Below are 288,358 nucleotides of genomic sequence, written 5' to 3'. Positions count from 1 at the left end.
AAAATGGCTTATGATGGGTCAGCCTATGCACCCATCGAGTCCTGTACTCTTGCCTACAACCAGGGGCTGCCTGGTCCATTTCCCCACCCCCACCAAAGACCCACTTACTAGGGTCCAACAATATCCGATGGGCCACAGGTTCCCCATCTCTGACGTAGGATGTGTAATCAAAACCATGATTCTAGAGTTTGGCACATGATGTCAGTTTTCCATCGCAGGATTCTTCCATCTTTGTAGTCTAATTCCAGTTAATGATAGTAGCAGTAATAAGAATATATCCTGGAATTTCCTATAGCATTATTATTTTACTGTGTGTGAAACTAGTTTGCCCTTCCATTGCCTAAGAGAAGGGGAGCTAACTTAGCGAGCAGATTATATATATATACATATATATATATATATATATGTAAAGGTAAAGGGACCCCTGACCATTAGATCCAGTCGTGACCGACTCTGGGGTTGTGCGCTCATCTTGCATTATTGGCCGAGGGAGCCGGCGTATAGCTTCCAGGTCATGTGGCCAGCATGACAAAGCTGCTTCTGGCAAACCAGAGCAGCACATGGAAACGCTGTTTACCTTCCCGCTGTAGCGGTTCCTATTTATCTACTTGCATTTTTGACGTGCTTTCGAACTGCTAGGTTGGCAGGAGCTGGGACCAAGCAACGGGAGCTCACCCCGTCACAGGGATTCGAACCGCCGACCTTCTGATCAGCAAGTCCTAGGCTCAGTGGTTTAACCACAGCGCCACCTGGGTCCCACATATATATATAATTCCTGGGTGGCAAGGAAGCTTGCCTGGGAAGCTTGTCTCGGCCCACTCCCTGGTGTCCTTGCCACAGTAGCTTTGCCAGAGATAGGACTAGAACATGCTGTACTTCTGTAGTTCTGGACTGGCAAGCTGTAGTTCAGGGCAAGGATTTAGGCAGCACATTTTGCTTAGAGTAGTTCTGATACTGCTCTATGTTGCCTCAAGCTGCTTGTAGACTGGGCGGGGGAACAGATGGCTTCAATCCATCTTTTGACTTCGCACCATTTATCACAGGCAGAACCACAGCCCATCTGACTATGTACTTCGCAATCTGCGATGGGTAGGCAATGGTTGACGCTTGGCCTTATCCTTAAGCAAAGTTGATTCTGAGACACCTTTCCCTTATCGAGCATCCTATGTGAGAACGGGGTGGGCTGGCAATGTCAACAGGCCTTTCTAAACCCCCACACAGAAAGCTTTAAGATGGAGGAAGCATCTGCTGAAATCTAACCCAACTGCTCATTGATCACATGCTGAAAATATAAATTGCATGCGCTACCAGCATAGAAAGCCCACCAGAACCACCATTTTGCAGTTCTCACCCTGAGAAAGGCCAATCCAAAAATGCACAAGAAAATCAAGCAACACTTGGGGTGTGCTTTGTCAGACAGAAACCCATGTCAATCGCCCAACCCCCTGCAGATCAAAATCATGCAAAATCATGCAAAAATCAAGCCTAAAGGAGGATTTCCTATGGTGCTTGGCTAGTGGAGCATTAAAACCTAAGCCCCTCAGATAAATTTGCCAACTTTTAAAGGATTGGGATATATGCTTAATTCTATTTGTATATTATGGAGGTATTTAATGGAAGGTTGCGGGGGGGGGACACCTAAATGCTTAATATTTTAAAAGTATGATGGCCACCTTTAAAAAGAAAGTGGTGCAATAATACAAAATTGTGTTAAGATGAGGCAAAGCAAGCAATAGGCAGCTCTATAGCATTCCTGGGATCAGTCCCTCTGTAGCTCTTGCATGCAGAAAAGTTCCACCTTTAACGCAGCAACATCATCGCTTGATCTCATTTCTGAGAAGGAAGCTGTCATGTCTAACTACTTCAGAATGTTAATTCTCCGAACCGTGGGGGCTTCCGTGAGTCCGGCTACAACAATGGCCGGCTTATTCTGGGGTGGTTTTGGAATTGCTTCTGACTCCTGCTCATTTCCCAATAATTACTGATAATTGCTCCACTCAAAACAAAATGAGGCACAACAGACTCTTTCAAATGCCATTGGAAATCAACTTTGTCCAGCAGCAGACCTTTCCCTCTGGAGGTGAGGGGAAGTGCATGTAGAATTATGGTGGTCTCATGAGTTGCTCTGAAACTGGTTTTGATAGAAATAAATAAATGGGGAGGGAGAGAACCAAGGCCATGTTCTTAGGCACTCCTAGGCTGTGCTGAAGACTATGGTACATTTCAGCAGCTTTCATGGTGGCAAAGCTCCTCTTATCTGAACAACAGCCCTGACTACACACCAGTGAATATCCTGGTCAAATCTAGTCGTTCTACACAGACCCTAAGATCAATGAGTAAAGCTCAGTGGAAGGAAAGTTTCCCACCTCTTTGCCCCAACTATTCAGCCCCCTGAGGAGTCATGGGACCCTCCTTCATAATGTGGGATGGGGCATGGGGACCTTCTGGGGGGCGGGAATTGCAAAAGCCAAATATGCTTCCAAGTACACGAGGAAACCCCTTTAAAATCTCATTGGAATCAGAGAGAGTTTCTTCCCACAGTGGAATCCTTAACTCAGGCCAGTCCATCTCAAAATGGATGCCACGAGAGAATCACTAGCGTGCTGCAGGAAACCCTTAGAAGCTCCTGCGGCTACATAGGAACTGCACGTTATGCCTTCTCCGGACTTGACTTCATCCATTTGGGAGGCAGGAGTCTTCACTGAAGCTAAGCAGGGTTAGGGATGGTCACTGTCTGGAGGAGAGACCACTTTGGAACCCCACCACAAGGGAGGATATAAATGCAATTCACAAAGAAAGCTTGGGGTCAATTCTGACCTGCAATGCAATGGCTAAATGGCATCTTGGGCAACATGCCTCTCAAGATCTGTAGTCTGAGGGTAGGGAAGAGTGGGGAAGAGCTAACACCATTATGCCCTACTTTTGCACTTCCTGAAACGCATCTGGCTCAACATTGTAGGAAACAGGACTAGATGGTCAGATCTAGTAGGACTCTTCTCCTGTTTGTTTGATGAATGGAAATGTCACATTCAATGGCAGTTTGCCTTTCAATTCCAACTTAAGGAGGCAACATGCACCCCCTTATCACCTTCAACCCTTGCTTGTGGACTTCCTGGAGCTACCTGACTGGTCACTCTGGGAAACACAATGTTGGGTTAGTCTGACCACCTCCTGGGCTGATCCATCTGGACTCTTATGTTTCAACATTTGCATCTAGCCTCAGATGGGTTTTCATAACCTTGCTTCTTCTTTGGTACTGAAATATATGCGGTCTCAGTTGACGAGGAGCAAAGTTCTATTTTGGATTAACAGCCAAGACATTCAAGTTGACGATGAGCAAAGTTCTACTTTGGATTAACAGCCAAGAGGAAATCTGCCTGCATGAAGTGATATGCTAATGGAATGAACTGATTGGGATCATGGAAACTCAGGTTCAATAATCCTCCATGAAGCTCACTGGGGGAATTTGGGTCTCTCAAACTAACCTACCTCACAAAAAAATAAGAAAAAAATTCCTTCCAGTAGCACCTTAGAGACCAACTAAGTTTGCCATAGGTATGAGCTTTTGTGTGCATGCACACTTCTTCAGATACACTGAAACAGAAGTTACCAGACCCTCATGTATAGTCAGAGGTGGGGAGGGGTATTACTCAGAAGGGTGGTGGGAATGGGTGATTGGCTGAAAGGAGTGGCAAACCTGTTGATGACTGTTGATGACTGTTAACGACTGCAATTGGTCTTGCAGACCAGAGCAAGGGGTGAGATGGCTAAAGAAAGCTTTATTATGTATAATGAGATAAGAATCCAATGTCCTTATTCAGACCAGGCCTCTCCATGGTTTTAAGCTTGGTAATGAGTTGCAATTCAGCAACTTCTCTTTCCAGTCTGTTTCTGAATTTTTTCTGTAATAAAACAGCTACTTTGAGAGCTTGTATAGAATGTCCTGGGAGATTGAAGTGTTCTCCTACTGGTTTTTCTGTCTTGTGATTCCTGATGTCAGCTTTATGTCCATTTATCCTTTGGCGTAGGGTTTGGCCTGTTTGTCCAATATAGGGAGCTGAAGGGCACTGTTGGCATTTGATGGCATACACAATGTTAGAAGATGAGCAATTAAATAGTCCTGAGATGGTATGTTTGATGTGGTTGGGGGCCAGTAATGGTGTTGTCCGGGTGTATGTGGCAGCAAAGTTGGCATCTGGGTTTGTTGTGTGGATAAAATGTGGAGGAAACTATGCATGAAGCCTAGAGCTTCATAGAAGAAAGGCCAAACATAAATGTAGGAAATATATTCTATAACAATATGATATAGTGGTTCCTTAGGACTTTCTCATGCCATGCTTCCACAACATACAGGGAAGGCCTTGAACCCAGAGCTCTGCTCTGCAGCTGACGCTCAAGAGAGGCCTCGTTATTCTTAAGCTGTATGTACACGAGATGTAAAGGACCTTGGAACTATGATGACGCCTTTGTTTCAAGGGAAACACAGAAGGGCTTGGGATTTATGATACCAGGACATAGAGTTTTGATATTCTGATTGCATCAGCAAAAGAGCAAAGTCGCCAAGGGACCTTGAGACTAAAATTATGCTATTCTATTAGAACAGGAAGGAAGACTTGTTCCAAATTAGTGAGCGTATCATACGTAGTGCTTTGGTTCCGTATAGTTCAAGATTGCTGCCACTCTCTGATGAGAGAGGAAAGTGATTACTCTGCCTCTGGGTCCGAGCCCCCACCCCCCAGAAAAGGGTGCCTTGCTGGCTGGCTGCGGAGGGCAGAGCTGAACTGCTTCTTTCTTGGAGGCAGCACCTCAGAAGCCGACCTTTCTCTCGGAGGTGAGGTAAAGGTGAAGGACCCCTGGATGATTAAGTCCAGTCAAAGGTGACTATGGGGTTGTGGCGCTCATCTTGCTTTCAGGCTGATGCAGCTTTCTGCATCATGTGGCCAGCATGACTAAACCACTTCTGGCACAACGGAGCACCGTGATGGAAGCCAGAGAGCATGGAAACGCCGTTTGCGTTCCCCCCACAGTGGTACCTATTTATCTACTTGCACTGGCGTGCTTTCGAACTGCTAGGTTGGCAGAAGCTGGGACAGAGCAACGGGAGCTCACTCTGTCGCGGGGATTCGAACTGCCGACCTTCCGATCGGCAAGCCCAAGAAGCTCAGGGGTTTAGACCACAGCGCCACCCACATCCCTGCCATCTCTGAGGTAGCACTGCTGCCACTTGGTGGCTTTGCTCATTCACTTTGTGGGTGCCTGGCCACCACAATTATATTATTGTGGGTGCCCAAGCACCCACAGTCCCCTGGAGTTGGCTCCTCTGCCACTACTAAAGAAAAGGAGTGATTCAGATGAGTCAGTGTCATTCAAAATAGGCTATATGTACAGTTCATTCCTTTCCCCCCCAGAATGCAATGCTTTTAAAGCTCTTCTGTTTAAATTTAGCGGAATATTGTTTTCAATTTTTAAAACATGTTTCCATGGGAACAGCAATAAAAATAAATCCTGCATTTGCCATTTGTTAAAAAAAGGGTGGGGTTCCCACAGCTGGGTGGGTTCATTTCATTTCACCTAGGCTAAATACAATCAGCTGCTGCAGCCTGGAAGCCCCCAAAACTGTTCATTTATTGTTATTATTTATCATTTGCTAAGCACTGGTGATGGGATCTTTCTTAGCTTGTCATGCAGAGAACAGATGGTTTTTCTCAGAATTGAGATTCTGGGATTTCAAAGGCTACATTTCCTCCCCACACTGCTCTGGTGAATCATAGCCAAGAAGGGGCCAGTGTGGTTCTGTTGCCTTATTCGAATTAGGTGCTCAAGAAAGAGCCTTAGCCCCATCCTAAAATACTTAGGCTGTAAAAATATTCATCTTATTTGGATGGGCCACAGAGTTCTCCCCTACTGGCTACTTCTTCCTCTTGGGATTAGCCACCTGGCAGGCATGTACCTTTCAGGGATCATGTAGTGAACAGGACGGCTTTTTGACATGCTACACAGCCAGCCAGACTTTCCTGTGTGATGATGTCACTGATGGTAAGAGTGATGGCAGCTGATGGTAACAAGCAGAGTATTCCTACAGGGGTAGGGGAGGAAGGAACTGAAGCGAAGGAGCCACCAGATCCAAAACCCTGCCAGATCTAACTTCCCTAAGTGGTGAGGCGTTCCCGCGGTACAGAACTTCCTAGTGGCATGTGGTCAGTGGACATGGGGGACTAGGCTAGTCCCCTAAACATTCCCATGGCGCCTCCTTCCCAAATCCTGTGAGGCTTCTGCCCAGCTTAGGGAGGGAAGAGGCGTGATGCTCATGTGCAGATCAACGCCCCCTCCCATCGCCCTTGCGAGCTGGTGCCTCTGGCCCTAACGGTTCCCCATGGGAAAATTTCACCACACGCCGCTAGAACTTCCCCATATTTGATTAAGTAAACAGAACTTAAGTCATAGGGCACACAAGGTGACTGGCGGGATTTTGTAATATTTGAGCATGTTTGCAAATCTACAGAATGGACACAGGTGGACCGTATTTACACCAAGAACTCTGGCCAGAAATGTTAGGAATAAATCCTACTCGCGAGTTACAGTCAAATAAGGTACGTATTCTGGTAAGACTAACAGTCTTGAACAGAACAAATGAATACAAACAAGAAATGAGCTTCAGGTTCACTAGAGTATATGTAGTTTGAAATAAATGTTACAACTTGGAAAATAATAGTACATTACAGTGTAAAGACACAAAAGCTATCAACTAAGAATATCCGTAAATATCAGTCCGATTCCAAAAGTGTTCAAAAGGGTCGTTTTATATAGAGCCGGAATGCCGAGTCGATTCAGTAAAAGAACCCAGGATAGGGCCCTGTTTCGATGTGGACGTCTTCGCCAGCTAATTTATGGGGTCGTGTTGACTTGTGAAATATTGTGTCTGAGTTTGTGGAGATCAGCATGTATCTAAATATTTCTATGCGTTTTCTGATGAAAATAGGGACATCCTATTAAATGATGATGATGATGATTTTATCCCACCCACCTGGCTGGTTGCCCCAGCCACTCAGGGCGGTTTCTATATATAGAGCATAATAAAACATTAAACATTAAAGAACTTCCCTCTACAGGGCTGCCTTCAGATGTCTTTGAAAGGTTGTCAAGTTACTTATCTCCTTGGCTCAGCGGGTTGCATAACTCCATACCCTCCAATGTTAATAGGGATGTCCTAAGGAAAAGCGGGACCTTTGAGGATCAAATCAGAAATCTGGACAGTGTCTGTAATTCCGGGACTGTCCCTGGAAAATATGGGCACTTGGGGGGGGGATCTGTGAAAGGAGCAACACGGCCATCTGAATATTCTGTAGCAAAAATGGGCAGAGGCCATTTTTCAGCCCCCTCTCCCTGCCAAGGGAGCCTCAAGCAATACTGTGTGCCTTTTACTCGGTACAATAGCTCACAGACTGCACATACTTCACAGTTCTTCCTCCTCCCCGGCCTGCGCACTCATGCCTGCGTCGCAGAGAGCAGCCCCCGGGATAGAAATGCCAAAAGATCATATTGAATCACTGCTGCTCTTTTCTCACACAGCTCAACCTTGTGGGGTCTGACATGTTGTAAACTCCACTGAACAAGTGCCAAACCACAAAAATCTGCTCCTGCTGGAGTGGTGACATTTTGCTGTGAACTCTGTAACCATCCAGAGCTCATGACTGGGAAAAGTGGTTGCAGAGGCTGCTTCCTGACTTGGCATTTTCTTTGTGTTTTCCTGAACTGCATGGAAGGCTACGAGGAAGGGTGGGGAAAGGGTTCACCTGGCACAGCGAATGCGCAGGTGATGGTAAGGTGGCACCTTTAGGTGCCAATCGTATCTCTCTAGCACAAAAGGAACAGGTGGCAATGGAAAGAGAAAGCTCCCTTCATTTTCTTCCCTGCACTGCTTTCTTCACAAGACCATTTCCTGACTCTTCCTACAACTTTCCTGCAATATTAAACTCCTCATCACTTATGTGTCAATCTATCGCCCACTCAGGCCTCATCCACATGCAATACACTGAAGCACAAATATGCCACTTGAAACAGGCGCCGCTTCCTCCTGAAGAATCCTGGGAACAATAGTTTGTTAAGGATGCTGAGAATTGTTAGGAGACCTCTCTCAGAGAGACAACTTGAAGAGTCCCCTGCAAAGAGGGATTGATTGTGAAACTACTCTGGGAATTGCAGCTCTGTGTGAGGAACAAGCTACAGTTCCCAGGATGCCATGACTGTAAAAGTGGCTTTAAATGTACGGTCCAGGGGTGGCCTTTGTTAGCAACTGCGCTACACATCTATGTTCCCTTGACATACACAGTTGACAATTAGGCTGCAGCTAGCTTGACAACTGCCCAGAAAAGATGACCAGTTATGCCACTGTGAAAGGCAGCTTGGAAATAAACATTATTACCTGGTGCCATGGAAGTAAACAATATCAAGGTGCTGCAAAAGCTACATGAGAGAAGCTGGCGAAGTTCCAAATGCTGTCAATCCTAGTTTGGGATGGTGGTACCGCATCTTTTGCGATGAGCGATCTTTGCATGTCCTATAATATTTTAGAAGCCTGGATCACAAATACTATAATTCACTGGAGGGGTATTTTCAGAATTGATCACTGCTGAGGCTACTGGCCTTGCTCTGCCTGTTGCACATTATGGGCTGAAACAAATGTTACATTCAAGAACACATCTGAAAGCAGGAGCAACCACTGCAGCTGCTTTTACAGGATGTTCGGAATAAATGCAAAGAACCCTATTCAAATGACAAGCTCAAGTAAAAGCAGACTCTGATGGTCGCTGATATTTATTTCTTCTTTTTATTAGGGATTTGTATTAGCTTTAGAAACACTGGGCTCAGAACCAATGCAGGATCTCTCTGAAGCACCCAGAACTGTAGCTGGGCTTTTACTGTGTCTTACTGTGTTGAATAGGGACGCGGGTGGCACTGTGGGTTAACACAGAGCCTAGGGCTTGCCGATCAGAAGGTTGGCGGTTCAAATCCCCGTGATGGGGTGGGCTCCCGTTGCTCGGTCCCAGCTCCTGCCAACCTAGCAGTTTGAAAGCACCTCAAAACGCAAGTAGGTACCGCTCCGGCGGGAAGGTAAACGGCGTTTCCATGCACTGCTCTGGTTTGCCAGAAGTGGCTTTGTCATGCTGGCCACATGACCCGGAAGCTGTACGCTGGCTCCCTCGGCCAATAATGTGAGATGAGCGCCGCAACCCCAGAGTCAGTCACAACTGGACTTAATGGTCAGGGGTCCCTTTACCTTTACCTTTTACTGTGTCGAATACCAAAGGATGCCAGGGGTACAAGCGTTGGTATGGGGTATTGTGGATTGGAAAAGGCAGCTGCCAAAACAAAAATGGTGGTCCTTACTGGAAGGAAGAACTCGACTGCACACTTGTGCATGCTAATAGTACTTTTAAAGGCCTTTTCAATGTACCATCTTCCCCTAGAAAGCAAAACAGAGGCAGTTTACCAGGAGCTGTCCACACAGGGATAACCAGAGTAAATGTAGATAGAAATACGTGTACAGAGAAATAATGTCTTCACTTGTATTGGTGTCACTCCTGGCAGCTGATGGGGGTCATAAAATTAGACGTAAAAATAATATATATATATATAAAATCCAAAATAAAAATCCAAGCTCACTACTAGATGATTTGAACCATTTTTGAACAATGCCACGCTCATTTGAAAGATCAGAGGTATCATTGTGGAGCAAGTTCCTTCCACGCATTTGTCATAAAAGTTACGACTGAGAACTCAGCTTTCCTGGTTTTACATTTACCGTAATTTTACTTCAAGGATGGATTTCGCAACAGCTGAAAGTAGCTACATGCATAACGCTTTATGTCCCAATTAGTTACGCGTGAACCTCAAAACAGGTTTGGGTTTAACCTTGCACTGTTTCTTTTCAGAATTTTTTTTGCCCAGATGCTGGTCTGAAGGTTCCTGAGGTAGTTTCAGATCTGGGTGGGAGACAGCCTGGAAACTCTGTGGATGCTATGCTGAGCTCCTTGGGAAGAGTGTAAAGCAGAACATTTAACAAACAGGTCATTTCACAGCCTTTCTAGAATCAAGCGTTTGAAGGGACCTGCTAGAAAACAATGCACACCGAGTTTTGTCCATGCCAGTACCTTTTCCTCAAATACTTCCAGGTTGTGATGGTTCACTATCAGCATAAGCAATGGCTATCATCACTGCACAGAGCGGTCAGGGGGGAATTGTAGACAGTGCCCACATCTATTGCCAAATCATGCTGTCTCTTCTCACTTCTCTCTCCTTCCCTTCATGCAGCCAAGAGGAGGACTTCTTCAAGCCTCAGACATCTTAGAGTGTGGTCCTGCTTCTCAGAACAGACATAAAAGGATAAATACCTTAGAGGCATCTAGCTGGCCATTGCTGGGTACAGCATGTTAACTTTCATAATGATTGTTAGATCTTAGTTTGATCCGACAAGATACATTCAGCCCAGACACTGAGATCCAGCACCAAGAGCCTTCTGGTTATTTTATGTGTTCAACTCAATGATATACCTGCTATTGTGAAGATGTCAAAAATTCATTTGTAACTCAACTTCTGCCTGATAAGCAAGAATGAATTATTTCGTTCCTGTGTATATAAAGATATAGGTAGAGTTTAGTTTCACTTTTATGGAATCCTAGCTAAGTGCTATGGTTGAACCAGATTTTATTCATTGAGTTCATTGGGGTTAAAAAACCCATGTCCTATGAGTTCTTGACCAGACGACTAAGTTCAATTGTATCTAGGATTATGTTCAACTCACAAAATTTTCTTCACTCTTAATCTCTCTGGCTTGTTCCGTGTTAGTGATATATAATGGACTTCCAGGATGCTCCAAAAATATACAGAATAATAAGCTTTTACATTGCTGTACACAAAAAAGAAAAACCAGCTCTTCACACCCACTGTAAAAACTTCCATAGTCATAACAATAATCCTGATTAATTCTTTTGCCCTGAATTCAGTTATTAGGCACTCAGAAATAAGTTAGTCATTACTGATATAAATGCATACTATCACAAATCCCATATGTTTGATGGGATGAATACAGGCTTTCTGGCTTATTTTCAGCCTAATTGTTTGTGACTGAATGGTGGTGACAGAAATGTTTATGACTAATTATGGCAACTGTGTTTATGAAGCCAATTACAGTCCTCAGGTCTCCCCAACGCTTCTAGCTTCGCGGAAATGCCAGGAAATCTATCTTTTAAAAAGTGATTGCATCTTCTGGTGCTTCAAGAAGGAAACAAGCTGATTTGATCAAAGGAGGTTGCCATGTTGTTGATGGTGATCATCATAACAACTCTATGATTCAGTAATGCCGCACTAAAAAACTAGCAACATGCTTGAACACAGGGACATTTACACAAATAATTTTAATAGCTTTTCATTCCGAAGTCCATCCCAAGCGTATTTCTTTTAATCAGTAACCATCTTCTCTACAAGATTCTCACCTGTTTTACTGCTCCAAAAGTTAAAAAAAATGCAGGCCTTTTTAAGGAGGAGGTCAAACAATACAGATATGAGTCACTGTTTAAAAAATTGCCATTATTGTCCTACCCAGGCAGGTGATTTCTGGCATTTGGTAATGTGAATGTGTGATTTTATCATGCATAGCTGTTTTAAAAATGGCTGGATATATGTAGATTTTGATAAACTGTAGGCCAGTTTGTTTTATAATATTTAATTTTATCAGTATCTTTAATGATTCTTTCATGTAAAGAGCTTTACGAATTAAGTGGCATATAAATCTTGTCCGGTAAATAAAATAAAACCAATGCCTTTTACACATACATGCAGAGTAATCATCCAAAACCATTGGCAGAATTGCAGGAATAAAAATGAGGCATGAATCTGTCAAAGAAGAAAACCCTAAACCCTGTAATCATAAAAGCGAAGCAATGTCCGATCCTTGCTATGATTATATTGTATCCCTTCCCTAGGCTTTCAAGGGCCTCATAATTGTATCAAGGGTCAACAGGCTAGAAAAGGAACAATAATGATCGAGAAAGAAAGAAACCCTACAGGAGATGAATCAAAGTTGCACATGTTCATAAAGAAACACTTGTATGACAGCTCAAAGGGGAACTTTTCCCATAACCTATGCTTGGGGTGCCTATCCTTTTTTGTTCAGGATCACCAGAAACGTATGTCACTCGAGTGACTTAGTCAATCAGTGTCTGTTGATGACAAGAATAGTGTGTTATTGTGAAGTGTTTTCAAACAGACCTTTTGTTCATGGCTGTGCCTCTCTCAACTTTGAAACATTTTTCGTTCTGTTTCTCGGTTCATTTTCTCCCTATTGGTTCCAGTCCCTCTGTGCCCCAAGCCTTCATCTGATATTTTCTAATTGTTAGGCAAGGTGGTGCCCCACAGGGAACAGATGGCATTCTGGAAGAGTCACTCCCGAAATAGATTTTTACCTTCAGGCTCCACATAGTAGTAATAAATGCTTTCTTTTTATATAATGTTTTAATTATTTTTTCATGATTTTTCTGCAATTTTAAATAAACCTTTAACAAACTTATTGATATCCAGTGACTTCCCCTCTTCTCTTTCCATGGTTCATTTTACATATCTTCCATTACTGAATATTTTACTGTAACCATTCAAGTCAGTTTTCCATTTTTATGCCAAGTAATAAATCAATAATAAATGCTTTTTACCCACCAAGAGCAATTCTAAAGGTGGGCTAAGACAATTCACAGCTTTTTTTGGAATGCTAATCAGACAAGCAAAATGGCAATATAGTGTTGTTTTGTTGTTGTTGTTGTTGTTGAAAAAAGATACACAATGAGAATTAACACCCGGAAACTGATACTTACTGGTATTTATAACAATATAAGATCTGGCCTGTAAAACACACACGCACGCACGCACGCGCGCACACACACACACTGATTTGGGAGGTGCACACATTTTTTTCAAACTCCCCACCTTCACAAACTTGAGTATCCTTGCTAAGCTGCAACACTTTCAGCATCTTCCTGGAAATGATTTGATTTCAATTATTTAATTTCTATACCACTTAATATATTAAAAATATCTCAAAGCGGTATATAAAAAAAGAAGCAACAACAGACAACTTAAAATATTACAAAACATGCAGTCCCATATAAAAAAGTTACATTAATACAAAGTTCCTAATATATTCACACATCAATATCAATTCATTTTCCTTCTGACACATCCTGGGTTTTTCAGGCAACCTTGTTCTCTGTACTTAAAGAACACGCCAGTAGGAGCAGGAATAAGAAAGCATGCGTTTCTTTCTTTCTTTCTTTCTTTCTTTCTTTCTTTCTTTCTTTCTTTCTTTCTTTCTTTCGTTGAAGATTTTCTCGTGTTACGAAATAAACAAACAAGCAAGGAATAGTACATATAGTGTCTCCATTTTCAATTCACAGTCTTTTTCACAGTCCGTTTATGTTTGGTATAAGACGTCTTACGGTCCATGTCATGGACGTCTTATGGTTGGGAGGGAAGAAAGGGGAAAGAAGGAGGGGGAGAGATGGGGGTATTCTCTCGTTCTGTTGCATAGTGTTCGTGTGGGGATTTGTGCTAGCATCACGTGGGTAGGTCCTATATTTATATATTTATTTATCTTTATAGGCAGAAGTGTTCAGAAAGTACTGTGACCCTCTAACCCAGGCATCCCCAAACTTCGGCCCTCCAGATGTTTTAGACTACAATTCCCATCATCCCTGACCATTGGTCCTGTTAGCTAGGGATCATGTCAGTTGTAGTCTCAAAACATCTGGAGGGCCCAGTTTGAGGAAGCCTGCTCTAACCCCTCACAGTACTTTCTTTCTGAACGCTTCTGCCCTTCTGCTATAAGCCTCTCTCCTAGAGATGCCAACTCTTCTTAAGTTCATATGCTCTAGAGCTGATGGGAAAATAAAGCATTGTCAGGCACCAGAGGATCCAACCCCCCACAGTAGGTTGCCAGAAATGGATAAGACAAGGAAAGTTCTTACCAATGCTATTTATTCAATATTCACAGAGAGAGACTTAGAAATGCAGCTTCTTGGAGTAATGGTGTTGCTCCGAGTGAGTCTCCACTTCATGCGTCATCACTACAGGTGCTGAAATGTGCCTTCTGCCTCTGAGCTCTCTGCTCTCCTACTTTCAATGCCCACCGGGTGGTGGGAGAGAGAGGGTCTGGAATGCTTTCTAAAGACACTGTGTCCGTCATCTGTCCCCCCTCTGGTGCTTCTTCTTCATCCTCTCCCATTATTTCCCAGCTTTCCCCCTCATCTGCCTCTGAGCTGTGATCTCCCTCAAACCCCTGTTGTAATTCTGAACTGTCTTCTTCTCCTCTGGAAGGGTCAGGCTGGGGAGACGGTCTCCACCATTCCTCCTCTGCCCAGTCCCTGACAAGCATGCTATTTGCTCATTTGGATCCTCCAGAGGGACAGTACCAGACTAATGCGGCTGACCCAGATTATTAAAATGTGCAGAGCCTTAGGTTTTAAGAAAAAATGCCTATACCAACCAGTGAAGTGTCAAAGGTGAATGCACCAACCTTCTGTTTGGGGGTGCAAGTGCTGGTTCCACCACACTTGATGAACACATTGTTTTGTCCTACACTCGTCATGCTTTTATGCCTTCGAACACGATCCACCCACAAGTTCCTGTTGTTAAATCAGACTCATGTATATGTGCGTACTTACTAGGGAATAAGTGCCATTGAGACTCACCTCTGAGAAAACACGCATAGCATTGCAGTATGAATCATGCAATGCAGAATGGTTGGCGAGCCATTCAGATTCTGCCTGCAGACTGACTGCAAGAGGTTAATGGACGAGGGAAGCGAAAAGAGAAAAGGAACAATACTTAAGGACCTGCTGTTTCTAGACTTCCTGAAACAAAATGACTCTGGGAACCTACGAAACCATTCATGGTTATTGCAAAGGATAATTGAAATTGGTGCACAGTCCGTGGCTCAAATATGATACCCGCATAATTCTCTGCCTCAATCCGGCATGAAATGTTTACTTAGTATATGTATACAATGCAAGAGATGGTGGGATTCTTTCTTTCTGATGTCATCTATGATACCTGCTTTGCTTTTGGCTTGGCTTGGTGTGATAAAGTTGTTTAATCTTACTGTTTTAAAAATAAATCCATTTCTGTATAGGGGAATGTTGAAAGGCTCTGTCAAATCATATAATTATTATTTTTTTAAAATTGTCCAGTAGCACCTTAGAGACCAACTAAGTTTGTTCTTGGTATAAGCTTGGTATCTGAAGAAGTGTGCATGCACACGAAAGCTTATACCAAGAACAAACATAGTTGGTTTCTAAGGTGCTACTGGACAATTTTTTAATTTTTGTATATATTTCGACTGCATCAGACCAATACGGCTACCTGTCAAATCATAGTTCACTAGAAAATAGAGAAAGCTATAACAGCGGTGTTGAATAGTCACATATAACGGTTGCATATGAAGACTAGGGAAGAAGAGCAAGTATTATACAAGATAGTATTATTTAGTAGATTTTGTGATACAGCATCAGTACCCAATAGTATACACAAAAATACACATTTTGTTGTGAAAATGCATATAAAATGCACACTTGGAGGGGGGGACTGCATATTTTAGTTTCCCCCTGAAGGAAGGGTGAGTACCAAAAGCATACAGTTTACATGCAGACTTTTCGTGCAGTTTTATGGAAAGCCCACAAAAAAAAAAAAGAGACAGAACAGACCTATGATTGGACAATTGTGTCTCAGAGAGCATCCTATTCACCTTATAGCCACAACAATGATAACAAATGGAGTGGGATAAACACATACTTAACAGCCGACATCTATAGGATTTAAAGTTGCCAAACCTTGCCTGGATGGCAGGCAGTTGAAAATATCCTCAAAGCAGAAGAAAGGAAATGGGTGGAATGAAGTCCATAGCCAGCACTAGGTTAAAATGCATGACATAACTTGTATGTCAACAGACAGATTCTGTTGTGGCTGATAAAAGGACATATAATGTAGTGTTAGGCTGTGAATGTAAATGAAGTGTGAAGTGACGAATTACGCCATTCTGATTTATACATCAAAAATAACATCCTTTATCTGGCTTGCTAATGCCAAGAATATGGCTTGTGCAACAGGAAGGGACGGAGGGGGAAAGAGGAAATACAGTAGAGGTACAATATAATTAAAATCCATGTGCAACATGGTCCATGTATACAACAGCATACATTGTGTTGTAGAAAGGATTTGTCAAAGGCTGATAAGAAATCTTATGAAACCACCGTTGACAAGAGCCGTATATTCAAAATGCTTCTTTTATTATTTTTATTCAAAAACAAAAACAAAAAAACTGCATTCTCCTTTGAATCTTTGGTTTCCTTTTCCTTTGCAACAGCTGGAAGGAGAAGAGAACGAATATCAGTCCCAGAACATGCAGACTTAATAGGCTTATAGCCCCGTCCACAACATTTCTGCGCTTGCCAATGTGATGAGTTGTAATGACGGCTGTTGTGAAATTACAGCTCCACTTCTACCGCGCTCCGAAAATCAAGCACAGGCGCTGTGGGCTGTCCGTGATGCTGCGTGGGGCTTTTGCTTCGGAAGAAAATTTGCAACAGCTGCTGCGTTGTGCAAACAATCCAGTGGCTCTTGAAGCGCAGATGCCAATGGGATCTGAGTGTGCAGTTTTTTACAAAGTTTATAGCATATGTCTGCTAATTTCTCCAGCTCCCCCTTGGCTTCAGTGAGATTGCTCAGAGTAAGCCGTTTGAGCGCGGTACCTCTAAGGTGCTTTCTGTGCTTCAGTGTTTAAAAGAAAGCTGCAAATCAAATTGCAAAAATTAAATACCTACAGTATCTCTGCTACTGGTTATTGGTTTAGCATTAACACTCTCTACCCAGCAACCTCAGGAACTTCAGTTCTGTGATCACAAGAGACTAATAGTGATGGAGATATCCACCTTCACCAAACTATTCAGGATTCTTTGGCTCCCAGTACGTTTCCAAGCACAATTCAAAGTGTTGGTGCAGAACTTTAAAGCCCTAAACGGCCTCGGCCCAGTAGACCTGAAGGAGCGTCTCCATCCCCATCGTTCAGCCCAGACACTGAGATCCAGCTCTGAGGGCCTTCTGGCGGTTCTCTCACTGCAAGAAGTGAAGTTACAGGGAACCAGACAGAGGGCCTTCTTGGCAATGGCACCTGCCCTGTGGAACGCCCTCCCACCAGATGTCAAGGAAATAAAGGACTATCTGACTTTTAGAAGACATTTGAAGGCAGCCCTGCCTAGGGAAACAAAATTTAAAAATTCCTTCCAGTAGCACCTTAGAGACCAACTAGTAAGTTTGTCATTGGTATGAGCTTTTGTGTGCATGCACACTTCTTCAGATACCGGTTGATGGACTTTCATTTCATGCGGCTCAGTGTGGTGCCTTCCATAGTTCTAGTTACAGGTAGATAGCCGTGTTTGTCTGGCGTAGTCGAAGCAAAATAAAAAAATTCCTTCCAGTAGCACCGCTTTTCCTTAGGACATCCCTATTGACATCGGAGGGTATGGAGTTATGCAACCCCCCCAAGCCAAGGAGATAAATAACTATACAACCTTTAGAAGACATATGAAAGCAGCCCTGTAGAGGGAACTTTTTAAATGTTTAATCTTTTATTATGTTTATTATGTGGAAGCCGCTCAGAGTGGCTGGGGCAACCCAGTCAGATGGGCGAAGTATTTTTGTTGTTGTTGAATGGGACATCACTATTTTCCTTAGTGAAATGTTGGAGGGTATGTTATACCACTTTAAAAAGCCATGGATTCCCACCAAAGAACGGTGGAAACTGCAGTTTGTTCTTGTTGTTGTTTAGTCATTTAGTCGTGCCCGACTCTTCGTGACCCCATGGACCAGAGCATGCCAGCCCCTCCTGTCTTCCACTGCCTCCCGCAGTTTGGTCAGACTCATGTTCGTAGCTTCAAGAACACTATCCAACCATCTCGTCCTCTGTCATCCCCTTCTCCTTGTGCCCTCAATCTTTTCCAGCATCAGGGTCTTTCCCAGGGAGTCTTCTCTTCTCACGAGGTGGCCAAAGTATTGGAGCCTCAGCTTCAGGATCTGTCCTTCCAGTGAACACTCAGGGTTGATTTCCTTCAGAATGGATAGCTTTGATCTTCTTGCAGTCCATGAGAGTTGTTAGCAGATCCCTCTTCATCTCACAGAGCTACAATTCTCAGAGTGGTGTAACAGTCAACCCCTCTCCCCAGGGAGCTCTGAATTTTAGAGCTCTGTGAGGAAAATAGAGGTCTTGTAACAATTCTCAGCAGCCTTAACAAACTACAGTTCCCAGGATTATTGGGGGCAACCATGATTGTTTAAAGTGATGTGATACAGCTTTAAATGCACAGGGGCACATGGAGCCTATGAGTCAGTGGTTCTTGTCTGTATAATAAATTGATCTACCAGGAAGTAGTTTATTCTCCAACGGCTTGGCTTGTATTGCTGCTGTACCAGCTTCCGTTTCCCTCTTGAAAATTAAGACAGTAATTGCCAAATTTCCTTGCACGGTGTAAAGAAGAAGTAGAAAAAAACAAGCAACAAATGTGCAATGCACATAGATTATTTCCAATACTTAGCACATAAGGAAATCCTTTAACAATAGAACAAAGTCCAAACTAAACAGACAAGAATTGTTTTTGAAGGATGGGTCATTTCCTACTGCTGCCTTTTGGCTGTTGATTATTTAAGCACTCATTTCACTTTATAAATGGAAACTGAATCATGGTTTGCCAGGATGGAAAGTTATTGAAAATCAGGGTCCATCCGAGTTACTGACAGGGCCATTTCCTCCCTGGACAGGAAGCGTACACTCAAATGGTTCTTTCGGGAGCTCAGAGTGATAAAAAGCCTGTTTCACTCCCCCACTGGAAAAGTATCCGCATGATGTTTTCAAATTTCACTTGGGGGAAAAAAAAACAGGTCTCAGGATGTCCCTTTTTCAAACATGGGTATTAAGGCAGGAAAAAGGAAAGGTGTAGATACATTTTTTGCTTGTCTAGACATCATGAAGCTTGCTTTAAACACTAGCACAATCTGGATCCTGCAGATTCATTGAGAGTTGTATATTTTACACAACCAGCCACCATGGCTACAATTTTATTTGCATTTGTTTATTTTCATTGAACAAACACAAAGGAGGCAAGATAAGGAGGAATCTCCTGCCCAGACACTCCAGGCACACACGCCAATATTTCAAAAAGTGATTATTCTGCAAGTGTACTAGGAATCCCTACAATTCACCTAATTTTCCTGATGAACAACTGCCAGATAAAAACAAACAGTGGGGTAAGGGGGGGGGAATCCTCAGTTGCCCTCCCAACCTTTGACTTTTTGAGCCCTCTTCAAATGTCAGAGGAATTGAGCTCAGCTTTGAAATATGCCTTAAAAGCAAATAGATGCTATCAAATCCAAGGTGATAGTGATAGAATTGTAGAGCTATTTCTCTCTCTCTCCTTGCACCCTTGCAGGAACTATATGAAGTATCTAGCTGCCACTAATGACTGAAGACAATCATATGCAACAAGCTATATACTTAGAATATGATTGGCAGCGGGCTGAAGACTCTTCCTATGCAAACACAGCATCTACTGGGGGCTTTTCAGCTGTTGGGGAAAATGTTATGGCTGACAATTCAGTCAGCGTTGAAATGCTACATTAGATAGTCAAGGGTGGCTCAGTTGAGAAGTTTACATAGGCTAAAGATCGTCATCCTATGGCAGACAATTGGGTGCAACAACAGCCTGCCAGCAACATGTTCATCATCATTCATCATTTGACACCTGAATTCCATATGGCTATATATTAGATTCTTCCCAAAGGAAAGGAGAAGCCTGTGCTATGTTGTCTTCTGCAAACACCTGTAAGGAGCAATCATGTTATGCCTTGTTCCATTATGAAGCTGCTTGCTCCTCCAGTGTACCATGTTCTTGACCTGGATAAACACCCAAATTTAGACTATTACATGATGCAAAAAGAGTATGCATACGTTGCCTAATTTGGCTGACAAAATTCTAGTTTCCAATTATTTTATTTTATTCTATTACTATTATCAGGGCCATCTTTAGCATATGCGCCGCCGGAGTGCAAAGACCTGCCCAGCGCCCCCAAATTTAGTTAGGCACCCCCAAATTAACTTTTATTGAACTTATTTTGGGAGGGGGAAGCCAAAGTTGCTGACCTTTTTGGGGGGGGGTTGAACTCAAAGATGTAGCTCACCTATAACAACAATGCAGCGGAAAAACTGCTTTTGTTTCCTGACTTGTCAGGAATATTTGATGCTATGGAGCAGGCATCCCCAAACTTCGGCCCTCCAGATGTTTTGGACTACAATTCCCATCATCCCTGACCACTGGTCCTGTTAGCTAGGGATCATGGGAGTTGTAGGCCAAAACATCTGGAGGGCCGCAGTTTGGGGATGCCTTTTATGGAGTAACAGAGCGACGGAGGAGGGGGGTGGGGACTTATGTTCCATTGCTTTTCACTGCTGCCAATCGAGCAGTGCCAATCGAGTATACAGTAGGTATACATTTGGCGCCCCCTGGAATTTGGTGCCCCGGTGCCCCATACTCCTAGCACCCCCGGGTAAAGATGGCCCTGACTATTATAAGTAGTATTTCAGTGACAAGGGGTAAAGCTTGTTCACACATTACATTGAACACAAGTTCAAGCTATCATCATCATCATCACTACTACCACTAATTGAATGTACTGTATATTCCTGAGTATAAGACTACTTTTTAACCCAGGAAAATCTTCTCAAAAGTCTTATACGCCGGGTCGTATTTCTTATACGGCAAGTATATCCCAAACTCTATATTTTAACTGGAAAAGTTGGGGATTGCTTTATACGCCAGTCGTCTTATACGCCGGAATATACGGTATATACCGCCCTAAACCCGCAGGTCTCAGAGCGGTTCACAGAATAAAATCAGAATATAAAACCACAAAGTACATAATAAAATAAAAACAACGACCCAATAACACCACCCAACACATTCTAAAAGGGCATAGGATATCAATCAAATCAACCCAAGGCCTGGTGAAAAAGGAATGTTTTTGCCTGGTGCCTAAAGGTGTTTAATGAAGGATGTATACCACTACTGCCACCGTTTGGGACAAGTGCCAGCTCATCCTCCTCCCCGAGCTCGGCACTGGTGGCACCGGCAGGAGAAATAGGGGCATTCCAGGATCAAATCAGAAGCTGGGGTGGCTTTCATAATTCTGGGGCTGTCCCTGGAAAATCGGGACACCTGGAGGGTATGGGATCCCTGCCAGAGGGGCAGCCCAAGTCTGAATACCACCTTAATCTGCCTGGTGTTCTCTCACGGTGATGGAAAACCTATGGCCTTCCGGATACTTTTTGGGTGATGACTACCACCATTCCTGGACACTAGCTTGTTTCCTTAGTGATGACGGGCAAGTTTTCATTGGTACATAAAAAGTTTGGGAACCCCTGAATCAAAGAGTCCTGTAAGATGTAACCTTACATCCTTGCATAAAAACCTTGTTCTGAGAGGAAGTAGGCCAGGTTTGATTGCTAGGATTGCTCATACGCCGCAGTTCCGAACCTTTGTTGCACAGGCTCAGGGTGACACCTGATACTTGCTAGAACATGTGCAGAAGTACTTTTATCTCCCCTGTTTTAGAAGTTTGTTGTCAAGTAGAGTAGGGATTAGTTTCACATATCAAAAACAGATGTTGGGCTAAGAGCAAAGTTTGGGGTTTGAATTCTTTCTCTTCCTCCCCCCACCCTTTTCTCCACTGTAAAAGCCTATTCCCCACCACCACCTTTTCTTTGGATAAAAGAAACATGATGAAGCATTTCCAGCAATATACATTTTGCATTTTGCCATTGAAGATTCCAGTCTCCGGCTCTGCAGACCGCTAAATAGAACATCAGTGATCAATTCCACCACCACCGCCACCCCAACCGCTGGCTAAAAACTTTGCTAAAGCGTATGTACGGGGGCTTGGGGTGGGGGAAGCAGTAGAATGGAGAACTATAATGCTCTGCTTTCAGTGGGAAAGGCAACTCTAAAACGTTTCCTGCAGCCAGTGTGTTTGCAAGCACCAGCTGATCCTTTACTATTTTCTGCTCGACACAAGCTACTCTCTTCTTCCACCTATGGTATTAATTGCCATGGCCTTGCTTGAGGCTCCCTCAGTTTAGTCTTAAAGCAGAGGTGGAGGACAAGGAAAACTATTGAGATTCTCAGCTGTACTTTATAAACTCTTCCCGCCCCCTTCAATCATATAGCATTCCCTCTCTTTTTTCCAACCCCCCCCCCCCAGCTTTCTTAATTGGCCAGCCCTCATTTCCTCAAGCATCATTTCAGTCTTCTTGTCATCAGATCCGAAATCAAAGACGGTTTGTGCTGACAGTGGGGGTAGGGCGATATCCTATCACTGCCTGTCACTCAGGCCGGCAGCCAGCTCTTCCCTCAGCTGATGCCTAAAACGATAATATTACAGTTGAACCGAGCTTTGTCACCCATTAGCAGCCATTCTTTGAGGTGGGAAAGATTACGCAGAAGAGTCAGCAGGCCCTCCTCAGCTCATACAATGATTGCTGTATTATTACTATTATTTTAAAGGGAAAGTGGGAAATAATAAGCATTGGTGTCTGTTTTGCTCTGCAGTGCCTGACCACCGCTGGCATTATCCTGCCACAACGCTGACAGAATTTTAGGGGCTGCAAGATTCCCCCATGGCATATGATCTCTCTTTCACCACCCTCCCTCTAAGATTCCCCCGTGGGAATTTGCATGACAGGAGGTGTGATGTAATGAAGCAGAAAAAACAGAGATTTGATGACTCTGTGCCTTTGGAAATCCTGCGCTTTTGAAGTTTGCTTTCCATCTCAGAAACTCTCCACATGTTATTTCTTTCTTTATGTTAAGGCTGCTATGATTTAACAAATATAAAGCATGAATGTGACCAAGAGGTGTTTAAAAATACACGTGTATTAATTATACTGGCAAACTGATCAGCAACCTAGGATTAGCTGTGACTCCATATGCTCCAACATTTCTCTGATGAAAATAGGGGTGTCCTATTCAATTATTATTATTATTATTATTATTCTATTTATACCCCACCCATCTGACTGGGTTGCCCTAGCTACTCTGGGCAGCTTCCAACATATATAGAAACATAATGAAACATTAAACATTTTAAACAATCTTCCCTTTACAGGGCTGCCTTCAAATGGCTCAGGGAAGGGCTAGATTTAGATGAAGAGAGGCCCTAGGCTACTCCACTTGGGAGGCCCCTCCCCACCCCCCATCCTCATGACTAGAAGAAAATAGAAGAGTGTTATAAACAAAATTGAGTGAAGCCAAGGATGATGACGGGCATTTAAAATTCTGCAATTCACAATTTCTCCTCTAAAGGACATAAGATGTTATTGTTAAATACCATGGTGGTTTTAAAAAATGCATACAATTAACACTGAAAAACTTTTGCAATAGCTGAACAGTGTTAAAATTTTGTGGAATAAGCATTATTTCTTAGGAAAATGAAGTTGTAATGTTATTCTTAAAATAAGGGCTGGGCAGGCCGGGTCTTCCTGTTATAATTGACAAGGCATCTGACCCTCACCTGAATCTCATAGCTCTGCTGACAGGTGATTTGGTCTGCAGCCACAGTGCGGAAATAAAGGAGGAGATTGCTCACCAGGCACTCTACTATTCAAATTAGGCCCCAGTGTTTCTTACAATCCTCTTCTCAATGAATTGATCAATTTTAATCTAGCATGTAAATTCTCAAAACTTTCTTATTTGCTAATTCGAGCAGCTACTGCTCTCACTTCATTGCAAACAGTATTTCTACCTGCAACACACTCTTCCTTTCACAGATATTTTGTTTCCATTTGCAACTGTAGCTGCTTCTGATGAGTTATTTTTAACTCTTGGGGGGGGGGGAATTAGCATCACACGTCATGTGCATGGAAGTTGCCTTATCAATTAACCAACTAGAAGGATTACCGTTAATAGAACCAGTTTTCCTATAACTTGATATTGCTGGATAGTTTTGATGAACTGCAAAAGCATTTTTAGTTTGCTTTCTGTTGCCACCATGGAACTTTTCTTTATTAGTCCCACTTTGTTTTGCACGATTCCTTGCAAATGAAGGAAAACAACTTTTCTGCTTGTATATGTTGATAATATAATTTTGGTTACTTAGAACAAACAAGATTGTACAAAAACAAGATTGGGTGTGAGCCTAGTCAAGACATAGGCGTCCTGTGACAAAGGTGACCTGTGTGCTCGGTTGATTAACAGCTGTTGGGAACTTCAAGGTCCCTGCTCTCCCTTCTTATGGTCTTTATATTGGACCTGGAGACTCCAATAGAGAGCATTCCATGTCAAGAAGGAGGGCAAATGGGCACCCTATCAAATGACAGGGCAGGAGCTACACAGAGCAGGGCCTTTTCACTGGTGGTGCTCATTGTATGCCTCACTCTTTCCAGACCTGCTATCTTTTGGCCTGTATTTTGGAGCTTTATAATTTAGGAAGACTTTGGAAGAACTGGTTGACAACTCTTATCAGTCGCTGACATATGAGCGGATTTTATTTGCTGCTATTCTGGGCTCATAAGGGATACAACTTATGAGCTTTCTCCATTAGCTGCACAGCAGGGGTGTTCAGTCAACAGTGCAAAGGCTGAGCTGAAGTGTTCCCTGCTGGTTACCTGCTTTCAGCAATAGGGGTCGCTGTTTGGTAGTACCCAATTGGTTAGCTGTCAGATTCTAAAGCAGGCATCCCCAAACTGCGGCCCTCCAGATGTTTTGGCCTACAACTCCCATGATCCCTAGCTAACAGGACCAGTGGCCAGGGATGATGGGAATTGTAGTCCAAAACATCTGGAGGGCCGAAGTCTGGGGATGCCTGTTCTAGAGCTCCCTATTGGTGGCTCTTAGGTAATTCCCAAAATACAGAGTCCATTCATAAAACACAATGTTCATTCATAAAGCAGTAACATAAATCTCCATTGCTACATATTGGGTGTATATTTCAGCAGTTGAACATACAGGTTTATGGCCATGCTGTAGTGCAGTGCTTAAAATGTGACTGGGCTCATCATCCCGGGGTTTGGTGTGGGGAGAGGTGACAAAACTGATTTCCAATAAGTGCCCCCCTTTATTTCCACAACAAGTCCTTGAGTCTGTACTCTGAATGGTGACACCAGGGACCTAGAAGGTGCAGGGCTTGTCAGTCCAACCCCTGCACAGTCTCATCAGGGCTGAACTTAAGGCAATTGGAGCAATTTGGCCAAATGGGCCCCACAGGCTGCTCCTAAGCGGGGCCCCGCACCAGGGCAATCTAGATGGATTTTATAAATCTATAAGATTTTGCAGACTTTCGCTGTGAACTGGGGCCCTACAGAAAATAACAACCTAAAGTTGGTCCCCACTTCTTCAAATTGGGCCCCACTGGCTAGCCCTAAGTTTCATAGTTGCTGGGCCTGAGTTGCCCTGCCCTTGCATGTAGTCTTGGGTTTGCAATTTTGGGAGAGGGGAGACTGCGGCACTGGGGAACAGGCAGGCTGGTGAGGCCCCCTAGATTTAGAGGCCCAAGCTGTCCTGCCCTCTCATGAAATCTTGAGTTTGCAATTTTGGGAGAGGGGAGGTTGCCTGCTGGGGAGCGGGCAGGCTGGCGAGGCCCCCTAAATTTAGAGGCCCTAGGCTTTAGCCTACTTAGCCTATACATAAATCCGGCACTGACTCAGGGGTGGCATAACATCCATACCCTCCAGCATTTCTCTGTTGAAAACAGGGACGTCCTAAGGAAAAGCAGGACATTCTGGGATCAAATCAGAAACTGGGAGAGCATTCCTGCAGATGTTCAGTTCCTGCTTGTTCTTTAAGGGTATTCTCCTCAGCATTGCTGTGACTGCACATCTCATGAAACTAGGCAACAAGGTGGGCACTTACAAATAATCCTGGGAGATATCATTTGTTAAGGCTTTTTAGAAATGTAGCTCTGGGTTGGGTAAACTAGGGTTCCCTGGATTCTTTGGAGGGGAGCGAACTTTAAATGTATGGTGTGTGAACAACCTTAAAAAGTTACCTCGCAACACGTACATTTATTGTTTGATTGGTTCAATTTTTTTTGCCTTATTAATAAAAAAACAGATTGTGTGTATTTACCAGTATATGGATTTTTGAGGTTATAGCTGTAAAACGTCAATAAGATATACAAATCAATCAAAAGGTTTTTTAAAAGCAAAAAACCCTGTAACCATAAATGAGTGAAGTACAAAATATGCAGTGATGGGTCAGAAGGTGCATAATTTCTCTGTGTGTAGCTTCTTTGTCACTTCACAGGCACCGGCCAATTAGTGCTGTCAACAGCCAGCCTTTGAGGCAAATGTGCAGAACTGTATTTCTCTGCTCCTCACTCCCCCACCCCACCCCCAACCCTCTGTCCTGGGGCCCAAATATTCATCCTTTGAAAAAATTTATTCAGGCTGTTGCTTCCCAAACACCTCTGTTGCTCTAAAACATCATCTCTCTTCACCTTTAGCTTAACAAATAGCTCTGTCATCCCTTTTGGCCTAAGAAGCAGTTCTGCTGCCCCTTACAGGATATAAAAGTGAGCTAAGTTGTCATGAATAGAGGCAGGAACTGAATTGGAGCCATTTCTGGACCGGAGGAGAAAGACCCCTTTCTTGGGAGTGAAGCTGTCCCTCCACCAATGGGAGAGCAAGGTCCTGATGTACAATGAAGCTTAGAGAGTCGGAGTGGCGATTGAGGAAGGCTTCGTTTGTGCCATGGCCAAAACGGCACACGCAAACTTTTCAGGGCAGCAGCTGAGAAGCTGTGTGGTTTTGTTCCACGAGCAGCCGGAACACATGCTGCAGCTACTGAGAAGCTGTTTTTCTATTTCTTTTCTTTTCCAAATGAATCTCTGGTATCTTTCCAGTGCTGTTTTTCAACACCTTTTGTGTTGGGGGACTCAATTAAACAAAGAATGAATGAACAAGATTGGGTCAGGGCTGTTGTTTGTCTTCTCCCCCCTGCGCAAGAATAAATTCTAACCTTCCCCTATTATAGGGATCCCACTAAGGTTTTCTGATAATAGGGCAGGACTCCAAGCTCCCAGTTCTTGTATTTTCCCGCTCCTATGCTTTCAAAATATGCAGATTGTACTTTTGTTTACCTTCTTTGTCCTTGATCTCTCTCTCTCCCCCCCCCCTCCTTGTTTTCCCTTTAAAATCATGCCTTTGTGACTTATCTTTGGATTTCTTACATAAGGGATGACAACCAAGTGAAAATATGTAAAGTGTAAATTTCAGATGGAAGTTGGGCTTCGTGCAGCATTGTAGCAATCTAATTGTTTTCATAGCGATATACAATAGCTTTCCCCTGGCTCATTCAATTTGAGCTTAAACGAGGTCTTCCTGAAAGTTCACAGGGTGTCGGCCTCTGAAAAGACAAGGCTGCTGTTATATTCACAAGGTGGTGTCTTCACTGTAAATGTTAACTGCTCTTGCCTAAACATAGTCTTGTTTTAAACAAATAAAAATAAATAAATGTTAATCATAAGACATAATCTTATAGCACCTTAGAAATAGGTAAGGTATTTATCACAACATAAGGTTTTGCGGACTAGATTCCATTGTATCAGTTGTTGTGGACTTGAGCTCACAAAAGCTTTGGCACTCGTGATATTATAGAATCATAAAATCATAGAATCATAGAGTTGGAAGAGACCACAAGGGCCATCCAGTCCAACCCCCTGACAAGCAGAAAACACAATCAAAGCATTCCTGACAGATGGCTGTCAAGCCTCTGCTTAAAGACCTCCAAAGAAGGAGACTCCACCACACTCCTTGGCAGCAAATTCCACTGCCGAACAGCTTTTACTGTCAGAAAGTTCTTCCTAATGTTTAGGTGGAATCTTCTTTCTTGTAGTTTGAATCCATTGCTCTGTGTCCGCTTCTCTGGAGCAGCAGAAAACAATCTTTCTCCCTCCTCTATATGGCATCCCTTAATATATTTGAACATGGCTATCATATCACCCCTTAACCTTCTCTTCTCCAGGCTAAACATACCCAGCTCCCTAAGCCGTTCCTCATAAGGCATCGTTTCCAGGCCTTTGACCATTTTGGTTGCCCTCTTCTGGACACGTTCCAGTTTGTCAGTATCCTTTTTGAACTGTGGTGCCCAGAACTGGACACAGTACTCCAGGTGAGGTCTGGCCAGAGCAGAATACAGTGGTACTATCACTTCCCTTGATCTAGATGCTATACTCCTATTGATAAACTCCTAGTTTATTGCTAAACTACAACTTCCCATCAGCCCTAACAAACATGGCCAAAGGCCAGGGAGGACAGGAGTTGTAGTTCAGCAACATCTGGAAGGCCTGAGGTTCCCCACACCTGCTGCAAATTGGACTAGCACAACTACTCCTCTGGAAATAGAAGTTGCCAATTTCTGGTACACATGACCAGGCTTAGTATACTGCAGGTCAGGGGCAGACTTTGGTCTTTCAGATTTCAGTAGTACCCTGTGCAAAGCCAAAATTCAGCATGCGCCCGCCTCTTGCTTTCTGTTCTGCTCAATTCAATATATCATACTTGTGGCGACCTGCAGTACCCCTAGGCTCAGCACCGAGTATGGCGGAATTGGTCGCGCTGCCTTAAATCCACCTCTGTTGCAGTAAGATCAGTGTGGTGGCCCTGTAGTCAGAGTGTGGCCAATGGGTGCCCTGCCCCTCACCCTGAACTTTGCTTTGCTTCTGCCCCCAGGGATATTTTTTTTTCAGGGACGGTTTTATCTCATTTATTTGTGACATGACGGTCAGTGACAGTCTCTATAAAGCATGACAGCTTGTTTGAAGAGCAGAAGCGTTTTAAGAGTAGGACCCTCTGAAAAAATTCAATGGAAAAAAGCAGAGTGAGTGCACACCAAAAACATCATCTGGAACGGCCTCCAAAAATCTGCTCACTTAAGACTTTCCCTGGTTGAGGGTGGATTTTTCATGATCACAATCACCCTATAATTAAGTGACCTTGTGTTTTTATATATGCTATAAGCCACCCAGAGTGGCTGGGGAAACCCAGCCAAGATGGGTGGAGCATAAATAATAAAATTATTATTATAATTATTAACATGAACTTGAAGAGTTAAATATTAGAACGTTGTGTCATGGGATTGAGTTAGACTGCATTCTTTGGACTTTCCTTTGTTCTGCTATTCCGTTTCTGTTTCATTTGTGTTCTCTATCCAGCCCACAACAAAGAAGCATGTTTAAATGCCTAAGCAAGTACAGTGGTACCTCGACTTACGAAGACGATCCATTCCGCGGCCATCTTCATAAGTTGAGGTCTTCGGTTGCCGAGGCGCCGCTTCTGCGCATGCGCGACCGCGCGCGATCCTTTGCACAGGCGCAGGGCGCACACGTCGAAAAGACTTCCGGGGTTGTCGACTTCAGAAGTCGAAACCTTTGGAAGTTGAATCGTTCGGTTGTCGAGGTACCACTGTAAAGGTCTTTTAACCTGGTGCTGAAACAATGGTAACTTTGGCATCAGTCATACCCCTACAGGGAGGGGCATTCCACAGAGAGGGTGCCACCACAGAAAAGGCTTTATCACTTGTCACATAACAAACTTCACCTGACAATGGGATAGTAGTAGAATCTCCTCTGAAGATCTTAATATAGAATTGGGGTGTGTGTGTGATACTATGGAGGAGATAGTATGTGGAGAATTAAAACAACAACAGTTCCACATACATGGGGAGCTCAGCAGCAAAGTCATTATGGTATCTGTTTCAGCAGAAGAGACGGGGGTGGGCATAAGAGATCAAACTTTTACGATCCTACAAACTGATTTCCTCACACTGTGATTTGATCCGGCGGTTGTCAGGCTTTAAAAATACAACAGTGCCTTTGTCCACCAGACCATTAGAGAAAAATAATATGTTTACATATTGAACGGGGTGGGGGACGTTCTCAGTTTTCATTTTTCTTTCCTTTACTCCCTTTCGTTTAAACTCGGGAGATCAGCCAAACCTACATGGATCCTTCCTTCCAGAATCAGCTGAGTGACCACATTCTAAACATAACGTAGCACACCATAAACTGTTTGACTTAATCGCCTTAGAAAAACTGTCACACCCGCAATCCCCACCTTAACGTACACACAGAACCTCACATAGGGAAGCTCGCATTTGGAAGTATCAGTTAGCACCACAAGACCAGCTCAGTGACAGGTCGCTTTGTTGTTAATGAAAAATGGTTACTATTGGGTTCGGAGAACCATCAATGTGCAGCTCGCCTGTCCTCTTGCAGACAAACATCTGGCCTGTGTTAGACACTAACACTTGGACTCCTATTTATACAGATACGGCAAGTACTGGCAACTTACCAATATTACTCAAGCGATCTGCGGTGCTTTATTAAGAAAAAAAAAGCATCAGTGTTGAGTTTACATGTTTAATAACATCTGCATGAACAATAAGAGCATGCATAATTAATTCCTAGCGCCATATGCAAGGTTCGATGCTAATGAATACATAAGTTTACTTTGGAAAGTGTTTAAGACAATGTCCCTACTGCTGAATTTCAAAATTAGTTAAGCAAACCTTCCCCCCTGGATACGAATATGAAGAAGCCATATGCAAGGGTGTTGAGGAGTAGCAAGTACTTCACCACAAAAGAAGTATTTACCTTAAGCCAGTTATCTCTTTGACTTTTCTGGAAGCTTTGTGTGAGCTGCCTGAAGATGCCCTGTGTCATTATTTAGCCTAACTTATTCTGCATACCTGCCAAATCCTGGACCGCAAAATCTGGGATCGGCAGCTGCGTGACACCGGAAGTTGCGTAGACGCAACTTCCGGTGTCGCTTTGCCAATCTATGGGCACCAAAAATGGCCAGTGCCAGCAACGGAAGTCACATCTACGCATGTCCGTGTGTAGACGCATCTTCCGGTGTCGCTTTGCCCATCTATGGGTACCGAAAATCGCCGGCGCCAGCGCCGGAAGTCGCATCTACGCGAAACAGAAAAAACAGGCTGCTGGCAGGAGCGGAATAAGGGAGAATAATGGGAGAGGAACCGATACGGGGGATCTCCGGGAAACGGTATGAAAAAACAGGGGTTTCCCAGGGGAAACAGGGTACTTGGCAGCTATGTTATTCTGTCCACTGTTCAACATCTCTTGAAAGCAGAGCAAGGCAGTACAGTTACAATACAACCATAAATTAATAGACACCAAGGGGACCTGATGTTTCCCAAACTTGAGTCTCCAGTTGTTTTTGGACTACAATTCCCATCATCCTGTAGACCCAAAGCAGCTGGAGATTCAAGTTTGTGAAACACGGCACTAGAGCAACGATAGCTTGCTTAAAATCATATTCCGCTTAAAAACGGAAACAACCGGAGAAAGCATTGATGAATGTACACTACAGCTTTAATCATTTTTACTGAACCATGGCAATTGTTTAAACATTCATTACTTCAAAAGAATCCTTTTTGTTTCATATTTTAAAAATACATGATTTTTCTCATATGTGTGTGTGTGTGTGTGTGTGCGCGCGCGCGCGTGCATATATATGTGAAAAATCATATTATATATACACATATATTTCTGAGGGCTGTTCTTTTTTCCATTTCCAATAAAATGGTTATGGGAGAGTGTGAAAGCTGAAATATTATTCTAATAAATAGATATGTATGTGACAAAATATTATTCACTGGGAACTCTTAATATGTGTTGAGTGACATTTTATTTTGCCTACCCATCTTACTCTTTTTTTAAAAAAAAAACCAGAAATGTTATATATTGCACTTAAAGATCTGCAGCCTAAATTTAATATTATATACATTCATTTCTGTTTAATTTATCTAAATTGTCTGGGATGAATATTGGAGGTCTCTGTAGATAGCTATGTTTCTTGTATCCTTTGCATTTGACAAGGGAAGAACACGGTTCATATATCTGAGGAGCAGATGAACATGCAGACTAACCTGATATTATAGGGAAAGCCAATATTGTGCTCTTCAAGCATTGTAGGACTACAAGTCCCATCAGCCGTTGCCAGCATGGTGAATGATGGGAGTTGGAGACCAGCAACACATGGAACTGTTATAATTTTGACCAGAATATTGCTAACATATTTTGAAAAGAGAATGTTCTAAGTTGTCATGCCAAACAGGCAAGTATATGCAAAGTGATCTGAATACTTCATGCAGGCGTAGAGTTGGAAGTGATCCAAAAGGTCACCTGCTCCAACCTCTGTCAATGCAAGATATCCCCCCCCCATTACAGCACCCCTGATAGATGCCCACTCCAGCCAAATAAATGAATGGGATGTGCAGCACTATTTTTCTAGAACCAGAATTTGCCATGAACACCTCCCTCATCTCTTAGATTGGCAATGGCGCCCACCTGAGAGGTATAGCTGCCAAGTTCTCCCTTTTTTTTAAGGGAAATTCCCTTATGCTGAATAGGCTTCCTCGCGAGAAAAGGGAAAAGTTGGCAGCTATGCTGAGAGGTGCCAGAACTGAGTTCCTGTGAGTTTCCCCTGGAAAAAAGCCCAGGAGATGTGTATATGCACACACACACACACACACACACACACACACACACACACACAAACACTGAGCTCACCTAGTTCCAGTGAGAACACATTCGTTGCATTCAGTTCAACTCTCATAGCTGCCAAGTTTTCCCTTTTCTCGCGAGGAAGCCTATTCAGCATAATTGAAAATCCCTTTTAAAAAGGGATAACTTGGCAGCTATGAACTCTGCGCATGCACTCTACTGAACTGAGTGGAGAACCTCTTACAACCAAACTGAATGACAACAATTGTTGTGCCCCATACCTGGTACCCACATCATTTACCTGTAGCAAAAATCACTATCATAACACCGGAAACAGCTGGATGCTCTGAAGATTGCAATATCTACCAGCTTAGCTGATTCTGAGGCAGTGATGTACAACAGTGAGATTGAAGGGACTATGAGGCGGACGCACTTTCCGTACTTAGGCTTTGAGCCATAACAAAATGCTCCAGATTAGACTTTCATTGGACCGAGCCACTCTGTGCATCTCCCCACTGTATTGTGAATGCCTTACAAGAAAAGCCAATTAAGTCATTTGTCTTTGGGCTTCATTTTAGGCTGGGTCTGCATACAGTGGAACCTCAGTTTATGAACACCTCGGTTTATGAATTTTCGGTTTATGAACACCGCGGACCCATCTGGAACGGATTAATTCACTTTCCATTACTTTTAATGGGAAAGTTCGCTTCAGTTTATGAACGCTTCAGTTTATGAACAGACTTCCGGAACCAATTACACCCATATTTCAGTTTATGAACGCTTCAGTTTAAGTACTCTGCGGACCCGCCTGGAACGGATTAATCCACTTTCCATTACTTTCAATGGGAAAGTTCGCTTCAGTTTATGAACGGTTACTCCGTGGACCGTCTGGAACGGATTAATCCACTTTCCATTACTTTCAATGGGAAAGTTCGCTTCAGTTTATGAACGCTTCAGTTTATGAACAGACTTCCGGAACCAATTGTGTTCATAAACCGAGGTACCACTGTATTCATCTGGGAACCTTAGCAGCAGCCCCCCCCCCAAAAAAATAAAAAAATATGTGGGTAAAAACACACAGTGTACAGAAACTTAAGCATTCTTAATGGTAACAGCTGTGTTTCGAGGACAGGTTTGAGGGTTTTTTTTAGCTTAGAAAAAAAAGACAGCTAAGGAGGGGGATGACATGGTGGAGGTTTATAAAATCATTCATGGTGTGGGAAAAGTGGATAGAGAGATTCCTCCTCTCTCTCATAATATGAGAGCACAAGTTCCAATAATATTAGAACTCAATTACACTCATCCAGTGACACAGATTAGCAGTAGATTTAGGGTGGAACAAAAAAAGTACAGCAATTACTTTATAGTATTTGTTGGCATAGGATATGGTGATGATGATGATGATGATGATGCTTAATACCCCGCCCATCTGGCTGGGTTTCCCCAGCCACTCTGGGCGGCTTACAGCACATAAAAAATTGTAAAACATTAGACATTAAAAATTTCCCAATACAGGATTGCCATCAGATGTCTTCTAAAAGTCAGATAGTTGTTTATTTCTTTGATGTCTTATGGGAGGGCATTCTACAGGGTGGGTGCCACTACTGAGAAGGCCCCTCTGCCTGGTTCCCTGTAACCTCACTTCTCACAGTGAGGGAACAGCCAGAAGGCCCTCAGAGGTGGACCACAAATTCATTGCAGAAGGTAGGCCTATCTGTGGCTATTAACCATTTCTACATATTAGACAAGAGCCATCACCTTGAGTGTTTCACTGAAAGGTTGCATATAAATATATTAATGATTTTTTTAAAAATACCATGGCAAAATGAACCCTCTAGAACAGTGGTCCTCAACCCCCGGGCCACGGACCGGTACTGGTCCGTGGATCAATTGGTACCGGGCCGCCCAAGGAACATTTAAATACAATTAAATTAAAATTATTAAATCAAAACAATCTAAATAAAATATAAACAATCAACGTCCCCTCCTCAGCGGGCCGCGGTAAAATTATCAAACGTTGACTGGTCCGCGGCGATAAAAAAGTTGGGGAACACAGCTCTAGAAGAACAGTGATGGGGAATCCACGGTCCTCCAGATTACAATTGCGATCATCCCTGACCTTTGTTCATGTTTATAGGAGTCCAACATCTTCTGGAAGGTACCCCATTACTACCCCCAGAATCAGAGGCAGCAGCCTCCAAATACAAGATGGGGAAAGGTGATGTGTTGGTGGTAAAAAAAATAAAAAATGGCACCACCACACCAGGTAGGCTTGAGAGAAAAATGTCAATTGAAATCCTGAGAGCCATTATTGGTAGGCAATATTGAGCTAGACAGACCCATGGTCTGACATGGTAAAAGGCAGCTTCCTGTGTTCTTACAAGATACTGGGTAGCAAGAGAGGGCTGTTGGCTTCATGCTTCGTCCATGGTCTTCCAAGAGGTCCTATGCTTGACTGCTGTGATAAATAACATCCTTATGCAATTTTGCCCCATAAAGTCCTGTTTTCCAAAGCCAATTTCCCTGAATGCAATGTTGTATGTTATTTTCACTAATATATTTACTTTTACACACACTTTACCCTAGTATATGATTTGGCTGGAGAAATGCACTACAAAATTGCTGAAGCTTACAAATTTCAAAGGCCGTGTTTCAGTTTGGGTGTCGTTTTGGAAAGTCCAAACTAGCTAGGTATGTTATTACATTTGATTTCTCCTCCATCCCTAGGTACAGCTAAAGGTTAGCATGTTTTCAGATATTTATTGTGGGATTTTTACCATCATGGCCAACAAGATATCTCAGGCCACGTCTGGCCACTAAGAACCGTTGCTTGGGCCATAGCCCAATGTGACTGTTGGCCCTCCCATGGCAAATCACCATGTTAATCTGAAGTATGCATTGCAAAGCGGTGCCCACGATGTGTGTTTGTGTAGCAAGATGTATTCCTCTTCCTGCGACCTGTGTAATAGGTGGTCTAAGAGCTGGAATGCAGATGTGAATAGCAGATGTGAAGATTGTACCTGAACAAGGCTGAATGTGTGACAGCGGGGGCCTGGGAAAGAAGCCGTGTAATGACTGTGTTAAGATGTTTTAATGAAGAAGTTACCTATTGTAAATAAATCCATATGTCTTATAATCCGTAGCTCCGCTCCTTCTTAGGCATCTGGCAGCGTGAGGGATTTGGAAGTCCAAGCATTAATGCTATAGGCTTATTAGGTTTAAAGAGAAAGTGGGATGGAAATTAATGACTCCTTTTAAATTAAAGTCCCGAGGAAGGACTGTAGGTTCCTCTATTAAAGGCAAAAAGGCATTTCTTCTCAAGGAAGCTGAACTCCCCGACAAGAAGGTAATTAACAGGAAGCCAGCTTCCATATGCACATGCAAATAATTCTCCTTGGTAGAGAGGTATAAAATAGATTGTTCTGCTCAGAAAAGAGCTCAAGGACTGGCTTCCATTGGACATGGTCACAAACACATTTTATCTTCGCAACAACTCTGTACACACCGTCCATTTAAAACACCTCCCCAAAGAATCCTGGGAACTCTACTTTAACTCTACACAGAGCTATCATTCCCAGCATTTTTAATAAACTACAGTTCCCTTTTTTATTTTTCATTTAGGAAATGTGCTTTAAATTTATGGCGTGTGCACAGCCTAACTCTCAAGTAATAGAGAGTGTAATTTAGTGGCTGAGACTGAGCAGTGAGCCAGGAACTCATTGGTTCAAATCTCATCTTTTTCCCCCCTTTTCTTTTTTAATAAACTGTCTTGGTGGCCTTAGGAAGCAACAGCCCTCTCAATCTCAGCTCCCTGATTTGCAATATATGCTTTCAGATTTCCTATAGAAATGCCATTTTGATTATGATGATGGTTTTGGTATTATATCCATGGACCCATCGTTCATCACCCCTCATCACTCCATCTGAAACGAGGGTTTTGTATGTATTTTTTTCAACCCACAGTGGTATTGTCTTAAATCAAGTCAAGATGTAGAGACGCTGAAAGGTTGAACTTAAACTAGATTTTGTCTGAATATGCTCAGAGATTTTTTTGGCATATCTCTAGCAAAGATCTTCAAAATGCTGCAAGGTGGTTTTTTTGTGTGTGTTTTTTTTAAATGTTGCTGTTGAAAGCCCTGTGCTGAAAATGATCACAGATTTTCCAATTTGTAAAGTCAGTGATTTACTGCCATGACAACATTTCTACTGTGAGAAATGTTTCAAAGTGTTTATTCCATCCGTACAGCAGCACTTGTTACTCTATTTGGGGCAATGAAGCCAATGTAAGGTGAGGCTATTCCATAGATACAAGTCCCCCTGCCCTGATACCTTGGTTCTCGAACAGCTTAGTTGTTGAACAAATTGGCTCCCGAACGCGAAAAACCCAGAAGTATGTGTTCCAGTTTGCGAACGTTTTTCAGAAGCCGAACGTCCGCTGTGGCTTCTGCTTGAGTGCAGGAAGCTCCTGCAGCCAATCGGAAGCAGTGCCTTGGTTTGGGGAGTCGAACGGACTTCCGGAACGGATTAAGTTCAAGAACCAAGGTAGCACTGTACTGTTTTATTTTATTTATTGAATTTATATACTGCCCTATACCCACAGGTCCCAGGGTGGGTACGTAATCAAAACAACAACAACAACAACAACAACAACAACAACAACAACAACAACAACAACCCAATAACCCCCCTCCAAAAAAACCCAACACATTTTGAAAGGGCATAGGATGTCAATCAAATCAACCAAAGGCCTGGTTAAAAAGGAACATTTTTGCCTGGTGCCTAAAGGTGTTTAATGAAGGCGCCAGGCGAACTTCCCTGGGGAGAGCTTTCCACAAATGGGGAGCCACTGCAGAAAAGGCCCATTCTTGTGTTGCCACCCTCCGGACCTCTTGAAGAGGAGGCACTCGGGAAGCTCTAAGAATGACCTTCCTTTATTCTTTTCTTAAATACTTCATTAGTTAGTGCAACAGACGCTTCTGAAGTTTCAGTTTAATATCCCTAATTGTGTACTCCTATACACGTCTACTCAGAAGTAAGCCCTACTGGGTTCAATGGGACTTTCTCCCAGGTATGTCTGTATCAGATTGCAGCCTAGATGGCTCTTACAGGAGTGGAGTTGCATACATAATAAATTCATCAGTATTGCAAGGTACTAGATAAAAAAAAGACCATTATTGCATTAGACAGTCACGTTTCTTTGGTACAAATTAGATTTCAATAAGATTTACTAGGGAACAGGCATAGAATCTCCAGGTTGCAAGCACTAGTCTTAAAAACTGAAGCAATGAACATCTTGCATTTCAGCCTTGTTTTATCTTCACCAAACAGCTAGTGATGATACTGTTATCTAATTTTCAACAGATGCTTCACTTAAAATTTCAACAGAACTCTTTCCCACTACAGCTATGAAGCCAGATTTTGTGCAGCCTACATTCTTCATTGTAGCCATATGCAGAAAGAGAACATGACAGTTCCAGACAGCAAAAGCAAACATTATTTAAAAAAGAGAAAAGAAAAGGACAATTACTATTTAACCCCCTCCCCACAACAAAAGTTCTTGATCAGTACTTCACAGACTGTAGTACTTACAGCCCTTTAACACAGGATTTCTGGCACCTAATTCTGAAAGTGCATATAACTGCAAGAAGTTTGCCTTCAAAAAGAGATATTTTTGTTTAAAAAAATCCTTGAATGGTTTGCTGGTGAATACACTTCAAAAGTTCATGGGCTGAGTGAATATTCAGCAAATATTATCCAACCAGCATTTGACAGTATCTGACAACTAGTATGCACTGCCAGTCAGTGTTTGACAGTATCTCACATCTAGCAACACTGATAATTGGCATGCAACAGCACATAGTATTTGGCAGTGTGTGACACATAGCAGCCATCATTTTGCAGTTCCTAAAACAAAGTTGACATTCAGCAGCGGTGAGCAATTGATATTGCCCAACACGTAGCAGTCAATATTTGCACTCTATCTGTGGTGAATATTTGATGTGAGTTAACAACCAGAATGTTGCAATAGTGGACATTTGACAGTACAGTATATGAAAAGGAAACAGCAGTATTTGACAGCTATTAGACATTCAATAGCATTAGAAACTCAGTAACCAAAATCTGACAATATGTAACAAAGAACACATAATGGCAATTGGTTTCCTACAGCTGGCTTGTCAGAATCCTCTGTGCTACTATTTCACACCGTAAAAACACAACAATATGTAACATAGTAACAAACAAAAACAAGAGACGCCCCCCTTTTAAAAAGGCCATAGGTTGTTTAATTCAGTGTTTCTCAACCTTTTTTGGGCCACGGCACACTTGTTCCATGAAAAAAATCACGAGGCACACCAACTCTGTGCCGCCCTCCCCTTTTCGGGGAGAAAACTGGGCCTGGGGTTCAATAGTAGTGTAATCAATAATGATTGTGGTGGTGGCGATGCAATCGGATCGTCCCTGTGACGGGTAGGGGGCTGAAGGCTCTTACGCCCCCCCTCCTTTTGAAGCGAATAATATTGGGGAGGGGGTCAACACCCCCAGCACCTCACACCGCCTGCCCCCCCTCGTCGATTACTATTATTCCTATTACCATGAATTTATTCGTCACCCGCCCCTCACCCTAAGGACCCAGGGCAGGGGTGGGAGGGGGCACTTACCGCCCGCAGGAGGAGGCGGTTGAGGAGGAGGAGGCCTGCCGGGCCCCTCCGGTGGTCTCGAATAGAAGCGCGCCGCCGTCGCTGCACCTCACAGGCGCTCCCCCCGCGGCGGCGGCGGGCCTCGCCGCTTGCTGCTGCTGCTGCCGCCTCCCCTTCCTCCTCAGAGGGGGCTTCTCAGCCAGAGGGCCGCTCTCCATGCCGGGCGAGACCAGACTCGCCTCCGCTTAAGCCCGGGACGAGAATGGTTAATGGCGGCGGCTGAGGGAGGAGGGCCGGCCGGCCGCCTCGGCAAAAAAAAAAAGCCGTTTGAAAATGGCGGCGGGAGCCGCGCCGGCCAATCAGCGCCGACGACGACCGGTTGCTAGGAGACGGCGCGGGGTGCGAGTGGGGAAGAGGCCTAGCTGCCAGGCCTGAGGTCTTCTTCGCTTTGGGGATTGCCCTTCTCCCCAAATCGCCCTTCTCGTCGCCGCACTCGCGGCACACCAGCCAGCGATTGAGAAACAGCGGTTGAGAAATGCTGGTTTAATTAGCCAAAGGCCTGGGAGAGGGATGGTTCTGCCTGACACCTAAAGATATGTGATAAAGGTGCCCAATGAGCCTCTCTGGATTGGTCCCAGAAGGTGAAGCTGGAAGACTGCTGTCTGACTCCTTGGCTTATGGAGCTCTGAAGGGTCACACTATGCCCCCATGTTTCTCAGCATCTACATGAAACCATTGGATGAGGTCGTACAAAACTTTTGGGTGACACACACTCTCCTTCTCCTTCTCCTTTGGGAGGCCATGTAAACCTTGAAGTTCTGCCTGTCGGTGGAGAGGATGAACAAATTTCAAAACTGAATCCAGCCAGTGAAATGTCTCCGTGATTACTCAGTCACGTGCCTAGATCTGTTTGAACTAGAATGGGTGCCAATTGTTTCTGCAAAATTGCAAAGATTTCTGCTATAGATCTCTATAACATGCATGAAGATTTGGTGTCGGTGCCAACAGCTCACTTGTTAGTACCGAGCAAGAATCACAGATATCACAGAAACACAGAGTTGGAAACCTCCTCATGGGGTGGGTTCCTTGGCCCCATTCAAAACTAACTTTGTAAAAGGCAAAGCTCATAGCTGCCAAGATATCCCTTTTTTTAAAGGGAAATTCCATTATGCTGAATAGGCTTCCTCGTGAGAAAAGGGAAAACTTGGCAGCTATGAAAGCTTCATTTTCTGGACAATCTTAAATATACACCTGGAAGGGACTTCAAAAGTAACTAATCTCACCTGTCCATTTGTACTTATACCTGTATCCTATAGTTTTAGCAGGCATTAACATCTCCTCATAAGTATCCCGTTGATCCTTTGTTAAGACCATTAATTCTTTTTCAAAGTGGAGAAAACAGCACACAAAAAGGACACCAATAATCTGTAGCACCTTGTAATTTAAAGTAAATTTGTTTCCCTTTTATATGTCTCTATTTGCATATCTTTTCACAGTTCCTTTTTTTAATAATGGGAAACATAGGATAGCATTTTCGTTGCCCAACAGCAGAAATAATTCTCTCTCTCTCTCTCTCTCTCCATTTAATTTTCACCTCACTTTTAATTTGTATACCACCTTTCAACATTACTAGGCACAAGGTGGTTTCCAGCAACAAAATATACAATAAAGAACACTTTATGATAATCTGATTCAATACAAAAAGTCATAATAAAACATAACTTTAAAACAGAACGACTTGTATCAAATTCAGTAATCTATTGGAATGTTACAGTATACAACAGAATGAACTTTCAAAACATTAACATATAATAATTAAACAGAAATTCATTCTTAACAATTACAATAAACTATTACTAAACTGTGATCAATAAAAAAATAACTGCAAGTCACGATGCATGAACTACCACAATACTGTACGTACAAAACCATGTAAAAAGATCAGATTGCGAAACAAAGACACACAATTTATAAAACTTTTTTTAAAAAACCCTTCTCTCTGTGTGTGTGGGGGGGGGGCTTGTATGAACACTAATGGAATGAAAGAACCTATTACTGTCGCTATCCATCACATTCAACCAGGCAACCCAGGCAACTGGAAGGTGTGTAGCATAAATACTATGGTGTGATAAGGAATCTATTTTGCTAGTAGCTGTTATGAAAACCTCTGTCTGAAGCTCTGATGAAGCCCCTTGGCCAACGGGGTTGGAAACAAGTGATTTCATGAAATATTGACAGATATGCCATCTGCCGAGCGATGTTGTCACTGTTTGAACATTTATGGAATCCCAGCTTTGTGACTTGAGGGAGAAAAACCAAACCTCACATAGGATGTGAGACATAGGAAGTGTGTTGTGGGCAAGCTGGGAGACTGAAGACAGGAATGCCGGTGGAAGGAGGTCATTGGGAGAGATGCTTGGGTTAAAGAACTCCACAGGTAGGATAGCTGAAAGGCACAAGAAGTTAGGAGGCAGGCAGGTGGGCGCTGGCTGAGGGTAGACTGATCTTTGTGAGGCAGTGACCCACTTCCCCAAGTGGACCACAGCCTCCACTGATTGTATGAAAGTGTCATTAGTCTACTCATTGGATAACACAAGTTGTCTGTTCAGCTCCATCTTTTCTTTTTCTGTGTGTACAATTGGCCTGCAATCATCTATGCACTCTGTTTTTTTAGCGTTTTTCATAGGTACCATGGTGGGAGGTCCTTGATAGGATGCAGAGGTGACATCTGGGTGGCTGTGGGGCATGGTGGTCCCCAAAATTTTCCAGGGCAGGGCCAGGGCCCCTCAAAATTCCTCGGCAACCATGCATGTGCCATGATCAGATCCTAGCCTCACAAAGCACCACAGGGCTGACTCAGGGAGAGTGGTGTTAGCAGCATTCCCACCCCCAAAAAATGTGCCCTGGGGGTCTCGTTCCAGCAGCACACCCACCCTAAGGACCGCCTTTCCCCACATGAACTCATCTGGATCCTGCAATAATCATCAAAGGCCTTTATTCATGCGCCCCTTCCACAGGAGGTTCGGAGGGTGGCAACACAAGAACGAGACTTTTCATTGGTGTGAAATGCCCACTTGTGTGAAATGCTCTCCCTAGGGAGGCATGCCTGGTGCCATCATTACCTATTTTAGGTGTGAAGCAAAGACTTTCTCTTTCCTCAGGCTTTTGGCCCTTAATTTGAAGGGTGGGCATTATGGCCTCTCTTAGTGGGGCGAGCTCCGTAAGTCCTGCCTTTTCTCTGTATCGCTGTGCTTTCTAGGTCTTTCCTTGGTTGCTCTCAATGTAAGTTGCTCTGGGGCTCTCTGTGAGAAAAGCAACAAACAAAAACAATGTGCCACTTATAGATGAAATATTCCTTTACAGAGGAACCTGCCTTGTACCAAACCTGTGGTTGGTCTCAGCTCAGTATTGTCTACAGTGACTGGCGGTGACTCTCCAGTGTTTTTGACCAAGTCCTTCCTATCATTGTCTGGAGAGGCTGGAGGCTGAACCTAAGGCCTTCTGCCTTCGAAGCATAGGCTCTGTCACTGATCTACATTTGGGCATGGTTTCATGTGACAGTGGCTCCATGCAGTGGCCGTAATATGGAAGAGCTACCCACCCACATGGATCACAGATTGAGCACTTGGGTGGAAACTTTCCATGCACTCAGGACTGTCTGTAGGGCAAGCAACTATTGTATCTTATAGCAGCTGTCTGGAGCTGCCATCACAAATGAGAATTTGCAGAGAAGCTTCTGCATCGTGATGATGATGATGTCAGGATCCTCCCAGTTAAGTTGCAGTCTCTACTTGTCACAAACAACGTTTGGACAAGCTTGGAAAGGAGTAAAACGGAGAAGGCGTGTAAAAATTCATTTTTTAAAAATTTGGTTCATGCATTTTCCAGCCTGTCATTTATATGCATTTATCATTTTATCATATTCCTATACAGACATCCCAACCTACCCTTCACCAACATCCTAGTTTATACTTTTTAATTCGCTTCATCTCCATTGTTTTCTTCAACCTCTTTCATTCCTTCTGTTTGCTTATTTTGTCTACTGCTGATCACAGATTCATTCTCGCTTGCAGGTTAAACTTAATACCACCACACACACCCCTTAAATATTCTCCAAAGCAATCCCGTGCACTTCTTTTCTTCTTTTCATCCCAGTTTCTTATTTTGGCCGTCATACTCGCTAATTCCATAAAACATACACTCCAATTCTGTTTAAAAGTGTGCAAATTCAAACTCTAAGACGGAAAACAAAACAAAGAAAGAGCAGAAACCAAGCTACTTCTTAGGCAGAATTTGTTAACTGATCCTATCATTACTAGGTTTTTAAAAAAATATTATTACTATTACTATTATTATTTAAATCATTGTTGTCCCAGTTCCCTTTCTATAACCTCAGCGTGATGAAATTCAGTGAGTATCAACTAACAAAGGAAGAAATGGTGGTATTAATTATTCACTCCTCTCCCAGGCCTCCAGGCACTCAACACTTGCACCCGTCTTGTGTACATTATTTAACACTTCATAGTTCAACACAGATACAATTTGACTGAGCAACACACAGTTCAGTGAGCAGCTGAGAGGATGGCTGTAAAGCATGTCGTGAGTGCTTTTTGATATCAATAGGAGAGGCACACGTAACTAAGGTTTTAAGGTTTCACATTCCAGCTGTTGTTATGAGTAAGGGTAGATGGATGGAAAGCTAACACAGAAAAAGAGCAACTGCAATTTTGAACCCCTTGTTTCAGCAAGACGTGTGTGGAGAAAGTCTATGTGCAGGATTCCAGCCAATATACAATATAAGGAGTCCTATAAATTAAAGTGTTTTGGAGCTGCAGATCTGTGGAAATTATGGATATCCTTCTTCTCAACATTATTTCTTTGCTTTGGGAATCTCACACCTTACACTTGCCTTGCCAGGTCTTTTATTTTTTAGGTATGACATACACAGGGGTCCAAATTAAAATTCTAGACTGTGGGAGTGTAGTAACAACACAGGAAGCTTGCCTTATAGCAGGTTTGACTATACTTCTCTACATAGCTGCCAAGTACCCCGTTTTCCCCGGGAAACCCCCCGTATTTTCTTACCGTTTCCCACAGGTGTCCTGAATGGCAAAATACCCCGTATTCCCCCCCGGATTATGGAGCTCCTGTCGGCGGCCACGTTCTTCTGGTGCCACGCCGGCACTGGAAGTCGCTTCTACGCACTTCTGGACATGCGCAGAAGCGATTTCCAATGTTGCTGTGCCCATTTCCAAAATGTCCGCAGCACCAGAAGTCGCTTCCGGACATGCGTAGAAGCGACTTTCGGCGCCGCAGACATTTTGGAAATGGGCACAGCGGTGCCAGAAGTCGCTTCTATACACTTCTGGACATGTGTAGAAGCAACTTCCGATGCCGCTGTGCCCGTTTCCAAAATGTCTGCGGTGGCCAGAAGTCGCTTCTACGCATGTCCGGAAGTGCGTAGAAACGACTTCTGGTGCTGCAGACATTTTGGAAATGGGCACAGCAGCACCGGAAGTCGCTTCTACGCATGTCTGGAAGTGCGTAGAAGCGAGTTCCGGTGCCACGGCGCTGCTGATCCCGGATCAGAATAACAATTACCAGACCTTTAGAAGGCATCTCAAGGCAGCCCTGTTTAGGGAAGCTTTTAATGCTTGATGGATTTCTGTGTTTTAATATTTTGTTGGAAGCCGCCCAGAGTGGCCAGATGGGCGGGGTATAAATAATAATTTATTATTATTATTATTATTATTATTATTATTATTATTATTATTATAATATTTCAATCTGGAACTTGGCACCTATGCTTCTCTATCCAGCCCAGTATTGTCTGCGATGACTGGTGATGGCTCTCCAGCGTCTTAGGGAGAAAGAGGGTCTGAACTTGCACCAGGGAATTGCTGCATTTGTTTTGCATGTAGGAAGTCAGCAACCCTGAAAGCATCAGACTAACACTGTAGGAAAATAAGTAGTTAAGCACATGGACGGTTTAGGAAGTTTGGAGGTTCCTCTCTATCTACCCTTTCCATGCAAATATATCAGCCTACAGTGCAAGCCAAGTTGCATCCCAGCACCTCCAGCAGTTCAATCCCTAAGCATTTCCAGGTCGGGCTGAGCAAGGCCCCTACCTGAAACCCCGGAAAGCCACCCCTAGAGGGACCAATACTGAGCCAGCTGGACCAACAGTCTAACTTGGCATAAGGCAGTATCCTATGCTCCTACATTCTCATCACCTGTTATCTATCTTCTAAAATTAGAAGTATTGAACCGGGGATCTTCTACACCCATAGCATATGCTGCCCCAGTGATGATGGTAGCATGATATTCCCTCTCCAAAGGTATCAATACTCCCAAGTGCATTGCTATTTATTTAAGATTTGTGATTTAGCCATTACTGTACATGGAATTATCTATTTTCCTTCCTTCCTTCCTTCCTTCCTTCCTTCCTTCCTTCCTTCCTTCCTTCCTTCCTTCCTTCCTTCCTTCCTTCCTTGTCCTACTTAATGGTGACAATCCAAAGAGGTACAGTGGTACCTTGGTTCTCAAACTTAATCCGTTCCGGAAGTCCGTTCCAAAACCAAAGCGTTCCAAAACCAAGGTGTGCTTCCCCATAGAAAGCAATGCAAAATGGATTAATCCATTCCAGACTTTTAAAAACAACCCCTCAAACAGCAATTGAACATGAATTTTACTATCTAACGAGACCATTGAGCCATAAAATGAAAGCAATCAAGAATGTATTGCAGTCACACAATCAATCAATCAGTAGCTGAACTGGATTCCACACAGTCACAAAAACAAAAAAGAGAGAGCCACAAAAACGCAAAATAAATAGCAAAAACAGACAGACCTCAGCGTAACACTCAAAAAGGTAGAGTGGCACTCAAATCGGAAGCGTAACACTCAAAACGGAGCCCGTTTGGCTTCCACAAAAAGTTTGCAAACCGGAACTCTTACTTCTGGGTTTGCAGTGTTTGGGTTCCAAGTTGTTTGAGTACCAAGGCGTTTGAGAACCAAAGTACCACTGTATATGCATGCAATATTGCCTCCTCCTTCCTCACCCCCCAACAATTTCCCTTCTAGCAGAGTGATGGAATGCTGCTCTGGAAGGTTCACAGCTCTTCAAGGGGTGGCTTTTCACGGAGTAGGGGAAGCCTGCTGGCGGAAGCTGAGCTTAAATGAACCCGTATGTGTGCCGTAGATGCTGCACAGACCCTTGGATCGTGGCCAACTGCTGGTAGCATATCTAAATAAGTGCAATAATTATGAAGGGAAAGGGGGTGTGTGGTATTTTCTAGTCTAGACAAGTAGTCTAGACGTCTTCCATTATGTGGAAACCACAATGTGCGTGTCTTTCTCTGATAGAAGACCCATGCTCATTGGAGCCATTACTGTCGTCTTTCCATTCAACAGCCACCATTCCAAGAGAAATGCACTTATTTACTTCTTACATTGACAGATACCTTCAGACAAAGGTGTAAACTTGTTGAGGGTGCACTATGTTTCCCTTCCTTTGAAAGCAATGTGAGGAAATGATCCTAATTGTAGCGCAAAGCATGCTCTTAAGAGAGCATGTACAACTCTCTTCCCATTAGAGCTGCCACCGTATTATTAGGGACTGGCAAACCCACCCATTTCTGGCTCATCTCAATTTTTCGGTGTTCGCCCATAAGTCTGTTCCATCCCTTTTACCTACACAAACATTTGAATTTCTGTACATATTTAAATTCATCATTTTTAAGCATATGCGCTCTCAAGATACGTATTTCTGGGTGTATATTCTCTAAGCACAAGTTCTCTAAAAACAATTCCCTCTAAATATATTTTCCTTGAAAGGTATTTTGATATGTGTGAGCCAAGAACTGCATTGGAACATTTAGGAGGAGCATTGAGTGGCACTGACTCGCCAGGGTTCCTGGTCTCATCCGGCATTAAATTTAGCACCTTCTGTATGGAAATGTGTGCTCTGCCCCTAAATCACAGCCCCTCCCACAGCGTCCACCCAAGCCATTGGCTCAATGAGGTTGTGTTGAGACTGTCCATCATGCAGCCCATGTGGAAGCGGGGCAGCGTGAAAAGGGGAAAGTATGAGTAATGTAGCCCTTATTAAGAACAGATGATATGGCTTCTTGTCCCTATGGAAGGCACTTGATTCAATTAATTAACATTAAAATATCAATCTCACACATATTTTCAAAGCATGCTCACGAAATTAGCTTCCCCCCCGCTACTATCAAAGTATATCCTTTACACATTCCTGGCACTACATCAAGGTTAAGTTAAAAGCAGCACTTGAAGGCAGTTGCATGTGGTAATAGGGCGCACAACAAGGCTCATTAGCCCATGGTGAGTCTTATGAGAAGGCCTTTAATGTGGTACAATGGCATTTCTTCCCCAGTCTTCTATTAAAAGGGGGAGGGGAGTTAATAATGTGGAAGTTTTATTACTTTTTCTTCTTTTAAATAAGTCAATTTTATTTTGGTGGTGGAATAGTGCAGCTAGTTAGTGGAGAGAGAGAGAGAGAGAGAGAGAGAGAGAGAGAGAGAGAGAGAGAGAGAGAGAGAGAGAGAGAGAGAGAGAGAGAACCCAGGGATTTCCTTCACTCTTGGGGACACTGTAATTGTACACAGGGACAGGACCACAGCAGTAAACTGGCCATGCATCAAGGTCTTAACCTCTGAGGCAGGAGGTGTTAGGCATCTTATCCAAGTCCTTTAAAAGCATAAACATGTGGTGAATCCATTACCTAAACTACAAAGAATGGGAGCTCCCCAATAAACCTAGTTACTAGGTTAAGTAAATACTGAAAGTGTTTCTTTCTCTCTCTCTTTTTAAGGTTAGTGGTGTGACTCTTAAAAAAAACAAAACCCGCAAACATTTTTCACTTGTCAGTATTGAACATTTGGAATCTATGAAACTGGATGGCTCTTCAAACAAACACTTTTGCTCGGCCCTTTCTCGGCACATTAAAAAAAAGGCTTCCATATGTTATGTGACTTGTTTAAGACTGCCCTTCCCTTGGTATATATTTGCTGGTGGCTCCAGCAGTGGGAGATATATCAGAATGCTTTCATATACACAGCCAAGCTGATGTATTGGAGCAGCTGGGATTGCAGAACCAGTTTTCCACAGATAAAATCGGAGCTGTTTCCCCACCCCCGCGGCTGCTTCTTATTACCGGCCCATTAGAAACTGCTACATCTAAAATGGGAGCAGAAGTAGTGTGTGTTTGGGGAAGGAATATATTTGAGGGAACTAGGAATATCCAGGAAGTACTGGGGATTGGATTGGCAGTGAGTTGCCATGGAAACAGAGCAACAGGAAGTAAGATGGGGAATGGGACATGGGGCGGACTTCACAACTGGTGGAGCTGGAATCAGTGCCTGGAGGCAGGGATGCAAGAAGGAGACAAAGTGTGGGTGTCATAGTAGAGTTTCCATATTTCAAAAAGGAAAAAAACAGGGCACCCCTGAGCTTTCTTTAGGAAGACCCTAAAGACGGACGCAGGTGGTGCTGTGGTCTAAACCACTGAGCCTAGGGCTTGCCGATCGGAAGCTTGGCTGTTCGAATTGCCACAACGGGGTGAGCTCCCGTTGCTCGGTCCCTGCATCCTGCCAACCTAGCAGTTTGAAAGCACATCAATGTGCAAGTAGATAAATAGGTACCGCTCCGGCGGGAAGGTAAACGGCGTTTCCATGCGCTGCTCTGATTCACCAGAAGCGGCTTAGTCATGCTGGCCACATGGCCTGGAAGCTGTACACCAGCTCCCTTGGCCAATAAAGCGAGATGAGCACCGCAACCCCAGAGTCGTCCGTGACTGGACCTAACAGCCAGGGGTCCCTTTACCTTTACCTAAGGCTGTTGAGCTCCCCCCCCCACAAAAACGCCAAAAAATCCCCACAGTTTTTATTTGCTGAAGATCATGTTACTTGCCGGACAACACTCTAGCCTTTGAAATCCCAGTAATGCCTGGAAAAATCCAGACATATGGAAGCCCTACATAAAGAAAATACATTTTAGTAAACCCAAGAATTGGAAGGCAGAAGGGGGAAAACCCTTTATGGAAATAAAACAGGAGCTGCAGTAAGTTCACAGTACAATTTCCCCATGAAGGGATATGGAATAAAACACTGAACTGTGCTTTTTTAAAGGTAATACTTGACAGAAATGGCTTCGCCTATCACCTGTTAATGTCAATGGTATTAGTTGCATCACTTACTTGAGCAAAAGGAGTGGAATAACAGATAAATGGCCCAAACAATTGTTATTGCATTGTCTGATCCTTTTCGGAGTATAGGCTTCCCTGATCTGATTGAAATCAGTGGGCTTAAATATGTCTAAGTCTGAATAGGTTCAGATATCCAGCAATGATCTACGTTGTAAGAATTCTGACCCAACTACAAGCAGTACCTAGATCCAAATGGTTAGACAAAGAAAAGGCAGTAATATATGCTGCTGGCCACTCCTCCGACCTGTGTGCCATGGACCATAAAAACTGTGCTTAATAACAGCCTGAAGACCCACAGATCATTAACCATAGCCCATTAATCATGGGCCATAAGAACTGCCCTTATGTACACTAGCTCAATGAACTGGAAGCTTGAGGTATATTTTTCACTTCTTAAAAAACATCTATTTTATACCAGATGGTCTTTGAAGAAAACTCTCGTTGCTGCCTCAGTCTTGGATTGAGTCACCTAAACTTTGAAGGACAACCCCAGAACGTTTGTAAAGTCTAGCAACCCTTTTTGTTTTTTTGTTTTTACAAGTGTGCAAACCAGTCTCTGCATGACACGGCGTCTTGCAATCTGTTGTGGAAAACAGAAGACTACAGGAAGCATTTAGCTAAGAGAAAATAAAACAACCTTTTGTTGTTACAGTGGTCGGTTGCGGTAGTTGGTCGGACCATAGACTCTCATATTGATATTTCATTGTGGTGGTTTCTGAGTGGATCCCTGCAGCGCCCCTGTGGGAGATCCACATTTGTGGAAGGTGGGAATGTGAGTCTGCAAAAGGGGTGAGGAGAAGAGAAAGTAGAAGCCACATTGCACAAGGAGAAGCCCATACATGCAACATTGGATGTCACCATCTGCTTCATTCTAGCGAATCTCTCACAAAATATATTATTGTGGGGATATGTTGACTTGACTAGAGTCACAGTTCCAAAATAGAATTAGGGAATAGCCAGGGGTCTTTAATGGACGTTCAGGATTATTTGGGCTCTTAACACAAAATGTGTGTCATATGCATTCCCTTTCAAGATGATTTGTGACCTCAGAACTTTTGAGGTGGTCACCTGGCATCATTAGTAATCTGTGCATAAGAAGCTGCAACTTCCTGCTGAAACCCCATAACTTTTAATGGTACAACGATTCTGGTTTTCTTTTTTGCGCTATAATACTAGGATGCCCTGACCGTATGCCAAATGAATCACAGAAGCACATGATTTGTAGAGCTGGAAGGTATCACGACCCCTCTGCAATGCAGGAATCTGAATCTGCATAAAAACCTCCAATGATTCCACTACCTCCAGGGGGAGACTGTTCGCACTGTTGAACAGCTCTTACTGTCATAAAGTTTTCCCTGATGTTTAGTCGGAACCTCCTTTCTTGTAACTTGAAGGCATTGGTTCAAGTTCTACCCTCCAAATCAGGAGAAAATAAGCACGCCCCATCTTCCATTCAGCAGCCCTTGAAGCCGGCTATCATATCTCTGCTCAGTCTCCACTTTTCCAGGCTAAACACACCCATGATGATTTTGATGATTATGATGATGAATAATGATTTCAATTTCTTATCTGAACTTCACCATTGGTTCGTGTCCTACCTTCCAGAGCAGGAATGATGCAGACACTCCCACACATACTTCCTGTTAATGATGACACAAACATTCCTGTGGGTGGTTTCATGGAAACAAGGGAAAATTTAGTGCTGCATTCACAGTACAAACATTAAAACTGCACAAGTGTCATGGCACAAGTACTTTTAAAAAGAGGGAGGGGGAAGCTTGCACTTGCCTCAATCAATGGCAGAATGTGTAGTGTAAGAGAGAGAAGAGATAGCTCTTGCTGGTTGACCAATCTGTGGAGTGAGGAAGGGTTAGAACCTTTTCCCATAATGCTTAAATATCCCAAAATAAAAGCAGTGGGTTTTTAAAAGAAGTGCTTAGCCTGTTCTAGATTGTTATCAATGCCCTCTCTTCCAGTCCGATTAATACTGGTCTGAAGTCTACAGCCTCAATTTTACAAATTCAGACATCGGACTGACATGTTGACAATGCCTATGTCAGCCAGCAATATCTAGCCCGAAGTTGCTTTCCTTGGGGTGAGGGTGCAAGCTATAGAAATAATTTCTGGAACGAGCTAAGCAGCACCAGAATGCTTTTGTTATTCTACAGAAAGTAATTGTACATTCCTCTTCTATAAACAGAAAATATAGGTTATCGAATATCAGTGAGATTATCCACAGATGCACACAGGTCACTCCTGAAGTAGAATTCTTTCCTCGATTTGAATAGAAGCAAGAAAACTATAAAGTGATGAAATTATATGTGAGTTTTTGTTCCACCTGGCTTTCCATTAAGCACTAGGGTAGGACAACAATACTGTGACATTCGAGGCAATAATACTATAGGTCTAACCTCATGAAGCAGCTAAACACAGGCTACAAATACTTTATTACAGCAAGAAACATACAGAGATACTTAAAACACAAAACAACAGCCTCCCTCTCCAGATTATGGTTGCAATTTATGAATTCTGACATTATCAACCATCCATATTCCGGGATGAGTGAATCTGAATCTGCCATTATTGATTTCTCTCCATTTTTCATTGTTCCAATCTTAACTTCAGATTTCCACATTTCCACACATTTGCAATTCAAAACTTAAAAAAGGTCACGTGAAAATTCATTTGCATTTTTGACAAATTTCTCCTCATGTGCACATTTTTGTATGCAGTTTCCCCAAATGTACACATTTGGGCAGTCAGTTTCCCCGACGCAAAGTCTTTTTGTTTGTTATTTTCACTAATATTTTTACTTTTATGCAGACTTTATTCTAACACACATTTTTTGCACTTATCACTTTGCTGGACAACTGCATTGTGAAATTTGAAACAGTGTGAATTTCACAGGATTTCAATTTATTTAGACAGCCCTCCATGTCCGCACTGAATTCAACAGGGTTTACTCCCAGGTAAGTGAGGTTTGGGTTGCAGCCCAGTATGTTGAGGAGAGAAATGCCATTTCGCCACAGCTTTCCCGATGAAAGCATCAGGAAGCCTACCTTACCGTCTTGGCTACTGGATAACCAGTACCTACTTGGCAAATCCCCCCTTCTTTGGCTGGCCCCAGGAGAGCTTCCATTTGTCTGTCTCAAACAATCTGTTTTAACCACTGGCTTCAGCAACTGCATTTAATGAGCTGAAGACTTATGGGAATTAGGATGTTTCAACTTTATGATGCAGAACATTACTTCAAATGTCATTTCCACAGGGACATGGAATGTGATACTATGAGAGCACACTGCCTCTTTGTGCAAACTAGTTATCTACGTGTGTTGCTGATACATTGCCAGTGGTTAAAAACAAAGCAGTCATATAGGAGTGCTAGCTGTTATGCTCGTATCTAGCAAAATGAATTGAATTCCTAGGCAAATGAAATCTAACAAATCTTTTAAGTATGATATCCTGGCCCTTATCTTTGAGTTATAGTTGCTTTCTTGGCACGACATGAAACATTTAATGGGCTCTGTGCACAAGAATCAAAAGAATGGACCGATGGAGGTAATTTGTGCTGCAACGATGAAGAATTCGGCTTCCCAACCCGTTTGGCACCTTTAGTATAATTATTAATTGAGCTAATGTGTAGATTTTGTGTGGGAAATGTATAGGCCTACCAAAAATACCGTATATTCCGGCTTATAAGACGACTGGGCGTATAAGACGACCCCCAACTTTTCCAGTTAAAATATAGAGTTTGGGATATACTCACCGTATAAGAAATACGACCCGACATATAAGACGACCCCCAACTTTTGAGAAGATTTTCCTGGGTTAAAAAGTAGTCTTATACGCAGGAATATACAGTATCTGTGATGAGCAGCAGTACCTAATCAATAGAAGGTGCCCTCTCTCGATCTTACAGTTAGTAATGCTAGGCTTGCCGTATTTCTAAAAGTGAAAATCCAGCCAAAATCTCCAAAGCATTTGAGCAATTTTAAAGGAAATTCACCCTCCAAAAATCAACACTTCCAACATGGGTTGCCATACGCCCGGGTTTCCCCAGACATTTTAGCTGATTTCCAGAAATTCCACCTGGACGCCATAGCTGCCAAGTTCTCCCTTTTTTAAAGGGAAATTCCCTCATGCGGAATAGGCTTCCTCGTGAGAAAAGGGAAAACTTGGCAGCTATGCTGGACGCTATTTCCGAAGGACGAATCCCAGATATATCCAGGGAATCCCAGACATCTGGCTGCCTTAAGTAATGCTAATGGACAGTATCACATAGGGCAGGCATGTCCAACAGGTAGATCGTGATCTACCAGTAGATCACTGGACATCTGTGGTAGATTGCTGGTAGATCATTGGCTCCCCTCAAAGAAGCTGAACAACTGTGGCTCCCCTAAAAAAGCTCAACATTTTACCTCCTCCCTGAAAAAACCTCAACAACATTGACCTGAAACCCCCCCAAATGGACCTTCCTCCTTCCTAAAAAAAGCTAAACAACTTTGACCTGAACCCAAAAAAAGGGGGTAGATCACTGCCAGTTTTTAACTCTGTGAGTAGATCACAGTCTCTTGGGAGTTGGCCACCCCTGACATAGGGTGTTCAAGGGTATCAAATAATATAAAGTCCTGCTTAAAGTGCCAGGGTGCCAAGAAAAGAACTTCGCATTCATAGGAAGTTGGATTTCCAACCCCATTGGGGTAGGGGGCTGCAGAGGGGAAATGAGGAGCAGCAAAGGGTGTGTAAACCTTCCTGCATGCAATGATGTGCCTCTTCATGTCATACCCTCACATCTTTCCCCATAGCCACAAGTTTAGAATCATGTTTGTTGGGGAAAAGGTAGGAAGGCACAGCCAGGGAAGGGTTGCAGAGGAAACGTCGGCTCCCCCTTGCCAGTTCTACTGCTCTACGCCTCAGTACTTTGCGCGGTCAGGCGCATAGCTGCCAAGTCTCCCGTTTTCCCCGGGAAAACCCCTTTTTTACTTACCTGTTCCCGGTGGTCCCCCGTATCACTTCGTCTCCCGTTTTTCTCCATTATTTTCTCCTGCCGGCGGCCATTTTTTTCTTTCCTATTTGCCCTTCTATGGGCACCAAAAATGGCCGCCGCCAGCTTCAAAAGTCGCATCTATGCATGTCCGGAAGTGCATAGACGTAACTTCCGGTATTGGCGGCGGCCATTTTGGTGCCCATAGATGGGCGAAGCGACACCGGAAGTTGCGTCGGCACACTTCTTGACATGCATACAAGCGACTTTTGAAGCCGGCGGCGGCCATTTTGGGTGCCCATAGATGGGCAAAGCAACACCGGAAGTTACATCGGCGCAACTTCCGGTGTAAAATGGCTGCCGGTCCCGGATTCTGCAGTCCGGAACTTGGAAGGTAAGGTCAGGCGGAGACCCCCAAAACCCCAGTCAGCCCCCGAGCGGAATAATGACACCAGACAACGTTCTATGGGATTAAAATTGGCCACAACTTTGTTAAAATTCAGATGTAGGGAGACCTTGGCACAGGCATTGGGCGTTTATCCTTCCAGCCCCCCAGCCGGGGGTCTGGGTAATTTCCAGGTTATCCAGCATATATGGGGGTTGGGCTAGCTCTGGAGAACATATGTTCAAGCAGATAGCCCGCCCCCCTTTTCGTCGCCGCTGAAGGGGGAGGGCAATGACGGCCCCTGGGCAAATGGTCAATGCCTCCCCCCTAGACCCCTTTAACGGGAATCCTGGTATCGCTGCCGCAATGGGGGCGGGGGTCCCCTCCCCCACGCCCCCCCCATTTTGGTAAATATCTAAAGGATTCCGCCCAAGGCCTGCAACCACCAAAGTTGTGACAAATTGCTACGGGAAAGGCGAAACCTGCCAATGCAGGGAAATTCCTTTCCGGCCCTTCAACAGAGGCCTTGTTGTAGCAGCGCCTGCATGTGTGTTCGCCTGCGGAAGAAAAGAAGTTAACCTGCAATGTTAGCATTAATTTTGGGGAGTGGAGGGTGGGAAAGCTCTGGAGCCGTCGGCTGCTTCCCAGGTATGTCTCGCCTTCTGCTGTGGGCACTGGATGGTTACCTCCTCCTACCTGGCCAATCCCATCCTGGTAACACCTCCCCCGGCCGGATTGGACGGCTGGTTGTGTGGGCGGAGACTACAGGTATCCAGCCTGGGAAGGTGGTGCCAGCCTCCGAACTGCTGGGGGCTGCCTGAGGCTCCCAGGGTGCTACGCGCGACCGCGCAAAATGTGCACCCCTTTTATATGGGGAACGGTCATTGTATGTTGAGGGTGAGCACAGTGTTGTGAATCCCATACTTGCCACCGAAAGGGCAGTTGTGCCCTGAGTTACATGAGAAATGGGCATGTCCACTGGCAAATCAGTGGATCTAGGGGGTAATTCAACATTGTGCTAAGTTAATAGAAATATATTATTTATCCCAGAACGTTGTTGTTGTTGTTGTTGTTGTTAATTGGCTACATTTATTTCCAGGCAAAAAGGCCAAGAATGAAATATCCATAGGTTATATTTTAGGGTAGCTATGAAAAAGATTTAAATAGTCACCAGTTTCAACATTTAAAAAAAAAATGAAAAAAAAATCCATACAACCTAGTTCTAATTGCATTTATTAATGTTTTGATAGCCACTACTGCGAATGGAATGTTTAACTGGTTTTTTAATTACAGAGCCTGAATTCACGAATACTTGTATGCGCTATTAATTTATGTGCTGTGAAATCTGTTAGATCATTTGCTAGTCAGTAGGTTGTCTAGAATAAAGGCACTTCTACAAAAGGATTTCGGGGTGAGGGTCACTCATATAATCAGAAACATACCCAGCTGGCCTCCAGCTAAACATTACATTGCTTCTAAATGTATTTCTGGTTTTGCAATGGTAGCCTTTCGAGGGAATAGCTATTTCAACAAAACACGATTGTGCATGCGCATGCTTGTGCGCTCTCTCTCTCACACACATTTATGCAATTATTTAGCACAATTGTTATATTCCCCCCCCCCTTAAAAATCTAGAATCCCCCAATTGATCAAGTGTGAGAAATATGTAGCACTCTGGATTGACTTGTCTGAACCTCTGGAACGAAATCTTCAAAGCTGCAGCAACTGTTGGCATTAATGCTAAGTAAGAAAGGCTAGGGCAGGAGTCTGATTAAAGATTTTGGACTTACCCACACAATGAACTGAGCCAAATCACTGCTTGTCTGGAGCACAAAGGCGCTCTTATGTTCTCTGCAGTTTAGGGAAGGAAATGACATGGCTTGGACCTTGAATAGCAATTTAGTGTGTACATCCACACTGAAGCGTACCGTTTATTGGAACAGCCTTTGCTAATGCTGCTGCAAGGAGGAATCTGTCAGCATTTCCATTATAGGTTGTGTGTGCGGTGATTGGGGGAGATGCAGCTGTTCCAAATGGAATATGGGTGGCAAGGAACGGAGCTCATGTTGGGCTTGCTAGCTTGGACGTGCTTCTTGTAGAACAAAAACCTAACTGTGGTTTGAGTATTTTCAGAGATGTATGTTACTTAAAATTAAGAAAAGCAGCAGTAGAGTGGGAGGCAGCCGAAGGAAATATGGGAAGTGCTCACAAGAGCTTGAGCCGATGAGCATCTTATCCAGGGAAAGATTGTGGTGTTAGCATGGGGAAGTGACAATAGGAAAGGCTTACGTCCGTGCGATTTTTCTTTTAATAGGTAAAGTAATAACAGCTGTCTCATATTTCATGACCTACAAAAATGCAAACGGAACATGCTGGCTAATAACTGTGCATGAATATATAATCGGTTATGATGTCATTCAAAATATACGAATAAGCCACTTCAAAACGGTGTATATACCAACACATCTTACAAAATATACAAGCAACTACAAGTTGTTATATGTATCAGAGTCAAACAAATCAATGAATGGCGAGGAATGCCAAGCCGTCTCTCAAAGGAAGACGTCTCACAAAAGTCTCAAAGGAAGACGTCTCTCCGAAGTCTCAAAAGGACAGTATATCCAGAATAGTTCAACTGTTTCAGAATAAAGTCTTCATCAGCTGGAAATGGAATATAAGGCATAGCTGTCAACCCTCCCCTTTTTTTTGCGGGAAACTCCCTTATTCCAAGCCACAGCTGTCAGCTTTTCCTTTTTTTGCTGGAAATTCCCTTATTCCAGTGCCGTTTCCTGCTGCTATCCTGGATTGTTAGATATACCGTAGACTGTCCCCGGGACAGGTGAGGCTGCTGATCCCTTATTTTCAAATCCGAAAGTTGACAGCTATGATATAAGGCATTGCAAGCAATGAATGACAACAAAACTGAGCAACCTGCATGCAAGTTATAAAGCAGAAGAAAATATATAAAGAGGTACATACCAAATAATTATCAATGAAATATGCATACTAGTGGGGATAATGCTAGTGGATCAGTGCTCACTGGGTGGTGTAGCTGCTGATGCTTGCAACACAAATGCATAGGACATATAAAGTTGACCACAGGTGTATTTGTCCAGTCCATAAAGCCCCACTCCCCCTTTTAGCAAACACTTAAAGAGCCAAAAAAGAGAGAAGTGGTTTGGGCTCCTCACCTGATCTCGAAGGTCCCCACACATTATATGTGCTGCAACTGAAGGATGCTCTGGTGACATCTACATCGCAGCAGTAATGTAGGCTTTTAGGCTCAACAAAAATAGATCCCTCCTCCCTTTCCTCTCTAGGCAAAAGAAAATATCTTTTATTCCTCCCTCAAGAGTTAACACCCGGCGCCTGCAAAGGTACACACCACCAGTGTTATTTATTGGGTATGCCACTGTAGAGAACCCTGCGTGAAAAGTTTCTAGATGGGAGGTGGTAGCAATGGAGAGGCCGTGTTTTGTTACAAGGGAGATGGAACAGAACCTGGACAGTTGGGGGAGAGGGGATGGGGAGAAGTCGTAATGGGATTAAGAAACTATAGTGCACTTATTTTCTCATCAGAAATAGGGATGGAATGACCTTCTGATTTCAGTTCTCTTGGTTTCTCATTCTTCCAACCTTAAATTCAGTTCTCCAAAATTCTGTGGAAATTTCCAGGTTTTCTTTTTTAAAATCCTTGTGAGCTTTCTTTGGCATTTTTGTGCAAATTTCTCCTCATAAACACATGTTTGCCAGCAATTTCTCCTAATGAAATGTGTTTTTGTCTGATATGCGTCTATTCCTTTTTATGCATGCTCTCCCTTAACGCATACAGTTTTGCATGGTAAATTTTGGACCAGTGTGAATTTCAGAGGATGATTTTCATATTGTTTGGAAATGTACAAATGTGATAAATTCAACCTTAAATGAGAACTGAATTGAATCTCTCCTCCACCCGTAGTTAGAATCCCAATTGGTAGGTTGAACACCCTTGCCCTGAGAAAATGCTTATCTTTTGTGCGCATAGACTGAGCCTTAGTCACAGTTGTTTGGAATGAAGCTATGGAGAATGTTTGATTTATTTTGCTTAGTTGTTTCCTTTTTAGCTTCTTGTTCCCCATTTTACTAACACATTGCCTGTCCCCCCCACCCCCAGCAGTTCTCAGACCTCAATCTACCATTCTCATTGGGGACCCTTTGGGGGATGTGGTGTTGTATATCTGTGAGAACCTTTGCACTTGGTTGCCAATGAGTGAATTGGAACAATTTCTCTTTGAGGAAGTGATTTATGTACGCACATCCATCAAGTGTAACCTGCTCTGCTCTGTCAACTTCCTGTTTGATCTCTTGAGGGTTGAGTACATTAGGGAGGGTCTTCACAGCCTCTCAAGTTAACCTGTCTTGACTCCTGTTTGGGGATGTCTAATGGGTGTGCTTCAAAAGTGAGGAGAGGGGGGAAAGATGTTAACAAGTGTCACGGTTTTCTACTTGAGGCAAAACACACCAGCAATACCCAAAGGGAAACCCTGTTGTTGACTCAAATTTGTTGGGTATAACTTGGAAGCAAGAGCACGTTCCCTCCCAGTGCTTGTAAATATGGCACCCAAACCTGTTTTAAACGCTCTAATTTCAACCATAGCGGCCACGTAGGGTCCGGCAGACCAACTCTGCAGCAGCTAAGCATCTCCTGGCGTCTTGCACTGCTGTGGCTGGTAGAACACATTTTATTGTGATGGGGAATGTAGACCAGCTGGATGCTGAGGTTATCACTACACTTTTAAAATACTGCCAGAGAATGAATGAATGAATGGATCTCTGTTTAACATCTGCTCAACAGGAGATTACCACAATGAGGACAGCACACTGCCCTGGCTCTATGCTGCTTTTGACTTGTATGAGAAATCTGTGTCTGACCATGACCCTTGAACCCAAAGCTTTTGGTAGAGGAGCAGGAGTGCTTGAAGGAAAAATACCAACTGAGGTAGGAGAGCTATATAACTTTTCAAGACTTCCACTGGCTGCTTCCACATTTCATGGCTGGCTATCTACAATATGCATTGCACCAACCTGGATCATATCCCTTTTCTATTTCAGGCAATTAACAACTTGCCTCATATCATCCACACTGCCTGCTTTCAGGCAGCTGGAATACCCAGGGTCACAAAAGGGAGTCGGATGCCAAGAGAGTACCTGCATTTATTTGCTGATGTAGCCAGTTAGAATACATCAAAAAGGACACAACCAAATTGAACACATTCACACATAAACCATAAGATCTAAAATAAAAATATAAAAAATTAACAGCAACAACAGCAACAAACCTCCCCCCCCCCAACAACAACAACCCCCCAAGGAATACTCCAGCCCAAGAATCTCTCGGGGTTTTTTGTAGCTGGAGTCAGTCAGGGCCCAACCCTCCCAGACTAGGTTGGAAAACGCGCCTGCAAGCAAACCCTCCAATTATCCTTATTTTCCAGGGACAGCCCTGGATTTAAAGAAGCTGTCCCGGTTTCTGATTTGATCCTGGAATGTTTTGCTTTTCCTTAGGATGTCCCTATTTTTATCAGAAAAATGTTGGAGGGTATGGAGTTACGCAACCCCCGAGCCAAGGAGATACATAACTATACAAGCTTTGGAAGACACATGAAGGCATCCCTGTATAGGGAAGTTCTTTAATGTTATATTATGGGTTTTTTTATACGCAGGAAGGTGCCCAGGGTGGCTGGGGCAACCAAGTCTGATGGGCAAAGTCTCTCTCTTTGGCGATCACTCGTAACCGAGTAAGATTATCCCACGGTTTTAACAATGGGTCCGTAAGTGACTGTGGAGGCCAATTCTGGATCTACACGTCCTTAAGGCCACAGTGGGGACATTGGTTACCAGGCGGGAGTTGATCACGGTGTGGATTTGCCAAGCGTGCCTTACTCTCAGTACGTTTCTCCCTTGTGTCCTGAGATCGCGTTTCTTCAAAGCCCATGACACCTTTGGTAAAGGCTGTTCTCCAACTGGAGCGCTCGCAGGCCAGGGTTTCCCAGTTGTCCGTTTTATACGCTGGAAGGTGCCCAGGGTGGCTGGGGCAACCAAGTCTGATGGGCAGAGTAATACTACTACTACTAGAATGGGACGTCTCTATTTTCATCAGAGAAATGTTGGAGGGTATGCTGCAATGTAGGGAGCAGATCATCTAGGATTCACAGCCTAGATGGTCCTTACTTTATGCTCTTAAAAACACACACACACAAAAAAAAATCTTTGCTGTATCTGTCTAACATATATTATGACTATTACTGTGGAACTCCCCACCTGTAGTGCTATGGGAGAAACCACCCTACCTTATTTCAGATGTCATACAGATGTTATACAGACCTTGACATTACAATTATTTCTTTAAGCCAACCAGTATCTACTGATGTTTTTGGCCACATTTTATAGATATATGTTGTTTGGTTTTATTGTTTTCCATACACTGTAAGATGCCTTGTTATGTTTTACAGAAGAGCAGATTATCAGTTTTCAAATAAATAAATGCATTTTCCGTTGCTTTTAGGAGTTCAAATTCATAATTAGGAATGCAGTGAAGGAGAAGCGACAGAAGACTAAGAAAAACAAGTGAAGCCCAAGGTGGCTTATCTTCATATATGAAAAGACTCTTGTGCCTCAGCGGCTCACTTGCTCTTGTATCGAAATCGTTACACAACATATACGAAGCCAACATGTATTCAGGATGTTTCAAATGCTAGAAAAGTATGAAAATCGGGCTTGGGGTTTCTGTGTGTGGTGCTTGGCTTGACCAGTTGCACAATAACAATTATTGCAGAAGCAGATACATGTTGTAAACTCCAGCTGTGGTTTTACAGCCACAATTTTCCTCAAAATGTATTCAAATTAAGTCATTTGCATGCAACTAGATCTGCGAGTTTGCTGACTCCCTCCTTCTAATGATATGCATCTTACTGTTGAACTGGATTATGTCCAGCACTGGGAACATAATCTAAAATACACCCTGAGAAGTCATATTAACATTAGAAAATGACAAGGTAATATTCACTTGGCTGTATTAGGAAGTTGATGAAGCAGTGTTTTTGTCTGCTGCAATGATTATCTTATGTTGACTTCCATGGTGGACAGTCTTTTTATTTCATCCATATGTTGCCGTTTGTCTTCTGCATGTTTGTTTCCAGGTTTTTTCAAGGCACAGAGTATGTCTTGTTTAGGGTTGCCACAAGTCCTCTTTTTCCAGGACACGTCCTCTGTTACAGGGGTAAAATTTCTGTCCATGTGGATTTTTAAAATTTGCCAAAATGTCTCTGGCTATACTTTCTGGATGTGACATAGACATAAATTGGTGGTTGAAGACTTGCTTTCCTCTTCTATTCTCCTGCCCCCCCTCCAACAATATATCACAGCTTCATAGCCTACATATAGTAGAGGTATTTAAAACGAGAGTCGTCATAGTGTCCTTTTTTGCACTTAAAAATGTGGCAACCCTAAATGCAAACCATTATGTTATTTTTTTTTAATAAAACTAATAAATTTCAAAACATCCTTCAAGTACTTGAATGTCTATTAAGCCATTGGATTTCAGATTATTCTAGTCAACAGGTTAACTTAAAAGTATTGAGCACTGTTGTTGTTTAGTCGTTTAGTCGTGTCCGACTCTTCGTGACCCCATGGACCATAGCACGCCAGGCACTCCTGTCTTGCACTGCCTCCCGCAGTTTGGTCAAACTCATGTTCGTAGCTTCGAGAACACTGTCCAACCATCTTGTCCTCTGTCATCCCCTTCTCCTAGTGCCCTCAATCTTTCCCAACATCAGGGTCTTTTCCAAGGATTCTTCTCTTCTCATGAGGTGGCCAAAGTATTGGAGCCTCAGCTTCACGATCTTTCCCCTTCATGGATCAATGCCTTGTCGTGGCGAAGGGGCTTGAATAACTCGGAGAAGCTATGAGCTATGCCATGCAGGGCCACCCAAGATGGACAGGTCATAGTGGAGAGTTTTGACTAAACGTGATCCACCTGGAGAAGGAACTGGCAAGCCACTCCAGTATCCCTGCCAAGAAAACTCCATGGACAAAGACAACAGGCATATAAAAGATATGACGCTGGAAGATGAGCCCCTCGGGTCGGAAGGCGTCCAACATGCTACTGAGGAAGAGCGGAGGACAAGTACAAGTAGATTCAGAGCTGATGAAGCGGCTGGGCCAAAGCCGAAAGGACGCTCAGTTGCGGATATGCCTGGAAGCGAAAGGAAAGTCCAATGCTGTAAAGAAAAATATTGCATAGGAACCTGGAATGTAAGAACCATGGATGGAGGTAAGCTGGATGTGGTCAAAAATTGAGCACTACTCAGAAGCTATTATCCTATAACAGCTGTCCAGGGGTGGCTAATATTTTGCCCTCCAAATGTTGCTGGACTACAACTTCCATCATCCTCACCCGTCAGGCAACATCTAGGTCAACAACCCCTGTTCTAAATAAACCAGTTGCTCTGTGATGTAACAGTTAAAAAGGAGGGTACCCAAAGGGCCTCAGTCCCTGTCCAGTTTGACCAGTACTTCTGGGTTCCATTTGAATGTGCTGTTTGAGTAGTGACCAATGCCAGGAAAGTAATCCCCCCCTTTAGAGTCAGAATGTGTTGCTATATTGCCACATGTTCACCACGATTCAAATGACAACTTTGAGCTGAGAACAAGAAGGGAGGTTGGTGTGTTATTCTAGTCTCCCCCCCCTCCTTCTTCCTTGTCGTCGTCATCATCATCATCATCATACAACATCACACACTAAAAACTTCCCTGAACAGGGCTCCCTCCTTTCAGATGTCTTTTAAAAACCCCATGGCTGTTTATCTCTTTGACCTCTGCTGGGAGAGCACTGTCAGGGCTTCAGGGAATCTGATCCTTCCCCTGGTGACAGTCAAAAAGCAGATAACCAAAAAGAGTTCCTACCACGTAATTAATTCAGTATTCACAGAGAGAGAGAGAAAGGAATGCAGTCTCTATTAAATAATGGTGTTGCTCAACCCCCTCCGTCTCCATCATCCCTGCGCCAGCTGATCTGAGCTTTCTGCCTCTGAATTTTCTGTTCTGTTCTACCACTCTCAATGCCCACCTAGTTCTGGGAGAGGGGGGTTCAGGAATGCTCTCCAAAGGCACTGAATCTGTCAGCTGACTCTCCCCCGGTGCTTCTTCTTCCTGCTGTTCCTCTTCCAATATGTCCCAGCTTTTCCCCTCTGAACTATGTCCTTCTGCAAACTACTGTTCTAAATCTATATTGTCCTCCTGTTCTTGGGAAGGTCCAGGAGAAGGGTGGGCGGCCCCCACCATTCCTCCTCAGTCCAGTCACTGACAGGCATTCTATATCCCATGAGTATAATGCTAGAATTTGCTAACAAGGTAGTTTGTGTGTGTGTTTGCTTATGCATTTAAGTCAGGGCATTAACTTTACTCAAACACAGTTGCGATGGCAGCTATAATAATATCTCAGCATTAAATATACACAGAACCATTATCTAATAATAAGAGGAAAATGAAAGGCGTATGAAAGTAATAGCCCGCTAGGCATACAAGGAGATTAATATTTATGAATTGGAAGGTCTTGAGTGCTCTGGGGTGCATACATTTTGCATGGGGTGGTGGGGAAGAGAAATCCACTAGATTTATAGGGAGGGAAAATACTTCAACCATTATCAACAACCCAGGAGCCTGATAAGTAAACAAGAGGTCTGTGTGGTCCTTGAGCCACCTCTTGCTGTTAAAGGTTGAGAGGAAGATCATCAAAGGGTGATTCATTCAGCAGCTAAAGACCTGTGCACTTTGCACGATTTAAATCAAGGAGCTTGTTTTAAATGTCATTTCGGGAAGTTATGTTTCATGTTGTTCTAAAGCTGAATTAATATGGGTAGGCTTAACTGGGAAAAGCAACCATCTTTAATTTGGACTTGGACCTTTTTGGGCTCTCCTTTAATGTTATTGCCATCTATACGGCTCTTTCTGTGCATGATCTTCATAACTCTCACAACAAATGCTCTATAAGGTTAAGTGATTGTTTTATCCCCATATTTCAGATGGGTAGCTCAGACTGAAAGATACAGTCTTATCCGAGATATTGTGGGAGCTCATGGCCAGAAGCAAAATTCGGATCAGGAACTTTCTCGTTCACAACTCAAGACAGTGGCTGAGGACCAGCCTCGGCAGATGATTGTAACAGACACTTTAAATGTAAAAAGGGCCACAAGATTAGGAGTGGGGATATTTGGGGGTGGGAGGGAGGTGAGGGCATTTAAGCCCTTCACCCTGGCTGCCATTTCCTTGCACCAAATTGCACATATGCCTCAAGCAGTTTTCAACCCAAGCTAGGCTGTACATGCTTATTTCTGGCATTTAAAACCCAGTAAATGTAAAGGTAAAGGTACCCCTGACTGTTAGGTCCAGTCACAGATGACTCTGGGGTTGCAGCGCTCATCTCGCTCTATAGGCCAAGAGAGCTGGTGTTTGTCTGCAGACAGCTTCCGGGTCATGTGGCCAGCATGACTAAGCCACTTCTGGCGAACCAGAGCAGTGCACGGAAATGCCATTTACCTCCCCGCTGGAGCGGTACCTATTTATCTACTTGCACTTTGACGTGCTTTCAAACTGCTAGGTTGGCAGGAGCTGGGACTGAACAACAGGAGCTCACCCCATTGCGGGGATTCGAACTGCCGGCCTTCCGATCAGCAAGCCCTAGGCTCTGTGGTTTACACCACAGCGCCACCCGCGTCCCTCTTAAAACCCAGTAGTATATATATATATAAAGATGTTGTGGAGTGGGAAAACAGCAGACAAGGAATGACTTTTCCCTATCCAAAGCATCTGCTGAGTTGCTGTTGACACTGACTTGCAAGTAGCATGTAATTTGGGACCTAGTCAAAAATGCTAAAATAGCTTATGGAACCTTAAACCAGACCCTGTAAGTGACCCCATTTACCAGGGGCAATTCCTAAGTTACAGAAGCAGTCCCTGTTTCTGATTTGATCCCGGAATGCCCTGCTTTTCCTTAGGATGTCCCTATTTTAATCGGAGAAATGTTGGAGGTTATGGAGTTATGCAACCCCTGAGCCAAGGAGATAAGTAACTAGACAACCCTTAGAAGACTTTCAAAGGCAGCCCTGTATAGGGAAGTTGTTTGTTTTTTTATAAAAAAAAAAGTTTAATGTTTTATTATGTTTTTATATATGTTGGAAGCCACCCAGAGTGGCTGGGGAAACAACAGCAGCAGCAGCAGCAGCAGCAGCAACAACAACAACAACGATGGAATAGGATGTCTCTATTTTCATTGGAGACATGTTGGATGGTATGTACCGGTAGTGGAATGCCTAGTGCTCCCCTTTCCTCTTTCTTCTGATGATCTGAGCTATGAAGAATGAAGCCTTCTGGATATTCCCACCCTGGGTTCCTGATCACGCTGAAATGTGGCAGGTCCGAGATAGGTGAACGCACCCCACATTTTCTCTTTATTAGTAAGTTTGGAGCAGCTTGGTTGCAGCTGATCAGATCCATATCCTCTTGACATTGCCTAAATGCCAGGGCTGGGGAGACCGGGTCCATCTAAGCATTGCTGGACTCCAACTCCCATCAGCCCCTGCCAACATGCACAGTGGTCAGGAATGATGGGAGTTGGAGTCCATCAACATCTGGAGGGCCACGGGTTGCCCACTTCCTGTCTACTGATCCTGTATATCAATGTGATATGCATTCTTAATCATGCCTGTCAACTGCCCGTCCATCATAAATATTGGATTGCCACAGTGATGCTGCTAAAATGCTATTTATTTATCACTAGTTACAGGTAGGTAGCCGTGTTGGTCTGACGTAGTCCAAAAAAAAAAAAAATCCTTCCAGTAGCACCTTAGAGACCAATGAAGTTTGTCATAGGTGTGAGCTTTCGTGTGCATGCACACTTCTTCAGATATCAGTTAGGAAATGTATTGACTTTATTTCAACACTCATGGATTATTATTATTATTATTATTATTATTATTATTATTATTATTATTATTTTGATGCATGTAAGAAAAATGGCTTTTCTTTGTATTTAATGTTCATTTTGCAACCCATGCTGCCTCTGACCACGCCTCTTTGTATAATGATCTCCCCAGACAATGTTATTTAGAACAAATTGTTGTTCTGTTTCTCAGGCCCAGCTTGGCTAGGCTGTAATGTCACCCTCAGCTGAGCATCTGGTAACAGTCAACACCATAATCTACCTGAGGGCCTGGGTGGCCGTACAAACAGACACCTCCCACCCCCATGCCCTTTAAGGACATATCAGTATGCATTTGAGTTAATGAAGATCAACATTCTTTCAATTTCACCCCTTATAAAACGTCTGGGAGGTTTTGATTCGGCGTGAAGCGTGACCCTAGCACAGCCCAATGGGGACCGTTCTTCTTGCACCTCATCCATAAAACAAAAAACCCCTCGGTGCATTCCACCCTCAGCTGTTTGCTTTGAGCTCAGGACCAACACGGAGTGTGAAAAGAAAAGAAGAAAACCAGCAGCCAGTAAGTGGCAGGGATAGGTAATGCTCTCAAGAACAAAATTCAGACTGATCGGGTTACTTTCCTCTGGATTGGAGCACAGTTGCTCATGACCTTGTTCTTTTGAGCTGTTAATAGGTTTTAGGAGCTGGGCTAATATTCTGTGACTGGCGCAAAAGTGCATTTTATAGCGCATTGTTTCCAGTGTTGGGAATTCGTCTGGCTAAAAGCAGCCACTCTTAACCCTATAGACTCAATGTGGGCAACTTTTCTCTCTGTCTCTCTCGCTCTCTCACATGCACAGCCCAAAAGGATGGATCTTTGTCACCAGGAAACAAATGGAGAACAACCACAGAGAAATGGAAGACTTAATTGCGAGGATAGAGGGGATAGCTCAGTTGGTTAGAGTGTGATGCTTATAACGCCAAGGTTGCAGGTTCAGTCCCCATATGGGACAGCTGTGATTAGAAGGTCGGTGGTTTGAATCCCCACAATGGGGTGAGCTCCCCTTGCTGTGTCCCAGTTCCTGCCAACCCAGCAGTTTGAAAGCACACCAGTGCAAGTGAGGGAAGGTAAACGGCGTTTCCGTGTGCTCTGGCTTCTGTCACGGTGTTCTGTTGCACCAGAAGCAGTTTAGTCATGCTGCCCACAACCTGGAAAGCTGTCTGTGGACAAACGCCAGCTCCCTTGGCCTGAAAGCAGAGATGAGCACCACACCCCATAATTGCCTTTGACTGGACTTAACCATCCAGGGGTCCTTTACCTTTACCTTTTTTTATTCCTGCATTGCAAGGGGTTGGGCTAGTTGATCCACAGGGTCCCTTCCAACTCTACAATTCTATGAATCTGTGAAATGCTGCAGTTATTTGAGACAGGTTTTTTTGGGGGGGGGGGTATAAAGAAAGCATGAATTGTCTCATAGGTCAGTTTTATCTGTGGGAATGATAGGCAAATACACCTTGGTGAGAGTGGAGTAAAAAGGATCGACTGAGTTGTAGGAGATTCTCTTCCTAGGCACACAGTTTATAACGCTTTGCATATAGGTGGGGATGGATCATGTAAGAAGTGGTGCATTGTGCAGAATCCAGGGATATTGAGTGCAGAATCCTACAGTGTTACTATCAATGATTCCTTTCAAACTGTAAATCCACAGGCCAAAGGTTTTGAGGCCTCTTCAGAGAAGTGCCGACACCCGAGATATATCTGATAGGACTAGTCCTATTCCTCTGATTGTAAAATAAAAAAATTCCTTCAGTAGCACCTTAAAGACCAACTAAGTTTTTATTTTTTTATGGTCTTTAAGGTGCTACTGAAGGAATTTTTTTATTTTACTTCGATCCAGACCAACACGGCTACCTACCTGTAACCAGTCCTCTGACTGTAAATTGCTTTAACAGATTTTAATAATGCATTGTTGTAACCCACCCTGGGATCTTACGGTGAAGAGACAAGATGAAATCCAAATCACTCTCATCCTTCAGAACCGTCTAATGTTAGACTCAGTCATTTGAGTGCAACTATGTCATTTCGTGCCAGTTTGATTTGCTACTTTGCAACGGGCACATAAAAACACATAGAAACAACCTCATTTATTTGCCAAGAAATCAGTTTGTACACATTATAAAATATTTAACTTCTGAGCCTTGGAAGTATTTAGTTCCCCAGTTATTTTCTTCCTTCTGTTACAGCAGGAGTGGCTGATGTGGTGCCGGACCCCAGTTCCAAACAAACCCAGTGGAAAAGAAAAGAAAAACAACTTGGGGAGAAGTGATTTTGAGTTTTAAAGGAAAGAGAGGAAAACGGTCTAGTAACATCTCTCCTTGTGTTTTTCCTCCATTCAGGTATGTAGCCTGTCTAGGATGAATGGAGTTAAAAACCAGCCAAAGGATAGATGGAATATCACCAAATTAATGATATAGTCCTTAAAGATAATTTTTTTATAGATTTAATAATGATAGATCAATATTGGAGACTGGGGTATTTCAAGGTCATACGAAGATGTTGTCTAAAGTATATGAATTTTTGCTGGAATGGCATACAAAAGATGAAGAAATTTAGTCATGACTAAATGGGCAATGGACCTAGGATATAATATCGAATATGAGAAATGGTGCTGTGGGTTAAACCACAGAGCCTCTTGGGCTTGCTGATCAGAAGGTCGGCGGTTTGAATCCCTGTGACGGGCTGAGCTCCTGTTGCTCAGTCCCAGCTCCTGCCAACCTAGCAGTTCGAAAGCACGTAGCACGTCAAAGTGCAAGTAGATAAATAGGTACCACTCCAGAACTGTTGGAAATGCACTGTAAAAGAGGGTAATTTTTTCCACATATGGTGGTTGTGTGACAAGGTGAAGACTTTTTGGGATAGTGTGTATAATGAGTTAAAAAAGATATTTAGGTACACCTTTTATTAAAAAACAAAACAAAAACAGATGCATTTTTGCTAGGAATGGTTGGAGAGGACATTAAAAAGGAAGATCAGAGATTCTTCCTGTATGCCACAACAGCAGGAAGACTACTCCTCGCACAGAGATGGTAACAACATGTTATTCTGATAATTGAAGAATGGCAACAGAAAGTATTGGAGTATGCAGAAATAGCAAGGCTAACTAGAAGAATCCGACAGCATGATGACGAGAAATTCCAAAAAGAATGGTCCAAATTTATGGTATACTTAGAGAAAACTGTACATAAATAAAGACACTCACAAAACTGAAATAAATACTCATAACGTTTATTGTAAACATTTGGTTAGATCATAAGATGTAATGCTGTAATATAATAAGGAATGCATGTTTAAAGTATAATACAAAAATTATGAAGGAATTATAGACATTTATAGAAGGTATATATATAGTAAACACGCTTAAGTAAGAGTAATGCAGTAATACCTCGGGTTACGAACGCGATCCGTTCCGGATCGCAGTTCGTAACCCGAATAGTTCGTAAACCGAACGCGATGCGCGGCGCCATTTTGCACATGTGCAAAGCGCGTTTTCCGCGCTTTGCGCATGCGCAGACCGCGCGCGCGTGCTTGCGCCGCTTCTGCGCACGCGCGGGGGGCGAAAACACTTCCGGGGGTACGCAGTTCGTAACCCGAACTGTTCACAAACCGAGGTGTTCGTAACCCGAGGTACGACTGTGTAGAGAAGCCAGAAGAGGGGTGGAGGGAAGTTAATTCGGATATCGATTTAAAGGAGAATAATGTTGTTAAGTTGTATTGTGTTTAAGATATTTGGAAAAATCAATAGAAATTATTGCAGCGGGGGGGGGGGGGAACCAGCCAAAGGATCAATCACGAACTCCACATATAAAAGAGTTCTGGGAGATTATATATAATGAAACGGGGGGGGGGGGACCCAGAAGTTTTCTTATTAGGAATTATAGGTACAGAGATTCCAAAAGACCAGAAAAAAACTTTTCATGTGTGGAACAACAGTCGCCTGGACGCTTCTAGCCCAGAGTTGGAAAGAGGATACATTCCTTACCAGAGAAGAATAGCAAACCAATCTGATGGACTATGCTGAAATGGCAAAGCTGACTGGGAAACTCAGGAACCAAGAGGACAAAGACTTTATAAAAAGAATGGGGGGAAATGATAAGTTATCTAAGAGACCACTGTAAGCAGCTGGAAACCCTGGCAGGATTTTGATTTCACCTGTAGTGTAACAATTATCATGGAAAATATGGATTGATATAGTAGCTAGAGTTTGGAGAAGATGCTGTTTTAAGTGAGTAAAATGGGACTCCAGGGAAGGGGTGGGTGGGTGGAGTCCTGAGATTTGGTGGAGTCTCTTTATATGCATATGGAATAGAATCTGCTGTAATTTCGTTTTGCGAAAACGAAAGAGAAATGATTTCAAAAATAAATAAATAAACCACGAACTCCACATATCATATAGTCTGAGCCCCAGTACATCCAATTTACAAGAAACCAAGTGATACACATGTTGGTAGCATAAGCCAACCAGGGGTTTCCCTTCTCCCTAACCTTTGGGGCAACATTCCCTGTTTCTTAATGGAATCCTCCTGAAAGGATTGCATGAAAAGGCTGCCTATGCTGCCCACACAATTGTTATTAATCATTCATTGAAAACTTCCCTGGCTTCTTCCGTCTTTCTTGAGTGCTGACCTTTCTGGCGATCGCAGGGGGCTAATCATGCATTCTTAAGGAGGTGCTGTCGCACATGAAACAACATGGTTTTCAAAACAAAAACAAACAGCACCATCACCTGCTTTCTATCCATTTTAAAAAGAAAGAAAGGAAAAGCGAGTCTTTCTTTTAGTGCCCGTACATTGTTTACGCACAGAGTCAGGGCCGGATTTAGGTTTGATGAGGCCCCTAGGCTACTGAAGGTAATGGTGCTCTTTATATGTCTAGCTGTCCATTGTCAACAACAAATTGTCGCTGTTTTTGTGTGTGTTGAAGATATGCCATATGGGAATTTATGGACCTAATAGGTATCTAAAGCCATAATGGGATTGAAATAAATAAATAAATTATGTATTACAATCAGCAGGCATAAGACTCATACCCTTAGTCTATGCTGCCTGGTCATCATTCTGCAAACACTCTTTAATATTAGATAACAGGTACAACAGCTTGACCTACATTCAACTGTGCTGCCCTGCAGTCTGAAGCTGGATGCTACCCATTGCCATGCAACCAGTCCATGCAGAATGTAGGCACCCTATATATAGAAATGAGCAAACCGGTGGTATTTTAGGGAGCAGGCTAGCAGGCGGGGCCCATTACTTACATCATGGGAGCCTACACAACACAAAACATGGTTGCTGTATGTAGATCTTATTTTATTTGTTTTTTATCTTATATTTTTGAAATGCACATCCAGTTTTTTTCCTTTAATTTTTTTTGGGCCCCCAGGACAGTGGGGCCCTAAGCCAGGGGTCAGCAAACTTTTTCAGCAGGGGGCCGTTCCACTGTCCCTCAGACCTTGTGGAAGGCCGGACTATATTTTTTGGGGGAGGGGAATGAATGAATTCCTATGCCCCACAAATAACCCAGAGATGCATTTTAAATAAAAGAACACATTCTACTCATATAAAAACATGCTGATTCCTGGACCATCCGCGGGCCAGATTTAGAGGGCGATTGGGCCGCATCCAGCCCCCGGGCCTTAGTTTGGGGGACCCCTGCCCTAAGCTATAGCACTGCACAGAGTACAAACCATTCTGGTTGTCAACACAGCATTATTTCCTGTCCTGCTTAAGTTGCACAGGTATGAATTGCAACTTCTTTCGACGATGGGCCTCGAGACATGCAAGCAGAGTTAGGCCAGCTAGAGAGCCCTTTGCCGGAAATAAATCCACAGACTAGGGAAGCGGCCTGAACTAAGATTGCACTTTGAAGTTCAGTCGGCACATCTATTTGCATGTTAAGATTCCAGGAACATGAGAACATCGAAGCAATGTGCGGTATTGCCAGAAGCAAAACCTCAATTCCTCCTCTCTCTCTCTCTCTTTTTTTTCATAGTAGTAAAACAAACCATACTTGAAAGTGGGGGAAAAAAGCACTGAACTCTTACTCTGGGAGTTGCTAAAAGCAACCCCCCCCTCCCACTTTTGGATACTGAGTCACAAGCACCAGCTGTATCCTCTTCCCGTTCATAAAGGCAGCCTTTGTTTTCCACTTAAAAAAGGGAAAAGCTACTGGTAGTTGTCTAACTACCCGACTGGGCAGTTCATCACCCATCGGAACAGTTCTGCTCTGTTAATTGGCTGAGATTTTTTTTACCATATTCGTTTCTCTACTTTTGTCTTCCCCTTGACTTCAGCGGAAAGAGCCCTGCACATTTATTTGTTGCATTGATCACCATTATAATCATCAATTGTAATAAAAGCCTGCTTAGGATGCTTACGGACAGACAGACATCCTTACCAGAATGGTTTGTAGATAGAAAAGAAATGCACAATATAAAAAGGAAAGGGAAAAAGCAAAAAAACCCGCAGAATTGTTTTCCATTCATTTTACTTGAAACAGGATGAGGATAGGTAAACGGTTGAGACAGGTATGGAGACCTATGAAATTCAGCTTAAAGGATGTGATCGGCATCGCACACATAGCTCACAGGTCGTGTTCTGTTCTGTTCCCTTTCTGATATGCCAGGTATAGTCTCTTATTTAGGAGGCTGGTGAAATTTCAGTTCATTTATATAATCGTTTATAGAGCCCGCCTCTTCCACCTAGGTAGGGAGCTCACAGTATAAACAAGATTAACGACGCTAGGAAGTTTTACTCCCTAACAACCTTGAATGCTGGAAATCTAAGTGGATGGGAGTTGTGGGGCGGGGGGGGGGGAGAGGAAATGAAGCTCTCTAATCACTTTTGCCGCCTCTCCCTCCAATTTTCCGAAAGACCACTGATATTCTGCCCTGCTTATCCCCCAGTTGCTACAGTATGTTGCAACACACACATCCTTCCCTCTCTCAGCAGGTGATATAATGAGTTGGTCTATACTTGTAGCCCTCAAACACCTATCATTTTACCATGCTAGTTGGGGTTCATGGGAGTTGGGAGTTACCATAAGGATGGGAGCTTGGGTAACAGGGTGTGCACACCAGGAAGTTTGTGGCAAGGGGAAATGCAGTGTCTCCAACAAGTTCTCGCTCGCTCTGCTTCTCTGCTCTCAGCACAGCAACGTTTCTTACCTCACAGCCACACTAAGGGGTCAGCCACATGCCCACCTGCGCCATTTCCCCATTGCCCCGCTCCTTCCCAAGGGAAAACCCATTCTTTAGTGATCGATCAGAACCAATGGCAATCTGGGGAAACCCAAATTGCCGTTTGCCCGACTGAGCAGTGGGAAGCAGTAGTGTGGATAAACCCTAAGTCCGACTCTTCACATCTGTTAGGACAGGGGTAGCCAATGTGTTGGGAGTCCAACCCGTATCAGCGAATGGTCTGGGATAATGGGAGTTGTGCTCCACATTTGGAGGGCACCATATCGGCAACCCTGGTTGCTAGGATGTGTGGGATGTATCCTCACTGAAGCAGTCAAGTATGTTTTCCTGTTGCCTAGAGTGGACACAGCGGAATGTGGCTCCAGACAGGGAGGGCTTCCTGTCATTGTTCTGGAGCCTCCTCCCCTTGTGTGTGACCAGATAGATGGGTGTGACCAACAGACCCTGTAAAGGAGCTAGCCACGGAGTTATATTCCCCTTTTCCCATTTTTCTCTTTTCAGACTTCTCCTCTTGGACCTCCTCTTCTGGCTCCGAGCCAGCACATGGCTCATCCTTACAGAGGATGGAAGCCACGAGGTAGAAAGTCTGAGGCCTAGCTCAGACTTTTCTTCTCTACAAATTTAACTGTAACCACAAAGTCTGCCTTCAGATTACTGCTGTGAACTAAATGTCAGTAAACTTTACTCTTACTTTTAAAGAAGACTGTTGTGTTATTATTAATCTAAGAGGGAAATAAAGGGGAAACTTAACAGGAGCAATCCAGACTGGATTGCTAAAGGATTCTAATGAATCCATCAACTTGCTCCCAGCAATCTGCAAGGGAATGTGCTCTGCTGCTTGTTCACTAGCGTGAGCGAGGACAAATAATATTTAATCAATATATCCTCTCCTACCTTTCTCAATGTTACCACAGGATGACCCAAAATCAGTGCTAGTCAATACACCGGTATGAGGTCCATCACCTTGAACTGCAGTACTCCCAAGTTGTTTAGCTGACTTGGAGAGAATGCTCAGTCTAAAGTCTTTTTTCTGGCAGCCTTTTGCCAGAAGAACGTACGCTACCTAGTTTTTTTACATGGAAAGTATTTTATAGTTGTAAATTAAGTGGGACCACTAAGTGGGATCTGAAGGTGATACTGCTCCAAAGAGGCTGGTGGAAATTGTACCAAAGTCTTTCCCTGTGTTTCTGGCAGCAGCAGCAAGGTGGAATAGCCGCTGCTGGAATCTGTTCTGGGAGAGGAAAACAAGGACCTTTCCACTCCTTCTTAGCTTTGTGGCTCTAATAGTAAGTACAGTGACAGCATACAGTGGTACCTCGGGTTACAGATGCTTCAGGTTACAGACCCCACTAACCCAGAAATAGTACCTCGAGTTAAGAACTTTGCTTCAGGATGAGAACAAAAATCACGCGGCGGCAGCGCAGCAGGCCCCATTAGTTAAAGTGGTATCTCAGGTTAAGAACAGTTTCATCCGATGCAGCTTCTGTGGCTTCCGATTGCGGTCAGGAATCTCCTGCAGCCAATCGGAAGCCGTGTCTTGGGTTTTCAAATGGTTTCGGGAGTCGAATGGATTAAGTTTGAGAACCAAGGTACCACTGTACTCCTAACTTTACTCAGAGGTTTGTCCCGTTCTGCTCAAGGGAGGCCCCTTGCAAATGTACTAATTCCAATAGTCCAAAACAGGCTGCCGTTTCTTGAATGAGCTCAGACTGATGCACACCAACCCATATGGGAAAATTGACAATTATGGTAGATAACTGGCGCAAAAACTTAGGATCATGTTGGAAAGAAACTAGCAGGACATATGACAATGTATGGCAGCGCAACACCCAGCAGGAGGGCTGCAGTTCAGGGCTCCTGCTATCACTCCTGTCTTCCATCAGAATATCGGAAGAAGTTAGGCACTGAAGAATGCCGATTCTTTTTCTCCCATTTAGCTTTCCCCCCAAATGACTCAACATTCCACGGCTTGTGGACCCGCTGAGCATGCTCAGGCCTAATTCTCAGCAGCTGGCAAATGCAAGTATGTAAATGTAGCTATGAAAACATCAGAAAGGCAACAAATTAAAGGTGCAGGTTTTCTCGGTTAGCAGCTTCGGCAGTGTTTGAGGGAGGTAGATAAAACAGTTTACTAGATTAAATTGCAAGCCGCTACAACATGATTCAACAAGTCAGTTATTAAGTCAGAATTTTATTCTTAACATTGCAGATCTTCGCTCCATACACACAAGCTCTTTAATTAAGAAAATAGCTCGAAGCTACCGATTTTATTATACACGTTAGCATGAAATGTAGAACTGTTACCAAGTATGAGTAAACTTATCTGAGGCAGTGTTCTTACTCTGAGGAAAAATGAAACATTAGTGCCATCAAGAGGCAGCCTGCAGATTGCAAGAGAGAAGGAAATGAAAAATTTAATTAGGTAGCCCTGGAAAACTGGCTCCAATCAACAAGCCGGAATGCTTGGATCTCTTTATATATTTATAAAGTCCAATTCTACCCAAGGAACCAGCAAAAAAATGACAGATGAACTGCATTCTAAGAAATTATTTTTGTTTTAAAGCAGTGCAATTTGGGGGCTTTGCATGGATTTTCTTTTTGCTAATATGACTCTCCGCAACATTTCTTTCTGAGGTTCAACTGAAGTGTACACTTATTCTACAATTGACCATGCTTCTTTAAATGACATTTCCATTCTTGTCGTTCCCGTCCCCCCTTTAAACTCATCATCCATGAACACAATGGCTCCTTCTGTCCATCAAAAGTTTAGGATTCAGTAGAAGGATCCTGGTGGCTGAAAGGGAGGGGAAGATAAAGTTGTTCATATTCTCCCACCCCCCTGCAGCCCCCAGACCACCTCCCATTCTGTTCTGAAGGGCCTTCCAAACCACTGGAGTGGTTTTGGGAGGGTTCAAGGGGGAATTCAGAGAAGTTACTTTAAATATACTTCTGGTGTGGTATTCAATTAAATTTTACCAAGACTGGACCCATTGAAATTATTGGACCTAACTTAGTCACATTCATTAATTTCTCTGGAACTTCTCTAAGTAAAACTTAGTTGAATACCACTCTTTCAGGCTGAAACTTCTTAATGTAGGTACTAAAACAGGGGTCCCCAAACTAAGGCCCGGGGGCCAGATGCGGCCCAATCGCCTTCTAAATCCGGCCCGCGGACGGTCCAGGAATCAGCATGCTTTTACATGAATAGAATGTGTGCTTTAAAATGCATCTCTGGGTTATTTGTAGGGCCTGCCTGGTGTTTTTACATGATTAGAATGTGTGCTTTTATTTAAAATGCATCTCTGGGTTATTTGTGGGGCATAGGAATTCATTCATTTTTTTCCCCAAAATATAGTCCGGCCCCCCAAAAGGTCTGAGGGACAGTGGACCGGCCCCCTGCTGAAAAAGTTTGCTGATCCCTGTACTAAAAGGTCATTAAAAAATAAATCACAAAACCCTGATTTGGTGACCAGAATGAAGTCTGTAAGTTTGAATCATTCCTTCGTTTCCAGATCGTCCCCATGAGTCTAGATTAGGCTGGGGAATCCACGAGTCATTGGACTACAACTCCCATCTTTCCTGACCATTGGCAATGCTGTTGCGGCTGTTGGGCCAGAGTTTCCCCACCTATGGCTTAAACAGAAGCCTTAACTTTGGCATGGGAATGACTGGAGTTCAAGATCTACTTCTGTAAGGGCCACACGGTTTCTCACAGGCTTAGTTTTCAATCTGTAGAAGATTGTTTTGGAGTCCCATTTTTGGCCCAGCCAAGTACAACTTTTAAGAGAGATCAATTCTTGGTGCAGCTTTCGGGCCAGATTAAAATATATATATGCATTTAGCACAAGCGTAGAACTTAAGTCATATGCAGCTGAGGGCGAAATGAGCCTTCTCTCAGAATAAATGGCCTATTCACTTGAAACAACAAAACGAAACACAGTTACAGTCTGTCTTTAGCTTGAAGCACTTCACATACAAGTCAGTGCTGTGGCTCACACTTCTTCACATTTGTGTAGAAGAAGCTGTGAAGCAGAAAGTTCTGAGAACCCTACCTAAGTTTTAAAGAGGTACAGGCTCCCAGTGAGCTAAGATAGATATTGCTTGAAGTTCTCTTTGGAGAAACACTTAAAATGATCGATTCATTGTAGCCACAACTTTCTCCATACACTTCTCTTATTCATCTGAAGAGCACTGTTCAAAATTCAATTTCAGTTTGTGCTTCCATTAAGATCCTCCTTTTTGGCACCCCTGCTCTCAGCTTAAGCTAGCAATGGCATTTAAATGAAATCCTTGGAGATACATTTTTAAAGTAAAGCAACCACTTCCACATCAGTGCATCTGATAATTCACAGCACTTTTGCTGAGCAAAAAAAAAAAGTCCTTTCATTTACAAGAGGGCAAGATTTAAGATTTCAGCAAATTTATGGAAACAAAATAAAGGCTACAGTTGACATTTTTAAACCTCAAGATTTACAGAATCACTATATATCCACATCAGGGTGGAGGACCTGATGCTCTTCAGACATGGTTGGAATGAAGCTTCCTTCAGCATCATCAATGGTCAAGAATGCTGGGAGTTGCAGTCCAACAACATCTGACATATATCAATAGCGATCTTGCATTTATGTCAGGTATTCTAAGCCTATATCTTGGTAGGGTAGGGGAAAAAACAATTAACACACAAATACATAGTTCTAAGCAGTTCCGTTTTTATTAGATCAATGCTAATAGCTAATTCATCAGGGTTTACATTTTTTCAGAGACTGCTCGGCATGCAAGATTTGTATATGCAAACATAGTCCTACTGCTACAGGGATTTTCGCATTTCCAGGCTAGAAGCTTAAAACCCAACTCTCACCTCGGCACCAAATCAAAATGTTCTAAACAGTTGATTGGGAAGGTAACCAAGGTGCAAGAAAGATGTCTGTGCCTCCTTTTCCAGGGATGCCAACTCTTGTACTGTAGGTGCCAAAATATCCACATGGCCTTTATAAGATCCACCTGCCAAAGAACCAAAGTTAAAATTACGGTTGCCTGCCTACTTATGGTTGAGCTACAAGAGCTGAGAATATTGATTATTCCCACCGTACTTATTTGTTAAAAAAGACCCTTTGCCCCCTGGTGGATGTAATCTAAAGAACTGATTTAGGGTTGTGCGGTGATCAGCAAAGTTTGTGAAATAGTAAACCCACGTGCTGCTATCAAATCACATTAGGAGACCTGAAGTTTCAAAACAAGCTTGCTGCTCCACTGGGTGTGCAGTAGTCTGGATGCATAGAATAATAATCCACAGAAAATAAAAAAAAGAAAAGAATAGATTCCAACTGGCCAGAAAACCCAGTTTCCTATTCCAAAATGCAGCAAGTTTTCTATTCAATAATTTTTCACTTACCTCCAGCAGCTCTCCTTTTCCCATAGGTGACTTTACCATCAAAATCATCTACTGGGACTTTTATATCTGGCTCAACCTGCGAAATGGTACAATTCAGATGCTCTTCTACTTCACCCAGCAGCTAAGGGAAGAGAATACAAAGGAAAACAAAACACAAAGATGGTTCTTGATTCTTCATGGCGGCAAATGCGCATTTGAAGTCCACTAATCATCCAATGTCTAAAACCAATGCTATTGAAATGTAATTCCATTAAGAAACCTGGCCATATGATTAAGATGGTCGGGTGAAGGCACACCATTTTATTCATGTCAAGCATGATCCGGTCAAGAAGCTAAGAATGTAAGCTCTGCTGAAATCAATGGGATATATCCAATGTCCTCTGAGTATAGGGCGGTATATAAATTCAATAAATAATAATAATAATAATGCTGCACGAGGGAAATTCTGTCCTCTCCTTCTGCAGCAGAATGGGGTGGGGGGCACAGGGGAGAGACTGCAGCGGGAAGGAGAAGACTCACTGTGTGACACAATTGGATGCTACCCAATGGGAATTCAAACTTAAGCAAGATCATCCCCAGCTTTTAGGAGTTAATGTTGGCGCATTCATAGAGAGTCTTAACACAACCTTCTGCCACTGCGTGCAATATCAAAGGCTAGCAAAAGTTGTACACAGGTGTTAGTACTAGCATTCGAAACCTTAAAACAGCTTGGGGACCCTAGTATTTGAAAGGCCAGAGTTTAAAGATCGACCATGAACTCATTCGAGGGTCTGACATCAAGTTGGCCTGATTTTAGAGATGCAAAGTAAGAAACAAGGGCTTTTAGTGGTGAAAAAAGTTACCTGCATCTCATTGTACCAAATGGTGCAACCACCCTCATCCTTCAGTCGGGTGTTATAGCAACCTTTTCCTCGACTGGGGCATGAGTGATACCAAACCTAGGTAAGAAGTTTGAACAACATGTTAGGAGGCAAAACCCACAAGCATTATTAAGGAACCCTCCCCCCCTTTAAAACATCAAATAAAATTGTAGCAGTATCAAAATTTCTGACTTGACTTTGAGTTAAGTACTATGGAAAACCTAAATTCTTAATGGCTATGCGGACTGTTCTTTGTGATTTTATCAGCCACTGTGGGGCAACTTTGGATCTGAAAGGTTAGATATATACATTGCATATAGGTGCACAAAATTAAGACAGTAAAAAGACAAAGAGATCTTATTTGCTGTACATTCCCTCTGCATATTCCCTCTTTCCCTCTCGGGAAAGTAGAACTTACCTTTTCTTTTTCTGTTGCCACAAGAGAAATAGCCAGACCCATCCTGAAACACACACATATTTTAGTTAATAGACTCCGGTATAAAAAGGAATAAAATGGGATAAGAAAGGTTTGAAAGCATACCGTTCAGCTCTTCCCACTCTGCCAATCCGATGGACGTAGTTCTGTTTTTCATCCGGAAGTGTGACGTTGATAACTGATCAAAAGAGAAAGAGTAGATGCTGAGTTGTTAAAAAACATTTTGCACACAATTTATTTAGGTGAAATGATAAATTATGGAAAACTGCATATATTTCCCATATTACGTTTTTCTTTCACCTTTCCCACCTGTTTGGCTTTTTCCTTATATGTGTAATGTAACCCAGGCAGGGCTAAGAGCATCAGGCAGTGAATTCATCTACATCTATGTTGACTGGAAGTAGCTCCCCAGGACTTCAGAAAAAGTTTTCTCCAGCTCTACCTAGAGATCCTGTGATTAAACCTAGTAGCTTTTTCAGGAAGAGCAGATGCTCTACCACTGACATACAGCCCTTCTTCCAAGTTAAGCACTTTTAAGTTTTGCTGATTTTAACGGGAGAGAATCAGCCTGTGCCCAACTCTCCCACTGAATTCTATGGGATTATGAATATTTACTTGAAAATGGGTTTGAGCCCATAATTATTATTATTTAAATAACATGAAAGAGAGAGGATTAAATAGGTGTTCAGATTTGCCATCAACAAACAGTTACTTGCTAGTGAGAGTTTTCAGTTCTTACCATAAGGAACACCAGAGATATCAATTCCTCTAGCGGCGACGTCAGTGCAGATCAAGAATCTGACATCTGCTTTCTAAACAGAGAAGTTCGTTAAACAGCCATTTATTTTAAGTTCATGCACATATAACTATTTCAGTTTAAAGGCATCACCTACAACTAAAAGACACATTCAAAGGAAAGACACGGGGTCAGAGAAAAAGGTGCCTGTCTGTGCACAAATTTAGTCCTTCTATGAATGGAAGGGCCTTTGACCAAATGGTATTGTTAACAGGGGAGGTGGTTGGTTGGTTGGTCTCCCCCTCTCTCTCTCCCCCCACCACTTCCAATCCAATTCCCAACTGTCCCCCTGCCCTCTGGAGAAGATTTCTTTGGGGGTTGGGGAACTAGTGTAAATAAGTAAAAACTGCCTCCTGTTGACAGTACCAGGACCACCATTTACATGTGTAGCATTCTGCTAATTGAATAATAGAATATAACCCACTCTCCCCAAACCATGCTACGGACAACACTGTCCTCATCTCTCTGTAACTGGAATCCTAATGTTTAGCCTAATGCAGAAGCTGCCACTGGACTATGACCAGATATGGGAGCAATATGCCCCCCCCCCGTGGGTTGCAGTTCCTGAACAGAAGCTATGGCGACTGCTCAGACCAACTACAGTAGTCTTGGTAGATAATACACAGATGCTACAGGCTCACTGCTTAGGATCCAACGGGGCTTCACTGTCTGCATTGATTATAAAGTATACTAGTATTATTGAGTGGATGTGTCAGTGCATATGGGGTTTTTAACAAAGCCCAAAACTCTGCTGCAGTTTTACCAAAAGGGAAAGAGGAAAAGAAAAATAGGGTATAAAATCTTAGCTAACAGTTCAGCCACATGTAATCCTAGGAAAATTTGAACAGTAGTAATCTATTTGTTCAATCCTCTTGCTATATTGTTTACATCTCCTGTCTCTGTTTTTGGCTCTCTCTTTTCTTTAAGAATCTCCAGAACTAATTATGCATGATTATTGATTTTTGGTTTTCCCAATAATGATGACTGATTCGTATCATTTGCTGTCTGTTTTTGCTCTCTTTTTATTAGCTCTGAAGCTAAATGAACTAAAAATGAACGAACCATGCCTTATTGATATTTTTGTATTTTCCCAATTATGACGGCGACAATAATAATAATAATAATAATAATAATAATAATAATAATTTATTATTTATACCCCGCCCATCTGGCTGGGTTTCCCCAGACACTCTGGGCGGCTTCCAAAAGAAATATTAAAATACAAAAAAACTATATTGTTTATACTGCTGTATAAAATAATTAATAAATGATCTAAGATTACATGTAATTACTAGACCTGTTTACCCTTTTTCTAACTGATTACTTCCTTTCTACCAAATGAACTAAAATATAGTGGCATACTAAATAACCCTCAAATATAGATGCCATTTAAAAAGACTGAATAAATTGCAAATTACAATTTAATCGTAAGAAACACAACTACTATTTGTGCTTAGAAGGATATCTTTCCTTTTTTTTCCCTAACAGAAAGCTATATCTCATAGCCTCACCATTTAAAATCCCCCCTTAAACAAATATTTTTTTTTACTGGGTTAGCCTATTCAACATCACAGCCCTAACCATTACCTTAAAGCGCTCCAAATTCTGTTTTCTTTCATGAGGCTTTCTGTCACCATGCAGGCAGACACATGAGAACTGATGTCCTTTCCTATCTGGACCTTAAAACCAAACAAAACCAGCATATTAGGACTCTCATATATTGCTATATTGCTACCAAATTCTGAAGATAAGGATAGCTAGATATGAAGAAGTATGCAAGAGAGCTTTATCTTAAAGCAAACGTGATGTGGCACTAGATTTAAAACAGACAGCTTGCACTGGGGGAAAGGTGGAATTTCTTTTTTTGTTTTAGTCTTTTAAAAAAAATCTTTATACAACCTTTGTATTAGATGGCAGTTTTCATGGTTTGCATGACACACTAAGCTAAACTTGGCAGCAAAAAGGATCAGAAAAGCAGAGCAGCTGCAAGTCAAAGTTTGGCACACTGTGTTGTGTGAAATGGGCAATATGAAATAAAGTAGAAAAACAGAAAATAGAAAACCGAACAAATTTATAAATATGCTGACCAAACTAAACTGCCATCCAAAGGAACATGCAACAATTCTAACTGCAGACTTCCTCCACTGCCATGCAAATTAACAGAGGAGAGTAACCACGTATGGAGATTTTCGGGTCAAGTTAGTTTAATTAAGCAAAACTTTTAAAAAGTATCTTCAAGGTAGTTCATTACTGTGAGGGAGTTTTTTTTTAGGGCTATAACTGAGCTATACCACTGCCTCTAGTTCTTTGAGAAGGCGTTACATGTACACAGCGGAAGCAGGAGGAAAGCTAACCATCATGGAAAATATCCAGGATGAAAAACTACCATTTGGAACCAATCAATCAAACCTGGAGGAAAGATCTACAAACTGGTATCACCTTGCAAATAGACAAAATGAAGACTAACAGGCATGAAATTACTACCTCCTCCTTGCTGCACAAAGTATTGCTCCATGTTATCGCAATCTATCTTGGTTCTGCAGAAGATTATTGCTTGATCCATCTTGTGTTCCTTAATGGCGCGGACAGTGTATTCTCCTTTTAAAATCTTAATCGCTTCTGACCACATCTCTAAAGAAGAAGATAAATTATTCCTACACACTGTATTAAGCATGCATACACTGAAAAATGACCGTTTATTCTGACACCATGTACAACATTGAATTGATGAGGCAACTCATCCTTCTAGAATGATAGCCATAGATTTCACCTATGTTCTAAAACTTAATTAAGAAATGCTGGTTAAAAGGCATTAAAAATTTCCATTTGGTGAGTCTCATCTTGAGAGATTTTTTATTTATTTGGCTATACAAAGATTCAGCCCCCTGCCTTGGTTAAGTGTAACAAGATCTTAGTACTGAAATAAAGTGATGTTGCTTTATTGATTCATGCAGCTTCTCCTTTACTGGAGAACTTTGCTAAAGCCATTGGCTTCTACAAATACAAAAGAATCAGAGTTGGAAGGGACCCTGATGATCATCTAGTCCAACCCCCTGCAAAGCAGGAATATGCAGCTTTCCCTTATGGGGATCGAACCTGCAACCTTAGTGTTATCAACATCACACACTAACCAACTGAGCTATGTGTGTACCAAATGATTGGTTACCTGCAGAATTAGTACCAGGTCTTGTATTGTCCTTTGCATGCACCTCATCAGTCTGAAAAGTAAAATTTGAAATGTTAAAAATGACCAAAGGCATTCAGAGCTAATGCAAAAGAATGCAGGGCTGCAGAAAGCACACAGTCATTTATATTTCATTGTTTAGTAATCCTTAAAAACAGTTATCTGCAGCCACATGGCTTTGTAGCCCAATCTTAAGGTTGAAATTGAAATGATGCAGCCAAACACAGGCATCCAGGTCTCAGAGCTGTTCACAAAAAAACAAACAAACCACAAAACACGTAATAAAAACAAGAACAACCCAATAATCCCCTCCAACACATTTTATTTGAGGATCAGATGTCAATCAGCCACACCAAACCTCCCAACCTCAGCAAGGAAATAGGACATTATTACAGTAAAATAAAAAGGTTGCAAGGCCCACCACACATCCTATAATATGTCCAACGAGTTTTGAGTTCCTGAACTACATTTCAAGCTGAAACGGGAATTTCACAACGTTCTTAACATTCATAATCTGAGTTATGAAATCCCATTTCTTCTTTATTCCACAATTCCAATTTAAACATTTGTGTGCTCCTTGAAACCATAATCCAGAATTTTTAACAATTCTGTCTATTCCAATATATTTTGTACTACTTACCCTGATGTGGTTTTTACCAATCTTTTCCCAGTATTTGTCATTTTTCGGATTTACAGGGACAACAACATGGTGCACTGTATCCGGGACAGAATCCTCTCCTTTCAAATCTACCCAAGTGGGGAAGTGCATGATCTTTTCAGATAATTTCTTCACATCAAACGAATGCAGAGTTGCAGAGCACACAATCACCTAAAAACAACAACAAACAAGCAGAGATGAAAAGGGTTGCTTGCACATGTCACAAGCCCCTCTGCGATTACAGTTCTCGACTTCTGTCAATCTGTAGAATTTACAAAATAAACCTCTTTTAGTCAAGACAAATACTGGCGGAAGCATCAGCTGCTCAGCCATTTATATCTGGTGAACTGGGAGTGATGTATGGGGAATCTCCACATTAAGAACTGAGGCATTTGGCAGAATGCCTAGGCAAGTTATTGGAAGGGACATGGATGCTTAAGCACAACACTGGGACACTGAAATGCAGACAAATAAATGAGTAAAATGCAAAATCCTGTTATTGTATACTGTGTGTGTGTGTGTGTGTGTAAAGTCTTCCATTCATAAAGGTTAGCCTTGTGGCGCATGAATATAAGACAGAAAGAAAAGGAGAGAGAAGAAAGAAGCCAGCAAGGCTTCTCAACAATCATCTTTTCCTCCAGAAGTTTGGATCAATTTCTTGCTAGTGTTACTTTCCTGGCTTTCGCTTTTCATTCACTGCCAAACAGCAGGAACCTAAGGACACCATCAATTTGAGTAGACACATGGAAGTGTTCTCAGTTTTTGTTTACCCTTCACACTATTTTATTATGAAATCTATTATTTCAGCTAGAGCAATAGAAACTAAATTGTGCAAGTTCCTAGTTCACATTGGCTCAGAAAACATTGTGCACAGTTTTTAAGTTCCCTTCGAGATGTTGAAGCTTGAGCTAACAACGTTTGCTACATACAACAGCTATGCTAAGTTTTGGGGAAAGGTCAACTAGGAAACCTTAAAGCGAACCTCATACCTGCAGCCTCTTCCCGTCTGAAGTTATCTGAGGAATCTGAGAATGAATTCTGTTTATGAAATCTGAATACCCCTGGCTGAGAAGGCCATCCTGTACAAAAAGAGAATTACACAGTCTCATTAAGGTATTTTACCCACGGGTTTCAAAGCTGAAATAAAAGTATGTAGTAGATCCAACTATTCAACAAACAGTCCTCCTGACTAATTACAGGGGTTTGCTAAACCCATCAACTCCTCCTCTGGTTGGAATAGGCTATGAAGGTATTTTGACAGAGATGAAAATGTAAACAGGGGCAGATGGAAGTCATCCGCTGACCAGTTGCAATTCTCTTATTTGTTCTGCACTCACTTTGAGAGTCAGATGAGAGGGGGCTCAGAAAACCAATGGTAGTTGCACACTAGGCTATTTCGAGTCAGGGGATCTTGCCAGGACATGCAGGGTCCCAACTTTCAAGTGCTTGTCTGCCCCATGCATTTGCCAACAAGTCACGTAGGCCAGAGTCCCAAGCATAAGCCTGAGGGTTGGCATCCAACTGATGTCTCTTCCCTTCTGTCAGGGAAGGAATTTTTGACAATTCCTCAACACTGCTGTTCCCTGGAAGGTCCAAGAAGCCTCACACATTTTGGGAGGAGAAGGCTCCCAGAAAGAGGGGTAATCCACCAGTGCATGGGGCATGTTGTATAAAACTTTTAAAAATATGCTGTTCAAAAAAGAAGTTCTATACACTTACAGCCTCATCAAGAACCAGGAACCTAACTTGCGATAAAGTCAGTTTTCCAGTTGACACAAGATCATCTAGTCTTCCAGGAGTTCCCACAACTATGTCCACCTGTAAAATGTAAATAGTGCAATAGTACACTGTGTCTATGAGAAAATAATACAAAAACACTAACATTTGGAATCTAGCCATAAGGAAGTCTTTCTCTTTCAAGCATTTTAGATTATGTCTGAAACACATTATGTACACACAGAAATTATTGCTTAGATAAAACTTTAAGGGTCGTTTTAAAGGTCTATACAAATACAGTGGTACCTATGGGATTCGACTTACAATTTTTTTTGACTTACGAATGTGCGTTCAGAACGCATTAAATTCGTCAGCAGAGGTACCACTGTATTGCAAGAGAGGCATTAACTGTACATAGTGCTTAACAACTCTTTATCTCATTCATGATACTTAAAAAGCCACAATCAGCTAAACTACTGATTTCTCAACCAACAGCTATATTGCTTTAATGCAGTTTTATGTTGCTTTTATTTATTCCCCAAAATTATAGACTGCTTTGTACCACACACAGTCACAAAGCACTTTCCACTTCAATAAACAATCCATCAATCAAAATAATACCAAAACACAAGCTTTTGTGTTTCCATAGACATCGTGCAGTGAAAAGGCAATGGGGGTCATACTTTTTTTTTTAAAGACACACTCACTTGAGTTCATCTGTGCACCTTTTTTTATAGAAATGAAATAGATATGTTTGTAGATATGCAAACTAAGAGCAATTAAAACTTACCCCTTGCTCCAATACAGAAAGTTGTTCTCTTGCAGCAACTCCACCAATAATTAGGAGTTCCCTGAAAGCAACATGCATTAGATTACATTTCGTGCCATTAAATCACCTTATCCGGCAGAGCAAGAGCATGACTGTGCACGGAATCACGGGGATTTCAGCGGCACCCTATGACTCCCCCAGTCCCAATTTTATTGTACCTTAATTTAGGATTATCAACATATTTTTTGAATTGTTTCACGTTGTTCAGAGTCTGCTCTGCCAGTTCCCTGGAAGGCTCCACAATCAAGGCTTTGGGAGCATTTGGCTGATTCTTTGTTTGTGCTACTTGTGCACTTCCTGAAATGGGAAATGTTGAGAAAGTTGCCTTAGTACCGAGTTGACGTCTGGACACATATTTATCTCCCCCCCCCTACCCAGACGGGACTGTCTCAAATAGCCTTTCCAAGCTTTTAACTTTATGTGATATGAAATATTTCTTATGGTGGCTCCGAGCGTACCTGCATGCTGGGATTTTACAGAGTTACCCTCGGGAGCCTTATCAAGAGCAACGAAGCCGTCTTTGGGTGGAAATTTAAAGTCTTCTTCGCCGAAGTTGAATTTCAATTCAGCGTTCTAAAAGAACACACACAACATAAAAGCTTGCGTAAAGATTGGCAATGGGAATTTATAGAAAAGTCACACAATGTTTGCTGCAAGTTAGAGTGAGGTGTTAAAGCTAGCCCTTTAAGGAGAAGTGGTTCACCTGTTTAGAGCATCAATAAGGCAGCTTTCATCTTTAAACAGTGACAGCCTGCTTGAAATCAAAAGGTACTTTTGCCAGCACAATGACATTACCCAAGGCCCTGGATCCAAAAAAAGCCATGTAGCTAATTCCATGGAAGCTTAGGACCTGAAATTTCCAGCAACACCACCCTCACTGTGCCATGTGGAACTTCTTGAAGTTCCATAAGCAATGCTTGATGAAATGGAATGAGGGTCTGGCATGATAGAAGCAGAGTATGCATATTTTTTAATCAGTTAGAATGAGTCTCATATGCTTTGGAAAAAGTCAGAAATTACCTTTAGGACACAGGCTGCAAAGAGTGCTTGGTTCTTTAAGTGCTGTGGGATTTCAAACGCAAGTCCAAGGTCCTTGCCTGGGGGGGGGGGGAAATAAAGCATTATGTTTACTGTTTTTTAAAATGAATTTAACCCGTTACTTAAATGGAGTGGGGTGGAGTAGACCACTTACCATTTTTGGAGAATGTGATTTGCCCTTTATCAACATCTGCATAACACCCTATTGTGTCATGCATAGTGAATTCCTACCAAAAGAAATAATAATAAAATTAAGGTTGATTGAAAGTGGTATGTTTCACAGGAAATATAAAGCATCAGCAGTTGTATCAAGCACATTACTTATCACAATGGCTTAAATACTTTTGGCTTGGATACTGGAAAGTGCAGGAGTGCACTGGTAGAAGGAGATCAGGCATAGGCAAACTTGGCCCTCCAGATGTTTTGAGACTACAACTCCCATCATCCCTAGCTAACAGGACCAGTGGTCAGGGGTGATGGGAGTTGTGGTTCCAAAACATCTGGAGGGCCGAGTTTGCCTATGCCTGAAGGAGATTTTCCTGCTCCAGGTCCCTCTGCCAGCCTCCTCCCTGCAAGTATATCCTGAAAAGAAGGGCTATGCCCAGAAGACGTGAAGGTCACTGAAAATTGAGTGGAGGCACATTCTGTGAGCAGGGGCTCCCCTCTGCTCACTGAAGGTGCATTTGCTCTATTTTCAGCAGTCCTCATTCTGTATCACCACAGCTCATCTCATTCAGGATGGTCCCCCAATTCTCAGGAGAAGTGGGGTTTTTTTTGGTGGGGGGGAGCGCTCCCGGATAAGAGGGACCGGAAAGTCTCCTTCCACCAACTCCCTTCTAACAGCACTTCACTGGATCCAAGCCTTTTGTAAATAGTTATGGATCACACAAAAGTATTATACATAAATATTAAAAAATCTACTCAATAGAACGAATTTTATCAGTTGTATTGTAATGAAGACAGAACTGCTACTGCCACTAAAGCTATTAGTCCTATCCTCAGACATGCTTGTTTTAATTACTGTTGGCCACCTTACCATTTTAGAAGGTGGATATAAAGGGAAAGAAAAGTATCTCTAATTATCAATACTGAATTTTGTTGGAGGTGTAAAATAAACTTGCAGAATACCAGTACCCGCCAGCTTCCAACCCACACCAAGGAGGAGATTTTAAATGGATAACGCAACTTCTGAAGATCTCTAGATAGTTTGTGTGAAATTAGTTGGGAATTATGGATTTTCAGGGGAAGCAAAACCATACATGACTATTTGGACAACAGGTAGCCACCTAAAAGTCTCACTACTGCAGCTGACACTCAGTGGCTTCTCCAATGAAACAAAACAAACATGAGCATATGATGCCATAGCAAGGATTTCTATTTCAGCTTACCACTGCAAACACTCCAAATGCAACATTTCCACTGGAATGTCAGAACTGAACGCACACAATCAACCCAACTCAGGGTGTTGTCGCTAATGATTACAATGGGCAGGCTATTCTCATGACTACCACATGCCCATATACCTGTCCAAGTTAGCTTAAGTCCAACAGTTATACTCCACAGAATATTAATGCTCATCGAACCAAACTTCACCATGCACATTTCTGTTAAAACCATTTGTTCTTTCCTCCCTTTGAGAGCTACATGAATTTAACCTACATTTATGCATTTCATTGTTGGTTCACTACATCATTTAATCATTCTATTCTTTGGTAAAATGGAAAAAGAAAAACATACCTCCCCATAACTATCAAACTGTTTGTTATGAGATTTCTTTCCAGTTCCGCCATAGCCAAAGCCAAACTTGTCAGTACCTAAAAATAATAACAACAAATCATAAAACAATATGAATTATTTCTTTAAATATTAGAATCAAACCATTCTCCGCTATCTCCTAACTATACTTTTGGAAGATAAGCAAGGGTTCATAGCGCAGCAGTGATCATGCTATAATGCAGCAGACCATATACTTTTTGGATTGCTGTCACACTAGAAATTTGCTTTCCTCTTTGAAAAAACCCCTTTGAGACAAGGACAGAAAAAGTTTTTTAAACTGTGCACTACTGATTAGCATCACGCTGAAACTGGGAGCGGTTTCTGAACCCTCCATAAAAGCAGCCTCTTTCCCCGGTAATATTCTGTTCCTCTTCTGCTGAAGAGAAGCAAGGAACAGATCCCTGGCGAATGGGCAACGAGGCTGCCAATCTCTCACCTGATCCAGCGCTACACAGTTGATTACTTTCAGAAGAGCGTGGATGGGGATGCACACCCACATTCTGCCACAACTAGTGATGCATAAGTAATGCAAAGCAGAAAATCTTGCCGTGAAGTGCTGGGACACAAGAAAAGCCGCAGTTCAGAGTAAGAACGACGAGCAGGCTTTGCTTAATCTGTTAGATCAGGTGTTAAAATCTGACTGATGTTGCTGTGATGTTGCCACAGTTATTACTGATCCCTGATCGGATGGTCACATAAGTAAAACAAATGCTGAGAATGGTACTGAAGCAGCCACATATCAGATCTGCAAAAATGGCAGGCAAGATTATTAAGGTAGTATGCCTGCATAGGAAAGCATATTCCATGTCCCCTAAATATTTGAATGTCAAAATTTGGTGCTGCTCTACAGATGATCAGTTTTAGATTATTTTATGAAAGGAACAGAACCATTTTTTAAATGAAACCTTATGTCCTTTAGCCTGATTTCTAAGCTTGAGCAGAGAATCCCCCACCCCAGCATTGTAGTTATTTCGTTGCAATAAGAAGGGATGCCCTTAATAAGCAAGAAGAATCAGTGACTGCTAGCAGGTAACCTAGATTTCAGTGTAGTTCCTGATGTAAATACTCACCCAAATCTAATGACGCTTGCAAAGAGGACCACCCAACTCTGCATAAACCCTGGTCACGACAGGATACTTCATAATAATATTTCCCTAGAACATTTTAGAAACATTTACATGTAACTAATTTCAGCTTCACTAGCTTTTCAATAAAGAAGAGATATATTTGACTTAATATTAAAAATAACCATTTCAGCTGGCACAAACAAAAAGTTCTTTTAGTCTCAAAATGAACTAGCCAACTGGGTGATGTTGGCTACCATGTAAAATGCCTGTTTGCCTAAATCTGTTGTCAGTATTCTGAAGGCAGACAAGACAAGAAAGTAAATGTTTATTTGGGGCATTCTTATTTCAAAAACGAACTTTACATATGCACACAACCACTGCTGTAGTTTTGGTACCTTTAGTCACGCCTTTCGTTGATCGGCATCCATGCCATTCCTTTATCTCCCTGCTTTGGCAGCACAGACCATCAGACCCAATAGCTGAACAACAGAAAGGACATATCTGAAAACCCTGAAGACCTCTTACAGTCACAGATACAAAATACCAGCTTTATGTAAAGACAGCAAACCTTGCAAAAAATAGCTGTGTACAAACTCTCGTGAGAAAAACAACAAAGCTACGGATATGTGTAATCATCTCCTTGTGTTGACAAAGTTAATGCATCATCTGACAAGAATCAAAGACACCCCTCAAAGCTGTCCTATCAAATGTTTTGATTCCACTGAGAGCAGCCCAGAAGTAAAAAGTGTAGCAAACAAGTTTAAAAACAGCAACTACTACTATACCCTCTTTTAACCCCCCTCAAACTCACATGGTAACATTTTGTAGACACATGAAGCAAATTACTGTACAACTCCAAAGACTCAACCCATCACCCTCTCATGATCTTTGAACAGTTTTAAAATCTGCAATGGCATCTTCATATCACATGAAGATTTCCTCTTTTTTGTGTAAGTGCTAAGATCTGCAGGAATATGTACCCCATGTCCAATCTGCTAGGCTTAGACATACTGTTGGAAATCAAATAATAATAATAATAATAATAAACAATAGTCGAGCTTCTCTAGTGACACCAATGGGTAAAATTTAATTTGGTTATATGTATGTCATTCCTCTAAAGATCAGAAAGGCACACAGAGGATTTTCAGATCATCTTACCTCAGACCCAAGCCATAGTGATGAAACGTACCTATGTTTTGGGCTTGATTTTCAGCTAGTCACTGTTTCATTGCTAGAAAAGTTAATATCAAACTTACCAAAAGCAGATCCTCTGTCATATGGATTCATTTGCCATTTGTTGAGCACTGTTGAGAAGAAGAAAAAACAGCTATATCATACTATGAACTGGTAGGACGCCACATTTCTATTTGTTGAACAATTGCAGCATGTTTGGCAGGTGTCTTCATATAAAACACCCCTAGATTCAAACCATTGGTATTTACATACTACACAGGTATTACTGATATCACAATGGAAATAAAATTGTGATATCAATTAAAAATGTTAATTCCACTGATTTCAATTGAATTTATTGAATTCTTTTGTATTTAGAATTAAAGTTGCCAGTTATCCACTTTAACTGAGTGACTATCACATGAAGCCAAAACAGGGAAGGAATATAGGAAGCAATCAATATAGCAGAAGTTTCCAACAATGATAATTAGCCCAGTTAGATGTAGATAGGATAATACAGCTATTTTTGTAGATTATGCATTCAACTTGCCTACCATCGGCACGGTTTCAAATATACAAGCAAACTACGTTTGTAAAATTCAACTTGCATCAGGTTTCAGGTATTGGGACAGTGAATGTTTTAGAAAAAGGCTTACCTCCCCCACCAGTTTTTATAGTGGTTTTTCCCTTTTTGCCTTCCTGTTGGTCCTTAAGAGTTTCATAAACAATCTGAATAACTGGGATGCTGAATGCCTGAAATATGAAGTTGCTTATTTAAATTATACAATCTGAACCAATTATTTTCTTCTAGACTCTGGTTTCAAAATGCTTATGATTAAACAAAGAAAAAAACAAATGTTCAGTTTCTGAGTACTCTATGTCAACATGCTAAGAAAACTTTCAGGATCTATTGCTATTTAATGGAGTACTTTAAACTTAAGATAAAACTGTCCACAACCTGAACGTATGTCCAAAAATTGTTTTATACTTAAGAACGTAAATTTCACTTACACCAGTTTTTCCACTCCCAGTTTCTGCAGCCTGTGTAGAAATGAGATTTGATGAGAAAATTAAGATACAATGGTTACCTCTACAGCAAATAAATCACAAGTTTAATCCTTTTGTGTTATTAAAATACAGGGAGAACTCTCTCCCATATTTATTGAATAATAAAATAATACTCAAACATAACGTTTGTTCTATGTGGGCATTAAGAGTAGCAGCTAAGGCATAATGTGCCACATACATAGGGAATGAAGAGCAGTAATTTCAAAGAGGATTTGATTTTAGGCAGTGTCTTCTAGCAACATAAATATACAAGACCTTCCTTCTTCATGTGCTCATTACTTCTGAGTAAGCATGCTTATAATAGTGCTGCACAAATAATGAGGGTCATAGGGAACAATACTAGTCTATAAAACAGACTGTGGCAAAATTATTATATTTTAACTGGTATATACTGCTTACAAGCCAGAATGGCTTCTGGGTGTACAAATATACATACCATAAGTACATCACCACCTCCCAAGATTAACGGGATGGACTCTGCTTGGATATCTGTAGGAAGCCTACAAAAAAAAGGTAACAAAGCCCAAGCTGTAATAATGTGGCATTTATCAGGGTGTTTATATAAAAGAAAAACAAGAATGTAGCAGGGGAAACCCCTGCTCTTAATTTGCACAGTGCTGCAATACAAGAATTCTGTCTGCAATACTCAAATTAGCTTTGTACATGCATTTTACAATCTGAATCAGATTTTTTTTTTGGTATAGTGGGTGCTAGAGTCAAACATCAGCAGAGGTTATTCACCACGCATGCATGGTAACTTCACTATCATAAGTAACTTCCATTGAAACATGGCAAGATTTCCAGAAGCACCATTTGCAGTATTATTGATTACAACTCTGGAAGGCTACACATAAATGGGTGTGTGTGTCATACTTACAACCAGTCCATCTCTTCTACAGCTTGAGCAATTTCTGGCATCACACCCATCTCTGCAAGAAAATTAAACCAACAAAAGTGTTAGCAGTCCATGTTATGGGTAGGAGAACCATGTATGCCACCTTGAGCTTCTTGAAGGAAAAGTCACGCTATATAAATGCAATAACCAAAAGAAGAAAAAACACAGCAAATCCTAAGTATGTATACTGAGAAGAAAGGAGAATTATATGCAGTGAGACTTACTCCCATATAAACATGCATAGAATCATAGAGTTGAGGCTCGTCTAGGCCAACCTCCTGCAATGTAGCAATCTCCGCTAAAGCACTCATGACAGATGGTCACCCAACCTCTGCTTAAAAACCTCTAAGGAAGGAGATTTTCCCACCTCTCATGAGTGTCTGCTCCACTGTCGCACAGCTCTTATTGCCAGAAAGATTCTGACTAAACACCAGGCACAACTATTTCCTTGTAACCTGAATCCATTGCTTTGGGTCCTACCCTCCGGAGCAGGAGAAAACAAGCTTGCTCCATCTTCCATGTGACAGCCCTTGAGATGCTTGACAATGGCTATCATATCTCCTCTTTTCCATGCTAAATAAATTGAGCTCCCTCGACCGTTCCTCATAAGGCTTGGTGTCCAGACCCTTGATCCTCTTGGTGACCTTCCTCTGCACACATTCCAGCTTGCCAACACCCTTCTTAAACTGTGGTGCCCAAAACTGGTCACGGCACTCCAGGTGTGGTCTGGCCAAGGCAGAATCAAGCTGGACTATTACTTCCCTTTGACCTAGACACTAGACTTCTGTTGATGCAGCCTAGAATAGCCTTAGCCTTTTCAGTGTTTTCATGCTGGCAGCATTAAAATAAATTCAACAGTGTAAATAAGTGTTGATGGATGTAATAAGGGAATATTGAACGGTAGAGTTTTTGTAAAATATTAAGGGATTTATGATTTGTAAAATGAACCATGGAAAGAGAAGAATGGAAGTCACCTTAAGGATATATAAATGAGTACTTTAAATTGTAAAATCCGAAACAAGCACGATCAAGTCTTCCAAAAGGACTGGAGTAAATTTATACGACATCTGAAATATTATTGTAAGCAATTAACATCACTAGCAGGGTTGTCTGAAGACTTGTAATGAGAAAATTTCTATCTTTCTCTTTTTATTTAAATTTTGAGCTAATTTGTAATGAGTGTAATTAGAACTGGAAAACGTATAAAATGGAATGATATAAAGGTTAATTTTGAAAGCCATGAGGCGGGAGGTCGATAGGCTGTAAAGAGCCAAAGCGGTAAAGTGGATAATGATGATTATTTTGCTGCAGCATCACCACACTGTTTTGCTTACGTTCAGCTTACAGTGTCTACGAAGACCCCTGGATCCTTCTGGATGCTTTCCGCCCAGGCCAAGCCAGGTGTCCCCTTCCATTTGGGATCTAGCTGGATCCCAACCTTTCTGGGTCGAAAGAGGGCTGGCTCTTACAGGAATGAAGGGGCTCCCCGGAATCCGGGAGGGGGGGGTAAAGCTTTTAAGTCCAAGCGGAACCCAGAGGAAGGCAACTCCCCCCCCAAGCTTCCGTTCTTCCTCCCGCCTCCCCATTCCCCCCCCCCCCAAGCTTCTCCACGTACCTGAGAAGGCCGCCATGTTCGCGTGTCTGCTGGCAACGCCTGGGCAGCGGTAAAGGGCAGGACGCGTCACTGGGCTCACGGCGCCTGCGCACTCCCCATCCCCGTGCCCACCGCTTTAGTCCTCCGGTCCGCAACGCTGCCCGCTCAGCCGAGGTTCCGCTCGGGGCAGCAGGCTCTGTCTGCAGCTGTGCAGCTGAGTCCCAGAGTACAGGGCTGCGTGTTAGACTACTGGACGCTTGAGAATAATGCCTTAACAAGCCGAAATCATTCCAATACTGTATTACACTTCTGTTAGCTTTTTCATGCCCAGAACCCATTTGGGAAAGAGAGCAAGGGTTGGCTGCGCAAGGCCAATATCTGACCTGCCCAAACCACCGAAAACATAACTTGTAACTTGAATTCAAGTTGTGGGAAAGGAGGTTTTCAAGCAGATTCCTGCATTGCAGGGGGTTGGACTCGATTATATCAATATATTGATCATATCAAATATATAAAACACCTTTCATAATCATATATTTGATACCGTAATATATATCATAGATCAAATATGTGATTTTATGTGCTTTGATGATACATTTAAAAAGATATAATTGCACTGTTTTAAGATTTTAAGTGTATAAATATATATTATATAGTACTGTATTATAGACTTAAATCTATATACAGTATGCATATGTGTGTGTGTGTGTGTGTGTATATATATATATATATATATACATATATATATACACACATACATATATACTGTATATAAAAGCTTAGCGGGGTTCATTCACACATTATTATTTAATATATAATAAGATATATAATATATAATATATTGTATAAAAATAATATAATATATACTGTAATGCAATATAATATATTTAAATTAGTATATGTTTATGAGCTCAGTGGGATTTATTCACACATAACCTATAAATATATATTGTATTATAACAATATATGATATGCTGATATAATAACAGATTAAAAGAGTTTATGTATATGAGCTCAGCAGGATTTATTCACGCGTAATATACCCAGGTGGCGCTGTGGTTAAACCACTGAGCCTAGGGCTTGCTGATCAGAAGGTCAGCGGTTCGAATCCCTGTGACGGGGTGAGCTCCCGTTGCTTGGTCCCAGCTCCTGCCAACCTAGCAGTTCGAAAGCACGTCAAAGTGCAAGTAGATAAATAGGAACCGCTACAGTGGGAAGGTAAACGGCGTTTCCATGTGCTGCTCTGGTTTGCCAGAAGCAGCTTTGTCATGCTGGCCACATGACCTGGAAGCTATACACCGGCTCCCTCGGCCAATAATGCGAGATGAGCGCGCAACCCCAGAGTCGGTCACGACTGGACCTAATGGTCAGGGGTCCCTTTACCTTTTTAATATATTAATATATTGTATAATAACAATGTGATATGATATGATCCCGCGCAGCGGGATTTATTCATATGTCAGGCAGCACAGGACGTCTGCAGCCTCCACCACACACACAACACACACCTGGCTCGCATTACCTAGAAGCGCTCGCTGAGGGATCGTAAAGGGTTAAAAACCGAACGTCTCTATCTCGAGAGAGAGTTTTGTCCGCTACGAGCCGCCGTAGCAGCTGCAGCCGGGCCCGTCGAGGATCATGGCTGCTGCTGCTGCTGCTGCTGTGCGAGGAGGCGAAGCGGAGACGGGCAGAGGCAGCGAGGAGGCGGCAATAGAAGCAGAAGAAAGCGAAGAGGAGAACATCCTCTACGACTTGCTGGTCAACACCGAGTGGCCGCCGGAGACGGAGGTGCAGGTGGGTCTCCCTGTCCCCCGGGACTCCCCCCAGGCAGGCAGGCACTTGCCCGGCGGCCCCCGGGGCTCCAGCCACGTAGGAGGAGAAGGGAAGCGGGACGGGTGACAAGCTGCCTATCAAACCAGTGGGGCTCTTGCTCTTGAGCAGACGTGTCCTTTGGGGAAGAAAATTTATTCAGCTATGGGTATTAAGCATATGTTTCTGGCCAGTTAAAACTGTCATCTGTAAATGGTGTACAATAAGGTTACAAAAGATACAATGAAGATAAAATAAAACACAACAACAGAAAAGCTTACTTAACATGCTTGCAAAAAGTACTGGTGGCTTTTTTTTGTTATTTTTTGTTTTTGTTTTTGTTTTGCAATCAACTGGTGTGTAGATTTTACAAAATAAATATATAACCAGGGCCTATCTGAACTCAGCAGGGAGGGAGTTCTACAGTGGACTCACAATGCTAAATGCATAGCCTCTCTTGGATATGAGCCATGCATCTGAACTAGTTTTTAGATATGCTGTAAACTGCCCAGAGTGGCTGGGGAATAAATAAAAAAATACTTATTGTTATTTAGCTTGGTAAGTCTACATTTCATGACGAAGTGCATAAACTGCTTTAGGAAAACTGAAGGATTTCAATTTTACTTTCTGAAAATGGCAGGAAATGTGTAATAAAAAACTAAATTATATTAATATAACCAAAATATATTTTGAATTCCCAGCCTCTGCTGGAATTATTACATCCTGCAGTTGGAAAGTGCTTTCCGTTTTCAAGCCTGGTGTGAGTCTCACATCTGTATTGGCTTTGCTTGTTCCTGGCCTTCTCTTACAAAAGGATGTGTGGTCAGCAAGCATCCTGAGGATGTGAATGATAGAATGTTTCCCTGAATATGGACACTAGCCATCATTCTGATGTTTTGGTCTTCTATGGAGATATTCACATTGCATTGTGTATTTCTGCTTTTCCCGGCTCCAGCTGAAGTGTGCTGTAAGAGTCAAGCTAGGTTTGGAACTTTCCTCCACCGTTTGGAGGAAACACACCAAATTTTATCAAAACTATTTTAATATGCAGCACTATGATTTCTTTATTTATTTGAATTAATATCCCCCCTTTTGCACAAAGGTGCCCAAGGTGGCTAACAACAAATAAAATATAGCATCAAACAGCCATAGAAATGACAAAGCAGTATGTAAAACAAGCTGGTTGGTAAAAAAAACCTCAAACAGATCAATAAACAGCTAATGCAAAATGTGTGCATAGAGAGTCTTTTGGATATGCACCTGTGCAAATGGAGTATTAAAGGTTGCTGGGGCTAGTGGTCTCACCTCTATGCATTCTGTTTTTACATTTAATTGAACATCTGTACAGGATTTATATCTAGATGACGTGTGTTTCTTTGTTTTTAGAGGAGTGCTATATTCTGTTAAACCTAGTCACTCTAATTTGAACATACTGTAGTGCAGGGGTCCCCAGACTTACCCGCCTTCGGGCCGGAGGGTGGGGGAGTGCGCGCCAGTGTGCATGCACACACCCATTTACTGGCCGGAAAAATCGCTGAAAATTGTTTGTGCACATGCGTATGGCCTCCCCCGACCCAGAAGTGCACCTCCCCCGACCCGGAAGTGCACCAGAAATGACCTCTTCTGGGTCGGGAGAGGCCCATACACATGCGCAGAAACGATTTTCGGCATTTTTTTCCCGATCTGGAAGCGCGTCGCCGCGCAGCGCGCCGCAGGAGCGGGCAGCGGCAGCGGGCGGCGGGGGTCGTCGCGGGCCGGATTGGGCGGCCAATTGGGCCGCATCCGGCCCGGGGGCCGTAGTCTGGGGACCCTGCTGTAGTGAGATTTACAATGCTGTTGCTTTGCTCCTCCTCCCTGGTCCTTTTTGCTGCCACATCATGCAGAGCTAAGCCAAATGCCACCCAAACTGGGGCTCATGGTTGAGGACAAACCTTAGCTACAATTTGAAGTTGGTGAGGCGAGAGCTGAACCATCAGCCCTGGTTCAGACAACACTAAGCCAAATGTAGCAGCAAAAAGGACTGGGTAGGAGCACTTCTTTCTGGGTGTGCACAGAGTATCACTGAGCCAAAGTTAGCTTGGTGTGTTATATGAATCAGACAGTTGAATGAATTTAATGTCAATCAGGACTACAGCTAATGCAGTCTTCTATGTTTGTACTCAGAAGTAGGCCCATCTGTGTTCATTGAGACTTGTTCCCAGGTAGCATAGGATTGCACTGTAAGTCTCAATCCTATTCCTGTTTATTGGGCACAAATCCATTGAACGTTTCCCTCTGCTCTTTGATCAGGTCTAAGACTTAAAAGAGGAAAAACTGCTTTGTTTCCTTTCATTTTGTAATTCTCCAAATGTTTCTATTAAAACAATTCTATAGAAGCAATTCTATAGGGTGGTAAACAACATGTGTTGTCTCCTCCTCATTCAAAAATATTATTATCCTTGTTCAAAATACTATTTCCACAGGACAACCTAGGCTTTGGCACATAAACAAACAAACAAACCAATGATTGCAATAGTTTATTTGCAATAACTTTAGGTAGGAGGGAGTGCATAGCCCAGTGGATCTTTACTCTTTCTTTGTTTCTTTTATTAAATTTGTTAGTTGCTTTATCCTGCCCAGGATAACCCAAAACGACTTATAACCAAACAAATAGACAATAAACCACACATTGATACATTAAAATCAAGAGGAAAGAGAAACACATTAAAAACATCCCACTCACTTCTAAAAGGCCACTGATAGTTAAAGGCCAAAGACCTGGTTATAGAGGAAAATTTCCGCCTGGCGCCAAAAGGTATATAATGATGGTGTCAGATGAGCCCCCGTGGGGAGTGCATTCCACAAACAGGGAGCCATTCTTGTGTTGCCACCCTCCGGACCTCTCATGGAGGAGACACACAAAGAAGGGCCTCAGGTGATGATCACAGGGTCCAGGTCGGTTCATATGGAGAGAGGCGGTCCTTGAGGTATTCAGGTCCTGATAGGTCAAAACCAGCATTTTTAATTAGGCCTGGAAACTAATTGGCAGCTGGTGCAGTCAAGCTGGGATTGTCATATAAGTATATTTATATATTTTTGTTGTTTAGTCGTTTAGTCGTGTCCGACTCTTCGTGACCCCATGGACCATAGCACGCCAGGCACTCCTGTCTTGCACTGCCTCCCGCAGTTTGGTCAAACTCATGTCCGTAGCTTCGAGAACACTGTCCAACCATCTTGTCCTCTGTCGTCCCCTTCTCCTAGTGCCCTCAATCTTTCCCAACATCAGGGTCTTTTCCAAGGATTCTTCTCTTCTCATGAGGTGGCCAAAGTATTGGAGCCTCAGCTTCACGATCTGTCCTTCCAGGGAGCACTCAGGGCTGATTTCCTTAAGAATGGATAGGTTTGATCTTCTTGCAGTCCATGGGACTCTCAAGAGACTCCTCCAGCACCATATTTATATATTAGTCACTGGTAATAAACTCCAGCAGCTGTTTTGTCAGTGTAATCTAGTACACCAGCACTGCAGCTGATTTCTAAACAGGGGCCAGCCCAAAGAATTCTTTTTTAGTTTACCGTATATTTATATTCATACTGAAGAATTGGTCTCTGGCCTGTGTCATTAAAGAGAGTATTGAGACTCCAGTGACCGTAGCTCAAAACTGGGGTGGGGGCAGTATCCCAAGGAAGAGATTATAACTGCTAAAACAGGAGTGCATTATATTACCTGCACATTTATATCATTACCTATTTGCCTATCCTTACACTTGTTTTGGACTGATGGCCATCCGCAAAGGGGTTGGTAGCATCGTCAGGTGACCTGGGAGTGACAAGCATGTTGAATTGCTTGCCAGCAAAGTGCCCTTGGAGCCGAAAAAGAATTTTAAATAGTTGCACAGCCCAGCAGGTAATTCATGAACTTCATTTTCTTGGTAGGTTGGTGAATAAAGGGTTCAGTTGTTGTAGACTAATTCTCTTCTTGTAATTTCAGCCAAGAGGCAATCGGAAGCATGGCGCATCATTTATCATCACTAGAGCAATTACAGGTAAATATGCATGGCTTACACTGATGGATTGTTTAGTGAATCTTATGTGGAGGAAATGAATGGGGTGTGAATTCACTGGATTTGTTTATAAAGTTTGTTAACTGATATTGCTGTATACCTATTGTTTTGGGGGCCAAGGGCAACATGTGTTGCATAACAATTATTGGGGAAAGTATTGGCGCTGTGGGTTAAACCACAGAGTCTAGGGCTTGCTGATCAGAAGGTCAGCGGTTCGAATCCCTGCAATGGGGTGAGCTCCCGTTGCTCGGTCCCAGCTCCTGCCAACCTAGCAGTTCGAAAGCACATCAAAGTGCAAGTAGATAAATAGGGACCGCTCCGGCGGGAAGGTAAACGACGTTTCCGTGCGCTGCTCTGGTTCGCCAGAAGCAGCTTTGTCATGCTGGCCACATGACCAGGAAGCTGTCTGCGGACAAACGCCGGCTCCCTCGGCCTGTAGAGCGAGATGAGTGCTGCAACCCCAGAGTCGGACACGACTGGACCTGATGGTCAGGGGCCCCTTTAGCTTTTTTATTCTTCCTCTTAATGCCCTTCGTTTCTTTTCTCCCTTTCTTCCCTCTCCCAGCCGCCCACCCCTTGCCTTTTCTGCAACGATTGTGTCTCATTGGCATTCATTTATACACATACAGTCAAACCTTGGATCTCGAATGCTTTGATACTCTGACGTTTTGGCTCCCGAACAGCGCAAACCCAGAAGTGAGTGTTCTGGTTTGCGAACGTTCTTTGGAACCCAAACATCTGACGGAGCTTCCACGGCTTCCGATTGGCTGCAGGAGCTTCCTACAGCCAATCAGAAGCCGCACTTTGATTTCTGAACATTTTGGAAGCCGAATGGACTTCCGGAACGGATTCCATTCAACTTCCAAGGTACGACTGTATAGGCATAAGTCAGATCTTTTGAGATTTCATAGTAATGATTTTCTGCAAACACTTAATTCATGTTTAGATATTCCACTAAACCATGTGCTCTGTTCTCCTCCTCCTTTAGCAAGGGAGAGGTCAGAAGCTTTTGCTTCTGGTTTAGATTAGCCCCAGCCTGTCATGTTGGCAAAGCCTTGCAAACCATGGTTAATCTTACCTTGTTTTAGACACATAGTTGACTTCAAGTACTGTAATGGGTGATGCTGCTGCCTTGTTTAAAGAAACTGCCATTACGGTTACGTGCAGTTTAGCATTCAGATGGCCCATTAAACTATTTGATGGAAATCAGGAAGAAAACCGTCCAGCTACCCTGAGGCTTGTTGAACTTGGTTTTCTTGTGCTAAACTATGGTTTGACATGACACCCAAACATGCTCAGTGTACATTATCAAAAACTGATAGCCTGATTCTGTTTAATCACTGATAGCTGGATTTATCATGCAGTTGCCTTTGATGCTTGTATTTTGCATTGATAGCACACTGGGTCCGCAAGGCAGCTAAAAGTAGTGTTTTGTAGCACCAGAGCTATGCGACATTCTAGACTCCTCTGGTACTGAAGAGGTAAAGTCATCTTTCTTGTCAAAGCTCCTCCTCCTGCCTATTGTGCCCAACTCCAGCCACAGTTCAAATAAGTGGGCATTGATTCAGTAATTTATTGGTATCTGTTGCACTAAGAGGCACCTGTGGTTTTCACTTCTCTGGATCTATGATAGAATGCCTGGAGTTCTAGCATTTGCCAGCATGAGAACCCAACTCTTGTCAGTGTTGAAAGAGGAGTAGTGAGAAAGAGACTTTTAAGGTTGCTCCTTAGATACAGTCATCAATACACCTGGCACCAAGCTCCAGTGTATTCAGTGGGGCTTACTTCAGAGTTAATCTGCACAGGGTTTGCGTTGTTGGAGCCAGGCCTTAAGACTCTAGCTGTCCAGTGTCAAACTGCCCAAGGATAAACTGTCATACATCTTCAACATGTGCTGCAATGAATCAAAACAAAGAATAATATTGTTTAAGGTGATAAAACACTTTTGGATTTGCTTGAGTGTGAGAATGCGTAATGGAAATGAGTGTTGAAAGGTAAGATTGGCAGAGTAAGAGATGGGATTCGGGAGTAAAAGGAGGAAGGTAAGCAATGCCTCCTTGGGCTAGAGTAGATAAAGGGTGGCAAGATAAGGAGGTCCCATTCAATATCTCTGAGTTGACTTTGAAGAATGTATAAGAAATGTACAAAAAGCTATAGAAAAATAGCCCTTTTTTGCCAGTCTCTCTTTCAAAGATTTGAACAGGGCCTTCTGAACTCAAACTTTTTCTTCTTTTATAGGCCCTGCCTTATTTTTGCTCCGATATTTGTGGTACAGGTAAGTTTCTTTGTCATTTATTAAACAGAAGCTAACTCAAACCCTGTGTTAAGTTAGTTCGAAAGGATGCACAGGGTAAGACTACAATTTACGTGTGGCTTACTTTCTGGGGATAGCGCCTGAAGCTAAAATTGTGTATAGTCAAAACACATTGGGTGCAATGGTGGGTGCGATTTCTAAAGTCTTTTCCTCTGGACATCTTTTTTTCCTTGTCCACCCCCTTAATTTTTTATTTTTTATTTTGCCAAGTTCATAAAGCTGAATGTGCACAAGTTAGATGCATGTAAGTTGTGAGCTTACTGCAGGACATCTGCAAAGTATTGTGCCTCCCACTTGGTGGTTGGTTGCTGTAGTGAACATCTTTTTCCGAAGCATTAGTATTTGCAAATAACTTTTGCTGAATAGAAGGGCATGGATGTATATTGTGCATGTATCCTAGGGATACAGGATTGTTGCCAGTTTTTAGGGTGTTTTATATAATAACTTTGGGGATATAGCTCTGATCTGGGAAGTTATATGATGCTGACAGTGTTTTTGTATGTTTGAGCTTTGCACACACCAACATTAGCCCGTATCTACTTCCAGCCCTGCAAAATTTTCTCTCCCTGTTGGACTTGTCCGTCTGGTCAGCAAGCAGATCAATTGGCACTTAGTGCTCGCAAGGTAGGTGACTATGCTTTTCCTGTGTGTGTGTGTGTGTGTGTGTGTGTGTGTGTGTGGTGTCATTCGAAATTGCTGGTGGGAGATTATACTCAGATGATATTATCAGAAGCAATTCCCATCTTACGGTGGCTTTTTAAAATATAAATATTTTCTTTAATGAATAGACATTACAGTTGCCATGCAAACTAAATGTCTGCGCAGACATTTGTAAGCATATCATATAATGCAACACATCTGTTATATAAACCATTCAATATTCTTAAGGTCTCTTAATAATAGGGAAAAATCAGTTATTCTCACTGTGACTTATGCTAGTGTAGCTGAGCTTGTTAAATATGTTAGAATAATTTTGCATCAGACCCAAAGCACTATAAGCTAGCGAGAGGCAGCATAGGGTAGTGACTAGAGTAATTGATTTGCTGATGCCATTGTACTGGAAGAAGCAAAGGTCACCAGTGTCGAAGCAATGATTCTTCAACATCAACTTCATTGGACTGGTCATGTTGTGCGGATGCCTGATTATCGTCTTCCAAAGCAACTACTCTATTCCGAATATAAAAATGGAAAGCGTAATGCTGGTGGTCAACAAAAGAGGTTTAAAGACTCTCTCAAGGCAAATCTAAAAAAAATGTATAAACAACAACAACAACTGGGAAACACTGGCCTGCGAGTGCTCCAGCTGGAGAACAGCCTTTACCAAAGGCGTCATGGACTTTGAAGATGCTCAAACTCAGGATGAAAGTGAGAAACATCCTAAGAGGAAGGCACGTTTGGCAAACCTGCACCGTGCTCAACTGGAAATCTATGCCTCCACTGTGGAAGGACGTGTGGATCCAGAATTAGCCTCCACAGTCGCTTACGGACTCACTGTTAAGACCGTGTTCATGGAAGACAATCTTACTCGGCCACGAGTGATCGCCAAAGAAGGAGAAGACTTGCTGTGTTGACTCTGCTTCACATCTCTACTAGTTTGCGAAGGGTGCTGGGAGTTGTCAGGAAACCCCTGACAGAACTACAGTTCCCAACAGCCTTAACAGACAACACTTTCCAGGATTCTTTGTGGAAAGCCATGACCATTAAAGTGGCATAATGGGCTTTTAATGTATGGTGTGGATATGGCCTAATTTGTTCTTTGTTCTGTGTTTTATTTATAAACTATTGCTCAAATAATATATCTATTGCTATTGTGTATCCAGTACTGAAGTACATTTTCCTCAAGGCCCTTCTTTCCTTAACATTACTCTATAAAGGCTTGTCTGCATAGATGTCACAGCATATATTATTTTAATAAACACCCACCATTCTATATTCTGGAGATGTATTTCATAGTTTCAAAGTAGCTATGTGCATCTTGGCAGGGAAATAACAAGTTTCCTCCTAAACAATATTTCATTGGAATTTACTGCTCTGAAGCGGAAGGCAAGTTCTGTCATTCAAGTCAAGTTACGATGAAATGACTTTTGGTGGGGGTTTGTCCTCTGAGGCAACTGAAATGGGAGTATGAATTGGTTTAAAGGTTTCCATCACTAAATCTCTGTGTGAGTGCAAGTTGGAGGCTTTTATTTCCCATAGGCTTGGGATTCAAACAGAGTAATGACAGTTGGTATTGGGCAGGCCTACAGGGAAGAATATTCTGGAAAACTTGTCAAAAGCCATTTAATGAAAGAAAACTCAAAACATATCCAGAAGGCCGTTTTGCCTCGAGTTTTCCTTTCATTGTGTGTGATAATCTACAGTCATACCTCGGTTAAAGTACACGTCAGTTTGAATACTTTCAGTTTAAGTATTCTGCGGACCCGTCTGGAACGGATTAATCCACTTTCCATTACTTTCAATGGGAAAGTTCGCTTCAGGTTAAGTACACTTCAGTTTAAGTACGGACTTCCAGAACCAATTGTGTACTTAAACCAAGGTACCACTGTATTTCCAAAAGGCACTTGGTTTGTTGTAATCATTGTAATTTTGAAGACAAATACTTGGGCACAGAGAGTGTTTTGCTTCAGAGCTTTTCTCATGCCCCGTTTCCCTGCCTGCTGCACAAGGATGACTCCAGAAAAAGATAATTGCGAGGAGTTAATTGGTTGGGAAAAGGGAATAAGAATTTAACTTATGCTATATAGGGCGTTAAAGCACTGTAACTGAAAGTGGCGTAGCAAATGGGGTGGTGGAATTATTTTGTGGGGAGCCCTCATGGTCTTATGAGGGAGCCACATTGATCTATGGTTTAGCTCAGCGCAGTGCAGCAGCAGAGCAGTTGAGAGGAGTGAAGCAGCCATGGACTCCCTTCTCAGAGCTTGTGCATTTGTGCTAAGCCATGGTTTGGCTTACCATGACATGCAGACCCAGACCACTGGTCTGATCTTCGACGCATGCTGGTTATTGGAGAGCGATGGCATTAGGAATTAGGGAATTCTGATACTTTATATGATCCAATTCAGGTTCCAAAGGAACAGTAGCTTACCCTTTAGGTTTAAGACTTGGAGGATATAAAATTATTCCTGAGATCTTTTGAAAGCAGTAATTATTATGTGAGATTTTTTCATTCAAAGCTTTTCTCTTTTAGCAATGGAAAATTGTTAGCAGCTGTTCAAGACCAGTGCATAGAAATAAGGTAAGATCAATAACAGTAGAATCATATGGATGTCTATTCAGAAGTGAGCCCCATTGAGTTCAGTGTGGCTTGCTCCCAGGCAAGTGAATAGGATCACAGTATAAGCATAACAGAATGTGCATACCTATTTTAGTAATTTTGCCTTGCCAGTCTGTGAGGTCATATAACACAGTAGCCATGTTGCTAGTCTGGAGGTTTTACGTAAACTTCCAGACTAATCTAAACAAATCTTGTGACCCTTGTTCTTCCCTGGGTGTGAGCAATGAAATCACAGGGAAAATCATAGCTTCAAGTTATGTCCAAACTGGGAACTATGGATAATGGCTTCCAAAAATGCCAGGACTTGGAAGCCAACTTCAATTTGTGGCTTCATATCCTGGTTTGTTTGGAAGCCTTAAGCATAGTTTTCCAGTACGGAAGTAATAGTGAGCTCGCTCTTGGTTCCTGGTTCCTTTGCTGCTTGTGTCAAGGAAGGAATGAAATGGCTGCATCTGATCATGTGAGGACAGCCAGTATTTAGTTAAATTCCAAGTCAGAGAATGGGGGGAAAACTGGTCTGAAACTTCTGTCCTTTAGTTTTAATATTTAATCTAAAGAGCTTTAATATCTGATACATGTTACTGAATTAGATATCCCCTGCATGTTGAATAATGTGCTAAAATCGTAATAAAGTTACCATATTGTTATAGAAACAGCTTATTCATGTCAGATTCATTGTGAAGTTTGTGTTGTGAAGTTTACAATAGAGGTGGCCAGTGTGCTGCCCTCTAAATTTTGTTGGACTAGCACTCTTACTGTCCCTGACTGCTGAGCACACATCCTTGAACCGATGGGAACTGGAGTATCCATATATACTTGGCACATTTCAGTTTGCTATTAATGCACCAGAATCTGTTTGTGCATGTTCATTATCTTTAAGCCAGGGATGGGGAACATGTTGGACTACGTCTCCCATCATCCTTGACTCTCGGGGCTCATGGGAGTTTGAGTCCAACCACATTTGGAGGGTTGCATTTCTGCTTTGGACAGGAGAATTAGCGACACAGCCACGAATCCTGACAAATGTACATTGCATCAAGTTTTATATATGAAATTCAAATCCTGCAGGTCTGCTAAGGACGAGTTTGGGTCTGTCATTGGGAAATGTCAAGGTATGTAGCTTTTCATACCCAATAAACTATGAAAAGTAGCAATTAACAAGTGAGACCTTTAAAAACATTCCGTTCTCTTACCCTCCAGCCCCAGCCACACTTGCCCCAATCCTCAGTTTTTATTCCAGCATACTGTGACTACATAACATGCCTGCTATCATTGGGCTGTTTTTCACATACACAATTGCATTAGGTTTAATTTTATTTATTTACTTCTGCAAACTTCAGGGTCACCCAAAGCCTGCCTATACCTTTCTCGGTGAATGGATATTTTATTAGGGTTTGTCATGGTGATGTTATGGCTGCCTTGTGGTAGCTTTTGTGTGCTGTTTGTGTGTAGGGTTGCCGTATTTCAAAAAGTGGAAGCCAGGACACCCCAAAAGTTGTTGAGTTTTCTTTAGGAAGACCCTAAAATGGTTGGCAGCCCTGCTTGTGTGGACCAGTTCATATTGCAGCTGAGACTGCCCCCTCCACAGCCTACTGGAAATAAAAGTGGCACTGCTGACCACATACACCTTTAGTTCTGGATTTATTAACATGTCTCTTTCTGCCCCCATAGTCCCGAAGGATCCCAACCCGCAATGGAGACGTGTAGCGTGGAGTCACGATTGCACTTTGCTCGCCTACGGCGAAAGCGCAGGGACCGTGCGGGTGTTTGATTTGGTCGGCAGTGAACTCTTGGTCATTTCACCGGTATTTACTTTTCTTTTCCGGATTTTACAAGTCCAATTTGCATGCAAATGGAAGCTTTTTAGCTATTATGGTTTTAATGTGACGTACTTATGCAGAGAGCTTGCATTGTGAACGCTTTATGGCTCATTTTGTTGAATGGTCGCTTTGCATGTTTATTGGTGAATTTCCATTCAGTGCTTCACGTAGCCAAACAGAAGTACATTAATTTTTATTTGTGACAGCAAAGCTGCTGGTGCTTTAGGGTGGAATTGCTTTTGTTGTGACCCTCCGAAAATCGTTGTTCCAAGGGGATGCGGTTTAACATCTGAACTAGTATGCTGCTTCCTGTATTGCCGAAAATACTGCTTGCTGCGGCAGCTTCCCCCCCTTTCCTTTTATTTAATCCTAAACCTACTATTTAGGCTTTCTAAAAGGCAGGTGATTGCAGCATTGTAACATCTTGAAAGCTTTAAGAAGGGGTATGTTCTAAAATGGGTTGGGAAATGTCTGGTCTTCCAGATGTTATTGGACTGCTGCTGTCATGATCTTGGACCTTTCTCCTTGCGCAGCAGAATATGCCCCCCTTTCATACCCCCATATGCACCCCCTAAACCTGTTTGGCATTCCCTCGCAACCTTCAAGAGTAGATTTGCGGGCAGCACAGGGCACGGATGGGGGGGGGAAGAGGAGGCAAATTCCCATCGCACTAGTCCTAAGCTTGGTTCTAGTGCAAATAGCGCTAGCACATTTATTTTATTTTCTATATTTTCTGTGTGTAATATAGAAATTTATGAATTTTAAAAAGCATTTTAATGGTTTCCATCATATCAAATAGCTACATTGTTTTACGAATTCACTCATTTCTGCAGTATTTTTACTCAAACCTTTTCTACTGTGTTACATCTTTATATATTAGAAAAAAGTTTCTCTATTACAGTTGCTTTATCCTTTTTCTTCTGCTGCTTTTATCTCAAATCCTGCCGGCGATTTCATTTGACTGTAGTATTTTTAAAAAAATTTCACAAAAAGCCTCCATTCTTCTATGAAAAGTTCATAATTTGGATCTCTTAATTTCACTGTTGACTTTGCCATTTCTGTCCCATTTCAAAAGCCACTCTTCCTTCATTGGGACCTGCTCCTCTTTCCATTTCTTTGCTTATAAGATTCTAACTGCTGTGTTTTCTATATTTATAACCCAATTTGCCTCCAGGCAGCTGCCAGTGGCCTACATGGTTTTTCTTCTCACTCACTCTTTTATCTTCACAACAACCTTGCGAGGTAGTTAGGGTGACAGATAGCAACTGGTGCCAGGTCATCCAGGAGGGGATTTGTACCCTGGCATTCTCAGTGTTTCCATCAAGCAACAATGACATTCATTTTTATTTTTTTGGTTCAGCGTAGAAACATTCCTGGAATTGTTTTTTTTTTTTTAACTCCTTTCCTTGCCGAATAAAATTGTTTTGAAACTTGTTTTTAAGAAATGTTTTATTTTGGTACAGGGCGCTAGCTTCCCGGGAGACTTGACCTATGCTATTGCTGGATTGATTTTTCTGGAATACAAAGCAAGTGCCCAATGGTCAGCCGAGCTGCTAGTCATCAATTACCGTGGCGAACTGAAGAGCTACCTTGTCAGGTAAGTGCTCGGTTGGTGCCACTGCACCAGCCGACAGTATTACCTGGGATTAACTTATTTTAGTGAAACAAACCACACATCTAATGCATTATTGCAGTGCATTTTCTGCTTTAAAATCACTTTGGGATACATTTTGGGAAGTGATTCATAAGTGGAATGTAAAAAATTAAATTGTGTGTGAGGTTTCCTTTGGAAATGGTCTGGGAATTTCAGCTGCTCCAGAATAGGTAAAGGTAATGGTAAAGGACCCCTGGACAGTTAAGTCCAGCCAAAGGCGACTCTGGGGTTGCGGCACTCATCTCACTTTTCAGGCCAAGAGAGCCAGCATTTGTTCACAGACAGCTTTCTGGGTCATGTGGCCAGCATGACTAAACTGCTTCTGGCGCAACGGGACACCATCACAGAAGCCAGTGCGCCCGGAAACGCTGTTTACCTTTCCACTGCAGCGGTACCTATTTATCTGCTTGCACTGGTGTGCTTTCGAACTGCTAGGTTGGCAGGAACTGGGACTGAGCAACGGGAGCTCACTCCATTGCAGGGATTCGAACCCCCAACCTTCTGATCAGCAAGCCCAAGAGGCTCAGTGGTTTAGACCACAGTGCCACCCGTGTCCCCCCCGGGTCCACAATAGGGCATTTAGCAGGGGAGTTGCAATTGTGATCACGTCGTGCCTGCACTTTGTTATATGCACTGGCTTGCAGTCTGTTTATGGGCCCAACTCAAACTGCTGGTTTCAACATTTAAAGCCCTTGATGGCTTGGGAATGAGACCCGGTTGACCAAAGGGATTGTCTTCTCTCTGCTTGATCCTTGAGATCCCCCTCAGAGGTCCTTATTTAGGTTTATTCACCTAATGAAGGGAGGCAAGTGGTTACCAGGGAGAGGGCCTTTTTGGCACTGGCCCCTCAATTATGCACTGCCTTGTTCTCACATTGTTGATTTGTACCTGCCAAAAAATAGGCAAAGATCTATCCCCCCCGCCCCCAGGCCATTTATTTTCCAACAAGTACATACAGTCTCTTTCGCTTTTTTAAAATTCTTGCACCAATTTCTTTTACCCTTCCTGGTTTAATGCTGGTCTTGAAATGATTTCTTGTTGCTGCCTCCACGCTGTCTATAAGACGGCCTGCTTAAATGGTGATTTCCACCGCGTATAGTTATTTTAACATTTTATTGAATTGTTTTGTTTCCTTTTTAAATATTTTGCAAACTGCCCGGAGGACTTAACCGTGGATGGGCAATATATGAATGCAACAAATAAGTAAATAAATACCTTTAATTTTGTCCAGTGTTGGAACGAATCAGAGCTTCCAAGAAAGCCACAGTTTCAGCTTCAGCAGCCATTATGTCCATGGAATAACTGCAGTAATTTATCATCCTGCACATCGGTAAGTTTGTTAGCCTTAAATCCCCCCCCCCATCTTATAGGTTGCAAATGGTTTGCTGTGGAAGATCAAGTTTGCTGGCATTTTCAGAAAGTGGTGAAATTCTGTTTCATTTTTGGGATGGGTGGCGGAAAGACTAGCATAGTTGCAGTTTGTTCTAGGCATGCCAGGGGACCTAGAAATGCCTAGAAAACTGACCCTCCAGAAATTGTTGGGTCTTTGTGGGGAGACCAGCTGAAGGTACTTGTTTGTCCCATCAGGCGTGCTGATATAGCTTCAGGTTCCTTTCGATTTGCCTTCCAATTCATACAGTTATTTAAACATCAAGGAGAAATGATTGCAGCCTAGGCTGCAATCCTATTCCACGCTTACCTGAGAGTAGGCACAACTGAATATTTTGTTACTTCCTTCTGAGTAAACAGGCACAGGCTTGCACTGTTAGTCATTTACGTCTGATTGCTATTCTGAAATGGCAGAATCTAAAAACTAAGATCTGTTTGGCTAATTTCAAAACATTCAAGGAGGGATGTTCCACAAGACAGGTTGTTCCATTTCTGCACGGATCTCTTCTCTTAATGTTCAAATCCATTGTTTTGCACCCTATCATTGGCAGATATTAGCCTTATTTGGTTGGTGCCAAGATCCAAGTTGGGGGCAAGTACTCTTTGGTGAGACAACCCTAGCAGAGATTTAAGTTTACCAAATACACAGCAAAGTAGATGCAGAAATATAGGCTGTTAGCCCTTTAAAATGTGCCCTTTCAAGTGAGTCCCAAAGTTTTCCCTAGGAAAAAGACCACATGTTTGGTAAGTATAAATATGGTTCACTTACAAACTCTCTGGAGGTCAGATTCATGTGCTTCAGAATTGTTGCACAGGCAGTAAAACTTAGCTTCGTTTCAAAATGGTGAAAGTTCCTAGATAATTGGTATAGGACTTGAGTCACCAGCTGTTGTTGCACTACAACTCCTATCATCCCTAGCTAGCAGGACCAGTGGTCAGGGATGATGGGAAGTGTAGTCCAAAAATAGCTGAAGACTCCAGTTTGGAAGAGCGACTTGTGAGAGCTATGCGGTTCACCTTTTGAGATAGTCTGGGGTAGAGCAAAGGCTTGATTATCTGGTTCCTTCAAGGTGAGGGGAGCATAGCTAAGCTTGGCAGTACAGTCCACTCCACAGTATCAATTCCCTTTCCTCTACCCTTACATTATAGTTCCTATGTAGCAGAATACAGTTAACTGACTCGCTGGGTATAATAATTGAAGCTGGAATACAGGACACAGGAAGCTGCTCCACACCTTGTTAAGCCATTGGCCCATCTACTGTCTGGCCACAGACTGGGGAGTCTCCAAGGCCTACCTGGAGATGTCAGAGATTGAAACTGGAATTTCTGGATGCAAAGCAGATGCTGTACCACTAAGTTATGGGCCATCTCAAACAAATAGAAGGGCTGTTGTTGCAAAGATAACAGAACAGCCTCCACAGGATCCAGAATTGTTAGTCCTTCTCACTAAAAACATTTCTTACTAGCAAGGTAATCCATGCTGCTAAAATGGATAAAAATGACTTTTGCATACTACAAGAGCTGCTGTCAGAAATCCCCAGCCTCCAAATGATAGCTTTTTTCCTGAGCACAGAATCGTCATGTGCTCCCCCTTTGGTTGTGTGTCTGTCTGGTCTTCAAAGTTTTTGCAGCTGCATTTGCGGATTTGAATATCACCAATGTGTTTCTGTCTGGTTTCGACACAGATTTGTTTTTCAGCCCAGCTTGGTTGTGGATTTTGGAATTTTCCCCATTGTGCAAAACAGAGCTGCCTGACTTTGATAACCAGAGCTTTCCGCTCTTCTTCTTTTCTTTGTAATATGTCTGGCTAAGATAGCGAATATGAAAGACAAGCTCATTATGACTATACTGCTCAGTGGTGGGATGTAATCTGCCTTTCGCCGTTCTCCTTTCTTTCCGTTCTTGTTTCTGAATGTTTGGAACTTTGCTTCCGATAACTGGCGTCAGTGGCTATGCTATGCCTCTGTAGTTGGAGTCAGTAATGCTTTTGAACATGGGTTGCTGGAAATCTTGGGAGGGCAGATTGCTCGTGTGCTTAGGCCCCTCTTCTGGGTTTCCCCCCTGCATCTGGTTGGCCGCTGTGGAAACAGGCCGCTGGGCCTATCCAGCAAGCTCTTCTTACCTTATGCTTACAAATATTACCCTCATTCAATTCCTTTTCACCAAAGCTGCCTTTCCCCGTGGATTTCTGTGACGATGGCAGCTGACAGCAGATTGACAGCTTAATCTATTTTCCGAGGGAGTGCAGATTATTTCTTCATCTTGCAGAATTGATATTGTTGTGTTCCGCCCCCTTCCCTCGTGTGTTGCAATAATCTTTAAAGTCCCCCAGAGAAGACACCTACCTTCCCCAGTAAAGTGCGAAAAGGAGTACGGCAGCTGTGTGGATTGGAGCTGCAGTTTACAATTTTCCTATGTCAAATTCTTTTTCATGCTCTCCGAGGCCATCGTGCATTTCGTGGCCTCGTTTTTATATGTCTCTCAACGGAGAGTGAGGACATATAAACCCCAGCGAGGTAAGTCACACTCTAGCACACCTTCAGCGGCATATGGTTGGAATCACTCAAGTTAAAAGTGTGTAAAATGTGACCATCATAGTGTATGTGTACTCGGAAGTAAAGTCCTGTTGAATTCCATTGGACTTAACATCCAAGTAAGCGGGGGTTTAGGATTGCAGCATTATGACTGGGGTAGAAGAGCTGAAATACAAATCACATCTGGCAACCACTGTGCCCCCTTTGGTTTCAGATAGCACATGGGTAGATGAGTCTAAAAAACCTGGGACACAAATTTTCACAACCCTCCAGTGGCTATGGTGGCTCCTTTTCCAGACGTGATGTATTTCACGTTAACAATGAACAGTTGTACCTTGGAAGTTGTACTTTGGAAGTTCAAAGTGGTTTGGAAACGAAGGCGCGGCTTCCGATTGGCTGCAGGAAGCTCGGGCAGCCAATCGGAAGCTGCGGAAGTTGTGGCAGACCTTCAGGTTCCAAAGAAGATTCTCAAACCAGAGCAATCACTTCTGTGTTTGCTGCGTTTGGGACCCAAAACGTTTTACTCACAAGTTGTTTGAGATCCAAGGTACGACTGTACTTGATTCTGACAAAACAAAGCTTCCTGAGTTACTGGTATATTTTGCTCTAGGAGGCTTAGTTTGGTCAGAATCAAGTATACGCTTCCAGAGTTAATGCTAAATACATTACATCTGGTAAATGAGCGATCATAGCTGCTAGAGGACTGTGAAAGTTTGTGTCCTGGGCTTTTTAGACTCATCTACTCATGTACTGTCTGAAAAGGGGTGCATTGGTTGCCAGATGTGAAATATATTGGCATTATTTTCAGCTCTCCTATGCTATTATATTTTGTGGGAAAATACTTGCTGTGGTATTTTCTTTCCTTATTGCAGTTGCTAACATTTTTGTACCCAAAATTGAAGATCAGTGATGAAAGGCAGCAACCTTGCCTGACTTCCCTCCCCATGGTACAAGAGATTTTGAGATATGCCCATTGGTGATGGGTTTTTTTGGTAGTTGATGAACCAAATGAGAAATTTGACTGTCTTAAAACATTTATCTAAAATCTCATTGCTTTTAATGTTATTTTCATAAAAGAGTGTTCATTGTATGTGTCCAAATGCCTTTCTGGTCCCAGCAAAGAACAGCACTGCAGGTGTTTTTGCTCTGTAATTGATATGGATCATTTCCCCTTCTATGCTCTTTCAATTGTTTTCTCTTTAAAAACCTGAGAACACTCTCCCTGACTATAATAATCTAACGTTAGATTAAATCTTCCTGCTAGAATTGTTAACATTTTATAATTGGTATTCATCAGTGCTGTATTCCTGTGTGAGTCTATTGCTGAGACATTTTTGTCACATTTCAGTATTAGAATAGTCTTCGCTTTCATCCAGGATACTGGTTTGTGTCCAGCAAAGTCGTTGTGCGAGTAGAAGTCATTTCACCTCCGCAATGAAACTTCTCCATCTTCTTTCTCAAACTATTGTGGCACAAGATCTGTAACTTTGACCATTAGGTCAAAGACTCTTCTGTGAATTAAGGGATATCACTGTATATATATCTTAATAACTTAAAATGGCCACATTTGGATGATGATACCATGACTTCATAAGATGAGATAGGCATGAACCTTCCACCTGCATCCTCTGTCTGGTCTTCTTTGCCTGACATGTTTAACCCGGGAGATCTTCAGCTAAACAGAGTTTCCCTTACACCCAATCTGGAAAACTATGTTTACCAGTACAGTGGTACCTTGGTTCTCCAACGGAATCCATTCCGGAAGTCAGTTCGACTTCCAAAAACGTTCAGAAACCAAGGTGCTGCTTCTGATTGGCTGCAGGAGCTTCCTGCACTCAATCGGAAGCTGTGGAAGCCACATCGAACATTAGGCTTCCAAAGAACGTTCGCAAACCGGAATACCGGTATTTACTTCTGGGTTTGCGGTGATTGGGAACCAAAATATGTGGGTACCAAGGTGTTTGAGAACCAAGGTACGACTGTAATGGACATACCAGGATCTTAAACCAAGGTACGAAGTTGGTTTAAGATCCTGACTTGTCTTATGGGCACAATAGTAACTTGCACCTGAACAGGGTCGATAATACTATTTCTCCAACTTGATATTATTCTCATCTCTCAATACAGGGGCAGCCAACATGGTGCCCTCCAGAAATCCCAACACCCCTTACTATTGAGCATGCTGCCTGGCGTTGAAGGCTTTTGGAGCCTGAAATGTATCAAGGGGAGAAACTTGGCTAGCCTGCCTTAGACGTTCAGTAAGGAAAAGTAGAGCTTGAACAGCTGTTTGGGTGTAAAAGTTGCTTGCCTGCTCTCCACAAAAGAAAGAGGGAGAGAGCAAGTAGGTGTTGTATCCATGATCCTTTCATTCCCTCGGTTCCATTGACTACTAAATTACAGGTCATTCATGGTGCAGGAATCTAAGCTCAGCCAGCTCGAAGTATCTGGACACTTTATGGCCTCAGGCTATCTGTCAACTTGTTTTGGTTATTCTTTTTTTTGGTATTATCGACTCTCTTGTCCAGTCCTTTAAAAAGTTAATAATTCATAAGTGAGCTCAGACCTCCTCAATGGAGCTCTAAGGTTCATTTGAAAGCTCTGCGTCTTGTTCTCTTAATATAGCTCTGTCTGCTTTGTGCTGCACTTCGCCAGCTCTGTGAAGAGTTGTTTAAAATTTTAAGCATGTGCTGCAATGATACATATGTCTTCTTTTGTTCTGCGGGAGCAGGGTTTTTGTCTAACCTGATATGGCAGCTTTACTCCAGCTTTCATTAAATCTCTCCCATCCTGAGATGAGACGCTTAAATTATAAATGATATTGTGGTGTCTGGTAGTGTTATGAACTCGAATGAATTCAGCTTGGGCCTTTTTTCTAATCTTTTCCCACCTGAGCTTCTTAACCCAGCAGCAGCAGCAGGCAAATGCACACGGCGCTTCCATATGGCCGCTGTGTGTGGATTGGAGAACTAAACCAACACTTGGGGTTAGAAAAGAACAAGGAGATAGCATCTTGGCAGAAGGGGGGAAAGCCCCATATGCTCATTGTCACGGTCAATTTCTTCTCTGTCAGTAAGCATTTTCCCATCTTCGAGCTGCTGCCACAAGTTAGCAGAAGGTACTTTGCAAGTTAAACCAACAGCACAGGCTACTAAAATAGATTTGACTTTTCTCGGGAACTTCCTCTAAGACATGGCACTGAAACCTAACTAAGCGCTGGAAGCATGGAATAGCGCTCCTCCTGGTTGGAGGTGTTGCTTACAGTTTCCGGCCCATGTAAAGCCTCCAGATTTCTTTGCTGCTAGAAGGACAACACCTCTGCAGGATCTCTCCCTCTCGTCAAAAGCCTTGCGCTAATCCCCAGTGCCTTATAGTTTGGGAACCACTGACATATGCATTGAATATTCCTAAGTGTCTAGGACAGGCACCCCCAAACTTCTGCCCTCCAGATGTTTTGGACTACAATTCCCATCTTCCCCAACCACTGGTCCTGTTAGCTAGGGATCATGGGAGTTGTAGGCCAAAACATCTGGAGGGCCGCAGTTTGGGGATGCCTGGTCTAGGAGAAGATTTGGGGCAATGGTGATTTGGGGCTATCTCAAGGGAGGCAGAACTTGTGGCAGGGTTGAATGGTCTGCTGTCACCATTTATTGCGAATGGGAGTATGTTCACACTGGCTCTTTAACTGCTGGACTTTGTCCTATTGCTAGAGTTTGCCCTTGACCATTGGTGACATGCTTAAATTGAGGATAGGTGATCCTCTAGGCCAGACATCCCCAGACTTCGGCCCTCCAGACTACAGTTCCCATCATCCCTGACCACTGGTCCTCTTAGCTAGGGATCATGGGAGTTGTAGGCCAAAACATCTGGAGGGCCGCAGTTTGGGGATGCCTGTTCTAGGCCTTGCTGGACTACTGCAACCCCTGATGATTGGCCATATTGACTGGGGCAGGTGGGATTTGGGAGCAAGGCACTGTAGAGGGAAAGACGAATTAGTGAAAATCGCATCCACTGCCTTTCCAGCAGTGCAAACAGCCCATCAAAGGAGTTGAGTTCAGAGGATCTCCTAGTATAATCAGCAAGAAGAGTAAAACTTTACACCCTACTAAATGTAGGAAATGATGTTCATATTACACCATTCATTTCTCTTTATTAGTTTCCCTACCAATTTTGGTTTGGACTGTTTCTCTTCTTAACCATTGCCATTAAGTTAACTACTGTTTTTTGTGAACCTGTTATGACTTTTACTCAGTACCATAAAAGAAACACTAAAGGATCTAAGAGTAGAATAAGATCAGCTATGAATTGTTTCTTTCACATTTTTTCAATCGGATGTAGATACCAGATGCACCAAAATTAAATGTTATCTTCAATTTCTGCATTTTGGAATCTCCAAAAATATTTCTATGGTAACCTTTACTTAAGACTTGTCAAGATGGAATGCTTTAATGCTGCTAGCTCAGACCAGTTCTGTACCTGATTTGATACAAGTTTTGGATGTAGCATTAAAACTAACCTATATTTTATAGTTAGCTATAAATACAGGTTAGCATCACGTGCATGTATTGCTTTCACACCGCAAATGAAATCTCTCAAGACCAGCTTGTTGACCATTTATTCTCTAACAAAAGGATTCATTTAACACCTCTTAGCTTTTTCCTTCAACAGTTCTTTGTTCCCCAAAATAATTTACCGTAGTTTCTTTTTATGGTAGTGTCCGGGGCAGAAACTTGAGCTGCTAAAACAGGGGTCCCCAAACTAGGGGGCCGGATGCAGCCCAATCACCTTCTAAATCCGGCCCGCGGATGGTCCGGGAATCAGCATGTTTTTACATGAGTAGAATGTGTCCTTTTATTTAAAATGCACCTCTGGGTTATTTGTGGGGCCTGCCTGGTGTTTTTACATGAGTAGAATGTGTCCTTTTATTTAAAATGCATCTCTGGGTTATTTGTGGGGGATAGGAATTCGTTCATATTTTTCCCCCAAAATATAGTCTGGCCCCCCCACAAGGTCTGAGGGACAGTGGACCGGCCCCCTGCTGAAAAAGTTTGCTGACCCCTGTGCTAAATCAAAGCATGGCACTTACTGAATCCATTTTTGTTGTTGTTGATCTATAATAGTTATGAGTATTTTTTTGGGGGGGGGAGGGTAAACCATTTATTAAAAAACTTCTGTATATAATTTAACCACTAGATGGTGATATTTTGCCAACTGAAATAAAATATGAGTAATCCGGCTTTTTATTTAATGATTTTACTTGGGTAAAATAATGCTCATACAAGCCTATTTCACATTTGTTTTTATCTGAAGAGGATTTCTGAAAAAATAAATAAAATTAAAGCAGGCAATTACTTTGAAATATATCCCGCTAGGTGAATTCACAGTGCAATCCTGTGCATGGTGTAAGTCCCGTTTAGTTCACGGGGACTTACTCCCAGGTAGGTGTTTACAGGATTGCGGCCTTGGAGGTTTAAAAATATTTTAAAATCCACATGATTTTTCTTCCCCTTGCTCTGAGTAGCGATTTGAAATAGTAAATGTTATAACTGATATGCCCAAGTGCGGAATTATTGCTATAAATATTTTCAGCAATTGTCAAGTCATCGCACGTACCTGTTTTTATTTATTTCAGAAATGGCAAACAGCTTCCCAACAAATAAGTATGGCCAAATACAACTTCCCTGCTCCGCTAGTGGAAAGTTTAGACAAGGGCTAGATAGCTCAGCTGGTTAGAGCATGGTGCTCACAATGCCAGGGTTGCGGGTTCGGTCCCTGTTTGTGGCTGCTGCATATTCCTCTGTTGCAGGGGCTTGGATCCTGCGGGACCCTTCCAACTCTATGATTGTTTGACCCCCGTGACTCCCGCTAGTGCAACAGAATTCCCCCTTCCCCCTTGTGCCTTCCTCAAATCCACCCTGGAGGGTAGAGAAAACCCCCAGAACAGCAAGGGGGCCCAAGAGAGGGGAGATTCCCTCCTATGGTCAAGGAGAAATCCTTGCGCTGATTGAACAATCCTAGGGCTGTCATATGTCCCAGACCGTACCTGGATTTTAAAGGCGCAATTGACGTACAGGGTGAATTAGTGAAAGGCGTCGCTTCGTCCTGGATCTTTAGGCAAGTCAATCGAAAAATTGCAGTTTGTAAAAAAACAAAAAAACAAAACGCACAACTCAACAATTTCGGTGGTTTCCTTAAGAAAATGTCAACAATTTTGGGGTCTTCCTGGTTTTTACTTTTTGAAATATGGCAACCCTAAACAATCCCCTTAGAGCTATATTGCAACCTGCCCATATTGTATACTACAATAGACATGGCAATCTTTTAAAAAAGAAACTTGCTGCGATTGCTCGTTGCTCAGAACAGAACTGGAGCATGTCAAACTCAAGATTCGATTCCTCTTGCTTGTGATAGGCTTTTGATCGTAGGTGGCTGCGAAATGGATGGAGAGGGATCTGGAACGTCCAAAGCAAGTAGCTGTGGTCTGTCGGCATGGAGAGTTCTTTCGGGATCCCCCTATTACAAGCCGGTTACGAGTTACGAAGATGATATCGGGACCGTGAGTAGTGCTGCTATCATCTCATAGCATCATTTGAGCATACTATTGGCCCTAAAGCTGCAGATCTCATGTTTATTCTTTACAAGAGCAACGGTTTCACACGTGTCGTCTTCCGTTTTAATATAAAGGCAGATCAGAAAATGCTCCCCCCCCCCCCCGTTCTAACATTTTCAGATGTTGGGAAAGCTGAAATGTATCATCAGCAAGCTCACAGGATGTTGCTGTTACTGCACTGGGAACTGAATTTCCGAATTCTTCCTCCTCCACCTATTTTTATCAAACATAACTTAGGGGAAAGAGCTAACCTTCAAATCCCACTCCCACCAGCAGTCTGCACAAGAGACTGGTTTCACTGAATGGCCCTATTACTTTTGTGTATTGGGCTACAGCCTTATACACACACATCTGGGAGTAAGCTCCAGTGAATACAAAGGGAATTTACTTCTCAGGAGGCATGCATAGAATTGTGCTGCTGGGAGAATTTCTGTTTCTGTTGCCCACCTTGCTCCTTCTGTGGCTGGGAAAAATGTACAACCCCCCCCTCCCAATTTATGTGGCATAAATGAAGTACACCTTGTGTACCCGATGGTCAAATGTGAAGCTGCGGTTTTTGCTGCCTTCCCAGTTCTTGACAACTGGTTGGTTAAAATGCTCTAGGCAACAAATACCCAGAACCCCTGTTCTAACTTATGTCATTCAGAATCTTTTTTAAAAAAATACTTTTTATTAAAGATTTCTTTTGCACCCAGTGCTACTTTTCTAGAAAAAGAGGTGCTGGACCCCTCACCACAAACACTTCCCTTGTTCTCTTATACTAATGGCAATGGCACCCGCCTGAGAATTGGTGGAACTGAGTTCTGGATGAAAAAAGACTCGTTTGCCCCTATTTTAGAGGCGTGTTACTGTATTATTTGTTGCTTCCGTGGTTTGCTTTAGCTTCTGACAAAGAAAACACTTGCACACACGTGTGTGTGTGTGTGATAAACACACACACATATACATACACGAGGTTAATTTGATATGGTTCCTTTTTTAACAGGCCAAGAGAAGGTCATTATTCAAGATTAGGGGTCTCAGCTTTTACAGCAGACAAGGAAGAGAACAGGTAACAGAGGATGTACATATATATCAATACCTTATGCTTTTGTGAGACACATGTCAAGGGCAACTTTTGCGTCAGGGGTGGCAGTTCTATGGCACTCGAGATTTTGTTGGGACTCCCAACTCCCAACCAGCATGGTCAGTGGCCAATATTTATTTGTCAATATGTGGTTTGTCTGTGGTGGTGACCTCTAAAACCTGCACCTCTACTTCTGTTTGTTCCATATCTGAGCACAACCTAATATTTCTGTTTCCAGCAGCCCGCAGTGGCAGAGGAAAGAAAGCTGTTTCCACCGATGGTCACATGCCTGGTTTGGTGGGGCTGCTGGATTGAAGACAACCGAGTCCTACTCAGAGTAGACTGGTTGAAATTAATGGCCGTGCCAAACTGAACTTCATTCATTTCAGTGGGTCTGCTCTGACTTAAAATTTAATTAAACATGGCCCATTCTCTCCAGATCCCCACACATTAATTGTAGGGGATTTCCTGGGAGCTTGTAATTACAGTACGTACATATAGTGGATGTAAATAACAGTAATAACAGATGATATTGTTGCCTATTGCCATTTTGCACAAGACCCACATTTTCAAAAGAATCGCAAATGGAAATGGCTATTGCCTCCCCATCCCCCATTTTGCCCCGTGATGGGGTGAGATCCCGTTGCTCGGTCCTTGCTCCTGCCAACATAGCAGTTCGAAAGCATGTCAAGTGCAAGTAGATAAATAGGTACCGCTCCGGCAGGGAGGTAAATGGCATTTCTGTGCGCTGCTCTGGTTCGCCTGAAGCGGCTTAGTCATGCTGGCCACATGACCTGGAAGCTGTCTGCAGACAATTGTGCCAACTCCCTCGGCCAGTAGAGTGAGATGAGCACCGCAACCCCAGAGTCGGCTGTGACTGGACCTAATGGTCAGGGGTACCTTTACCTTTACGTGTGAACTCAGGTACAGAAATTCCTGTGCGCATACCCAAAATGAAAAAAAAAAGTTGTTGAGGTTGGGTGAGTGAGTGCGGGAAATGATGGGAAAACGCAGCTCAGATGTGGATGGCAAAGCAGCAGAGTGGTAATTAATATAATGACTGAAAAATGGGAATGTGAAGAACATCACGTGCCAAATGTGTACATAGAAAAAAAAATGATCTGAAAGACTCACTTGTGATATAGCATCTCCTTCTGGAAGCACGTATCATAAGATGTGTGGTGACAATAGTCTCCTTTCTCCCCCAACTTGTTTGCCTGTGCGGTGGTAGCTGCTCATGGTGGCAGCTGCATTCCCTCCTGTGACCATCCAGAGTGAGGTCAATGCAATACAGGAAGCATTGCCCTTGCTCTGAATTGGCTGTGTGTTTCCCTCAGTGATGTCACAGTGTCAAATCTGATTGTATATTAGACAACATGATGTCATGACATCCTTCATTGCAGGGGCCTTCCTGATGCCTTTGGACTCCAGCTCCCATCAGCTCTGGCTAACTTGGCCAACGATCAAGAACGATGGGAGTTGTATTCTGCAGCACCACACATTTCTTTCTCTATTGGCTGTATTGTGTTGTGAGGAAGAAGCCTAGTGGAAAACGAAAAACAGCGCTGAAACAGCAGCCAAATGGGGCAGGGAATAGTGGGTGAATAGCTTCACTGTGTGCTGAAAATGTTTGCCTGAAAACATTTGGCACCGTGCTAAAACACCCTCAGTTTCTTACATTTGAGTCAGTTTAGTATTTTATATTCGAGAAATTCCCCTTCATGGATCAATGCCTTGTCGTGGCGAAGGGGCTTGAATAACTCAGAGAAGCTATGAGCTATGCCATGCAGGGCCACCCAAGTTGGACAGGTCATAGTGGAGAGTTTTGACTAAACGTGATCCACCTGGAGAAGGAACTGGCAAGCCACTCCAGTATCCCTGCCAAGAAAACTCCATGGACAAAGACAACAGGCATATAAAAGTTATGACGCTGGAAGATGAGCCCCTCAGGTCGGAAGGCGTCCAACATGCTACTGAGGAAGAGCGGAGGACAAGTACAAGTAGATTCAGAGCTGATGAAGCGGCTGGGCCAAAGCCGAAAGGACACTCAGTTGCGGATATGCCTGGAAGCGAAAGGAAAGTCCGATGCTGTAAAGAAAAATATTGCATAGGAACCTGGAATGTAAGAACCATGAGTGGAGGTAAGCTGGATGTGGTCAAAAATGAGATGACAAGAATAAATATCGACATCCTGGGCATCAGTGAACTAAAATGGAAGGGAATGGGCGAATTCAGTTCGGGTGACTATCATATCTACTACTGTGGGCAAGAATCCTGTAGCAGAAATGGAGTGGCCCTCATAGTCAACAAAAGAGTGGCAAAAGCTGTAATGGGATGCAATCTCAAAAATGACAGAATGATCTCGATACGAATCCAAGGCAGACCTTTTAACATCACAGTAATCCAAGTTTATGCACCAACTACCGGTGCTGAAGAAAGTGAAATTGACCAATTCTATGAAGACCTACAACAACTTCTAGAAATGACACCAAAGAAGGATGTTCTTCTCATTACAGGGGATTGGAATGCTAAAGTAGGGAATCAAGAGATAAAAGGAACAACTGGCAAGTTTGGCCTTGGAGTTCAAAATGAAGCAGGGCAAAGGCTAATAGAGTTCTGTCAAGAGAACAAGCTGGTCATCACAAACACTCTCTTCCAACAACACAAGAGACGACTCTACACATGGATATCACCAAATGGGCAGCATCGAAATCAGATTGATTATATTCTCTGCAGCCAAAGATGGAGAAGCTCTATACAGTCAGCAAAAACAAGACCTGGAGCTGACTGTAACTCAGATCATCAGCTTCTTATAGCAAAATTCCAGCTTAAACTGAAGAAAGTAGGAAAAACCACTGGGCCAGTAAGATACAATCTGAATCAAATCCCTTATGAATACACAGTGGAAGTGAGGAACAGGTTTAAGGATTTAGATTTGGTGGACAGAGTGCCTGAAGAACTATGGATGGAGGCTCGTAACATTATACAGGAGGCAGCAACGAAAACCATCCCAAGGAAAAGGAAATGCAAGAAAGCAAAATGGCTATCCAACGAGGCCTTACAAATAGCGGAGGAGAGGAGGCAAGCAAAATGCAAGGGAGATAGGGAAAGATACAGGAAACTGAATGCAGATTTCCAAAAAACAGCAAGGAGAGACAAGAGGGTCTTCTTAAATGAGCAATGCAAAGAAATAGAGGAAAACAATAGAATGGGGAAAACCAGAGATCTGTTCAAGAAAATTGGAGATATGAAAGGAACATTTTGTACAAAGATTACCATAATCAAGGACAAAAGTGGTAAGGACCTAACAGAAGCAGAAGACATCAAGAAGAGGTGGCAAGAATACACAGAGGAATTATACCAGAAAGATATGGAGGTCTCATACACCCCAGGTAGTGTGGTTGCTGACCTTGAGCCAGACATCTTGGAGAGTGAAGTCAAATGGGCCTTAGAAAGCATTGCTAATAACAAGGCCAGTGGAAGTGATGATATTCCAGCTGAACTATTTAAAATTTTAAAAGATGATGCTGTTAAGGTGCTACACCCAATATGCCAGCAAGTTTGGAAAACTCAGCAATGGCCAGAGGATTGGAGAAGATCAGTCTACATCCCAATTCCAAAGAAGGGCAGTGCCAAAGAATGCTCCAACTACCGCACAATTGCGCTCATTTCACACGCTAGCAAGGTTATGCTTAAAATTCTACAAGGCAGGCTTAGGCAGTATGTGGACCGAGAACTCCCAGAAGTGCAAGCTGGATTTCGAAAGGGCAGAGGAACCAGAGACCAAATAGCAAACATGCGCTGGATTATGGAGAAAGCTAGAGAGTTCCAGAAAAACGTCTACTTCTGCTTCATTGACTATGCAAAAGCCTTTGACTGTGTCGACCACAGCAAACTATGGCAAGTTCTTAAAGAAATGGGAGTGCCTGATCACCTCATCTGTCTCCTGAGAAATCTCTATGTGGGACAAGAAGCTACAGTTAGAACTGGATATGGAACAACTGATTGGTTCAAAATTGGGAAAGGAGTACGACAAGGTTGTATATTGTCTCCCTGCTTATTTAACTTATATGCAGAATTCATCATGCGAAAGGCTGGACTAGATGAATCCCAAGCCGGAATTAAGATTGCCGGAAGAAATATCAACAACCTCAGATATGCAGATGACACAACCTTGATGGCAGAAAGTGAGGAGGAATTAAAGAACCTTTTAATGAGGGTGAAAGAGGAGAGCGCAAAATATGGTCTGAAGCTCAACATCAAAAAAACCAAGATCATGGCCACTGGTCCCATCACCTCCTGGCAAATAGAAGGGGAAGAAATGGAGGCAGTGAGAGATTTTACTTTCTTGGGCTCCTTGATCACTGCAGATGGTGACAGCAGTCACGAAATTAAAAGACGCCTGCTTCTTGGGAGAAAAGCAATGACAAACCTAGACAGCATCTTAAAAAGCAGAGACATCACTTTGCCGACAAAGGTCCGTATAGTTAAAGCTATGGTTTTCCCAGTAGTGATGTATGGAAGTGAGAGCTGGACCATAAAGAAGGCTGATCGCCGAAGAATTGATGCTTTTGAATTATGGTGCTGGAGGAGACTCTTGAGAGTCCCATGGACTGCAAGAAGATCAAACCTATCCATTCTTAAGGAAATCAGCCCTGAGTGCTCCCTGGAAGGACAGATTGTGAAGCTGAGGCTCCAATACTTTGGCCACCTCATGAGAAGAGAAGAATCCTTGGAAAAGACCCTGATGTTGGGAAAGATTGAGGGCACTAGGAGAAGGGGACGACAGAGGACAAGATGGTTGGACAGTGTTCTCGAAGCTACGAACATGAGTTTGACCAAACTGCGGGAGGCAGTGCAAGACAGGAGTGCCTGGCGTGCTATGGTCCATGGGGTCACGAAGAGTCGGACACGACTAAACGACTAAACAACAACAATTCGAGAAATTAATGGCAGGAGTCCATTACTCTTTGGAATGATTCACTCATCGCTTTTCCATTTCTTACTCATAAATATGTTTGACAGCATTTGCAACTCCTTTATATTATTTTTAAAATGTCTCCTAGTCTAGTTTTTAAAATCATGTGGATCTTTCCCCCTCAGTATTTCATCAAAGTAGTTTCTAGCAATAAGAAGACATGACTTATCATTAAAAGCCACTGTGAGTTCTGATTGATTTATATTTTGCCCATTGTATGCATGACACAGATTTGACATGTTGCCCACAGACTTCTTTTTTCTTAGCCAACAACCTGACATTTCCCTGAATGTTCTGCTACTTCACGTCTATTCTGTCCTAGCTGATGGGTGATTGAATGGAACCTCCAAGAAACTGTATTTAGGATTCAAGTGCCACTCTATTATCCACTTAACTGCACTGCAGTTTATGATCCCCAAATTTGCCATCCTCAGTGGTGCTGTAGTCTAAACCACTGAGCCTAGGGCTTGACGATCGGAAGGTCGGTTGTTCAAATCCCCGCGACGGAGTGAGCTCCTGTTGCTCAGTCCCTGCTCCTGCCAGCCTTGCAGTTTGAAAGCACCTCAAAGTGCAAGTAGATAAATAGGTACTGCTCCGGCGGGAAGGTAAACGACGTTTCCGTGCGCTGCTGTGGTTCTCCAGAAGCGGCTTTGTCATGCTGGCCACACGACCCGGAAGCTGTATGCCTGCTCCCTCAGCCAGTAGAGTGAGATGAGCGCCACAACCCCAGAGTCGTCCGCGATTGGACCTAACGGTCAGGGGTACCTTTACCTTTACCCCCACTTGAGATGAGGGTTTGAGGATTTACTGCAGCATAGGCCAACTGACCCAGAAACTAGGCCTCTGAGCCAGAGATCCACCACAACCTATCACACTCACCCCAGCAGATCTGGGGTTAGGATTGCACCCTAAATCACTTCCAGCAAGCTGCATGGTCCCAATGACTCAAACATTACTTGCCCTGTGTGTGTGTCGGTTTTGACGGAAAAACTGTCTGCGGACATGCGTCAGCTCCCTCGGCCAATAAAGCGAGATGAGCGCCGCAACCCCAGAGTCTTTTGCGACTGGACTTAATTGTCAGGGGTCCTTTACCTTTACCTTTTTATATGTTTTGGACTACAACTCCCAGCATCCCAAACCATTGACCATGGTTTCGGGGAACCATGGTTTGTGGTCCAAAATATCTGGAGTGCATCAGGTTGGGAAAGGCTGGGCAACATCTTCAAGGCTGCAGTCCTTTACACCTGGGGAGTCTTAACACTTTTTGGCTCAAGGACTGCATTCAACCATGACCAACCCTTTGAGGACTCCCCCACCCCAAAATGGTGGGAACTTGGGATGTCAAATCAGGCCCTCAAACTAGGAGTTAGCCACACTTGTTTTACACACTTACCTGGAAGTAAAACCCATTCATAGAACTGCCCTACTAGTTTCAGGAATTGTGTCTCTTACTTGATGCTTCAACGTACCTGTTGTACAAATTTTAAGGAGCACTTCATGTTTTATAAGATCCGGGAGCTGTGCAAAGGGAAGCTACATTGGAAATGGGGGGGGGGGGATGAGGCCTACGAGCTTAATGCTTCTTTGAAATGCCTTTGCTTTTAATCACTCATCAAAATCTTGCGCAGGATGGTGTTTTCAAGATGAGCCTTTCTCCAGATGGGACTCGCCTAGCAGCTATTCACTTTAGTGGAAAATTGACCATCTGGGGAATCCCTTCTCTAAGACAACAAGGAGAATGGGAGCAGAGCGACCAGGTATGTGATGATTAACAGTTTGTAAATACGGGAATCTATTTGATACATGAAAATTGTATGGCATTTCTTGTCACCTCCTTTTTTCTGCTTTTTAAATGGTGGTATTTATTTTTTTAGCATGTCCAAAATGCTAAAAGACATATATGCCTGTTTATATGCACAACATATTTGTTCATTATCAAGAAACGTTGTGCTTCTTAGCCATTGGAATGGTTATCCATATGGAAATCGAATCAATTGTAGACAATTCTACACATGCCTACTCGGGAATAAGACCCATTACTCACAGCTAAGAGTGTCTAGGATTCGCTTAAAGGATTCACTTGATCAATTAACTAAAATTTCTTTAATCGTGTAACATACCCACTACAGTTGCTATTTTTTATAATCGTCTATCTACGTTATGCAGCTGCCAGGGTCATTTGAGCTATGTGCTACAATGCGTAAAGATTAATATTGGCAAAAAATATTTGCAGCTGAGCTGAATTTACAGTCCAGTATATCTTACAAGATGGTAACATCATTAAACTTAAGATGATTGTATTCAAATCCGTTTGTTGTATACCTGGAAAGACAAAAGAGAGATCCACACAGGAATATAGACCAAGGTTCGAATCAGTATTATTTGCTTAATCACTTCTTCCCCAGAAACACTTCTTGGAGTACCAGAACATATGTTTCATTCATTGTTTTGATTCTTGATACTTCAGGGTTTATTGTCCCCCCCCCCAAAAAAAAACAATGCTCAGTTGTGTCCCATATACTCTATAACATTTTAAAATCGAAATAATTTAATCTGATATATAGAAATGTAGTTTTAATATCAACATGTGCGCACACACTGTTTGGCGGAAGTATTTTATGCCCCCTTGTGCTCAATTCAACACTGCTTCCCACTCTGTGTTTGTTTCTGTATGTGGGGTAAGATTTTTTAAAATGCTCGCTGTATATCTATCTTGTCATAGCAAGATAGACATTTGCAGTCATTAAAGCTTTGGAGCTGGTTCCCAATAATACACAGACTGCTGAATGCATACTGCAACTAAAAAAAGTTAGATGGCATCTTCTTGTGAAGTGACTAGGGTGGGTGGGAATCCTAACTGAAGTAAAAATGAAGTTCTATTTCATATCTAGCGTTGTTGTAATAGATGATTCAGCTACAGTAGAAATTTTGTTGGCAATGGTAGAAGCCTCCTTCATTGTATATAGTTATTGCATTGTACCAAAGTTTTGTTTGGTTGAAATTGTGGTTCAAGAACAAACAGTTTTGGGAATTGGAATTATAGGGACAGAGCTACCCAAAGTGTATAGAAATTTATTTTATACAGCGGCAAGAATGTTACTTGCCAAAAAATGGAATGAAGAAGAAGTCCCAGCGCAAGAAGAATTGATACAAAACCTTACAGAATATGCAGAAATGGCGAAACTTACTGGAAAAATAAGAAATCAAGATAACAAACTTTTAATAAAAGAATAGAAATGGTTTATTGAATATTTACAAAGTGTAAACAAATAAGAACATTGACAGGATTATTGTAATAACCTGCAGTTTTATAGGAGTATATATTTAAAGTAGATGAATAAATGAGTAAGTTGTTAATTTGGAATATGCAGAAAATATAAAAAAATAAATTTAAGGGACTGCAGAAAGAGGGGGAAGGAAGTCAAGTTTTGAAATGTTAAAATGATTGTAAAATTATTGAAATGTATAAAATTGAAAATCGTATGTATAAGAACAAGAACAGTTTGTGGAATCCAGGACTGACTATTTAAAGTAATAGAAGAATCCAGGCTTTTAACTTCCATGAAATTGGATCCCAATTCATATGTTAAACTTTGGTCATTTTTCTGACAGTGCGAATTGCTTGGGATCGGTTTAGGCTTATTGTACTTGGAAACTTTCATGTGTTTTAATTGTGCAGAAGTAATAATTTAAAAATGGGGCCTGATTGCCTTGCCAGCTTGAGTGATATTCCGTTCTGTCTTGCTCGCTTAACTCACCACTTGCTTCCATGGCGCCTTCTTAATGTTCAACCAATATAAGGAAAGTTTTCAAAAGGATGGCTCCACCTGTTCAGAAGTCATAAGACATTGCTTGCTGGTAGTGTTGTTTATAGTGTACATGAATATGTATAAAACTTAATTGGAGATTTTCTCCTCCTCCTTCTTTTAGCCGGGCTATGATGAAATCAAACCGGAATGGCGACTCTCTCTTGAGAAACGGAAGAAAATTAAAGGTTGGAGCCATAGTTTAGTTTCGTATATGTGTGTGTGAGAGAGGCCAAGACCTGAGTGAGCAGGAGGATGTTAATCCACCATTGTGTGTTCAAGTTATTGTAAGGGCTAACGTTATAATGCTGCCTTCCAAAATGCTAGAATAGCACATTTTAGGGACTCTGTCCATTCTGAGGAAGCAGTACTTAAGAATGTGTGAGTGATGGGCGCATCCCCTTTCTATTTCTTTCCATTTCCCTGAGCAATGTGTAAAATGTGTAGATATTCTTCACCCAGTTTGGAATCTGTGAGGAGCTGTCCATGGGGCCAGGCAGCCTGGAATTGGATCTCTGTACTGCTTGTGTTCTAGACCCAACACCTTTCCTTCAAAAGGATCAACAGATTTCATCATTCTTGCTAGGTTCTGCCCCAGCTGCATTTCCCCCCCTTTGCCCGCAACAGGGATCCCTGGAGGACAGCTCCAACAAGACAATTTACCCCCACCCCACCACCACAATACACATTCTGTCATTATCTTGATGGCTTCTCATTATGTGAAATTTTGTTTTGTGTATTTCTAAGATGAACTTGACTGTTACTTTTAGGCCGCGTTGGAAGGTTTTATATCTTGAAAAGTGGAGTGTAAATAATCTCAGAAATAGTGCAGTTTTGCGTATGTTGTTGTTGTTGTCTATTTACGATGCCAGTTTAATACACAATGTTTTGTTTACAAAGGGTGCCTTCAAGAGTGTACAAGTTGCTACCTTTTTGTGGAAGACCCCATTTCACTTCCAAACTGATATTAAGTGTCTCTCCTATTCTTCCTTTGCCTATGCAGAGTGGCTCATAGCAATTTAAATTTAGCCTCTTATAAATTAAGAACTCCTGTGTAATCATAAATCCTGCAAAATATATTAAAGGCAGAAACCAAAATAAAGTATAACCTTGAAATAAAAAAGCAGATCCTTAGCAGGGGAAAAAATATGCACCCATAAAAATGTGTTTTACCAGCCAGCAAAAGATGGATAGGCTATGTACATTCATCCTAGGGCAAAGTATTTGATAATATTGCTGCAGCTACTTGAAAGGCCCTGACACTTGTAACTAACAACCGGGCCTCCTCAGGCGAGACACAATAATAACAATAACAACAATAAGAATAAAATAAAATACAGCAACAATTTTATTACTTGTACCCTGCCCATCTGACTGGGTTGCCCCAGCCACTCTGGGCAGCTTCCAACATATATAAAAACATCATAAAACATAAAACTTTAAAAAGCTTCTCTCTACAGGGCTGCTTTCTGATGTCTTCTAAAGGTTATATAGTTACGCATCTCCTTCACAACTGATGGGAGAACGTTCCACAGGGTGGGGACCACTACCGAGAAGGCCCCTGCCTGGTTCCCTGTAACCTCACATCCCGCAGTGAGGGTACAGCCACTACGCTGGAGCTCAGTGTCCGGGCTGGACGATGGGGGTGGAGACTCTCCTTCAGGTCTTTCTGTGTATCTGAATGCCAATACCAAAAAAAATAATAATAAATTGGTTAATGTGAAAAACAATCTACCCTAAGATATTATGTCAGAGCTAGTCTTTAGGACCCAGAAAAAGGTGATTCTTCACACTGGCAAATATTTTTCAAGCGGCGTAATTCTGCAACATAACTACATAATAAGCAGCATAACAAAGTAGAAATCTCTAACTCAGCCCCTTTATGGATATTTCATTCCCTTTGGGAGAAGCCATATAGATTCTCCCTCCTCCCTTCCTCACTTGGTTGTGACACCTTTCCCAGATGGTTTCTGCTTGATATAGCTTCATCGAGATTCCATGAATAATGTTCTGAGCATTTGCCAGAGAGATTGTTGCGCAGTTGGCCTGAGGAGCCATAAGTCCATATCTATCTATTAATTTTTAAAGTTCCACCCTGCTTTGTGTGAGCAGATCTGCCTAACACTTAGCTGCATTATTTTTAAAATATTACATGAAGAAGTCTGTCAGAATGTTTAATTATTCAGTTTTGCTTTAGTTAATCCAGAGATAAATTTAATTAAAATACTAACGTAAAAACGTAGCGAAGCGAAGCTCTACGCAATGCTGATACGGTATATTGTCGTTAAAGTTAGACTCTCTCGGATGATTTTTTTATTAAATAATTGAAGCTGTTCTAGTTCCTGTTTTAAAGCTTTTTTTCCTTCACTTTCCCCCACCTTCAAGACAAGGAATCTTTTTACCCAATGATAGACATCAACTGGTGGTCAGAGAATGCGGTCATCCTGGCTCGCTGTTCGGGTGCTTTGACAGTGTCGTCAGTGAAGACCTTGAAAAACCTGTTGGGCAAATCCTGTGAATGGTTTGAAAGTTCCCCTCAGGTCACCTCTGCTCACGATGGTGGATTTCTAAGTTTGGAGGTAGGGATACAAATAACCAAAAACCTAAACAAATTATACCTTCACAACTACAAGCCCCTATGGTGACAAACAAACAAAGACCTAAAGAGATGGAACAATATGAATTTCACTCTCTCAGACAAAATGGCCATGATCAAAATGATCACCCTCCCAAAACTAACCTACCTATTCCAAACCCTCCCAATCTGGATTCCCCCAACCCAGCTTCAATACCCCTCCTCACACCCAGAAAGAACTCACTAAGATCTACTTCATTCTGTTGGGTTTCGATGAAACGGCAAACGGCCCTTAATTAAAAACAGACACAAGACATTCCAATCTCCTCACCCATGCCGGGGAGTTGGGGAATGTGTGAGATCAAGGCTAACTGTGGCTTATCCCTGTTGGGATAAACCATGGTTTATTGTGACAGCCAAAGTAGCTGGGTGACTTTAATTTACTGGCAAAAAAATAAATTAATTTTATCTATAGTAAAGGGGCACACAACTATGGAAAAGTTAATTCTGATTACATATCGTGGGTTCTTTTTGTTGAACTCAAAACTTCTGATGGTATGAGTAACAAGCACTAAGTTATCCATAGTTAATAAATCTCATCTACTGTATCAACTTTTAGGAGCTATTCCTGCCCTCACCCCAGCCAATGAGACTAAATTAATTTGTTTAATTTAGCTCACTCCCCCCCCCAATCTTTCGATTTGCAGTAGCGTTCTGTCCTAACACCCCTATATTTATATACTTCTGGAACATCTAAAATGAAGCATACATCATAGGAAATTTATGAAACACCATAGAACGTAGAATCTTCAAATCAGGAGAACACTGGGAATGTGAAGTAGCACAGTTTAAGGAGCAAGTCCAACATAACTTTCAGTCCTCCTTTTTAGCACCAGCTATGCATTGGAGGGTTAAATCAAGAGTCAGCAGTGTCACATCTTTCACTCAGCGATTTAGTGGATATTTTTAAAATGCCTGTTTTCTTCTGAATAGTTGCCATTGTTGACTTTTGTTCCCTTTGTATTAAACATCATGTCTGTGCATATGACGTTTGTGTGCACCTTTTGTTAACCCTTTACCTTGTCATCTTGTAATTTCCTCAAGGCTGTCTGCACATTCATTGGGCCTTTCAAATACTGAGGTGTTGTTGTTTTTTTAAATTCCCCCTCTAGTTCTTTTATTCCTGTTTCTTATGTTTCTTTGTATATCAGCAGTGCCACTATTTCTCTTCAAACTAAAGACCTTGGTGCCATCCTTTTCACGATGATCTAAGTCTCGCTTTCAAGTTGTCAGATAATGTAAATTCCCTTTTTTCTGCCCATGCTCCATTCCCTTATTAAATAATGTCTTGATTTTTTGTTGTGGGTTTTGTTGTTGTTGTTGTTGTTGTTGCAATTTTGTACTCTCTTACCTGCGAGTAGGTACCATTAAGCTCCCTGAGGCTTACTTTTGAATTGACGTATAGGAATGTTCTCTTAGCCATCCCTTTCCTGCCTAAGCCACTTGCTCCTATTTTGTGTTCTGCTGCCCACCTGCTTTCTCTAGCTTTTCCATATTATTCATTTGATTTTGTTTTTGTATTCTCTTTCGTCCTTGCTTCTGTTCCCTATCTTTCGGGGCTTTTTTCTTCTTGAACTCTTCAGCAGCCTATATAAATGTACTTGTTCTCATTCTCTCTCTCCCTCGAATGCTCGAGGTAGTCTATGCTCAGTTGTTTTTAGTGTTATCCTATTTTTGTGTATTTTTAGCCCTTCCTCCCCCATTAGAATGTAAAACTGCTGGGCAACGTCTGGCTACCTGCATTGCTGAAGCTCTAATCATACATGGCACTGTGCAGTTTAGAAGAAAGGTTTGAGGCAAAAGTGCAAAGCTTTGTGTTCCTTTTTCATTGTTGTTCATTCAGATATACATGAACTAAATTACATGTAATGATAGATCTTTCCACTTCATAATCTTGTTTTAAAACATGTATTCAGTTTCAGATATTTCAGTATCATACGCTTCCTATGTGACCTTGCAATTAGATGATATAGTGCAGGGGTGGCCAACTCCCAAGAGACTGTGATCTACTTACAGAATTAAAAACTACCAGTGATCTACCTGCTTTCTTGAGGTTCAGGTCAAAGTTGTTGAGCTTTTATAGGGAGGGGGAAAGCCCTGTGTTTTTGTTTTTTTTGGGTGCAGGACAAAAAAAATGAGCTTTTTTAGGGGAGCCAAAGTTGTTGAGCTTCTTTGGGGTGAGCCAGTGATCTACCTCAGACGTCCAGTGATCTACTGGTAGATCACGATCTACCTGTTGGACGTGCCTGATATAGTGGTATCTATATATTTATAACAAGAAAGGGAACTTCTTTCTTTTCAGAATGTCAAAACCCTAACCCAAAACACGAATTCTACAGCAGTTTACAAAAAGATATAAATACACTATTAAAGCAACCAGTAAAAAACAAAACAAAACCATAACCTGAGAAATGAACTAGAAAACACAACTACTGTACTATTCAGCCAACTAAGATAATACAGGTTTCTTTTTTAAAAAAAATTCTAAAAAAAAAAGGTCTGGGCAAATGAAAACCTGGTACCAAAAATAATGCAATGACAGTGCCGGTCTTACTTTTAATACCAAACTTGGCCCTCCAGCTGTTTTGGGACTACAACTCCTATCATCCCTAGCTAACGGGACCAGTGGTCAGGGATGATGGGAATTGTAGTCCCCAAACAGCTGGAGGGCCAAGTTTGGCCATCCCTGGCATAGGGCATTCCAAGGAGACCCTACTAATTCTTACAAAATGTATTTATTAAGCATGTCCTAGTCCTTATGAATGTATTTAGCACTGGGGTTGTCCTAATGGCCCTTCCACGCGAATAACTTGGCTCTGTATGTAGTCGCTGCTGGGTGCTTGAGAAGGAAATTCATTTTCTGGTGCTGGCTTCTTTTTGCTCCCAGAAGCTTTGAGAATTGTGGTGGTGGCTTATTGCCTCTCTGTGTCCTGAAGCCTGACAGACTTAAGTGTGATACATTGTGCTGTTTAGTAAGAATTGCTTTCCTCGTAGTGCGAGGTGAAGCTGGCTCCAAAGAGATCGCGCTTGGATAGCAGGCCCGGTGATGAAGACGAAGGAGAAGATGACTCAGATTCGGATGACGAAACTTCTGCCAAGGCCCGGTATTTTGGCTACCTTAAGCAAGGCTTGTACTTTGTGACCGAAATGGAGCGCTTTGCTCCTCCGCGGAAACGTCCGCGCACTATCATAAAGAATTACCGCCTCGTAAACCTGAGGTCTACGACTCCTGAGGAGCTGTACCAAAGAAAGGTGAGAGTGAGACATTCTGCCCTCCCTTTTCTCACGAGATCATTAATTTTCATACAACGGGGCACTTCAGCTGGACATGTTTCGGTAGCGTTGGTTTAAACCAGGGTTTCCCAAACTTGGGTCTCCAGGTGGTTTCGGACTACAACTCCCATCATCCCTAGCTAGCAAGGGTCAGGGATGATAGGAATTGTAGTCTGAAAACAGCTGGAGACCCAAGATTGGGTAACATTGGTTTAAACAGAACTATCTTCTAAGTTATTTTGATGCGTCTTAATTAGTTTGCCATTGCACTCGTATTTCGAAGAGTACTGGGGTTATTTGTTTGTTTGTTTATTGCATTTGATATTCCACCTTCCCTGCAAGGAACTTAAGGTGGTGCACATCATTCTCCTGTTTTTCATTTAATTCCCACAACATCCAAGTGAGGTAGATTAGAGACAGTGACTGACCCAAGGACACCCAGCAAGCTTCATGACTGAGTAGGGATTTGAACCTTGGACCCAGGTGGCGCTGTGGTTAAACCACTGAGCCTAGGGCTTGCTGATCAGAAGGTCAGCGGTTCGAATCCCTGTGACGGGGTGAGCTCCCGTTGCTTGGTCCCAGCTCCTGCCAACCTAGCAGTTCGAAAGCACGTCAAAATGCAAGTAGATAAATAGGAACCGCTACAGTGGGAAGGTAAACGGCGTTTCCATGTGCTGCTCTGGTTTGCCAGAAGCGGCTTTGTCATGCTGGCCACATGACCTGGAAGCTATACGCCGGCTCCCTCGGCCAATAAAGCGAGATGAGCGCGCAACCCCAGAGTCGGTCACGACTGGACCTAATGGTCAGGGGTCCCTTTACCTATAATGTACCGTGAATAGCAGGAGGTACTTTCTAGTTGTGATGCTGAAGCAGTATAGTTTCTGTAAGGTCTTTCTAATGCATTTTTTCCCTTCCCAATCAATAAATGCGCAGGTGTTACTTGTTTGTTGCAAATGCTTTCCCCTCAAGATACAATTTCTGCTATGGGGGATCTCACATTTCTTCCCCTGAGCATTTGAAGCATATTATATTGTTCCTGGATGAAATGAAACCCTTCCTCTTAAGATTGTGCAGCCTTTGATTTGAGACTGCTGTGTAAAATGAAGGGTCGCGGGCACCTGCTATATATGGATTGTGATGTAACACTGCCCAATTGTTTTTGACTGGCAAAAGGGTATTCTGGGTTGGGAAATGATCTTCCCGATTCTCTGAATAACGCTAATCCTGCTGTACATGCTGCTTTTCTTATAGAACACTGGCTCTCTTTGAATGGAGCCCGCAGCGATGGCTTTGATTTCATTATGCTTTGTTTGTAGATTGATAATGAAGAATACGGAGAAGCTTTGTCACTTGCTCAAACATACGACCTTGATTCTGACCTTGTTTATCAGAGGCAATGGAGGAAATCGGCTGTTAGCATTGCTTCTATTCAGGATTATCTGGTATGTTCTCTTAGGGGAAGGTAGTTTTTATGTTAGCCTTTCTGAAGCTAAGGCCCTGCACTGCAGATGTTTTGCACTACAATGGTCAGTGGGTGGGATTCACCTAACATGCCTTTGCCAGCAGAAACTTCCACTTGTGCAACAGGACTTCCCCCAGCTGTCTCCCCCAACCCACAACACCAAAATTGACTCTGAAGGGTTGTGCGGAGAGCGAAGGACAATTCTTCTGTCTGACAAGCGTCAATGCTTGTGCAGGTGGAATGTTCATAATAACTCAACAGTGAATTCCACCAAATGACTTCAGGGCTGATGTGTGTCCCAGTCCAAAACATCTGCAGGGCGCATGTGAAATTTCCAGTGTTCTCTTATGGGGTGTAAAACTGGATTCGAAAAAACCCACAATTATTTACTAGTACAATGCAGAATAAACGGGGTTAAGCAATTTATTATTATTATTATTTGTAATTTGCAACATTAGTCATACTCTGAAAAGCCCCATTGAATCACCATTGGGTAATCTCCTGATGTGCCTTAGCCCATGTGCCTCCTCTTCAAGAGGTCCGGAGGGTGGCAACAGGAGAATGGGCCTTTTCTGCAGTGGCTCCCCATTTGTGGAATGTTCTCCCCAGGGAGCTTCGCCTGGCACCTTCATAGACACCATTGGGCGCCAGGTGAAAACATTCCTATTCAACCAGGCCTTTGGCTGACTGACATCCATTTTAAAGGTGTTGTGGGAAGGGGGATTATTTGTTTTTGTTATTATTATTATTTTTGTGGGTTTTATATTGTAATTTTATATTGTGAGCTGCCATGAGATCTATAGATGAAGTGCAGTATACAAATCTTAACAACAACAACAACAACATTTATAAATATCAACTGATGTGTTCTCTGTAGTCCAGTTGATTTGATCTCCAAATCACAATTGGGGGGAGTGGGAGGTAAAAAAAAAAAGGTAATTGTTAGTGTAACATAGCTCTTCCCAAACATGGGTCTCCAACTGTTTTTGGACTGTAACTCCCATCATCCCTAGCTAGCAAGACCAGTGGTCAGGGATGCTGGGAATTGTAGTCTGAAAACAGCTGGAGTCCCAAGTTTGGGAAACACTGGTGTGACGTCTGCAGGAAGGACTAAATTGTCGAGCAAATACTTTGAATGTAGAAAATCCCAGGTTTGAATCCTGGTATGTAGGATTAGGTGAGACCCCTCTCTGAAAACCCAGAGAGCTGTTGTCAATCATTGAAGATTATATTCAGCTAGATAGACTGAAGAGTTTGTATCTGTTAAGCACAGAAAGCTGCCTTATTCAATGTGCTCTCATGATTGTATACACCCTTGCTATCAGTCTACTTTAATGAATCATTTGTCTCTCTCTCTCTCTCCCCCCCCCCCCGTTTTTTTTTGTGTGGCGTCAGAGCAAAATCAATAAGCGTTCTTGGGTCCTTCATGAGTGCTTGGAAAGAGTTCCTGAGAATGTGGATGCTGCTAAAGAGTTGTTGCAATACGGCTTAAAAGGAACAGACCTGGAGGCTCTCGTAGCCATCGGGAAAGGAGAAGATGGTGGCAGGTTTGTGGAAGCAGATTGTCAGCTCTGCTCACTTCGGTTGCTAACCAGATTCAACAGAGAGCGCTACAATGGTTGTTTATTGTTTATTAATTTATTGTTTTATTAAACAAGAAACTGTGATGGATCAATATTAAATGAAACTTCCCCCCTTTTTTGCATGCCAGAATCCTGTGAAAACCAGGTTGGCATGTATCTGTCTGTCTGTTTGTCTGTCTCTTTACAAACCTGTAAACTTCCAAATTAGTAAATTGATAAGTTGGGGGAAGAGTTGGATGAATGCAAAGCAATCCCCCCCCCTTGAAGTACCATTCTAAGTGTGAAAAATTCCACAGGAACACTCTCTTTGAAACCTAAAGAAATGTCACAGTGACTTCATGGAGCTTTTAAACTAAATCTGGCCACGAGTCAAGTCCTAATGAGAGAAGGTCATACTAGTTATTTTACTGTGCATACACAAGCCCCTCCCAGCATCTCTAAATCTACTTAGATCTGATAAGATTGGGGACAGAATTGCTAGGGGTGCAGGCCTGACTGTCATCGCTAAGTTCCCATTCACAAATGCCACAAATTCTTATTTCCTTTCATACTTTTTTGGGGCTGATGTTTCATATTTGTAGATGTTTCCAGTTGCTTGCTTGTTTTTAAGGGATGAAAAGACCTGTACTTGTGAGAACTGTCCTTTTTTAGTTGGGTACTATTTCAGGATATATATATATTTTAATATATAAAAAAATCAATTGTAATCTAGAAGATAGAAAGCTCTTTAAGAAAAACCCCAAACTTTTCTTGACCAAATAACCAGTTCCCCATTCATTGATTTTCGTTCTCCTCCCAGGTTTATCTTGCCAGGTGATGTGGACATTGATGAACTGCTTTTTGAAGAGTTTTTAACTCCTGAGGAAGAAGCAGAGAGTAGGAAGGAGCGAGAAGCCATGAAGCGTCAAGAACTTCTTCAATCAGTAAAGTTCTCCAAGTAAATGTCAGGCTGGGTGTCCTCTTCTTATATTGCTAGATTTATATATGCAAAAATCCCAACCCAAAGAGAGGATATTTTAAAATACATGTCAGTTCTAATTGGATCAAGGTATAAATTTTTAATTGGCAGTGTATTTTGAAAATAGCTCAGCTTTCTGAATTTCCCATTCGGATTTAAAATATGGAGAAGGATTCTACTATGCAGCTCTTAATTGCATGCAGGCAAGGGGCCTGATCCAGCCCTCATTGCTCTGGATTCAGATGAGTGTCTGAATTCACATCATTGGCAAGTCATAGCAGTGCAGACAGATGATACCGACATATGAATACACAACTCTGTGTGCATTCCTGCTTATGCCTTTGAGGGCACCTCTGAACCAATTGAATCTGAATGCATTGTATGTACATTCATTCATTCATTCATTCATTTATCATAAAATTTACCCACCGCTTGATGGTGAAAAACCTCAAAGCAGTTTACAAAGAGATGAAACAGTAACATCAGGAAAAATCCGGAATGCATCAAAGAATATGGAAAGTTAAAATAAAAATTCACAGACTTGGCCAAACAATTATGTTTTTAACAGGCACTAAAAAGAGTACGGTGGAGGCACCTGCTCAATAGCAAAAGGCAGGGAGTTTCAAATCGTAGGTGCTGCCACAGTAAATGATCAAGTTTTTTTTTAAAACAAATAGGGGTTTGCTTGTATAAAATCGTACACCTCACCCCCCCCAAATCCCCCCCAAATACTCAGTGCTGCCGATTCTGTATTTCTTTATACAATCATACCTCATGTTGTGTTAGGTTCATGTTGTGTCTTTTCGGCTTGCGAACGTGGCAAACCACGCGTTTTGCCGCGTGCGCAGAAGCGTTCTGCGCTCCGCACATGCACAGAAGTGCTGTATCGTGCTCCGTTCTTGCGCAAAAGCGCCGCTTTAGTTGTGGACTTTTCGGGGTGTGAAAGGCACCCTGGATCGTGTCCACAACTAGAGGTACCACTGTATATTGCCTTTCTCTCTCTTCTCCCCCTTTTAAAACAGGCTAACACTGGAACAGAAAGAACTTTGCCGGAGCAGATTGAAACTGCTAACCTATTTGGATCGGCTAGCAACGTACGAGGTGTGGAAAATTGTGGATTGCCTTTGTTATATACAACTCACTATATAGCGCCTTCAGGACCTTCCACTCCGATAGTTTAGCTTTCATGTTTTCAGCTCTGATTTTCAGTGGTTATAAATAACGAGGCAGGCAACAGCATTATTGCACTCCAGCATATTCTTCTCATACGTTAGGTTGCATAATTTGCATTGCAGCACATTCTGTCTCTCTTTCTCTCTCTCCTCCCCATCCTATATTCTTTCTCCTAGCAAACTATACTTAAGGCCCCGGGATTTAAAACCTGTCCTTATGTTTTTAGTGTATTGCATGTGTGTGAAAACTGTAGTGAAAATATGTAACCAACTTACCGGCCTGTGGTGCACCCAGTTACACGGACTACTGCATCATTGCTTAAGAGTGAGCAGGACAGTCGGCCTTTGGGTTGTTAAAATCCCAGATATTCAGCAGAAGGCAGGGGCATGTATAATGGGAGTCTGGAGCTCTCCTCTAACCCAAGCTCAGTGTTCCCTTCCCGTTTCTAGTAAATCTTTCTCGCTTTCCAGAGGACCACAAGTGCCAACAAAGTTTTAGGGAGTTCACTGTGTCGTGTGCTTTGGAGAAACCAATAAGCCTTGTAAAATGTTTCCGGTGATTTTTTCCTTCAGGAAATTCTTGGTGGGCCACACATTGCCGAACAGAGATATGACGCAGAGTTCTTCAAGAAGTTCCGGAATCAGAATATTGTTCTTTCTGCAAGGACATATGCTCGGGTATAAATTCTTTCCCAACTTGCTCATAAAGTATTTCACATTGAGCAAAAATTTGATACGTGACTTGCATTTCTATTTGTACAATTCTTGTCCGGCAGAAAAAATGGGTTGCATTTGGGACAGACCGTAATTGATAGAGGTAATGCTTTTGTGGTTTATCTCTGATGAGAGGGAATAATAGGGCCTCTTTAGGTTACTTTTCCCATGGTTTTATCCCAGGCGACAGGTGTAATGTCCGAAGAAATATGGGAAAGTTGTCAGTGAGGCCATTTGCACCCATACCTGTCGCCAGTGGTAATATATGAGACCCTTTAGGTCAGGCATCCCCAAACTTCGGCCCTCCAGATGTTTTGGACTACAATTCCCATCTTCCCTGACCACCGGTCCTGTTAGCTAGGGATCATGGGAGTTGTAGGCCAAAACATCTAGAGGGCCAAAGTTTGGGGATGCCTGCTTTAGGTAATGGGCAAAGCAATCCAGTCCTAGCTGGGCTTCAAGTGGAGCTACATCCACAGTCCTGCTGCTGTGGGTGGAGGATGGGAAAATCCTGCTCTGGCTACGCTAGCATAGAACTGGCATAGTTATTGTGTCCAGTTATTGGGCCCAGTGACATCAACTGATGCAGTAGGACTGACTCAGAGCACAACACTTTAGAGCAGGGATTGGGGTTGTTATAGTCCCTCTCCCTGCCTTTGAGTAATGGATATATACCTTGGATGAAAGGCCATCAAGTGGGAGACATCCGTCATCTAGTGGCTGAGGAAAGGGAATTCACCAAAACTGAAGAAGTAGCGGTTGCTTCATTGCCGTTGGACGCAGTCCATTTCCAGGATGGATACCTCTGGTGTAGCTGCTCTGTTTCTTCTTTGAGCGTTTCATTGGTGTTTTCTTCCTTCTCCTTCTTTATTCAGTCGTTCCCTTCTTGCCCTTGGGAGTAAAAAAAAAAAGAGAGAGTCCCTTTTGTATTTACCCCACTCCTGCTTTCCCCTCAGTGTGGTGGTTTGGCTGCCTGTCCCAGCTGTTTGTTTTCTTTTCACGCTGCTCTTCATCTGTCCTAGATTTCCCGCTCAGTCCACTTGGTTGCTGTCTTCTCCTGTCATCACCTCTCCCAAAAAAAGCAATGCTTCCTTCCTTGACATTGGTAAATTTCCTGTCCTCATCCACTATATGGTAGGTGTGTCTTTGGTCCAATAAAACCACCAATGGCATATTTCTTTCTTTCTTTCTTTCTTTCTTTCTTTCTTTCTTTCTTTCTTTCTTTCTTTCTTTCTTTCTTTCTTTCAGAGCATTCATGAAATATGTTTAGTTTCTGAACAGCACAAGAACAAACAGAGCAAAAGGGAATGGATAGCTAATGCTCTGGCCTGTTTTTTTTAAAAAAATTATATGAGAATTATGTCATATCCCATAATTGAGGTGTGTGTGTGTGTGTGTGTGTGGTTACTTCTTAAACAGACTGGTCCATAAGCTGTCTCTTGAATATTAAAACTGAATTATTGGTGCAGGAAAGCAATGTACGAGCCCTGGAGATTTTGTTCACCTACCATGGGTCAGACCTCCTTCCACATCGGCTGGCAATTCTCTCTAATTTTCCAGAGACCACCTCTCCGCATGAATATTCCTTTTTGCTACCTGAAGCTTGGTAAGTGCATACGTGTGGAATATCAATGCAAAGCTGCACCTTTATTTATTTAATATTGAAAACTATTTTCAATAAAAAGCAACAACAATTAGTATTCCTTATTTTAAAAAGTTATACTAAAAGCTGCATGTGCAGCTGAGAAGAGAGAGAGAAACCCAATGGATATACAGTGACACCTCGCAAGACGAAAATAATTTGTTCCGCGGGTCGTGCCGTCTTATGAAAATGTTCGTCTTGCGGAAACAAACGGCAGACGGCAAAAAAAAAGTGGCAAAAAAAAATCGTCTTGCGAGACGCGGCCATAGACAGCTTCATCTTGCGAGGCAACAAAGAATGTTTTTCGTTGCGCGAGGCATTCGTCTTGCGAGGTACCACTGTATTTTCAGCCAAACATGCTCTGTTTGTTGTTATCTCCTGGAATTGGACAGCGGTCTCAATACTTCCTGCTCCTTCCCTCAACCCCTTCTTTTAAGAACATATTTTACCCTCCCCATTACCTCAATAGCTGTTAATGGATACATTGGGCATTAGCTAGGACATGAAATTGTTGTTTAATGTTGGGTTCAGATCCTCATTAAATAGTAACCTTGGCTACTTCATGACATAAGCCTAGAATGGATAGCAGTTTTAAGTGAAATTATCTGCCCTCATTTACCCAGTGAATTTCTTCTGTAAGCTAGTCTGTTGGCACCCTTGATTGAGGCCTGCCATATTGTAACTCTTCCTTGCAGCTAGCATGGTGAGCGCTTACAAGAATGCTGTGGAAATGCAGGATAGGTTGCCCTTAAAAATATGATATGAACTTAGTTTTGGAGTATGTAAGACAGGACTGTTTTAGATGGCACTTTCAAAAATCAGTTCCTAATAGCATTCAGCTGTCTCTGAAGTCCAGCAGGTATGTAATAGCTTGCCAACCCTATTTCTTGCAACCTCTCCAGCACTTAAGTAAAAGAGTTTGTTAATCCTGTGAAGCTTTAATGGTTGCAAATGCCATTGATGAATTACATTTTACCCATTCTCTTGTGCAAAGGCTGAAATGCATTTGAATGGTAGTTTGTGTCATATCCCCTTTCCGCATTATCCACACATTGTATATTTTAGATCTGTCTTCCATGTGTATCTTTGAAGTGCATACCGGTAGCAGGTTCAGATCTCATTTGTCTCCTGTTTCCTGTTTGTTCGGTGACTATGTATTCTTATGAAATGCTGTAATGACTTTGGCACTTGCCAATGCTGTCTGGTAGACCTTGTTAACTTAGCAATAAGATAAAATAATAAATCTCTAGGCAAACCTGCCTTTTGAACTACAGTCCGCAATGCTCCATTGCAATATTTATAGCAAAATATTATCCTCAGAAGTTAAGTTTATTGTGTACTCATAAGTTCAGCCACTGTTGAATTCATTGGGGCTTACTCCCAGGTAACTCGATGCAGGATTGCAGCTTCAGGAATTTACAGAATTCCTTCCATGAAATAATAATAATAATATCTGGGCGGCTTCCAACAAAACATTAAAATACAGAAATCCATCAAACATTAAAAGCTTCCCTAAACAGGGCTCCCTATCATTTCATCTGAAGCTGTTTCCTGTTGGGCATATTAGTTAATAGAAGTAGACTTGGCACACATTGCTGGAAGTGTGAGAATCAGAACGGAATAGATTGCAAAGATTTCTGCCTTATCACTAAATGTGATATTCTTATCCTTTTAAAAATGGTTACGAGGCAAACGTGAAGTCCTCTTGTAGAAAAGAAAAGAAACCCTTCCAACCTCGGTAGCTTTTGTATTGAAGCTGAATGATAGTACTTTCTGCTTAATGCCACAGCTACCTATGCGTCTACAAAGGCCTTTTTTGTGTTCATCCCCAGCTGAAATTAGATTTGAAAGAAACATTCTCTTGTAGCTAATAGAATAGGTTGTGGTGTGCGCTTGGTTGCAGGATGTGTTTATGTGTGGTGCCCACAGTGATTGATCCTGTTTGCAAATGCGCTGATGGTCCCGGGGAGGTTGATGTCTCCTGTTTGGAGCTACACAAAAAGGCCGGTGTCTGGCTGTAGCTCAGGCAAAGGTCTGACCTTGGAAGTATATATGGCCAGGCCATAATGAGAAACAGCAGTCACCCGTCAGAAGGTGGGTCCCATTCAGGGATGCAAAAGAAAAACGCTGCCCTTTCCTTTTCCGCTCCTCAGCCGCAGAGTGACAGAGCATAGAGTAGGAGGCTTGTCTTCTAAGATGAGGGCTTTCCTCAAAACAAACCCTAAATTATCATGGGTTACATAAGCACCTGCCTTTAATTTGCATTTTTGTTTGGTCAGTGGGGCAATCCTAGGGGAAGTGAGTAAGGGCTGTCAACTGACTAGGCGAAAAACGCAGGCAAACATAGGGTTTCATAAGTGGAAATCACCAGGCAGAGGTTTTCATAATAGCTACAGTAGCTGATTCAAGAGTTAGCCACCCTAGGATGGATTAAAACACCTGCCAGTCAAGGGATGGCTATGCCCTTAAAGGTTATCCAGTGCTGTGAAAGCATTTCATGCATTACGCTGGAGGATTTGAAGTGTTGAGCAGGCTTAACATGCTTGAATTGGTTGAAATGGAGCCAAGGAAGGCAAGAGCTCTTTGAGTGCGTCTCTAATTAAAGTTGGCTGGATATTGGCAAAGATCCCACCAGAGGCAAGACAGTTATGGTAACAAGCAACCCCCCCCCCCATTATTTAGAGTTATTTCTATGTTTCAAACCATATTATAGCAACAATTTAGAAATGTTCCTTTTTCTGAGATCATTTTCCCCACAAGAGTTTCTGCCTTCTTTAAATGGAAGATGAAAATTATTTGATGGTTCATTGGGAGTTCTGTGAAGGATGAAAACGTACAGGCGACCTAAGACTGTTGGGCAGGTGGTCTAGAAATTTAAAGAGGGGGTTTGTGAAGGAGCAGCCCAGATCTCTGATGTTTCTGCTGCACCACTGTTGCAGTTTATCAAGAAAGCAGATTTCTAAACTGAAAAGGGACTTCCTTGTTTTCAGCTGTGCATTCAGTTGTTGAAAGAAGGGCCTTCCTGGATCGCATCAGAGATCCAGCATCCCAAAATAGCGAACCACATGCTTCCAGGAAGGCCTGGGCATGAAAGCAACAGCCATATTCCTTGCTGCTTTCAAGCAACTGGCCACAAGCAGAGCCATATTGTGGCTCTGCACCTTGGGCTTTTCTGCAGCCATTCTGACTAGTAACCATACTTCTACACCTCTAAGCTATATCTTGTGGAATAGAATTGCATAAATTAATTATGCACTGTGTGAAGAAATACCTGTTCTCATGAAAGTGGCCTGCTTCATCTACTTTGCTGGGGAGTGGCAGAAGGAACAGGCACGGTGTCCTCCCCTTTCTTATAGAAGTGTGTGATGTAGCAGCTCTACCCAAATGACTTGTTCATTCATCTCCTCCTTCCTTGAGGGAACAATGCATGGCCCCCTACTTCACCATGCACAGCCTGTTGCTGTCCAAGTACAGTGGTGCCTTGGTTTACAAACTTAATCCGTTCCGGAGGTCCATTCTTAAACCAAAGCTTTCTTAAACCAAGACGTGCTTTCCCATAGCAGCGGGCCACTCAATTTACAAATGGAACACACTCAACAGGAAGTGGAACATCTTCTGCTTCCAAGGCAAGGTTCACAAACCAAAACACCAACTTACGGGTTTGCAGCGTTCTTAATCCAAGTTGTTCATAAACTAAGCTGTATGTGTCTGAACCGGACAAATGGGCTGTAGGATTCTGATTCATACCAAATCAGGCCATTGGCCCACCTCATTTGGCATTGATTAGACTGGCAGAGGAGCTCAAGGGTTTTCTGAAACTTTCCTGGAGATGCCAGTGATTGAACCAGGATTTGCTGCTTGCAGAGCATGTGCTCAACTGCTAGATTACAGGCCTTCCTCAATAGACTTCTGAGATGGTGGTTTTTGTCTGCTTTTGGGGTTCTTTTGGTAGAAAAATGCACTGATTGGCCTTATTGTTCCACCTGTTACAATTTGGTACCCATCATGATCTGGAGGTGCGACACTAATGTGATACTTGTAGATTCCCCGAAGTGATTCCCTTCCCACTTCCTTTCTCTTAGAAAAAGGGGGGAGGGAAAGGATTATGGCTGCATTAGCACAGTTTGGTTGAAAGAAGGCTTGTTATTGCACGGACCACTCCTAATTGTAGATTAGTGCAAAGAACTAATATGCTTGTGGTGTCTGACACGACAGCAAAATGCAGTATCAGAGTGCACAACAGTAGCTATGGGAGATATCTCTAATGAGGAGGGTCACCTCTCAATGTGACCTGGTTCAGTAGTCCCAAATTCAACACCTGGTGGTGCCTAATTATTTTACTAGTACAATGTGTTCCACTGAAAGCAAATGACATGTTGGGTAGATAACATTTCCTGGGACCTAAACTAAAAGGCAGGAGACACAGCCGAGAACACCATGAGACTCTTATATGTGTTCATGGTTCTATACAAGCTGGGGCTGCTCTTTTTTATTTTTTAAGGTTTAGGAGCACTTCATGCATCCCATGCCTCTTCAGTTACACACACACACACACACACACACACACACACACACACAGGACTGAGACAGCCGGTGTGGTACTGCCCTGCAGTTGCTGTTCATCGGTGACTCCTGTCAGCTCCAGCCAGTATAGTCAATGGTCAGAGATGATAGGCTTTGTAGTCCAACAACACCTAGAGGACACCCCATTGGCTATGATATAGGAACATAGGAAACTGCTTCCTACCGAGTCTAGCCATTACTCCAGGGGTCAGCAAACTTTTCCAGCAATATTGGGGATAGATAACCCATGGCCTCCCAGATGTTGTTGTACTACAACTCCCATAATCTCTGATCATGGGCCATGTTGACAGGATGTATTGGAAGCTGGAGGTCATCAACATCTAGAAGACCACAGGTTCTCCATTCTTCGTCTACATTGATTGGAGGTGGGTTTTAAGGTTCTCAGGCTGGACTTTTTTCTGACCCTACCTGGAACCCAATACCTTTTGTGTGAAAAATAAATGTACTCTTCTCACTGAGAAAGAGGCAGCTGTGTATTTTGTCCCATCCTTCCTCCAAAAGGAGCCCAGGAACTTCTTATGGGTTTGGGAACCACTTGAGAATGGTGATAACTGCTCAGTCCTAATCTTGATTTGTGTACTTTTTTGTACACTGCTTCTTCCCTCCCCACCCCCCAAAGCATTACTGTTCAGTGCTTTTGCAGAAACCACCAGCTATGTAAACAAGAGTTCAGCAAAGCCAAGGTGGGAATGCCACCCCACTCTACTTGCTGTAACGGGGGGCAAAAATCTTGGGTTGAGCAAAGCCTATAAGCATTTGGGAAAGTGAGTATTCTTAAGTTTTCCCATGGGGCAAGGAGGTATATGGTGTGATATGAGTTATTCTTGGCAGAGATATGATCAGTGTTTGGAATAGAGGGACCTAACCACCCCATCCCAGTTTTATTTTTATTTTTTGTATTGTGTTTATATACCTCCCTATACCGGAGGTCTCAGGGCGGTTTCAGTTCAGGGCTTCATGGTGATGACATCCTGTTGGTCAGGAGAGAAAGAGGATAGGCTGGAGAAGAGAGTTGTCCACTACTTTGTATGGCCTGTGGCTTCTTCTTCTTCAAGCAAAAAAAAAAAGGGAGAAATTCTTGGCTATCTCGTAACGTTAAAATAAGGTAATGGGCACAGCTCTAGGCGAGAGTACCTGGGAGCAAGGATGGATGAAGACTTAATTTCTTCTGCATTTTAATGTGAATGGATCTAGTTCACCCCACATGGATTTATGAAGGAACACACTCAGAACTGGCACAAATCCAACCATCCCTACTGTTCACAAAGGAGCTGACCCCAAACTGCTTTTACAGCTTAATCTGTGTTCTTTGCAGTGTATTTGTCCCCTTCTTTTTTATTTTATGAAATCCCACTGGTTTCTTCCCCTTGCCCCCTTGAAAATTTTGATATTGTTTTTGTTTGGGGCCATGGAGTCGCTAAATAGGCCTTAACAAACTAGTTCGGGAAGTCCCTTGAAAACAACAGTTCACATTTTTGTAACTGAAAGCAAAACTCAGAATGAATGAAAAAGACAAAAATGATTTTTTTAGCTTGGCCCTAAGTTTAGATGCTGTCTTAAGCAGTCTGTCTCTCTTAAACCAGATGAATGCACTCATAATGATATATCTGGTATAGATAGAATGTGTTATAATTCTATTGCATTTGATAGCTCAAAATAAAACCCTTACTTCCAAACCCTTATTCCCTTACTCACTTTCTTGCTCAGTTCCTCAAAAGAATGTGAAGTCTTTAAAAGGTAACACACTTTAAAGGATTATTAACCTTCTGGGGAAAATGGCATCTGGTAGTCTAAATTATAGGATTTTTATTAGATTTTATATTACCTAATTCAGGCCATGATAGCTTCTCCCTTCTATTGTGTTGGAGTCTTTTAAAGTAAGTTTATGAGACTTTTTAACAGCGTATTTTTAGATCTCGCAGACAGTATTGTCACATGTGAGAGCACTGGTGTGCTGCGTAGTGGATAGAGAAATAAGATTACAGCGCTACATCCGGCTTTGTCACTCTTGCGAAACGCATAATGTGATTTCCTTTTTTCCCTATAAAAGTGAAAAGCCGATTAGACAACCTAATCAAAATCTAACTCATGAATGTGTGGTTTGCTCCTCGGAAGCTTTTAAAGTAGCACCGGAGATAAAACACGCTTGGCTTTGTACTTCGGTGGCAGTTTTGTTCTCTCTTTTACTGCATTTTCTTTTAATGACGCCACCCCCAAACTTTGATCTGTGGCAAAGAAGTGCTCCTGCTATATATTCAACATTGCAAAGCAGAAGGCAGCTGGCACAGTTCTGCGCATGTGCCGAACGCGCACACCGAAAAGACTTCTGGAGGCTTTGACTTCGAAAGTTGAATTCTTCGTAAGTCGAAGCCTTCGTAAGTCGAGGTATGACTGTATATCACAATGTCTGAAATAAGGATGGAGATATATAGAGGCATTGGCTGACTTCACGTTTTCCCCCACATGGTGATTTTTGCATAGCACACACACACACATCATGATTTGCGATATATTGCCAGCTCAAAAACTATGAAACCGACATCACAATATGGACTTTTGGGTGATATATGGACTTACTTCTAGAAAGTAAGTCATGGAGTAAAGTGTGCAGGTACCTTCTAAATGATTTACGTGAAATGTGAGTGATTTTGATGTGGCCAACTTGTATCTTTTTCCTGGTACTGTTGTTATTAGACACCAGGAATGTGTGTGTAATCAATATTGTGTTATCTCTGCAGTCAGGACCAGCAATGGCTTCCTATGGTAAGCATAAAGCTGTTAGGGGTGGTTGTCTCTCTAATTATATGCTAGGTTGCGCTCTCCATGCCAGCCATGTTTGCTGGATCAATCCATCAACCTTTGATGGATGATTTAGAAGGATTGGGTCTGGCAACACTTTTGCTGATCATGTGTGCAGGTATCCATACTCGGCAGAGTTACATCTCAATGCAGCTCCTTCGTTGGAAGCGCCTTCGGGGTTGAAGGTACACACAGTAGGCAATAGACACTCATGACGCCATAAAGATTCAGTCAAGTATAGAAGTTTACTTGACAGGCATAAATGCAAATTGGTAGCAAATATATACAGGCATTCACCACTGCCGTGGTCAAGGCATGCTTAGAGTCCAACAAGAGTCCAAGACGCACACTCTGCTTCTCTCAGAGCAAGGCAAGAGACTCACAACAAGTTATAACAAGTTTCACAGAACCGTTATTGGTACTTCCTGTCACACTGTGCATGTCCAAAAACAGTTCCCCCAGGTTACTTCTTCCCTGTTTCTGGAACAAATGATTCTCACACACAAAGGGAGAATATCCAACAATTTTGTGACTGATGGCCCCAGCACTCTCAAAATTTGAAATGTATCCACTGGTTCAAAAAATGTTAGCAAGCCCTACTCATCAGCTCCAACCACTCCTGGCTGGGGCTGATGGGAGTTGTAGCCCAAAATTTCTGGAGGGCGCCAGTTTGGTGAAAGTAGCTTTAAAGAATGTGTTTTACAAAGAGGTTTGACAGAGGACAAGTTTCTTCCTGAGCAGCACGGCAGAATCACAAAGGTGAGAGTGGGAGGACAGGAAAAAGGGCCGATGAAGCGCTAACATTTTGAAAATGTATTTTCTTCTTAATGTGAGTTCAGGGTCAGCCTATATTTCCAGCAACATCTCGTCCAGCTATATTCTTGGCTGTCAGACTGTTGTCACCTTCTCTCCCTCTTTGCTTTCATCATGATAATAGTCATATTTGTGAGCTACTTGGCATTGCCAGAAGGCAGAATTTGTTATCTAGCTAAATGGCGATATTCCTTCCCTCCCCCTAAAACTCTTTATCTCTCCCTCCCTCTTCTCCCTTCTCCCTTTCCTCCTCTAAACGCACACAGGCACGGGGAGACAGAATAATGAAAGCATCAACTTCAGACAAGTTCGTTTTCGATCTTGGTGGGATGCAGCTGATCACTGAAAACATAAATTTATTACCATGACTAACAAAACAGAAATTTTAAATTATTACAGCAAAATGATTCGGCTTCTGCCTTCAGTTGCTATGATAAAAATGATGCTGTTTCGGAGGTGGCGGATATAGAGCTTTGAGCTATCCACAGAACGGCTTCGTTTTTATCGGAACAATTAATGAAGGCAGAAGTTGAAACATTTTGCTATGAGAATTTAAATTTAATTTTGTTAGTATATCTATCTATCGTATCTATCTGCTGGCAAAATTGGCGTATAAAGTTTAGCTGCATTTACAGGAGAGACATTCTTTTTTCGATTTTCCTTTAAAATTAGACAATTGGAAGTCTTGGTTTATTGTGAGAACCATTGCCATTTGAATTTAAGAGGTAATCCATCTGGAAAATAATGGCCTTCCCCAGCATTATAAATGCACATAGCCAAAGCCTTGCGATTTCCTGTTTTTGTTTGTAATGCATGAGACTACAATATTGCTGTGCTATAGTCAACATATTAGTATCACCAAAGTCAGGAAATTCAAATAAACGACTCCCTTAACAGCTGTAACTTTGCTGAAGAGCATATTATGGCTGCAGTAAAAACAGAAATAAAGGAGGGAACGCTCCTTTAAAGCAGAAAGCCATGCACGTGGTCCTTTGTCTTCAGCGAAACTTTCTCAGATTTTCCTCTTAGGCTAAACCATTTCATGTTTTGTCCAGTGGCTGCTGGTGCCCATTGGGTGGAAGGCAGGATATCGAACAGGTGACAGGCAGGGCCAGCTAATTCTGGAATTGTCCCCACCTTCCTCCTGCTGGGTTCTACAGGGGATGGCCAAGGCCATGCCAAGGTTGTAAGTAAGAAGGCAGCTGGGCTTGGGGGAATCAAAGCAGCTTGGCGAGGCATTGCCCTAGTTCGCCAAATAGACCAGCCTCCACTGCCTTCATCTCAGTCCTGGTAGTGACTGCTTTGTTAAATCTGCATGAAATCCAATCACCTAAATTATGGGGCAAAGAGAGAAAAGTGCCTATTACAGCAGAGTACAGCCTCCTTACAATGGATATGGCGGTGCGTTGGGTATGCTTTTTAGGTGCCTGAAGGTTTTTCTAAATGCAACTCACATATTCCAACTTGATATTTCCTTCTCTCTGTTGACTTCAGGATGATGATGATTCAGAGAGTCGTGGGGTCACCATAACCCAGCGGTCGGCAAAGTTTTTGTGGCTTGGGCTGCTTCACGGTCTTGCAGATGCTGCGGTGGGCCAGAGTGTGCGTGCACGGACACATGTGCAAACACTATTTCCGACGCTCCTTCTGGCACGGAATTTACACGTCTGTACAAATGAAATGAAATTCAAAAGCCCGTGACCAGAATCCCATTCTGCTCACCTGAGTGTTCAGTGCTTCAGCCCTGTAATTAAAAGATGCCTTTCTTCTTAAATGCCATATTTAATCGGCCATGACGATTCAGATTATCCCGACATTTATTTTGCAGAGCACCATAATTTAATATCAGTACTGAAATGCAAAGAGCAAACGTAGGGAGAAGGGGAACTTTGTTGTAAGCGTTTCAGGGTCGTCAGCCCCCCCCCCCGCTTTTAACAATCTGCAGCTCGACTTGTGTACTAACATTGGAAAACCTCTTTTATGTATGTGGACAATTGCTGTTATCTTCGTGTCACACACAGAGGTGGAAGCATTTTGTCTTTTTGACACAACCTAAAGTGAATTGGCATGTTTTTCTCCGAACGCTCAAGGTTGTTTGAATCCAAGCCATTACCTCGGCAAGATATTGTTGCTTTGAATTAAAATTGTGAGCCATAAGCTACCATCCTCAGTAATTTACTTATTTAAATTATTTGTTTGTTTACTAAAATATCCTCAAGAGAGGCAGGGTGCATTTTGATTTGCTGTTTGAATAAGAACAGATCTATTGGAGGGAGTTTCTTTGATTTCCAACTGGGTAGTTTACAAAGCCACTTGGCAGGTTACACAAAGGAAAAAAGGTGTGTGGAAGGAACTGTCCATTCCATATCTGTTGCGAGGTGTATGGAAAACGTGTGTGCATTTCATTTTGTGCGTAGGTACAGAACACCAAATTTGAAAATTGTGGTGCCTGTTTTTTGTTTTTAAAAAAGAAAGATCTCTGCATAAACTGATAATAGTAGAACTGCTTTGTCTTGTGTGTTCAGGGCTCAAAAATGATTGCACATACCCCAATGCTACCATTCCATCTTGGAAGTCTGCACACCAGGGTGAAAATACTTTCAGTTCCTGGGAGCCAGCTTTATAAACAGTGCCTGCAAGTTTAGTAGCGCAGCAGTGCCATTTTTCTTTGACTTGCAAAGCACCTAATGGAAACAATAAATAAATAGTCATGATGAGGGATGTTTTGCTGTTTGACAGACTTTTTCTGGCTCTCAAGTGCCTGAGGTGCATTTAATCTACACTTTGATATGCTCCCTAGTTGGCACTTTGGAATATTGTGCTTAATTTTAGGCAGCATAATTTTCTCTTTTTCTAGCAGAGCACGGATATGAATCCTTGGCGATTTGAAGCTTCAAACCCTTCAAGGACAGATGATAAAATTATCTATTTACAGGGGGAAATGTTATAAATGGCTCATTTTTAAAAAACTTGGGTTACTCATGTTGAGACGAGAGCTAGGCCTTCGATGGCTTATAAATGTGATATGCTGTTATGTTGTGGGTGCTTGGTGGTTCCTTGCCTTCATTAAAAGATAAGCTAACTCTTTAACAAGCTTCATTCTAAAGACCACAGAAAGGGTAACTAGCTAGAAACTTAAAAGGGATAATGTACGGTACATTGTTCAAGTGGGCTCAAAAATGAGTTAGACTTTCTAGTTTCCTTGAAACATTTAGGAGGTTGAAATTATAATTGCGAAGGCTAATGACTTGCTCAACTTTCAATTAGGCATTACAATGTCAGGAAAACGTACAAGCCAACTGTTTCTTTTGGCTACATCAATTAAACAATTTTATTTATTTTTGCTCTGCCCTTTTATTTCTTTTTGGTAAAAATAAAACTTTTGTTATGACCTTAAGTGCCAGCTACACGTCAGCAGGGGAACCCTGTTTAGCCCAGCAGGGGCTTTTGGTGAGATTTCCTGGGGTACAGCGGCTGCTTTGTCTCCCAGGCTTTCCTATATGGAAAATACAATGTTTTCAAAGCCATTGGCTTGCAAGGCAAGTTGAGAGTCTCTCCCCCCCCATCCAGTCCTTTCCCTTTAGGGAAAATCAGCGCTCGAAATTTTCCAGGTGCATTTTCTTCCTGACTATTGGGCACTTGCGACCAAGTGAAGATGCCCGGGCGCCAAGATGGCTCCTGACGTCTCCACCGCCTGGAGGTACATGCCTGGGAACCCTTGGATCTTGACTGTTTTCACACACCAGCAACACATCCTGTAGAATTCTACAGGATTTATCTGCACAAGCAGTATGAATTTCAGGAACCAAAAAGTCGTATTGAAAAATACGACTTTTGAGCCACCTGGCCCCCAAATGGCAACGTGGCACTCCATTTTGGTGACAGCAACCCTGGTTTAAGGAGCCACTTGGCACCTAACATATATATCTGAGTTTCTAACACTGGCTGGAAGATACTGGCTGCTGGTGAGCAACTGCTCTCTCCAGGCCTACAGTACCTATGTGGACCTATGGAACACCTCTCCATTGCCATTACCAAGGGTGCCCCTCAGCCCCTAGGACAGGCATCCCCAAACTTCGGTCCTCCAGATGTTTTGAACTACAATTCCCATCTTCCCCGACCACTGGTCCTGTTAGCTAGGGATCATGGGAGTTGTAGGCCAAAACATCTGGAGGGCCGCAGTTTGGGGATGCCTGCCCTAGGAGCTGGGCTTCTCTGGGGCAGAGGGAGCTGCAGTGGTGGAAAGGATATGGGAACCTCCCCCCCCCCCTCGGTCTCTTCCCCTCCATGAACTGTGGAAGGAAAATTAGAATGCAAGTCAATACCTGTGATTCTGCCACCCCACTTCATTCAGCCATTGATCTCTCATCCACTTCTATCATAAAACACTCAAGCTGGCTTGACAGCAAAACCATAAAGATACAGTTCCTGTTGCTTTGAAAGACAATGGAGTGTGCCTCTGGGAGTGAAGTCAAACTGTTGCAATAGGAACACCAAAGTAACCTCCATGGGGTGCAAGCCTGGGCAGTGTGTATGGAAGTCCTGGGCTGCTCAGTTGATAAGACCCCTTTCTCAGCCTTGCTGATGTGGTCCAAAGGAAAACAGAGCAATTGGTTTGGCACCATCCTGGCTTCAGGAGTTGCTGGAAGGCAACATCCATCCACCTTAGGTACTCCACTCTGGATTTGTGTAGGGTTTACTCCTTTACTCCTTTTTCTTCTCCCGAAAATGTCCCTCAAGGCAGCAGAGGTTTAGGACCAGAGTTTTCCTTCTCCTAGAAGGGCAACCTTCCAAGGTTGTAGTTACAGGTAGGTAGCCATGTTGGTCTGTCGTAGTTGAAACAAACAAACAAAAATTCCTTCCAGTAGCACCTTAGAGATCAACTAAGTTTGTCATTGGTATGAGCTTTCGTGTGCATGTGTGTATCTGAAGAAGTGTGCATGCACACGAAAGCTCATACCAATGACAAACTTAGTTGGTCTCTAAGGTGCTACTGGAAGGAATTTTTTTTATTTTGTTTCAACTTCCAAGGTTGATGAGCCCCATCAGTAAACAAGTAGTAATCAATGAGAAGAATAAAGCACCGATCAATTATTCTAAAGAGTGATGTTATAATAACACTTAAAACGTAGCAGTCTGAATTTTCAACTTAAGAAGCAACCAAGGCCTTCCTGTCAAAAGGCCTGCTGTGTGGCACTGTTGCTGTTGAAGCAGCAACACAATCTAGTCCTTGGACATCAAGAAGAACTCATATTCCTAAAACACGGTGGATCTTAAACTACAGTGGATGGTAGCCAGTAGTGACATATGCTTGAGTGTGTCTCCCATTAATGCCCCTTTGCAATCTTTATTGTGGTAGCTATGATGTGTCTGTGTCTAGTAGTTTCTAGTAGGTTTGCTTTGCTTGACTCTTTCTACAATGAGCTACCTTTCATTGTTAGGATAGCAATGTGCAGGAGAAAAATAATTTTGCTTTTTTTCGGGGGGGGGGGGGAGTGATTCAGCATCCAGCCACAAGGTGGCAATATTGAGTTCTATACAGTACAATGATTTTTCTGTATTGAAACAGCGTGCATCCTTGCATATTAGCATGCCTGTGTGTCGGCATGCATGGATTTGTTAGACTTCCCACAATACTAGAAGAAAGGAACTTTGCCAGCAAGTATCCATTGACATTTTAAAACTGTAATGATACATGCTTGGGACTAGATTGATTTCTCTTATGCCTACTGTGAAGGTTCACACTGAGAAAGCAGCCTTAGGTCTGCTCATTTGTTTGTATATTAAGAGTGAAAGAAGATGTGCCAACTTAAATTTCTAAAAGCCAAAGTGGATTTGTTCAGCTTGAGCAGTTCTATAATAGTCTTTGACAAGCACTTAACACTATTCTTTTAGCCGGCTGATATTAAAAGTACTGCCTGCTGCTATCTCTTGTAGTCAGGCAGTGCTGTCCAAAAATAAGTGCAAAACAACAAATTTGCAGAAGGGATTAAAACTGTTCCTACGACTGCATGGCTAGGATTAACTGGGCGGACGGTATTACATATTTATGTTGGAATTCATCAATTGCAGAAACGAGTTCAGTTGGCAACATGAAGTTTATGTACTGCTCTAAAATAGCTGTGCCATTCAACGAAAATTCATCGAGGCATCATTAGATCATACACAACCTAGAGATTTGTCTCGGACTTCTGTAAATGGGAGAATATCTGTGCTTTTTAATTGTTTTGTTTTCAAGTACTGTCAGCAGTGTGTAGCAGCTTTGGCAAAAGAGCGGATGAAAAGCCCAACAATAAATAATTGAGAACAGACTACAGCTCTGTAGGCATCTTGTGCATAATAAGCACAGAAGGATCCCAAAGCCCTGAGAATAAACAGTATAAATCAAGGGTATAAAAAGCTGAGCAGATTTAGATCGCTTTTGATTTGAATGGGTCTAGTTGCAGCTAACTGTTGGGAAATTCCATTCCACCTTTAGTGCAGACATGGAACTGTTGCGTGTCACATGTCTGTTTACATACCAGCACAGATTGCTGGGAATTTACATTGTGTATAGTTTTTGCTTGTGTGACACTCTCTGAGGAGACGAAAAAGAGACAATATATTTTCTTTGTCCTGATTTATGCTTAATAAATCTGCTTGTTATTATGCTTTCACAAGCCGCCTCATACCGCTTCTGTTCGTGCAGCTCACTCTGCTTAATATAGTGTACTCAGACTTTAGAAGTCTGGGTTGCTGGTTTACGTCGCACCAAAGATCAGGTGATCGTCCAGCATGTCGGTTGGAAGGGCATGATCCAGCTGGGGGCTAGCCAGCTGGCCTCTCGACCCCCCCCCCCTGGATGCTGACACTAACTGTACCGTGCTGCAAAGGGAGTTGAGACACATTTTAAATGCAAGTTATATTTGTTGGATTAAAATGTGGAGCAAGCATTCTGGACTGCTGTTGGGATAGCGGCAAAGATAAGATCTCCCTAGAAGCTGCACTTGCTGACTTGAAAGTTCCTCTTGTCAATTAAGCATGGTAACTATAGATATTTAACAGATGGATGAAGGAAAAATATGCAGAAAATTTTATCTTGAATAGGGAACCCATGGAGGGAGGGAAGGAGGTCCGGAGGTTCAATAGAACATTTTATTTTAATGTTTGAAAGGGTTAAAGTTAGAATGTATAAAATCTTGTAAAGCCAACAAAAAAGTTACTTAAAAAAAATTCATCTTGCCAAAGCCAAATTACATGTGTATTTGTATTTAGCATGCAGTTGCTGTTTTTTTTTAAAATGCAAATTGCATTAGCTGGATTGTGTTGGTAATTGATGGCACGAGAGCAAAGTGGGTGGGGGAATTTCCAATGGAAGATTTCCTTCCAAACCAAATAAAATACAGTCATACCTCGGTTTAAGTACACCAAGGTTTGAGTACTTTCAGTTTAAGTACTCTGCGGACCCGTCTGGAACGGATTAATCCACTTTCCATTACTTTCAATGGGAAAGTTCGCTTCAGGTTAAGTACGGACTTCCAGAACCAATTACACTCATACTTCAGGTTAAGTACACTTCAGGTTGAGTACTCAGCGGACCCGTCTGGAACGGATTAATCCACTTTCCATTACTTCTAATGGGAAAGTTTGCTTCAGGCTAAGCACGCTTCAGGTTAAGTACAGACTTCCGGAACCAATCGTGTACTTAAACTGAGGTACCACTGTATTGAGGATTTTTCGTCAGGACTGCACTATAAGGGGAGTCACAGGCTAAATCCTTCTGCACGCCTCCCCTGATTACATTACCTCCCCCCACGCACCCCATTACAACTTCCCATATGTAGGCCCCATAGTTTGTAGGTAGCAATGCAATGGCTCCAGAAACACGTCCTGGATTGCAAACAAGTTTTAGAGTCCGCCCTGATGTCTGACCAGCTCTGCTTAAGTTGCAGGATATATCATGGCTTTCGTGTGGCACAATTTTTTTCTTTCTGGAATATGTGGCAGAATCAATAGTATAGCAGAATGGTTGGGCTAATGAGAAACAGAATGGCCATTGCTCAAACAAAGACTTGCTAAAATGGTAGAGCTTTGTTTTCTGTTTCCCTTTCATTACGTTTTGTCTTTTTCATTATGTTTTGTCTCTTAACAAGTAGTTTTTATGGCTTTTGAGAATCCTGGAAATGTCACGGCAATGATGCTTTTAAAACCATAACGGATCAGTCTGGTAATAACTCTATTTGTTGTTAATCTTTATCTTTGTTGGCAAGCACCCATTCTGTTTGTAGATGTTTTTTTTTATTACCACAGGAAATATTTCACCCTAGATGCCTATAGCAAGAAAGCCACATCTGACTTAATTGAGAAAATCAATACAGGAGGGATATCTTGGCTCTGGAGAATAATTTGCTCAGAAGTTGGTACAAAATCCTATTACTTCAAAGAATCCACAGATGTCATTTTCTCTCTCGCTATTAATTTAAAAGATTTGCAGTAGTGAGGTTGAGACCCTGCTGTGGAAGCAAGGCAAAGCCATCTATTTCTAAGTGAAGAGGTTGTATACATGTAAGAAACATGTGATGCAACACATGTCAAAATAGCTCTGCTACAGCCATGCAATTTGCTGTTCACTTGTAGCAAAGACCAAGGACGGGCAACTGACAGCGGTCTCTGTGTCCTCACAAACCTGCCGCCTTTCTATTCATTTAGTTGGAACTACCGGTATTTCTTAGTGCCCCTGCTGGCCTTTTTAAAGATAGGTTTGGCAGCGTAAATTGCCTGTGCTTGAGCTTCAAGCTGAGAAAACCATATACAGTGCCATCTTTGTGTGTGCTGTATTTTAATGCTTAATAATAATAATAATAATATTAATAATAATATTATATCCCGCCAATCTGGCTGAGTTTCCCCAGCCACTCTGGGCGACTTATGGCATATTTAAAAACACAACCAAACATCAAACATTAAAATAACAGAATATCCTATACAACAACAGTAACAACAATAATGATAATAACGGCAATAATAACAATAAAGATAATAACAATAACAACAGTTTACAGCTATAACCAAATTAACCACGCACGCGCACACGCTCTTCAGGGCTGACAGGCATGGCACACTTACCTCAGCCCTCCACCCCACCTCCTACCCTGCCTTACGAGAGAAATAATAACTCTCAATGCATAAAACGCAAATGAAGCAGCATGGGTGTATGCGGGACCCCCCCCCCCAAAAAAAATCACATCTGGGCAATGTTGGGGTTGGTCCCAATGCGGGTCATAATCATGGCAACATACAGTCTGGCCCCCCACAAGTTCTGAGGGACAGTGGACTGCCCCCCTGCTGAAAAAGTTTGCTGACCCCTGTTCTGTCGCTGTGCCCCAAAGATAATGGACTGTATATCAGTTGAGAACGTAGCATAATATCTGAGCAGTGCCATGAAATTATGTTGCCATAAGACTTGAGTGGTACTTTTGAACCTTGTTAGGCCTGTATTGTTTTGTTTTGGAGCGTCTCCTCCTGTGTACAGATGCCAATTCTGTTTTTTGATTTGTGCATTCCTGTCTCCTCCGTATGCCAGTAAAGATTGGTTGATTGATTGATAGTACAGTGGTACCTCGACTTACGAACGACTCGACAACCGAATTTTTTGACTTACGAATGGGGGTAATGGCCGTGTGCTTACGAATGTCTCAACATCTGGAAAAAAGTGGCGGTTTTAGATAGGGATTTTTCGACTTGCGAATTTTTAGATAGGGTTGCTTCGACTTATGAATTTTTCCGTTTTCAATGCATTCCTATAGGAAATCGCGTTTCCAATGGCGTTTTCCGACTTGCGAATTTTCCGACTTACGAAGGTGCCTATGGAACGGATTAAATTTGTAAGTCGAGGCACCACTGTACATCAGTTATCCAGGTGGCATGGAACAAACTCAGGAGACAGCAAAACTTTGGGTATTAAGAACCGAGCCAAGCTGATATTAGTCCACTTGAAGCTGAGCTCCTGACAGCACGATCTGAAGCACCTTTACTCAGAAGTAACCCCATTAGGTTTAATGGTTCTCATTCTCCAGTTAGCATGATCAGGATTGCAGCATCCATGACTTTTGTTTAGTAAGGCTCATTGGCTAGTGGATGTACTAATGTAGAAGAAAGTGCTGTTTCTATCTTTCACAATATTTATTTATTTTTCCCAAATACCTGTTACTGTGCATTTAATTAGTAGACTGGTTTTCAACACACCGTTGATCTTTTTTTCTTTTCTTTTCTAACAGCCACAGAGATGGAGCAGTGAAAATTCTTCCCTGGAATGAACAGAAGCATAGGGAGGAAGACTGGTGCGAGAGGTCACCGTGCAAGTAGGTGTATGAAATTGGTGTGTGTGTGTGTGCGTGTGCGTGTGCAATATATCAATCCATCTTTACATTTGCACTAGTCCCACCTAGCATAGCTGTCAAGTCTCCCGTTTTTTTGCGGGAAACCCCCGTATTTAAATCCGTTTCCCGCTGTTATCCCGAATGGCAAAATATCCCGTAATTCCCCCAGATTTATAAGGAAGTAGCTCCTGCCAGCCGAAAATTGCCTCTGTGCAGAAGCGATTTCTGGTGCCCAGACATGCGGACACGGGCAGGCCGGCACCAGAAGTCGCTTCTGTGCATGTCTGGCAAATTCCGGTGCCGCTCTGCCCGTGTCTGGGCACTGGAAATCGGGCAGAGCTGGTACCGGAAGTCACGACTTGCGGTGCCACTTCACTGCTGATCTCTTATTTTCCAATCCAGAAGTTGACAGCTATGCCACCTAGCCTTACTGTCTTTGAAGAATCAAGTGTAGGAGCTCCTCCGTTTCCTTATTGGAGAGGAAAACGCATGTGGATTACTTCCCTTTTTTCTGGAGGAAACAGGAAGTCCCAAAATGCACAGAGCTCTGGGCTGTGGTCCCGTGATACATTCCCAAGCTTTGATCATGTTGTATGCATAGCTGCCAAGTTCTCCCTTTTTTTAAGGGAAATTCCCTTATGCTGAATAGGCTTCCTCGTGAGAAAAGGGAAAACTTGGCAGCTATGGTTGTATGAGGTGAAACCTGTATAAGTACACAGAAGATTTGCTATGCGCATGGCGCTGTGGAGTGATGCAAGCTTCCCTTTATGGCCTCCGCAGTGATTTGAACGATTATTTACTTAGCAAGCCTTTTCACTTGAGCCACATGATTTTAATCATAGTGAGATCAGAATTGGGCCTCAGGCACACAGGGTCTTTCTGCTGCTCCCATCACCGTGAGTAGAAGTGAACAGCTGAACCATGTGGCCCCTGTTCTTGCTTGGGTAAAATCCTGACAGCCAAGTACAGTGGTACCTCTGGTTAAGAACATAATTCATTCCGGAGGTCTATTCTTAACCTGAAACTGTTCTTAACCTGGGGTACCACTTTAGCTAATGGGGTCTCCCGCTGCTGTTGGGCCGCCGCCACACGGTACTCTTCTCATTCTGAAGCAAAGTTCTTAACCTGAGGTACTATTTCTGGGTTAGCGGAGTCTGTAACCTGAAGCGTCTGTAACCTGAGGTACCACTGTAATAACTCACAGGCTCAGCGTGTTAACACTGAGGTTGCAGGTTTTCATGCCTGCAAAGGTTTTTGCACATTAAAGCATTGCTTCTGCTTAAATAGGTAAGCTTGTCAATTCACTTGGAGCACTGTAGTAAATTGCCTCTATTATGTAAACACCTGTTGATGTTGTGATACAGTTAATTACCAGGAACAGCTGGAAATTCAATAGGGGTAAGTATGTTTTCTCTGCCTAGGATTTTGCATAAAGGTCAAATGCCCATTATGTAAATAACAGTGGTGACCTCCAAAATTAGATTTTTTTTAAAAAAAATAAAATATATTTGTTTATAGGCGCTAGTTTCTCAGAACAGAACTAGTTATCATTTAACATGATTTTTTCAGAAGATAATTAATTCTAATGAGTCTGCCTATGATGTAGGTTAACATCCATGCCATACATTGAAATCATTCTTATACCACTTCAACAGCCATGGCTTCTTACTGGAACCTGTAGTTTAAGAATCCGAGGGATTTTAGCTCTGTGAGGGGTGTCCTCTAGTTCTCAGCACATTTGACAAACTACAGTTCCAAGGTTATCATCATTTCTACATTTAATGACTGTTTATCTGTGATGCTCAGACTGATGGTTGAACCAGCTCTTCAAGACGAAGGCGAATTTTTATACGAGTCTCAACCCGAGTTGCTGAAGTACAGAACCACTGAGCTTTCCATAAAACTGGTCACGGACTGGTATTGGAAACGAGCAGAAGAGATAGAAAACTACTCTATGCAGGTAAATGCAATATTCTACCGTATGTGTACTGCCGTGACTTCAAATGCTTGTCCTATAAAGCGAATCGGTTATGCAGACATTTTTGAGTGTGTGTATGCCCAGCCTTCCACACACAACCTGGTATCCTCTAGAATTTTGTTGGATGATGATACAGCTCACTCGGTAGAGCATGAGACTCTTAAATCTCAGGGTGCTGGGTTCAAGTGTCACATTGGGCGAAAGATTCCTGCATTGCAGGGATTGGTCTAGAAGACGACCCTCACAGTCCCTTCCAACTCTACAATTCTATGGGTTCCATAATCACTGATCATTGGCTGTGCTGCTGTCAGGAACTGGCTGGATGACAAGGAGTGGTGGGAGGCCTCAGCTAAGGAAGCCTCAGAGAATGAAGGTTCAGAGCACGGGGAATAGTGGTGGGACATTGAGGACAGGTCAGAAGATGAAGGTGGTGGGGAGGCAACAGGTGTGAGTGAGAGAGAAGAGCGAAGGGCAGAAAGCAGTTCAGACTCAGCCCATGCAGCTTCCCATGAGCTTGCCTGCCCTACTGTGTTAGGTTCCGCTCCCCCTTGTCTCCAAGGACACGAAGAGCTATGCATATGTGGCTGAACAACAAGCAAGAGATCCCTCCCACTATAGTTTATGTCTTTGTGGGCAGCCTCCAGAAGAAGGAGATGTCTTAGGGGGAAGCAGGAACTGTCAGTCCTGGCAACTGTGCCATGGAAGCTGGTCCTGCCTTGAGGCTTTTCTGCATTCTTTTCTGCTTTCTTGACTCGAGAACTAAGCTTCTCACTCATCTCTGTGTTTGAATGCTGACCTGCATCTGAGCCAGCCCTAACAACTGCCTGGGGCTGCTGGGAGTTGTAGTCCAAAACATTCGAAGGGCACCAGGTTGGAGAAGGCTGGTGTATATTCTGCACTGGGTTTTATTAGCATGCAATACATTAGCATGTAAAGTTATGACTGAGTTAATGTTCTTTTGTGAGTTGATGTTCTCTTGCTGCTAGATGGCTCCAGTTTTGGGGTGGTGCCTGCTTGCCAGGCTACTGTGGAAATGTGCAAAAGAAATCATATAAAAAAATTCATTCCAGTAGCACCTTAGAGACCAACTAAGTTTGTCATTGGTATGAGCTTTTGTGTGCATGCACACTTCTTCAGATACCAAAAGAAGTGAAGAAGTGTGCATGCACACGAAAGCTCATACCAATGACAAACTTAGTTGGTCTCTAAGGTGCTACTGGAAGGAATTTTTTTATTTTGTTTTGACTATGGCAGACCAACACGGCTACCTACCTGTAACTAAAATAAATCATGTGATATAGGCATGTATTCAGATACAACCATAACAAGGAGAAGATGGAGTGTCAAACAGCTTTTTAAAAAAACGGTTATGATTCAAAAGAGAGACAGAGAGAAAACAGGAGCGCATGGTGATGATAGTTCATTGTGGGATGTGAAATGGGAGGAGTAAATGTGTTGGTTTTGATTGGAGGAACAAGGCCGTCCATCGTGGGATGGGTATGGTAAGAGGAAGTAGAAGCTATTGTCACAAGTCTTCCATCACTCTAGTCAGCAGACTTTTCATTGACAGTGCTGCCGACTCTTGGGACCACCAAGAGTGACTTAGCTTTGCTCCACATGTGGGGAGCTGTTATTCAGGAGCCATTGCATCAACTGCCTAGTCATTTCCCGATTCCAGAGGTTAACCAAGGATTCAGCAGGATTGCCACTTTGAGTGACAGAAACAATTACATTCACTAATGCCTAGGCTTATCCGAGCCTGGTAAAAACTAGGAGCCAACTGGAAATGTGTACTTCTGGTTTTCCTGTAGTACTTTTCCCAGTGGTGTGTTGTCATAACTTCTGCTGCCATTAATAGACTTGCCATTAAATGTTTCGAATATAATTGGAATTCTCCCCCCCCCCCAGATGACCTTTCAAGCTAATGTAACAGAATTGTTAAAAGATTTTCTGAAATATTTGTTGACTAGTATTTGGCCAAGTATGTTGATTACTTATTTCCAACATGCTTATGTTTAACAACTGGGCAAATCAATCTTATGTGAAAATAACTCTCCTGCTTACTGAAGCTTTTTCATCATTGTAAACTTAATTTACAGGCTATTTTTAATTCCTTAGGTAATTATTAGAGGTACATTTAACTTGGAAGTAAGCGTCATGTCGGATTATGATTGGATTCCATTTTTGTTGCTTTGTAATCATGTAAATTCAGGCGGGCAAAATTGGCACCATACATGATACCCAAATCCAGAAATAATTAGGTTGTGTGTGTAAAGTTCTAGTCCTGAGTTTTACATAGAAGTACACAGAGAGAGAGAAATTAAGGGAGTGGGAATAAAGAGTCAATGGATAGTTGAAATCAAACTCCATTAATTTTTAAGACCTAATAACAGAGTTTATTTAGACCTGAAGTGGCCATTCTGAAGCTCTCAGACTTGAATATAAAAATAATTAATATAGGGACAAGACCTCCGATGGAGAGACTGCCAGGAGCATATAGACACTCTATAAATGATTTATTTATTTATTTTGTGTTTTTGCTTTACAGTACAACTATTGTATAAATATGTTCACTCACAGCCAGGGCTCCTACTCCTACATAATATTGGTTATAAAGGTACTCTGTGTTTCATGTGATGCTGTGTAATCAAAGGAGCAACTCGCGACTTAATGTAAATAGTACGCTTTATTAAAATTGTTTCCTACAGAGCAGCTACTGGGGCTGCTGTTTTTGCCTTTCCTCTATATTCATACTCCTCTCTGATCCCACACTTCCTGTTCTTTCTTCAACATCCTCTGCTATTGCTAGTTTTACTTTTGAGCTTCATTCATATTGTTTCACTCTACCTTTGCACTGTCACCAGGAGGTAGCTGAGGAGGGCAGAATGGGTATTTGCCTACATCTGTTTGATTGCACAAATGTATTTATAACCTTGACATGTGGATAAAAATTAATGTGCTGCTTGTGAGGCACTTACACCAAGACTGCAAAATGCAGTCCTTTATATTAACCTATTTTTTTATTTAAAAAAAATGAGCGGTTCAGAAGAAGAGTTTGGATTTGATATCCCGCTTTATCACTACCCGAAGGAGTCTCAAAGCGGCTAACATTCTCCTTTCCCTTTCTCCCCCACAACAAACACTCTGTGAGGTGTGTGGGGCTGAGAGACTTCAAAGAAGTGTGACTAGCCCAAGGTCACCCAGCAGCTGCATGTGGAGAAGCGGAGATGCGAACCCGGTTCCCCAGATTACGAGTCTGCAGCTCTTAACCACTACACCACACTGGCTCTCAGTGTTAATTAAACAGAGGGTGCCCTGATTAATTAGGCAGTAATTTTAAAGAACAATTCCATTGTTTTCAATTCAAGTATATATGTAAAAGCATCCTCTTTTTTAAAAAAGTGATTCCCACTACTCCCTCACACAGGAGGAAATGCTACTTCCAAGATGACACCTGCTGCAGGCCAAACATACACCATCTAAAGCAAAAAAGAAAAGAAAAGGGAAATTGCTTTATTATGCAGATGCATGGAAATTTAATTGAATAAAACTGTGATTAATTGACTAAGATTTCTTTAATCAGGAGACAGCCTTAATTTGACTGTTAATTATTGTAGGGCAAACGTGATGTTCTCTTTTGTAAAAGAAGAGGCAAAGCATTATTCCCCCTCATTTTTCATGGAACAGTAATAGATCTTGTCAGGGGATTGTTGCGGCTACTCTCGAGTAAAGACGCTCCAGCCCGCACTGCCTTTAAGAGTTTTATTGTTCATACTATTTACAGTGCAGAGATAGAGGAAAACATGACCGCCTAGTCCGATTCAGAACCCGGCAATGGCTGCCGCCTGCTTTTCAGCCAGCATAAAAGCCTGGGCACCCCAAAACGCCGCCCCTTCGCCCTATGTGTGTGCGCACGCCTCAATTCAGGCGCCGGAAGGAGAGGTCTCCCATCTTGCTGGCTGGGGTGACGCCTGGGCTCCGACGTCTCGCTGAGTCCCTCATCTTTTTCACGTCTCTGAGCCCTTCCATCAGGCTCTGTTCTCCATAGCGTTGCCAGGGCTCAGACACCTCACTGAGCCCTCTCTCAAATCCGCTCCATTCCTCATTCCCTCCTCCTGACTCGCTGCTCGTGCTGTCGCTGGGCGAAGTGCTGGTCAGGATGACGGGGGGGGGAGGCTTCCTGTAGGGAGTCCCCCTGACAGATCTCTTCTTCCATGCCTCCTTAACCCCAGTGAAGGAGGAGGTCCGGGTTTGAAGATAACACTAAGCTATGGTTAATGTTCACTTAGGTTTATAAACCCCAAACAAAACTAGGTTAACAAATGAATTTTAACCATGGTTTATAAACCATAGTTAAGTCACAGGCATTTGGATGGCTAGCTAACTGTGGTTAACTAAGCCAGGCATCCCCAAAGTCGGCCCTCCAGATGTTTTGGGACTACAACTCCCATCATCTCTAGCTAACAGGACCAGTGCTCAGAGATGATGGGAATTGTAGTCCCAAAACATCTGGAGGGCTGAGTTTGAGGAAGCCTGCAATATACTATGGAACTCACTCTTACAAGGTATAGCAATGTCCACCAATGGAGTGGCATTAAAAACTGGTCCTGCTAGCTAGGGATGATGGGAATTGTAGTCCCAAAACATCTGGAGGGCCGAGTTTGCCTATGCCTGAACTAAGCCATGACAGCATTACATATGAAACAGGCTACTCCTGTCTGTTGTGTCTACCATTAAAATTGTGGATTTCTGGTTAGAAAATCCCAGGCACTGAGTTGGTTGGCTGTCTAAAGTTGATGTTGGTGCTATGTTGGTGCATTTGGTATCGAGCAGGAAATCAAATTGAACCTTAACCTAAAAGCTGGTTGGGAGAAAACTGCTTAGTTGAACCAGAACTTGGAAGTGATTGGAGGACAGGGAGAGAGAAATCCATTATTTTCCCCCAAGTTGCTTACTGAAGCATGTACTGTGTTTTTGTATCCTTGAAATAGAACAAAACTCTAAATATACAAATGGATAAGAATGCATGCTTCAGTAAGCAGAAGCTCTCTTTTCTATCTCCTTCAACCTTAGAGAGAATATTTTCCCCCAGATAACCATTAGAATGGAGGATGGAGAAGCAGGAGAAAGTGCCCTGGCATTGGCAACATTCTAGTTTCCAGCATTTATTTTACGCCCCCCCCCAAAAAAACTGTTTCTTTCAAAGGAATAAAGGCATATAATCCACAGCGACTTACTTTTTTCAGTCCAAAATTAGCTAATTCAAATTACAGTCATACCTTGGAAGTCAAATGAAATCTGTTCCAGAAGTTCGTTCGATTTCCAAAACGTTAGGGAACCAAGGTGCAGCTTCTGATTGGCTGCAGGAAGCTCCTGCAGCCAATTGGAAGCTGTGACAGATGTTCAGGTTCCAAAGAACTGGAACAATTGCTTCTGGATTTGCGGCGTTCGGGAACCAAAACGTTCATCTTACAATGTGTTCGACTTCCGAGGTATGACTGTATGACCTTGAAGTGATTCTCAGAAGGTTCAGAGTTATGGAAAGTGAGACACTTTGCCAAAGGGAGGTCCAAAAGCACACCTTTCCTTCCCTGGATGATTTTATCAAGGAGCCTCATCTCGGTGAAAGTGAAAATAAGGAGTTAAGAACTGGGTTGCTAGGTTGGCAGGAGCTGGGACCGAGCAACGGGAGCTCACCCCGTCGCAGGGGTTCGAACCACGACCTTCTGATCGGCAAGCCCCCTAGGCTCTGTGGTTTAACCCACAGCGCCACCTGCGTCCCTCTTCACCTAGGTACACCTAGGTAAATGGCGTTTCCATGCGCTTTGGCACTCGTCACAGACCTCCTTGCGCCAGTAGCGGTTTAGTCATGCTGGCCACATGACCTGGAAAGCTGTCCATGGACAAACACCGACTCCATTGGCCTGATAGCGAGATGGGTGCCGCACCTCATAGTTGACTTTGACTGGACTTAACTGTCCAGGGGTCCTTTACCTTTTACCTTTTTTTACACATAGGATAAGGTGGCTGATGATCTGTGGGTTAGATCCAGAATTGAAGGCTTGTCGCAGTGTTGGAGAAGGTGGCTTTCTTGCTGCCTTCCAAAATGCTCTGCTGAGATTTGGGGCTGAATGCCAAGGGAGGTTGAGGAGGAAGGGTATATACCCCCCCCCAAAAAAAACCAGTCTGTGTGAGCAGGATCTCCGTTCATTGAAATTGGCTCCACTTAATTTGGGGGGTGGCTACTTCTTTCAGCAGTGTTCCCTGTTCCTTGGTGGACCATTTGGTGGGGTTACACTTCATTCTGGATCCCGCATATTCCGGATAGGTCTGGAGCAGAGCACCCTCTCTGACATATGGGGTAACCAGAAATCTACACCATACTCTAAATGTGGTGCAAGGAGAGACAAACAAATAGAAATATCTCCAATGAGCTAAAATTAAGTTCCTGCTATGCTAGTTGATGCAGAAAGGATAACTGGGGTCTAAAAATATTTCTGTCCATTCATTTGTCATATATAGCTGACAGGGTTCTGGAGACAGGGACATTACTTAATGCAAATTGCATGTTAAATGTATGTGTGTGTGTATATATATATATATATATATATATATATATATATATATTTCTGTCAAATCCCATGTGTTCATTTTATAGGAGTTATGCTGCAGTTATAAGATTTTGTATTAGTCCAGGCATCCCCAAACTGCGGCCCTCCAGATGTTTTGGCCTACAACTCCCATGATCCCAAGCTAAGAGGACCAGTGGTCAGGGATGATGGGAATTGTAGTCCAAAACATCTGGAGGGCCGAAGTTTGGGGATGCCTGTATTAGTCATTCTGTATAAAACATATTTGGAGCAGTTATAAGTTGCTGAGCCAGTGGTCAAACCATATTTCTTCTTTCAAGTTTAACCAGAATAAAACCAATTGCTGATGGTTACAAGCTGTACATTTTTCTTTTTCTCTTAATAATAATAATAATAGGTGGACTGTGCTTTATCCCTGGTTCGACTGGGCATGGAGAGGAATATTCCTGGTCTGCACTCACTTTGTGACAATCTGGTTACACTGGAGACGTTGGTCTATGAGACTGGATGTGACATCACCCTGAACTTGAAAGAGCTGCAGCAGATGAAGGATATTGAGAAACTAAGACTCTTGATGTTAAATGTATGTGCTCTTTCTTGTGTTACAGTGGGACGGGGTGGATTGGGAAGGGGGCTTTTCTGCTGCATCAAATCTCATCCTGGGCAGGATTAAACTCTGTTTGCCCACCGCCCTTCAGCTCAGCCTTTTCTCTTCTTCTTTTTTTGCTTTTTTAAAAATAATCATTTTATTTTTCATTTCCAGCTTTTACAAATATTTTAACAAGAAAAACTAAATCTTTACAAATCTAATTTACCTCCCCCTTGACTCCCCTCCCCTCCTTTCTGCCGTTATTTATTTCATATCTTTTTATTGCTGCATATCCGATTCAAATATATTTACAAATTTCCCCTTATCTTCCCCTTGTCTCTTGCTGGCACATGTTTATATCAGTCCCGCTAATGTTTTAATTTGTTTACAATGTATCTTCAATAAATAGCTCAGTCTTGCTTGGATTTGCACTTGTCTGCACTCCAAAAAAGTCCCCAGATGCTGGTTCAAGGTGCCACAATGTTACAATGCATTAAGTGCCTTTATCCTAATTTATTTCGGTGAGTTTAAGGGTGCCTTAATTCTTGTGTGGGATTGTGGCCTGACACCCCTTTCTGGATGAAATAGAATGAGACTGGTTCACACCGATGAGCCTGTTTGTTAGTTTATTTTTCATAGATAAATTTGCATTAGCGCAGTTCATTACTTTATGCTCGCTATTTATGATACCAACCTTTTAAAAAGCATTGGGGAGATCAGAGGAAAAATATATTGCTATTCCTTTAACTGCTTTGCGATTTTAGTTTGCATTTGGCTCATCTCTTAATGTGCGTTCATATTTTTCTTTAATTTAAAACCTTTGCCATTTCAGTCATCGGGAGAAAGGTATGTGAAGAATGCCTATCAATGGATGGTCCCATTTCTACACCGCTGTGAAAATGAATCTCCAGGCATCGCTAATGAGCTTTTAAAAGAGTATTTGGTAACACTGGCGAAAGAAGACCTGACATTTCCTCTGAAAATCTTTGAACATTCAAAGCCAGCGGTAAATTCAGATGATTAGTTGTTTATTCACATGTGCCTGAAAGTTTATCTCTCCTCCACCCCGCCTGAATTGCATTTGCAAGTATACTTAATAGTGCACCTTGTTTCGCTGATCAGTTTGGGAGATGGCTGTCACTGTACAGCTTGGTAGAACCAAGCATTTGTCTTGCCGATACAAACATTTGTTCCCCAGACAAGGTTAAAGTGGAATTTCTAATACACGGCTAATCTGTATTGGGATGTCAGAATGTAGCTTTAATCATTAATCTTTTCTGCATTTATCCAGCAGAGTGGGTATTTTAGCAGGGGGAGACTCTCCACTGAAAGCCACTGTTCTCCGTTGTTAAATCTAAATATATCTTCCATACCTTTGCCCAACCATGCAGCATCTCTGTGTTTTAGCCTGCACTGCATCCCTCAATTAGTCCCTGCTAAGCATCTCTATAAGCTTTTTCCTCTCTTGCATTGTGGTGGGGGAGATCTGTGAATTTTATTGGGGGCCTGTGGGAGGAATTCAATGTAGCATTATGACAATTGTTCCCCCAGCGCAAGCGTTTCAGCTGGCTAGATGGAATGATCCTGCCTCTACTGTGGAGTGGCACTGGGGAGACAGGAGGTGAGCCGTGTTGCACAGCCTTCCACTAGCAGGATTCATTAGTTAAATCTGGCCCTATTGTTCGCTAGAAGGAAATGCCTTTGCTCAGGACACATGCAAAACCTTGCACTGGAAGAGTAAGGGACACGAGCCCTCTTTAAGGCATTATTGCTCCCATAGGGACGCGGGTGGGGCTGTGGTCTAAACCTGAGCTTCTTGGGCTTGCTGATTGGAAGGTTGGCGGTTCGGATCCCCACGACAGAGTGAGCTCCTGTTACTCTGCCCTAGCTCCTGCCAACCTAGCAGTTCAAAAGCATGCCAGTGCAAGTAGATAAATAGGTATCGCTGCAGTGGGAAGGTGAATGGCATTTCTGTGTGCTCTGGTCCTCTGTGCGCCAGAAGCGGTTTAGTCATGCTGGCCACATGACCTGGAAAATTGTCTGTGGACAAACGCCGGCTCTCCCTTGGCCTGAAAGTGAGATGAATGCTGCAACCCCAGAGTCGCCTTTGACTGGACTTAACCACCCAGGGGTCCTTTCCCTTTTTATTGATCCCATGTTGCGCAACACAAGAGCAGGGAGTGGGGACCTGGCACATGGGCCTGCTCCCCAGTGCCCATGCGACCATACGTACAGCCATTAATGCAGAGGCTTCCGTGCCGCCCTGGAACCCTGCGCGATTGACTCCCATCACTGCAGATAGTTCCACTGGGGCTGCGGATTCTGCTGACTGGGGCCACTCAATGCATCCGTGTTCCTGTCTCTTGTGTCGAGCAGCAGGGGAACAATAATAACCCGGAGAGAGAGAGAACTGAAATGAGATGCAGCGGACATTGTTTGTGTGGATACAACCTAAGTGCCTTGTGGTCCCTTTTTAAATCATCCGTAAATCCCCCCCCCAAAAAAAACCCTGAACTTCACACCTGCCCCGTAATATTTGGGGGGGGGGGTTAGCGCTTGGGAGAAGAGCAAACTGAGGCACAAATGAGAACGAAGCGCTGAAGGTCCCTGTTTTCCCTTTCACACACTTGGGAAATTGAGTACACATTATTTAGGCGAAGAATGAGGCAGTAGGATTCTCAGGTGGCAGAGAGGGCTATTTCAGAACAGAAGTGTGCAAGGTTGCTATTTTTGAATCCCTTACATAAAAACGAACCCCTAGCGTGTAGAAGGAGAGAGATTCAGCACCAGCCTGTTCCCTACTGTGCTAGTTTCCTACCTGTGGGAATGTTCTGTTGGTCTATGCTGTGAAACATTCAAAAAATGGATCTGCAGGATAAAGTAGTGTGATTCATTCTACCACCTTCCTGACAACTAACTTCCTGACAACTGTCAAATACTTATTGACAACTAACTTCAGCCCAAGTAATCAAAAACCAGCCGAAATGCTTCCAAGGTCGCTCTAAGGCACTAGGGTTTGGTAGATCTCCAGGGGCACAGGATTCCACAGTTCTGGGAGCCCACCAAGAATGTTGTTTTTTGCCTGTGTCTGTGTCTTGGTTCAGCAGTTGCTGTTAACTGGGAACTCGTGGTTGACTCTTAAAGAGGCACAATGGAATCTGTTGAGAAAGTCAGGCTGCAGTCACGTTCCATTTACCCGAGAGTAAGCCCTGTTGAGCTCAGTGGAGCTTACTTCTGAGTCGGCATGTATAGAGTTGGATTGCCTCCGTTATTTTACACAAGCCACTTGCTCTTGATATCATCGTTGAAAGGCAGAGGAGAAGGAGCTCTTTTGAGGGAGATTAACTTGGTCTTTACATAAATTTGTAGTAACTTTCATTTTCTCGGGGCATTGTATTATAGCCAAAGATCCAGACTAAATTCACATTCCAGCATCCTAATAGCATCTTGATAGGATGTTCATTAATTCTTTACTTTTCCGGCTGTGTACAGAAGTAGATTGGCTGTAAACAACGAGTCATGGGAAGCTAGTGTTCTGGTGCATATTGAAGTTATTTATGTGCAAATGAAGGAAATAGCATAATGCAGCTGGGGGGGGGAGAGCAGCTTTAGAATTACATTGTTATTTTAATAAATTGTCTGATGAAAAATATTGTGATTTGTGTGTGGGTGCGTGTTTTTAAACGAAACTAGAAATACCTTGTTGTTCCAACCGGCTGCTGTGATCACTGGTTTCAAATGAGCTTCCATTGCCAGTTCTGTAATTATGAAAGATATTCAACGGAGAATTATTAAAGAGCCAGGAAGGCCTCTGCAATTAACAAAAATCACTAAATTGCCTTTATGGTTGTAATTATGCTGTTCAAGACCCGGTTGTCTTTCACACAGAGATATGGAAGAAAACAACTCCAAATTTGGGGATGGGGGACATGCATGTACTCACAGACGTACTCTAGTGTACTGCAATGAATATAGTGTTTTCTTGTTCTCCCAGTGTCAGCAAAAAATAATTTCGGATCAAGACTTGTTGATGACGATTGCTTTAGACTGCATCTACAGCTGCCAACGTGACGACCAGCTTTCTCAGTGCTATGATATCTTAGAATGTCTCCCCCAGAGAGGTTATGGGTGAGTATTGAAATGTTCCATTGTTTATTTTCAAATTTAAAAAAATGAATGTTAACCTAATAGAAATCCTTTACAAATGCTGCTTTTAATCAATTAAAATGTCAATCAGTATTCAAAGAATGATGTGCACTAATTTATACAATCCGTATAATCTAGTGGTAATTGCTGACACCCCCCCCCAAAAAAAACCCCTCATGCTTCAGTCTGCAGCTGGGATTACTATGTGCTGCAATGCTCCCCACATGTAGAAAGCCTGGATGAGAACTTAAAATTTCAATCAGGTTGAGAAAACGGGGAATGCAATGCCATATCCTTTATAAAAAAAAAACAGTTTGGCCCTTTGGTCACTCCATCCTGCTGAACTGCTCGTGTTTCAAGTTCCCTCTGGGTGCCATCAAAGTTTAGGCAAGTTGTATTGCCCCTCATAACTGGGCTACTCTCCCCTTGTGGGAAGAATAAATCTTGGCCACACAGCCTGTCTCTGTAGCCTGATCCACTGGTCATGGAACGGGACTAATGGAATTGGGTGAGGAGGAAGCATGCAATCTCAGGATCACTCCCACCTTCACCGAGGGTAGATTGGAAGGGTATAATGGGTGATCTCCACATAAGTCAAATTCAGAAATGAGTAATTGAAATCAGTGAATGTTCATTTATTTCAATGGATCCACTCTGAATATGACTTACCATACTTTTTCATGTATAAGACTAGGTGTTTTTCTTTTGTTTTTTTTACGATAAAATAATATAAAATAATTGGGGTCTTCTTATACAAGGACAATCTCTCCCCCTCCCATTTTCCCATTTTTAGTCCCCCCAAAAAGGGGGCATGCTATACATGGAAAAACACGGTATTTGGGCTATTACTCAGTGTTGGTTTGTATTACATTTTTTTTCATAGTATGCAGAATATACTAATTTGTTTGTTTTGTTTTTTGTTTTTTTACATCCTTTCAGTCCTGAAACAGACATTACTAATAACCTTCACGACAAAGTTGATGAATTGGAACAAATTCTTAGGTAAGAAATGCGCCTTTCTTCATTCATCTCTTCCAGTACATTTTCTTTATTAACCTAGCGCTAGGTTTTACAGTTCAAAATGCCAGGATTATTACAAAAGAGGGCTTGTAGGTCAAATATTACTGCAGGCTTAGTGGAAATTACTTTTTGGACCTTGACCTTTCCATACACACATGTTTATAGCCAAAGGGGTCCCCCCCACCCAACCTGTAACATTGTGAAGGGTAATGTAGCATTGTGACAATATAGTTAACAGGAAGAATGAAAAAGAAAGGGCCCTCCATGTAATTTCTTTAAACGGCTCAGCTATATAGGCCAGGCATCCCCAAACTTCGGCCCTCCAGATGTTTTGGACTACAATTCCCATCATATCTGGCCACTAGTCCTGTTAGCTAGGGATTATGGGAGTTGTAGGCCAAAACATCTGGAGGGCCGCAGTTTGGGGATACCTGATATAGGCTGTTTCATTGTACTCCCCTACTTCCCGTAGCATCTCCTTATAAGGTTCTGTGTGTGTGTGGATCAAGTTTTATATTGTTTTATGGAATATAATGATAGGGTGCTAAATGTTTAGAACAAAATGGCTTCTCAAATGGTATGTGTGGTTGTGTGTGTACTTTTTGTATAATTTCAAGTCATCATTGATCAGTGGATAAACATCACCATCCCTCTTGGTTTTGGTCTTAAATATATATTTATTCGAATTTTACACATAAACAATAGTTTGCAATAATGGCCACAGGCAGGATTTAAGATTTGGCTGAATGGCTGATGATGCTTTTATGACTACTATTATTTCAGCGTATCAGAAATCTTAGAGAAGCATGGACTCCAAAAGCCTGTATCCTTTGTAAAAGAGACACAGGACAGCCCAGAAGAAGCGCGGAAGCTGATGATTCGATTGACCAGGCACACAGGCCGCAAGTGAGTAACGGGTGGTAGCACACAAAATTATGCGCTTTAATTGGCTGGCTGGTACCCTCGCAGATGAAATGTTCTCTGTGGTTTTTCCAGGTCAGAACATGAACAGCTGAAGCTGTGGTCTAAAGCAGGAAAGACAAACAATTCTAAAGACACATTTCTTTGTAAACATGTCTTTAGCTCCTCAGGAGGCAACTCAGTTGTTTGCTTCACAAGGAAGATTGTTTAGTGGTGGTAAAAATTCCCTTTGACGCCCTTCGTCGAACATAAAATAATTGGTCATGTCTTGCCCTATGCAAGATGGTTCCTTTAAAATTTAGATTCAGAAGCAACAGGTTCCAACCGGCCTGATCTTAGTTCCATTTCAAACCGGTCTTAACTGGTTCCAACCGGTTCAGGCTGGTTGGAACTGGTTGGACCGCAGTTGGGTGAGATGATTAAAGATTTTATTCCAAACAGCAAGCAAAAATTCACATTACCAAGCAAGCACTTTTATCGGCCATTGGGGAGCCTTGAAATAGCGAAGCAACCCCCAGGTAGCCTTCTTTTGAACAGCACTCTGGCCACAAGTCGGTTCCGAACTCCTACTTAGCATGCTCCAAAACTAGATATTTTATAGAGCTGTATCCTATTGAACTAACACAGGTTCAACCAGGCTTTGCTGACCAGTTTCATCAACACATCAATGGCCTTTTCACAAAGGATATTGAAAGCAATAAAACACAGAAACCAGAGTCAGGATGGAATAACCAGAGACGGAAGAGCTGACCAGGCCAGATCACTATCTCCTCGAAGTACAATAATCTTCTGTGATAATCATCCCATACAGCTCATGACCCAAGCAAAAGTGGCAGATTCCAGCCCATGTCTTCTGTTTTGGCTCCATGGTTCATCAAAGCACAAATATAGCCCCATTGTCAAGGATTCATTGCCCACGGTGTGCAGAATAGAATGGTACCACTCTCTTGATGGAGGCATGGCAAAGCAATTTAAACCTTTCCGAATGTAGGCCTTGGGTCAGATTATCTCCCAACAGGTAGAATGCTAGGTAGCGATACATGGGGATATGTGCATAGGAAAATGTCTGCTTGTAAAACATGACCTTTCTTTCCTCCCCCATGTCACCCGACCTGTTCTGGGCAGCGGTGCCAGGTATATGGGCCGCAGGGGGCTTCAGATCCCCCAATATTATTTATTGGGGCCACCACCCACTGCTGCCTCCGGACACCCCAGCTCCAACCTCCACCCGGCAGCCCAGGAGCCAGGCGGCGTCTGAGAAAACCACAAAGGGCGATCTCTGTGCTGGTTTGTCCCAGTCTGGCGCATGTTGGCGGCATCATGTGACATGTCACATGACCGTGCCCCCTCAATGTGGGAGCAAGTCAGCGCCCCTGGTTCTGGGGGTTCCCCTAACTCTGCAGAGCAGATTTTTTATATATATTTTTGAGGGGAAAGTCCTGTTGTGTTAGTGGACCTTGTTCCATGCATGCAAGAAGTTAGCTGAATCCCACCCAGTATGTGTGGCTGGAGGGTTTGGTCTGAAAGCTTTGGGGCTGGGGGGAAGGTGTGCAAAACTGTTGGATAAGAGGCATAACAGTGAGCCACTAAGTTCCTGGATGAAATCTCCCTTTGGTCATGGACTCACTAAGCAAGCTACTCTCTCAAGCTCAGTTCTCCATCTTTCAAATGGGGATAATTATTCTTTATCTTCCTGGAATGTTATAAGGACTGCTGATGTTTTAAGCACCAATGTTGTTTTTCTACACATGAATTTACTCTTAACCAGACATCCCCAAACTTCGGTCCCTCCAGATGTTTTGGACTACATTTCCCATCTTCCCCGACCACTGGTCCTGTTAGCTAGGGATCATGGGAGTTGTAGGCCAAAACATCTGGAGGGCCGCAGTTTGGGGATGCCTGCTCTTAACCTTTGGGGTGATATTTTAAGAGTTTTAAGAGGGAAACATTTAATTCTGGTAATCACACTTCTCAGAACCTGCTTGTAAATGTTCACTTCTTTGTGTCTTACAGGCAGCCCCCTGTTAATGAGACACACTGGATGGGATTGTTGCAAGATATCCTGGATATGCAGCGGAATGTCTACACATGCATACAACCAGACACTTGCTATGAGGTGAATCTTGCTGCTTTTCAGTATGTTTTTGAATACAGTTACAGTGGGTAGAATTCTAGGTACAGTCATACCTCGGTTTAAGTACGCTTCGGTTTGAGTACTTTCAGTTTAAGTACTCCGCGGACCCGTCTGGAACGGATTAATCCACTTTCCATTACTTTCAATGGGAAAACTTACTTCAGGTTAAGTACGCTTCAGGTTAAGTATGGGCTTTTGGAACCAATTACACTCATACTTTGGGTTAAGTACGCTTCAAGTTAAGTACTCTCCTGACACATCTGGAACGGATTAATCCACTTTCCATTACTTTTAATTGGAAAGTTCACTTCGCTTCAGGTTAAGTACAGACGTCCGGAACCAATTGTGTACTTAAACCGAGGTACCACTGTAAGACATACATGCATTTTGCTTTATTCAGAATCTGTACCAGCAGATGTACAATCCTAGTTTAAGTGTTTAAATATATGCTGAGTTTTCCTTTCCGTGAACATATAAAATCATGCTGCTATCAAGCTTTCTTGACAATCGTGGTAGTTTCTACAAGATCCAGAAATCCCATTGATGGTGAGTGGCCTGGTTTTGTTTCAAGACACCTGAATTCTAAGGATTTCCATAGCTAGGGTTTCATAGAAATAATTCTCTCTAGTCCTTCATACTTGGGGACTGGTGCTCATATCTAGATAAGAATCAAACTCAGGTTACCAACTTTACTCCTTTAAAGAAGAGGAACTTTGGGGTACCACATTACCTACTGATAAATTGCAGCCAAACCAATGGCCAGTTCCTATTACTCCTAGTGTAGAGAGTAGAGGCCATATCAGAGGGGGGGGGGGGAGGGGGAAACAGGTATCTTCTGTTGTAATTTTTAAATGTTTGCCGAAAACTTATTTATGGTGCCAGGGCTATGCAGGCAATTAAGTAGAAATATTTCTGTAATTAAATGGTGATTTCAAAAAATAAAATAAAATATGGCTTATATTCAGCATAACTCTAAGGTACCATCATCTCAGGGATTTTCCTTGCACAAAGGAACCTTCTCCCCTCTCCTACCCCCACGTGCGCACTAAATCTGTTCTGGGGATCCTCTCAACCCTCCAGACCAGACTCAGAGATGACTTAGGGTGTGCACAAGTGGTTGAAGGGGGGGGGGAAGCCCTCTTGCGATAGTGGGAATCCCTGCAAGGGCATCTTGTGAGATTAGTTGAATATGACCCAAAGTATATAACTGCTGTAAATTGCTTTGGTGTTTTGCTTTGTTTTGTTTTTTAAAAAGACATTAAATGACATTATTTATAAGATTTATATGCTGACCTTATTCAGGAAAAAAAACCAAAGACTGAAAATACACTGCTAAAATTACCCAATGCAAACCAATACAACCTATTCAGCTATCTGGGGTGCGATTGTCAAGAAGGGAAGTCATAGATCCTCTAACCACTCTCAGGGATGCTGTTGTTGGGAGGGAGGGAATATGTCACATTAATCAAACGTTCCCAGCCAGATTGGTCAGGGAAGACAAAGATGACCTACTCTGGCCCCTCTCCCTAGCCAGCTCCAAGATATAGGATTGCTACTGGGGCTGGAAACAAGGGCACTCAGTGAAGATAAGGAGTGAGGGGAAGCAAATTCCTAGAGTTTGTGCTGTTATACTTTAAAAAAACACACACACACACACTCAGAATTCCATGCATTCAAACAGAGCTGTTATGAACTATGGCAGAATTACAGAAGATATGAGATGTATAGATGGGAAGCTTGGCTTTCTTAATATACAGAAACTCTTGCCATAAAATTGCTAACTAAACATTGGGAAGACAAATGGCTCGCCGCTTCCCTGTTATGTTTATTAAATGGTTCACTGAGCTGAAAGTTCATTTTTAATAACGTCACTCAGGGTGCATATAGAACTTTGATAGATGTTTTCCTGTTTGCATTTAAAGTGAAATGCAAAGTTCGGTTTCTGCAGAAAATAATCTGCATTCGAGGCAACCTAGTTATTAAGATTCGTGAATTACAATGAAGCTGTGTGTGTTTGAATAGGTGCAGTTTACTTGAAAGTGCAGCACTTTTCTGTTTCATAGTGTAGTACTTGAGTGAGCCTTCATGTTGTATAATTTACCTTCAAAAATTTGACATCTTTTAAACATTTCAAATTATTGTCAGTCTTCTTTTGTTATAGCATGTAGACTTTCTTGCTTATGGCTGCTAATTTCTATGGCTCCTGAGAGATTTTGAAAGCAAATCAGTACACTTCTGAAGAAATTGCAAAAAGAAAATGGCATCTGGGATTTAACTTTGAAATGTGCTGCTTAAAAAAAAATAAAAATGAATAGCAATACGTACATACATCATGTTAGGGAAAATGTGATATAATTATAGCTCTTACTTCAATATATTCGATTCGACTGGAACGCTGAATAGACTTTGATATTAGCAACCTATCAGAGTACCTTGGCAATGGGGTTGGGAATTTGATGCCTTCCAGATGTTGCTGAACTGCAACATCTGTCATCCCTAAAAATGACCATGTTGGCTGGGGCTGATGGAAGTTGGAGGCCATCAACATCTGGGGGGGCGGTGATGGGTCCCCCTTTCTCACATTCGTGTTGCTTCTAAAGGAGGAAGATTTTGACTTACATATACATTATTGGGTGGTGTTGCTTTTTGGCTTGTCCAAAACTGATAGATTATTTTCACAAAGGATACTTCTGTTCAGATGTTTGTGTGGTCTTTTAAACTATGTGAACGTTCACTGCACAACCTCTTTGCCCCATCATCCTGAATAATCCCCGGCATAAAGAGTGGCTCCTCGGATATGTCTCTGAGTTTCCTGCAGAGATTCCACTGTCAACTCCGTAGTGCTGCCTTGGTAGTCAAATGAATGGAAAGGGTTTCTTGAGGGCAGCAAATTAGATTGCGTTTCCATTTCAGCACATGATTTGTTGAAATCTAATTGGTATTGCTCTAGATTTAGATCAATGCTGTTCCAAATTACACACACACCCTCCCCAAGCAGATAGCCATACTCGGGTATTTATCAAATAAAAAAAAATTGCTTGTATGACATTTGCTCTTGTCAATCTTCAGATCTTTACAGAAAGTCTTCTGTGTTCAAGTCGACTGGAGAACATCCATTTAGCTGGGCAAATGATGCACTGCAGCGTTTGGTCAATAGATCCCCCCGTCAGTGTTGCTTCTAAAGGAAAACCACAGTACAGAGTTTGCTATGAGAAAAGCATTGAATTGGTTTTGGCTGCTAGCAGAGAATACTTCAATTCTTCCACCAGTCTAACGGATACATGCATGGATCTGGCCAGGTAAATTTTATTCCCCCCCCCAAAAAAACAATCTTTTAGGCTTTGGTATTTGCTTAGAAAGGCAAATCTTTTATGATTTTGTACTCTTTTGCATACTTGAGCGCTTTCCTTCGATGCTCAAGCATTTCTAAGGCAACTTGTTCTACTAATTAGTCCCTGATGCAGTTAGAATGAGGTGATATGTCTTTGCCTTGATTATGCTTGGCTCATCATGAAATACAGGCACCAGCACCAATCTGCAAATACTAGCCAATGGTTTCGGAAGTGGAAATTATTATTCTACGCATGTAACCATTACAGCTATGAAAAACCAAGATGTTTGCTGTAAGGCTCGTATAAGTTCAAGGGACAAAAATGAATACAGTTGTACCTTGGTTTTCAAACAGCTTAGTGCTCAAACGTTTTGGCTCCCGAATGCCACAAACCCAAAAGTGACTGTTCCGGTTTGCGAACTATTTTTGGAAGCCGAACATCCAGCGGGGCTTCCGTGGCTTCCAGTTGGCTGCAGGAGCTCCCTGCAGCCATTCGGAAGCCACGCTTTGGCTTCCAAACGTTTTGGAAGTCAAACGGATTTCCGGAACGGAATTCCATTCGACTTCCAAGGTACGACTGTATTTATTTTATTGAAGGAGGCGGTGGGGACCTTTGGCTTGTGCACCAAATTTTGTCTGCAAGGCCTCCGCGTTTTACTCAACAGACATTTCCCTCATAATAATACCCACCTTTTAGGTGTGCAGTTGGCCGAGACGTGGATGCATGAAAGCACGATTGAACAGCTGATGGGCAGGGTATCGAATCCTGTTTGGAGTGTCAGTGCAAACCTTTCTTGGCTAAAATGAAGTCTTCCCCCCCCCCTTTGTTTTAGCAGAGGTTTCAATTGTACTCCTGGAGCAAAATGTGCCTTCACCGTCCATCATAGATTCTACGAGAAAGCTGCTTTAATTGAAATAATTGTTATTCACTGTTGATTTTTGTTGTTGTTAGGGGGGACGTACACCACCTTAGCTCAGATGAAAGCTCTCTTCTTCATTATCTAGCATTAGCAATTTTCTAGTGATACTTTCATTTAAGTGGAAATCATTTCAGAATGGTTTCTTCTCATTGATAAGATCAGCACACAATTACAATGCGTATTTAAAAATCAAATCAAATCTGGGAGTACAAAATTAAAGGATTAATTTTTTAACATTTTAAAAGTTAGCACATCCCCACATCAGCCCCAGAAAGATATCTAAATCACCTAAACAATTTGAATTGAATAATTTAGGTGTTACAGTTCAACTGTGCAGTCATGCAATTCCACTAGAGTTTCACTTGGAGGAAAAAAAATAAACCTACGCCTAATGAATTCTATTTTTCCTCCTACTTCATCCATGTACAAAATGATTGCTTGCTAAGTACAAAGCTTCTTTCTTTTGGCATGTAAACTCTTAGTAGAGTGTTAGTTAAAGATAGGTACCTGTGTTGGTCTGGCATAGTCAAAACAAAGTAAAAAAAATCCTTCCAGTAGCACCTTAGAGACCAACTAAGTTTGTCATTGGTATGAGCTTTCGTGTGCATGCACACTTCTTCAGATACTTCTTCTGAAGAAGTGTGCATGCACACGAAAGCTCATACCAATAACAAACTTAGTTGGTCTCTAAGGTGCTACTGGAAGGATATTTTTTTACTTTGTGTCTTAGTAAAGTGCTTAGCTTTTGCCATTGATAAATGGACATTATTTACAATAAGAAATGATCTGCATAGAAATATGGGGTTATAAAGGGAATCACATTATATCAAGTGGCAAATTTTTAAGCCTTTATAAGAGACCCACCACTTTGGACCCATTGTAATGTCACGCTAGTGTATGCTTTTGAGGTTTCTGTGCATAGCAACAAACCATAGTTTAGTGTTGCATGTTTATCACACTAGCCTTATATAATGAAGATGCTTCTTTTTGACTAATTAGGAAAGCTGTTTGAAATCCTTAAACTTTCCCCCCTTCTTCTAAGATCCTGCTTACAGCTTATTACAGACTGCCCGCCTGTTGTTCAAGAGGAGTTGGGTCTTATCCGTGCTCTTAGCTATCTTGAAGAATTTGGTGTGAAGATCTTGCCATTACAAGGTAGGGTGTGATAGGGTTTGTTGAAATGTCTTGAATGCTAGTTATATAGTTTCAAATCTTCACATTTATATTTGCCATATACACTGTGCTATTTTTCTAGGAAAAGAGGTGCTGGAACTCACCATGAACACCTCCTTCATTCTCTTAGAATGACAATGGCGCCCACCTGAGAGGTGCCGGAACTGAGTTCCGGAAAGTTCTGGCTTATGAAAAGCTCTGCATATACATCATCTTGTATAATCAATTTTCCTTACAGCGTTTTTTTTAAAAAAGAAATTGTTTGCATCAGGTATAATCCAGTTAAAGAGAAACATTTTAAAGTCTCATTGGATTTTATTAAAGTCTTATGCACCAAATTTCCCTGTTTAAATCATTTGGGTTGGCTTGCACCCACAATTACTTCCCTTTTAAATACACACATGCACACTTAATATATAGTTTCTTCACCCATCCCCTGCTTGTGCTGCTCTTGTGCTATTATGATTAACATAATCTTTTTACTAGTAATCTCTGCAACAGTGCTTTTAAATACTTGGTCATTCTGGCAATAGCCTGGTTGGGAGGTTTATTGATCTTCATCTTAGTCTAGGGAGTGGACAAATGGGCCTTTCTATTTTATTATTTTGTCAAAACACATGTGCCAAGAAGATTAACTCAAAATAGTTATCATAACCCATAAGACGTCCATTGCACATCACGGCTTTGCAGTAACAATTTAGTTATGTTTGAAAGGAAGCATTTACTGCTCTTTGAAGGTGCCTCCAGAACTTGGGCTTTTATTGATCCCTTTTGTTCCCATGCTTTAGTGCCCAATAAAACTCTATTTTTATTTTATAAATCATAACAGCCTTATGACAACTGACATATTTTACAGGTGCTATCCTGCATTCAACTCCCGTGACCTTCCTGTCTTCACTGTTGTGTTAATGGATTTGTACTGCTAGAAACTGGATGAATAGTCCACACATTTTTTAAAAACAACAACAACACAGTTATGTATTACATAAAGCTTTTGTGGTATTTTAGGTCTACCCTTTAAAAGTTCAAACCGTGTTCAGAATATGCAGGTAAAGGACTAGAATTGGGTGGTGAATTTTGTGTCTGGTGTTTCTTAAAAGTTTTGTCTTACTTGGTTTTGAATGTGTACCTATTTGTTTTAATCAAGTCAACCTGTTTTTAGATATTTAATTATGCCCGCTGGAAGCAAACATTGTAAACGGGCTTGAATAAGAAATAGTACACAATGGTTGGTCTCCAGCTAGGTTTTACACAAAGTAGACCCATTGAAGTTAATGAACATGACAAAGTTATGTTAATTTCAGTGGGGCTACTCTAAGTAAAACTTTATAAATAAGTAATTAAAAGTAAGTAAAACCACCCAGGGAGTTAATATGCTCAAATTGACAGCTATTATGTGTAATAGCTTCACCTCTGATCTGATGCCCTTCACCAAGACACTTTAGTAAAAGCCTTCCTGGATCAGGTCTTTCCTTTGAACCCTGGATTCGCCCTGAGGCATGTATTCCTCACACAGTTCTTATTAATCCTTCACCGAAAAGCCTTAACCCTAATCAAATATATAGAAGATGATGCGCTGCAAGTTTGTGCTATTTCCAAACCATTGGTACTGGGATATTTCGCCAGAACACAGAAACCCTGTCTCATATACAGCTTCTTGAACATTGAGGGCAGACAGGGACAGTGTGGAAATGAATTATGCATTCAAATAAAACGTGGATGGATTATTTGAATCTTTTAATTGATTTATATTATTATTTCTGATTGTTTCTAATATGCATTTTTTGAACCGTTGTACTTAATTGATCCACTGGGATGCAGGTGGCGCTGTGGGTTAAACCACAGAGCCTAGGGCTTGCTGCTCAGAAGGTCGGCGGTTCGAATCCCTGCGACGGGGTGAGCTCCCGTTGCTCAGTCCCAGCTCCAACTTAACAGTTCGAAAGCACATCAAAGTCCAAGTAGATAAATAGGTACCGCTGCAGTGGGAAGGTAAACGGCGTTTCCGTGCGCTGCTCTGGTTCACCAGAAGCGGCTTAGTCATGCTGGCCACATGACCTGGAAGCTGTACGCCGGCTCCCTCGGCCAATAACGCGAGATGAGCGCCGCAACCCCAGAGTCAGTCACGACTGGACCTAATGGCCAGGGGTCCCTTTACCTTTACTTAATTGATTACATGTGATGTTGTGAGCCACTTTGGGCACAATTTTGTGGGAAAGTGGCGTACAAATAAACAAACGATGATGACGGCTTCTTAGTTTCTTGTTTGGCTCTCATTGTTGGGGTTTTACCTTGGCCAGAAAGCTTCAGTATTTCTGTGTGTTTGCCATTTGGTGGCATTGAGGTACGGTTAAATCATGAGGTGAGAAGGGCCAAAGCTCATAAGCAGGACCGAGAAATTCTTTCTCTGAAAGAGTGAAGACAATACCAGCATATCTTCAATTAATGGGCATGTGGTAATTCTGTGACCTGTATACATAAAATAAGACCCAAAAACTGTGAACTTCCTTCCCTTTCAAACTAACACTAGCCTCTTCCACTAGCCAAATTACATTTTGGATGTTGTCCATGGATTACAGACAACTGCTATCCTAAATGTGTGGTTTTTTTCCTGCGGATATATCAGGGTGGTTCCACTTTGCCATTTTCAAGCTTAGATTTTTCTGCTTCATAGTTCGTTCCCTGCAACCTGCCATTTTGCCTCTGACACATCACGTCGTTGTAAACTGTGAATACTTCAGTGCTGGTACTGCTTTCTGGGGTCTTTTTTCCTTGAGAGATTAAAGTGCACTGTCAAGTTACTTTGTGATCCTTCTGTCACCTGAAAATGACTAATGCTGCAATTTATTTCCGAAAAAGTACCTTTTATGTCATGAATGTGTACACAAGCACGTGGCTATATAACGGAGGTTTAAGTGGCTCCCGAAAAGGGGACAGGGTCTAATTCTCAAATAATTGCATCTGTTATGTTTTGGACACTTTAAAGACTACCACGCGGAAGTTAAAATGGGCGAAAAAGCTGCCTGCGGGTTCCTAATGCTAAAACTTTCTTAACTTGGAAAGCCACTTTTAAGCACGAGTTGTTCTTCGTAGAGCGCACAAAATAATTCGTACTGCTTCTTGCATTTTTGAATTCGTAGTCATCTGAACTAAGGGGAGGTAAAGGAACCAGCTTTTCCTTCCCAGAAGCAGAGGCCTCTTTCTCAGTGATATGGTAGACCTGTGTCTGGGCTGTACCACCCCAGAGTGAAGGCATTCACAGGCTCGAATGTTCTCCATCTTGTTAAATGACCAACCTTTGCACACCAGTGGTGATTTCCTCTCTCTAAATAGAGATTCTCTGTTTGCTTTATAACACACACACACACACACACACAACCTTAATAAAAACCAATTAAATGGAGATTTTCCCACTAAAATATTCCTTGGGGCATATCTGCAGCATAAGAAATAAAGTACTTTAAAAAATGTATTAATATTTTATTGAAAGAATTTCATTTATAAAATAAAGTGTAACAAAGAAAAAAAAGAAAAAGAACAAAAGTGTGCAGAAAGAAACAGTATACAAAAAGCAGTGTAATACATAGGTTTTTTAAAAATTGTTTTTTTATTAAAGATGCTATTAACAGCCTACTACATTCTGTATAAACATTCCAAATGTTGTCATATTTATCCAAACAAAGCCTATGTCTGTAAGCTGTCCGTTCATGAGTTGTGAGTGTCGTCATATTGTCAATCCATTGATTGAAGAAACAAAGCACTAGAGATACTGTTTAAAACTTCTCTCCCTCCCGCCCCAATGAGTGAATGCATTCAGTTGCAATGGACTTTTAAACCCAGATTTTAAACCCCTCCCGTGAAGTCCGTAATGTTTGTGTATGTAGCTTGCGTGTGCACTTAACTTTATCCTGCCATCATAAAAAAATGCACTGTCTTTTGTGACATTGCTGCTTAATATAATGTATTTTCTTACTAGTGCGCCTGTGCTCTGATCGACTCAGCCTTATCAAGGAATGTCTACTGCAGCTGCCAACAAACTACAAGCAATCTGCCAAGCTCTTGGGACTTGCAAATTTGCTGAAGGTTGCAGGTAAAATAAATGCTGTAATGAAATTTACCCATGTTTTATGTTGAAGGTGTCCAGCTTTATGGGGGATTTCTTCAAGGACTTTACTCAAAGATCCTGTATTCAGTGAAGATTCATATATTGCATCATTGCAACCTTCCTTTCTAGATAAATACAGATTTATTTATTTATTTCAATTTAGATATAATTTGGATTTCACACACAGCCCTTCAATCACAAGTAGAATACACACCAGCGAGAGAACAGTTACCACCTAGTCAGAGGTTGGTATTAAATCCCACTTTAACCCCTGTCAAATATGAAAGACAGATATCGTTTCTGTGCAAACAAAATATATTCTATATCCTATAAAAAAACGTAGGTTTTACTTGCAGTCCTTCTATGGCCCTGTTGCATCGTATTAGTGAACTGTGCAAAGCATTTAAATATATATTTAAATATATATATATATATAATTGTTGTTAAATCTCAAAAAAATTCCAAAACAATTATCATCATATACAGTTTTCCCCCAACATCATCATAATAATTTATTATTATTATTTCTTCTTGACTTCCCACTCCTCCTTTCTTGATGTTTGTTTGTTTCACTCTCATTAGTTCTTTCAGTAATCCACTGCTTATATTTCATATCCTGCCCACTCTGATGCTGGATCAAATCCAGAATTACATTTTTTTGTTTTGCTGGCTAGCAAAGGTAAATATTTGATCAAACTTTCACTTGGAGAAGTCAGATGTAGGTGATTTTACTATATCGTCCACTTTCCTGATCTTTCACTTAATCATATCTCCTTTGTCAATCTTTACACCACCACCACCACCACCACCACCACCACCCGTGAGTCAAAGGGCAGTTTACTGAAGTGGGGAGCATCTTCTGCTTTTGCAGCCCTGGGAAATGAGGTCTCTAAATCCAGTGGTTGTCAGTGTGCCCCTGTGCTGCCTTGCTCATGTGAGTAAAATCAGCACAGGGTGTTGATTGGGAGTATGTCTCAGTGCTCGGTGGGGCTGGGTGGTATGCATCGTCCAAAACTGGTTTGAAGTCCATATTGCCATATCGGTTTCATAATTTTGAGCCTGGCGATATATTGCGAATCATGATGTCTGTCTGTGTGTGCGTGCGTGCGTGCAACAATCATGATGCTGGGAAAACCGTGAAGCCCACCAATGCCTCTACATAGCTCCATCAATATTTCAGACATCGCTGGTGATATATCAGAGTGTTGAAAACCAGATATTGCCCTGACCTAGTGCTCAGGAGACACGCTTACTGTTTATTTCCTTTTCAAAATGTTTATTTCCAGTGAAAATGTGTCTTCTACTGCAGGTATCTGTGAGCTGGATTTAAGGATGGGGGTAGTTTGTTTGTTTGTTTTTTTTAAAAAAAATCATTCAGACTAAGCTTAAGCCATGGGTTCACTTGAATGAGTTAAATAAAAATAATCCTGGTTGAATTCTATATCAAAAAAATAAATAAATCATTTTGTGGTTTTATTTTGGTTATAGTAGGCAGTGTTTTTGCCTTTAAACTTATATCCTCATGGAGCCATTGTTCATCAGTCCTGCTGGTTTCATAATATAAGTAGGAATAATTCCATTTTTTTTGTCATCAATGTTTATCACAGCAGCGTCTGAATCTGTTCACTTTTGACATGAGTAGAAAATGTACCACAATGGGCCTCAGTTCTCAGCTTCTTTGAATCCCTGTATTTCTTTGTTACACAAATTCATTTAGAAGACTGCAACTCCCTGAGGGGCAGCTATAACTCTGTGTAATGTCTTATCCAGCTATTTTGTATACCTTCCTACCTCCCACACAGGATACTTGAGAGTGTAATAGATCGTTAGTTTGAAGCACACTGCAAACTTTAGATAACTATCAAAGACTTTAATTAGGCCTCTGCTCTTTAAATTATGCTATGCTGGATATGTTCTTGCCCTTCACATTAAAGTCTACAGCAGCTTGCAGATACTCAGGAAAACCTAGGTGTTCCTTGCATTCTGTTCTTGGTAGCTTGTTAGAACATTTATTTTAAAAATAGACTGCCTTCCTTCTGAAGTAATAATAGCTTTTTATATACAAAAGCAGCATAAATATATCCTCCTTAAACCATCAAAGACGAAAACATCTTGAACCCTCTCTTATTGCTGCTGGAGGTCTACTTTGAGGAAGGAATGTGCAGCCCTGCCCAGCTAGTTAGTCACAAAGCTACAGCAACCACTCCTTACACCAGTGAGCTTGGTGTGTCAAAATTCGCCAAAAAATCGAGCATAACCCGGGTGGTGTGTCACTTCGAGAAAAAACACCATAATTTTGCGATATTTATAGTTTAAATAACAAAAATGTATAATTGTAATATAAATCTGTATTTAATAAACCCAAAACTAATTATTTAACCAAAACAAACCAAAAACCCCTTATTTATCACAATGTGCCCAGAGTTGTTGAGCTTTTTGGGGGAAGCTGCTGACCAAAGTTCTGGAAGTTTTTTTGGGGGGGAAGTTGCTTTGCTTTGGGTGGGGTGCCCCAAAGCTGCTGTGCTTTTTGGGGGGAAGAGAACAGAAATAAATGATGAATAATACCTTCGCTGGAACTAACATGCAGCACCAACATAGTCTGCCCAAGCGCCAAAAAACCCCCAGCACAGAACGGGTTAAAAATGAACGCTGTTACACCCAATCATCCTCTGCCAAAGTGCCAGAAAAAACAGCACAGAAAGGGTTAAAAAACCGATCTCTGGCTACCAGCAACAACAGCAAAACGATCCGGGTTTTAACAGCGGAGACAATGGGTTTTAACAGCGGTGGTGTGAGGAGGAGTGGGAGAACAAATGATGGTGGGGAACAACAGCGTGAATGGGCCGAAGGGGCGCGTGCCAGCAGTGAGGGCTCTGCGTGTCACGTCTGACACACGTGTCATAGGTTGCCTGCTAGAGCAACATGCTTCTAAAAGCTGCCCCATCATTTTGCACCAGCTAAAGCTTCTGAGTGCTTTCCATGAGCAATCCCACATAGACCACATTGTAGAAATGGAATATGGATGTGGCCACCACGGCAGGTGTAACTGTGTCCAGATCTGCCTTATCCAGGTGTTTGAACCTTGGCTCTCCTAATTCACTGCAAGGAATGCCTTTCTGTATGCCCTCCCAGTGGCCTACACGTCCTTGGATGGGGCACTTGATAGCCAACAACGGCCACCTCAAACCTCTAAGTCTGCAGTCCTATACACACGCCTATGGAAATGTCCTACTGAGCTTGATGGGACTTACTTCTCACTGGGCATACATAAAATTGCACTGTAAGGGTTTTATAGATCAAAAACCGCTCTTCCGATTGTGCTCCCTCCCCACCCCCAAAGGGGAGCTTATCAAATTCACTTTAACCACTTCTTCCTTCCTTTTCCCCAGGCGGGAAAATGAGCAGCCTCATTTTAAACCAGCAGAAGATTTAGGGAAGACACGATTGCCAGTACAGCCAGATTGTGGTAGCCAAGCATGAACGATGGTCTTGGGTCTTTAGAATAACAACTTGTAGAGGCTTACAGCTGAAATGTGAGCCTCATCTTTTTGACTCCTGAACTTTGGCTTAGAGAAAAAATGCCAAATTGCTGCAGAATGTGTTAGCAAATCGCAAGAGTGGCAGCAGCGATTGTCACGGTGCGATTTCAGACAATTGCTGTCGGAAACTGGCTATCAGACAAACTTGAATAATTTTATTTTCAAAGAACTTCCTCCAGTAAAGCAGTATTTGCCTCAAATGTTATTGCATCCGAAACACTCCTAAGGATAGGGGTGTGTGAGAGAGATGTGAACTTTGTTTCTAACAGCACACAACATTTAAGATTTACAATGGTTTAGCTCAGGCATCCCCAGACTTCGGCCCTCCAGATGTTTTGGACTACAATTCCCATCTTCCCCAACCACTGGTCCTGTTAGCTAGGGATCATGGGAGTTGTAGGCCAAAACATCTGGAGGGCCGCAGTTTGGGGATGCCTGGCTTAGCTTAATTTAAAAGAAGCAGATTACTGCATTTTTTTCATGTATAAGACGACCCCTATTTTTTTTAACCCAAAAGTTAGAAAATGCACTATGCACTCTCCATGTATAAGACGACCCCTTATTTTAAACTTCAGAAAAGTAGGGAAAAATATAGTCTTATACATGGAAAAATATGGTAATTTAAAAATTCCCAAGAAATAGCCTGAAAAACTAAAGCTGATGCTGGAGGGTTTTCCCCCTCCTTTTTCATACCAATACAACTAGCACTGTTCTTCCTCTAATAATCTTATGCTGGATATAAAGCATCCATATTCAGCTTTCAAGAGTGCAACTCCCTAAATTGGTTAATAAACTCTTGCAGTGCATGGCCTCTAATGGAAACGCTGACAAAGCTTTTACTATATTATGTGAATGTTGCCTCCAATAAAACTTAATGGCACCTATAAACCATGACCATAAATTAAAATGTAAAAATCGAGATTACACTTATTTGTTCTTTATTATATGAGGGCGGAAGGTGCTGTTCCATATAACCTGTAGTGTTCTCTGCTATAAGAATAGCAAAAACGAGCTATTACTGCACGGTTTGGGCATACTTGAAACCAAGGTTTCCTGACCCTGCCTCATTTCTGGCATTTTGTGTGATTGTTGCTAGTAAGTTGGATGTTCAAGGAGTTGGGACTCTGCTTTGGGTTTTTTGAAGCAAACTCTGGTTAAAGTAAACCCAAGCTCCTGCAGCCAATCAGAAGTCGCGGAAGCTCCGCCGGACGTTTGGGTTCCAAAAAACGTTTGCGGAGTCCAGGAACCAAAACATCTGAGTCATAGCTGTCAAGTCCTCCCTTTTTTAAAGGGAAATTCCCTCATGCTGAATAGGCTTCCTCGTGAGAAAGGGGAAAACATGACAGCTATGATCTGAGTACGAAGGCGTTTGGGATCCAAGGTACGGCTGTACCTCTATAGGGCTTGCAACATCCTAAAAATATCACAAATAAAAGTAAAATGCAAAAAAAGAAGAAGCACAAAATACAGTCTTTAGAGTGGCACAGGTAACAGTTAGGCAATATACCCTCTGAAACATCTATAAAGGGAAACAACTAACATAAAGGGGCCGTGATAACTACTGGCAGATCCAGAGTACTGAAATTCAGCAGAGACAGCAAGTCCCACATACCATATAGACAAGTATGTGTTTATAGGTCTGCTATCTCACCTGTAAGACTGAACAGAGATGGGGAAGAATCCCACATTTGATAGATGGGGACAAGTTATCCCATGCAGCCCTCTCCAATTCCAAGCATCCAAACAGGGCATAATGTTAAGTGTGTCTCTTCACTTAACATTTATTATTATTATTATTATTATTATTATTATTATTATTATTAAAGAAGATAATTATTGGAATTTTAGAAATTGGGAGGGAAGGAGTTTCTTCTTCTGTAGTCCTGATGAAAATTGCTCCATTGGAAATCTGGCTGGGGCACTAAATCAGATGGCAGGATGACTTGACTTTCCCTACCCATCTGCCAAGGGTGCTTCCCAGCCCAAAGGAAAGCACACAGCAGAATTAACACTTTCATTGTCAAAGATAACACAGTTGCTTCTACAGCTCTGGAGACCTATGCACACCAATCTAGCATCTAGGCAGCTATTCCCAGGTCTGCCGTCTATAGAGCAGTTGCCGCAACTGAGGACCCCTACCCCTCCACCAGTTTATGTACCTTCTCCAAACAGGCTGTACTCACATAGCCGGAGACTATGCCGTCATGCAATCTGCTTCTGCTTTTCCCATTTCAGTTCTCTTCTGGTTCTGGGAGACAGTGTTTCATTTAGTGTGAAGAAGCACCCAGCCCATCACTTACCTGGCCTGCCTCTTCCTCCTCTTTCTCCATCTCTGAAGTTTCCCCTGCCCCTGATGTTTGCCTCCTGGTGGGTACAGGTCCCCACAGACCACTGCCCCCCCTCCCAGATCAGTCCCCCTTCCCCTAGTTCACACATACCAGTGTCCTGCCAGTCCCTTGCGCCATTGCTATCTCCCATAAGCAAAAGCTATCTCCCAAGCATAAACACCAGGAATCCTATTGATCTTCTGGCAAGAACCCCTTTAGCATTCCTTGCCCTCCAGGAATTTCAGACATCATATCTGACATCTTTGTGATTACTATCCCATCTCTGTCCGTCAACTGAGGCCTTCTAAAACCACCCCCAAGATCTTTTCTTGGAGCTGGTTGAGCAATATTGTTCATCATCTTTATTTTTGAGTATTGCAAAAGGCAGAAAGCTTCCATGCTGTTTTCGAACTACAGCTCCCACCATCCCTAGATAGCAGGACCAGTGGTCAGGGATTTGGGGAATTGGAATCCCAAAACAGCTGGAGAACCAAGTTTGGGAAACACTGGCTTAGATCTTTGTTAAAGGTTATCTGGTGAGAGCATCCCATAGGCAGAGTTTGGCTAAAGGCATTCCTGTGTCACAGAACAGGGGCAACATTTAGCACCAGTTTCTTTGCTCCTTGAAAATCTGTTCCACTGGTTTGGAGGACCCTCTGGAACAGCATGAGGAGCATGCAAAAGCCCCCCCCCCTGCCCATACCCCCCCTGCCCATACTCCAGGAATGAAAAGAGGCCTTCTGCTCCCGGGGCCTATATTTTCCTCAAACATCTACTTTTAACAGATAAATTCTGTAATATATATGCATTTGGAGGGCAATTTCAAAGGTGCAAGGAATCTAGGACCGCTTATCTTTTGACAAAGCAATCTTCAGCAGTGATTCTTAATTACTGTTTGTTTATTGCCTCATAACGTTAAAAAGACCTGGCACAAATGTTATTCAGGGCTGCCACGAAGCTGCAGGAATTGCTATTTGAGTCATTAATTTCAGAAATCTTTTCTAATTAATTTTTGCTTCAAAATGACAGTGACATTCATGGGAATGAAATTAGTTTAGCAAGCTAATGCCAGCTCTGGCACTGGTGATTAAAAGAGGTTTTGTGCCCCCGAATCTGAAGAGAAATGGTTACATTCTGAGCAATAAGTAAAGATGCAACCTTATTTGCCTGCAGATTTCTGTTCCCTCCAAAGTTTTTATAGATGATGACTGGTTTTGGGGTTTGGTACAAGGATGATACATCCAGGTTTCCCCCCCCCCCCCCGCCCCACTCTTCTGAGCACTTCTGTTGTGTGGAAAGTGATTTTTCTTGCAACAATTTCGGTGGTTACGGTAGTATGGGGGGTATGACTGCAGGAACCCCCCACTGTTCTCCAGTGGTTCTGGTTTTGGCAGCAGGTAGACTCATATTTTCAAAATCACCAAAGGCATCAGCTCTACATTCCTGCAATAAAATATTCTAGACAGGTCAATCTCGAATTCCTTTAGAATGGCCTAGCTCAGAGCGAGTGTTTCCAACCTTTCAGCAAGGTTGTTCCCACCGAGGGGCATTGCAGCCCATGCGTAATGCAGGGCAGCAAGCTTTTACTGCCTACAAGAGCTGTCCCTCAGCCGAGCAAATAAATCACGCTGCTACATAGAAATTTGTTTGGACCTCAGGCTTGCAGATTCGGCATTTGGTATATGAACTCTACAGGTGGTAGTAGCTTAGCAGAAATCCTGCCCTAGGGATGTTTTCCCCTCTTTCCCAGATATCATCAGTTAAGAATGTCCTTCACTAGAACCAGTGGGAAACAGGACTGTTATACATTTCCATTCTCAGCTGTTTGGGGGATGGGGTGGTCTATTCAGACAGTAATTGGGATTATATATTTCCACATGTGCAGGGTGTGGTGGAACGACCTTTTCTTATCATCCATGGTGCTAGTTGTTCTTTAACAGGTCACAGTTGTAATTTTACCAACTGGAGCCTCCTTTACTGAGCGGTATGGGCTTTTCTTTTTCTTTTCTTGTTTGCATTCATAGTTTATGGCTGTTCCAAGTTCTGGGCTCAGCATGAGATGAAGTCCTTCCTTTTGGTATGATCTGCAGTGTGACTTAGCCTCTCTTCTTGGTCAGCAAGCCATACATCCCATAACCACTCCAAGCAGACTGCAACATTTAATCAGTTAAATTGATTGATTAGCTGATTGTGTGTGTGTGTGTGTGTGTGTGTGTGTTTAAGGCAGTGAATTCACAGGGCATCCAATTTTCCAAGTGTATTTTTAAAAAATATAAAATTACATACTAAAAACCTGCAGATGGCAATTGCCATCTTAAGAAGCACCCCTCCTCTTTCACACACAAGGAGGAATGCATATTCTAAGATGATTTAGCTGATGCATTCTATAGCACATGGGCGCATCACGTAAATGACAAAGGAAATACTCACTGTTGTTTTACCCATGCAAATAACTAAAACCCACGTGGTTTGTTTGAAGGGATATGTACTTAATATTCGTTGGAAATACCAGATTTCCCTTCACTTTCGAATGTTGTTTTTGAGGGGAAACGATGCTTAAAATGTCTTACGGGATGCCCAGTGCATAGTCTTGCAGTGTTCAAGTTCTAGTAAAGACTGACAGGCCCAGGGGAGGGGAATGTGGCCTTCCAAACTTACCAATCCGGCCCTTGGAAGTGTCTGCAGCCACAGCTCTTCATCGACCATGCTGGCCCTGCCTCTTGCCATCCTTGAGTGTGTGTTTTTTTGCCTGGCTGTCATGTGTCCTCACACTCTGATAATGCCTCTTTCTTTCCTGGATGGAAGACACACACACACACACACACACACACACACACACACACACACACACAAAACTACCCTACTGTGAAAAGGTAAAATTTGCATGTATTTCTCCATCCACTTTCGCCCCACCTACCATTGAAATATGGTCCAGAGGGGAATTCTGCCCTTAGACTCCTGTTCCTGTTTTAGTGTTTTTCCTATGTTTGCATTTGAGAAACCAAATTTGTCCTTTGCAATTTATTTAAACTCTTACCGCAGGTGCATGCAGTCTTTTTCAGAACAGCAGACAGGACCACCTGCCCAGTTCTAGATGCTACATGTCTTAAGACATGGCACTTGATCAGTGTTTAAACAGCAAAGGTGATTCAGTAGGGAGAAGATTGTTAAGGCCTCATTGCGTCCTTTTAAAGTGGCAGTTTGACTTTTTAAAATTGTACCTGTCAGGCATTCAAGCATAAAACTGTCATTAGGAAACAATTTTGCTTTTATGGTCCTTAGCTATATGTACATATGCACACTTTTCCAATGCAGGATTCCATGAGGTTGTCAAAGGGCTGGTTTGATTGGAAGAATGAAAGGGAGATACTTGAAAAATCTTCATCAGGGTATGGCTTCAAGTGACGCCGTTGTGAAGCCTGCGGAAAAAGCTCATTAAATTTAATTAAACAATTCAAACTGCATGTTGCAGGACTCCAGTCATGATGCTTTTAGTATATCAGCAAGGAAACTGTCAGGGAAAAGGAGACTGTCGCAGGATAATTCCTGCATTTTTGATAACTCTTGTAAAAATATGTAGAGCAAGAAAGAGGCTACAGTTGTTGTTGCTGCTGTCTTATCTTTGGCAAAATGCTCAGCTCAATAAAGGAAAAGCAATTTCTCCCCCACATCTAAGTACATCCGCGTTCCTTTCAAACAGAAACAAATCATTCTTTATTTGTTCCCTTAGCGGATACCTGAGGAACAATTCAAGAAACTTACATTAAGCACTCACATTGGACTATGGCTCCTTCCATTCTCTCATGGCGGTTGAGAGACTCTTCTCCCAGTTGGGTTTTAAATCTATTAGGAAAAGTGCAGGACCCCAAGGAAGCCACATGCATTTCACCACAGCTGAATTGGTTTTAAAGGTCACGATTGCTAGATATTCCTAATAATGAAGTTATCCCTTATTTTAGAATGGGGAACCTGCGGTGCACCAGATGTTTTGGGCTGCATTCACGCCATACATTTAAAGCACACACCCCTACCCCAAAGAATCACAGGAGCTGTGATTTGTTCAGGATGCTGTGAATTGCAGCACCGTGAGGGGCAAACTACAGTTCCCGGGATTATTTGTAGGGTGAATGTGCTTTAAATGTCTAGTGTGTGTGCAGCCTAGGACTGCCAGCTCCAGCCAACACGGTCAATGGTCAGTGATGATAGCATTCAAGTCAACAACACATGGGAGGGCACAGGTTCCTCACCTGGAACTTGGGTCTCCAGCTGTTTGGGGACTACAGTTTCCATAATCCCTGACCACTGGCCCTGCTAGCTAGGGATGGTGGTCTTTGACCGCAATAAATTATTATTATTATAGCTAGGGATGATGGGAGTTGTAGTCCAAAAGCAGCTAGAGACCCACGTTTGGGAAACACTGCTCTAGAATGTACTATACTTGTACAGTCATACAAGTTTGCGAGCGCAATCCGTTCCGCGGAGCCGGTTGCTCCCTGATGCATGCGAAGCGCGCATGCGAAGCGCCGATAGAGCACTTCTGCGCATGCACGTGATGCGCAGATCGCTACTGCGCAGATCGCTTCTGCGCATCTGAGCACCGCGGAACCCAGATGTAAACACTTCCGGGTCCGCGGTGGTCGGAAACCGAAGCGGTCGCAAATGGAGGCAGTCGCAAACCGAGGTTTGACTGTATATAACAGTCTTGGAGTGTGGCCTAAGGCTCACATCTACCTCTTTGGTTTTGTGAAGACACAATAGTGGGGGATTCCGGGTCTGAATAGGCTCTGGTTTGGAGCTTTAAGATAAACTATTTTGGTCAATTTGCTTTGTGGCACCTCTTCCTCTTCCTGCTATCGCCATCCTTTGCATTGTGTTCACACATAATTGTGTGGGCCGCCCATCGCGTTCTTTGTTACTTATTTATTATTACGAATCTGATGTTGATTTTCTAATCGTTTAACAATAATTATTCTTCTAACTTTTGTAGGTGATGACCAGATGGAGAGAAAAGGACAAGTTTTGATTCTGTTAGTTGAACAAGCTCTTCAATTTCAGGATTACAAAGCAGCAAATATGCATTGCCAGGAGCTTATGGCTTCAGGTGGGAATGAATTTCCTCTTCTCCGCCCCCGCCCCCCCCCAAAAAAAAATCTTGTGGGTTTTCTGACATTGTATAAAATGGCAAATATTTTGAGAGGAGCCTGATGAAGTCATTATCAGAGTAGAACCACTGAATCCAAGGGACTTGAGAAACAATTAATTTAAACAATCTATTTCAACGCATTTACTCTAGAATATAAATTGGATGAATAAAACTCTATCCTTATGCAAGCTGGCAAATTGCTGTTTGTTTTTTTTAATGCATCTGCCTCAAAGTTGGATACACGAAGTCCCTCTTTTTGTTTTGTTTTTTGAAGCATTTCACGGTGATGTCTACTGTAGGGTGGTGGAAGTTGTGTAGCAATGAAATGTAGCTGGGTTCTTTACAGGAAGAATAAATTGAAGGCAGGATGGTGCCTCTGATAGCTAATGTACAGACATGATCATGTTTCTGAGCTCTTAAAATTTATATGCAGGGTGCAGAATCAGTGTATCTGATAGGGAATGAGGTCAGGCTTTCATAACCATTCCATTTGAAACTGAATTGTGGTACTCTTCAAATTTGAAATGCTGGTGTAATTGCAATTTTTAATTTTTAATTTTTGTAATCTCAGTCCTTAATTTGAGTTTTCTCAATCTTTGATCTTAATCTCAGTTTTGTAATTGTTTTGTTTTCTTTCATCCGTATCAGGGTACTCTAACAGCTGGGAGGTTTGCAGCCAGTTAGGACAAGCTGAAGGCTACCAAGACATGGCCATCCGACAGGAGCTCATAGCCTATGCTTTGACACATTGTCCCCCAAGTGCCATTGAACCGCTCCTGGCAGCGAGCAGTGCTCTGCAAACTGAGGTCTGTCTAGATTCTCTGAAAGCCTTATTTAAAATGCAAACAAAACAAAAATAAGTCTGTTCTGAAGTCATATCTCCTACTCTTTGTTGCTACTGGAGTGAAATGCTGCTTTTAACAAATACCTGGGGTGAAAGCTTGTTCTTTATATATACTGTATTTATCTGTGTGTTTTTCCCTAGGTTCCCCCCCCCCTTAAAAATAGTGTCAAAATTTGGGGGCGTCTTATACACAGATTCACCTCTCCCCCCATTTTCTTAAATCAGAGTCTTATAGACTGAAATATACAGTATATGGTTTTGTTTTTGTATGAAGTTCCATTTTCAACACATGGCTTCCACAGTTCTTTCTCAAAATGCGTGTTAGTTCTAGAGTCCCAAGCCCTCGAGTTACAACGTTGGTCAGAGTGAGCCTGCACCATTGAAAAATGTAAAACAGGAGTTTCGAGCTCATTTTAATTTATACTGTAGCTGTTATTAAACAAGCCTTGTAACTAGGTTCTCTGTGTGTCAGGTGTCAGTGAAAGGTATGCCCTCACAGGCATTTCTTTCTCTCTGGGACAGCAGGATTTGTTCCAAGAAATCTCCCAAAGGGTTAGTGTCATGGGAACAGCTTAAGTACAGTGGTACCTCGGTTTATGAACACAATTGGTTCCGGAAGTCTGTTCATAAACTGAAGCGTTCATAAACTGAAGCGAACTTTCCCATTGAAAGTAATGGAAAGTGAATTAATCCATTCCAGACGGTCCGCGGAGTAAGCGTTCATAAACTGAAGCAAACTTTCCCATTGAAAGTAATGGAAAGTGGATTAATCCGTTCCAGACGGGTCCGCGGCGTTCATAAACCGAAAATTCATAAACCGAGGTGTTCATAAACCGAGGTTCCACTGTATCATTAGACCCTTGGAGACATCCTGGCAGGGTCAGACAATTCCGAGAGTGGTTTAACAGTCCATCGCTCTTCTCCCAGAGGATTGGGAACTGCCATTCTGTGAGGGGAATAGGGGCCTGCTAACAACTCCTTGATGGCAGAAAGTGAGGAGGAATTAAAGAACCTTTGAATGAGGGTGAAAGAGGAGAGCGCAAAATATGGTCTGAAGCTCAACATAAAAAAATACTAAGATCATGGCCACTGGTCCCATCACCTCCTGGCAAATAGAAGGGGAAGAAATGGAGGCAGTGAGAGATTTTACTTTCTTGGGTTCCATGATCACTGCAGATGGTGACAGCAGTCACGAAATTAAAAGACGCCTGTTTCTTGGGAGAAAAGCAATGACAAACCTAGACAGCATCTTAAAAAGCAGAGACATCACCTTGCCGACAAAGGTTCGTATAGTTAAAGCTATGGTTTTCCCAGTAGTGATGTATGGAAGTGAGAGCTGGACCATAAAGAAGGCTGATCGCTGAAGGATTGATGCTTTTGAATTATGGTGCTGGAGGAGACTCTTGAGAGTCCCATGGACTGCAAGTAGAACAAACCTATCCATTGTGAAGGAGATCAGCCCTGAGTGCTCACTGGAAGGACAGATCCTGAAGCTGAGGCTCCAATACTTTGGCCACCTCATGAGAAGAGAAGACTCCCTGGAAAAGACCCTGATGTTGGGAAAGATGGAGGGCACAAGGAGAAGGGGACGACAGAGGATGAGATGGTTGGACAGTGTTCTCGAAGACACCAATGTGAGTCTGACCAAAGTGCGGGAGGCAGTGGAAGACAGGAGTGCCTGGCGTGCTCTGGTCCATGGGGTCACGAAGAGTCGGACACGACTAAATGACTAAACAACAACAACTCCCACCACGGTTCACAAACTACAGTTCCTAGGAACCTTTGTGAGAAGCCAAGACTGCATAAAGTGGTTATGATACCGATTTAAATGTTTCCTCCAGGTGGGGCCCCCAGTTTCTTGCTATCAAGAATCACATCCATCACAATCCTTCATGGTATATTATTACTAGTTTGATTACAATCTTCTGTGAAGATGTCCTCATGAAATACGTAAAATGCCTTTAACAGTGTACCTTCACCCATCCCAGCCAGGTTCTTTCATTTATTTATTCATCATTGTAAGCTCTGTTTGATATCTGACTTGTCATCTATTTAGGGACAGCTATATCTTTCTTTAGATTTAGATGAACAGGTAGATGAGGTTTGTGGTTCCTTCGGGATCAGAAATCTGGCTCTTTTTAAATTTTTGTTTGGAACTTGATATTGTGTTTGTGTATGATCTCTCTTACACACACACACACACACACACACACACACACACACACACACACACAAATAAACCCTGGGTAAGCCACCCTCTGCACATAAGACAGAGCTGGATTTAAATAAGCAATCTTCAGAAGGGATGTGCCTCACCACATTTTATAACTTATAAATTATAATAAGCAATATAACGGATATGTTATTCGTTTTGCCTTAGATTCTTTATCACACAGTCAACTACCAGATCCGGCCTTCAGAAAAATGGGAAAACATAAATACCTCCAGACCTTCAAGTGGAATGAAAACAGAGTCTTCTGTAGAGGTAAATTGTATGTGTGCTTGTTTGTTTTTTTAAAGCACTGAGGATTTTTAAAATTCATTTGGATCTTTTAGTCTGATCACTGGTCTAGCAATGGAAACAAGGCGAGCTTAGAAGCTCCTGGTTTCTTTCCTCTGCTCCCCTTTCATCAGGCCTTTGCCTCTTTCCCTTGTATTTCGGGTTGTTGTTTTTTTGTTTGTTTCTCAGCACATTACCAGCTTTATATCTGCATTTAATTGACCTTCTGCAGTCCCTGTCCCTTTAGCTTTTCCGTCTTCAAAGCCCTTTTATGCAGAGTCAATCAGTCAATAAATTTTATTGTTTATAGCCAATGGGCATCACAATTATCTAGAGTCTCCCCACCTTGGCTCACAACCTATGTTGTCCTCAGCACTGCTTGGGTCTTTGGGATCACACAGCTGCAATTGGGTTGGATAATAATAATAATAATAATAATAATAATAATAATAATAATAATAATAAATTTATTGCTTATAGCTCGCCCATCTGCCTGGGTTTCCCCAGCCACTCCGGGTGGCTCCCAACAGATGAAAAACATAAGAAAACATCAGACATTAAAAACTTCCCTAAACAGGGTTGCCTTCAGGCAGAATTTCGATCCAAACTGACAATAAAATAAAATGCCAGTTTGCCACTCTCAGCGGTTAGCGTGTTTATGCATGTGGGTGGGGGACACACAACTAAACTTTTGGGGCAGACAAGAGCCAAAGAGCTTGCTCTTAAATGCATTCAGTGCTAAATTGGAATGCATTCTAAATGTACTAAATGCATTCCAGTACTCAATTGAGAGCGCTAGCATGGTGTAGTGCTTAGAATTCTGGACTATGACCTGGGAGACCAGGGTTTGAATCCCCACTCAGCCATGAATCTCACCGGGTAACCTTGGGCCAAGTTGCTGTGTCCCAGTGTAAGCTATCTCACAGGGTTATTGTAAGGATAAAATGGGGTGGGAGAAAAGGTGGGGTATAAATATAATAAATAAACAAAAAAAAATCACATTTTCTTCTGTTTAGACCTCACAGTAACTATAATCAAAGTCATATTTATGGGAGGACAAATGGGGCAGTTGGCCAGGGTGGCAAATTTGAGGAGGGGGCTTTGTGTTGTCAATCTTAATTGTGGCTCTTTCTCAACTGTTGTCCCGGAAGAGAGATAAAAGAGAAGCTGGCAGATGTTTGTGTGCACAAAACTTGTATACAAGCTCCATGTTGGTTTCATAATGGTAGCTAAGTCCTGTGCAGTGACACTATTTTTTAAGGAAAAAAATAGTCCTGTGCCAACTTGAAATCCTTATATATGCCTCTGTATTTTATTTCTATTTTCTAAATGGCTCTATTTTGAACAGAGGAGCTGCATCATGAGGATCTATGTCACCTAGCCTGATTTATTATTGTTTGGATGGGATTTTACCTAAATATTTGCTGAAGTTAGACTGAGATGGCTAAATCACCCATTTCATTACACTCGGGTTACAAAATTAAGAGAGATGAGCCTTCTGTGTGACCATGCACAACTAGCAAAATGGGAAAACGGGTATGCTGTCTTTGCTGTGTGGTTTGTCATGTATTTAAGACTTCTTTTTGAAGAGATCTTTCAACGAGATACAGAGAACGCCTCTGTAATTGCCTCTTTTCTTCCTTTTACCTTCAGCTGCAGTTACACATTGAAATAATTTCTCCATCTACTTTAGAACTACTCAGACAAAACCAAAAATAACCCTCATTATAAGCAGTTAAGGCCTTGATTAGTCAAAAGTATTTTAGAATATTATAGCCACCATTATAGGATTATTTAAAATATGGTGTTTAGCCGTAAAATGGTGTGTGTTAGTCATTAATGGTTAAAGTAACAATTACAGTAAATCACGACAAGTAAATGGGGGGCAACTTTACGCTTAATCCGTTTAATACTAACGTATCTTTTTGTAGAGACAAGTGTTTTATTCATATGCCATGGTAATATGAAAGTATAATTACTGAGCACAGTCTCATCAACACGGGAAGGTGCTTACAAGTGGCCGTGTATTGCTCTAGCCCTTAAATGCCGTTTTATTTGCTTTTTGTAATTGCTTCACTGTGAATACTTGTAAAAATTGCAACTTGCTTTCTTTAGGAATTCATCTGTAATGATAGAGCTACAGATGGGATTATTCACATATGTGGATAAATAATTGGGTGGGCTTGGTGATGGAGAAGGAGTATGCATGGGATTTTTTATTGTTTTGGTCCATAGTTTCGTGGGTTTATTGCGCCTCATGTGCATCTTTATAGACACAGGTGTTACTTGATCTTAAAACAAGGCACCACTGAGGATGCAAAATACTGTTTTGTTAATAAATGGCACTGTTACCTGGCATTGGATTAATATGGGTTGACCCTGACAATTGCCGGGAAGATCGGAATCCCCTTTGTATGCAAACACCAAAATTTGCCATTTTCATTTGAGGGAGGTTAGGGCAAAGGAAAAGAAAGAAGCTATGGTGGTGATGGGTGCTGTGGAGGAGAGAAAGACGAGAAGTTGGAGGTGGGTAGAGAGAGAGATTTTCTGGTGATCTTGCCCAGCTGCACTGCATTACATGAACTGCATTGCATGGCAGTGATCACTGGGTAAGAGTCTACTACTTGTGTTAGCTAGAACTCTTTGAGCTAAGCTTGGTCTTTAAAGGGGTGGTCTCTTCCATCTCCTACATAGAAGTAACATGTAGACGGTTTGTGCACCACTCTCCCACTCTCTTGCATGGTCTTCCCATCTTATCTTTTTTGAACTTGGATAATATGAGCCCAGCTTGCTGCTGCTTTAGCCTAGCCAATGCTTTGGCAGTGCCAAATTAAATTTCATGATATAAGTGTCACATACCTAAATTGACACTGGACATGGTCTCCAAGCAATGACTGTGTGCAGTTTGCAGACTCACTGCAGCTTTATGAGTTGTGTGGTCCAAAAGTCACTTCCGCCGTAGGAGGAGGTGAGGTTGTGGGCAGCAACGAGCCCGAACACATGCTGGGAGAATGGCTGCCATTCTCTCAGCCCATTGGCTGGCTCCCGGACGCAACGCTCCCTCGGCACATCCAATCGGGACGTTCCAAGGGGGCGTGGCTTGCCGATTTTCTCTTGTTTTGACCACCAGCCGCGATGTTTTCCCGCCCTCCCCCCCCCCTTAGGCAAGGCTCTCTTGACATTGCTATGGTTGGTCACCGTTGAGGGGCCTGGTAGGAATTTTCCCACTCGGCAAATTGGCTCTGGCCTGATGGTTTTCGCCTACCTCGTCACAACTTTGGTTTTGGCGGTAGGCATTGGCTTAACTCTGGAAAGGTTACAGGTCGGGGGGGTTCCTGCCATCACCTCCCCCAAAATGCTGAAGGGTACTCCCTTAAGGAGTCCGGGGCGTGGCCAAGTCCGAAGCCGTGGTAGGTGAGGGCCAAAAGGCACGCCCCCTAGCGGTGGCCCCAGGGTGAGTCCTAGTTGATGTGCATTGCAGGACTCACCCAACGGTGGTTAACCCTTCACAGACTGCCAGCAGAACGGGCTGGAGTCGGATATAGACGGTGATCTACATCCGTAATCAATAAAGTTGTGGCCTTTTACGCCCATTGTCCTTATGCAATTTGTCCAGTGTCTTTATTTACTCTGGGAGGGATCAGGGTATTGCCACACAACTTCAGGCATAATGGCAGGAGTCTTTGAATTCAATGGAGATTAGTAATGTATTCAATATAAACTTCCAACTAGCCAAGAAATTGCAATAGGCTAACAAGCACAATTCTGTGCAAGTCTACTGTGTTCAGTGGAAGTTACTCCCAGAAAAGTTTGCGTAGGAGTTCAGTCTGAATCATGTTGACATCTGACTACATTTTCTCAAATATTTGTACCGATGACCTGTCCAGTATCAACAGGCAGGATGCCTCGGATGAAGTCAGGAGAGTCATTGTGTTTTGCACAAATATAAGGTTGGATTCGGGGTGAGTTAGTTAAACTTAAGCTCCACAGGAATCAATGGGAGAAGTTACTCGTGACTAACTACTGATTTCATTGGGAACAGAGTGTACCTAACTTAGTCTTGGATCCAAGCCTGTTATATGCATCAGAAGTGTTTATGGATACATGCATATATAAGTTGAGTACTCTTCCTTATCATTCAGGAAAGTGTCACTCTAGAACAGAGCTTTCCAAACTTCTCATGATGGCAGCGCAGCACACTTTTTAGACATGCATCATTTCATGATGCAGTTGTACTAGCAAACCGGATGTTAAACTAACCCCCTTCCAGCCCCGGGAGGAGCGTGGTGAGCATTCGCACGGCACATCTGTGTGCTGCAGTTGACACACTAATGTATCGCGACACACAGTTTGGAAAGCTCTGCTCTAGAAAAACCACTGCTTATGCCACGCTCCCTCCCTCCCCCCGCCCCGCTCCGCTTCCCCCCCATCTTTTCATCTTTTCAGGGCTAAGTTGAAAGTTCTTTGATCTAGATTTGAAAAAAGGTGGCTATAGAAAGCCAAATGACGAATTAAAGAGGAATTTTTTTGACCCAGCAAATATTACTGTTTGCATTGTGCCCCTTCCTCCCCGGCCTTGGCTTGCACTGGTGGTCAAGCAATCTAAAGTTCAGCAAATAGATCATAGATTTCCTTTTTTTGCAACTGTTCTTTTTCTCACCCTTTTTTTAAGTGTATAAAATTAGCTTCTTTGTTCTTTCTTTAAATACAGCTCAGTGCATCTTGTGCCATTTATTTTCTAAGCAGAGTGGAATTTTTGCCAGATTTTGCTCAGCATGGGGTCCCTTCAGTTAGAGAAGCAAGAACTAAAAATTCCAACTGATTATTCAGTGGTTGGCAGGAGGCCTCCTCTTTATATCTTTTTACTACTATTAATAATGGAAAGCTTCACACTTAGGCATTCTGTTGCTTATAGAAATGTTATTCTCTCCCCACCCCTTTAAAAACCTCACCACAATACTTCTTTTGATATCTTTTTTTTTTACCCTATACTTTCAGCTTTTCAAATCATCATCACAATTATGGGTTTGTTTGTTTTTCAAAAAAATTTTAACACATGTTAGCACTTGACACATAACTTTTCCATCCAAATTAGTGGAATTAAGATAGAATGCTAGCTGAAATGTGATATGATGTTCATGCATTTACTTCCCAGGAGATGTCATTTAATACATACTTAGTTGGTACCAATAGGTGTATTTCTGTGGTTTCCAGAGTTTCCTTCCTTCTCCTCCTCCTTTTCACATGATCTTCTATTCAACATAATCTTGATTTGCATCCCAATCTGGTCAATATGTGCAGGAGGAATATGGGGGCATGGGTTCTGTCAGGGGTGCCATCGGGGGGGGCAGGGGCCAAGGCCCCCCCCCTGGCCTTTTCCTAAATCTTTATTTGCTGAGAGTTTACTGATATGGCTGGTATACTTTTGGGGGTGCTGTTGAGGCGTTTCTCTGCCAAAAAAAGCAGTGTGTTTAGAGAGGAGAATGAAAAAGGGTTCTCAAAGAAGTGGCATACTTTATGTACACTTACAAGTAGCATTCTTTATTATTAATTTACTTCCTCAGAATATATTATTCTTAAGTAGCCAGAAATATATTCAGTGTACTACTCAACCTGTCGTTGGAGAAAATGTCCTCATTCCAGAGTGGCATCCAGCCTTTCACGAAGGACTCAAAATATCCTTTTTCAAAGTGACTGGAAAGTATTGCCTTTTGTGTGGACAAGTATGCCATTTTCTATAAACCTTTGAGTGAAACTTCAGGCCACCTGATTTACCGCTGAAACTCTTTGGACGCTATAGCTGCAATAAACTCAAGGAGTTGAGAATGAAACATTTCTGCTTTGAGCAATCTGCTGTTTTATGTCCTCACTCTTTTCCCCAGTCACTGGTAATTGGGCAAAGCGCCCATAACTTCATCTGTTGCTGGATTCATTAGTCTGTTATAATCAGTGGTTTGCTATCTTCTAGCGCTAGTGACTGGGAGCGGCCGCCGAGACCGTATAACACCGGTCCTGAAAGACCTACATTGGCTCCCAGTACGTTTCTGAGCACAATTCAAAGTGTTGGTGCTGACCTTTAAAGCCCTAAATGGCCTTGGTCCAGTATACCAGAAGGAGAGTCTCCCCCCCCCATCGTTCTGCCTGGACACTGAGGTCCAGCGCTGAGGGCCTTCTGCCGGTTCCCTCACTGCGAGAAGCAAAGCTACAGGGAACCAGGCAGAGGGCCTTCTCGGTAGTGGCGCCCGTCCTGTGGAACGGCCTCCCATCAGATGTCAAAGAGATAACTACCTGACATTTAGAATACATCTGAAGGCAGCCCTGTTTAGGGAACTTTTTAATGTGTGACATTTTAATGTATTTTAATCTTTGTTGGAAGCCGCCCAGAGTGGCTGGGGAAACCCAGCCGGATGGGCGGGGTACAAATATTATTATTATTATTATTATTATTATTATTATTATTATTATTATTATACTACACAATCTGAACAATCTTTCATAACAGTGTGAAATATAAATGACTATTTATATTTATATGCAAGGCTTTATTATTATTATTATTATTATTATTATTATTATTATTAAAGAGTAGAAAATGCAGTGTTAAAAATATTTTCAGTACTAATTTCAGTGTCTGTGTGTTTACTGCACTTCTGTTAACCTGTATCAAATCCTGCCACTTACAAGGAGTGTGGTGGTTGAAATTGCCCCAGCTACAACCTTTGAAAGACTTTTGATGCATGTTTTTGCACCTGTTATAATAACAAAGTAACCTTTTTTGGCAGCTTTATATTAAGGATTGTGTGTTGCATAAACTCATAGGTTGGCACCAGCATTTCCTCTGGTCAGTCTGCTGACCTACTGCAGTGGACCACAGCTAAAACCATGAAGGTGCTTTCTAATACAACTCTGACCACAAAAGCTATGCTGCATGCCGTCAGTGATCGACAGTGGTGGAAGAAGTCACTGACCTATCTTCGGCCATTACATGTAAGAAATAACCATACCCTTTTCTTTCAGCTGTTCGACCGTGGCAATTCACTGTTGCTTCATTCTTCACATGCACTTTCTACTGCCACCCTTAACACTGATTTACTTAAAGGGACCTGGGTAGAGGAATGAGAAGTACAAAGAAATGTTATTCATGTGGGCCCTAGACAGTGCTGTTTTTCTAGAAAAAGAGGTGCCAGAACTCACCACCTCTCTCATTCTCTTAGAATGGCAATGGCACCCATCTGAGAGGTGCTGAAACTGAATTCCATTGAGTTCCGGCTGCAAAAAAAACCCTTGGTCCTAGACATGAATTTTAATTTGAATGTTGCAAATACAGTGGTACCTAGGAAGTCAAACGGAATCCGTTCCGGAAGTCTATTCAACTTCCAAAAGGTTCAGAAACCAAGGCGCGGCTTCCGATTGGCTGCAGTAAGCTCCTGCAGCCAATCGGAAGCCGCGGAAGCCCCATCGGACATTTGGGTTCCAAAGAACGTTCACAAACCAGAACACTCACTTCCTAGTTTGTGGCGTTCGGGAGCTAAAGCGTTCGAGTTGCAAGGCGTTCGGGGTCCAAGGTACGACCGTAATAGGCTTTTATCATCACTACTTAAACATGTGCACTCATCTGTTAGGATATTTTTTTGAAATGTGAGGACTTTTCCAGGTAAGAGCTTACAATGTCTTAATATTTGGGCTTCTCCATCTTTTTCCTCCCCTAAACAGGGTCAAGAGTTTGGAGATGCATTAAAAGGCACCACTGGAGCAAATAAAGCAGTGGAAAAGCAAGGCTGCCATCCATTTTATGAATCTCTGATAGATGATCCGTACCTTGCAGATGTAAGTTTACAACCTGTTAAATAGTTGGTAAATAAATGAATAAATAAATAAATGCCTACCCACACGACCCACCCTCCATGTATTAAAAGGAGGTGCAGAGAGGACTGTTACAGCAAGCTTCCCACCTTGCGTGGAGGAGCCCTACTTGGATACATTGGTACGGAAGTCCTCCTTCTGATGGAGTTTGAATGCACAAATGTCAGAAGAGGACAGACAGAGGGCAGAATTTATGCACAACCCCTTTCACGCCTTCTTTCAGCATGTCAAGAGGGCATGCGAAGCCCCCTCACCAAAAGGCAATGAAACACTTGAGTCTCAATGTTTAGACTTGAGTCCTGTGGTGGTTAAATTAAAAAAAAAATTACTGGCTAGTCAGTTAATCAGATCTGATTAGCATCATGGGCAAGAGAGTGGTTGGTGTTAACGGCACCTAATTGGAATAATGGGCAAGAGTAGAGAAATCAAACACGCAGCGAGCGCTGGTTATAATTTGTGCTTCAAATTGGTGTTCTGTAGAATGAAGTTACTTATACCACGTATCAGCACAATCCTTTGGAAAGTTTTGCAGAAGTATTGCTGAGAACTGGGAAGCTTGCGGAGACTAAAAGTGAAGGCCATGGTCTCTTTCCTGCCACAGAAGGTACAGTGTGTGCTTATTTGCTTTTTTCATGGATGTATGGTATATATTTGTCACAGGGTGGTGTTCTAACTGTCTAGAGATCACTGATCTTTGACATTTCTACCTTGAAGCTGCAAGAGCTGGTCCAGTGAGGTAGCCTTGCATATCTGCCAAGGAAATCCAGTGTGGGGGTCATGTACATTTCTCACATAGGATGATGGCCAATCATAGTGAGTTTCACTCCCAAGCTGTTTGACACCGGAACCACCCTTCCAAAGGTTATGGGAGAAAATTGGTGTGGCCAGCAGTCTTAAGAAGCTGCCCCACCATTATTAATTTTCTCATTTGAGGAATCCCTTGTAAGCTTCTATGGGACCCCAGCATTCTTCAGAGCACCGTTTTTTGGGGGAGAATTCTTCTAGATTATTGCTTGCATTGTCAGTGCTGATTGAACATCCCTCTCCACCCCCTTGCCTCTTCATCTGATGTGACTTGCATTGCAATATCTGGTTTGTCGCAATGTCTGTTTTAATGGGCCTTTGTGGTCTTTGAATAATTAACAATGGAGATCAGAAATCAGGGACTTTTGGAGAGAATGTTCTGCAACCCAGGGAGAATCCCAAATGCTTGATGGTGCTCTGATTGTTAGAAGACACATGTTCATTAATTTTACTGACTTGTCGGAGAACTGTGGCTACCTGATGCAGGTTGCTCATCCAACCATCCTCCTTATTCAGCATACAGGTAGTATGGGCACATAATTCTGCTTCAGTTATTAATTTGATAGCTTGACATGTGCCTTGGCAGCTTTGTATGTGTGAGTGAGAGAGAGTTGAGCGAGTGAGATGCATTCCTAATAATGCAGTCACGCTTGGAACTTGATATTCTTGGTGCTTTCTTTTAAGTGATGTGATACACAGCCTCAGCTTGATGAGCAGTGATGTGTAATTTTGCTGTTGCCCTCTCTCAGCAGAGAACATTCCACTTTTGCAATCACAACCCTTATTGACTATTCCTTTCTTTTTCTTGCCAAAATTATAATTGACTTGACTTCAGATTCACTCCTCGCATTTACACTTTTTTAATGCATAGATTACAATCGAGTAAGTATTTTATATAAAGATTGCACTTGGTGATTCATAAAACGATCAGTGTTCTCCTTTGTGCTTCATTGAGTGGGAGGGAGGGAGTGGAGAGGGGCTCTTAGCGACCTTCTTTCCCAGTTGAAAATTAAACTGTTGAAAGTATTTGCGTTTTGTAAGTATCCTTTGAAAAAGGATGCCTCAGTTAGGATCCTCAAATTGTCTCAAGAAGGTGAAATATGCACAAGATGTACGTTTTCCTGTTTGCCTTCATATTGTCTGTCTCCTCCTCTCTTCTTGGATTCACTTTCCATATTTCTCACTCCATCCAAACTGGGAAACAATGATTACTGTTAGCTGGACAAATCAGGATAGGGAATCATAGTCATAGGTTGGTTTTAGACCCTAGCTTATTCCTGGTTTCCTGGTTTGACTGTAAAGGGAAACTATGGTCAACTAACCGAGGAAGTCTTCAGTTGTGGTATGCATCCCTCATCTTTAGAAGCTGAAATATGTGCATCCAAATTGGAAATATTCCAATGCTACTTGCCATGGGAAGTTTTGCCACAAAAAATTAGGGCAGCTTGATTATGAGAAATTAACGCCACCCCACAAAAAACTAGTTTTTTTTAACACAGCTTCACGGTCCTATCTAATTAATCGAGATGTCCACGAATCTTAGGAGGAGTATGAGGAGAAAGTCTTCAAGATCCAGAAGATCCAGAACATCCTAATAAAACTTGGAAATATGATGACATACCCAGTAATTGAAACAAACACTCACTCCAATTGTACTGGCGAGCAATTTTCAAAAGGGTGTTTACTCAGCCATGGTTACTAAAAGAGCATAGCTGCCAAGTTTTCCCTTTTCTCGCGAGGAAGCCTATTCAGCATAAGGGAAAATCCCTTAAAATAAGGGATAACTTGGCAGCTATGAAAGAGAAAAATCACACCAATTAATTCTGCTAAACACAATTGTACCCGTATGGACATTTATACAAGCCACTCATTTATAACTGACTTGATGTCGTGTAGATAAATGCTACTTGCAGTTCTGAGAGCATTGGCTCTCCAGGAAAATCAATCACCATTGACAAAGCACGCAAGCAAACTGGTGTATTTATGTGTATAAGATGCCATTGTGTGATCCATTGAGTGCAATAATTCACCAGAAAAGGGCCCAATCCAGAAATCAATTCTGTACTGTACAGAAGAAATAATGTGATGGCTATTCTTAAAAAAAGGTTTTGCAGATAAAGTATTGCAAAAAGCCTTATGAGAGAGAAACTCCATTTCCGTACCATTTTGTTATCCATGGAGGCCTTTGGATAACCACAGAAACATGACAGAATAATTGTCATGGAAGTCTTGAATTGTGTTACTAAATTCTGATCTGGAGACAAGTAGCATTGCTTTTTAATAAGAAAAAAAGAGCGCTTAGTGGATCAAAGAAAACAGGAAAAACCTGACAAAAATCTAGAGTTTCTTATGCAGTTTTCGTGGAGGACATGAACATTTATTATTTGTTTTAGAGCAGGCATCCCCAAACTGCGGCCCTCCAGATGTTTTGGCCTACAACTCCCATGATCCCTAGCTAACAGGACCAGTGGTCAGGGATGATGGGAATCACTCTTTGAAACCCAGGGCAACGTGAAGCCTATGATCTGTATCTTCTGCCACAGTGTCGCACCAGCTTGAGCTACATAGTGGAACCTTGGTTGTCGAACGTAACCCGTTCTGTAAGACTGTTCAACTTCCGAAACGTTCGACAACCAAGGCGCAATGGGCGGTCAGCAATTTCAATGGAGAAAATGGAGAAGCCGTTCGACTTCCGAGGTGCATTCGAAAATGGAAGCATTCACTTCTGGGTTTTCGGCATTCGGGTTCTGAACCGTTCGGCTTCCGAGATGCTCAAAAACCGAGGTTCCGCTGTATTGGTCTAGCCATGTTGCCAAGCCACTTTATTGGCAGTTTAAGTGAGAGTGAGAGTTTGTGATAGATAGATTATTCCCCGGGTATTCTTGTCTGTGTCTATTTCCTAATGGCTTGCATCAATAAGTCATCCCAGAAATGTGGATTCTGCAAAATGGCGTTCCCTTCTTAACCATTCTCACAACACAGGGCAGTAGGAGTCGGAGGTTAATTTCCGAAATTGGGGGTGGGGGGAGGGGTGTCTCTGCAGCTCTGTCGCTATAGTTAAGGAATTGATATCTGCAGTTCCTTTCTGTCTTCTGCAGTGGATGCTGTTCTAAAGATGGCCTCCTTTCCTGCGCCAAATATCACTTTGCAATGCTCTGTACCGATTTCCAAAGATGTTTAGGATGTTAGAAAATTGAGATGTTTGTTGCTTTTTAAGATGTTTGTTACCTTCAGATACTGTCAGGAGTTATAGGATCTAGTTCGAGTACCAGAGAAATTTAGCCTGCAATCATAAACACACTTACCAGGGAGTAGGACTTAAGATTGAGATGCATAAGATTGCACTCTTGGTTGTGAATAGATACAATATTATATTTGAATTGAGGTCATTGGTGTAGTCCAGCAGCATCTCAAAGGCCACCCCTGAACAAGATGGACCAGTGATCTGGCTTAGTATAAGTCAGCTTCCTGTGATCAGCGTGGCTTAGGAATAATTGTCGATGCTACTTAATTCCTTTCATTAGCCTAGGAATATTTAGCATCCCAGCCTGCTGCTGTGTATAACCATATATTTCCAGGCGCACCCATAACTCTTCCATTGTAATGATTTGCAAAATGGCAAAATGCTTGCTGCTTTCTTCCTCGTGATAAAAAGTTGATTAATAATTGAGTCTCGTGGCACATAAAAAGCAGGTGATAAGAAATACAGATGTTCAGGCTGTAGGAAACAACATATTTCAGGCTATTCTGCTGCCTGTTTTCCTAAACGTTCATAACTTACATTGTGGTTGTGGTTTTACAGCCAGCCGGTTTGGGTGCTGTAAATCAGCATGAGAGATGTTCCAGCCATTCTGTTTTAACATCTGCCACGGCACTATTTCATCTTGTTCTGATAACGCGTAAACACTTTGGCTGGGAGTTAAGCTAAAGCGGGCTTGCAGTTTTAATTACACATTATCTGTTTTTGGCCCCACTGATCAGTGCTTAATTGAATGCATGCAGGACACATGAATCTAGAATCTTCAGAAATATAGCAAGTGAGGAAATTTCCAACCTTGGTATGTGGGAAGGGCAGAGTGGGATCAGTAGCTGAAAGCTTTTATTTTTATTTTTATCTTCCTCTGTTGCAGTGCTGTTGCAGCTGGCCAGTGAAGCTTTGCCAAATGACATGACCCTATCCCTTGCATATTTACTTGCATTGCCTCAGGTATGTTCACAGCAGTGGGAGGCCCCATTAGCTAAAGTGGTACTTCGGGTTAAGAACGGTTTGAGGTTAAGAACGGACCTCCGGAATGAATTAAGTTCGTAACCAGAGGTATCACTGTATTTGAATTTCAGTTAGCATGCACACATGGAGATCCAGGTGGTCCCATCTTGTGAGCTGTTCTCCAAAGCCGTGAGAGTGTAGCAAAATACTTTTTCTTACAGCTTTGAAAGTGGTGAAGTACCTTTGCCCCCCCCCCCCGTTAGACCTGGCAGGGATCCCAATTTGGCCTGTGAGGCAGCTTTCCCAAAGCCCTGCCCACCCACTGCACATTCAACATTTTCCAAGTAAAGACACAGCTGCAAAGGCATGATCAGGAGCCATAAAATGCGCTCCCAAGTTATTCCTTGGTGCCAAATGCAATGCCGTCTGGGGTTGGTTCTGCTTGGGAGCTCTCAGTTCACTATATTCTTTTCCACGCCCGCTAAAAACGCTTTTGTTCAGACATGGAGAAGTTGGGGTGGAGATGAGGAGGCTCTTTGAAGGGAAAGGAAAACTTTTTTGTGTGTCTGTCTTCAAAATAGATGCTTAAAAAATAATAACAACTTGACATGCCACATTCCCTTCTCTTCTTCACAGAGCACATTATTTGACACTGATGTCTCTATCTCATCATTCATAGAAACATAGAACTGTAGAGTTGGAAGGGACCATGAGGGCCATCCATTCCAACCCCTGCAATGCAGGGATCTTTTGCCCAACATGGGGCTCGAACCCGCAAACCTGAGATTAAGAGTCACATGCTCTACCGGCCGAGCATTGAAGAGCAACTACTAAAGAGTTTGGTGAGCTTGCCATTGTGATATTGTTTTAGCAAAGTTAACTCTCTCCTTTTTTTTCCCTCCCTCCTAGGTGGTGGATGCCAACAAGTGCTTTGAAAAGCAATCTCCTTCTGCTTTATCTCTCCAGCTGGCAAGTTATTACTATAGCCTGCAGATCTACGCTCATTTGGCACCATGTTTCAAGGACAAGTGCCATCCCCTCTACAGGGTCAGTTTTCAGGAATTTGTTTTGCCCATTCGCATGCAATATTTTTAAGATGTACTATAAATCTGGTGCGTAAGTCAAGCTCAGATCAGGATCAGACCTATTTTATTCCAGCCGAGTTGCCTATCGCCATTTTAGCTGGTGTTCTATAAAGACAGAACTGCTTAATATAGGCACCCCCAAACGTCGGCCCTCCAGATGTTTTGGACTACAGTTCCCATCTTCCCCTACCACTGGTCCTGTTAGCTAGGGATCATGGGAGTTGTGGGCCAAAACATCTGGAGGGCCGCAGTTTGGGGATGCCTGGCTTAATACAATGTTTGCCAGAATGGGTTATGTGCTTCTTAATTAATATTACCTAGCAGTTAGATTTTTTTTTTAAAGGATAGCCATGAGCGATGCAGTACTTTACTATGCAATGTTTAAAATCAGCCTCATAACCTATGGATTGGAATGTAGTCGGAGTATCTATTCCCAAAAAATTATCAGAGGCAGTCCAGGAAATCGCAGTCTTGTCAACCTACTGTTGCCACCCTGGGCTTCTTTGGGAAGAATAGAAATCTAATAAAGAACAGTAACTTACAATCTCCTGAAAATTGGTAGGAGAATGAGTAAAGCTGGAATTGTTACATGTGTAGAAGCACAAACCTTGATGGCGAAGGATCAGCACATTTGTTTATTGCATGCAGCCACTGTGTGCAGTTCTGAAAGCCCCATTTCAAAACAGAATGGTACCCAAAAAAAGATAATACAGAAGAGAACGGCTAAACTGGATTCAAGGGATGGTGCACCTTCTTGCCAATGAAAGGCTAAAAGCGTTTTGCTCAACACTTGATTCTATACTGAGCTCACTAGAAGAGCTGGCTTTTGGGTTGCTTGTTCTCTCTTAGGAATTTTGTGAAGTGCAACATAAGCATACTCCCATAAATGAAATACTTTGGGGCATGTGCAGAGTGCCCATCCTCATGCACAGCGAAATGTGCCAAAAGAACAGAGAAACACCAAAAAGTGCTAGGAAGAGTCAGTCGCTGTACTTGGACTGTACAGTGGTACCTTGGTTTACGAACTTAATACGTTCTGGAAATCCGTTCTTAAACCGAAACCGTTCTTAAACCGAGGCGTGCTTTCCCTAATGAGGCATCTCGCCGCCAGTGCCCTTCCACCATTCGGCTTCCATTCTTAGACTGAGGTAAAGTTCGCAAACCGGGACACTACTTCCGGTTTTGCGGAGTTCGTAAACCGAATAGTTCGTAAACAGGGCTGTTCTTAAACCAAGGTACCACTGTATACTGCAGTTTCAGTTACATTCAGTTGTAGATACAGTTTTTTCAACAGCATGCAGTCTTCTTAACAGAGTATGAATGTGTTTCTAGCTGGGAAATTAAGAGTAGTTACTATATTGACTGTAGTTAAACTTGATTCTTCAGCTAAGCTTTAATCTTTGCTACTCGGGGATGAACATTGCCCATTGATTTGCCTATAAATCTCCCAATACTTCATAGCACTCAAGTTTCCCATATGCCAAACTCAATATAGTGGGGTGCAATGGTGATGAAGACTTAAACATGCAGGGATGCCCTTCTGTTCCTGCTTCTTTGTATGAAGTTGCCGCAGCTTTCCAAATGTGTTTGTAACTCATCCTACATCTTTCAAAGTTTTCCTTGTCCATTTAGAATGTATGGGAGGAGCAGATTTTTGGAAGACTGAACACAGCAATTTACCATACCGGTAAATGTATATGGTCCATGGGGTCACGAAGAGTCGGACACGACTAAACGACTAAACAACAACAACAAATGTATATACCGTGGTTCGTTACTCTCTCAGGGTAGACACCAGTGTGTGTTGATCTGTTAGTGGATGGCACCTGTTTCTAGACCGGGGAGGGAAGCATATTTCAAGTGATTCATCACACACACACACCCTGCATTTTAGGAGGACTATAACATGGGAGGAGGAATAGATGATCACTACACACAATAGATGATCGTTCGCGACTGGACTTAACTGTCCGTGGTCCTTTACCTTTTTACACATCACTATGTGTAAAATAATGATTGCTTTCAACTGCAAAAAAAAAAATTGCATTCTCACTCCCAGTTGTTAAGACAAGATTACATAATAAAATGATTAGGAGAGTTCAGATTATAACGTCTTGGCTTAATAAATCAAGATGTGAAGGAGCCTTTTGGCTTGCAGGCATGCACATGCTAAGCATGAGTTGGTAAACAAACCAAGGTGTCTCCCATTAGATATTGTTTCCTGTTTCATCTGAACCTGGGAACTACAGTTGCATAACGTTGAACTATGGTGCACTGCTATAAATGCTTTGGGAAAGACTTTTTTTTAGGAATTGGAGCAAGTGTTAGGAAGACCAAAAAGAAGTTCCTTTAAAAGAAAAGTCACTTAATTTTTTTTAATGAAAATTACACAGTCTATTCCTGTAGGAGGTTTAGACCGTGGGTAAGACAACAATTTTGTTCTAATGAAACTTACTTCTGAGTAGACAGGTATATGGTTGCAAAGTAAGTAAATTTTTAAAGCACTTATTTCCAAAGGAACTAATTTAGTACATAGCTAGGTAATTACTTTCCTTTCTCCATCTTGCTGCAATATGTATATCTTACTTGTCCTTGCCATTTATTTTTCTTCAATTGCCTAAAATGGATTTTTTCAAAACTCAGAGCAATTAAGTTACAAGTTGCCCCTGAGAAAAAACAAGACACCGCCAGACGTTATTTAGAGGGAGTGGAAGGAAGCGCGCTAATATTTGAGTTCTTCCTTACCTATCTATTTAGAATATAAAGTAGGGAATACCTGATCACAAATTAGCAATCTCTCCATTTTTAATCGTTACCTTGGGGATCTGTTAATCTCTTTACTTTCTATCACAATGTGCAATGCAAAGCAAATGTTCACTTAAACTACTTTTGCTAATAACGAAGAAATATGTTTCCTTTTGTTAATGTTGACAAATACCTTTCAGCGCAAGTAGATATTGCATTGGTGCCCTGATTTGATTAGCCTCTCTTGTATAAACTTGTTATTTTGCAACACCGTTTGTGATTAAATGTTTACCCTTCCAATATTCTCCTGCAGGGCTTGCCATGCCTTCTGCACACTTTTTAAAAATTGGAAACACAACACGTTTACACATGCAAAAGAGCCTTCTTTTAACATATGAAGAAGAATCCTAGAGTCCAGTCTAAGACACTCTTTTATAGCCTAAGAGCAAACCAAAGGGAAGAGGTATTCTCACTCCCAAGCCAAGCCCCCAGGCCACCAAGCAGCCTGTAGGTTGACTTCCACTGTGAAGCCTGGGCTCTCTCATGTCTAGACTGAGCTCCCAAGGCAGACTGTTGCTTGGTTGTAGCCCCCAAGTGCAGACTCTCCATGTGTTCCTATGTTCCAGGGACAGCCCCAGATTTACAGAAGCCGACCTAGTTTCTAATTTGATCCCGGAATGTCCCACTTAGGGTGTTCCTATTTTGGAGAGTGTGGAGTTATCCAGCCCCTGAGCCATCTGAAGGCCGCCTTGTATAGGGAAGGTTTTTTTAAAAAAAAAATGTTTTATTATGTTTTTATCCATGTTGGAAGCCATCCAGAGTGGCTGGGGCAACCCAATCAGATGGTTGGGGTATAAATAGTAAAATTATTATTATTATTATTATTATTATTATTATTATTATTATTATTATTATTATTGAATAGGACATCCTTATTTTTATTGGAGAAATGTTGGAGAGTATGCAAGTGTCTCACCCACCTACCAGCCCCACACCATTCAGCCAACCACAACTGAGCTCCCTAGTAGCTTTGTCAATTTTTAGCATGAGTAAAAGTCTGAGCTATATTCTCCTTGAGAGGAACTGCCTGGGCAGACCTGCACTGGGAATGAAGGAAAAATCCAACCGTGTTCAAGAGATGCACCAAGATTAGCCACTTCTGGCAGAGGGAGAAGAGGCAGGGCAGGACATTAACCATCCAGAGGAGTAGTTAATCATCTCTCCGTGGAGATTGCCTCACAGGAGCATTTAGTTGCTTCCCCCTCTTCTAAGCACTGTAGTGTACCCTGCAATGCAGTTTAGGAATTCCTGTTCTACTGCTTTAAAAAGAGGGGGCATTTCTGTGTACCTGTGGCCTGAGCACATATGCGCCATTCCCCCCAAGTATGTGAACCCCCAATCTTGATGGTCCAGACCCCACCGGGCCTCCCCATGGTGGTGGAGGGCCCCGTAGGGCCTCACAGCCTCCTCTCAACGCGGGAGGTGCGTGGAACTCGGTGCCTCTAATGCGAATGCTGGACCTTGGACCTCCTAAAATACTGACAAACAAGTGGGTGGCAGCTATGGCAGTTGTAGTCCAGCAACATCTGGAGAGTTAGAAATTCCCCCCATTCCTGGTAGAGGAATCTTCATCTCTACCTGCAGGAGTGGAAAGTGGAGCAAAAAAAAAGGAACACCCCGCTTGCTAGAGAGTAGAAATGATGTGCGTACAAATTCCTAAGTCTTGAACTAAAGCTTGGTGATATTTCCCAGATTGTTTCGCCAGGCCGCTAGAAAATGTCACGGGATGAAGCTTGTTTGATGAGCTTGGTTTGACAATTCCAAATATCAGCATGTGTTTTGTCTCAACCGATTCCGCAGGCTGACCCCAAAGAGTTGATTCAGATGGTCACGGAACACGTTACCCAGCGCAGCCGTGCGGACTGGCCCGAGGAAATAGCGACTCTGATTAAACACCTGCAGTATTACAACGAACGGCTCTTGGACTTCACCCAGGCTCAGATTCTTCAAGGCCTCGGCAAAGGGGTGGATGTGCAGAGGTTTACAGCAGATGGTCAGTACAAGAGGGAAACCATTTTAGGTCTGGCTGAGTAAGTACAATCTGCTCGTCCATTTATTTATTTATTTATTTTAACACGACATATTTAAATTGCAAATTGGCAGAGTAAACTTTCAGCGACACCGACCTTTAGAAAGCCTGATTAGTCATCGCTCAGTTTGCATGGTTGTTTTTCAATGGGATTCATCACCCCCCCAGCCATAGTCATGTTTTGTCCAGCTGCATGGATCAATACATAAAAGAGTATTGTTCCCCTTTAACCTCTTTGTGGGCTCTAATAGCCAGTCTTCCATTATTTGAGACCCATTGGCCAGTAACACATTTTGAACTACACATTGGTCCATCCCCCCCCCACTTCAAATGGGTGTGCATCTTATTAATGTAGATTCACTTGAATGTCTCTTCTTATTTATATAGTGTTATTTATGCACGTAGCACTTTACAAAGATTGAGAAACTCCCCAGAGGCTTAAAATCTTAAGGCACAAGAGAAATATCATAGGAATATATTGGTTATTCTGTCACACATGTTCGTTTCAGTCCCCCTGTGGCTTTCCCTACATGGGTTTTAGCTTCTTTATTAAACTAGAAGTCAAGTAGCTTGAAAGGCATAGAGAACTGAAATGTCTGTACATTTCAAATTAAGCCAGGGTTTAAGAATGTTCAGTAACTTTAAGTTGAGCATCTGCATGTAACATACCTTGCGAATGACTCCATCTTGCATCAGGTTGCCTTGAGATTGTTTCATGTGTAATAGGCAATAACTGGGTTTCCTTAACTCATGGTAACTGGGTAGCCAAATGCACGCTCGTTGTGTTGTCAAAATTAGAATCCCATGCCTATTCTCATTGCAGGGTGACCACTGGGGCTGGGCGATATGTCAATATGATCCAAAACTGGCTTGAAGTCCATATAGTGATACCGGTTTCATAATTTTTGACCTGGAAATATGCCACAAATCATGAGGGGTGGGTGTTTGGGTGTTATGCAAAAATCACAATGTGGCAAAACACATGAAGCCAGCCAATGCTTCTCTCAATTCCTGCAGCTCCTGATAACTCTGCCGGCTCAGGGGCAGAGAGTCACAAGAGCAGGCACCAGCAAAAAGTCATGATACGGGGAAACCCATGAAGCCAGCCAATGCCTCTATATAGCTCCATCCTTATTTCAGACATCATGATATATCGGTATATGGCAATGTTCAGCTAGTGATATATTACGATGTTGGAAACCGGATATCACCCAACCTTGGCGACCACATAATACTGAGAAAACAGCTGTCCCATTCCATGGCTTACTGCTTCCTTGCCTTGCGTAGTGTTGTCTTCATCTGCTGAATATATTTTATAGAGGCTATAAAAATTACTTCTGTAGGTGACTTCTTCTTAGCATGGATTGCCATCTGTATCCAAGAGCTTTGATTGCAAAAACATGTTTTTACAGAGAGTGAGTTGGGGGGTGGGGGGGAGGTTCTCAGGATGAATCGGCTCCTGACGTCCGTTAAACTCTGGTTTCAGAACCTACAGTGCTTGTAAATTCTTATGCATTTCTTTAATCCAATGTTAGTCAAAGTGGTGCCCTCTAGATGCTTAGGACTGCAGTACCCACTACCCCCAACTAGCAGGGCAAATGATCAGGGATGATGGGAGATGTAGGTCCACAACATCTGGGCGGCTACCCCTGTTCTCACCTATTTTTCTTGTGCTGCAATCTCAGGTCCAGGAAGCTTTTGTTTTCCCTTCAGAGATAGGTAGCTACTTACGGACACAACTCTGATACAGTGGAACCTCGGTTCTCGAACGTTTCCATTGACGAATGATTCGGAACCCGAATGTCGAAAACCCGGAAGTAATTGCTTTCGTTTTCGAATGCGCCTCGGGAGTCAAACGACGTCCGCTATGTGTTTTTCCATTTTTTTTCAATGGATTTTGCCAACCACCCATTGATCCTCGGTTTTCAAACGTTTTGGAAGTCGAACGGTCTTCCAGAATGGATTACATTCGAAAACTGAGGTTCCACTGGAGATAGTAGGGGACTCTGAGGAAAATGCAGAGTCCAAATATAGTTGTCCTTGTTTATTATTAATTAATTAATTAATTAAACATGTATTCCACCCTTCATGAAAAGATCTCAGGGCAATTGACAGAATCAAATAGAAGATAAAACACAGTAAATAATTAAACCAAAACAACAACACAAGAAAACCCCCTTCCCACAGATACATTTAAAAGACTGTAGAATATTAATCAGCCATAGGCTTGGTTAAAGAGGAACAGTATTGCCTGGTGCCTAAAGGTGTATAATGAAGACACCAGCCAATCCTCCCTGGGGAGAGCACCCTGCAAATGGGGAGTCACCACAGAAAAGGCCTGTTCTCGTGTTGTTTTCAGCTTTGAGCAGGGGAATGTTCTGAACTATAGCAAAATGGTTAGCAGCAAGACCACCGAACCCGCTGAAAAGGGCTTGGCTCTCTAGGGGCTTGGTCAAATCTGATACCTTCCATGTTGCTTGGTATTCCTTGACATCACATGCTCGATAAGAGGAATTGTGAGATGGGGAAAGGAATAGGAGTGTTTATGCCCTGGAGGGACTTTGATAACAGTTAGTAGTTCATGTTGCAATTTCACGATTCTTCTGTATTAAAAGTGATGAAGTTTTCATGCTCAACTACATAAATAATGCCCTATGGTTCAAAACAGCAGCCACCTTTACTCTTAATAAAGAAATTTATGAAAAGTGAGTGTTGCTCTCTCCCATTTATTGTTTTTGAAACCTCTCTCTCTCTGTGAATTCATCACTTTCTAATATATTATACTTTGAGGAGAAATGAAAGATGGTGGAATTACTGCTGTTGGGCCTGCTTATGGAAATGGACTGCATGGGCGTGCTGAAAAGTGATCAGTTTTCTTCCTTAAACAGTTCTCCTATTGATTATATCCTGGAAGCCTAATCAAACAGGGTCCCCCCCCCCAAAAATGTATTTTATTGTTTCTCCTTAACAGAACCCTTGAAGAAAATGTGTATAGGATAGCTCTCTCCTTGGCACAACGGTACGATGTCCCGCTCTGGGAAGTTTACATGACACACCTGGAATTCCTTTTCAGTGACAGCGGGTAAGTCCAGCAGCTCATTCTACTTTGCTTACCATTATTGCTGAGAGCCCAAGTGAGATTCAACCGAGACAGAATTCAAAAATAAATCACAGTGTAACAATATGGAAAACGCCCACAGCAGACATGAAGAAATCCTTCCCTCCCACCATGAAAATAACATACAGAAGCTAACCAAACCTACCCTAACATGTTGTTGTTGTTGTTTAGTCGTTTAGTCGTGTCCGACTCTTCGTGACCCCATGGACCATAGCACGCCAGGCACTCCTGTCTTCCACTGCCTCCTGCAGTTTGGTCAAACTCATGTTCGTAGCTTCGAGAACACTGTCCAACCATCTCATCCCTGTCATCCCCTTCTCCTAGTGCCCTCAATCTTTCCCAACATCAGGGTCTTTTCCAGGGAGTCTTCTCTTCTCATGAGGTGGCCAAAGTATTGGAGCCTCAGCTTCAGGATCTGTCCTTCCAGTGAGCACTCAGGGCTGATTTCCTTCAGAATGGATAGGTTTGATCTTCTTGCAGTCCATGGGACTCTCAAGAGTCTCCTCCAGCACCATAATTCAAAAGCATCCCTAACATAGTTGGGCATATATTACCCGAGGAGGCAATACCAAAATCATTTTCAGGTCCATATATTATTAAAGAGTACCATATTTTCATAAAGTCATTTTCTGTTGCTGTTCACTTAGTTCTTTTGTTTGGTGAGCTTTTCCCTAAGAGTAATTGTACAAACCTTCTGTTTCCAAACAGTCAAGTGTAAATTATCCAAACCTTATCCAATTTTGAGCAATCGATTGTCAAGCTGCAACCAGCAGAAATGTGATCATTTATTTGTGTAAAAAGGTTCTTTATTTCATCCTTGAAGATCGTTAATAAAGCTAATTGTGGAGTGCATTGTGCAATCTGTTTTGTGATCAAACTTATTTCCTGAAGTACTGCAGTCCAAAATGTGCAACCAGCACCAGAGATCCACCACTTCTGGCAAACAATCCCAAATATATCTGCAACCTCTCCAGCCTAGCAGTGAGGCCTGCGCATTAATCTTATTGCATCTTTGTAGATGCAATACATCACTATGGAAGTGATGTATGGAAGTGAGAGCTGGACCATAAAGAAGGCTGATCGCCGAAGAATTGATGCTTTTGAATTATGGTGCTGGAGGAGACTCTTGAGAGTCCCATGGACTGCAAGAAGATCAAACCTATCCATTCTTAAGGAAATCAGCCCTGAGTGCTCACTGGAAGGACAGATCGTGAAGCTGAGGCTCCAATACTTTGGCCACCTCATGAGAAGAGAAGAATCCTTGGAAAAGACCCTGATGTTGGGAAAGATTGACGGCACAAGGAGAAGGGGACGACAGAGGACGAGATGGTTGGACAGTGTTCTCGAAGCTACGAACATGAGTTTGACCAAACTGCGGGAGGCAGTGCAAGACAGGAGTGCCTGGCGTGCTCTGGTCCATGGGGTCACGAAGAGTTGGACACGACTAAACGACTAAACAACAACAACAATCTTTGTAGCATCAAATACCACCTACGCATGGTTTTAAAAGTATTTTCTCTACCTCTAGCCAATACAAAGTCACACTGTTCAGCCAGCTGAGTATTGAATGCGGTTGTTGACAATGAATATCATAAAACACCTGTAGCCATTGATTGAATAAAAGGTACTATTTGGTGGCTGGTAAAAAGAATGCATTTGCATCAAATGTGGATGCTGGCATTCTCCGTGTTGAATTCTAAAATGTTATTTAGCATTTGGTTCTTAAAAGTCTAGGACAAGGTTTCCCATACTTGGGTCTCCAGCTGTTTTTGAACTACAACTCCCATCATCCCTAGCTAGCAGGACCAGTGGTCAGGGATTATGGAAATTGTAGTCCAAAAACAACTGGAGACCCAAATTTGGGAAACCCTGAACTAGAATATTGGCTTGGTGGTAATCAACATGGGTTTAGCTAGGCTTGATTGTATTAAGCAGTATCTGGTGGTGTTTTGTGTCCCTCTTCGCTAAAGTATAACTGGCAGTCCATAGTTATGATATCCTGAATAAGGATTAACTTCTGATACCACCTTTGTTTTAGTTTGTTGTTCTAATCCATTTTAGTGTGTTGTTAGACGTTGTGCAATAGTTTGTGTTGGGTTGAGATGGGGTTGTATTAGTTTATTTTTCTGTTGCAAGACACCTTAATTTTTTACTTTGCCTTTTGGCAACAATATTCACCACCATCATCCAGCACCTGTCCATGTAATGTTCAAGATGTGTGAGTTTTTCAGCACCCCTGTCTGCCTTTTTCCACTGGAACCTATTTGCTAGCCCAGGCTGAAGAGGTGTCATCAAAAAATTCATAGGAGTGGGGGAGTGAACAGGCTCCATTGGTCCTTCCTCGGTCCACACGTCACTGAAATCTCTTCAAATGTATTGTTGTCCCACTTGAACCATAGAGTAGAAAGCTACAGACAAACTGGTCGGGCTATGTAGGCTTCATTGCCTTTTTGACACCACCAGCCAATTCTATCCCTATTAAATAAGATTTCAGCAGTACACAGGCAAGTTAGTGGAGTCAACAAACTGCCCAGCAACCACATAGCTTAATTAAACACACACACACACACACACACACACACACACACAAACCACCCAACGTGTTTACTAGGTATTAGAGTGAATTCTGCAGCAGTAAAGAAACTTTGTCCGGAAGCATTGGCAACAGGATGGATATTTAAATGCTTAAGCTTGGAGCAGAAGCCTGTTACGCAAGTAGCACAAACAAAATCCCTATTGGGCAAAGCAGGCAACCTAAGGAACAAAAGATGGTGAGGAAGGGAAGCTGAAGCAGTACCAGGTGGTCACCCTCACAAGAGGAGGGGGAAGCAGGGGACATGCAGAATGGTGATGGAGGTGGCAAGGGCCTGGGGGATGGAGACAGATAACAGCCAGCCAGCAGATGAAGCCTAGAGGGAGGAGGGGGTTTAAGGAAGGCTAGCTGAAAGCTGAGTAACCAAGTGAAAACTCTGAAAGCATCCAAATGATTGAACCCATATTTGTTAGGGGGGGGGAATCAACTCCCTGCTAATTTTGAGAAATTATAGCTCTTTGATGCAAGAAACTATTCACCTAAGAAAATGTGTTGTTTGTTTGTTTCTGTTTTTGCATAATGCATATTTCTAAAGAATGTTTTCCTGCTCCATTTTGGATTTCTCTTTCTGTTTTGTGCTTATTCTCCCGGTGCTTTCGTTCCAAATTGGTTTACTTGCCAGAGTAACTATTAAAAGGGTGTGTGCGGAAAGATGCGTTTGTGTGATATATAATTTCAGAAGTCTGCAAAACATCAGCAAATTATGAGTTAGCTTGAAAGCTTGATTTTTTTCCTTAAAAAAAATCATGTCAGGGGAAGAACTCGAATACCCACCTCGATGAGAGATTTGGTAAAATGTAATTATGAGCAAGCAACTTAAACTTGAGCTTTTGTCACTAAAAACATACTCTTAAGAGTAATACTTGTTACAACTGTCAGTGGGAAAACCTGTTCATAATTTAGTACCACTTGCTTTGTAGACAACAGTGTGCAATTTTACTGGCAGTGCAAAGTAACACCCTTCATGAAAATCCCGCCATGCATAATCTTGATGTCTCAGCCTCTACTACAAAGTTAGAATGTGGAATTTGCATGATAGCTATTGACTTGGTGTTTCCTGCTTGGCAGGGGGTTGGACTGGATGGCCCTTGTGGTCTCTTCCAACTCTATGATTCTATGACTTAAGGTGGGAGACACAGGAACTTGTGCCCTGTTCTTTGCAGTGACCAAATTTGTTCCATTTCCCTACACAGTTTATCCACAACTGCTATAGAAGAACGAGCCCAAAGTCTTGGCCTGTTTGAGACTTTGAACACAATTCCTGAAGCCTTTCATGAACATATGGCCAAATACGTATACCCGACTATTGAAGGCAGAGATCATCAACGTTTGCTGTATTATTTCACACTCCTTGAGAATTGTGCCTGTCCTGAACATGTGAAATCAGCTATCAAGCCCGAAACACACATACGCCTGCTGAAAAAATTCAAGGCAGTTGCACCAGGTACACAAAGTTGACATTTTGCCTTTTACATTTGTATCTGCTAAGCTCATTCCTATTTTTTCCCATTCGCAAAATGTGATGTTTGTCCTCCCCTCATTGCGAGTGGGAGGGGCACTCTGTTGCAACAACAAAATGCGATGTTAAAATGGGTGTTCATGCATCTAGTATATGTTGAATATCGTATTTTACAGCAGTTGTAACATTTATTTGTCGGGAATGTGCAAACACAGGAAACTTGCTATATCTGAATTATGCTTAAAACTTGAATTAAGACTTGCTTTTCTTCATCTACATAAACCAAAGGAATAAATTTCAAACTTACCCAGAAAAAAATACTTGCGTTCCCTTGCTTTTGTGTAGGATGTTTATGGATAATACTTAGTAAGTATGTGTCAGCCTCATTTGTATATTTTAATGTGCATCAAATTTATGGGGCAGTGGAGTGATAAAATTCTAAGAAACTGTATCAATATGCTCTCATGAAGGCAAACGTTATATGCTACCTGCTTGTTGGTCGTTTTAAAATAGATCTGGTAAGATTTTGAAGTTGGAGAATAGACTTCTTTTTAAATATTAAATTTTGTAACAAGAAATGTTTAAGAGCTGCAATTGTTTGTGTGAAACTAGGCTTTATATTTTGACATATATGTGCTATTATGTTATTAGAGTTTGCTAGTTGCGATACCGATATTTAACGATCTAACTTAAGGACTTTTGCTCATTTCTTTCCGCTGTTAGGTCTCAATTACAAAAAGCTTACGGAAGACAATGTGAGTCCCCTGGAAGCTTTGGGTCCTGTCCTCACAAGTCAAAACATTTTATCCATTTCCAAGCTTGCTCCTAAAATCCCAGAAAAAGATGGAAGGATGCTTTCCGCAAGCTCTGTCTATGCCATCTGGATCAAAAAACTCTTCTGGGATGGGGACCCCCATCTTATTAAAAGAGCTCCAGAAACCATGGCTGAATGGCTGCATTCATATGATATCTGTGCCAAGTACTTTGATAGACTCCACCCAGGAGATATTATCCATTTCATAGATGAAATTACTTTTTCCTCAAAGGCTGCCACCAAGGTAAGTACACGTTTTCAGCTGCATTGTGTAAATTCAGATACTTCATCTGAAGTGCTCAAAATCTTTGCTTCTCACTTGGATATATATGAAGTTCAACTTTTTAATTGGAATATTTGCTAATGACTTAAAGAAATTACAGGGCTATTTTTATACATACATACATACATATATATATATATATATATATATATATATATATATATATATATATATGGTAAACGGAAGTAATGTATTGGCACGTCCCAAACTCCAGGTTCCTGCAGATTTCTGCTGGTTCTAAATATTTTTTATCATATGCTGTGTAGTCTGGATGCCTGGAATATTGGGTTGTATGCAATTGCACCCGTCCGTGAATGTAAGAATCCCCCACACCAACTTTCATGCTGTTGGGTGAGATTGACGTCCCCCGATCCTCGGCAGCAGAGTTTCACTGGATGCAGAAAGAAGGAGGAATTGGATAAAATCACTCCCGTTATGTTAGCAGAGAGGGATCAGGAGCCCTTCCGAAAACCTAAATAATTGCATTCAATTCATTATGTGGCTATGACCCCTCAAAGATTATTTTTTCAGTTGGACTTTCAAAATAGCATAGAAACATCTATCTTGGATTAGTCACAGAGGATTCCTAACAGCCCATTATGTTAGCTGAGGAGCTAAAGGATTATGCAAATAGCCAAGGGGGCTTTGTCTTGTTTTTCAAGCAAGAATTCGAGTAAACTTGTGTGCTTCCTGTTCCTTCTCCAGAGAGCAGCAGAAAGAAGCAATTTAGAAGATTCCAGATTAGATTAGCAGCAGCTTGTTATATTATCTTAATTGACAAATGGTGATTAATCTACCTATTGTGTGTTTGAAACCATGGTTTATGAAGCTGGTTTGCTAATAATAGAAAAAGCATAGTTAAGATAAGATGAAGTTTAGGGTTTTGGTGGTAACTGGAAGCAAAAGCTTCTGAGTTTCTTTTCATAATAATAATAATTTAATTACTTATACTCCACTCATCTGGCCGGGTCTCCCCAGCCACTCTGGGCGGCTCCCAACAGAATATTTAAAACACAATAAAACATCAAACATTAAAAACTTCCCTAAACAGGGCTGCCTTCAGACGTCTTCTAAAAGTCAGGTGGTTGTTAATTTCCTTGACATAAGGGCGTTCCACAGGGAGGGTGCCACTACTGAAAAGGCCCTCTGCCTGGTTCCCAGTAACTTCACTTCTCGCAGTGAGGGAACCGCCAGAAGGCCACACTGAAGGAAGGAAGGGGAGAATGTGAGCCGAAGTCTCACTGTGGCTTGTTCTCATCATTCTAAACTATGGTTTAGTATGATATCTAAAACATAGCCTTTGTGCGAGAGCACCATTTTCAGCTACGGTATAGAACCCGATTGAATGCAGTTGATAAGAATGTGCAAGCTGGTAGCTTGTCCCTGATAATAAAGCTTAGGAGTGAAATTTCCTTTATGTTTCAAATCAGTTGCCTCCTGCTCATGTAAAAGAAGGCTGCATTTGACCCGTTTTTATACATTTTGGATAGTGGGAGCAGATATCCTTTACCCCCAAGAAAATCAAAACCCTTTCAATAAAGGAAATTGCTTTTCACATATTTTGCAAAATGCAGGCAATGATGAACTGTAGCACTATCAAAACGTATTATCGCTAGGCAGAAATGAATGTACAATTAAAGCCCTAGAATTCTTCTTTTAAATGGACTAATCTCTGCTTTCAAGATCATTGTGGCTTCAGGAGCATGGCAAACACTTTCGCTATTCTTTATCACCCAGCGAAATAATCCAACTGTGTGCATAATGCGGCTGTCTGCATCACTTTACTCAGATTTTGAGCATTTTAATGCAGAGAAGAGAAGGGAAGGGTTGGGAACTGTTCTCCTTAAAAAATAATGGATATGTTAATAAAAGATATTTTGCATAATATGTAAGCGCCAGATCTGCTTTCTTATGCTTGAAGTATAAGAAGGATTTTTAGCGCTGGAAACCAGAGTTCCCAGAATTGGAACTCTGCTCCTGAAGAGCTCCCACTAAAGGAAAGGGGATGGTCTCCCCATAGTTTCCCCTACCCCTTTTGTCTCTTGAAAGCTCTTCCAGAGGATGGGCTGACCCACTGGAACAGCATGGGAGCTGCTTTTGGTGAAAGGGTAGACTGGGAAGAAGAAGAAGAAGAAGAAGAAGAAGAAGAAGAAGAAGAAGAAGAAGAAGAAGAAGAAGAAGAAGAAGAAGAAGAAGAAGAAGAAGAAGAAGAAGAAGAAGAAGAAGAAGAAGAAGAAGAAGAAGAAGAAGAAGTAAAGGAAGCCTCTTTTCCATTATCTCCATGATCTGATGCAGGTCATGTGAACTCCAGGAAAGCTGCTTTCTCCTCCACACATACCGTGTTCAGTACAAAATAGTAGCTGGTGTCATTTTTCTAAAAGGCAACTTGCGACCTAGCACCTGCTATCCAAAGTGGGGCATTGACGAGGGGTTGGTTCCCACGTACATTTCCGTAGAGTGGTATTGAGCCCAACGCTTGATTTTCAGCAGTGCCACTTAATGCATTTACCAAGTGGTTGAATGTGCATGTGTGAACCCAGGGAACAAGAATACCCTCTTGACTACATCTGTGCGCCTTATCCTGAAGATCAGGGGTCAGCAAACTTTTTCAGCAGGGGGCCAGTCCAATGTCCCTCAGACCTTGTGGAGGGCTGGACTATAATTTTTTTTGGGGGGGGGAGATCCAAGAGCACCACAAGCCCCAGTGGCTGCTTACCTGTGTCTTGCAAGTGGCAGGGACTGGCGGTGGCAGAGGGACAATGAGCGGTGTGCGAAAGGGCTCTGGAGAGGGGCTGCTTAAAATGGCGGCCGCTCGAGCACTTCTGCTGCTGGCACCAACCAAGCTCAGCCCCATCCTCCTCTAGGCAGGGCAGGGAGAAGCCAGGAGAAGGGAGGAGGTGCTGCCGCCGTGGGAGGGAGAGGGAAGGAGAGAGAAAGAACGTGCATGCTGGCGATCCATGCAGCGACTCCCAGACAGTCCACAGGCTGGATCCAGAAGGCAATTGGACCTGATCCAGGACCTTAGTTTGCCTACCCATGCTGAAGATGTCCCTAAGAAACGTTTCCATGGCTCCTGCACTTTTGAGAGCTTGTTTATAAGCGTTTGTTCATGGGCAGCGCAACTGTATACGTGTCTACTCAAAACGTACGCGCCCCACTGAGCTTAAAGGGGGCTTGCTCCCAAGTAAGCATGCCTTTTCCAGCAGAAGTGTGGACAGCAGAAATAAGAGTGAGGCCCCTTTATGTGCTGCCCCACCCCCCACCCCAACTTAGGAGTCTGGAACCGACAGTAACATTTTCCCACCTCTCCCAGACATTTTATTCTTAACTTTCTGCTGCTTGGTAGGTTTTTATGAGATCGCGCTGCAGGGCAGGGGGCGGTTCTTGATTTTGGAGATTTAATGTACAATCATTTTTATTTGTTTGTTTACTTTATAACAATTATACACTGAATGATTATAAGGGGGGGGAGCCCTCAAAGCTGTCTATGAAAAGATAAAACGGTGAACGTTAAAACGTACAAAAACTTAAAATACTAAAACAGATTAAAATTCAAGCCAACTTCCAAAGCATCTGGGTAAGCTTGTCTAAACAAGAATTCTTTTAGCAAGCGCCGAAAGGAATACAGTAACAGTTGTGCTTTAATTTTTTATGTAACTGCTCAATTTGTACTGTATACTCTGCTCTGCGAATTAAGTTACTGTGATAATGTTTTGGTACGAGGCGATGAACGAATGAAACATAAACACATTCCATGTGTTTTGCAGACCCTTTGTTATATGAGCATTGTTCCTTGGCCTTGGCCTTTGGAATGAGTCAGGTTATTTGCAAGCTAAATAAATAGTTATGCATTAGCTTACGGAAAGCACTTTACAGCACTCCGCGTGCGAAAACCCCCACATAAAAGATGAAGACAGCCCAATGAAGTACATGAACCGGAATTTATCATGCATATTGGGCATTCAAGAACTATAAAGCCTGAGGGTAAATGGGCCAGCGGGATAAAAACTCAATTTCTCTTTCTCCAGGCCAGTTGACACACTGCAAATGAATTAAAAATAACTCGCCTTGTAGGAGGTATACTCAAGAGTAGCTTGCTCTGCTATCGAGGATAGTTTATGGTTCAGGAGTGAGGTTATAGCTGAGAAATGTTCTTTAGTATGTTGGTGCCTTTCTGGGGCAACAATTTCTCGCTCGCAGACGACGGACACATACCTGTGGCGCACGGCAGTCCATCACCTCACCTGAAACAATGTGGTTTTGTGAGGTGGCGTATCCAATCCCTAGGAATATAATGAAAGCCGCATTGTGTAATTGGCTGGAAACCACTGTGTGCCTTTGAGATAGATTCATTAGAAGAAGAAGAAATGGAATTGTACAGGCCTTCTGCTGCCTCTCTGCTTAGTCACCCTTTTTGACATGAATATTTAACATGATTTTATTTTTTATTTTTTTTAAAAGCAAACCCATCTTCCAGTAAGAGTGGAAAGCTTCCAGCTGTTAGCTTCAAATGAATTTTTGAAACTATTTAAAGCATATACAAAGTTGTGCCTCAAGATTGTTAGAGACTATAATGCTTTAGGAGAGGTAGTTATTTGTCTTGGTTCTTTTTAAAAAAAATGAAGACTTTTAAATCGAGATAATGGAATCGCTCAAGAAGATGTAGGCGTGACAAAAAAAAACGAGCCAACATGGGATTAGGAATTTGAAAGGAATGGCTCCTTTTAAGTAACAAAGCCGCTCTCTTGCTCATTTTCTGTTATATTTAACACGTTCTTGTCCTTTAGAAGCAAAGACAATTACCTTAATCAGTGTTTATGTATTGCTCAGCTACTCATTTGTATCCAGATACACCTTGCCTTGCATATGACAATTTATGATGAAACGTGTGTTATCTTTTCTCAGCTGTCGGTTGATTCCCGGGTAGAGATGACAAGGAAGGCTATTAAGTCAGTGAAACACACTGCCGAAAAAGCTGGGAAAAGGTCCTCTGAGGGAGACCATGCAGAAGACGTCCCTGACAGGCACATCACTTATGAAGATGCTTTGAGTCACCTACAGCAATCTCTCGCGCATCTGGAAACACTTAGCCATAGCTTTATTTCTTCCCTAAAAAACAGTGACCAGGTAAATGATTTTTTTATGGGGGAAAACCTGACCAAATCAGTGTTACACATAATAATTATTTGCGATGCTGAACACACACACATGTGCATTTCTGTAGGCTTTCTCAGAAGAATGGGTGGGTTTACTGGCAGTATCATTTTGGGGAACTGTTTTTAGATACCTTATATATTGTATGTTTAAAGTTGACTGCCCCATGTGCATTTAAAATACCTCTCTCTCCAGGATATACTAAGAGAATATGGGCACCAGTATGATTTATCCCGGTCAGAAAAAGAGAAAATCAATGAGCAAGCTGTAACTATGTGTATAGATGGTCAGCCCCTGGATATGATCCAGAAACTATTGGATGTTGCTGTTGGAGATCTGGGACTCTCACCTAGCGATATTGTAAGGACAGCGGTAAATAAAGTGGTGGGTGCTTTAAGGTAAGTTAAATTTGCACACAAACAGACCTTTGAAAGTGTATTCTTAAATTTAATTGAATGCTTAGGTTTACTTTTTACACGAGGCCCACCTAACCCACATTCCATTAATGAAAAGCTCTGAAATATATTTCCTGGATTCAATCCAACAAACAGAGGGGAAACCCCACCTATAAACTAATCAGGAACTACCTGCTTAAATTGTCATGTATTGGTCAGAGAATGGCAGTCATTTCTAGGTTTGACACTCTGGGGTCAAAGACAGAGAAAGCTCTCCAACTTGACCTCCCCCTACACCACAATCAACATTACAGTGGTACCTCGCAAGACGAATACCCTGCAAGACGAATTTTTCACAAGACGAATGCGTCTTGCAATCTGGTGACTCGCAAGATGAATTCGTTTTGTGAAAAATTCGTCTTGCAAATTGCGGTTTCCCATAGAAATGCATTGAAATTTAATTAATGCATTCCTACGGGGAAAATTTTTTTCCCCCCAATGCATTCCTATGGGAAACCGAGATTTGCAAGAATAATTTTTCGCAAAACAAATTGACTCGCGGAACGAATTAAATTCGTTTTCCGAGGCACCACTGTACTTCAGTACCCCAGTTCAAATGTGCACAAAAAGTATCAAGGCATTTCCTGAGCCTGCTGTGGAAAGGGTGAACATGAACAAGGTGCTGCTCATCTTGATTCTGCCCACTCACTGCTTTCCCCTGAACCAAGTACCTAGTTTCATAGCCGGATGAAGAAAACCCACATCCTAAGTGGAAGAGATGCGCAGGCTGGCCATTTTTCCACCAGGGATAATGAGACTGGTAGTTTTGTCCCAGGCGTGGAAACATGCTTGGGTAACCCTTGCCATTTCCACTCCTGCCACCTTTTCCCTAGCCTAGTTTTGCCATATTTCATGAGGTAAAAATCTGGACACACAAAGTTCTTGAGCCCGAGCCACTCCAGAGCCCAGGCTGCCCAAGACTGAGACTGAATCCGAATCTGAACCAGAACTACATACAATTTTTTTCCTGAAAACACGGATTGCTATAAATTGTGAGAATCCCCTCAGATGGGCATGTCCATCCCCCCCCCCAAAAAAAGAGGACTTGTCTGGGATTTCCTGAATGTATGACAACCCTGCCCTAGCCTGAAGATAAGTTTTTTGCAACATGGCAAAGGTAGTGAAATTTCTGGTGGGGGCTCAAGCATTCATGAGCCTTTTGCAAGCCCCCAATTCAAGCGCTAGATTCTGCTTCTCAACACACAAGCTATTCAGCAAAAGTGGTACGGGAGTCTGACTCCACCCGTGAGTTTTATGGTGACTTAATGGCAAGCAAATACAGTAAAACTCTGGCAACAAATTATTCCAGTCTTTCTCCCTTTGGCATAATCGGGGGTCTGGCATTATAGCTTCATATTTCCTTTTTTATTTGTTGTGACAGTGATAAAAGGCAACATCCACGTAGGAAAATGTGTCATTTGCCATGATTTGCTGCTGGATAAATAGCATAGAATTACACACTCTTAAGCATTAAGGATTCTGAAACGTTTCTTTCTGGAGCTTGTATTTCTACAATCTTGCTTTTGTTTCTTTCCCTCGATAGTGAAAGCAGTGGCCAATCTCCTTTCAAAAAGGATCCTTTCCAGATATTAGAAAGTATTGTGTCTGCGGTCCATACGAGTGCTGAAAACGGGTAAGAGCTTTGTAGGTGCATCGCAAACAGAACCACACTTGTTAATCCTTTGTAAACTATTTGTCCGGGATGTTAGAGTGGAAGCATTGTGGTGCTGATCCCTTTTCAGTAGTGGCACCCTCCCACTGAGATCCATCGCCGAGGGCCTTCTGGCGGTTCACTCACTGTGAGAAGCGAAGTTACAGGGAACCAGGCAGAGGGCCTTCTGTGGAACGCCCTCCCATCAGATGTCATAGAGATAAACAACTATTTGACTTTTAGAAGACATCTGAAGGCCACCCTGTTTAGGGAAGCTTTTAATGTTTGATGTTTTATCACTTTTTATTATTATTAATATTCTGCTGGGAGCCGCCCAGAGTGGCTGGGGAAACTCAGCCAGATGGGCAGGGTATAAATAATACATTATTATTATTATTATTATTATTATTATTATTATTATTAGTTCACTCATTCAGAAGTGTGGTTGAATGAGCATTAAGGTCTCCTGCCGTTGACCACTGTTTCTGTGGTAACTCTGTAACATTGTTCAGAGATTCCTATTTTTGTTTTTTTGTTTCTTGTTATTATTGCAGCTTTTAGCTCTACTTTGATATATCAGCATAGCAACAGACAACGCTCAAAATCGATATTTTATGAAACGTTATTTACCTCCGCCTCCTTTCGTTCGTTGTAGAGAACCAAATATAAATTGCGTCCTTCAGAATGTTGCTGTCATTTGAAAAATGAGTCTGGGTAACGTTTGAAACCAGGGTCTCCACAGTTCCCTTTTTAATTTTTCAACTTTATAATTTACGTTTTGAATGCCAATCACTCTGAAGCCTCATTTCTAATTTAGAACCAGTTCTCCGAGAGATGGGGCATAAAGAGAATAGCAGGCGCCAAATAATTTTTTTGAAGTTTTCGCAAAATGATAACTTAAACTGTCGGCTCATATTATTTCAATTCTTCCAGACAGGTTGAATTGGTGTTTTCTGACTGATATTACTTTCCCATCTGTCTTGTTAGGATGAATATAGCAACCGTTAGTTACAATATAAATCACATTCTACCTGCAGCCTCTTTCCTTTGAAAAGCTTGGTGTCAGTTTGAAATATCGCCCATGAATACTACAACATTATTTACACATTTATTTATAGCCGTTTGGAACTGTAAAAGGACAAAGGGATAGGGAGTTGGAGGGGGGAGTATAAGATGTGATTCTTCTTTACTGCTCCTAGCTCAGTCAGTAGAGCAAGAGATTGTTCATCTCAGAGTTGTGGGTTCAGGCTCCATGTTAGGCAAAAGATTCCTGCATTGGACTAGATCAGGCATCCCCAAACTTCCGCCCTCCAGATGTTTTGGACTACAGTTCCCATCTTCCCTGACCACTGGTCCTGTTAGCTAGGGATCATGGGAGTTGTAGGCCAAAACATCTGGAGGGCTGCAGTTTGGGGGTGCCTGGACTAGATGATCCTCACGGTTCCTTCCAGCTCTACGATTCCTGTTGCACCTGAAGCCGCTTGCCGCTTGTTGAAAACTATGTATTAGACATAAAGATGTCCGATGATGTAGACCAGTGATTCCTTCTGGGTAACTGGCGAATTGCCTCCTTCCTAATTCTCTTCCCTGTATGCGGTTTTGCCAATGCTTTGCTTTGTATCAGCCTCTCCCTGCAAAGGTCAAATAGATACTAGGATGTGTCCATTTGAACCAAGTTTGTGATAGAGCACATCAGGCATGAAACAGTAAATGTGGGTTTGAAACAGTAAATATACGTGATTTCACTTAGATGTGTGGTGCCTCAGAACATAACCCCTGTGTAAATGGGGAGTTGCTGGTATCGATAATGTTATTGTCTGCTTTTTAAAATCTTTTTATTCCTTTTTATTTTTTAAAGTATTTTACATTGGGGTGTAAACTGCTTAGAGATATTTTCTGATTAAGTGGTATATAGAGATATTTTCTGATTAAGTGGTGTGTGTGTGTGAATGTGTGTGTGTACACACACACACCTCTGAGGGTAATTAAAAGATGTTTAGAAGACGCAGCTTCTCCTATCACAGAACCAAAGATAATGTTGTTGAGGGCAGAGAAGAAGAGATAATTATAATTTTATTTCTTTGTAGGCATATTTACCGAGAAGGATTAACAAATTCATGATGGTTAAAGAGCTGTTCGACAGTGGAACAGTCTCCCTAGGAGGTTGTGGACTCTCCTTCCTTGGAGTTTTTAAGCAGAGGTTGGATGGTCATCTGTCAAGGATGCTTTAGCAGAGATTCCTGCATTGCAGGGAGTTGGACCAGATGACCTTTGGAGTCTTAAAGCCTTGATTATGTCCCAGAGACCTGTCACTGACCATATGGAAGTGGAATGCTCAGCTTATTAGGCTTTGGTAGGACCCAGAAAGAAAGCTGAGTGCTTAAGCTAGGATCCTGACGCCCCATGAGTGTACCTTTCATGATCACCATAGGTTTGCTGCCAGGTGATCTGTAGCTGATTTTAGTGCAGAAGTATTGTGACAGGAACTCAAAACCTATAAGTTGTCCATTTCCTTTGCCAACCAGGATTTAATTTTGCTGGCTGTTGTTGAGCAAAGACTTGTGCTGAAACGGATAAGTTGCCATAGCATCTCCTATAAAGAAAAAATATGTTCCGTGCTAATTAGTTGCGGCGGGACACTTTTTCTAGTGCACCTTTTCTAGGGAAGTAGAGAAGTGCATCAAAGAGAACCTTTTGCATCAGTAGTTCATTCTCATGCAAATAAGGAAAAAAGTCAAAATTGCTTGCTGCCACAGAGGAATTTGTGCAAGAGCCTCCAAAGCTAACACAGAAGCTAGGAAGCTTTTATACAGATGCCTTTTGTAGTAGAGGGAAAAGAGAAATGTTGAAAATATTTTTATTTAAAAAAATCATTTCCCCCCACTATTTTGCTCCTGGGCATTATAGTTGGTTTCTAGACAAGGAAATATTATGTCATTGAAGTTCTGGTGTGTTTTTCTTTGTCTATTGATCTTGTGACTTCTAACGTATGAAATAAGAAGAATTTAAAATTAGACATCAGTATCTTTGCTTGCTGATTAGAGTTTTTAGATCAAATATTTGAGTGTTTGATCTCTGCATGTTCGTTGGTCACAAGCGACTTTCTTAAAAGGGCTTTTTTTGGTTTGATTTGCAGTCTCTTTGTAGAAGTGTCTGTTGACATGTCTCATGTATCTGTGTGCAAAAAAAACCGAAGTGCTGTGAAGCACATTAATTTCACTTGACTTCATGCTACTTCTACAAATGTAGTTTTTGAGATTCACTCGAGGGGCCGAGAAATTAAGATATTAAGAGAGGATGCGCATGCTCAGTGAGATTCTCTCCAAAGAGATCTTTGTGGAGATTCTGGGTCAGAGGTGGGTTTCAAGTACCCTTAAACATAACCCACATAAATCCCTTTGCTTTGGACATAGAAAGCTCTAACAGGATACTTAAATATTTGCAAGGTGGTATCATCATCATCATCATCATCCCTGGAACATAAATCCCACATAAATTGAGAGTCACCTGTATAGAAACACGACTTTAGTTCCCCTGCACCCCATATCATATGGCATGCTGCTTTTGGACAGTTCCTTGTTTTCAAATCATTTTTGCAATGTTGTAATGAAGTGCCCAGAACGGTTCCTATACATTTAATTTGGAACCCAGTCTCAATAACGTACATTTACTGCATGGAAAAGCTGAGTTGTTGTTGTTGTTGTTGTTTTAAACACTTAGAAATCTAAGCGCAACCATTGTATCAACTTAAAAAAAAACCAAACCCTTCCCTTTATCACAGATGAGTGTACGGATCTGCTTCCACACCTCAAGGGGTTACTCGTTTTGTGGAGACATTGAAACACATATGATGGAGCTTATGGATTAATTTCTTGATGTACCTGGGAATTTTCTGGCTTAGCGCTTTCAAACCACTGTGGATTATCTTTGTAGATGTTCTGAGTGTCAGAAACATTGTCTGCCATCCAGACCTATTTCTAAGAAGATTAACTTTGAACAAAATAATGTAGCAGTCAGTGATTGTCAACTCTGCCCTTTTACATGTAATTTTTTGCATGTCTTAATTTTTAGTAGTCTTCATTTTTAATAACAAATATTCCTGTTACATTCATCATCAATGTAACAAAGTTTAATTCTTAGGAGTATAAAAGAATCAGGTCCTTACTTGTAGACAGTGCTTTGGGGGGGGGGATGGGATGGGATGCAGGGGTATGCATACCCCTAAACATTTTGTGAATCTAAGTTTGGCCTCATTGAGGGGAAGTATTTCAATATGATAAAAATAATTTTTAACACATGTGACTGTTGATCTGATTGCAGTGAAAACCTAGTGTCTTCAGATGATCTCTTGGCTTGGCTTAGACCGTTTTGTGGAGATGATTCTTTGCCCGTGAAGCCTCGCATTAAAGTCCTGCAGATTTTGGAGCAAGCCTTTCACCTTAGTGACGAAGACAGCAAGCTGCTCGTGCTCTTCAGAACTCAAGCTGTTCTCAAGGCCTGTTGGCCCCAGACACAGGTAGGCCATCTTGAATGGTGATGCTTTAAAACGACTCTGGGTTGCCTTTAAAGAAAGGACAAACAATTTAATGTATAGTAATTAGCACTATCTTTGGCTGTCAGTGAATCAGTTTCAGAATACTGGGGATGAGTATACTTTTCTTGTCAAAGATTATTCTATTTTTTAAAAAATAAAAATTGTACCTGCAGGTCTCAGTTCACAACATTGGCTTCTTAATGTTTTTCCCAACCTCCATATCAATGTACAGTATGTTGCAATATTTTTCATTTGCTAATGGGTTCCCGAGCAGCATTTGTAACATAATCATTACAAATGGGGGTGGGGGAATTAAACTAGAAAAAACAACTACAGCTGGGTCATATATTATGAAAAGTTGTGTATATGGTGTGGATCGTTGCTATTGCGTTGTGCATAATAAGTCTAAATGAAGTATAACCAAAAAGTCTCAGAATAACCAAACTAGAACGTCCCCTTCCCCTGCTTTGTGTTATATTCAAAACCATTTGTGGCTCCCATATTATTACTGGTGGGAGTTGGGGGTGTATGGGCTGGAAGCATTCAAGTCTAATGGGGTTCTGTAGCTCATGGCTTATTTTTCTTTGTACTTTATATTCAAATATGTATTGCTCCTGCCTTCTGGGTCTGTTTTGATCCTACTACGAAGATTATGGGAGTGGGATTTTCAGGAGCAGTCCAAAGCATTTTGCTACCTGAGGCAGAGGAGCAAATAATCTTCAAGTCAAGGCCAGCCAACTTATTCTGGTACCTGAGACAGAAAAATCTCACAAACCCCTCTCCCTGGCAGTAAAAAGGCAGTAATAATAAACTCACAAAATCTGTTGCAGGTTTTCTCAGTCTGCCTCATGGGCCTAGAGATTTTCATGTCCTCATTTTACATTTGATGGCTTAACCCCCCAGATCATCATTGTTCTATACTGATTGCCAGTGAAAACACAAGGATTGCTCCACTGAGATATCCAACAGTTAGATATTCAGCAGATAGCTATGTCTTGTGGTAATAATGAATTATTACAAGGTTTTGAAGAAATACATTATAGAGGACATTTCTTTCAGAAATACTGGAATGTCATATCTGATTTTAAAACGATGAAAAATATTACACCCTTATCATTAACACCAAAGATGACCAGTGGAAAGGCAAACTAACCATTACTGTTGATATCAGAACTATATACTGTATTTTTCCATGTATAAGACTGGGGTTTTTTTCTACATCATCATCATCAATTATTTATACCCCACCCATCTGGCTGGGTTTCCCCAGCCACTCTGGGCGGCTTCCAACAAAACATTAGAATACAATGATCTATTAAACATTAAAAGCTTCCCTAAACAGGGCTGCCTTCAGATGTCTCCAAAAATTCCGTTAGTTGTTTATCTCTTTGACATCTGGTGGGAGGGCGTTCCACAGGGTGGGTGCCACTACCGAGAAGGCCCTCATCTGGTTCCCTGTAACTTGGCTTCTTGCAATGGGGGAACCGCCAGAAGGCCCTCGGCACTGAATCTCAGTGTCCGGGCAGAACGATGGGAGTGGAGACGCTCCTTCAGGTATACTGGACCGAGGCTGTTTAGGGCTTTAAAGGTCAGCACCAACACTTTGAATTGTGCTTGGAAACGTACTGGGAGCCAATGTAGGTCTTTCAAGACCGGTGTTACGTGGTGTCGGCAGCCACTCCCAGTCACCAGTCTAGCTTCCGCATTCTGGATTAGATGTAGTTTCTGGGTCACCTTCAAAGGTAGCCCCACTTGGAGCGCATTGCAGTAGTCCAAGCGATAGATAACTAGAGCATGCACCACTGTGGCAAGACAGTTCACGGGCAGGTAGGGTCCCAGCCTGCGTACCAGATGGAGCTGATAAACAGCTGCCCTGGACACAGAATTGACCTGCGCCTCCATGGACAGCTGTGAGTCCAAAATGGCTCCCATGCTGCACACCTGGTCCTTCAGGGGCACAGTTACCCTATTCAGGACCAGGGAGTCCCCCACACCTGCCAGTTTTATTTTTTAAAAATGGGGCTCGTCTTATACACGGGTAGTGCTGAGGGGTTTTTCTTAATTTGGAGTCCCCAAAATATACATGGGGGCATCTTATACACGGAAAAATACGGTATATTGGGAGGGGGGCTATTGGGTTGTTTTTATTTTGACTATGTATTTTGTGGTTTTATATTTTGATTTTGTTCTGTGAACCGCCCTGAGACCTCTGGGTATAGGGCAGTATATAAATTCAATAAATAACATAAAATATCAGGGGTGGGGGGGAATACTTATCCATATGCTGAAGCCTTTGGCATGTGAATTAAAATATTTCACCTCTCTTTGGAGTTTGAGGGTGAACCATAGCTGCCAAGTTTTCCCTTTTCTCGCGAGGAAGCCTATTCAGCATAAGGGAAAGTCCCTTTAAAAAAGGGATAACTTGGCAGCTATGGGGTGAACATAAAACTTTGTATGTTGTTATCATCAGCACTTCCTATTTTGGGTTTGGGAAATGCCTGTAACTTAATTACACCTTCCCATTGTCTGTTACACTTATTTAAATAATTATTCCATCCTTCTCTTTGCCTCCTTTTGGCATTCTTCTTTAACAATATACTCCCCTACACACACACACACACACACACACACACACACACATTCCTGCCCAGCACCTAAAGGGACTCTAAATAATGCCAGTGATGGATGTGGATTCTTATTGTGTGAAGATAATTTTAATGATATTGCAATGTTCAATTACCAGAAAGTGTGTGAAAGCCACCCTCGGTGTGTCTAAGTAATCCTCTTAGCCAGACTTTGCATACATCAAAGTGGGACTTAATATTTAATTATGCTTTAGGTGCTATAAGTTAGCGGTCCCACAAATCAATGTACTGCTGGGAAGCAGGCCAGCTGGTGCAGAATTAAAAATGTGCTTTATGAAGGAAGCTACCTATCTCACAGTCGGAAGCACAGCTATTTCCAGTTCTCTAATGATTAGTTAACAAAATTTAAAAATCCAGATGTCCCTGGTTTTCAAAGGCTTGAGAGACCTTAATGCACATTCCAATGGCATCCCACTGGGGAAATGCTGTTTGGGGGCCAGGGTAACTAGGGAGTCCAAGGGTGAGTTGCGTTGTTTTGTAATCCCCATGATGCGTTTTATCTAAGGTCTTCAGGTTCTATAATTTTCTAGTTAAACGGAGCATTAAAAATGTGCCTCAGAATGGTGACATTTTCTTTAAAAGGGAAAAAAATAGCCTGTTTGGAAGATTTCCCCTCTTTTCTTTCTAGAACAAACCTATGTAGCTGAGCTGTTTTGTTACTTTAGTATATCTGGGTGCAATGGGTTCTTTTCTACTGTTGTCACAACACTTCTCCGCTGCTCTTTGCCAACTACTTGATGATTTAAAGCACACTCTCGGGCTCAACGTTTGCATTCTGGGAAGGTTGGGCATTAAAGAGGAGGTTGTGAGTCAGCTGAAAATGGGGCATTTCTTACAAGCATTTCCAAAAGCAGCAAAAACCACTCCCTTCCCTGGAGAACAGCTTCAAAACCGGGCAACATACCTAATCAGCAAGCATTGTTTTAACTCCGATTTACTTACCCCCAGTAATGGCGTTCTGCAACCAAATCTAATTGATCTGTGTACTGTGGCACTGGACTAGTTGGGGTTATCCATAAAGACAAACTGATCCACGAAGAAGGCATTGAACTAAGAAGAAGTGATGCCGCCGAAGCTGGGATAGCTCAGTCGGTAGAGCATGAGACTCGTCATCTCAGGGTCATGGGTTCGAGCCCCACATTGCAGCATAGCTGCCAAGTTATCCCTTTTTTAAAGGGATTTTCCCTCATGCTGAATAGGCTTCCTCGCGAGAAAAGGGAAAACTTGGCAGCTATGCATTGCAGGCGCTTGGACTGGGTGACCTTCGAAGTCCCTTCCAACTCTACAATTCTGAGAAAGGTAGCAATGGAAAGGGAAAAAACAATAGCAGTGAATACAAATGGGGGAAAGGTAGAAACACACATAGTGTGCCCATGTTCTGCTTCAGCTCCTCGCTTGAAAGTCTGCAGCACCCACCACCTCTGATCATTGGCCAGGCTGGCCAGGACTGATAGGAGATGGTATTCAGCAACATCTGGAGGGCCACAGCTTCCTCGCCCTGATCAGGAGCTTAAATCTTGGAATTGGCTGGCTTTGTAGCCATTCTGTAGTAAGTAGGGCCAGATCCATTCTGAGATAAAGCGTTCTGCAGTGTTACTTTATCACACCTTTACCTTTATGCCTATGAATATGTGGGCATGTAGACCTACAGATGGACTTGTTATGGTAAACTTGCCAACAAACACACATTCTAAAAGAACCCTTAAGAACTTGTAGTAGCAAGAGGAAAAGGTGGCTTTGTTTTTCACTTAACAAGAATAACATCTCTATTTTCATCTGCAAAACAAAATTAAAAAAATCCTTCCAGTAGCACCTTAGAGACCAACTAAGTTTGTCATGGGACCCAGGTGGCGCTGTGGTTAAACCACTGAGCCTAGGGCTTGCTGATCAGAAGGTCGGCGGTTCGAATCCCTGTGACGGGGTGAGCTCCCGTTGCTTGCTCCCAGCTCCTGCCAACCTAGCAGTTCGAAAGCACGTCAAAATGCAAGTCGATAAATAGGAACCGCTACAGCGGGAAGGTAAACGCCGTTTCCATGTGCTGCTCTGGTTTGCCAGAAGCGGCTTTGTCATGCTGGCCACATGACCTGGAAGCTATACGCCGGCTCCCTCGGCCAATAATGCGAGAGGAGCGCGCAACCCCAGAGTCGGTCACGACTGGACCTAATGGTCAGGGGTCCCTTTACCTAAGTTTGTCATAGGTATGAGCTTTCATGTGCATGCATGAAAGCTCATACCTATGACAAACTTAGTTGATCTCTAAGGTGCTACTGGAAGGATTTTTTTTATTTTGTTTTGACTACGTCAGACCAACACGGCTACCTACCTGTAACTTCATCTGCAAAGTGTTGGAGTATATATATTGCTGTTTTTTCAGATGTGCTGCAAAGATGAACCGTGAAATAACAATATAGCATCTAATTCAGCCGGCAGTTCAACTTCCTATTGACTTTGGAACACTTTCCTATTCTTTGACCTCAACTTTTCTGTCCTCAGGTTTGCAGATTATAGCTTTCTGCAAAAAAAATAAAAATAAAAATTGACTGCCTTAGGGAAATTTGAATGAACCCAGGAGCTCCACCAGTTACCTGAACTAAATAGCCAGCTTTAAAAAAAAAAAAAAAAGCAAAAGCAAAATGTTTACCGTGCTAATTTCCAGGTTAAATTTCCAGTAGTGAATGCTTTTTAGAATGAAGGGGTGCACCTGCAGACTTGACAGGATGGATGCCGCAACTGAATAATTTACACAGCGCCCTGATAGTATCAGAACATTCAGCTGAAAAATTCTGCGCTATCCAAAAATCACATTAGTATGTATTGCAAGCTCTGAAACCGATAGATACCAAATGTTGTGTAAGTAATTCCATGGGCACTGAACAAAAATTGTCACTTTGTGTGCACTGCAGAAGCTGAAGTCTCTGAGTGGGCAATGATTGTGGTCTAGCTGAGGTACTCAGAATAATTAATTCCTCTCCATAAATCTAGCACTTATCTAAGATACTAAAGAGGAACCTGAGCCAAGCCAATAATTTACCTACCCTGCGTTTCCTCTCAGTGAAGTTGGAATAATAATTTATCAATCAGCGTCTTCCATTTGAAGTTAACCTCCTCTGGAGGAAGGAACCTCCACCACAGCTTCACGTTGCCACGGGCGTCATAATTGCCTACATGGCTCAATAAAGCCACGAGTGGAGACTGAGGTGTAATTGAATCAGTGGGAGATTGCATTCAAGTCCACATCCCTATTTCATGTCTCTACAGCACAGCATCTTAAGGTAAAGCGCATATCCCATTTCAAATTTTATTTATTTATTTTGAAAGCCCTTCCGCTGCAAATAAATCTGAATGTGGCGTTTCTTTATAGCAGCGCTTCACCGCGACTGGGAATGTATTGTCGCAATAAGGGACTACTCTCAGGCGCCTTCTTTGCGATTCTGCATTTAATGATATATTAATTCACATTCACGTTTGCAGTCAAGGGCCTCAGAATATTTGTGAGATACTTGCTTGTACAAAGTGTCACATGTATTAACATGGATTTTGCTAGGGCATTAGTAAATCTTCTGCTTTGAGACTTTGTGGGTAGTAGTTCTGCAAGCATTCGACCAAGGAACATAGCTTCTCTAAACATCCAGTAATTCTATGAAAGGAAAATGCTCAGTTCCTACAAGTCCTAGGCTACATCAGTATCATTTCTTAGCTCTCAGTGTGTTCCTGAGAATGCCAGTGCTTCTAATGAAAACATTTCTTTTAGAAGGTTTCGCCACTTATATATGGATTGTTGTGAGCTAGTGAACAAGGCTACATTTGGTGGGGTAGGAATCTTGAACCTTTACTGAATCATCTCCTTTCTACTGAGTTGCTTACATGGAGGATAGCTTCAGATTATCAGGGAAGTTAGTCACATCATATGAATTACCTAGTAAGCCTGCATTTTAAGAAAACTTGACTTATGTTTTTTACCTTGAACTACTAGAGATGGGTTCAGAAATCTATAGTGCTGAATATACACTGTATTTTCATATGAAGGAAAACATGCAAATGAAGGTTAATTGCCAGCTCACTTGTTTATTTAATATTTTGCAATGTTAATTTTTTGCATTTATTCCTTTCTGCCTGGTGCAGAATATAATCACCATGCTTGTATTATGTATATATTCATTGATATGCAGTAGTCATAAAATACCTGACAAGTTGAACCATTTCAGTTGCGTTTTGCCTTGGCACAGGGATGATTTAGATTCATGGTTTATTTATTTGTTTTAAAAGCCCACTTTATTTTCTTGATTTGAATTAATTACCAAACTTGTCTATTGTATTTCACTAGTTTTGATATTTGTTTGTCCTCTTGGGTTATGATTTAAATTTAATTTACATTGTAATGATATTATCCCCTCCACTTACCTTGATGCCCCAGCCCTTTCCAAGAGATTCTGCTAGAATCTTAATAATAGGCAGGAATTTATTAAGTGACTAATTTAAAAATGTGTATATACTGCCCTTAAATTCTCATGATTTTACCCAGACAGTGAATCCCATTTAGTTATTTCCAAACACACCCAAATAATCAACTTTTAACAGTGCCTAGCACACACACACACACACACACAGAGTCATTTGTCTGCAGTTTGGCAGGTTTCTTACCTGGGGGACACAGTTTTCAGACTAATTCTCCACAAACACAGGAAAAGGATAAATGGCTCCTTTTCTATCCACTCAAAACTATGACAGCTGCTCTTGTGGGGAAAACAGTGCACCCACCCTCATGAAACTAGTTCATGCCCTCAGAAGGAGCAAGCTTGTCTACAAATGCCGTTTAATTCTGTTCCCCCCCCTCCCCCAGGAAATTTGTTTCACCAACGTTTTGTTGTCCATTTGATAATTGACGTAAACCCCCAAAATGTATTTTCGGTACCTTTTATTTTATTTTATTTTATTGCTATGGCTAGTGGCTGATACAAGTAAAGATTCTTATTCTGATAGATGGTATTTCAGTATCAAAGCATAAGATCTTTTAAGATGTAATGTTACAGTACAAATGTTCCATTTCATATACAGTAATCTGCATTGGTAAAGTATAATGAATTTTGTTTGTCTAGGGAATTCAAGGAGGTGGGAGAATCATTTGTACTATTCCATTAATCTGCTTGCATGGGTATAATGTTGTTTGGAGAGCATAACTCCTAGTAATTTCATATTATCTCTGTGTTTCTGTGTGTTCAGCATACATAATTGCAGATGAGAGTGAATAAAATGTTTCCTAGGAAAATCCCGTTGACTGCTTCTGTATTGTTTCAAATGCGACTTCAGTGCAATATAGGAATATTACCGTATTTATTGCTGAAAAATTACACCATAGTCGGCTCATTAATCTGAACCCCAACAAACCCTACACTTAACATGCTTCATTCTCTCAATTCCTTAGGTGGAAATAACTGATATTGAAAATGAAGAAAAGAGGTACAGCCTTTTCCTCAAACTTTTGGGATCTAGTAAGGATCATAGAGAATTCCAGCACTTAGCCATGCTCCTGCAAGCCTGGCCACCTATGAAAAGTGCAAATGTGTAAGTATTTGGTCACAGAATCTTAGAATTGTAGAGTTGGAAGGTACCCTGAGGATCATCTAATCCACCCCCTGTAATGCAGCTGTCCTATATGGAGATTGAACCTGCAACCTTGGCGTTATCAGCACCATGCTCTAACCAACTGAGCTATTCAGGCACACACACATTTCCATGAGTTAAATATTAATCCTCTTTATATAAAAAAAGTATGTATTACAGTACTAAAATGGCCCAAGAAACTAATTCCTGCAGCAGTTGGCATCTTAGAATCATAGAATCATAGAGTTGGAAGAGACCACAAGGGCCACCCAGTTCAACCCCCTGCCAAGCAGGAAACACCATCAAAGCATTCTTGACATATGCCTGTCAAGCCTCTGCTTAAAGACCTCCAAAGAAGGAGACTCCACCACACTCCTTGGTAGCAAATTCCACTGCCGAACAGCTCTTCCTGTCAGGAAGTTCTTCCTAATGTTTAGGTGGAATCTTCTTTCTTGTAGTTTGAATCCATTGCTCTGTGTCCGCTTCTCTGGAGCAGCAGAAAACAACCTTTCTCCCTCCTCTATATGACATCCTTTTATATATTTGAACACGGCTATCATATCACCCCTTAACCTTCTCTTCTCCAGGCTAAACATGCCCAGCTCCCTAAGCCGTTCCTCATAAGGCATCGTTTCCAGGCCTTTGACCATTTTGGTTGCCCTCTTCTGGACATGTTCCAGCTTGTCCGTATCCTTCTTGAACTGTGGTGCCCAGAACTGGACACAGTACTCCAGGTGAGGTCTGACCAGAGCAGAATACAATGGTATCTTAGATAGTACAATGGCACTGTGCTAAGTACCTTACTTGGAGCTAACTAATCTGGAAAACTGTTGTGTAAGGACTTAAGTGTTCCTCTTCGGTATTCATTTTATGTTGAGTACATTCACCAGTAATTTGCCTGTGGAAAAATTGCTTATTGATGTTGATGGATTCGACGCTGGAGATGGAGAAGTATGTACCTCCTTAGTCGTTCCTTCCATTCCAGGCAAAATTCTATGTTGTTCACTTTTCATATTGTGATCCCACATGGACCCATTTCACCTGTATGCGGCTCGGCAGACACAAAGCCAGCACATCTTAGCATTGTAAGGAAAGCAGATGTGTGTGATTCAGTCTTCATAATGCAGCGATCTGCCTCAACGAATGCCACCGCTTTTAATGTGGCATATAAAGATCTTCCTCTTCCTGTGAGTGCACGCATTCATTCATAGTCTTTGTTCTCGGTTTATAAACTTTGCTTTTAGCTGGAAAAATAGAGCAGTAATTGCTATTCATTCTGATCTCGGAGAGCTTTTGATTAAGCCTTCAGAGGAACACCGGAAGCTGCATTCTGCTGAGCCAGTGGATAGCTCAGTTGGTTAGAGCACGGTGCTGATAACACCAAGGTTGCAGGTTCGATCCTCATAAGGGACAGCTGCATGTTCCTGCATTGCAGGGGGTTGGACTAGATGATCCTCAGGGTCTCTTCCAACTCTATGATTCTGTGATTAAGCTACACTGCCTGACAGCAGCTGTCTCCAGGGTTTCAGAGAGGGATCGTTTCCAGCCCTTGCTGGAGATGCCAGGGGTCGAACCTGGGGCATTCTGCATGTAAAGCGGGTGTGTGTGTGTGTGTGTGTGTGTGTGTGAGAGAGAGAGAGAGAGAGAGAGAGAGAGAGAGAGAGAGAGAGAGAGAGAGAGAGAGAGAGAGATGGTGGTACCCTATGGTGTCAAACAGATATATTTCTCTTCCATTTGGATATCTGCCTTACTGATGGCTGCAAAGCAAAGATTCTTTCCACTTTGCAAAGATCTTGATTCTTTTTCTTCTGGATCTCAGTTACATGTTGTCAAATTGTGCTCCTCGGTTTATATTGCTAAGCAGATGGTCGTGGTATGTAATGTTTGCTTGATCAGTTTGCTTTCAAGAAACATCTTCTTTCCCCCCTGCATTTTAGAGCATGCCCTGGTAATAACCCTTGGGTAAAACTGGGAACCATGATGCTTACAACATGCCCGCAGGACCAGAAGGAGAACGCAGGGAATGAAATTTTGAAAATCTGCCGCTCTTTATATGAGACAAAGCACGTGCTCTCCGTAGAGGTGAGTTTGTTTTCTTAAAGAGTCCTAGCAAGAGATGAGCCTGTTTGCATGCGTAGTAAATTCACCAGTGGCTGTATTTGCTGTCAATGTTCTGCTTGCGAACCTCACAGAGGCATCTGTTTGGCCGATGTGGGGAGCGCACCTGATCAAGCAGGGCTCTTTTCCTTCTTCAACATAGGAATATATTTGTAAGCAAGTATTGGAATACATTTGCCTTTATTGCAAACTCCTTCCGTGCAGGCAAAGCACTATTTCCTCTGTTCACCAGGCATTTTTGTTTTCTAACACCCATTTGTTTTCACTGGGCTTTGCTCTGCGTGCAAGCCTTCTTACACAACCCACTCACTAACAGATGGTGCTCCTTCAGGGTGCGTTCCAGCCAGCCATACATCCTTTGGGGAAAGTATAAGCTGAATTTTCTTCCCATTGTTTTCCCCACTCCAACTGACAATCAGTACCACATAGTTCCTGGTGACTACTGAGCCTACTCAACCCTCAATGGGCCATTTGAGAGAGCGAGTTTGCTCCTTTATTGAGTTTTTTGTTGTTTGGGTTTTCTTTCTAAGATTTTCCTTTGTACCACTTCTGCTTGCTGATACCTCCCTCTTGTTACTCAGTGGCCCCGTTTTGACTCTTATTTTCCCCAGCACAAGAATTTTGAGTTTACAGTTAGAAGGAAGGGTTGTTCATGGCATCTCCTACCGTGATGTTGAAGGTATTTGGCAACCCATTTTCAAGCTAACCCTATGCCAAACATAGGTGGCGAAGGCAAAACAGAGGTGCAATGTCCTGGGATTTGGCTGTTCATGCCCCACGAGTGTTTTGTTACTTCTTTATCAAATGAATGGTCTAAATCTTTCATTCACCAGCTGTACTCTCGGGACAGCACTGCACTGGAACAATAAGTGACTGAAAGCACTAGTCAAATTTAAAGTATTTTAATTTAATTTTCTAGTCTTTTCAAACTTGCCTCTTTTCCACTTTATTTCTGGTGAAAAGCCACAACGAAAGCGTTACAGAGCACAGGACGAAACAGCGAATATTGTATTTCTCTAACTCTGAGCATTATGCGTATTTCCACACAGTGCATGTCTTGGAAATGCAGTTTCTGCGTGTCTTGGAAGTGCAGTTTATTGCCATGAGCGCAATGTTTGCAAAAATAAATGCTGATGGCTGTTAGAATGCAAAGCCTGGGTAAAGCAGCAGTTTTATCGCGTCAGTAAACATTTTATATCTGCAAACCCATCAAAAGCGTCATCATAGCAGGCTTGAATAAAATTTCTTTCAAAAGAACCCCAAAGAACATTCTTGTTCTTAGAGCTTGGCGGGGTGGGGTGGGGGAGGAATATGTAACTAAAGCACACTAGCAAGGAGCTACAAGAAATACACGCAGAACGGTTTCACTGATGCATCTAAAATAGTGGTGACTTACAGACTGGTGCACGCATAACACTCTGTCCCATTTAGCAGGGGCTAATGGACAGGGAGCCAAACATGGGAGCATCCTTCGCGGAGCAAAGTCCCCTCCTGCTTACTCACGGTTGAGACCCTGAGATTGTTAGGCTGCTGTTAAACTGTGATATAGACTAACCCAGGCATAGGCAAACTTGGCCCTCCAGATGTTTTGGGACTACAACTCCCATCATCCCTAGCTAACAGGACCAGTGGTCAGGGGTGATGGGAGTTGTAGTCCCAAAACATCTGGAGGGCCGAGTTTGCTTATGCCTGGACTAACCCAAGAAATGTGGAAACAAAACAAACAAACAAAATCCTTCCAGTAGCACCTTAGAGACCAACTAAGTTTGTTATTGGTACGAGCTTTTGTGTGCATGCACACTTCTTCAGATACCAGTAACAAACTTAGTTGGTCTCTAAGGTGCTACTGGAAGGATTTTTTTGTTGTTTTTTTGTTTCCACAAACAAATCCAAGAAATGTGATTATCCTAAATTTGCATGGTTTGAGCCAGCCAAGCACACAGTGGGCATTATGAATACTTCTGCTTATTATTTTATCTAGAAAAATGTAGAAACCACTTCATCATAAGACGTGTCTAGATAGATAGATAGGATAATTAGCAGTAAAAGCACAGATAAAAGCAGCAGAACTTTAAAAGCAAGTATGCGTAAGTAACAGGTAGGTAGCTGTGTTGGTCTGAGTCGAAGCAAAATAAAAAAATTCCTTCAGTAGCACCTTAAAGACCAACTAAGTTTTTATTTTGGTATGAGCTTTCGTGTGTATGCACACTTCTTCAAGTGTATCTGAAGAAGTGTGCATACACACGAAAGCTCATACCAAAATAAAAACTTAGTTGGTCTTTAAGGTGCCACTGAAGGATTTTTTTTTATTATGCGTAAGTAAGTAAACTCGCTGAAATGAAAAAAGTTTACTGCAAGCGTCTAAAACAATAGCCTTGTTCACACATCACAGTAATACTAACTATGGCTTACCAGGACCACACACTCCAGGATCCCGGAGAAGGATTCCCAACCACTTTGCTTCTTCCTGTTATTTTCCCCTACTCCCCACCCCCCACCATGTTATGCTAAGCCAAGGTTTAAGTTAGTGTGTTGTCAAGACCTGGACTTGAAGTTAACAAGGAGAGAGAGATTAACCATGAGATGCAGCAGCACAAGACTGAAAAGAGCCAGGAGCAAAGTGGTTGTGAGATGCTTTCCAGAAGCACACATGTTTGTCCAGTCCTGGGAAAGCCATGCTTTGAATCTAGGCCTGAAGCCTGAAGCCACCAGTGACTCAGCAACCTTGCCCAGCCACCCCAAATGATTTTTAAATGTATAGTTCCTTGTAAGTGTCTATAATTCATGTACAGTGAATGAGGATCTCAGTACATTGGGTAACCAACAGCTAAATCCACTTTTTTGTGTGTGTTCCATGTGATTAGGAAGTATCCTGGTGATACTATTGAGTTACTATGGCTTTATTGAATAGCATTAATCCACTATTTGCTTTATATGCTATCGTGTTTTAGATTAATAGCGATTGTAGTGATTATTGTTTTTCAATGCTATTTTGGGCCGCTTTGAGCTCAACATTTTCACATTTGCATTCTGAACGCAAATACAAATATTAAATCAAATAAACTCAACAATGTAGCCTGGCATGTGAACCAGGCCAGGATAGTGAGGGTGCCGGAAGTTCTAAAAAAACAGATGCTGTCACACAGCAATATTGGCTTCTGACAACTTCTTGTGTTTTTATTCCAGTCTTTTTATTCCACAAGGAAATAAATATTTAGATGCTGTCTAGTTTCCGGCCTTCCTGTCCATTTCCATTTAAATGTGAATAGGCATTGGTAGTAGAAGGACGTAGGGCTGCTCAGCTCTCGTTCATGATCTCACTCATGACTTGCCCACCTGCAAGTAGTCCCAGAACTGACTTCATTGCCAAGATGGGGCTTTTAAAAAGTTATTAAAAAGTCAGCTTGTTTTTGGAGGTCCCAGTAAATCATGGTCGAATCCTAGTGGTTTTGCAATATTTTCTCAGATACATTAGCATTCCTGCCTGCGGTTGCAGATAGTCTTAGTGAGACAAGAGATGTACACTAAAGAGCTTTAGGTAAAAGTAAAGGTACCGCTGACCATTAGGTCCACTTGCGGACGACTCTGGGGTTGCACGCTCACCTCGCTCTTTAGGCCGAGGGAGCAGGCGTTTGTCCACAGACAGCTTCCGGGTCATGTGGCCAGCATGACTAAGCCGCTTCTGGCAAACCAGAACAGTGCACGGAAACGCCATTTACCTTCCCGCTGGGCGGTACCTATTTATCTACTTGCACTTTTGGCGTGCTTTCGAACTGCTAGGTTGGCAGGAGCTGGGACCGAACAACGGGAGCTCCCTCCATCCCGGGGATTCGAACCGCCAACCTTCTGATCGGCAAGCCCTAGGCTCTGCTTTACAACACCATAAAAGGAGATTTTGCAACAGCATAATGAAGAATTGAACTTTGGCATATGTTGCAGCCCAGTGGCCATCCCTTGGCCCTTGGGGGACAATGCAGAGCAAGGTGGCCAGAGGAGGAGCTGCTGAGGCTCAAAGCCACAGGGCCTTTTCTTTCCCGGCAGAAAGAGGAGAGGTGTTCAGTGGGAGAGACAGGGCAGGGGAGGAAGTGAGGGTGCTGCAGCCAGTTACCTGACATAGAAACAGCACAATCTCCTCACATCTCAGGCTGCTGGGTACAGTGGTGCCTCGTAAGACGAATTTAATTCGTTCCAGGACTCAATTCATCCTACGAAAAATTCGTCTTGCAAGTCGCGGTTTCCCATAGGAATGCATTGAAACTTAATCAATGTGTTCCTATGGGCTCCGGGGGACTGGCGGCGGCATGGGATGGGGCTTCGGAGAAGGCGCAGCGTCCGATGCCGGTTGTGTGCGAGGCAGCGGGGGGGGAGAGGCACTTCTCCCCCCCCCCGCCTCGCACACAGCCGGCATGGGACGGGCCTTCGGAGACCTTCTCTGAAGCCCCGTCTGATGCCGGCTGTGTGCGAGGCGGGGGGGGGGAGAAGCGCTTCCCCCCCCCCCCCGCCGCTGCCTCCCGCCTGTCTTCCCCGGCATCGGACGGGGCTTCGGAGAATGCTCCCGGGTGCCACGCCGCCACGCCGAGGACACCCGGGAGCATCAGACAGGGCTTTGGAGAAGCGCTGCGACTTCTCCAAAGCCCCACCCCATGCTGGCTGTGCGGGGGCAGCCACTGCACCGCCGCGCTTCGGCTCCGGGGGATGGAGCTGAAGCACGGCGGGCACCGCTTGCCCCCGCCTGTCTTCCCCGAGCCAAGGGGAAGACAGGCTGGGGCAGCCACCGCACTGCCGCGCTTCGGCTCCGTCCCCCCTGGCAAAGGAAGATTAGCTGTCAGCTTCCCGCGCTGACAGCTGATCTTCCTTTGCCGTCTTCCTGCACTACATTCTATGGCCGCGCTTCGCAAGATGAAGCGGCAGCCATAGAAAACCTCGCCGTCTTGCGAGTCCCTCGCGCAACGCGAAACTCTTTCGTCTTGCGAGTTTTCCGTTGTGCGAGGCATTCGTCTTGCGAGGTACCACTGTACTTCATTTCCCAACAGGAGGAGGATGTGGCGGCGAAAGAATGGCCAGCCACTAGCAGTGGAAGGTGTGGGGGAATTTTGGCTCTCTGGATGTTTCTGAACTACAACTCCCATCATCCTTAGCCATTGGCCATGCTGGTTAGGGCAGATGAGAGCTGTACTTCAGCAATGTGTGGAAGGCCAAAAGTTCCCCAACCCTGGACTGTAGCATACACATGCTCTCAAGTCATGTGCTGGAGGAGGAGGAGGAGGAGGAGGAGAAGGAGAAGCAGCTCTTACATAAAACTGTGAAACTCTCTTTAGTGTCTGGCTGCCTTCTCTCTTGATGTGCACAGGCACAGTAAGTGATTTGATTCTTCTCTGTGCAGATCACATAATAGGAATCCCCAGGTCGCTTTTTATCTACAGTGCAGCAAGCAATCTCTTTTACTCGATTTATTCTTTAGACGTCTCAGGCTTAATTTCCACTGGAGGGTGTTCCTCCTTTCTCTCTCCCCGCCCACCCCTAAGTTTGTTTTAAAATGTTTGACTTTCATTTTACACTTGACGCAAGGTTGTCTTGAACTCGAGTTCGAGTTGTGTCCCTTTGTTCCCGTCCCTCCTGATGCCTGACTACGCAAGATTTCCTTTGCTTTTTTCAGTGCATAAAAGATTTCAGTTTGCTGCTCCTCGACCAGTCCCTTCTGCTGCCATCCCTGAAGCTGCTTCTGGAAAGCAGAGATCAAGATCTTCACTCTGTGGCACTGGAGCAGATAATGGCTATTGCTAAGGTATGAACAGCTGAATTAACCATCCTTTCTCGTTTCAGGTAATAAATTAGCTCTTTTATCTTCATGCAGGAAACCAGGCCCCTTGAGTCTGTTACCGTTATTATGACTTTCGAAAGCTTTTGTGTCTGCAATCTGCAGAACCATACAGTTAGGCCGCGCTCTTTATGTGCTCAAGGTGATTAAAACTAACAATCTTTTATCATCATCACCATCATCATCATCATTATTTTATGTTATCTGCTGAACCAGTTATATATAGCAAAATAACAAAAGACCTTTGTGGCTGCTTCATGCTTCGGTTGCTTGGTTGTTTTATGCGTAAGCCATTAACGCTCTATAAATATGAATATCTTGAAGTATATATAGCGGTTTTGTCTGTAGTTGTTCCCTGTGGATGTGGCAGAAGTATTCGGCTAATGCAAATGTTAATACTGTTGTTGTTTTGTTGTTTAGTCGTTTAGTCGTGTCCGACTCTTCGTGACCCCATGGACCAGAGCACGCCAGGCACTCCTGTCTTCCACTGCCTCCCGCAGTTTGGTCAGACTCATGTTCGTAGCTTGGAGAACACTGTCCAACCATCTTGTCCTCTGACGTCCCCTTCTCCTAGTGCCCTCCATCTTTCCCAACATCAAGGTCTTTTCCAAGGATTCTTCTCTTCTCATGAGGTGGCCAAAGTATTGGAGCCTCAGCTTCACGATCTGTCCTTCCAGTGAGCACTCAGGGCTGATTTCCTTAAGAATGGATAGGTTTGATCTTCTTGCAGTCCATGGGACTCTCAAGAGTCTCCTCCAGCACCATAATTCAAAAGCATCAATTCTTCGGCGATCAGCCTTCTTTATGGTCCAGCTCTCACTTCCATACATCACTACTGGGAAAACCATAGCTTTAACTATACAGACCTTTGTAGGCAAGGTGATGTCTCTGCTTTTTAAGATGCTGTCTAGGTTTGTCATTGCTTTTCTGCCAAGAAGCAGGCGTCTTTTAATTTCGGGACTGCTGTCACCATCTGCAGTGATCAAGGAGCCCAAGAAAGTAAAATCTCTCACTGCCTCCATTTCTTCCCCTTCTATTTGCCAGGAAGTGATGGGACCAGTGGCCATGATCTTGGTTTTTTTGATGTTGAGCTTCAGACCATATTTTGCGTTCTCCTCTTTCACCCTCATTAGAAGGTTCTTTAATTCCTCCTCACTTTCTGCCATCAAGGTTGTGTCATCTGCATATCTGAGGTTGTTGATATTTCTTCCGGCAATTTTAATTCCGGTTTGGGATTCATCTAGTCCAGCCTTTCGCATGATGAATTCCGCATATAAATTAAATAAGCAGGGAGACAATATACAACCTTGTCGTACTCCTTTCCCAATTTTGAACCAATCAGTTATTCCATATCCAGTTCTAACGGTAGCTTCTTGTCCCACATAGAGATTTCTCAGGAGACAGATGAGGTGATGAGGCACTCCCATTTCTTTAAGAACTTGCCATAGTTTGCTGTGGTCGACACAGTCAAAGGCTTTTGCATAGTCAATGAAGCAGAAGTAGACGTTTTTCTGGAACTCTCTAGCTTTCTCCATAATCCAGCGCAAGTTTGCTATTTGGTCTCTGGTTCCTCTGCCCCTTCGAAATCCAGCTTGCACTTCTGGGAGTTCTCGGTCCACATACTGCCTAAGCCTGCCTTGTAGAATTTTAAGCATAACCTTGCTAGCGTGTGAAATGAGCGCAATTGTGCGGTAGTTGGAGCATTCTTTGGCACTGCCCTTCTTTGGAATTGGGATGTAGACTGATCTTCTCCAATCCTCTGGCCATTGCTGAGTTTTCCAAACTTGCTGGCATATTGGGTGTAGCACCTTAACAGCATCATCTTTTAAAATTTTAAATAGTTCAGCTGGAATATCATCACTTCCACTGGCCTTGTTATTAGCAATGCTTTCTAAGGCCCATTTGACTTCACTCTCCAAGATGTCTGGCTCAAGGTCAGCAACCACACTACCTGAGGTGTACGAGACCTCCATATCTTTCTGGTATAATTCCTCTGTGTATTCTTGCCACCTCTTCTTGATGTCTTCTGCTTCTGTTAGGTCCTTACCACTTTTGTCCTTTATTATGGTAATCTTTGTACGAAATGTTCCTTTCATATCTCCAATTTTCTTGAACAGATCTCTGGTTTTCCCCATTCTATTGTTTCCCTCTATTTCTTTGCATTGCTCATTTAAGAAGACCCTCTTGTCTCTCCTTGCTATTTTTTGGAAATCTGCATTCAGTTTCCTGTATCTTTCCCTATCTCCCTTGCATTTTGCTTGCCTCCTCTCCTCCGCTATTTGTAAGGCCTCGTTGGACAGCCATTTTGCTTTCTTGCATTTCCTTTTCCTTGGGATGGTTTTCGTTGCTGCCTTCTGTATAACGTTACGAGCCTCCATCCATAGTTCTTCAGGCATTCTGTCCACCAAATCTAAATCCTTAAACCTGTTCCTCACTTCCACTGTGTATTCATAAGGGATTTGATTTAGATTGTATCTTACAGACCCAGTGGTTTTTCCTACTTTCTTCAATTTATGCTGGAATTTTGCTATAAGAAGCTGATGATCTGAGTTACAGTCAGCTCCAGGTCTTGTTTTTGCTGACTGTATAGAGCTTCTCCATCTTTGGCTGCAGAGAATATAATCAATCTGATTTCGATGCTGCCCATTTGGTGATATCCATGTGTAGAGTCGTCTCTTGTGTTGTTGGAAAAGAGTGTTTGTGATGACCAGCTTGTTCTCTTGACAGAACTCTATTAGCCTTTGCCCTGCTTCATTTTGAACTCCAAGGCCAAACTTGCCAGTTGTTCCTTTTATCTATTGATTCCCTACTTTAGCATTCCAATCCCCTGTAATGAGAAGAACATCCTTCTTTGGTGTCATTTCTAGAAGGTGTTGTAAGTCTTCATAGAACTGGTCAATTTCACTTTCTTCAGCACCGGTAGTTGGTGCATAAACTTGGATTACTGTGATGTTAAAAGGTCTGCCTTGGATTCGTATCGAGATCATTCTGTCATTTTTGAGATTGCATCCCATTACAGCTTTTGCCACTCTTTTGTTGACTATGAGGGCCACTCCATTTCTTCTACGGGATTCTTGCCCACAGTAGTAGATATGATAGTCACCCGAACTGAATTCGCCCATTCCCTTCCATTTTAGTTCACTGATGCCCAGGATGTCAATATTTATTCTTGCCATCTCATTTTTCACCACATCCAGCTTACCAGGGTTCATGGTTCTTACATTCCAGGTTCCTATGCAATATTTTTTTTTACAGCATCGGACTTTCCTTTCGCTTCCAGGCATATCCGCAACTGAGCGACCTTTCATCTTTGGCCCAACTGCTTCATCAGCTCTGAATCTACTTGTACTTGTCCTCCGCTCTTCCTCAGTAGCATGTTGGACGCCTTCCGACCTGAGGGGCTCATCTTCCAGCGTCATAACTTTTTTATGCCTGTTGTCTTTGTCCATAGAGTTTTCTTGGCAGGGATACTGGAGTGGCTTGCCAATTCCTTCTCCAGGTGGATCACGTTTGGTCAAAACATAACTTCTCTAAGTTATTTAAGCCCCTTCGCCACGACAAGGCAGTGATCCATGAAGGGGAATGTTAATACTACTGGTGTCTGAAATGAAAATTCTGAGATAGCAAAATAAAAAGTTTCTGTTTGCTGCATTGTTACGCCTTGAAGATTTAAATAATCAGAGCTTTATTAACGCTGCACTGAATGTTTGCCATTTTCTTATTTTCAGGTAGAAATGTGCAGTTTGGGGCAGGTAGAGACTTGGCTTTGATCAGTGGTGTAGTATCAACAACAACACTTTATTACGGTCGTAGGACAGCATAAGGAGGGAGGGGTACAATCTTTTAAAATCAATTTAAATCTTTTAAAAAACACTGAAAGGAGTTAAAACATAATATAGATGATAGATAGATAGATAGATAGATAGATAGATAGATAGATAGATAGATAGATGTCCATAAGAATCCAAAAGAAGCTAAGAAAGTCTAAAAGAAGGGTTAGGAACATCAGACAAGAGTGAAAAGGCGCAAAAAGCTAGTATATATAAGACCACAGATATCAGTCTACAGAGCACTCCAATACCCATTATATCTAGTTTGTGGCACAGGTCAACATCCATCAAATCTTGAGCGCTGCGGTGTAGTATGTTTTCATGGTGCCCGGGGTGCACACTTCTGCATGTTGGGGGGCGGGGGCCTTGGAGGGCGAACAGAGCCCACTATATCTCAGCCCTCACCACCAATCCCAATAGAGCAACACCATCCCCGAGCTACTTTGTGAGGCTGGAATGATCCCAGCCTCACAAAGCGGCACAGGGCCCTGTGCCACCTTGCAAGGCTGAGATCTTACCAGATTCCGAGCCTGGCAAAGTGGCACAGAGCTGGATCAGGGAGGGCAGCGTGAGCAGCGTCCCTCCTCAAAAAAAAATGTTGCCAGGGCAATTGCCCCGGCAGGCACCTTCCCCCGTTGTTGTTTTGTTTTGTTTTGTTTTGTTTTGTTTGTTTTGTTTTGTTTTGTTTTGTTTTGTACTCCACCCATCTGGCTGGGTTTCCCCAGCCACTCTGCTTGGCTTCCAGCAAAATATAAGAAATAAAAAAATGCAAACCAAGTTGATGGAACTATGCCGAAATGTCAAAATTAACTGGGAAAATCAGAAATCAAGAAGACAAGAACTTTAATAAGGAATGGGGGAAAGTTTGTAATTTATTTACAAGACCACTGTAAGCAGGTTAAAACTTTAGCAGGATTTTAATCCTACTTGTAAAGTAATGGAAAGTATAGATAATTTAGAAGGATTTTTTAAAAAATGGATAAGTATTGATATGCAGTTGTAAATAATACCATTGGGTGGGGGGAAGTCAGGAGATTCAGGGTAATCTGAATCTGAATCAGGGTGATATTTGGATTTGGAATAGTTTTTTGCTGTATGTTTATACTAGGCACCCCCAAACTTCGGCCCTCCAGATGTTTTGGGCTACAATTCCCATCATCCCTGACCACTGATCCTCTTAGCTAGGGATCATGGGAGTTGTAGGCCAAAACATCTGGAGGGCCGCAGTTTGGGGATGCCTGGTTTATACTTTTTAAAATTAAATAATAAATATACATTAAAAATAATAAATAATAATAAAATGTCAGACATTAAAACGCACTACACCCCTGGCTTTTAGTTCAGTCCTTCCCCCTGCCCACCCCCAACACTAGTGTCTCCTGTTTTCTTAGTCACACAGATGGTTCTCCCTAAGCAGGTATCACACTGAACGGGATGGGGCCCTACTATAACCGAGTAAGCTTACATTAAATAATTTTACTGCAGTGATCAGACATTCTTCCTATGGAGACTCTTAATTTGTTGTAGCAGGTTGGCTGAAGGCTTGCACTGAGGCCTGATAAAACTAAGGGGCTTGATTCCTGTCTATCGCTGCATCTTAACGTCGCCGAATCGCGTTTGTGCCATGTGTCAACTAACAGGGCTTTTTTGGTGCTGGGCCCTATAAGTAATTTTATGTTGGCCATAGGTCTTCTGCCCATGATGGGCTTTTGTTTTTATATGCGCCTGAAGATATTATTTTCTCCTATCCAGAAGGTGGGAGCTGGGGAAGGGCCCGTGAACGTTGCTTTCTGTTTCACTCCCAAATCTTAACAAAAGAGGCTGGACTTTCTAAATACTGCAGCGAAGGAAGAGAATTGATGGTAGCTCAGCTGTTAGGAAAGGTGGAACAGGAAAGTGGGAGCACTCCTTATGCCAATTTAAGTGTTTGTTTGAGCTGGGTTTGTTTTTGTGTTTCAAAGTATTGCGGCTTTCTTTCGCAAACTCAACCCCTGTTTACATTAAGCAGGAGAATCGTAAGTAGCATCTGGAAAGGCAAATCAGAGCCTATTGATTTCCCCGACACAGAGCTAGCACATCTTACAAACACAGCTATAGGAGAGGAAATGCACTGCTCGCTTGCTGATCCAATGTATTATTTAGCCATTCGTTGCATGATGCTGACAGCTTTATGGATGTTTACATTTAAAAGGATGTTGCTGGAAAGTGCTGATGCTAGGAATTCGACAGCTTTTGCCTGCAGTAAAAGGACCAGCTCCTTTCCCAAGCTTCTCTGAAATTGCAGAATCCTTGTGTTGTTGCCTAAACTTCTGCAAACTGCCAATTCCATCTTTTTTCCCTCATCAGAAATAAGTAGGCCTTCTCCGACAATGAATATGGCAAATGAATAATTGAAATAACTCTAGTGTTGCCTGTTTAAGTGGTTTGTGGTAGTTGGGTCTAATGTTTGCTTTTAAGAATAGTTTGTCTCTAGGAAAAGGCGTACTGGTTTTGCATTGTTATTATTATTATTTTGAACTTTGATGTATGAGCGGGAAAAGTTTTAAGACGGATAATATTTCTTTGAGTAATGCTGAGTGGCTTCCAAATTACATATTTAACCCTTCAGACAAGTATTACTTTCCTCATTTTGTCCCAATACTGCTGCTGCGGCTGCTAATAATAATAATAATAATAATAATAATAATAATAATAATAATAATAATAATAGATTTCTAATATTCATAGGAAATGAGATCATTTTCACCAGGCAGTTTACAATACGATTAATAGAACAAACCATCAATCAAAATAATATAATGTTTAAAGCAAACGAAGCGTTAAGTTCAGACAGTAGACATCATAATGCAACTTACCTAAAATACCTGCTGAAATAGAAAGCTCGTCAAGCACCTGCAGTTTAATAGGGAGGAGGTCTCAAATGGGGGCGAGTTTCACGGAATCAGGCCCACAATACTAAATGCTCAGCTTCCAGTAGTTACCAGCAATGCTCCTGTGCTATGGGGGACCCCTAACAGAGACTCAGGGATATAAGGATCAGGTGCGCCTTATAGTATCCTGGACCCAAATAAAATGAGAATCTTGAACTTTGCCTCATGAGATATAATTATTTTATTTATTTATTTAGTATTTATTTATTTATTCCACGCCTATCTGGCTGGGTTTCCCCAGCCACTCTGGGTGGCTTCCAATAGAATATAAAAATATGATCAAACATTACAATCTTCCCTAAACAGGGCTGCCTTCAGATGTCTTCTAAAAGTCAGCTAGTTGTTTATTTCCTTGACATCTAATGGGAGGGCATTCCACAGGGCGGGTGCCACCACCGAAAAGGCCCTCTGCCTGGCTCCTTGTAGCTTCACTTCTTGCAGTGAGGGAACTGCCAGAAGGCCCTCGGAGCTGGCCCTCAGTGTCCAGGCTGAACTATGGGGGTGGAGATGGGGTGAGCTTTCTGCTCACAGAAGGGTTGGCAACAGAAGACCCCTGTGCACAGAGCCCATTGCACGCAGGTGAGGTGAGGGATGATGTGATCATGCCCTGTATCTTTATTAAGCATTATCTCTTACTTCCACCCATCTTTTGTAGCTTCTGCAGAGCGCTGTTGCTACACAAAAGATCTGAAAGGAAAAACAAAACTTTTAAACACCCTTTTCCATCACAAGCTAACAAAAAAAAAATCATTGCTGGCAATGGGCCACTTCTCATAGTATTTTATATTCATTGCCAGAGTATTGAAGGTTACATCTGACACAGTTGGCTTGTTTTCCAATCAAATTTATAAATATAAAACATTAAAGGAGAACATTTGGAAAATGAAAATGAGCTTTAGCTGCGGATTTCTTATACTGATCCTATGTTAATAAGCTAAATAACAATTAAATAGTTCTCCAACTTAATTCTTTTTCTCTTGCATGGGCAGTGGTTTCGGAGCAAACAGCTTTATCCCAGTTCTTTCTTTGGGAAGCTTTTCCATTTTTCAATAATGCCTTTGTCCTTAAGCCTCGCCTTTCCACTGCTTCGGAAACAGATTTCGCTCTGTGTGAGTTTTTCACATTCACCTGGCTAAATAAATGAGCATCAATTATAGCCCAAAACATTTCCTGCCTGCTGTGCAGAAACATACCTTGCGTGGTGTTGCAGTGGGCACACCATATGTGCAGTGCTCTTGGGTCAAGGCCACCTGAAACTGCAGATCCCCGGCACAATCATGTGCTTTCAGCATTTAATGGGATCTCGTTGTTGTTTAGCTTGTTATAGTCCTCACCGTTTGCATTGTGTAAGTCTATAAAATAAAACCTAAGGTGAGTGGCGGCTTTCCTATTAATAATCTTAAAAGTTAAGTATTAAAAGATTGGCCCTCAAGACACCTATTGAAAAGAAGTGGGGGGAATACCATGTGACTCTTAATGTTCTAATACCTTTCCATAAAAAAGGTAAAGGTAAAGGACCCCTAACAGTTAAGTCTAGTCACAAACGACTATGGGGTTGCGGCACTCATCTTGCTTTACTGGCCGAGGGAGCCGACATTTGTCTGCAGACAGTTTTTCCAGAAAAAAACCAGAGCAGTGCACGGAAACATCATTTACCTTCCCGCTGGAGTGGTACCTATTTATCTACTTGCACTTTGGCGTGCTTTTGAATTGCTAGGTTGGCAAAATACCTTTGCATATTTGCCCCTTATTTTGCATTTCTGTTCAGCATGCCTCCCCTATGTCTGCATTCCTCTTTCCCCTAAAAGCAGCAATGGGGAACCTCTAGCCCTTGGGCTTAAGTGGGCATTTCTTCCCTGGTTGACCCGCAGCATGCTTTGACTCAAGCCACACCCACCTGCCGATCAACTGATGTCATACAACATCAGGCGTGGGACTGGTAAACCTGCAGGGCCAGATAGTAAAGGAAGCATCATTATGAGCACACTACAAGTCTGCTCCCAATTCGTCATTCCCAGCCACTGGTAGAATCCAATGTTTGTTTCTAATTGGACACCATTTTTTCGTTGTTCTGTGATGACAGAAAAAGGTGCCCAATTCAACAGGTGCCAAGCAAGTCACTAAGGGTCCTTAGGTCCCTCTTTTCCAGCTGCAGCCCTCCAGCCAGATCTGTTTCCCTTCCCTTGTTTTCTTTTGGTAGCTGCATCAACTAAGAGGCAGGCTACACATTACGTTTGCCAGACAAGAGCCGCCCGCCTCTTGCCTGCTGAGAATTTTTTAGGCTCCCCTGCTGACAGAAAGCAGAGAAAGCTGGAGAGGACTGCAGTCACAGAGAGAGAAAGAGGAGCTTCTGGCTGGTCTGTTATTGTTTAGCTCTCTCCTTGGCAGTTAATCTTCACCTAGGAGTTGAGAGAGGGATGAGCAGAAATTATCCTCTGGGGAGAGAGATGGGCAAAAACCACTAGTGAATTGCCCAGACACTCCTCTTGCCTGCATGTTTAATTGAGAACTCCTCTGGTTTTCTCCACCTGTCTTTAGTGCAGGCTTCAGAATTATCAAACATCAGAGCCCAGACAGCACATGGATCCAGGATTCCAGTACATTGGCATTCATCTGCTTTTCTTCGCCTTCTTGAAATGAAACTATAATTCCATGCGATAGTAGGGGTTTGTTGGGATCATTCCTTCAAATAAGCAAATACGTTAGCACCTCTTCTCTCAGTGTGTCTGTATTTATTCTTTAAATTCAGTATTTAGGGATCAGAATGCACTCCTAACTCCACTTACTCAGGAGTAAGCATCACTGCATTCCAACAAGCCCTTCTGAGTAGACGTGGTTAGGATTGTGCATTTGTGGGCACAGTTTGCAAACCTGGGAAACGCCGCCCCCTCCACTAGCACATAACTTTCAGATTGTCAACGGATGGAAAGTCAGTGAAGCAAAGGAATAACCTTGGCATTCAGTCTGAATGAAACAAATAAGTGGGGGATGTGACTTGATGAAAGCTCAGAGTGTGGGGTCCTGCCTGGGGGCGCCAATGAAGAACTTTGCAGTCACCATGACACCAGTAGGCATTATGCAGCTACTAAAAAGCTAAATAAAAGCATGGATGGCTAAGTCCAGTCAAAGGCCACTATGGGGTACAATGTTCATATCGCTTCAGGCCGAGAGAGCCGGTGTTTGTCCACAGACAGCTTTCCGGGTCATGTGGCCAACATGACTAAGCCGCTTCTGGTGCAACAGGACACCATGATGAGTGCCAGAGCGCATGGAAACACCATTTGCCGCCCCGCCACAGCGGTACCTATTTATCTGCTTGCACTGGTGTGCTTTTGAACTGCTAGGTTGACAGGAGCTGGGACAGAGCAACGGGAGCTCACTCCGTCATGGGGATTCAAACCACTAATCTGATCGGACAAGTCTGAGAGGTTCAGTGGTTTAGACCACAGCGCCATCTGTGCAACTATGCAGCTACTATGCCGTACTTAAAGTAGAATTAGCATGTTTCTTTTGTACAAAGTATTCATAATGAAGTACCCAAACCTACTTACTTGTAGAATCATAGAATTGTAGTGTTGGAAGTGATCCCCAGGGTCATCTAGTCCAACCCCTGAACTGCAAGAATCTCAGCTGAAGCATCCATGAGAGATGACCATCCAACTTCTTCTTTAAAACCTCCCAGGAAGGAGAGTCCACAACCTCCCGAGAGAGACCATCCCACTGTCCAACAGCTCTTACTGTCAGAAAGTTCTTCCTGATGTTTAGTTGGACTCTCCTTTCTTGTAACTTGAAGCCATTGGTTAGAGTCCTATCCTCCAGAGCAGGAGAAAACAAGCTTGCTCCCTCTCCCATAGGAAGTCCATCTGATTTGGTGATGACTGTGGTTTGAAGGCTGGGATTCAGGCCATTTTGCAGTAGCTCAAGGGGGAGACTGGCGCTGCCTCCCTCCCATTCAGCAGCTGCCCTCCCTGCTGAGCGAGTGTTGCCCAGGCATCCGGCTGCTGGGCTGGAGACCACTCTGTGTTATACACTGAACCATTGAGATAAGACAAGCTGTAATTCTAAATAATTTCCACTGTGGAGTCATCACGGACCATTGAAGCATTTCTGTCAACAGTGGGGGACCACAGGACATTTCGGCTGCTGCCACCTGAATAATTCTTCCTGCTGTGGCAGTCATCAGAATACAGAAAGTGGCCACACACTGAGTAGCAACAATATATGTTTCTATATCTTTTTAAAACATATGCCAGACAAAGAGGAATTCGCTCTTACTAAACATAGTTGGATAATTAGTGTTTAATCTGCTGGAGTTGCACTTGTGGATGAGTGAGGTTTTATGCAGCATCTTAGAGTGTGGATTGGCTTTTTTATGTGCATCTTCTAATGGCTTCTTCATTCGTTTTTTACCTGGAGGTTGAAAGTGTGCTTTGTTCTGTTTAAAACAAGTGTGGCATTCTATGACAGCACCCTGCTAAATCAGCTAACCTTTAAATAAGATATACAGATATGCACATATCAGCATGAGGCCAGCTTTAGAGTCAATTCACCTTACCTGATAGGTTTTGGATATATTGTAGGGACAGGGCATGCTGTTCACAAATCACTTAAGCTTGCTGTACTGGCAGTCAAACTAGCTTAGTCTGCTGGAAGCCAGTTTTGCCACCAACTCATCTGGAAATCAGCGGTAGGTTGAGGTTCACAACCTCATGAAGCACTCTTGCAAACAAACTAAAGCTTGTGGGATTGATCTTAAGGGTGCCAACCCTTGTGCAAGGGCAAAAAATTGTATTTTGGGGTGGGCTGACTGAACACGCATGAACACCAACTACATATTCGCATGATGAAGTCCTGGAGAACTGTACTGGTCCTTTTTGATAAGATTATCTTTGTGTTGTGTTCTTTTGCCCTCCCGTATAGGCTGACGATTCCAACTGTGACTCCGAACTTCTTTCCTTGCTCCTGGATGAGAACTTGGTTGCAGACTGCATCTCCACTGTCCTTTATCCCCACCTGATTAACCACTTGCTGGCCAAGCAAGAGGAAGGACGCTGGGATATAGAAGAAATAGCAAAGCAGCTGCAAGGAGCAGGTTTTGTTGCAGAGGCAGGTTCCCTCCTGATGGCTTATAAAGGAACGCATCCTGCACTCCGGACCTTTGGAGCAGCCCTTGCAGCTGTTCGCCGCTGGATTTAAATGGCTAAGCCTTTAAAGTTATACTTGGTGCCTAAACTACGTACTACTTTTCAGGTGGAAAGATGTTTCCAAAGAGACATCGTTTGAAAGGCTATCCTTCGAAATAATCATTGCTCCTTTGCGTTGCATAAAATCCTAACAATGTGCATACTTCCTTGCAGTGTTACCCGTCCTATCCCTAGCTCTTTTCCTAAGTTATAGCTTACATCAGCAGGTTGGAGTGTATTCAGTGCAACCCAAGAATTCTATTTGGGTAAAGAAACGTTTTCCAATTCGTGCCACAATGGACAGCAACGATGCTCCACACCTTCACCTCCAGTATAAACATATAGATATAAATTAAAGGAGTTGAATAGGACTAATCCCCTCACTTCAAAGGGAGCAGAATGTTCAGGGCATCTTAAGAGTTTGCACTTTAAGCTGTTTGGAAGTTAATTTCTAAATTTAATTGCAATGCATTGTGTTAATTAAAGGCTTTCTTTTCAACCAACTCGAGCTGCTTTTGTTATGTGGCTTCTTCCTTTCCCCGAAAATATAACATCTTGCTGATAAATTGATTCTACTGCTAGATTGTGTACATTCTCAGAAGGCTTGCTCTGTATTATCAAATCTGTTGTGATCATTGAGCACATAACTGAAGCATTTCTGTTTTCTTGAGAGGGAAGTGCATTTCTTCATTTGGTGTGGGAGCAATAATAGACCTACTTTTGTAGACAGGCGGAAGAGGGAACTCCATCCATGTTATCTCCATACACAGACCCAACCTACAGACCTTTAAACTGAAAGTGACCTGGGATGCCCATTCACACAAGCGTTTTGCTGTGCAGTAAGCACTTCGGAATCAAAACTGACCTTGGGGTTGTTCCCACCTGGCAAGGCATTTCTGTCAGTGGCCTTTTTAAAAAAAAAATCCCAGCATGCAATCGCAACCCGGAGAAAAAGGAGGCAATTGCAATGGATTGGGGGAAATCGCTGGAATTGTGTGGGAAGCCATTTCAGATTATCAGCTTTCTGCACATTTGTTTTTTGTGCACACTGAGCAGCAGAGTGCATGTGGGCATCACGCTTACGGTATTCTGAGCATTTCTGGAAAAAGGCGATCTGAAAATAAATGAGGATTGGAATGCTCTAAAGTTGAGGGCCACTTTAAACATTTGACTGCATAATGAGGCTGCCAACAGCATCCCCCACACACATATGTGGTCCGTGTGACAGGCATAATGTTTAAAAGGCTTTTTTTTACTGTAAAAAGCTTGTAACATTCACACACCAGTGTAAGCACCGAAAAGGAATAAGTGGCCCCTTTACTGAATGCGCCAGCACACATAATAGAACATAATATGGAGGGCCTGTGAATCACTCCATCATCAATTAAATGTATACCATGGAATAATAGTGGCCATACTACCAGTTTTATGCTGGAATGTGTGTTATAGCATAAACAACCCCAAAAAGCTGTGAGGAGAATGGTCGATACTATTGACCGCAAATACAGCATGTCAGCAATCTGTTGCGTATCACAAATTAAGGAGGAGGGGAAACATGATAATAGCATTGTAGAGTTGGAAGGTGACCCAAAGGGTCATCTAGTCCAACCCCCTGCTGTGCAGGAATCTCAGCTGATGCATCCTTTTTTTGTAAGATAGAAAATAATGTTTATTTTTGTATACCTCCACTTTACTTAAATTTGAAAACAATTCTCCTACTTTCCCCCCCTTTCCTTTCTTTTTTAAAACAAATAATCATAAATATAAGTAAAAATGAAAATGTGCACCCCACCACCGAGGCCATTCCATTGTAACCATCCAACCTCCCAAAGTTTCAACACCTCTTGTGATGGTTTTGTTGACCCCTTTCCGTTTTAACAGTACAAATTCCACAGGCAACCTCCATATCTCCTCAAAATCATTTCTCCTGCATATTCCCCGTCTTGCCTTAATGGCACATGTCGTTTTATTATTAATAGCTATATCCCACACAGCTGAAGCATCCTGACAGGTGGCCACCCAACCTCTTCTTAAAAACCTCCAACGATGGAGAATCCACCGCTTTTTGAGGGAGTCTGTTCCAGTGTCAAACCGCTTTTAATGTCAGAAAGGTCTTCCTGATATTTAGTCAGAATCTCCTTTCTTGTCACTTGAAGCCATTGGTTCAAGTCCTACCCTCTGGAGCAGCAAAAAACAACCTTGCTCCATCCTCCACATGGCTATCATATCTCCTCTTATCCAGGCCAAAAATGCCCAACTCCCTCAACCGTTCTTCATAAGACTTGGACAAGTTCACCTACGGGTCGTTCTTACAGCTTTATAAAATTTATTAATCACAATTCCTCATACAAGATTCTCAACATGTAATCAAGTCATCAACCAGATGCCACCCTAATAGCATTTCAAACACGCCTAACAATAGCTTTCAGAATCCAAAGGGCTTGAGACATTATCATTCAGATGTCAAGAGGTCGTGCCAACATGCATTCTTACTATGCACTGTTCATCAACACAGAAGACACTTGGAATCTCAAGGATTCCCTCCCTCAAGATTGTCTTCCATAAACACGATTTTAACAATGGGTCCGTAAGTGACTGTGGAGGCCAATTCTGGATCCACATGTCCTTCCACAGTGGGGACATTAGTTTCCAGGCGGAAGTTGATCACGGTGTGGATTTGCCAAGCGTGCCTTCCTCTTAGCACGTTTCTCCCTTGCGTCCTGAGATCAAGTTTCTTCAAAGCCCATGACACCTTTGGTAAAGGCTGTTCTCCAACTGGAGCGCTCACAGGCTAGGGTTTCCCAGTTGTCGGTGTTTATACTACATTTTTTAAGATTTCCCTTGAGACAGTCTTTAAACCTCTTTTGTTGACCACCAGCATTACGCTTTCCATTTTTAAGTTTGGAATAGAGTAGTTGATTTGGAAGACGACCATCAGGCATCCGCACAACATGACCAGTCCAACGAAGTTGATGTTGAACTAGCTAGCTAGCAGCTAAAATGGCTAAACTGCATTCTGTATGGTTCTGGTGCTTTTCTAATGGCATAGATGTGCCCCTCTTCCCAAGGCAACAGCCCAATTCCATATGCAGCTTTGATACTTTGAATAGCCTTGGAGCTGTTAATAATAATAATAATAATAATAATAATAATAATAATAATAATAATAATTTATTTATACCCCGCCCATCTGGCTGGGTTTCCCCAGCCACCCTGGGCGGCTTCCAACAGAAAAATGAAATAAAATAATCTATGAAACATTAAAAGCCTCCCTAAACAGGGCTCCCTTCACAAACCACAGTGAGGGGGCAGGTGTATGAAGGTTTTTAAACCACACTTTGTGGACCTTTTTATCGCTCTCTTGTGCACCTACGTTATTTGTCGCTATGGGTGGAACAGATGTATGCTGTTTAAAAGTACAGGTGCAGCACTGCAAATAAATACAGTGGTACCTCTACTTACGAATAACTCTACTTACAAATTTTTCTACTTACGAATGGAGCTCCGCCCGCCATCTTGGATGCGGTTTAGATAGGATTTTTTCTACTTACGAATTTTTAGATAGGGTTGCTTCGACTTACAATTTTTTTCTCCCAATGCATTCCTATCGGATTCGACTTACAAATGTGTGATTTGGAACGCATTAAATTCGTAAGTAGAGGTACCACTGTAAATGCAAAAATGTTGAATAAATGAGAGACTACGAACCGGGGAATGAAACCTGAGAGGGATTGTAATGGATACAATTGTGCCATCTGCAGAGTACTTGGCAAGAGGAAAGAAAAGGTAAGACTAATTCGTGTCGATTCTGAACTGCCGGCTTTAAAAGTCAAGAGGCCCTTCTGCAAAAAATGTTGCTTTAAAAGCCAATGTATTCTTCAGAATAAAAGGTGGTTCTTGGAACTGAAACACTTCTATTAATGCGGCATTTCTGATCATTGGGTTATTGCAAGTTACTGTTCCAAGCACGTGTGTGCGCGCACACACACATGTAAAATTGCGAACTGAATAAACGATGGGGTTCTTTGGAAGCAAAATAAATCACATGGAAGTTGAGGATATCAAAACAATTTTTTTTATTGCTGGCAATAACTTGGGACATGAAGAACCAAGGTAGCAAGGACTGGGGCTCAGCAGCAATGATGGGGACAAGGACTAAGAAGGAGTTCTTTGGGGAACTGGAAAGGCCAGTAGTCTCGGTCATCAGTTATCTCCTAATGTGACAGAAATTCGTCTTTCAATAAGAGACAAGAGACAAGGTGGGAGGGAAAGATCAATACAGTCAAGCTTCCTGTCTCTGTGCTTCATTGAAGCATTCAGTGAAATTTCTAGTTTCTCCAGTCATTGTTCAGCGTGGTCTTGAGGTTTGTGTCAATCCTCTGTATGAAAATCAAGCCGAACAAATTCTAAGGATATTCTAGTAAATGTATTCACCTGAGTCTCTGCAGGAGTGGATATGACCTTGTCATCAAAGAATACAGGGTGCATAATATCCGTAGAGTCAAACACAGCGGGAATGAGAAGGAACCTCCTTTTGAGAACCTCTCAAAAGGTCAAGAGGCTATTGGAGCACAAACTCCTGGGGAGCAACTCCCTCTGGTAATATGCTGTAAATGTGATGTTTTGCCTTCTGCTCGTCCTTAACCTTGGATGTTTTACAATATTATTTGGTGCTCTTTAAGTGCTAATCATTACTGAACCGGCTTGAATATGTTTTCCCCTCTCTGTGATATATGAGCAATTTATCTAAATGCAAATCTGGTAATTAGAAATTGCATTCATCTTAATTCATGTTTCTGTACGAGGAAAGGATCCTTTGTAGACTTGTAGGACATCTTATTTATTGTTTGGAGGGTTTTTATTATTATTTCTGCAGTATAATTATTGCTACATGTTATGTAACTTATTGCATATCTATTAATCTGCATGATGCATATAATTTTCAGTCCAAAGGAGCTCTTCCATGGTGCTTTTAATGCAAGCATTGGGGGTGTTTTAGGAACACAAGGTCTTTGTATCTGAGTCCATAGGAGAAACTCTTCTGCATTGCTCAAATCATACATATAAACATTATTATTATTATTATTATTATTATTATTATTATTATTATTGGTAATGTGTGTACATTTCTTCAAAATCCTTTTCCAGAGTTATAGCTTGACTCAAATTATGTGCAGAAATGTAATTTAAAACATGATTGATTTTTCCCCATTTTAAAAATGCTCAAGGCAATCCCAGAGGCATGGGGTTGGTGTTAGAGCAGCTATAATATATACTGCTTCTTCAAATGCATAATTTTTTTCTCCCCTCCCCACTTCATATTTCAGTTATGTGGATCAAAGTTTGCAGTTCAACAGCCCTTTTGCAAATGTAGTTGCTGTTCTGTCCCCATCTTTCAGCCTGCAGCTCAAGAGGACAAGGATTCCACAACCACCACCAGACATGGAATCCCCTATAATCCCTGTAGGACAGGGGTAGGCAACCTAAGGCCTGTGGGCTGGATGCGGCCCAATTGCCTTCTCATTCCAGCCCACGGATGGTCCGGGAATCAGCGTGTTTTTACATAAGTAGAATGTGTCGTTTTATTTAAAATGCATCTCTGGGTTATTTGTGGGGCATAGGAATTCGTTCATTTCCCCCCCAAAAATATAGTCTGGCCCACCACATGCTCTGAGGAACGGTGGACCAGCCCACAGCTGAAAAAAGTTGCTGACCCCTGTTGTAGGAAGTAGCTGCCTGTTTGTTTGCTTGCTGCACCCTCGGCTAAACAGTTCTGCCAATGAATTTATATTGTTATTTACAGACATCCTGCTACAGTGCTTCTGTTTTTGAAAGTGAAGGTCTTCACTGAATGTTGTTTGAATCCAGTAGTGTGCTGTGGAGCTGGTTCTCTGTTACATGCTTCTTGTTGTTGCTGCTGCTGCTGCTGCTGCTGCTGCTGCTGTTTTAATGTGAGTGGAAGCCCATAAAACTGTTTTGGTGTGAATGCCAATTCAAGAGCATGGGGAACTGCTATCTGGACATGCAATCATTGTCTGGTTCTCATGTTGCCAAGTCAGTGAATCTATGCTGTGCAAATGCATTGCTCTTAGGTAAATTATCAATAGGCACATGATAGTTCTTTTTATTGTAAAAGAATTAAAGCCTTTTTAGATGCAAATGCCCTGAGATGCAAATGCCCTGAAATGTTGATGGACTGTGGTGGAAGTGGGAGAGTAAATTTTAAATGCATTCCTAGTTTTATTCAGCAAGTCTCCTGTTTGAAGCTGAAGCCCACAAGAAGCTGCTACCCAATGAAACATAGGCGCATGAAATATACCAGTCAAGTCAAATTAATAGAAAGACTGCCATATTTATAAACTTTTGGTGCTTCTGTCCTGCCCTTTGCAACATAGTCTCTGGCAGCTTACAATAAAAACAGAAATGCCAGCAAATAGTTAAAACAGAAGCTAAAACAATGAAAAAGACCTGCAATTGAAAATGTAAATCAAAGCATCCTAAAAGGCAATTTGCAAAGATCTCCAATGCAATTAAACATTGTTAATGTAATATGGGAATCCGGGGTGCATCTGAGTAGAACAGCCAGAGGTTAGGGATTTGAGAGCATTAGAAATAGTTAAGATTTCAGGACCAAGGACAGATCACAGAGAAGCAGAACTCCAGACATCTCTGATCAGGAACTCGGTGAGGACTGAAATATTTTGTTGGGGCTTGAGAATTTTGGCCACATATTAGCCCTCCTCCTCCTCCTCCTCCTCCTCCTCCTCCTCCTCCTCCTCCTCCTCTTTCATATGCCATTTTAAATTTACAAAGGAACACATTGAGTTTACACATTCAAGCACCAAACATATAATTGCAGTGTTTGGGGGGGAAAAACAGCATCGGTCCCCTCCAAAGCAAACTGCACCAACTTGTCCTCCAAAAACTCTCCTCCTTCCTGCCTAATTCAAAACTTTGCATTGTCCCCACCCTGCTGAAAATGAGGGTCAGGTCTGTAGGACCAAGGGGGGAAGAAGTGTGGGGTGCATGTGTGTTCTGTTGTAAGCAAAGCACAATAAGAGAGACGGTGGAGCTGATTATATGACATGGAAGATAAGCAGGTGCTTAAACTTGGAATCTCCAGGAGGCGGAGTTGGACACTGAATTTGCAAATGTCTCAACACTTCCCACTGTGGCTGCTTCCAACTCTGCAGGCAAAATAAAATAAATACTTTATGAGTTCTTCAGTGTTATCACAGAAACTGTTGTGATATGCTGCTCATAGCCAGGTCACCCTTCACGTTAACCATGAAGAATGTGTAAACCGTCAAAGCTGTTAAAGACACAGGCGTTCTCTTTGGGAAATCTGTCTCTTCGGATCTCATCTTGCCCCCATTCTAAGCTGCAGATGTACTGTGATGCATGTGTTCTCTGCAAGACTTCCTTGCAAGACTCTGCAAACCAACCTCTTAGGTCCGGAACACACCATGCAAGTTGGAGACTGGGCTTGAAGAAGCAGATAATGAAAATTAAATGTGGACAATTAAATTATTCCAGTGTAGTCAACTGCATCCTTTTAAATCATATCTGAGGTGAAGAATTGTCCAAAATTAACTTCCAAAATAGTGGTCCCCCCCTTATTTAACACAGAATCATAGCAAATAACAAGTACACGCCACACTATTTTATACAGACAGCATGCATTTCCCAGTAATGCTGTTTCTATGCAGTTGCGATTTTGTAAAGATGATGAAAATCTATTTTAAAAAATAAAGAAAATTTGCGAAGCGACTGACTGTGTAAGACTGTGCAAGAATGCAGTCCTGCTGGGTGGGCTTAACAAGCTCCCTGGTTAAAATCTGCTTGCTATGAATAAGCCAAAAGACTTCACACCCAGGAAAACTGTAACTGACAGACAGCCTTGCAGGGTGAACATCTTTAGAGAAAAACAGGCAAAGCAGTATGTTTTATTGGATTGTCTTGTTTTAGCACCCCTTTTTTTTGGTCAACTAAACTAAGCCCTTTTTCATGCAAAAATTGTTGTGCGGCTGGTTGAGTCCAAACCGTGAAGAAAGAATTTGGAATTGGCAACATGACCAACCACAGTTAATGTCACAAAGAGTGTGACATCTTCAATTCCCTTGCTGGTCAGTAAAAACAAAACTAGTTGACTACTGATTTTACTGCATTTATTAAATCTCCAATATGTTATCTGAATTCACTGAATCTCCAATGTGTTATCAAGGACCAGAATTTTAATAGCATATCAACAGCTTCAGTCTTTTGTATATGTACTTGGTAATACATTCTATTGAAATAATGGGTGACTGGATTCAGAGACAATTACAGTACTATTTTGCTCTATATTTTTCAACAATGCAGTGACGCAGCCTGCAGATTACCCAAACTGAATGAGTCACATGAAGTCTCAATTTTGGACCTTTTTCACCATGCAGACAACTGGAGGTCTGAAGAGGGCCCTCTCTGTCTGCATAGATGATCTCTCCAATAACACACGGCTCCCAATTCTGTGGAGCACCAATGCACATAACAATACAGGTGTCCCTTTTCAGACTTACGATTCCTCTGTAGATCTGGGGGCAAATCCTGCAGGGGCGTTGATGGAGTTGGCTGAGGACACCAGGAACAGTACTGCTTCCCCTTCTATGCATTTTTCCCTATGGGGTGGAGGGAATTTGTGAAAGGAGCTTGTATCCCTAGCTATTGGTCGCCTATAGACATTCGCTCACAACTATTAATGGTTTTTATGAATGGCTTTTCTGCTATAGGCAACACCGACGGCAAGAGCTGGAGAAGTCATTAATCCTTCTGAGCCTTCAAAAAAAAGAAGCTTTGCTCAAAAATACATACAAAACCACATTAGAACAGCTATCCCTGGTTGGAAGCCAGAGCAAGCAGTCAAATAACTATGCCGCCTTCCCTCCCACCTCCGCTTCCTCCTGCACTTAAATGGAGTATTTGGGGCTTGGGGAAATGTACCCATTTTAAAGAGACAACAAATCTGAGGTCTATAGGCTCTCCAAAGCTCTGAGGTGTCCCAACTGGGTACAGGCTTCTCGAATTTTGCTTGAGAAGAGGCCCGTATCTCTCTGAATCTTAATCCAAATCTGAACCAAATCCATGCCCCTAATCATTATTAACATTAAGGGTGCAGAATGGTTGCCTTAAGATGTTCCTTCGGTTCCTTCTTGCGACAAAACTAGGTTTCCCCCCACCTATTTCCAGTTCCCTCAAGACTCCCCCTTTCCACCACCAATTTGCCACAGACCTTTTAATCTCCTTTGCTGTGCCCGTTTGATACATCCCGGAACAGCACATTTAGAACAACCGTTCTGTGCCAGGAGTGCTTTCCGCCCTCAATAAGATTTGTTTCACACCGTCCTCTTTAAACATGTATACGCACCACAAACCAGGCTTTATTATTCCTTGGGCCACACACCTGCAATTGGTTTCCATGGCGACAAGAGTTTTGCAGCCCCCATCTGTTTTGTTCTCAGTTCCGATTAACAGATCACTAGCTGGCGGTAAAAATGCAATTAGCGGGGAAAGGGAACTTTTCAGGTAGGTTCGGGAGTTTTAAAATCTCTCGGCAGTTGCAAATGCTGAGGGAGGAACAACAACAACAACAAAGACCCCTTTAAACAAAACTTCTGTGGACAGAGCCCACTAGGCCTCCCAACGCTTGGTTCAAAATGGATGGTCTCCCTGGCTCCTGACATTGGGGAGGAGTACAGGAAATGCGCAGGGCAGTCAAATCGGTTTTTCTTAATCCTCAAGGAAGATACATTTGGAGACCCACTTTTTAATTTTTAAAAAATCATATATTTGAATGGTATCAGATCCATCTTGGATCTGGCTAAGACCCGGTACTGGGTGTTGACCTCCCAGTTGAAGAACAGTCTTCTATGGCAAGGATGTGGAACTTGTGGGCTACAGCTTCCATCACCGCTGATCGTTGACCACGATGGCTGGAGTTGCTGGGAGTTGGAAGTCCCAATAATATTGGGAGGCCACAGGTTTCCCACCCTCGCTGCTCCCCACACATTCCACAGTTCATCCCAAGTCCCACCAAACCCTTAAACCCGAGCTGTTTTAGATGCTATGCTGACTGCCCTGGCTGAGAGAGGAGATTAAAACGAGACAGTGCCTTGCTCCTTGTTCTGCCTAGGCAGCAAATTGGCACACCCAACTCAGTCAAGGTGTCATTTTGGCACCTGAGGAGTCTCTCTCCCTTCCTAGGAAACAAGTAACAATTGGTGACCATTTCATGACCAACAAAAACAATTGCCCAGGCAACCATTTCACCCTGCCCTATAATTGGGCTGGCTCTTTTCCCCCAGTGGGAATCAATTATGCTTTTTTTCACATGTTCACTCACGCTTGCGTATGTGTGTGTGTTGCTTGTGTGTGTGTATCTGTGTATCTGTCTGTAATCTCACTCACTCACTCACTCACTCACTCACTCACTTCTAGTTCTGCCTATTCAAGCCCAGATTCCTAAATGTATGTAAGAAGCTAGGCCTGGCCTCCATTTAATATTATCTCCTTCCATTATGCATGAGCACTTTAGAGTGACAAATGAAACTTTATCTCGTCTTCCGGATCCAAGTTTTGTTTTATTTGCCAGCCACGACGAGAGTACATTTTCTCCCCTGCTTGCTTTCTGTGTCACATTCTTAGAAGGCAATATTGGGATCTCATTTTGTCTGTCTGTCTCTTCCCGCTCACTTGCCACATTACCAGCGCCTCATCAGTTCTGAATACCCTGAATACCCTCATCAGTTCTGAATACCCGATCCTTTTAAATGTTTTACAAAGGAGGATCTAATCTGAAGCACAGGGTTTTGTGCAGCGCTATTTTTCTAGGAAAATAGGTGCTGGACCTCACCACGAACGCCTCCCTTGTTCTCTTAGAATGGCTATGGTGCCCACCCGAGAAGCGCCGGGACTCAGTTCCGGCTGATAAAAAGCCCTGGCTTTGCGATGCTTAAGCACATGAAAAGTTATGGGATTATAAGAAAGGTAGGGGTGTGTGTTTCTGTGTTTGTGTGAGAGAGATGGATGATGTGTGGACAGGTTTCTACTGAGCAACGCCACCCCTCAGAATCGTCCCTGAATGTTCCCCTGCATGAAACAGGCTACGGCTGTCAGAGAAATTAGACCTTTCAGAAGTGACTAGTGTCTTCCCCGCTTGCCTCCGGCTCTGGTGTACTATTCACCCTTTTATCTAGGCCGCTGAGGGTGTGCGGCATGAGAAATGCAAGCGAGTGCAGCCGGGAGTGTGGGGCCTGCACAATTATGGCGGGTCCCAGTCAGTGATCAAACACAGGAGAAATAGAGATTGACAGTTGTCAGCGCTCAGGCACCAGCATGTTCCCAGATGTGTGTCCCTTGAGAGGCTTTCTGTGCCAACCTCTGTCGTGGGAAGACTGTAGCTATGCATCACTGTGGAGGGACAGCTTGAGCAGAGTTCTCAATATTTATTATTTTTTGAGATATATTTCTCTTTCTGAAAGCTGCTGTATGTGTCATGTTCCCCCCGCCGCCCTGGTGGCGTGCTGGTGCTAATCAGTGTCAAGTTCCTGTCAGCTAATGCTTTTGCTGCTTTTTGGATGGCAGCTCTGTTCTGGGAAGCGGTGAGGGATTCGGGGAGGCTGAAGCCATCCAAGGCAGCTTTTTTCTTTTAAAGGATTGTGTATTTCTGAAGAAGGAAGAATTGTATGAAATGAAAGGGGAAGCGCTGCTCCCAAACATGGTGTCGTTTACCACAGGAACTGACAAGCAGTATTGGAAGTTAAGTTCCCTTGATGTTCTTCTGCTGTAACAGGTTGAATCTAGACATATATATTAAAAATAAAACGCTGTGAAAATGCTTTTTAAAAAAATAAATAAATATGGAATTTTGCATTAGCTTACCATCGCCATCTAGTGTCACATTTGTATAAGGCACTTAAAACACACTTAAAACGTTATGCTTGCAGCTGTATTGCTGAGTCCACAGTTGAGGCTTTTCTTTCTTTTCTTTTTTTCAATCATATTTTATTTTAAAAAATTAAAATCACATATACATTCCAATTCATACATTTTTTTTCCTTTCGTTTTGCCTGAAAACCAAGCCATTGTTGTTCTTCCTGCTAAACATCTTACCTCCCCTGTTTTACAAAGTCAGTGGCTTACAACTTAGTTCCAGTTACTGAATAGAAAGACCAAATGGTTACCTTCCAGTCATCTGAGATTTTACAAGCCAGTGACCACACATCTTTCAAACCTTTCTCTGTGTGTAACCTTAGAGACTAAACAGGGTCCTCCCCCCCACACACACACACACAAAAGAAAGTCGGAATAGTCAGGATGTAGATTTCTGTACCCAGTGCCGTTTTCTGTATTTCCATGGTGCAATCCGTACTAGGATTTATTTTTAACCGCTTCAAAAATGTTCTCGGAAAGCGCCAGCTTTCAAATGAATACAGCTGTGATTTGCCTTACAGGAGCTCTAATTGCTAATCTGGTTTTTAGATGTTCATAATGGTCCCTACATGCACCTCCTTAAGAGGCATATTGAGTTGAAACCGAAGTCCTAGAACTGCTGACGTGACAGGGAAAAAATGGTCCTTTTCACTGCCTGCCAAATGTCTTGCAATTCTATAAGAACCTTCATTGTGAAAAAGAAGATAAAACAAAAGTGGCCTTTATTATCCTAATGGCAACTACATACCTTTCTGCAGTGGTGTATAAACCTTCTGTATTTTTATATATTTTTATTTGGCACCGTAACTTGCAGTGTGGTAGTGTGTTTTGTTCTGTTTTTTGAATGCACCATCTGTCTGATGAAACTTAACATCTATAGCCGAGGATTACATGGTAAAAAAAAATGGGGCAGGGAAATGAATGGAATCTTCTGAACAGTTAGTTTTAATCAATTGGAAAACAATTATGCTCGCAATGTTGGCAGGAGTTAAACTCTCCACCACAGCAGTGTGAAAAAGCAAACTACATGAGTAGAATGTGTGCTTTTATTTAAAATGCACCTCTGAGTTATTTGTGGGGCCTGCCTGGTATTTTTACATGAGTAGAATGTGTGCTTTTATTTAAAATGCATCTCTGGGTTATTAACACAATTATTTATCATCCCGCCTCTTATATAGCCGCTGTTTTGTGTGTGTGTGTGTGTGTGTGTGTGTGTGTATACTCGCATCTATGAACTTGGCATTGTTTTATTTCCCCTCTTCTGCAGAATAGGAGAAAGCAGACTTTCTTCTTAAACTGAGCGGCAAGAGTTTAAGCACATCTTCCCAGCCCCTTCTTCCACACCTCCGAGTTACAAATCAATCTGTGCAGACTAGGCTTGACATTATTAGTTTGTTATAATTCAAGGTGGGCAGAAGATAAATGCTGCTCAGGCAGAGAGTCCCTCATCTCTTATTTCAGTCATGCAGGCAACGCAGGCTTCATTCTCGCTTCTTTTCCATTTAATTGTCATGAACGGATCTTCTGGGATAAAATTCTCTATGGCCTTACATTATTTGTACTTGTGCAATTTAGCTGCAATATTCGTTTCTGGCTTTGTTACGTTTCATTACTATCTGCTATCGGGGTTGCATATACAGAAGATTATACGGAAGATTAACAGAATTCAAGGTTTACTATTGACATGGCAGAAGCTCCTGACAGAGCTCAATATTGCGTTGTGCAATAGGCAGCACTCAGTACAAGAGCTGCTTAACTTCACAAGGTGTCACTTTTAGATCCTACTTCCTGTTTCTGGGATCCTGGCAATTACAAGTTCCTGGCCCTCACACTGAAAGAATCGTGGGAAATGTAGAGTAAGGGTGCTGGGAGTTATAGCTCTATGCTTTCAATGTATGCTGCGACTGTGACCATAGTTTTAAAAGGTGATGATAAAAGAAGATAGTAGCAAATCATCACAAAGAAACAAGATGATAGTTTGTGTGACAGGTGTTATTCTTGCAGTGTTCCCAGTATTAAGAACTCAGTATCTTTTGGTATTTTGGTATTTGGTATTTTTATTTGGTGCTATGGTCCATGGGGTCACAAAGAGTCGGACACGACTAAACGACTAAACAACAACAACAATTTTTATTTACATTTGTAGTTTGTGGGTGTATAATCTTTAGAAAAAATAGTTGGTGTGACCAGTGCTTTTTTTCTTAAAAAAAATGTTTAGGGGCACAGTTGTACCTTGGTTCTCAATCAGAATGCATTCTGGGAGTTTGTTTGAGTGTTCGAAAACCAAGATGTGGCTTCCGATTGGCTGCAGGAGCATCCTGCAACCAATGAGAAGTCGCGGAAGCTAAGCCAGATGTTTGGCTTCCGAAAATCGTTAAAAAACCAGTATACTCACTTCCGGTTTTTGAAACCGTTTCAGGAGCTGAAACGTACGAGTTCCAAGGCGTTTGGCAACCAAGGTACGACTGTACCCCCATTTTCCTACTCATATTGAAATAATGCCCCTCAATGAGGCCAAACTTAGATTCACAAAATGTTTAGGGGTATGTGTACCCCTGCATCCCTGTAGAAAAAAAGTGCTGGGTGTGACAGATGGCTCAGGAAAGGAAGTGTGAGTCTGGAATATTCAGTATTCAAACCATATAGCTACTTAACAAAGGACAGTCCTCCATTTGAAGGCCCGCCTGACCCAAGTCAGCTTTCAAGATAAAGAACCATAAAAAACAGCAATTAAACATATATTTTAAAAAATTTAAATCCAATACAGGAATTCAGAAATAACAGGTTTCAGTTTCTGATTTAGCTGCGATTGTGGGGGGTTGGACCAGATTACCACAGCTCCACATTTCTATGATTCAGTCTCATGTGGCAGCGAAAGCCTGGGCAAAAAGATATGTTTTCAGAAGGTGTCCAAACCAACTAACAGGTGTTGTTGAACATGCATTTGACATGATTTATTGGGCTGCAGCACTCTCTGAATTGCTGGTCCTTCACACATTACGTGTGAGAAGGGAACGTGTGAGGACACGTGTTGGAAAAGCTTCCTTGAATAAAAGCTGGTGTCTTGCCGACCACTTCAAGGGACACTGCCATCCACTTCAGATCAGAGATTTAGTCCCTCCCCGCTCTGTTCCCTCTCCCAGACTTATGCCCTTGCAGATAGCTGCCTCACATGCTGTGGTTGGTATCTGTGTCTTATTAATTCAATCCCAAGGCAGGAAACCTATCAATAAAGGAAGCCGATTGTTCAGACTGTACAATTCAAAGTTGGTTTTAAAAGATCTGAGGTGTTTTAAAGAACAATTAAGAGGGGGAGCCCATTAAGATTGAGCCTCCTGTAATAGTTTAATGTTTGGCTGTGGGGATGATGCTTTCTATACTGTGTGCACCTGATTAAGTGACCTGCCTGTGAGAACCTGCAGCCTGTTAAGCAAAATGCCCATTTCCTGTTTTTTAAGTTGCATTCATAAATAGATTTCAGAAGCTATACAAAACTTTTTTGTTTCGTGCCATACATTTTAAAACAGCAACATGGTTGTATTAATACTTTTTTCCTGTATTAGTTGTGTGTGTGTGTTTTTAAGGGATTAATATAAAATCCAGGAGTGCCTGGCGTGCTATGGTCCATGGGGTCACGAAGAGTCGGACACGACTAAACGACTAAACAACAACAACAATATAAAAGATAACACATTTTTCACATCCCCCTGTTCGGCTTGCTCCCATCACCCAGTCCCAATACAGTCACTCTCTCAGCCCATTCTATACTGAAAGCAGTGCTTTTTTTCTGGGGGGATGCAGGGGAACGCATACCTCTAAACATTTTGCGAAACTAAAGGGAGAAGAAACTAAAAAAGAAAAGTTTCTTTTCTAGCACGGTGAATCGTCAGTTTTGTTGCTACCCCCGATGGTGGCTTCCTTTCCTTTCCTGGTGTTTCCTGAGTCTCAGATGGAAGCGAGCGTTTAATGTGTGAAATCCGGATGTGTGGTGCTTTACTGATGAAATTCAGGAAGATGTTAGTGCACACAACCTCATGCCAATGTGGAAGTTACTGTGAGCTGTCAGCTGCGTAATATGAGGTAATGCATGTTCTTTGTACTTTTGTCCATTTACTGTATTTATTTTCCCTTATTTGAACTATAAAATGGTGATTTTATGGAGTCAAAATGAGAGTACCCCTAAACACACACACACACACACACACACACACACACACACACACACATATCTATGTAGCACTGACTGTAAGTGATCAAATTTCCACAGAAGCTATTACAAGAAAGGAGATTCAGACTAAACATCAGGAAGAACTTTATGGCAGTAGGAGATTTTCAACAGTA

At 42.4% G+C, this 288,358-nt stretch overlaps 2 protein-coding genes and 1 non-coding gene across 4 annotated transcripts; 2 read left to right on the top strand and 1 right to left on the bottom strand.

Moving 5' to 3' along the window:
• Window positions 1–74,699: 74,699 nt before the first annotated feature.
• DDX1 (DEAD-box helicase 1) lies at window positions 74,700–96,651 on the bottom strand. Its single transcript, XM_035109822.2, has 26 exons — window positions 96,552–96,651; window positions 94,919–94,970; window positions 94,478–94,541; window positions 93,985–94,014; window positions 93,630–93,726; window positions 93,057–93,104; window positions 92,196–92,279; window positions 91,804–91,887; window positions 90,695–90,771; window positions 89,112–89,184; window positions 88,940–89,016; window positions 88,378–88,492; window positions 88,078–88,216; window positions 87,881–87,941; window positions 87,094–87,192; window positions 86,364–86,453; window positions 85,357–85,545; window positions 84,699–84,750; window positions 84,017–84,163; window positions 83,120–83,211; window positions 81,476–81,548; window positions 80,842–80,914; window positions 80,719–80,761; window positions 80,283–80,378; window positions 79,441–79,561; window positions 74,700–79,049 (listed from the first exon to the last, which is right to left on the bottom strand). The coding sequence occupies exons 1-26, from the start codon at window positions 96,565–96,567 to the stop codon at window positions 78,919–78,921; spliced, it is 2,223 nt and encodes a 740-aa protein (XP_034965713.1). The 5' UTR covers window positions 96,568–96,651; the 3' UTR covers window positions 74,700–78,918.
• Window positions 96,652–98,137: 1,486 nt separating this feature from the next.
• Window positions 98,138–273,786, top strand: NBAS (NBAS subunit of NRZ tethering complex). 2 transcript variants are annotated; one of them, XM_035109823.2, is made up of 52 exons: window positions 98,138–98,324; window positions 102,307–102,361; window positions 104,618–104,654; window positions 105,240–105,317; window positions 107,881–107,928; window positions 109,036–109,079; window positions 109,639–109,772; window positions 111,251–111,384; window positions 112,673–112,771; window positions 121,773–121,917; window positions 122,957–123,022; window positions 129,644–129,772; window positions 131,946–132,009; window positions 134,207–134,400; window positions 137,451–137,708; window positions 139,046–139,171; window positions 140,587–140,738; window positions 141,574–141,711; window positions 142,755–142,833; window positions 143,478–143,582; window positions 145,088–145,224; window positions 163,713–163,796; window positions 165,621–165,774; window positions 172,780–172,965; window positions 173,804–173,977; window positions 176,966–177,099; window positions 178,057–178,119; window positions 178,921–179,043; window positions 181,072–181,174; window positions 184,262–184,491; window positions 186,486–186,598; window positions 190,590–190,703; window positions 201,572–201,685; window positions 202,376–202,533; window positions 204,952–205,056; window positions 211,891–212,058; window positions 212,785–212,898; window positions 213,415–213,538; window positions 217,869–217,945; window positions 218,855–218,992; window positions 223,636–223,865; window positions 226,836–226,946; window positions 230,769–231,019; window positions 231,758–232,092; window positions 237,037–237,258; window positions 237,481–237,683; window positions 239,284–239,373; window positions 243,712–243,907; window positions 251,993–252,132; window positions 254,109–254,253; window positions 259,946–260,074; window positions 271,788–273,785. In XM_035109823.2, exons 1-52 carry the CDS (start codon window positions 98,169–98,171, stop codon window positions 272,061–272,063), a joined length of 7,182 nt encoding a protein of 2,393 aa, XP_034965714.2. In that variant the 5' UTR covers window positions 98,138–98,168; the 3' UTR covers window positions 272,064–273,785. The 2 variants fall into 2 exon arrangements, with proteins under 2 accessions (XP_034965714.2, XP_034965715.2); XM_035109824.2 differs by lacking the exon at window positions 211,891–212,058 and having other exon boundaries at window positions 271,788–273,786.
• Window positions 247,645–247,718, top strand: TRNAT-CGU (transfer RNA threonine (anticodon CGU)). Its single transcript has one exon. It is a non-coding gene; the product is annotated as a tRNA-Thr (tRNA).
• Window positions 273,787–288,358: the final 14,572 nt, after the last annotated feature.

Source organism: Zootoca vivipara, chromosome 3 (assembly GCF_963506605.1).
Source record: "Zootoca vivipara chromosome 3, rZooViv1.1, whole genome shotgun sequence".
NCBI lineage: Eukaryota > Metazoa > Chordata > Lepidosauria > Squamata > Lacertidae > Zootoca > Zootoca vivipara.
This window is presented reverse-complemented; position numbering and strand designations above follow the sequence as displayed.

What these genes read in the sequence shown, in the direction of transcription:
- DDX1 (XM_035109822.2), bottom strand. An exon ending in CAGACGGGAAGAGGCTGCAG is followed by an intron (nt 85,546 to 86,363) that starts GTATGAGGTTCG and finishes TGTTGTTTTTAG; the next exon opens with GTGATTGTGTGCTCTGCAAC. An exon ending in AGAATTTGGAGCGCTTTAAG is followed by an intron (nt 81,549 to 83,119) that starts GTAATGGTTAGG and finishes TTCTCTGTTTAG; the next exon opens with AAAGCAGATGTCAGATTCTT.
- NBAS (XM_035109823.2), top strand. Translation starts at nt 98,169, where the DNA reads ATGGCTGCTGCTGCTGCTGCTGCTGTGCGAGGAGGCGAAGCGGAGACG. An exon ending in AGGAGCTGTACCAAAGAAAG is followed by an intron (nt 137,709 to 139,045) that starts GTGAGAGTGAGA and finishes CTTTGTTTGTAG; the next exon opens with ATTGATAATGAAGAATACGG. An exon ending in CCTATGAAAAGTGCAAATGT is followed by an intron (nt 252,133 to 254,108) that starts GTAAGTATTTGG and finishes CCTGCATTTTAG; the next exon opens with AGCATGCCCTGGTAATAACC.